This window comes from Heteronotia binoei, chromosome 5 (genome assembly GCF_032191835.1).
Source record: "Heteronotia binoei isolate CCM8104 ecotype False Entrance Well chromosome 5, APGP_CSIRO_Hbin_v1, whole genome shotgun sequence".
NCBI lineage: Eukaryota > Metazoa > Chordata > Lepidosauria > Squamata > Gekkonidae > Heteronotia > Heteronotia binoei.
Window position 1 is genome coordinate 94,197,054 of NC_083227.1, and position 288,358 is coordinate 94,485,411.

At 42.1% G+C, this 288,358-nt stretch overlaps 1 protein-coding gene across 1 annotated transcript; it reads left to right on the plus strand.

Annotated features, from left to right (window-relative positions):
• Window positions 1-31,368: 31,368 nt before the first annotated feature.
• On the plus strand, window positions 31,369-186,866 carry NUP210 (nucleoporin 210). The gene is made up of 40 exons (XM_060239833.1): window positions 31,369-31,717; window positions 39,293-39,429; window positions 41,589-41,720; window positions 44,761-44,857; window positions 51,795-51,945; window positions 68,692-68,824; window positions 73,457-73,625; window positions 75,371-75,432; window positions 75,951-76,057; window positions 77,135-77,275; window positions 79,248-79,385; window positions 90,240-90,395; window positions 95,347-95,545; window positions 99,451-99,596; window positions 104,133-104,354; window positions 109,762-109,935; window positions 111,020-111,212; window positions 111,479-111,585; window positions 117,838-117,942; window positions 118,036-118,137; window positions 120,532-120,660; window positions 121,411-121,538; window positions 123,391-123,526; window positions 124,367-124,429; window positions 125,152-125,331; window positions 132,052-132,132; window positions 136,631-136,762; window positions 138,365-138,523; window positions 141,719-141,804; window positions 150,393-150,567; window positions 158,869-159,044; window positions 163,385-163,602; window positions 166,928-167,064; window positions 170,116-170,239; window positions 173,415-173,561; window positions 175,934-176,184; window positions 180,239-180,455; window positions 181,205-181,300; window positions 181,408-181,491; window positions 184,648-186,866. Exons 1-40 carry the CDS (start codon window positions 31,548-31,550, stop codon window positions 184,752-184,754), a joined length of 5,667 nt encoding a protein of 1,888 aa, XP_060095816.1. The 5' UTR covers window positions 31,369-31,547; the 3' UTR covers window positions 184,755-186,866.
• Window positions 186,867-288,358: the final 101,492 nt, after the last annotated feature.

Genomic DNA, 288,358 nt, shown 5'->3' on the forward strand with positions numbered 1-288,358 from the left:
GAGGTGGGATGTGTGGCAGATTAGTAGGGGCTGCGCACTGTCCACACACTGGCTAAAGCCCTGTTGGGACATAATACAGGAGTTTGTTCCTATATGACTAAGGTCGTTTTCGCACTTAGCGTTTGCTCCCCTTATTCCGTGGCGCAATTATGTCCGGATCATTTTTCTCGTTTTCCCACTAGTGACTCTTTGCGGAGTCGCCTTCCCTGAAGCCCCGGCTCAAATTGTTTTCCCACTGGCATCGACTTGAGTTCGATGCCCTGTCAATCATTTTTTTTTAAGCGCAAGTCTGGTTGCGTAAGGACGTACTAACGTACTAACGTAACATCGAGCTGTTCCCTCCCCTTCTTTTCGTGGACAAACCGCATCACGTGTGCTGCTGCTGCTTATGGATTGGCTGCAGCTGTAGAATCCTCCACAGCCCTTTATGTATTAACAGAAGCATTCACAGTGGAGAATCCTAGCACTATATTCCCCCCCAAATTCTGAAGTTGCGAAATATCGCAATAACAAAGAGAGAGAAATCGAGGGGTGTGTGTGTGTGTGTGTGTGGCAGCTTCTTCCCTTCGCTCCCTCCCAGGTGGCGAAGCTGGGATTTCCTCCGCTCTCTTTCCCCTCCCCGGCTGGCGCTTGCAACGGGGACCTGACTGATTCCTGCTGCCAGAGCTCCCCCCCCCCGCCCCATTCTCTCCTTCCCCTTCTGTGGCGCGTGTGAAGAGCGAGCTCGCGTCTATTTTCTAACCGAGCGGAATGTAGCCAGGGAGAAGAATGCAGGACTCCAACTTCCCATTTTATACATGGCGATTTTGTGCAGGTCCAGAAATCCTGGTGGCACAGCTGAGGGAGGCATTCCCTTTTTAAAACACACACACATGAACGCTTTGGCCCGCACTGGCACTAGATTCCCCCACCCCCCCAACAATGGTCGTTTTTGCATTATCGAGATAACGCAACAGCGAAATAACGCAACTAAAGTCAATAATAATAATAATAAAATTCTAACGAAACCAATTGAAGTGGCAATTGAGGCTATTCCAGGAGGGTTTTTTTTTTCTTTGTTAATTTCGAAATATCGCTATTACGCAAAACTGTGAAGTTTAAAAAAAAAATGGCCGTGCCGGCACTTCGGGGAAGCGCCGCGAAAGGCTGATGATTGGCCAATGGGGTGGGAGGACGGAAAGGGAGAGGGTGCCGCCCACACAGCAGTCGATCCGGCGTGGATGGATTTCCCACAGAAAACTCCGCGGAGTGGATCTGGAGTGGATCCGGAGGTTTTCAAAAACTCCGGAAGGAGGTGGATCTAGATACTCCGGCGTGAAACCCCTGCAGCGCCGGAGCAAACCGCAGCGCCGGAGCAACAGGTGGGAAAACCAGGAAAAGATCCGGAGGTAAATGGGGTGCTACGCCGGAGTAAACGCTAGTGCGAAAACGGCCTAACTCTTCCTTTTAGGCCCTGATGCTTTAAACTAAAAAAAAAAAAAGATTCAGATGGGTAGCTGTGTTGGTTTGAAGCAACAGAACAAAGTTTGAATCTAGTGGCACCTTTAAACCCAACAAATTTTTATTCTGGGTATAAGCTTTTGTATTCATACACACTTCTTAACATGCATATGAAAGCTTATACCAGAATAAAACTTTGCTGTTCTTAAAGATGCCACTGGATTCAAGCTTTGTTCTAAAAAACCCCCAGCAAAACAGATTGAGAGAAAATATGAAATATTACAGTCTAAGGGTACATCCTGCATTTCTGTTCCGCTAACAGCAGCACTTTCCGATATATTTGTGCCTTTCCCTCATGCAAGAGGCTGTTCCATCAGTGGAAGAGAATCCTGTGTCAGGAAATAAGCTTGTGCTGGAAGAAAATGTTGCCATTAGTAGAATAGATTCCAGAGATCCAGCCCCTGATCTTATAAGAAAGCAATTGTAGATTTTTAAAGATGAGTTATTCTTCTGGATCCCCTTTTAAGTTTTATTTTTTGGTAAAAGATCAAAATCATATCTGTGGCAGTAGTTACGATTCAGAGACTGTAAAGAGGTTTTATATAATGTGTACTCATACCACTATTTGAATTAGAAATAATACTGACAACTTAACAAAAGGTGTTTTTTTAACTGAATCACTGTTTCCCCATGGGTTTAGGAGGTAATATATAGTCGTTTTGGTGAAATAATATATAGAGGTTTTTATCTTGCAATATTAAAAGGTTCTAGGCCATATCTATATTATATTTTACCTAAGTTGCCGAGGCAGCATTCTTTTCTTCTGTTCTAAAATTGCTGTGCAGAGCTATTGAAACCTTTATACAGCTACCACATCCCATTTTGCTGAAAGGTTAAAAATTTCTGAACAGAGGAGATAGTTTGTGAAGTACTTCAAAATGATAGATGCTCTGTATCTTCATGCAGAGGCTAGAGCTAATGTTGCAGTTATCAAACTCTTAACTGCCATTGTTCACATACTTCCAAAAGGAGGCAAAGCTGACTGCAACCGTGAGAAGAATAATGGGTACAAGAAGTATAAGAAGCAATCTAGACCTACTTTTTAAATTATATTTTAATGGCCAGTTTCTATGAAGTGTGTGTTGATATTTCATGATGAACAATGCACTTCTTAGCCCTAATTTCATACCTGTATAAAATGTTCCATTGACTTAAGTGGAATTTACTTTCAGTTCAGGTTGCTTAATACTTCAATCTATAACTCAGTTGAACTGAACTAAAAGCACAATATTTTCTAATGTAATACTTTTAACCTTGTAATTGTTTTTGTAGAAATTATCTGTGCTTTAACCTACTCATCATCTAGGAAGACAAAACTGTTAATTCCTTGCAAGAAATGAAACACTGAAGATCTGTGAGCAGCAGAGGGCAGTAAAGCCTATAGACACTGGAGAGTATTTGCATAAGGTGGATGCTGTTTCACATAGCAGAGGCCTTGAGGCGTATGGTACTACAGTTGTTTGGCTGGTTTTAAAAACCACTTATGATCATTAGTGTAAGGTGAAAACACTCATGGGCCACCAAAGCAAAATCCTACAGGACAGTGATTCTCAGTCTTTTGAATCTTACAACCCACTGGTCAGTCTACCAAAGAACCTGGGTCCCAGCATAACAGAAACAAAAACGCCCACCTTTTCTGAGAAGGACATTTATATCATTCCAGGCATCTGTTATTACTTCTGGCATGCCAAAAGGTCCCAGATGGACAATTCATGGCAAGCAGGGTTGGCAGGAGATGGCATGTCGCATTTGTAGGTGGATGTGGGGATTGAGGGAGAGCAAATTCTTAGTAACTGATACGAAGATTCTGCATCTGATGTAGACTACTCCTGTATCCCACTAGCAGGACTTGTAACACTGGTTGAGAACCACTGCGGTAGGAGGATAAAGATCTAAGTCTCTCTAGTCCTTATTGCACCAAATGGAACTCAATTAAATACAAACATTAGGAGGGTGAAGCTGCTGGTGTACCTCCCAAGAACTAGTTGGTTTAGTCAGTGTATGGAGCTTAGCAGCAAAGGATGAAGTTGGTTGCTGGGAAGCTTGATAAAATTTTCTGGACTCTTATCTTGTATAAGGTAATTGGAAAACTTGGTATGGGAAATTTATTAGTAAAGAGGGGTTAAATTAAGTTTAGCTGGTATATTTTACTAATCATATCGTTATTGCAAGGCTTTATCTTTCAAGCTGTACATTGCTGCATGGTACAGCATTATTCAGATTGTTGGGACAGAGAAGACATAATGCTGCAGGACAGATCACCCTACCTCAAAGAAAAAGATGCTGTTAGTTACCTCCATGCTTGATGGGAGACAGATGGAGTGTAACAACAAAGTATCAGTTAATTACTATTAGTACTTTACAATTAAGGAGGATACATTTACATATCTATCTCCAATTTTGGCATATTTGCTTTGCTGCTTTTCTCTGGAATTAAATTCAGACAATGGTGACCTTATAAACTTACCTTGTTATTCCTGTTTGCATCTGTTAAAACAACTTCATTATGTTGAATGTTAATTTGCTGTTCAACCTCTACATTATAGAACAAAGTAGGAGTCCAGAGTTCCCTCATTTATATGTATGGATTGGTAAATTCCATTTCATTGTATCACATGTGCACATGAAAGCTCATACCTTGAATAAAACTTTGTTGATAGGGTTCCCAGGTCCAAGTGTGAAAATACCTGAGGACTTTGGGGTGGAGCCATAAGACTTTCCTATTCCCTGAAATAAATAAATACAAATACAGCAGTGCTGTTCCCCTGAGTACAGTCTTCATTTTCTCGTTCCTCAGCAGCTGGCTGCATTTCCTCTAAATGAAAGTGAACACACTCCCACGCACTCACAAACATCCAAAATAAACACAGTTTGCAAGCACACACTTTTGTGATCTCGCTAGGGCAATTTACTCACAGAAGTTGCTGAATGTAACCATCTTTTGTATTTTCACCAACACAGGAAATGAAAGATTCTAGTTTACTTATTACTATGCAAACAACTTCTGAAAGGAATGTAAAACAAACCAGAGGAACTGGGATCTCTTCCTTTCCCACAGACTCACTGGGAACAGCGAAAGGCTCTTCCGGCTTGCCTCACCCCATTCAACTGTGCTCCTACTGAGATTTAAAGGCATACACACCTTCTAAGTTTCCAAGCTTCTTCTAAGCTTCCAAACTTCTTCTAAGCTTTCGGAGGTGGAAAGGTACATCGTGGCTGTTGGGGCAGAGCTTCCCCATGCCAGCCAGCTGACTGGCAGAAGAGAGGAGCCTGCAAAACCAGATGATCCCTGACTGGCACTTGGGGACTTGCAAGCCTATTTGTTGGTCTTAAAGGTGCCACTGGATTCAGACTTTGTTATGCCGTATACTCCTGGTGAAGTAGTCTCAGGGTCATGAAAGCTTATTTAAAAAAAAAAGGTTGTCAGGCTTTAGGATGCCCCAAGACTCTTTCCTGTTGTATCTGACAACAGACAAACACAACTAGTCCTTCTGAGTCTGACTTGTGTAGTTCTATAGTATGTAGACTCTTTTTAGGTATTTTGATTAAAAGGATCTAAGGGAGAAGCACAAGAGTGAGATTCTGCTCTCCTATTTCTCCTAATAAAAGCAAATGTTAAAGTATAGCCAAGATTGGACGGCATTTTATAGAAAGTGAATGTGTGTGTGTGTTTCAAAGCCCTATTAGTCCATTCCTAACTTTTAAAAACATTAGAATACTAGGTTTAAAATTGAATTACTTCAGCAGTACAATGTTGTGAAATCAATGGGTTTAGACTGGAGTAACTGCATAGCATTGCACTGTTAATATTTTTGTTCGCCCTGGCACATGTTCACCAAAGAAGAAACTTCTGTGAGCACAACTAATCAATAAAAGTACATCATAAACAACAGTCAGTGGCAGTATCTATCAAAGTCAGAGATTGAAAAGCTTTATCATTTTCTTTGGATAAAAAAATAATGTCCTACCATGACACACTCAGATAAATGGTTTCCAATTTAAAGCCTCTTTCTTTTGTGTTAATGTTTAGTTTTGATGGATGCCTGGACTTCACCTTGGTATTTATCTAGCCATAGGGGACAATTATCCCCTGAATATAGTCTGTTCCTCTGACATTATCTTTTAATTAACATTTCTTTTTATGGTGGCCTTTTATGCCTATGCTTCAGAATGCCGTTCATTTATAGTGACATTTTTTTACTGCTGATTACTTAATGCTGTTTGCTAATTAAAGGTAAATATTATTTATATTAATGGTATGCTATATGTAGCTGCTACAATGTTTTTAACCTTCAATATGAAATCCCCTTTCCTTAAACTGCTACTAAAGGTTGCCAGATATTTTTTTTGCTCTTGTGCCTATGCAGATAAATCACTTCTTAGCTAAAGTGACAGCAAAAGCTTAATCTGAAAAAAAATTGTAGCACTCTGTTCTTAAAGGTATAAGAGCAGGAATGATTATAATGGTGTCATTCTTACTAAAGGCTTTTTAAAAGACCCTATTAATTACAAAGGCATCAACACAAGCATTTGCAGGACATTACCATGGAATTAATTTTTTTAAATCAGGCATTCAGAGTATAACTTGCCAAGATTTATGCATGAGACATTCCATTTACTTATGTAGGATTCAAACCTGAAAAGTTATAGGCTGCAATCCTAAAAAATTCTTTTTTGAAAATAATCCCCATTGAAAAGCATGGAATTTGCTGCTGAGTAGACCTATTGAGGCTCTGGTTCATATAGTGACTTCAAAATCCAAGATTTCAAGCAAGGACACCAAATTAAATTTCTGCTACCATCTACTAAGAACAATTCTTGGCCATCAATATGCTTCATTTAGGGTTGCCACCCTCCATGTGGGGCCTGGAGATTTCCTGCTTTTACAACTGATCTCCAGCTTGCAGAAATCAGCTCATCTGTAGAAAGTACAGAAACAGACTATGGACTGAAAAAATACAGTGATATACAAATTTGCTATCTTGAAGCACTGAGAATGTATAATCTATATTTGTCAAGTCCTTATACAATGCATAAACACATATAACTGTATAACAATTACAATAGCCACACTCCAAAGTTCATACAGGCAACATCTACTTAAGACCTCGTGCTCTAACACTCCTTTGTAAATTTCCATGCCCCAAATAACGTCTTAATCAATGTTGTTCTGGAGATGTGCACCTTGAGGAATTTCAACAAAAGTCCATAAGGAGAGAAAGAGAACTTGCCTGTTCCAGAATTTAAGGCAGTTTCGGTGCTCTTCTTCTGCTCAGTCTCTCATAGAAATAATTTCTAATGGAGCCACTGATAACACCTTCTTATGCATGGATCAACGTTGTCTCTTGAAAGTTCTGCACCCAGATGCTGATACGTTCCAGTATCCAACATAAATTTGCAACATGATCTCTAGTACCTCTTCCTATCCTGAATCCAGCTTGAACATCTGGCATTTTTCATTCCATATACAGGTAGTTTTTTATATAAGATTTTGAGCATCACTTTACTCACATGAGAAATTAATGTGGTGGTCTGATAGTTGCTGCAGTCTTTGACATCTCCTTTTTATCAGAATTAGAATGTAAATTAAGCATTTCCAGCCTGTGGGCCATTGCTTTGTTTTCTGTATTCGTTGGCATATTCTTGGTAAGATTTCGATGGACTCCATTTCAGTGGCTTGGAGTACATCTGTTGATGTCTCTTCTACTCCTGATAATGTGTTTCTCCCAAATTGCTCTCAGTGCAGCTTTCACTTCACTTTCGGGCAGCCCAATCCTGAGAACCACCATGTAGCTGAGCTCGAGTGTAGAATTAGCATGGGCGGCCGCAGTCAACTTCCAAATGGGAGTCGTTACACCAGGCGTGGAGGGGAAGCGCGGGCGGACGAGTGAGAGAGAAACCGTCGCCATGGTGATTCCACCCATACCCACGCCATTGGCCCATTGCTGAGCCGGGGGGGGGAGGGACAGGGTTGCACAGGACCATGGGATTGGCCAGCCCATTGCATGTGACCGGGAGAGGGGGTGGAAAGCCTGTATCTGAGAGGCTGTCAATCCCCTCAAACCTCCCACTGTCAGAGACTCTGCCAATGGCAGGCATATGGGCAGAGGCATGCGCAGACAAACAGGAAGCACAAAGTGCAGGAGTTCGCTGCCATAGACAGCAGCTGGAATGCATGTATGGGAATGAGCAGACCACCAACCCAGAGATCCCCTGTGCTGCCCTGACGCTCCCTGCTGTGTGCATGGAACACCTCCCCCGGGGGCTGTAGAACTCAGAGTGCAAACCGCTGGGCATGCATCCACTTCATCAGCCACCCCCCTTTGTGTCCTGCGCACAACAGCCCTGTGGGGTTGGGTAGGCTGTCAGCCTGGCCAAGCTGAGGGGCAGCAACACCCCCTCCCCTGTCCAGCCATGTGGGGGCAGCCTGATGGCTCATAGCCCTCTCCCCACCCACCCCCAAGAACCAAGTGTGCCCACCTTCCCAGGCATTCCCTCAGAGAGGTCACTGGCAGAGTGGCGGTGAGGCCAATGGAACGTACAGGAGAGACAAAGGACAGCACAGCTCAGACTTTATTTTTCTGGAAGCGAGTGCAACGGTTTCCCTGGTGAATGCTGGACAGTCTCACTGGGGGCGGGGCTCCATTCAGAGCAGTAGGAAGGAACAGCTGAGGGAGAAGGGGGGGTGGAGCACCACACACGGAAACCTCTGTGTTGGATTCTCACCCGCAAAATAGAGACAGAAATCAAGAGCACCTGCAGGGCTGGAGGAGCAGGCTGCATTTCAGCCAGGGGCTGTTTTAAAGGGACAGTCTCTTACCCACCTCCCCGCATTGGGGCAGCTGCCAGACACCACCCTTCCCCCCCCCCGGTGCCCTGCCAGGGGTGGGAATGCACCAGAGGACAGACCAAGTTAAGGAAGCTGGCAGCAGCATAGGGGAGCAGGGCCAGCAAATGCCCCCTGCCTGAGCACACTGCTTGGTTCAAGTGCCAGAGATGCTTGCACACCACCCGGTCTTGGGCAAGGGGAGGGGGAGGACAGTGGGGGTGCACAGTTCCACTTACCAGCCGTGGGTGACTGCCTTTGCACGCTGAGTCTTCGGGAGCCGGGAACCTGTGGAGACCTGGAAACAAGAGCAGTTAGCCCCAGGGGAGAGAGCTCTCTCTCCCCCTTGCAAGTCAAAGATACTGTCTAAGCAGTCACGCAGTGCTGTGCCAATGTGCCTGTCCCTCGCTCTTAAGTCGATGTGGCAGGGAGCTCCCCGGCAGAGCCCCTCGCCGCACGTGGCTGTTCCTAACAAATGAGTTGTGCGAGACCAGAGTGAAAGTATTTCTAGGTGGGGAAGAACGGCAATTGGGTGTTGGGGAAGGGACTCACCCAGCCAGGGGCATGAGGGGATTGTTGAGGCAATTACACCGCTCCCTAAGGGGTTTGCGAGCTCCCACAGCAGTGGGGCCAGCTTTTCTTTTCGGACTCAACGAATGCCTATGGGATACACCACCATTTCCATGGACATAACTTTATGCCTCTCGGGGGGGGGCATGTTATGGCCCAATGTCCTTAGGGAGCTGCCTAAGCCGGCCTTGCCACCAACTCCACCCCCTCCTGCTCGCTCCGCCACACTTCCGCCAATGCTTGGGTGCAGCCTTCAGGCGCCGCTGCTCTCGGGCGGGGCAGTACTCTGGTGGCTTCACACCCACATAAATTCCCTCCACTGTGGTGCAACTGGACTTACACGGGCGCAAATGCTACTGTCGTCAATGCAGGGGATCATCTGCTCCCAAAGCACTTTTGCCCCCCCCCCCCATAGGATTGTGCTCTAAAAAACTGTAAGTTATTCTTCAAAAGTTTCTTTTTTGAAAGACTCTGTCATCCTTTCATCTCTTTTGTATAGTTCCTCAGTGTATTGTTCCACTTTTATTTTGTATAGTTCCTCAGTGTATTGTTCCACTTTTAGTTTGGTCAGTGTATTTCTGCTTCAATCTTTCAGCATGCCTAACTGCTTTAAATTTCCCTCTGATTCCTTGGATCCTATGAAAGAAATCTCTTATTCATCTTTTTTGTTATCTTCTATTTTTTACACTAGTTATTATAATTGTTCTCTTTATCTCTACGTGCAACTTGCTGGAACATTTCATTGAAACTTCTGATTATATTTTTGTCAGCTTTTACTTTAGCTTCTCATCTGTCTTCAGCAATTTAAGAGTTTCATCAGTCATCCATGGAGGCTTTTCATTACTTTTGACTATAGGAAGTAGTTTTTGTGCATTCTTCCTTGATAATATCTCTGGTTTCCACCCATAATTATTCTGGTTAACAGTCACTTGAACTTAGTAGTGCAAATCTGTTCTTTATGTGGTTTTTAAAATCTTTAGGAATGTTGTTTACATTGTATTTTGGCATAATGAATGTTTGGGTGTTTTTCTTCAGCTTTATTCTGACCTTCTATATTAACAATTCATGGTCTGTATGACAATCAGCTCCTAGTCTTGTTTTAACAGAGACAATAATGCTTCTCCATCTTCTGCTTCCAGTTATGTAATTTGTATTTTTATATTGGCCAACCAGTGATGTCCACAAATGCAATTGTCTGTTTGGTTGATATTATTTGTTCAGACTTTGCATTATAACCCCTGATTGCTTGTGCTACATTTTGTGTTACTGTTAGAGGAACTCTGTTTCTTCTGCGTTTGTCATTTTCAGAGTAAAATTCTTTGTAATTTTCTGACTGAAAATGCCTAATCCAGTACATTTTAGTTCAGTCAATCCCAAGCCTTCAATGTTTAAACATTCTGTAATGGTTCCAAATCATATAGTCTGAGGAAAGAGTTAACCTCTGTGATTGACAGAGCAGAAGGGGAAGTGTGGAATGGAGGAAAGGGATTGTAAACGGCCAAATCTAGTCTACTGGGCTCAGAGTTACAAACTCTTTATGGTCTTGCCAACAGAACCTGTCCTCCCCTAAATTTAGGGATTATTCCAAATGCAAATATTCCAGCTGTGTGCCTCTATCAACTTCTAGCTCCAAGTTTGCACAGAGTCTTTTCCTTGGCCAGATTCAATACCCTTCCATCAGCCATTTTATTTGGCAGATTCCAAAGGACTCCCTATTCAAGCAGGTGCTGCTCCTGTAAAATATATTGTGTTGAGACTGTCGCCCATGTTCTTCTCCAGTGTCCTCTATTTGGTGTCCTGTCGGGATATTTTATACTCAGGCTCATAGTCATGGGGGAGGGGGGCATGGGCCCCCCGCCCAACCCCCCTTGGACCTTTATGACCCCTCTTTTCCCTGGCCCCCATTATCTCCGCCGCCACTTTTCTGGCAGCCCCAATCTCCACGCCGTTCTGGCAGCCCCCATTCTGCAGGTGCCTCACCCTCCCAACTCACTCACCAACCCAGCAAAACAGTGAAGAGCAGGATCCTGGGGCTCTTTCAAGGCGCCCCTCCGCCAATCACGTGATTGGCGGGGGTGGGGGGTGCCTTGAAAGAGCCCCAGGAGCCCACTTTTCACTGTTTTCCAAGTTGGTGAGTGAGTTGGGAGGGAAGGAGGGGGGCAGGGCTGCCAGAGCGGTGTGGAGATCAGGGCCACCAGAAAAGTTGTGGCGGAGAGAGTGGGGGCTCTCCACCCAAATTTTTTTCTATGGCTCCCCCCCCCCAAACTGGAATTTTCTGGCTACGGGCCTGTTTATACTCCATATTGGCCCAAATTTTAGAGGCCTCATTATTTTAAGGTGCTTTTTTTGCTTGATAATTCTGATCTGAAAATAAGTCAATTAGTAGCGAAGTTTTTTTATAAAGCTATGGTTACTTGTCCTGATAAGTAGTACTATGTATCAGGTTTTACTATGTTGCTATTTTGTTTTATTTTGTAATCCTAATTTCATTCTGTATGGATTTTGTACTCTTTTAATATGTAACCTGACCAACCCTCTATTTTATATTTTTATATATGCCAATAAAGGCTGTCTTGTGTGAGTGGATGGTTAAAATGAAAAGAGAAAAGGGGGGGAGAGAGGAAAACTCCCAGCAGAGCAGGAATAACATGATTACATCTGCCTAATATTCTCTGTTATAAAGTCACAGAATCATAAAGTTGGAAGGGACTTCCAGGATCATCTAGTCCAGCCCCCTGCACAATGCAGGAAATTCACAAGTACCACCCTGCACACACACACACCCCAAAGACTTCTGCTCCATGCCCAGAATATGACAGAAAAACCTCCAGGATCCCTAGCCAAACTGCCCTGGAGAAAAATTGCTGACTGACCCCAAAATGGCAAGCAGCATTTCCCTGAGCGTGTAAGAAAGGATCACGAGAACTAAGCATTGATACAACCCTTCCTGCCCTCCTCTTAATCTGCCTAAATTCACAGAATCAGCATTGCTATCAGATGGCCATCTAGCCTCTGTTTAAAACTTCAAAAGAAGGAGAGCCCATCACCTCCTGAGGAAGCCTGTTCCACTGAAGAACCACTCTGTCAGGAAGTTCTTTCTAATGTTTAGCCAAAAACTCATTTGATTTAATTTCAGCCCAAGGGTTCTGGTCTGACCTTCTGGGACAACAGAAAAAACTCCACACAATCCTCTATATGATAGCCCTTCAAGTACTTGAAGATAATTATCATATCACCTATCCTCTCCAGGCTAAGCATACCAAGTTCCTTCATCTTTTCCTATGAGGACTTGGTCTCCAGACTCATCAACATCTGGGCACATTCCATTTTTTTTTTATATCCTTCTTAAATTCTGGTGCCCGAAACTGAACACAATACTCCAGGTGAGGTCTAACCAGAGCAGAGTAAAGCAATACCATCACTTTGCATTATCTGGACACTATTTCTGTTGATACAGCCCAAAATTGCTTTTGCCTTTTTAGCTACTCATGTTCAGTGTATGGTCCACTAGATCCCTTTGGCACATACTGCTGCCAAGACAAGTCTCCCCCATCCTGTAATTATGCATTTGACCTAAATGCAGTCTATCATTTATATTCAACCATAGTACCAATAACCATACCAAACCTTTAATGGCATAACAACCGCAAATGTAAGTTTAAACATTGGAGATAAAATCAAAAAAGAAACAGAAATCACATATGCATTAATACATGGTCAGATTTTAAATTAAGAATGTCAGCCAAAAAGATTGACACAACCTCAGTAACCCCCCACTTAGTATCATTCCGTAAATAATGACAGTGTGGCAGAGTAGACAAATGTGGGGACAAAGAAAGCTTGCAAAATAGTTCTTTATGGAGATTATGATATATGGAACAATCAAGCAATATATGCTGAATTGAGTCAGGAATATTCACTCCACATAAACAGTCTTACCATAAAGGTACTCAATGATATCTCCCCAGTAAAACTGTGGAGAGGAATGCATTTAATCTAGCCAACATGAACGCCCTGCGATGACTTGGAATAGTTAAGTCTGATAAATAATGGAGCATTTTACCACAATAAACATTGAGACCTAAGGATGCTGGGGAGCAAATGTAAGGGTCTGTTGGGCACAGTCTCATTTTCTCCAACAGTCTCAGTTTAATACATCTGGAGATATGTGCAAAGTACCAATAAAAATTATATTGTTTCATCTTGTTCTCTATAAAGTTGTGTTGTATGTTTGAATTTCCCTTTATTGAATATTTCTGTCCAGAACTACTCCAAAGAAATGCTACCCAAACCATCTTATACTACCCTAGTTAGTAAAAGGTAAAGGTAGTCCCCTGTGCAAGCAACAGTCGTTTCCGACTCTGGGGTAACATTGCTTTCACAACGTTTTCATGGCAGACTTTTTTTAATGGGGTGGTTTGCCATTGCCTTCCCCAGTCATCTACACTTTGAGCAAGCTGGGTACTCATTTTACCGACCTTGGAAGGATGGAAGGCTGAGTCAACTTCGAGCTGGCTACCTAAATCCAGCTTCCGCCAGGATCAAACTCAGGTCGTGAGCAGAGCTTAGGACTGCAGTACTGCAGCTTTACCACTCTGCTCCACAGGGATAGTTAACCAGTGCCTAAAATAAAAAGGACCAAGGACCACAAAAAATATCAGAAAACTTTACATGTTCGCTTTCTCATTTTATGATTTTGAGCTTACTTTTACTAATATTTTTCATGACCCATCTTCCTATTGTATGCATCAAACAACTTTGGGCTTTCCTTTTGCATCCTATTACTTATCGTTATGAACAAATCATCTGGGAGGAAGCTCCAGGGTCCTTGGGGGAAATGGCCATTGGTGGAATCCCTCTTAGAGTGAGTTTATGCATGTGACTGATAGCCCTGCATCCCTTTCCTCCTTTGACATGGAACACCATCTTTTGATATAATTTATGTTCCTCCTATCATTTTTTGGACCTGTACTTAGGTGTACATGTCAACAGAAGGGGATCAAACTATAGAGAACAAAGAGGGTTCCCTGAGGTGAGAACCTCATTGGTTGTACTATTAGCTATTTTATGCTGGTCAACTTGCAAGGAAACATCCCTCTGGTGACCCTCCAGAACCTTTTTGCGGCCTTCAATACCATCAACCATAATATCCTGCTGGTTTCCCCTAAACACGATGGGTCTAGAAGAATCAGTATTATAATATACTGGGTTTTATGCATTGAAGAGGCGAAGTGGTAGTCATAATCAGCTCTTTATTAGATACAGCATGGTAGGTGGCTGCACTACAAAGACTGGGGAACTGGGCCAATGGGGCCAACTATATACAACTCTGGGTTCCCACACAAGCATGCTATTGGATCATTCAAACCAGCAGGGGCTCTCTGATTGGTGCAGGGCAGCAGGGATTTGGATCCTGCTGCCTATTGTTCCCGAGTCCCTAAGCTCCGTTCGTATGGCTCCAATGAGCCAGGCAGGAACACCTAATTCAGTCTTTACTTGAGTCTAGTACACAAGTACCATGTTGGCTTAATACTTTCCTTGAAGGTTCAGAGGCAGTGCTGGAAGAATTTTGTTTGATCCCTTTATAATTGGCCTATGGGGTGCTACAAGGGTCCCTCTTGTCCCCAGCGCTTTTTAACAGCTACATGAAACTTTGTGAAACTAGGCACTGTATCATCAATATGCTAATAATGAACAATTCTGTGTCTCCATCTAAACCTCCTAGGTTGACAGTAGAAGTGTGTAACGAAGGACTGGAGATAGTGAAGGACTACATTAGAATTTTCATAAATTTAAACCTCATTCAGGCACACTGCATATACAGAACAATTCTGATCAAAGAATAAGTGTTCTGGACAGGGTTATATTCCTTTTGCATGGTCAGGTTTGCAGTCTGGGGTGCTTCTGGACTCAATATTATCAATATTGAAAATGTCAGAAATCATCCAGAGCACCAGTTGATTAGTTTGCCAGATGTAACCATTCCTGGAGGAAGCTGATCCAGTCACAGCCACACATGCTTGGTAAAATCAAAATTCAATTACCCCTCTATATAGGGCTACCCTTGGAGATGGTTCAGAAACTTCAGTTGATATAGTTGAGTGTCAGAGTCTTTACAGAAATGCATGGAACAGAGTTATTTTAAGCAAGAAATAAATCTTTGGGAACTCCTTGTGGCATGATTACACATTTTTTCCTTTTAAAACAGATTCCCCCCCCACACACACACACAAGGTAACATTGTGCAATCCTTGCAGGCACAGATAAAATTTTTGCTTTCACTGTTTAAGCACTGTATGTTTTTATCTTAGTATAGTAAGAGAAACACAGTAATTTCAGAGGCTTTGATATCTACATAAATAGTTCATTATCTAGAAAGCAAAGTTATTAGATGGATAATGGAGTTCTGTACACCTTTGATTGGGTTGGGACCAAAAATAGGCAACCTGGTCTTACACAGAAGCCAGATCTTATTACGGTATTTGTTTTATACAATGCCAAGCCTTGCTGTTGAGAAATATGAAATAACTTTTCACTACATTATCAATTAAAGATGTTCCAAAGCACGTCTTCAAATATGCAGGTCAACATTATCGACAATAAAGGGGTAAAGCATTATTTTACCAATATGCAAAAAAAGCTATAATTGAATTAAAATTAAAAAAAAATTCTCCTAACTACCCCATAGATCTTCATTATATTGATTTTGGCAATATCTTTAATTAATGCTGTTAGTGGAAAACATTTTGGTAATGTGTTCTTGAATCTTTTTTGATCCGAAGTGCCTTTATCTTTAACAAGGGTGGCATGACTGAGACGACAAATCTGTTTTCACAGTGTGGAGAAAAATGCACAACTATTGATTTCTATAGTCCAGCCATGCAAGAAAAACCACTGTTCCTTTTATAGCATGGAAGCTGCTTTAGTTTTTCTATCTCACTGATGATCCCAGCTCCTGGTAATATTAGGCTTAGATGCCTCTGAAAGATACCATATTATTTTTCTCATAGTCTCATTTTTTCCCACATGCTGCTCAGGTTCATGGCCCCTTTTTCCTATTCATGTAGTTATTGTTATCATTAGAATCATTTCTAGGCCACTTCATCAGGAAGCCAGTCTAAAACATGGTAAAAACATAAAACACCATGAAAGTTATTAAAATCTAGCAATTTTTTTTAAAAGGCCAGACCACATAACACCACATGGAACAGCTTTAAAAGGGTCTCGGGCTAAGACAAATTATAAAGCAATGTTTTAAAAAGAATAAGGAAAAAAGGAAAGGTCCCCTGTGCAAGCACCAGTTGTTTCCGACTCTGGGGTGACGTTGCTTTCACAACGTTTTTACAGCAGACTTTTTACAGGGTGGTTTGCCATTGCCTTCCCCAGCCATCTACACTTTCCACCCAGCAAGCTAAATACTCATTTTACCAACCTCGGAAGGATGGACGGCTGAGTCAGCCTCAAGCCGGCTACCTGAAATCCCAGCTACCACCAGGAATTGAACTCAGGTTGTGAGCAGAGCTTAGGACTGCAGTACTGCAGCTTTAACACTCTGTGCCACGGGGCTCTTTAAAAAAAGAATAAATAAACCCCTTAACTGAAAGCCCGTGTAAACAGAAATGATTGGGTTTGATGATTAAAAGAAAGAAGTGTAGGAGCAGCCAGGAAGTCTCAATAGGAAGAGCATTCCAAGGCCGCATGCCACTGCTGAAAAAGCCATGTCTCTCGTTGCCACCTGTCTCATCTCTGAGGGCAAGGACACACAGAGCGGAGCCTGTGAGGAGGATCTCAGCTGGCAGACAGGATAGGGTTGCCAGGTCTGTGTTGGAAAATACCTGGAGACTTGGAGGGTGGATCCAAGAGATGGCAGGGTTTAGGGAGGGGAGGGGACTTAGCATGGTACAATGTCATACAGTCCACCCAATGCCATACAGTCCACCCAAAAGCAGCCATTTTCTCCAGGGCAGCTAATCTCTGCCAACTGGAGATCAGTTGTAAAAGTGGGAAAACTCCAGGCCCCATCTGGAGGCTGGCAACCCTAGAACAGGACAGTATGGGCACTGTCAAGTACCCTGGTTCCAAGGCATTTAGGGCTTTGAAGTAATAACCAGCACTTTGAACTGTACTGATTATTGAATTTTAAGGATATCAGTCCTATTTTCTAATTGTCTGACAGTTAAGAATTTGGGGGGGAGGGAGAGTAAAGAGATTATATATTCAGTCCGTTTCAACAAAACTATATTACTCTTCATACTTTACTTGATTGACAATGTTATAGCCATGATATAAAGCTGTTCATGGATGAAGAAGAACCATTGGATTAAGAAAATGATAAGATTATGTGTAATTCCTTAAAGTATGTAATAAGAATGCTTGTCTCAAACTCAAATGCCCAAGCAGTAGAAACACAGGGCAATATGTAAATAGCAGTGAAACAACTAAAAAGTCATTAAGATTAGATGAAGATCTGCAAATGTTTTTAGTGCATGTGGCAAATGAATAACAGAAGGAAAATGGAAAATGCTTAAAGAAGCAAAATATAAATGGAACTGCTGGTATTGCTTGCTTTCACTCCTATCCCCAGAATTACATCTGGGCTGTGTAAAAATATATAAAGAGAAACTTACAATAAAATAGAATAGATGGATTGCTCTTTCCGATTGAAGAAACTAGCAGCGTTACACATTTCTAAGCCTATTGACTGCAACAACACATATACAATGTTATTATCATGCTCCTATAAATTTCTCCCCAGATGTGGGAATGCACCAGATCAAATGCTACTTTCTCTACAAGCACTGTAAGTCTAAACCAGCTGTTAGTGTTCAGAGTTTTCTTAATCACTTTGGTGCTAGTATTGTCCTTTAGATTGCCCCCATCATCCCCTCACATAAATACTCAAAAGTATTGCTGCCTGCCTGCCTGCCTATCTCTCTCTCTCTCTCTCTCTCTCTCTCTCTCTCTCTCTCTCTCTCTCTCTCTCTCTCTCTCTCTCTCTCTCTCTCTCTCTCTCTCTCTCTCCTTTCTCCTGCCTGCCTGCCTGAAAAATATCTCCAAGGAATCTGCCCAGTCTATGGCTGCAGTCCCAAGAACATGTTCCTAAGAATAAGTCCCATTGAATAAAGTGAGACTTCTGAGCAGACCATACTTAGGACTACTTCCTATGTTTAGGTAGACTACAGGATTGGCAGTGAGGGTAACAAGCCCTCTAGAGGTGGCCTATTAGTCATAGAGAGGCTAGGCATCAAACAGTCAGCATGAGTTCAGTCTGCCATTGATTTAGCTGCTCCTATTATAACACTCTCTGACTGCCATGACTGTGTTCTCTGATCCTAGAAAGGTTAAGGAAAGGTAGAGGGATGTCAGAAAAGACAGATAGATAGGGAAGTGGTAAAAGTAGTGGTGCAAAGCAATGAAAGAAATCAAAGGCCTTGGGGAAAGGAAAGTTTAGTGCAGAATGACCAGAGAAATGAAGAGATCATGTCCAGGATCTGCAGAGGTGAAAACTGCTGCAGTTATTGTGTTGACTAGAAACACAGCCAAATGACATAAATGAACACATTGACTGGACATGCTGAGCAGGTGTTCTACCAGAGCCACCCAATACTCCCAAACCTCTGGCTGAAGGTCTCTGATACTGCCTAGTTGACAAAAATGTTATGTTCTGTGTGACTACCATTGCATTTTCTTTCTTCAGCATGTACAGCTTCAATCCTAAAGCAAGACCACAAGATGATATGCTTCTTTTAGTAGTTTAAGTATTTAAGATAAAGTATTTTCACCAATGCTTCCAAGTTTCCTACTTTTCTGATGTTTTGGTGATGTTTTGCCTCAAACAATAAATGCAAGGTTTCTTAAGAAATCCTGCTTTTTGAACATAGTTGTAACCATCTGGAAGGCTGCAATCTATGCTGACTAGAGATATGTACACTGCACACTAATCAGATTATGAAATGAAAAATAGAATGTTCAATAATGTTAGTATTACAACACAAACAATTAATAAAAGTATCTATCTATAAGTTACAGAAATCTCCATAGATGTCTGCTTTTTGACTGGTTAGGTAGCAGAGGGCCCTGTTTGCTATTCTATTTCCTGCTCTACTAGATAGGCACATGGACAAACATTCTGCTTGTGCCTTCTGGAAGGAAAGCAGTACAATAGACTAGAGAAGAAGAATAAAAACAGTGGCTGCAGTCATATGAGCAGTTTGATCCAATATTGTCCCTTTAAAAAGGACTCTGATAAAATAACGTTTAAGACATTTTTAAATAGTGATCCACATCTCATTTCTATTTGTGTACATTTTATTAATGTGCTGTTGCTCGAGGCAATATATAAATAAATCAAAAGCCATACTACTCTCAATGTGTATACATATTGTTTTGATCAGGCAGAGAACAAAGTTGGATTGCAAATGCTGTCCCTGCTCTTGACTGTTTATACGGACATTTCCCCTCTGTCCCTGTTCTTGATGTTTATGAGATAACATTTGCAAAAAGCTATACACATACAATCACACAGAGCTGTACAAATACAATTGCAGGCTGTCCTTGAGTGATACAACTGGAAATACAACTGTGTGAGATTTTATCAGTCTACACTTGCATGTGCGCGTGCCATATGTAGACCATGTCAGGAGCAAGGACAGTGCATTTGATCCTGCTGGCCCCTCCCATGCATTCAAGGTAACATCTGTGCACGGCTCATGCAAATCTCAAAACATCATTCAAACGGGCCACTAATATAAAGACAAAAGGCAGTATCAAACAATTTTATATCAATTCCCAGGCTTCAGAAAACAACAAGGCCTATGCTTAAACACTGATAGCCAGGTGGTCTTGTAAGATTCCATGTTCATGCTCTGTAGTGCTGATAGCAACCACTGAGAAAGCTCTGGCCTGAACAAGTTTTACTTGAAGCAAGAGATTTTGTGGGAAGCAGACACATGGGTAGATCAGTTCTTTGCTTCTAGTAAGTTATATATCTATTTCTATTAACTGAGACTGCTAAAATACATTACCTCTAATCAAAGAAAAAGTCCTTCTCACTAGGGTAGGAAAATATTCAAGATCTTTTACATATTATGGAAAACTTGTGGGACTTCACAGATTCACCTTTCCAGTGTAATTTTCCATACTTAATTTTTTAGCAACTATGACTATAAGGTATAAAAGGAATCAGACAAAACTGTTTAAATATATTTTCCCACTAGAATATGGCTATTTAATCTTTGTTTATGGTTGGAAGGTTTTATACATTTTAAGTACTAATAAAGTACATTTGACTTCAGTTTGAAAACAAAGCATTTCTAATAAATACGCATTATTTGAATATAATTAAACCAGATGTGACTGACTGGTTCGCTTAGTCTTTTATATTAATTAGTTTGAGCCCACTGGCAGCAGTATTCAAACAAATAGCATTTTTTCTAAAGTGTTTTTTAATAATCAAAGTCTGTAAGCTATGGGAACAGTGAATTAGGAACAAAGTGACTATGTTTGTCAATGAAAAGTACTAACTGAAAAATATTTTTATAAACCTAAAATATTCCACAGAATCAGACATACATGGAACACATTTTCCACTGGGAGTCTGCACATGAATTATTTTTTATAACTGCAGAGGCTAAAACTACCATCTTATAATTATTTTTGTGAAATGGATGCATAAAGGACACAAAGTAAAAAATTCACAAAGAGAAACCACATGTGACCAACTTTGAAATCTTATTACCACCCTCTCCATAAATTAGCATTTTAGATACTAATTTATATAGAGCAACTGTGCAAATTATCTTTTAATCGGAATACTTTAAATCATGTCTCTCATTTTTGCATGTAATTAAAATTGTGATAAACTGTATAAAGAAAAACTAGATTTTCTTGTGTGGTGTTACATTTAGTATCAAGTGAAAATAAAAACCTTACTTCCACCTTGTTTGATTTTTTTTTTTTAATAAACAGGTACAAACTGGGGTGGGGCGAGTGGGAGCTTAGGCGTGAACTGATCATGTCCTGAGCAAGATAGAAACTAAGAACTCACTTTCTTCCATTAAAAAACTGACACTGGTTCTTGTTTCCACAACAGAAAGGAAGGAAAGCTTTTCCTTTTCTGTAGGGAAGAACAAAGGATAAAAGTTATGTTCTGAACTTTAGATCTGTTTCTTTCAAGCAAAACTGAGCATTTCCCCACCTCTTTCATCCCACCCTACAGAACAGGGTCAAGTTTTAAAACACTAAAAAAATCCTTCATAAAGAGTGTCCATGTGATGGCAGCTATGTGAGGTAACATCTGACTTACAATGCTATCCTAACTAAGTTGATGTCGGTAGGCTTAGAATGGCCTGACTCTGCTTAGGATGGCATTGCTAGTACATGATTCCCTTGTCAGAGGTGAGAATAGTTTTTCCAAACAAAGCAGTACACATAAAATTTAAGCATCACCAAGCATGAGCATACATGCTTAATGCTAATAAACATATTATAGACCAGACTATTAAACAGCTCTGTAACTAAAGTAATTTCCATCAAAGTACAAAGAATTTACGTCCTTCGTTGATAGGTTCAGGATGCTAAGGTCTTCACACATTTGTTCACCACAGAGATGCTCCAACCCAATTTTATTATATGCACAAGTCTGATCCTGACAAACTTGTGGTCCTAACATCAGGGCTTGATTCCTTTATTTGCTAGTTCATAGCTACTAGGTGCAGAACAGGAATGATTCCCCCCCCATAAATATGTTGCAACCCCTATAGATAAGTTCTGGATATTTCTCCTCAGTCCAAAGATTGTCTGAAGAATTAAATAAGTGGCTTTAAGCCTGAAACATTTAAAGATGATTAACTGGTTTATATTTCTGTTCAAAGAGAAATGCTTGGAGATAATGTGTATGAGAAATTCCAAGCAAGATTTGACTTCCACTTCAATGAGCATTCTATTCCCTATCAACTATTCTCATAAAAGCCTTTCAATTTAATATTTTAAAGAAATACTTTCATTAAGAATCCAGCTAGTTGCAATGGACAAAAGTGAAAATAAAATTAGAAGACCCACAGTGATGGTCCCTTGATAGCAACAATAAAAGAATATTTATGAAGTGATGATATCTTTCAGAGAGCTGAATGTTTTTGATAGCTCAGCAGAAATGCCTTTGGGAGCATATCAATAAATGGAATAAAGTATAAATAATAAAATGCAAGTTATAAGCTTCAGTTTAAACAAAACACACAAAATAGAAAGGTTACAGACCATGGCAATTTTCTCCTGAAGTATCATTACAACAGATAACAACAGATTGAAGCCATTTAACATAAGAGATATTATGTAAATAAAGGATTAGAAGTAATAAAAGCTGCTAGAATGTGAAAGTCCAGGAAGATAACATTACAGACTATGATCCAATCATGAATTGCTCCTTTTGAGAGACAGACAAGAGTCAGATATATATATAAATAAACTGAAATGAAATGTGCACTTGTAGGAAATGAAAAACAATTGAATGAATGTCAGTAATAAATACTGATTTAAAAGCTGTTTATTTAGAGAAAAGTACAAATATTTCAACAATAAACAGAGTTAAAAAGTGTATTCAAGAAAAAGAAGCCAGATATATTGATAACCAGTTTCACTGCTTCTTAACAATGGTCTTAAGTGGATTTCACTTTGTAGAGTTGCCAGCCTCCAGGTGGGGCCTGGAGATCTCCCACTTTTACAACTGATCTCCAGCTGGCAGAGATCAGCTCCCCTGGATAAAATGGCAAAATTCAAAACTGCATTGGTTGAATTATTGCTCTCACACATAAAGTGTGTAAATAAGCATTTAGTGCAATATGAAACAATACATGCAGCAAAACATTAGAACGCAGACCCTCTCATCGCTCCCCCAGTCCGTTTTCCCTATCACGGTCTTAGAGGCTTCACCTTCTGCTGCTTTTTGCAGTCCAGACCTCAGGTAGAGTTGGGGGCGTCGTTCTGTGCAACTTCTCTTAGGAATTGATTCTGGTGCTATTTGTGACTGAATAAACATTTTTTCGTATGTATGCTTAACCAAGGATGATCAGAACTGCGTGTAGTGATTACAAATGTGTTGAAGTTAACCAACCCTTATTCATATGTCTATTTTACCAATTCTAAAGGACTTTAATGTAATAAAAATGGGATCCTCAACATAGTATACAGCATCCCATCCCATCAAGCTGAGGCATTGCCACATTTGCACTTAGTAGAACAAAGAATCCAACTTTCATCACATACAACTCATCAAATGTTTGGGTGGGGAGGGTATCATACTGAAACTCTGAACTTGGAACAAGGGCTGTAGTTATGCAGTGTTTATTGTAATGTGAAAAATTACATGTCTTATCTGCTGGGTGGGATATTTGGCCCTCTAACTCATTTGTGATAGACATCCCTGATGTACACAGTCCCATTTCTGAAAAATATTAGGTGGGTTATGTCTATTTCCATTAGGTTTCTTACCTATACAGCAAAAGTTTTCTCTGTGTTGTTTGCTTAATGTTTTTCAGCGAAGTACTAGGAGTCCCTTGCCTGCAATCAAGTTCTCTAAAAGTCAATAGCTTGTTCTTCATTTTGCTGACACTTTTCAATGCTGATATAATGAAGCCTCCAGTTTCTGTAAACACCAGCGGCACACATTTTTCTGAATTCTCAAGATGCAAATTAAAATCCCTCTGTAATTGCAAATTGTTCCATTTCCCCCTCCTTTTCCTTTCTAGCACTGCAAATTTGCTCCTGCTGCTGACCTGAAAGTTAACATTCTTCAACAGCAGCATCATAGGCAGCCTACAGCAAGAAATTACTGAATTAGAATTTATCTGTAGGTGTAATTGTATTAACAGATCTTACATAGAGATAACACCTTTGTTGACTACCACAGGTGTTAAATTATTTAGCATAACAAAGAAGATTGTATTAACTTCAATTGCAAGTATAAATAAAATAGGAGTCGATTGCACCTTTAAGACCAACTTAGTTTTATTCAGAACGTAAGCTTCCATGTGCATGCACACTTCTTCAGATGAGGAATGAGGTACAGTAAGCAGAGCTACATATAGCTGGTGGGGTTTGGACTGCCAAGTGGTATTGCCTTAGCGTGGCAACCCAGATCAAAGGTTGTCTGAATTTTACTATTCTGCTATTGGTTTTTAACTTTGTACCACTTGGCATTCCAAACCCCACCAGTAAACTCTGCTTACTGTACCTCATTCCTCATCTGAAGAAATGTGCATGCACACGAAAGCTTACATTCTGAATAAAACTAAGTTGGTCTTAAAGGTGAAATTGACTCCTATTTTGTTCTACTACTTCAGACCAACACAACTGTCTATTTGGATCTATCTGCAAGTATAAATGTTACTGTGTTTATCTTGTATATAGTTTTGAGTGTTGCACAGAAACCTCTCAAACTAACCCTCCTGTCTTTCCTGTCATTTTAACCCATTGTTCACAATTTCCCCCTCTGTGCGTGTGTATGTATGTGTGTGTCTATCTATCTTTGTCTCTCTCTATGTAGATTTTTAGAGTTTTAAAAAATGTATTTATGTTTAGAGAAAGAAAACTGATTCCTCATTTAGCACTCGCCTCCCTTCTGTGTGGGGCTCCTCGTGGCAGCTTTTTTCATGGGTTCCGCATTGGTATCTCTGAAGGGGGGCTGTGTGTTCCCTGCTTGCTCCCTGCCCTGCACAAACTCAAGAGCAGAGAACAAGACCAAAACAAAAACTAATGCAGAACTGGTCCGTAATTACTAAGAGGCTATACTTTTTAGGGAATTGTTTACTAACAATGCCTAATACAATTCTTTCAGAATACAAGTTAACACTGTTTTATTTAAACAGGGATCTGTATTGCTTTGATCTCATTTGAATAAATTTGAGCAAACTATTATGTTGTTTTATTACTTTTTATTATGATTTTTCTCTGGTGATGGCAGCCACTTTGAGTTTCCACTGCAAAAGAAGAGTATAAATGAATAAAATAAATTATAGGCATAGGTAGTGGTTTAATGATATCACTGAGATGGTGTTCACAGGGATGGTATGCACAACTTTCTTTGCAAAGTATGTCACTAAAGGGAAATTGGTACATACTAGTCTGAGCTGTGACACTATAATGCATTCAGGAGATGTGTGCCAGGCTTCACTAAATCCACAATGACTTTAATATGTAGTAGCTTTCTTTCTTAAAAGTACATAAAACAAAATAGTTTTTTCCATTAGCACTTTGTCATTTCCACAGCTGATGTAACTATCATTTTCTATCCATTATATTAGACTTCATCACCATAATTTGGCTACTGAATAGCTTATGCGTACAACCCCTCAAATTTATAAGTATTTCTCAGCAACGTTAAATGAGAGATTGATAGCAGCAATAAAACTGAATTGCACAAATTCTGCTTTGCTTTCTTATGCTGTACTTTAACATAATTTTAATTATGTCATCAAGAATTTATTTTCTCAAATAAAACATAAAGTTTTCTATTTAAATAGATGTTTATATAAATGTTAGAGCAAGTTGACTAGTTCTTGTGTTCAGGTTTATAATACTTGGGTTACCTTTTATTCAGATCCATTATCATTTATTAGGTTAGATCCAAGTGGGCAGCCGTGTTGGTCTGAAGCAGTTGAACAAAGCAGGAGTCAAGTCGCACCTTTAAGACCAAACAAGTTTTATTCAGAATGTAAGCTTTTGTGTGCTGTCTAAGCACACTTCATCAGACATTAGGTTAGTTTCACCCTGACCTGGATAGCCCAGGTTAGCCTGATCTCATCAGATCTCTGAAGCTAAGCAGAGTCATCCCTGGCTAATATTTGGAAGGGAGATTACCAACACAGAGACAGGCCTCTATATGTCTTTTGCCTTGAAAACTGTAGGGGTCAGCTGTGTGACTTGACAACTTCCTCCCCGGCCCCCAATAAAGTTACTTCCAGCCTGCAATATGGCTTTACCCAGGGGTCATTTTGTAGAAAAATAGGTGGTGGAGCTCATTAGTGCCAGATCACAAATGTGTGTGCAGTTAGGCCTCTGGTCCTTCAGTGGTACTCTTCTTAACCCCAATATTCAATGGCCTCTACTCTTGCATCAGACATCTGTTTGGCATCTTACTTCTGACTCCACATGATGAGTTAATTAATTTCATTTATACCCCACTTTTCTTGCTGAGATTCATGGCAGATTACAAAATGTGTATAAAGAGACAATTCAGTCAGATGGCATAAGACATCCAATGCAATAGGACCAGGACTACAAAAGTTAGAAGATGTTGATCTTATCCATTTACAAGGTGGCACCCTCAGAAGGTTTTGCTCACATGAGTGCAGCTTATGTAATGGAGCATAATAGGAGAGGCAGTCCTGCAGCTACGTGGGACCAAGACTTTGTAGGTGATGACTTGAATCTGGTAACTGGTTGGTAACTAATGGAGTGACTGAAGATTGAGTGTGATATTTACCAATTTTACGTGATTTTGGAAAGTATCAGAGGTAATGGGAAGGGTTGTGGCTTAGTAGTAGAGCATCTGCCTTGCATGCTAGAAGGTCCCAGGTTAAATCCCCAGCAACTCCATCTGAAAGGACCAGGTGGCAGTGATATGGAAACAACATGTCAGGAAACAGGTTCCCAGCCTGATTTATGGTTATACCTTCTAGCAGGGAACCTCTCCCCCCCACACACACACTATTTTTGGTGGCAAAAATGCCAGAAAAAGAAAATCTGACACTCCTCCTTCTGCTACATCCTATTTGCAGTTCAATGGAGAAATTTATAGTTTTTGAAAAGTGAATCCCAGCTAAAATGTGTAACTTTGGGTCAGATTGAGAACTGATATCCTGATATGTGAAATTAATATTGTGTATTGTAGCCATTAGCTGAAAGTAGTCACAGGATCAAACTTTTTTTTACTAAGGTCACAGGATCCAACCTTTTGAGTCTCCTTTGCAAAACTCTAGGGCTGTATTCAGACATGCAAATGTTTTTGAGCCCTTCTTCTGTTGTTGGTGTGCATTTTTTAAAAAAGAAAGAAAGGCAGCTTTAAGTGTGCTTGCATGGCGTTTCTGAATCAATTCATTTTTATGCAGGAAACTTGACTTATATCTTAATGTCATCCTTCCTACACTTCACCTTCCATACATGTGATACGTTCATGTGATGACATTCCAAAAGCTAAACAAGCATGTATATGGTTAGATTTTAGGAATACATGGAAAAGAAAGAAAGCAGGTTGCAATCCCAATCCCAATATGTTTAGTTAGTTTAGTTTAATTTATTTCTATCCCACTCCATTTCCTGCAAGCAGGACTCAGGGCAGCATACAACATATACATAAAACAACAACAACATACAGTACAGTAAAATTGGATGGTGTCATATGTCTATCCCACAATAGCTGAGGTGACTAGCATACAATCTATATTCCACTATTGGAAGATCTTAAACAGGAGAGAAAGAGAAGAAAATAGAAGGGGAGGGGGAAGAAGCCTGGGAGGCCACTCTCTAACTGTCGCTGTCCTCAACTATATGTCTGGTGGAACATCTCAGTCTTACAGGCCGTGCAGAACTGAGCCAAGTCCTGCAGGGCCTGGATCTCACTAGGAAGAGAGTTCTACCAGGCTGGGACTAGGACTGAAAAGGCCCTGGCCTTGGTCAAGGACAACCAGACCATTTTGGGACCAGGAGCACCCAACAAGTTGGTACTAGCTGAGTGCAATACTCTCTGAGGAGGATATAGGAAGAGGCAGTCTTGCAGATACGATGGTTCCAGACTGTTTAGGGCTTTAAAGGTAAGTATTAGAACCATGAACTTGATTTGGTATTCAATCTGGAGCCAGTGCAACTGGTAGAACACAGGACATAGTGTATATGCACTCTCAAGGGGATTCCCATAAGGACCTGCACAGCTGCATTCTAGACCAGTTAAAGTTTCCAGAGCAAGTTCAAGGGCAGCCCTGTGTAGAGCAACTTATACTCCAGTCTAGAGGTGATTGTTGCATGGATGACTGTAGCTATGTCAGCACAGGATAGATAGGAGACCAGTTGCCAAGCCTGGCAAAGGTGAAAAAATGCCACCCTGACTGTATTTGTGACCTGTGCCTCCAGAGTAAGAGAGGCATCAAGGGTCACACCCAAACTTCTGACAGAGGATGCTGACACCAGCTGTAGCCTGCCTGGAGTGAGAAGCTGAAATCCTGCCCCTCCCCCAATCCAGCCGCAGGACCTCCATCTTCGATGGGTTCAGCTTCAGGCAGCTCTGTTTTAGCCATCCCACAACAGCCCTCAAACAGTTGACCAGATCTTCTGGGGTGGTGCCGCCTGGCTGGCTAGCCATTGACTGATAATGCTGGATGTCAGCAGCATACCGATGACACCATAGCCCAAACCGCCTGACCAGCTGGGCGAGAGGGTGCATTTAGATGTTAAAAAGCATTGGGGAAAGGATCACCCTTTGCAGGATATCACACACCAAAAGGTGTCATGAAGAAACCATCTCCTCACGCACCACCCTCTGTCCCCACCCTTGAGGAATGAGAACAGCCATTGGAAAGCAGCCCCACATACTCCAGTGGTAGTCAGGTGATGGGTCAACAGGTTATGATCAACCATGTCAAATATTGCTGAAAGATCTAATAACACCAACAGTGCCAACTCACCCTGATTCAGCTGTTTATGGAGGTCATCTGTAAGGGCAACCAGACCCATCCCATGACCAGGTTGGAAGCTAGACTGGAACGGAACTAGAGCCAATGGATCCAAGAAAGCCTGCAGCTGTTCTGCCACTGCCCATTCAACCACCTTGCCCAGAAACAATACATTCAAGCCTGGGTAGTAGCTGCTAGATTAGAAGGATCCAGTGGTTTCTTCAGCAGCAGCCTCACCACTACCTCCTTCAGAGTCCCTGGGAAGACCCCTGAACTCAGGGACAGATTAATAATACCTTCCAGGGAAGTCCTCCCCACACTGTGTCTGAGTGATTACTAAAGGAGAGTGGGCTCCCTATCTGATGATGTCTCTATGGATGAGAGAGACCGGGTATATGAAATGGTCATGGCTCTGTATATATTTTAAAAGAAGCAAGGTGGGTGGTGAACTGTGATTGCCTTTTATCTGCTTTGAGACCTCTTAAACACTGAATCGCTAAGACCACATTGTACTATCAATCATTTTGTGGACATTAATGTTTTGTTTAATGATATTTGGATAATGGAATGTCATGATGGGCAGATCCATAACAGTTTTATTAAAAATAGATTAAGACGATATCCATTGGATGGCTAGCATTAGCCTATGCTTTAAACAGATCAGTTATGAATCACTGAGGCTTCTAAACTCCATTGCTTTTGCAAGGCTTCAGATATTCCAACACAGGTAATACATCTAAGATATCAAGTCAAGGAGCACCACAGGATTACTGAAGTTTGCACCATTGACCTGAAAAGAATCCTTTCTGCTAGAAATGTAAATGAGATGGCCAAACCGGGAACAGTGGGAACTTCACATACATCAAGGTCCCAATATCAACAGGACTATACTAGTACCTTGTGGCTTAGTGGAGACCAGAAAAGAACTTAGTGTTGGCAGTGGAGACCAGAAAAGAACTTAGTGGGCCAAAGGCAGCAGCTGCTTAAGGACAAGATAGGGCACTCCCTGGGATGGCAGAAACATGGCAGCCTCAGCAGCAGACCCTTTTCCTGCAAATCAGTTGCTGAGCACAGGAGCAGGGGCAGGAGTTTAGCCAGCCTGAGGCTTCACATGGTGGCAGGTATGACATTAAGGAACTCTATCTAGCTCTATGTAAACCCAGCTGGGGTACAGCAAGCCAAAAAGAGAATGATGAACGGTGCTTGAAGAAGAGAGAGTCAGAGCTGGACTTGGCCAGCGTAGGTGGACACCCATGGATAAAAAGTGTGATTTGATGGTGAGTTCATGTGGATCAAACATAAAAAGCCTAAGGATCCATGAAGATCTGTGGTTTGGAAACATGTTTTTACCCTGTGGCCATGCCACAAAGTGCCCAACATGTGATTTTTATGTTGCAAGCTTTGGCTACGGACATGATATGTGGATGAATGATGATTATGGGGTGAACAAGAAAACTGTGGGTACTTGATTTCTGTCATGCTAGCTCTGCCAATGGACATGATAAGTAATTTGATGGTGAGCTTGGGGTGACCCAAAGCAAAGCCCCCAAAGATCCATGGTTCAAAACCATGTTTTTGCTCCATGGTGTCACCACAAAACCGTGGATTCATGATTTCTGCGGTGCAAACTCTGCCCATGGACATATCTGATTGGATACTGGGTGACCCAAGGCAAAAATCCAGAGGATGCATGAGGATCTGTGCTTCAGAACCATGTTTTTGCTGCATGGTGCCACCACAAAGCCATGAATACTGTGATGCAAGCTGTGCCCATGGATGTTGATGTGACCCAAAGCAAAAACTTTGAGGATCCATGCATTCAAAGTGCGTTTTTGCACTGGTGTTGAAACAAACAAATCAGTGGATGTATGATTTTTGTGGTGCTGCCTATAGTCTAAGACATGGTCTACAGTGTGACGGTAGCTTTATTTTGTTTCAATGTAAAATCACATGAATTCATGAGGATCTCTGTAGATCCAGCTTTTACTTTTCTCCCTTACAAATCAAATGTGAGAAATTTACAAGGACTTATTAAGTACCTCTGTCAATGTCCACATAACAGAAAATAGTTTGGAACTGTTATATAGGTGCCATTGTACCCCAGACAGCATTTGTGGGCTGTCTAAAAATGGAACTGATAAAAGTTGACACTGTTTACAAGTTAAGGTATCTTTCCCTCATATATGGTGGACTTATCCAGTTATGAAGCAAATTTAGCAGTACACATAAAAACTGTTTAGTACAGTTCTGGAGTGTAAAGTGCCATAGAGCCCAACGCTAATTCTGTTTTGACAGAAATTCAAGAAAACTGTGGGATTTTTTATTTCTGGCACAGGATGCATCAGGTACAATCTGCAATGTATGGCTGCCAGCGTCGTCTCTGCATTCCTTCCAGCACAACTGTACACAGCTCAGGGCTCATGATTTAGGGGTTTTTTGTAACATACCCATCCTGAAGGCGTGGCAACTACTCCCCCCGCCCCTAGCCAGAAACAGCTGCAAGAAGAAGAACAGAGAAACTCTTGCTGGATCTCCTCCTTCAAGCTTCCTCTCTTGTCCTCAGTTATAAACCCCTAAAGCGAAAGAAGCCTGAAGCCACTTCAATTAGCGGTGTTGAAACAAACAAACGCAAATGTATTTCCCCCGCGAGGCCGGGGAGGCAACCAGTGTCCCCAGGCGCCGCCACGTGACCCCAGCGGCGCACCTGCTGCTGCCTCGGCCGCCGGCAAAGGGCCTTCCTTCCGTCCCCCGAGGAGCGCTCCCTCCCTCCCCGCCGTCGCAGCCCAGCCCTCTGCGGGGTCTCTGCCTTCCTTTGGCCGCGCCGTGACGTCCCTCGAATAGCAGCTCGAGGCGGGTGATTCTTGTGAGGCAGTTGGTGGTGCTGCCCACAACTTCCCTTTCCTTTGGCTCTGGCAGCGCTTAAGAACCAGGGCACCCCAGTGCCAGCCGGACTCTTTCCCTTCGGACACAGCAAAGCTGCCTTCACTGCAGGGATGGCGGCGGCGTCTGCAGCCCCTGCACGCTGGGGGTTGTTTTGGCTGCTTCTTCTCCTGCCCGTTTCTGTGACGCCTTCCAAGCTGAACATCCCCAAAGTGCTTTTGCCGTTTACTCCGAGCACCAGAATCAACTTCACCCTGGAAGCAAGCGAGGGATGCTACCGCTGGTGAGTGACGGCAGGGAGGACCGTTTTGAAGCTGGCGCGACTGAGGCACGTGGCGCAGGTGTGGCGGCTCGCGTTTGGGTCTGCGACGCGTGGACGAGGAAGCCAGGATGGGGTCCTGTACAAGAAGCCTTCTGGTCTTGCGTGACGTGGGTAGTTCTGTAGCAGGGTGGTCACATGCATACCCTAAACAAGCTCCTCTTTGCCCGTTCGCCTTCCGTTGTCTTTTGCACAGGACCCTTACGCCACCGTCCTAGGCCATTTTGGAAACCAAAATGAATAGCCTACAGGACGCATGCTGCACAGCGGTATGTGCAGAGGTAACTGCTCTTGGTAGAATCAAGCATTTTTTTGTTTGTTTTTGCACAGATGACCAAATAATTTGTCCTCCCTGCCCAGGAATCCAGAATGAACTATTAGCCAAAAGGCAGTGGTACCATACTGAGCAGTCTGGTCTTGGCGGCAAACATTTCATTGGTATCAGAGCAATGGTGGAGATCTCTGTGTGTTCTTTAAGGAAAATCCCACTTTGGGCAAAGTTCCTAAAATATCAAGGAACAATAAGTATTTAATAATCTTTGGGCAAAAATGTAGATCTGCAAGGAAAGAGGGACTGCAGTTGTAAAAAAGTTGACACCTGTTATCTGGCGGTCTTTTTGAATAACTCTTCCAGTTGTATAGACGCAGAGCACACCATGATAAGAGAACTGTAATATGAATTAGGTTGCAACAGGGATGATTCTTCCTTGCGAATATTAACTGTATGTAAAGAAAAAGGAAAGCATTTTAGAAGTTTTAAAAGCATTTTACAAGTTTTAAAATCAATCAGTTCAAAGATATTATCTCTCTTGACACCACTTCTTCACAATTACCATCCTTGAATCCCCTGATAATAAAATATATGATATTTCTGAATATTTGAATTTTTGCTTTCATGCAGTTCCTATTAGCTTTGTTTAACCTAAATGCAATTATTCGATTGATTTCAGTGCACATTGCTTAGCAGAAGTGTGCTCAGGATAAAGCTGAATAGCACATTTCTAAGTGTATGTATTCAGAAGTTCCACTCAGTTCATGGGATCTTATTCCTTGTTTGTAAAGTTACTTTATACCAAGTCCAGACCATGCTTGGATCATGAATTCACCTAGCTCAATATGGTCTACTCTGATTAGCAGTAGTTTTCCAGGGTACCAGGCAGATAGAGATTTTTCCTAGCATCCACCACTTGAGCCCATTTGTCATGAGAGGTATATGAAACAGAGATTTGGCCAGTATGGTAATTGTGAGAAACTTTGATCATCTTTGAAAAGAAATGTCTTTAGTGACCAACCAGAAGCAAAAAAAAATGTGTTCCCCTTCTCTTTCAGGTTGCCCAGAGGCTACAATGGCTAACTTGTGCATTATCAGTGGGCAGTCTATTAAAACATTTTGCTGGCTAATAACTTTGTGGGCAAAGGGAAGTTTCATAATTTCTACAGAGTTCCCACTCAAGCTGCAGCTCCCCCTTTCGCAATTGAATCCTTCAAGAGTGGCTAAATGGTTGATGTGGGAGGCTTTAAAACACAGGTGAAATGGGGTTTCCAAAATTAGAACTCTTTAGTTCTTTGGACCCAACCCTTAGAGTATTTTCTAATATTTTGATCCCTGACTTTTTAAATGTTTTCATTTATAATCTGCCATCATGTCTCAGTTGAGCCACCCACATAGCATACATGCAAATAACATGTTGAATCATGCAATCCTAAACAGAATATACTCTTTCAAGTCCATTGAAGTCAGTGGACTTGAAAGAATATAACTCTGTTTAGAAATGCATTCTTGAATGGTTAAAAAGAAATTAAAGCATGGTATCCTGATAAAATGGTGAAAAGTATGAAAATAAGTATTCATAATAAGTATATGTAACGTATCAGTGAACTAAAGCTACCAATCATGCTTCTCTGTGTTAGTGTTGTTTTAATGTTTGTTGCTTCTTGGTTTTTTAAATGATTGTTTGGTAGGATTTTCTAAAAGGCTTTGAGGGAAAAAATACACAGAAAAAGAACAGGAAACAGTGTTGCATCAAATGTGTTTATTCTTGTTCCATATGAAGGGACAAAAACAGGAAGTAGCTTTTTCAGGTAAAACATTGAAATATGTTGGTTATGATTAGGGGTGGAATTCTAGCAGGAGCTCTTTTGTATACTAGGCCACACTCCCCTGATGTAGCCAATTCCCCAAGAGTTTAGAAGTCTCTTTTTTGTAAGCTCTTGGAGGATTGGCTATATCAGGGGTGTGTGGCCTAATATGCAAAGGAGCTCTTGCTAGAATTTTACCCCTGGTTATGATTTCATCAAGAATAATTAGCCAGCTACAGTTTACTTCATTAATTTTTTTTGTTATAATTTTAATGCAAGTTGAAGTCTGGCAACAGAATAAGAGAATTTCCGAATGTATTTCAAATGCTATTGCGTCCAGTATATATAAGAGAGATAAACTGATATGCTGTTCATACATACCTTAATATGTGTAGAGTATATGCTCAGTAGAAAGTGACATTGCACCTTCCTGCTTCCGCTTCCCAGTGCACATTTTCAACTTGAATTTGGCATGCAGCCTCTCCATTTCTGATGAGTGTGTGAGTTTTGCCTGTACTAGTGAACTTCAGTCACATAGATCCTAGTTAAATATTACATTCAGTGCACTGATCAAAGGTGATAACAGACGAATGAGAATGGGCAACGGTGTGGTCCTGCTTCCTTGCTGTGTACACATGCATTAATGACTACTATTAATGACTGGGTTGCAATGGAGATCTAATTCAGCCTCTTGAATAACAAACAATGTGCATTGTTCTGTTGGTTATGCACTAGAAAAGACACAGTGATTGGGTAACTTAATCAGTCATCACAATCAAAGAAATACTCTTGACTTGAACCATTGTTTCTGCTGTTGTTGCCAATAACCATTGCATTAAATTTATATTCAAAATGTAGCAGTTGGTTTATGCAGACTTCAAAATAGGTTAGGAAACATTTAATATTTTGTTGTTTGTATTTGTTTTTATATTTCAGTATAGTATGCAGTGAGCTTTCTTCAACTTGAAGATGTCCAAAGACTATCAGAATAAATACAGAGAGCACAAAGAGTGAATGTGTTCCTAAAGGATTTAGAAGAATTTTACAAAGACATTCACTGGAGAGGGCTATTTATGTAGTTGCTTTTCATTAATTTTGGCATTTACTTGAAGTAAGAGCTCATTTGTATCAATGGACATTGGTGACTCCCAAAATATCAACAGTTCATTTTATGCCCACTGGCCCTGCATCTTTCTCTTTTTAAATTAAGCATTTAAAATTACGCATTTTAAATTACGCTTTTCAGTTCAGGGTTTGAAGCACCCTTTCAAACAGCAGTTCTGTTTTTAGCCATAGGTTGCTTTCTGAAACACAGGCAGGATGTGTGAGTGGTACATCTTTTTTTGTGTGTGCAAGAGAATTTGGAGGAAGTTGCAGTAGTCTGTGTTTTGGCCTTCCTAATCTATGTTTTTATCTCTTTTTTTGCTCAGAAGAGCAAATTGAGCTGGCACATAAGTGAAGAAACTATAGAGAGTCTGGGTAATTAAGCAGTGCAAGATGCTGCATATTTCTACATAATAATCTTTAAGTCAGTTTTCTTTCCATTTAATTGGCATGCCTTCATTCACTGTAGTCTGTGAATTCAAGTTTGGCAAAGAGCTGAAAATTTTGTTTTGGGTATCCCTTATCCATCCCTCACAAAGCAACAGTGTCTGAGTTGATAGAATCTATGCTCACTTGTTTTAAAACATGTTGTAAATATGTCAAATATTTATTTCCTGCCGTTTTACTTCACAAGAGTACATAGGGTTCCCAAAAGGTCTCCTATTGAGGCATTAACCAGACGCATATCAGCTTAGCTTCTACAAGGTTGCTGTATCATGTTCCCTCCAACTATACTATGAAACAATAAGGAGAAGGTATAGCTGTTGGCAGGTGTAAGAGCATTCCATCGTCCCCAGTGGTTTTACAGGAGATTTATTGCTTTTGTATCTGACAGTTTCCTTTCAGTTGCTGAACTGTCTAGTACTGAATGCTGGGTAGAATCCACAGGCCATTAGTTACTGTGCAGTTCAGTTTTTCCCAGGAGGACAGGAGAATCCTCCAATGATGTGTGAATCTAGACCTGGAGGCAACTGCTTCTTGTACAACAGATTATGGTAGGAGGAGGAGTGTAGTTTGGAGAAGGTGTCTGAGATATGGGAATATTTGTAACCTTTCTAATTTCCAGCCCATCTTTAGGAATGATGGTGTTCAAGTTCCTGGTTTAGTCTTTTTTGGGTCCTTGATGTTGTGCAATCCCAGATCTATAAGGAACAAAACTGCAGGATGTAAAAGAACAGGGCAGTTTTGATCTGGCTTGTTTGTCCTAGGCCTGAGTGGAGCCTGATGAAGTTGTTCCATTTATTTGTTTGATATCTTGCCCTCCCCCGCTTCCTATGCTGTTTTCCCAAAGCAGACCACAACCCCAGGCTGTAACTTGCCCTGCAGTTACCTCTGTGCTGATGGGAGAGAATACGGGTGCTGTCCTTTCCCCCTCCAGTTTGGTGTCGTGGTTAAGTGTGAGGACTCTTATCTGGGAGAATCAGGTTTGATTCCCCACTCCTTCACTTGCACCTGCTGGAATGGCCTTGGGTTAGCCATAGCTCTGACAGAGGTTGTCCTTGAAAGGGCAGCTGCTGTGAGAGCCCTCTCAGCCCCACCCACCTCACAGGGTGTCTGTTGTGGGGGCAGAATACTTAGGAGTTTGTAAACCGCTCTGAGTCTCTGATTCAGGGAGAAGGGCAGGATATAAATCTTCAATTCTTCTTCTTCTTCTCCAGAGCAAAGATGCATTTGTGAGTGTGCTACCTTTACACAAAAGAAACAGAACAGAAGCTACTGTGATGACTTTAAAGGGAAGGTTGAGAAGTGCAGTGACTTTAAAGGGAAAGATGAGAAAGTGATTACTGGAGCACTGGAGAAGTAGCAGAAATTGCTTAGAAAAATATCATTCACTCTTGAGAAACCATTGCTTACCCTTGCCGTAGTTCACAAAAGGAAGATTGCTTCAGAAGATAGTCAGATAATGTACCTGATGCTCAGATGGTCACAATCTTACATTATTTGCAAATATCAGTTAGACAGCAAAGGTTAACTTGTTGCTGAGATAAATATTTATAACCTGATTTGTACTCACTGAGCGTGACATAAATCTTATATACATTTTATTTATTTATTTATCAAATTTGTAGCCTGTCTTTCCCACAGCAAATGCAGCTTGAGATGTTCTATCAACAATGTAGAAAAGGGAGGGGGGAGAGGGAAAGGCTGCTTTGCTGCTCTGTTTTATCTGGGAATAAACACAAAATGATGACCAAAAAAAGCAGGCAAGGGAAAATGAAGCAGACAGCCAGTTGCTGGAGGGTCTGATAGGAGCCCTCTGCAGGCCTGATCCGGCCTGCGTTTGATACCTCTGGTCTAAGAGATTACTTAATTTCCCCACTTTTATCTGCTAAAAGCTGTGACAAAACTTTCCCCAGAGAATGACCATGTTTTAAAAAGATTTAGCTGTAATATATGTATCATATAACTGGACATTTCAGAGAGATCTGAGAGAGAGCAGAGAAGCTCTGAGATAGAGCAGAGAATAACTGATATAAGGGTGAGCAGCTGGGGAAGTAGATGAGAATATCTGAATTTGTGTGACTGCTGAAAATTCTGAGTTTGTGGTTGCTGGGGTACTGCTGTTTGTTTGGTTGAATGGGCTGAAGGTGCAAGTGATTGAAGGTGATTGTTGCTGATTGATTAGGAGCGGCTGTGTTCCTCACCCTTTTTGCATTGTTAAGCTGCGCCTTGCCAGAGCTGCGAGCCTTTGTTGCGAGCCGAAGGGCGAGAGCTAAAGGGCTCTTAGCCTGGGGGCTCTGTAAAGACCAGCAACTCAGATCCCTAATTTCCTTGTGCTCCCAATAAGGTAAGTTGACCTCCAGAAGGGGAGCCACATAGACAAACAGGATTTAAAAGGGGACTGTATATATATTTTTAAAAAGCTATCATTAAGGTATAATGCCAGCAGGAGGGTGGGGGCTTTCCAGTGTTTTGCACTGAGTGCAAGGACAGAATGAGTAGGTACATTGATGACAGAATGAGTAGGCACATTGATGAACGCGGATTATTGAGGAAGACTCAACAAGGGTTCTGTAAGGGAAGATCTTGCCTCACTAACCTGTTACAGTTCTCTGAGGGGGTGAACAAACATGTGGACAAAGGAGACCCAATAGATGTTGTTTACCTTGACTTCCAGAAAGCTTTTGATAAAGTTCCTCATCAAAGGCTCCTTAGAAAGCTCGAGAGTCATGGAGTAAAAGGACAGGTCCTCTTGTGGATCAAAAACTGCCTAATTAATAGGAAGCAGAGAGTGAGTATAAATGGGCAGTCTTCGCAGTGGAGGAGGGTAAGCAGTGGGGTGCCGCAGGGCTCAATACAGGATCCCATGCTCTTTAACTTGTTCATAAATGATTTGGAGATGGGAGTGAGCAGTGAAGTGGTCAAGTTTGCAGATGACACTAAATCGTTCAGGGTGGTGAGGACCAGAGAGGATTGTGAGGCTGGGTGAGTGGGCGTCAACGTGGCAGATGATTTTCAGTGTGGCCAAGTGCAAAGTAATGCACATTGGGGCCAAGAATCCCAGCTACAAATACAAGTTGATGGGTTGTGAACTGGCAGAGACTGGCCAAGAGAGAGATCTTGGGGTCGTAGTAGATAACTCACTGAAAATGTCAAGACAGTGTGCGATTGCAATAAAAAAGTCCAACGCCATGCTGGGAATTATTAGGAAGGGAACTGAAAACAAATCAGCCAGTATCATAATGCCCCTGTATAAATTGATGGTGTGGTCTCATTTGGAATACTGTGTACAATTCTGGTCACCGCACCTCAAAAAGGATATTATAGCATTGGAAAAAGTGCAGAAAAGGGCAACTAGAATGATTAAAGGGTTGGAACACTTTTCCTATGAAGAAAGGTTAAAAAGCTTGGGGCTCTTTAGCTTGGAGAAACATCGACTGTGGGGGTGACATGATAGAGGTTTACAAGATTATGCATGGGATGGAGAAAGTAGAGAAAGAAGTACTTTTCTCCCTTTCTCACAATACAAGAACTCGTGGGCATTCAATGACATTTCTGAGCAGTCAGGTTAAAATGGATAAAAGGAAGTACTTCTTCACCCAAAGGGTGATTAACATGTGGAATTCACTGCCACAGGAGGTGGCGGTGGCTACAAGCATAGGCAGCTTTAAGAGGGGATTGGATAAAAATATGGAGCAGAGGTCTGTTCTTAATCTCCTTTGGGGAAAAACCATTAAGAACAAATCTTTACGTTGGTTAAATTGACAAAATCTTTGTATGTATGCAGTACCATCTGACAGAGTTGCTTCAGGTTAAGAGACTTCTACAAGAATTTTGGTATGGTATTACATATATACAAAATTGAATTACATTCCAGTGATTATATTCCAGTGATTTTAAAGAATTTTTTTAAAGGTCTTCTACCAGACCAGAAGTTGCCAGCATTGAAGCTGTAGAACAAGACAGTCGGCAGTGTTCACAAAAGGCTGTTGTCCAAGCACGATCATCACAACCAACACGTCTTACAAGTATTATTTTGGCTGAAGATGTTAGTAAGTATAATAATGTTAGGCTTTGTAGAGCCTCTTATTATGGGTATGTTTCTGTAGTGTTTACACACATAACCTTCTTCCCCATGAGACCCTTAATGAATATACTGAATGTAGCAATGTGCTTTCCCACTTGTCTCTTTCAAATTTTGGACCAGGGCTGTGGGGAGACCCAGAACAATGGATTAGAACTGAAATTATACAGAGTTCATTTATGCATCCTGCTTATTTCGACTAGAATGCAATACTTCCTTTCAAGACTGATTTGGGATGATTTAAGCAGACGTATCTGTACCCATTTCAGACAGAAATGTGGAGTGTTCGTTATTGCAAGCACCGATATCCCACAGCTCAGGAAAGATTGAGAAGACTTCATATATGTCTATAGATGAGAGAATGAGAGGGTACTGCAAGGGAGCAGGAATGTGCTCAAGCTGTTTTAAAGTAAAAAAAGAGAAAATGAAAAAAAAGAAATTGGGGAAATGTGTGATAGAGAACATGGTAAGACACGTTAGTTAACTGTAAGATGTTAAACCATTTTGAGCTGATGATAGAACCTGGGTGACATGCGTGTATTAATGAAGAGAGTGGAAATATGAATAACTGTTAAGTGGTAACCTGAGTTCTTTGCGAATATTCAGTTCTGGAAATAACATTTCGATCTTATGCTTATGCAGAAGAAGTCCAATTGTATTCAGAGGAACTTATTGCAGGGTTGTATATAAATCATGACTTTTTAAAGCAATGAATACATGAAAACAGTGATCTCTTTTGCAGGTTTTACAATCATAAATACAAGAGACCACAAAAGATGCACAAGAGTAACTCTCCACATGATGAAACTGAGATAGTATTTAGGGGTTACAGAGTGTTAGATTGAAAAAGTTTCATGGAGGACAGAATAGATCCATTCTACTCTACAAAAAATGTGAAACAGATTGTGTAATCCAGTTTAGGTTTCTCAATCCATTCCTGGTTTGTACAGAGGCTTGGACCAGGTTTATGACTCATTAATCTACTGTGACCCAGGGACATGCTTGAGCCATTCTAGAGTGAAACTTTGTATGCCCCAATCACATTTATTTTATTCATTTATTTTACATTAAGTCAATACAAGCATCAGGATGAGACATGCAGTAAACAATACAGTAGTGATTGGGTTGCAGAAATCTGAAAACGGGCCTGAAACAAGGCATAAGCATTAATATGACATATTAAATGATGCAGAAATTACACAGTAGGATCACACTTGCACCAACAGAAAGTGCATACTATACACAGCTGGATAGTGCACAGTCCCTATCCCTTTATGACAGCAGCTTTCTGAACCATTTCATTACAGTATAGCACAGTCTTGTTAGCTATTTTTAAAAGCTATCCTGAATAATTCAATTTTGCATAGTTTGCAGAGTGCCAGAAGAGTGGGAGCCTTACTGACCTCTTCAAGGCAGGACGTTCCGTAAGGTGGGGGCTGCAAGAGAGAATTCATGTGCATGGGCAGTTGTTGTTTTTGCCCATTTGTGGATTGGCACCTGCAAAGAGCCTTGATCAGACGAGGAAAGCTGTTATGGTGGAGCATGGTGGAGAGGTAGTCCTGCAGATATGAGAGATAACAGCTATGCAGGGTATTGCTTGAGAAACAAGTTTTGTTATTGTACAGTGTTTGAGATAAAAGACTGGAGAAAAATGAGGGTTGGTTGGAATGTCAGAGTATGATCTAGGAGTGTCAGGTTTAGATTTCCAGTCTGCTGTGGAAGCTTGCTGGGTGACCTTGGGCCAATTACACACTCTCAGGCTAACAGATCTCATAGGGTTGTGAGAATAAACTGAAGAAGGGGATAGATTGAGATGGGTAGTCAAGTTAGCCTGTCTGTGGCAGCAGAAAAGAGCACAAGTCCAGTAGAACCTTAAAGACTAAGAAAATATGTGGCAGGGTGTGAGCTTTCATGAGTCACTGGAGTTCTCTGAAGAAGTGACTCATACCCTGCCACATATTTTGTTAGTCTTTAAGGTTCTACAGGACTCTTGCTCTTTTCTACTGAAGAAGGGGAGAGTATTGTACAGAACTTTGACTCTCCATCAGGAAGAATATTGGAGTATAAATGATGTAAATAAATAAATCAGATTTGAGTAACATGTTGTTCTCTCATATCCTATCCAAGTGACTGGTCAGGTGCTTCGCTGTGATGCTATAGTTGACATAATACATGATATTCACATCGTGTCAACAACCAAAGAACTGTATCTTGAAGATTCACCACTGCAGCTCAAAATTCAAGCATTAGATTCTGAAGGTAAGAGTTTTTCTATTAGGTGGAATTTCATCTTAGCTCTTTTGCTCTTTTTGTGGCTGTGAAGACTGCACTTTTGTTTCCAAATTCATGGCTGCTGTCCCCCCTCCCCCTTTTTTTTTACTATGAAATTAGGAAAGCTGGTATGGACAGGGTTTTAAAATATCTAATTTCCAAATATAAATATATGTATTTAGAAGTGGTGTGTTAAAGTTCAAGGTAAAAATGAAATAAAGGAAGTCATGGTGCTGATCAATATCATCAATATTTGCCTACGTTAGATAGCAATGATGCTTTCTCATTAATTGGACTAATGAGCAAATGCTGGTATAGGAGTGTGTTGTTTCAATTTCTGGGGGCGGCAAACTGCATATTAGGTATATCAAACATAATTATATTCACATTGCGTTCACAACCAAAGAAGATGCATCACTGCAACTGAAAATTCAAGCATTGTACAGTTCTGGTCCCTGTATCTCAAAAAGGACATTGCATAGCTGGAAAAAGTACAGAGAAGGGCAACCAAGATAATTAGGGGGTTAGAGCACTTTCCCTTTGTGGAAAGGCTGAAGAATCTGGGACTTTCAGTTTAGAAAAGAGACACTTAAGGGGGCAAATGATAGAGGTTAATAAAATTATGCATGGGGTGGAGTGGATTGACAAAGAAAACTTTTCTCCTTCTTCCAAAGTACTGGAATTGAGGACATCCAATGTGCCCTGTTGCTACCCATCCAGAGGAAGTGGTTGGGCACTTTGTGAAAGAGAATGCTGGCCTAGATGGACTATTGGTCTGATCCAGCAGGACTCTTCTGATATTCTAATAATGTGTGTGCTATCACAGTTCTCTGGCCAGTGTTAGAGGAGGAATTTCAGTCTGCTGAATGTCTGCAGCAAGCATGCAGCTTCAGCACTGTTACATATTTTTGTATTTTTAAAAAATCATTTGTTTTGCTTTTGCATTATCTTTCAACATTTGTTTCAGCATTATACTGTTAAAGTATGTATCATGTATCTGTGTATCTTATATACATCAAGCCATTTGAGCTTGATTATGTTTTTAAACAATAGTTTAAGATGGGGAGGCAGCATATAATATTCCACATTCTATTGTAGTCAGTCAAGTTTCAAAGTAAAGTACATTATAAATACTTCAGTGCAGACCAAGTAGGACGAAAGGCAAATTAAAGCAGATAAGTGGTTTAAATAGTTACATGACAATTTTATTATATGAATTTAGCGATGAAATTACAATATTGAGTGTGCTTTCACAAGGAGGACACAGGCAGAAGAGATTTTTTAAAAACTGAAAATAAAGTGATAACTCAAAACCCAGATTTTTCAGGTTGAGGGGAAAGAAAGTGTTAAATGAAAAGAAATTGTACTTCTGAAAGATTAAATAATTTAAATTTAATCTACTAAGGTTAATTATACATTAGTGAAAACTAAGGCTTGATTCATATTGTGTTCAGTCATGAATTTGTGCTACAGATTAGTTGTGGTAACAGTCTGGTTTCTGCCTTGGGAGTTGGTAAGAAAACAAGTATTCGAGTTTAAATTTTTATATTCTGTGTATTTTCATCTGAATCTATTATGCCATTAAAGGTTTGGTATGGTAAGTATTCGAGTTATGTAGCAATAATTGTTGATGTAAAAAGACTAAGAGAAATTGCTTATGAATATCACTAACAGCACAATTCTAAGCAAAAGTTAAACTTTTCTATATCCATTGAATTTAACTTTACTGAGGATTGCATTGTAATGCATTATGCCACCTAGAATATTTTCTTAACTTTAGATTAATGTCTAGATGCCATTTCTACTCTTCACATTTCATTAGTTTTGGTCACATGATTAACATTTATAGAAGAAGAGCCACACAGCCATTTCTGACTGAAAGTTATAACACAATAAACTCCATTATAAGTGGCTTGATGGAGAGGGAGGCATAAACATCAATGGTTTCTAAAAACTTCTTTGAAGGTAATAAACGTCATTATAGTGTAGCCTGAAAATTAATATCACTGAGAGATGAGATGTCAGTGTCATGAAGCGATGAAGAGCTGGCCCTGAATGTTTGTAGATCACCTTTTCCCCAAAACTGGCAGCTATTGATGTAATAGCTTTTAATGAATTGTATACAGTAGTAGATCTTGAGATTTTAGAGACTTGCAAATTCCTAAGTTACTGTGGCAACACAATTACCTGTGCAGTGCAGTCTGTGAAAGAGTTCCAGTGTTACTTCCATTGGCTCATTTGGCCTAACAGCTGCTTGTGCAAGTGGTCTAATGCCATGAGTAATATAACAGTTGGCAAAGATATCCTTTTAACTTCCAGTTTTGATTTGTTTCACCAGTCATAATTCATATGTGCATAGGCTAGGGAAGTGGAACAGCTTGAAACAGTTACTTTCTGACACACTGCCCACTTATCACTACTTATCAGTACTAGGAATAGATTTAAATAAACGGATATATGGTGTTGAGAATGCCTGTATCAAACTTCTGTAGATTGTGCCTTGCAATCAGATTGTAGCTCTTAGCATGCAGTGTTAAATGAAAAGAAATCGTACTTCTGAAAGATTAAATAATTTAAATTTAATCTACTAAGATTAATTATACATTAGTGAAAACTAAGGCTTGATTCATATTGCGTTCGTACCATTTCTAATTTCCCACAGCTTTCCTTATCAGTTACTTTCATTTTTTTTAAAAAAAATTAGGTTAGGTTGTAAATGATCTCAGCCCTACATCACAAACATTTCTGTATGTTGCACTTGGCTTCTGCTAGTCAAGGGAAGGGTACTGTGATCAAAATTACTCTTTCTATAGTTCCTTAAACCTAGGCAATTGAATTGTAATTTAATTCTGCCATGGATGTAATTATTCCATCTTTAAAATAAAACTGTGGTACTGGTGCTTTAAGGTTCCATTTCATTTGCCATCTGTTTTTCCTGCTTATTGTGTTTGTACAGATCGTTTCCAGGGTTTGGGAACAGTGTTTTATTATTCTGGTTTTTGATGCTTAATTTTTTTGTTGTTTAAAGGAAACACTTTTAGCACTTCGGCAGGGCTTGCTTTTGAATGGACAATCATGAAAGATCCAGAAGCAACTGGAGTCTCAGATTCTCATAATGCACTACGGTAAGCATAATTTGTATTTGTTTTTGTAGACCTTAAGTTATTTTTGCATATCTGCTGCGATGTGTAAAGATGGGCAATAGCTGAACGGGTTGACAAAAGAAATCCCTTGTATACGCACTGCCCAGTCAAGGAATGGGCATGTGGGTAATGCAGAGACCTGTGAGTGCAGGTGGTGAGAGGGCTTATTGTTGAAGGATGCACAGGCATGTGGGTTAGAAGGGAGACAGCAGCAGTTGGCAGAGGTGGGGAGGGTGGGCTTTGGGCACTCAAAATCTGGAAGCCAAAATCAAACCATCCCTGGTAGTTGTTCTCTCTTAATGCTTACAACCTTTTCCTTTCCTAACCCTCTCCAGCCTTTCCTGTCACAATTCTGTCTTCTTGGTTTCTGCTTCCTGTTGAATAAGCTACCTTGAGTCCAAGGAGTAAGGTGGCATTAAGCATTTTTAATTGATAAAACACTGTAATGTACTGGGTTCGGAGACATTCAACAGCAAACATTCTTTATTGACGAGTACATCACAAAAACAACATGGTGGGTCTGGGTCCCCGATTATATACATTTCCCGGAACAACCCACTTATATACATTTCCTGGAACAACAGATCTTCATAGGTGGTTAGTGTTTGTCCCTTGCAGTCAGGTGACCCATGGCTCACCTCAGCACGCACAGCCGCGCTGTGTTGTAAATTCAGGGACTGAAATGCAAGACACAGCAAACTCTAAATATTATTTACCTCTTATTTTTTTGCAACCTATTTGCCTTTTGTTTGTTGCCTTGTTTGTCACCTTAACTCATGCTCCCACTTCTTTCCTTCTTTCTTTTGGTTCTGTTCAAAACATTTTCACACACCACCTCATCAGAATGTGCATGGACCCTGCCCAAAACTGTGGGGAAATTGTCCTGCTTTTTCAAAGTCCTGCACTTTAGGTTACACCTATATGCTATTATGATCTGTATACTGTCCCATTAAGCAGTATTCTTTGCCTGTCCAAGCCACAGTTCACCAGAAATGAGGGAACAAAATGTTGGTTGATAGGCTAGTTTTTAAAAATACCAGTACAGGAGAAACAGCATTGACTTTATGATGTTTTATCCCATTCTAGTTCTATCATGGCAGTATGCATAGTGTTTCTAGGAGATCTCCCATCTAAGCATTGATCACACTTAAGCAGGGTTTCTGTATCATGTGCTTCCCCATCAAATTTTGGACCATACCTATTTGCTGATTTACAGCTACTCAACTGTTGTACAGAAGCCTCAGTCGTGAGTCACCCTTACTATGGTGTTCTCCAATACAGTTTCTGGTTTCCCCTCCTTATCTGGGAAGGGAGGGTTGGTCAAATATTTGAAAACGGAGGCTTCAGTTCTTTTGGGACAGCAGCAAATGGTAGAAACCATACATCTCCTCTTAGATCTGACTTACAAGTTAATCTATTTCATTTGCCCTGAAGGTTCAGAAGTTTGACTGGCAACCAATGGCTGCAATCAGATATTGCAACAAAATATGATTTGTTGAACAGGATATAGTTGGGATAGAATGTGATCATAACAAATGAGTGTTTGATTGGACCTCCTGATCTAGCACCTGGTTTTCTCTCTTGTTGCTGCCAAGCAGAATTTCCAGATGCTGTCCTGAGCCCTTGCACTGCCTAGAGGCAAAGCATTATTCATCTCACTTCCATTGCAGATTCTAGAAGAAAGGGACACATGAGGGAGAGTCTCCTTCAAGAAAAATGTTACTTTCTCATGGTATTTCTCTTCATCTTCTCTTGTCAAAAAGGTGAAAAGAGAACAACAAACTGACAAAACTATATACCCTGCAGAGGTCTGACCCATCTATCTAAACATGGTCCACTGCCATGTCTTTAATCTTTCAGGTGTGTGAACCTCCCTGGGTTTTTATAATGCCAAGCAAGCAGCAAAAGCACAAGATTTGCTGAGCCTTTTATGGGCTTCCATATATGATGTGCGCATAAGTGTGTCAAAGGCTGTGTTAACCTTATTGCTCTCAGCTACCACTATTCATACCTTTGTAAAGAGCCTTTTATATTGGTGATTTGCAGTTAAAATTGAAATTCTCTTTAATGTGGCATATAAGTTAGTTAAGATTTGTAATAATTGCATGTTCAATTAATCAAACAAAGTCCATGGTTCAAATCCACAAAGTAGCCATAAACTGTTTTACTTTCTGTACATTGTTGACTAACTCAGATAGTTCATGGGGAAATTATGGGTTCTGGAAAGTGAGCAGATGGCTAAGCAAACTGGTTGTAGAATAGTAAAAACTGCCATGTAGTATGCAATAAGAATTATATAGAAGTATGCCTCTTTTAGAGGAATCTACGATTAGGATTTTATTCACTAATGCTAGGTAACTTTAGTAATAATATTTTAAGGATCATTCTTATTTTCTTTGTTTTATTTGTATCTTCCCTTTCTGCCCTCACAAGAGCCATCAAGGCAGCTAACAATTGAAAACACACATAATAAAAATTATATATCCCCCCAAAGCACATCATTAATTAAAACAGAGGTAAAATACATACATAATGAAATTAAATTTAAAACATTACAATTAAATTAAATGACAATTAAAACATTGGTTAGGAGGGTCAGATTACTGAGGGAATGCAAAATAGAACAAAAAGTCTTCACCCACTGGCAGAAGATAGCAGCAGAAGAGGACAGATGAATCTCACTTGGAAGAGAGTTCCAGAGTTTTTGGGCTGTGTTCGTGAAGGCCCTTGCTTTTGTTGCCACCTCCCTGATTTCTGAAGGCGGAGGCATCCAGAGCAGGGCCTCCAAAGATAACCATAGTGGTTAGGCAAGTTCATAAGGGAATATGTGGTTCTTCAGGTGGAGGTACCCAAAGCAAGCCCTCTGAGTGGGCAGGTTCATAAGGGAGCAGGTTATTCATCAGGTAATCCTGCAAAATAATGAGATATGAGTAAATGTGTTAAAGTATTGCCTAATTAGTTTGCCTATTTAATTTAGCCACAGAATAAATACTTACAGGAACAGGGTAGAATTCACTGGAGAGTTCATGGGAAATAGTCACAGAGTGGATTATTCTTCACTCTCTCTTCTCCCAGCAGCCTGACATATGTCCTGAAACTCCTCTCTGATGATCAGTGAAGGCTTGCAAGCAAAGATTGAGAGGTGGAATCATGTAAAATCTCCTTTTTATCCCTCTTCTGCTTTCAGCTTGCATCAGCAGAAAAAAGGCAGTTTTACTTGATTCCTCCAGCCTGCAACCTTCCACTTATTGATGCATGTTTGCATACAACACTTCTGATCACCTGAGAGGAGTTTGAATATAAATGCCAGGCTTCCTGGGTGAAGAGGAAGCTGAGAAATGGTGTTTTCTCAACACTTCCCTCTTTGACTGGATTAAACCTTATTTTATTCCATGGCTTCAGGGTTTATAGCAAACCATAGAATCATCCCCAACAGACCTCTGACTTCCACTCTGGGGTTCATGCCGCCCCCCTCTGAAGCACCGTGGGGGGTGCATTATCAGTTTCAGTGGAAAGTGAGAAAGTTGCACTTTGTAGATGGAAATCCTCAATTAATGGAACTGATCCAAGCCACTGTGTTTCAGCCCATTTGTGTTTCTGATGAGATGTTCAAAGTATTTGTTCTAAATTAATTTTCTTTAATGCTTATGGGAAGTTTGGGATTGTATCTGCTGTCAAACTCACTAACAGCTCACAAATCTGTTTGTGTTGAAATCTGTAAGCTACTGCTGACCTTGTGAGTTAACTTTCATGGCCTAACTGTGAACATTAACAGCAAAACTGTGGGGAAAAGAAGCTTGACTCACTTGTATTTCTATTTTGTTCTTGCATTGTACCTAAAGGACACACATTTCTTCATTTCAGACTAAATTTTTGTGCTTCAGTTTCCACCATTTTGATTAGAATCCATCAACCTTAAATGCGGTCCAAAAACAGTCTCTTTGGATATTTTTCAAGATCCTAATGTGTTTCTGTATTCCTGTCATTGATACTCTTTGAAAACAGATCTTCAGAAAAGCTGAATCAATTTGTATACATGTATTTATACATTTCAACACTAACAGATTTGTGAGCTGTTAGTGAGTTTGACAGCAGATACAATCCCAAATCTTCCATAAGAACTAAAGAAAATTAATTTAGAACAAGTACTTTGAACATCTCATCCAGAAGCACAAATGGGCTGAAACACAGTGGCTTGGATCTGTTCCATTGATTGAGGATTTCCATCTGCAAAGTGCAACTTTCTCACTTTCCACTGAAACTGAAAATGCACCCCCACGGTATTTAAGCATCAATCACCATAAATGAAACAACATGTGTTTCATTTGCTTAATTTCCATGGAGTCTCCAAAATACTTTTCTGTTCTATTTTGGAATTTCTGACCAAAGCACTAAATAAAATTTTCTCCTGTTTCCCCATATTAGAGCCAACAAGAATATTAAGTTGATGCTCTTAATTAGGAAGCAAACATACAGTAAATTTGTACTTCACTTCAGTATTGCCATTTATTAAAAATGAGTTTGATGCAGGTGAAGTTGAGCATGTTTGCTTTCAACAGGAAGGATAATCATATGCTTAATTTTCTTCTTTTAACTCCATAGGGATATAAATGTTTTTAAGCTTAGTAGAGCCATTTTTAAAAATGAAAAATACTATGCCTTTTCATCTAGACATCAGGATGAGTTATGAACAATTATTTAAAACAGTATAACAATGTAAATTAACTAAAATTAGCCACATAAATAAAAATAAAAAGCACAATTTGTAGTTAAAAAAGGAGATAATTTTGTAACCCATTGAACATACATTTACTTTTTATTTATATTCCAAAGTGGCTTTTCACATGATTTCCCCCTTCTTCACTTAATCCCCACAACAACCATGTGAAGTAGGTTAGAGTGAGAGACTGATGGGCCCAAGGGACCTGGCAGTCTTCCATGATTGAGTGAGGGATTCTAGTTATCCCAGGTCCTAGTTCAGTGCTCTAACCACGGCACTATTTTCTACACTCTATCATGCTAACATGTGCATTATATATTACCGAAGTCACAGTGTTTGTGGATAACTTGATATTAGGCTTCCCAATCCCCAGGTCCCAGAGGGGGATCCCCCGGTTTTACAGGCTTCCCCCCTCCCCCAGTCAGCTGGCCGGTGGGGGAAGCCCCGCTTCCAGAGCCATCATGCACCTCTATGAACGATTCCCATAGGGAATGATAGGGAATTGATCCGCGGGTATCGGGGGCTCTGGGGGGGCTGTTTTTTGAGATAGAGGCACCAAATTTTCAGTATAGCATCTAGTGCCTCTCCCCAAAATACCTCCCAAGTTTCAAAAAGATTGGACCAGGGGGTCCAATTCTATGAGCCCCAAAAGAAGGTGCCCCTATCCTTCATTATTTCCTATGGAAGGAAGGCATTTAAAAATTTGTGCAGTCCCTTTAAATGTGATGGCCAGAACTCCCTTGAAGTTCAATTATGCTTGTCACACCCTTGCTCTCGCCTCTGCCCCCAATGTCTCCTGGCTCCACCCCCAAAGTCTCCTGGCTCCACCCCCAAAGTCCCCAGATATTTCTTAAATTGGACTTGGCAACCCTACTTGATATGGGACCATGTGGTTCTTCACTGGAGCACCCTAGGCCACTTCGGACTAGATAGATAGATAGATAGATAGATAGATAGATAGATAGATAGATAGATAGATAGATAGATAGATAGATAGATAGCATTCAAAAGCAGACTTAATCCTTACAATAGCAACCCTATGACCTTAGGTTAGGCTGAGAGATTCTGACTTGCCCAAGGGTTCATGACATGCTTCCATGGTTGAGTGAAGGATTTGAACCTGGTTACCCAGATCCTGGTCTAGTGCTCTAACCAATACACTGCACCGCCCCAACATGCCCATTTCACATGGCAAACTTAACAGCGGTTTTAATTGCATTCAGAAGCAAAGTAGCAACCGGTGGCAATCTTCAAACACTGGCATTGTACATTCAACACAATAAGTACAAGTTAGTAACCTCAGTGTTTTGAGCCAGTTGCAGTTGCCAAATGTTTTTTCTAAGGCAGCCCCATGTTTACATTGCAATAGGCCAAGGCATGATTTTTGTAGCTGAGCACAACCAAAAAAGGAGAGAAAAACATAACTTTGTGTAAGAAAGGTAACAAAAAAAATTAAAACAAAGAAAACTGTAGCAAGTCCCGCAGAGCGCTGATTTCAATTGGGAGTGTGTTCCACCATGCCGAGGCCCGGGCAGAAATGGCCCTGACCCTTGTTGCGGCTAAGCAGATGTCTTTTGGGCCAGGGATTACCAGTAGATGATGGTCTACAGAGCGCAAGGCTCTTTGGGGCATACATAGGAAGAGATGGTTCTGAAGGTATGCTGGTCCCAGGTTGTGTACGGCTTTAAAGGCCAGCACCATAAACTTGAAGCAAATCTAGTACTCTCAATTTGTAGCCAGTGTAGTTGGGGCAGCACTGGCTGAATGTGTGCCTGCACAGATGACGCCATCAGCAAGCATGCCACATTCTGCACTAGCTGGAGTTTCCAGGTCAGGTTCAAGGGCATTCCTGCATAGAGTAAATTACAGTAGTCCAACCTGGAAGTGACCATTGTGTGAATCACTGTAGCTAAGTCCTGGGAGGAGAGAGAGGGAACCAGTAACTTGCCCTGCCTCAGATTATAGAAGGCAGACTTGGCAACAGCAGCAACCTGGGCCTTCAATGAAAGGGAGGCATCCAGGATCACCCCCCCTGTAGATACTTATCCTCTAGTAACTTCTGCATGCTGTTATAACAGGAGGAGATTTCAGGCTTACCAGGAGATGCTTCATATTTTACAGATTTTTCATGTATTTGGCATATACATTGTTGTATTTACTAGTAGTTAAAATATGAATATAATGTCTTAATATTTATAGTATCCTGAAGTTCTCAGAATCAACGTATATACCTCCTTCCTATATTATGAAGATGGAAAAGATTGCCAAGCAAGGAGACATTGTTTTAGTGTCTGGCATGAAAACAGGAAGCTCAAAATTAAAAGCAAGAATACAGGAATCTTTTTATAAGGTAAGGTCTTAATATGATCCATTTTGTACTGCATTATCTTAACAAGATACATTTTTTTGCTCCAACTAATAAGTGCCATTAACAAGCCTGATATAATGTTGGCATTGTATTCAAAGTAAAATTTAGGAGTCCTATAGTATCTTAAAAACTGGAAAATTTACTGTGCCCTGAACTTCAGTAGCCAAAATGGAGGAAATCGTGGAGGAAAGAGCGATTGGGAAATGAGACTTCTAAAACACTAAATCATAATGTTTTTAATATTAATCTAAATGTTTAATCATTTACTTGACCTTGTTTTACATAATCTATATTTGGGTGTTAAAAAAATTCTTCTGGGATTGTCATTAGTTGCATGTGAATATCAGGCTTCACCAAATTCTGACTGTAACAGATACTTTGTTGCTATTCTTGCCTTTCCTGTTCTTTGTCTTTCTTTTACCATATGCTTTGGTCCATTGTTTTTGAGATTTTTTTTAATATAAACCTTTGTGATACCCCTCTCTATTGATTTATTCTGTTATAGTTTTGGGGAGCTAAAGAAGCAAGAAATTGGTACATCCCCATCCATATCACTGTAGTTAAGGGTGGCACAGACCAGGAAATCCTGGTTTGGTTTGTGAACCAAATTGACCTGATTCCCAAACTGGTTTGAATGAAAAACACCCCCCCCCTTGGGGCTTGAGCAATGTTCCCTCTAAGCTGCAGAGTCTTGTGAGCAAAAATTCTACTTTGTGAGCTACTGGTATTGAAGTTGTGAGCTACTGCATAAATTATTGTGCTCTGGGGTCATCCTTCCTGGGCTAAGACAAAAATCCGTGAGTTGGAGACTAAAAATCTGTGAGCTAGCTCATGCTAACTCAGCTTAGAGGGAACACTGGCCTACAGGCTCCAAAATCACAAGGTATCACTGACTGACTCTCCTCTACATGCCCCTCAAGTTTGGTGAAGATCGGACTTTGAGGGTCTGAATTACAGACCCTCCCCCCGAAAAAAAGGTGCCCTAGGACTGTGCTTTTTTGAGAGATATCGAGCATGGGTTCAGGAGTGCATACACCAGACCACCCTCCATCCATCTGGAAATGTGATCACTGGGCAGGAGAATACTGCCCTCCCTGTCCAGAACCAGGAGCCATCCACACAGTTGTGGGTGGCTGTGTTCCCCCAGGCTCACCCTCCATTGGCCAGCAATGTGATAAATGGGAAGGGCTGATTCACCCACTCTCCCCATGCCCACCCTCCCACTGCCCCAACAACATGATTTCTGGGCAGGGCTGATCCTTCTGCTCAAAAAGGGAGCCTCCTGCAGCATTGTGAGTGGCTGCATCTCCCCTGGCACACCTTCTCAAAATAAATTTCAGTGCTAGTCATTGAATGGCCAATGGAGATATACCCCAAGGGTCAAAGAAGCAGGGACAGACATTCCCTCTCCAAGTGAGTTAACCCTGTACAGACACCTTCAGGAGCAGGAACAGGGGCATAGGGGCCCAGGCAGCTGTTTGGATGTGTCATCAACAGAAGTATAGCAGTCCACGGGCCACGTGATTGTGTGGAAAGTCTAGATGGCCCTCCCCAGCTGGGCTAGGGAGCTGCCCACACAGCTGCAGATGGTGGTGTCCCCCTTCTCAGAAGTGCTACCTGACAGTGTCCTATTACTTTAAGGTGAAATGGAACTGCCTAAGATTGAGTGATCCTTGAGTACAGGTGTTGTATTGTCATCAGGTGTGAGCCAATTAACCAATATGGAATGGGATTGGTTAAGGGCACTAGAAATGCAGTAGCCAGCTACCAGTTCAGTGTGGGATAGGAAAGGACAGTACTAGTGTGGAATACTGTTGGATGGATATTGGAATTGATGACTTTGGACTGTGTATTGACTAATCTATTGGACTTTGTATTTGTACCGCTGCCTGGCTCTGATTGAATGTAAGTGTATGACTGTTGGACTGCCTATTGACTCTGATACCTGCCTGAACCCAATACAGTTTGTTGAACCCGCTATCTGTGTATAGTGTCTTCCTTGGGACTGCAACTGAGACTGGTCTGACCAGTGGGAACTTCTGTTACAACTCTGTCACTACCTGTTCCACATGCAGGGCTGGAGAGACAGGCACAAATTAGAAGTCTCAATGTGTGGATGAGACAATGGTGTAAGGAGGAAGGTTTTAAGTTTGTTAGGCACTGGGATGCTTTCTGGAACAAGCGGGAGCTGTACAAAAGAGATGGTCTCCACTTGTTCTCAGATGGAACCAGGCTGCTGCCGCTTAAAATAAAAAAGGTGGCAGAGCAGTTTTTAAACTAAATCTTGGGGGAAAGCCGACAGAAGATGAAATGTCTCTGGTTCAGGAGGACTCATCTCAAAGAGATGAAGGGTTAGCTGTTACTTTTCTACCGAGTAATGGATCAGAGTTGTCCACTGAGATGGTAGCAAACAGTATGGAGTGTCTGCCAAAATCTCGAGCCAGCAGGAGGAAGGATGCAGGCCTAACTTGCCTGGGAAATTATAAATGTTTGTATACAAATGCTAGAAGTGTTCGAAGTAAAATTGGTGAGTTGGAATGTTTAGTGTTGGGGGAAAACATAGACATTGTGGGAATTTCAGAAACTTGGTGGAATGAGGAGAATCAGTGGGACACGGTGATTCCTGGATATAAGTTACTGTATATCAGAAGGATAGGGAGGGAAGGGTTGAAGGTGGGGTGGCTCTGTATGTCAGAAAGGGTATACAGTCCAGTAAGGCTGAGGTCAAAGAATTAGATTCCCTTCTAGAAATGGTTTGGGTCGAAATAGAGGGCCCAAAAGGGAGTTTGCTATCGGCAACCAAATCAAAATATAGAGGACAATTATAATATGATGGAAGGATTAAAGATAACGGCTAAATGTAAAAACTGTGTCGTAATAGGTGATTTTAACTACCCACAGATTGATTGGGTCAATATGTGTTCTGACCGAGAGAAAGAGATCGAGTTTCTTGATGCTCTCAATGACTGTGCTATGGAGCAGATGGTCACAGAACCTACCTGGGATGGGTTCGGTCCTGGATTTGGTCCTCAGACTTGGTGAGAGATGTAAAAGTGATTGCACCGCTTGGGAGCAGTGACCATAACGTTATTGATTTCACCATTTGTATAAATAGAGAGTTGCCCCAAAAGACCAGCACAACCACGTTTAACTTTAAAAGGGGTAAATTCTCTGAGATGAGGAGGCATGTGAAGAGGAAACTGAAAGGAAAGGTAAATACAGTCAAAACCCTTGGGGAAGCTTGGAGGCTATTTAAAACGACAATCCTAGAAGCTCAGATAAAATATATACCACAAGTTAGGAAAGGCACAAACAGGTATAAGAAAAGACCTGCATGGTTAACTAACAAAGTAATGGAAGCTGTAAAAGATAAGAAGGACTTCTTTAAGTGGTGGAAAGCTAGTCCAAGTGAGATTAATAAAAGGGAACACAAGCTGTGGCAAATCAAATGCAAGACTGTGATCAGGCAGGCAAAAAGGGACTATGAGGAGCATATTGCAAAAAACATAAAGACCAACAATAAAATTTTCTTCAAATATATTAGAAGCAGGAAACCAGCCAGGGAGGCAGTGGGGCCCTTGGATGACCTAGGGGTCAAAGGATTACTGAATAGCTGAGAAGCTGAATGCATTTTTTGCCTCTGTCTTCACTGTGGAAGATGAGAAGTGTTTGCCTGCTCCAGAACCACTTATTTTGGAAGGGGTGTTGAAAGACCTGAGTCAGATTGAGGTGACAAGAGAGGAGGTCCTACAACTGATAGACAAATTAAAAACTAATAAATCACCAGGTCCAGATGGCATACATCCAAGAGTTCTGAAAGAACTCAGAGTTGAACTTGTGGATCTTCTGACAAAAAATGTAATCTTTCATTGAAATCTGCCTCCGTTCCTGAGGACTGGAAGGTAGCAAATGTCACTGCCATCTTTAAAAAGGGTTCCAGAGGAGATCCGCGAAATTACAGGCCAGTCAGTCTGACTTCAATACTGGGAAAGTTGGTAGAAATCATTATCAAGGACAGAATGAGTAGGCACATTGATGAACACGGATTATTGAGGGAGACTAAACAAGGGTTCTGTAAGGGAAGATCTTGCCTCACTAACCTGTTACAGTTCTTTGAGGGGGTGAACGAACATGTGGACAAAGGACACCCAATAGATGTTGTTTACCTTGACTTCCAGAAAGCTTTTCATAAAGTTCCTCATCAGAGGATCCTTAGTAAGCTCAAGAGTCATGGAGTAAAAGGACAGGTCCTCTTGTGGATCAAAAACTGGCTAATTAATAGGAAGCAGAGACTGAGTATAAATGGGCAGTCTTCGCAGTGGAGGACCGTAAGCAGTGGGGTGCTGCAGGGCTCAGTACTGGGTCTCATGCTTTTTAACTTGTTCATAAATGTTTTGGAGTTGGGAATAAGCAGTTAAGTGGCCAAGTTTGCAGATGACACTAAATTATTCAGGGTGGTGAGAACCAGAGAAGATTGTGAGGCACTCGAAAGGGATCTGTTGAGGCTGGGTGAGTGGGCGTCAACGTGGCAGATGAGTTTCAATGTGGCCAAGTGCAAAGTAATGCACATTGGGGCCAAGAATCCCAACTACAAATACAATTTGTTGGGGTGTGAACTGGCTGAGACGGACCAAGAGAGAGATCTTGGGATCATGGTAGATAACTCACTAAAAATGTCAAGACAGTGTGCGATTGCAATAAGAAAGGCCAACACCATGCTGGGAATTATTAGGAAGGGAATTGAAAACAAATCAGCCAGTATCATAAAGCCCCTGTATAAATCGATGGTGCGGTCTCATTTGGAATACTGTGTACAATTCTGGTCACCGCACCTCAAAAAGGATATTATAGCATTGGAAAAAGTGCAGAAAAGGGCAACTAGAATGATTAAAGGGTTGGAACACTTTCCCTATGAAGAAATGTTGAAACGTTTGGGGCTCTTTAGCTTGGAGAAACATCGACTGCGGGGTGACATGATAGAGGTTTACAAGATTATGCATGGGATGGAGAAAGTAGAGAAAGAAGTACTTTTCTCCCTTTCTCACAATACAAGAACTTGTGGGCATTCGTTGAAATTGCTGAGCAGTCGGGTTAAAATGGATAAAAGGAAGTTAAGGGTGATTAACATGTGGAATTCACTGCCACAGGAGGTGGTGGCGGCTACAAACTTAGCCAGCTTCAAGAGGGGGTTAGATAATAATCTGGAGCAGAGGTCCATCAGTGGCTATTAGCCACAGTGTGTGTGTGTATATATATACATACATATATGCCTACATATATATACATACACACATATATAAATTTTTTTGGCCACTGTGTGACACAAAGTGTTGGACTGGATGGGCTCTTGGTCTGATCCAACATGGCTTCTCTTATGTTCTTATGTTCTTAAGCTTGGTTGGAAATATTCCCGATGATAGGGATAGGTTGACATTCTCAGCCAAGGGACCCCTAATACCATCTCCATCCTCTTTAACAAGTCAAGATGGACATCGGTCCAGAGAACAGGTGGTGGGCTTCACTGCAGCCAAGATGCTATCCACATCCTTCTGAGTGAGGCAACTGAAGTGGTCCAACCTGGGACCTGAAGACAGACAACAGGCTTCCAGTTTCTGTACCGTCTCAATTGTGGCTGGAAGATTTTGGCAGAGTTGAGACCTCATCTGCGAAATGAGTCGCAAAGGCCTCATAGCCAATGTCCAATTCCCTAACTTTTTGGCTACCTGCCGGCACCCTGGTCAATGATTGAATTATTCTAAATAATTAGGCTGGGCGCGATTTCGCAGATGCAATGGAGACTGCATAGAAACCTTTCTTTGTGGACTTCATTGCCTTCTCATAGACTTTCAGAAACGTTCTATAAGAGGTTCTAGACTCCTCGTCATAAGATCTCCGCCACACTCGCTGTAGCCGTCTAAGCTGTCGCTTCATCCTCTGCAGCTCCAGGGTATACCATGGAGCCGCTTTGGCATGGCAGTGAAGAGGGCGCCAGTGGGCGATACCGTTGATGGTTGTAGAGAGCTGGGAGTATCAGTCCTCCACTAACTCAGCCAACGAATCACCAGGGGGCATCGGATCCCGCAAAGCTTCTTGAAACCGCTCTGGGTCTAGTTGGCTTCGCGGGCGAGCATAAATCTGCTCGCCTCCTAAACAGGAGGGAGGTTGCAAGTCCAATTGGACTTTCAGGACGTAATGATCTGACCATGGAACTGTATCAATAGCAATCAGATCAGGTGTTATCCCGGCCCCAAAGACCAACTCTGCAACCTGTCATGCTGGAGCTATAACACATATTTTGTTCCCAGGGGCTGTCATTCCAGTCCCAGAGTAGTCTATCTGGGCCCAGAGATCTTAATGGAATTTTTTCTTAATTAGATATTTTTACTTTGTACTTAGTATTTCTGGTTATTTGGTTATGTTTTATATTACTGTATCGCAATGGAAAATCCATTCTGCATTTTCTTTTCAGGGTTTTTTTTTTTTTTTGCTGCAGTGTATTTCAGTGCATTCTTGGCTCCATTATCTCCAGTGGGGTTTCAGGCATCTCCCATTGTTTCCACTGGGCAATCCTGTTTTTAGTACATCCCTGGTTTGCCCACCCTTCACAGCAAAAAATCCCAACCAAACAGAAAAAAACAGAATCACAATAGGGGAACCCAGGGAGAGCAACTCCTCTGGCCACTGACTGACTAAATCACTAAACCTCCCCAATGCCTACCAGCAGAGCTGTTTCCAGTTGCAAGGACAACCTCTGCCCCAAAACACATGCTCCTCTTGTGCTTGTATACATCCTCCCTTCCATTGGTACAAGTAGAGATGGATGTCTGTTATTGGCGAGCAGTGTTATCAAGCTTGGGAGGGTCTCTGTGTTTTTAGGGCTGGAAAATACCACTCCCACCAGCATTTACACACAAAAGTTTTTTGAGGATGGATTTCTTCTCAGAATGCTTCCTGAGCCACAGCAAAAAGCTTGGAGAGGTCCATTCTGAACATTCCTAAGCCATGCCTCCTGAGCTTTGAACTGGGCAAAGTTCAGCCCAGACTTCCAAGTCTGAATCGGTTCATTCCAATCCCTAATTGAAGTTATGTCTGGCTAGATATGTTTTGTGAGTCTGTTATTGATGTTCTTTGATTTTTGCCCAGTAAAGTGTGTTATGAACATAATATTAAATAAGTAGATAATGGGCTTCATACTCTTGCGTTTACAGGGATTAAAACTGCAGAATGAAGCGTTGTTTTCTGCACATTACAGTTCCTCTGGGTATTCAGATGCCTGACGGGTAAAAATATGTATCCATATCAAATGTGGATTTTGCAGAGCCAGCACCACTGTGGCAAAGTCAGACAGATTCTGTTCCGGTAGAACATTATCAGCAGAATATGGACTATTCATAACATCAAATCTACAGCGAATTAACTAGGACTGTCATAGAAAATTTCAAGTAATGAAAATACACTCATTTTTCATTTAGTGAAAATCTGTAACACTAGTAGTGTTGCAGATTTTTCTGCGAGTGAACATGAGAGAGAAATAAATACTTGAGTGCTTATAATCCAATTTGAAATTAATTTGCCTTATTAAGTATTAACTGTATAGCTTTTAAGTAGCATCTTTAGAGTAATCAGCAACTGATTTTGAAAGGATATGTATACAAATCCCATGATGTATTGCTATGTTGCATTTGTGTTTTTATATACAATTTTGTACCACATGAAACAGGCAAAAAGCTTTTGTACAATAGCCTGGAACAGATATTTTATGCTGATCTTTCTAGCCAGCTTCTAACCACTACTCTTTCATTTTTGCCCCCCCCCCCTTTTGCTTGATGACAGATTTGTACCACTACACTTTGACTCTCACATACCGAAAACATAATGAGGCACCTATGTATGGATAATGTGCTGAGTTTTATCCGGCATATCTCTTGTCCCTCATTCCTGATCAACCTTCTTCACACAACCCATATAAAAACATTAGCTACCATCATCTGTTTTTTCAAGCAACAAGAAAAGTTTTTTTAAAAATTCCTGTATAAGGATAAAAGGAATCCCAATATTATGGGGTTTTATTTTGGTAGCATAAACTAAAGTGAAACTGAGCTTAAATTGAACTTTGGGGGAAGTACCTGTGAATTTCCTGCTTTGTGCATGTGGATGACCCGGGGGGGGGGGGGGTCCTTCCAACTCTATGATTCTGTGATTCTATTCTATGAAAGGTAGATAGGTAGAGTGTATTATTAAAAAAAATCCTAGGCACAAATTAAAACCAGAAAGTTAAAATCATGTGTTACAGAAGTAATCAGGATATATGACATTACATTAGAAGGTAAAAATCAGAATCTTTAAAAATAGCAAAAGGCAATCAAAAGGTTGTTCTACCTTCCTTGGGAGGTGGTGGTCTCTCCTTTCTTGGAGATTTTTAAACAGAGGCTAGATCAGGGGTGTCGAACTCATTTGTTATGAGGGCCGGATCTGACATAAATGAGACCTTCAGGGCCAAGCTTCTATATAGAGCTTCTACAAACACAACACCTGAAGAGGAGGTTACCTAGCCTTTGGGATTCTTGCAGTTTGTAATATTTATTTGTTTGTGCTTATAATATGATTTACATTGAATATATTTCTATGCATAATTTTAACTTTAGTGAGTGAAATAATATCATTAATTCACTTCTAAAATTTATTTTTTTTTATTTAGCATTTTATCTTACTCTGGAAGATTGCAAACTTAATTTGTTTCTCATTGAGTGGGTTAAATCTTCTTTAGATATTTACAGTAATCCCTTCTAACTATGCTCTTCATAACCTTTGTGCAAGCTCACCGGAAAATGAAAATTATACTTCATCAGCCATGTGGCAATACAAATTACTGTTGCTTAAGCTAACTTGCCTTCTTAAATTATCATTGACAAGTTGATGTCAATTTCATTTCCCAAAGGGACAAACCTCTTGTGCTAAAGAAAATATAAACCTATAGAATTTAATAATATACATTAATTCTAATAACTTCATACTAGAATAGTATTTTTTTTAACTGTTCAGGTAGACAGATTGCAACAGGTTATTTTTTAAAATGTGGACCAATGGATATACATGAAAACTGAAAAGCTACAATTATTGTATAATTTTAAAAACAAAACAACTTTTTAAAAAACTGATTCCATCAACAATTGCAGACTTATTACTTGGAGAGCAATAATGACTAAACTTTGACCTTCCACATGTGTCCAGACATAGTTATGTTTCAGAATGGTGTTACAGTGTACAGATGGATTTTGTGTTTTGTCCATAAATGTATTGTGTTCTGCCTTTTGGTTAGATCTTGAACTTTTATTCCATTATTGTAAGAAAATACTTGCCAACTTTTGCAGGAAAATAGACACAGAAATCTAGTTTTATTTACTCTTCTATGAAGCCATAAAAGTTCATTGATGCTGCAGATTCATGCAGAACTAAAGTATTGTATGTATGATGAATAGTCTCATGGTTTATTTTTTAAAAAACAACACATTTTTATCACTTATGTTTAATAGTGTCAGAGGGTAGCGAAGTTGTGGGCAATGTTCCCTCTAAACTGCAGTCTTGTGAGCAAAAATCCTACGAGCCCCTGGAATTAAAGTTGTGAGCTTTTAAAATAGTGTGCTCTGGAGTAATCCTTCCTGAGCTAAGACAAAAATATATGAGCTGAAGGCTAAAAATCTGTGAGCTAGCTCACACTAACCCAGCCTTGAGGGAACACTGGTTGTGAGTGAGAAGTTGTTTTTGGTAGGAGGCTGCCTTTGGGCAAAAAAAGTTTTGCCTCCCAATGCCTTTGAGAGAGGAGTAACATTTTCCTCTACAGGTTGTAGTTAATTAAAAATGTCTTGATCCAATTTGAACTGAAAGCTGTATGTGACCAACCAGTGATGTTCTGTTGATATTTCATTTGGGACTGTCTTAGAGCAGGGTATTCCTTTGTATCAGTCTTGATTTGTTGATCTGTTTCTTTACTACATAAGATGGGCATTTGTAATTCAAAAAATATCTGGTCTAGATTTGCAGGAGAGAATCACTGTCTGAAGCACTGGAACAAATGTGGCTGTAGTTTAGAGCTTGGTTGTGGACAATGGATTGTTTGGTGTGTTAAGGATGGTGACTGGAGACTTCCAGTTTTGAGTCATGGAGGACTGAGGTGCTTCTCAGCAGAGGAGCAGACCAGAGCCTCTGTTCTGGGCAGAGAAGGCGATCCTAACGCCTGCTGCCTTCTTCTCCCAGGCAGGGAGAAGCCCAAGACATGCATGTTAAATTCTTAGGGGATTTACTTTGGCTGATGAGGAATTCCAGTGGGGTTCCTTTTTGGCTTTGAAGGGTCCCCAGAGAAGGATTGCATTCCAACGTCTACAGAGGACTTCTGAGGTCATTAAATTGACTTAAATTCACCAGGATTCAAAGCTTCTTTGGAACTGAATAACGTCTACTTTTGAAGAGAACGGTGTTTAAAAGGATCGAACTTCTAAAGGTAAAAGATCTTTATCACTCCGGGACTAAAATAAGACTTATTTCAAATAAAGATAAAGGTCTGGATCCAACCATGTTATGTTAAAGTAAGGAAGATAAAGGAGGGGGTAATTTTGGGACTAATGAACTTGGAGAAATAAGGTTAAAAGAAGGAAAACAACTGTTGTTTTGAGTACCTGTGGTTGGGCTCAACAACCCCCTCCGAAAACAGATTTGCTGACTTGTGGGATGTCACAGGAAATGACATTATAGAACTAACATGAGATTTCTCAACCATCGTGGCAAGAAAGGAAGGAAGTGGCCATTAAGAGAAAGGAAAACTGCAAGCCTCCTAGCCCTCTCTGGCACTATAAATCATAGAGAAGTACTGGTGGCCATTAAAAGAAGGTCAAAAGTTTAAATTTTTTAAAAAAGTAAACGGGACTTTAAAAAATAGTGAAGCCGGCAGATATCATCATTAAAAGGTTAGATCTATTGGACTATATGTTTTGATTCAATTTTGGAGCACTCCAGGAGAAAAAGGAATTTTTTTAAAAAAGGGAACAGAAAAGCCATGGACACCATTTTGAAGAAAATGAAACTTTAAAAAATTAATATCTCGATTTAGGAGCCTCTGAGATTGGCAATTTTAGGCTCATCTAAAAGGGCATGCCTTAATCTATAAGACTGTGATATTGAAAATTAATTTGATGAGGTCAGCTTCTGAGCCTATTCCAGCAATGGGCAGACAGTGATGTCTGTGAATAAAGCAGGAGCAAAGCAGTTTCGTATGACAGCTAGGACACTTGAAGAAGCAAAAATGTCTAAATGGCAGGAGGCAATAGAGGCCATGGAGGCAAGATTGGTAAAAGTAATAAAGGATTCAATAACAGAAAGTAAGAAAGAATTAAAAAAAAGACATTGAATCCAGTGCAGAGGTGATTAAAAAATAATTAAAAAAAAGAAATTGAGGATCTCAGAAAAGACTCCCAAGCAGCATTAAAGAAAGTGCAGGAGGTTGAAGAAAAAGTGAAAGACCAAGACTCAAGGATTGACACAGTGGATTCCACTATTTAAAAAATGCAGGAGAAAGCAGTGCTACAAGACTTTATAATGGAAAACCAGATATGTTTGAGAGGGGTGCCTGAATCTATTAAGACTGATTTAAGGACATACATATTAAAAATCATTGTTGAGTTTTTGGGGGATGACCCTGATGAAACTAGTTATTTTTATGACTATATTTACAGGGTTAATTCAGAATATGCCAGAAAAAACAAACTACCAAGAGATGTGGTAGTAAGATTTGTGACAAGAGATATGGTGGGAAAGATTCCAAGTAAACAATCTGAAAATGCATTGGAGGTGGATGGCAGTAGTGTAAGAATCATGAAAGAATTGCCAAGGAAAGTTATAAATGACAGGAGATTATACAAAAAAACTGACTGAAAAGCTGAGAGAAAATGAGATGAGATACAGATGGATACTTCCAGAGGGTTTAAGTTTTGAACATAAAGGAAAGAGATTTACAATTATGTGTCGATGCACTTAGAGTCCAAGAGGGTGATTCTTAGTGACGCAAGAATGAAGGCTGTACACAGTAGCTGTAAAACCACTATATACATTTATTTACACCAATCACTCTTCTCACTGACAATATGCTCCGCTGCAACTCCAACTCCATTAACCCACACACACCATAGTTACTCTGTACATTTATACATTGGACAGCCAATCAGCAACTTGCTGTGTCATGCTGACTCTGCTGGCTGATGCAATACCTCTGGCACCCAGCCACCTGCTGTCATGTAGATCATCTAGTCTTCAGATCTACTTTCACTTCTGCAGCCCATGCTATAAGCTGTCACTTCACATATAACAGCGACATTATGAGCACTCAAGAAATGATGAAGTTTTTGGATGAACATAAGGAGTTTGGGGGTACAGATTAAAAATAGAAAATCATGATGGATTACAAATTAATATATTGGAATGCTAATGGACTTAATTCACCGCAAAAAAGAAAGGCAACATTTCATTGGATTGAGAAACAAAAATGTAATATAATTTGCCTACAAGAAGTACACATTAAAAATGGATTACAAATTTTTATGGAATAAACAACTGGGTGTGGAATTTTGTTCATTGACTAAGGAGAAAAAAAGGGGTGTTGTTTTCTATGTTAAACAAGAATTGGACCCAAAATTGATTTTTAAGGATGATGATGGCAGATATATTGCAGTGGAAATGACGTTGAACTATAAAAGAACTTTGTTATTGGAGTTGCATGCCCCAAATGGTGCAAAAGATTCTTTCTTTAAAGACTCTTTCTTTGGTGGGACGGTGGCTCAGTGGTAGAGCATCTGCTTGGTAAGCAGAAGGTCCCAGGTTCAATCCCCGGTATCTCTAACTCAAAAGGGTCCAGGCAAATAGGTGTGAAAAACCTCAGCTTGAGGCCCTGGAGAGCCGCTGCCAGTCTGAGTAGACAATACTGACTTTGATGGACCAAGGGTCTGATTCAGTAGAAGGCAGCTTCATATGTTCATATGCTTCATATGACATTATGCAACAATTAGACCAAGTGATGTATGAGCAAATTATGCTAATGGGGATTTCAATAGAAGAGTTAAAAATATTTTGGACAGATCTGGGAAAAAAAATAATGAAGGAAAATTACCAAAGTCATTTTTTGAGTTAGTAAAACAAGAAAGTCTGGAAGATATATAGAGGGAATTTAACCCTAAAGAATGTGATTATACTTTCTTTTCAGCAAGGCATAATTCGTTTTCAAGAACTGATATGCTATGGAGTAAAACAAATCTTGGACTTATAACAAAAAATAGATTCTTCCTAACGTAGGGGCAGACCACAATCCATTAATGTGATCTACAAAACCTGTGAAAAAGACTCTAAGATGGCGGATAAATGAAGATTTGCTACAAAAATGGAAGTAGTGATGTTTCTGGAAAAGGAGACCAAGTCTTTCTTTCAAATAAATGAAAAAGAGGACACTCAATTTCAAACTGTGTGGGATGCATATAAAGTGGTAATGAGGGGTATCTTAATTACATTGAACAATAAAGATAAAAGAGCCAAAGACCAGCTAATGGTGGATATTCAGAAAGAGATTGTAAAAAAGGAGAAAGAGCTTAAAAAGAGACCTAGGAAAAAGAAAATTATAAGGGAGATTACAATATTACAAAGTCAATTGGGACATTAAATAAAGAAGTGGAATGGAATTTAAAAAGACTTCAATAGAAATCTTTTGAAGGAGCAAATAAACCTGGAAAATATTTGGCCTGGCAAATGAAGGAAAAAGGGGAGAATAAAATTATTAACAAAATCATATTGGGAGGTAAGGATATTGTTGACCAGGAAGGAATTAAAAGAGAATTTTATAAATATTACGCCAAGTTGTTTAAAGGTCAAAAGGTGGACAAGGGAAAAATTGAAGTATATTTACAGAAAATTAAAGTAAACACCTTAACAGAAAATATGGAGAAGGTATTAAATTAACCAATTGAAAGAAGAGAAGTAGAGGTGGCAATTAATTCAATGAAAATAGGGAAAGCACCCGGTCCAGATGGTTTTACGGCAAAATTTTATAAAGTGCTTGTGGAGGCGTTATCACCAAAACTTCAGAAATTGATGAATATTATAAGAACAGATGGGAAAATACCAAACACGTGGAAAGAAGCAGGAATTTCATTGATACCGAAAGAGACAGAGATGCCACGAACGTAATAGACTATAGACCAATTTCACTACTTAACAATGACTATAAAATATATGCTAGAATCTTAGCAGAATGCCTTAAACAGCATTTGAACAATGTTATTAAAGAAGAGCAAGCAGGATTTCTTCCCAGGAGGCAAATTAGAGATAATTTCAGAACAGTGGTAGATATTATCAAATATTATGAGAAATATCCGGAAAAAGAAGTAGCATTATTTTTTGCAGATGCAGAGAAAGCATTTGATAATGTGCAATGGGATTTTATGTTTGCAGTGATGGAGAAAATGAGATTGGGAGAAGATTTTATAAGAATGGTGAAGGCGATATATACTGAACAACAAGCAAGACTCTGTATAAATGCAGACTTGATGGAAAAGATGACAATTAGTAAAGGAACAAGACAAGGTTGCCCTCTATCTCCATTGATATTTATAATGACTTTAGAGGTTTTGCTTATGCAAATTCAAGAAGATAAGGAGATAGAGGGTTTGAAACTCAGAGGTTTTTCTTATAAATACAGAGCATTTGCAGATGATGTAATGTTTATAAATGAAAATCCCACTCATGTAACCCCATTGTTGCTTCGTAAGATACAAGAGTATGGAGAACTGGCAGGTTTTTACATAAACAAAAAAAAAAATCAAAAATATTGTGCAAAAATATGTCAAAGAGTAAACAAAAAACTACAAAATTTAACAGAATGTGAAGTTACTTCTAATGTAAAATATTTAGGTGTGGAAATCACAACAAAAATATTGATTTGTACAAAAATAATTATGAGAAGCTTTGGCGTAAGATTGATGGAGATTTGATAAAATGGAACAAATCGAATTTGTCTTTACTGGGCAGAATTTCCGCAATTAAAATGAATGTCTTACCAAGAATTATGTTCCTGTTTCAAACAATTCCAATAGTAAAAGATAATAAACAATTTAGTAGATGGCAAAGGAAAATCTCAGAATTTGTATGGGCTGGGAAAAAACCAAGAATTAAAATGAAAATTTTGATTGATGCAAAAGAAAGGGGAGGTTTCCAACTACCTGATTTAAGGCTGTATCATGATGCAGTATGCCTGGTGTGGATTAAGGAATAGATGACGTTATTAAATAGAAAACTAATAGTACTAGAAGGTCATGGAAATGTTTTTGGTTGGCATGCATATATGTGTTATGCGAAAAGTAAGATGGATGGGTTTTTCACACATCACTATATAAGAAGCAATTTGTTAAATACATGCTTAAAATATAAAAGATATGGAGATAAAAGGAAACCGCTTTGGATTGTGCCAACTGAAGTAATAAAATTATATTCTGGTATCAATGAAGAGAAATGGCTATCATACAAACAATTGTTAAAAATACATGGAGGGAAATTGATTTCAAGAATTTATAAACTATTGTTGAAATAGTCTATGGAAGATGAAGTAGTCAAATCTCAAATGATAAAATGGGCGATAAATATAAATAAGGAAATACAGATGGAATCATGGGAGTACTTATGGAAGAACTCTGTGAAGATATCGACATGTCATAACATTAAAGAAAACTGTTCAAAATGTTATATAGGTGGTATATGACACCTAAGAATTTGGCAAAAATGAATAATCAGGTGTCGGACAGATGTTGGAAATGTAAAAAAAATGAAGGATCTTTCTACCATATGTGGTGGACTTGTGAAAAGGCAAAACAATTTTGGCAAATGATTCAGCAAGAGATCTCAAAAATTTTGGATTATAATATTAAAAAGGCACCAGAAATCTTTTTGTTGGGATTACAAATGGAAAAATTTCCTAAACAAGATAGAACAATAATTTGGTACATGCTTTCAGCTGCAAGGACACTATATGCGCAGATGTGGAAGCAGGATAAAATACCGAACAATGAGACTGGACTTCAAAAGTTATGTATTGGAGTGAAATGGACAAGCTTACAAGAATCTTAAAAGAAAATGATCTAGAGAAGTTTAAAAATGAATGGGGAAAATTTCAAATATATGTTGAAAAACAATGGAAGGTTAAAGGATACTTAGCGATTTTTGACAATAGTTGAACATTGGAGGAAGTATACATGGACTATAGTCAAAAAGCGGGAATATGGGAATATACTTTCTTTTTAATTTTCTTTTGATAAGGACTAAAGGATTATAATGAAGATGGATTATAATTATATGGTTTTTTCTTTCCTTTTTATCTTCTTGTTGTAAGATTTCTTTTATGAAGATTCTTTATTTGATAAAATTACCTTTTAGTCTTAGCAATTTACTTCAAATACACCATTGGAGGTCATGAAAAGAGGGGGAGGGAGGAGAAAAATGTAATGTTTTTGTATGAACGTTTAATAATAGATGATGAGTATTATTGCAATATATTACAGAGTAATAAAATTGTTTTAAACACAAGGATGGTGACTGGAGATGCATATATATGTTCATGAAGGTTCATGAAGCTATTTTTTAAAAATTGTACATGTTTGCTGAGAATTACTTTAATTTACATTTATTTTTTCTTTTTACCAATAGAATGTACCTGCTGCAGAAGTCAGATTGTTTATTTTGGAAAACATCCTTCTAAATCCAGCATATGATATCTACCTGCTGGTAGGAATGTCAGTACAATACAAAGTTCAGAAAATAAGGCAAGGGAAGATTACAGGTTTGTATTTTTCCAACTTTGATGTTTTATATTCAGTGTTAAAAATCTGCTACAGACTGAAACACAAATCCACCCTATGTATTCACAAACTTGTTATATTGGCATAGTTTGCTTTACATCAGCAACAGTACAGTTCTAAGCAGCCTTACACCCTTTTAAGTTCATTGAAGTCAATAGGGGTATGTAACTGTTAGGAGGATTGCACTGGAAGTCTGCAATAGTGTTTGTAATCTGCAAGATGCTGCCTGTCTAGCTGCCTGCTAGAAATTTTGAAGGTTTCATTAGGCTGATATTGACTTGAGTGCTATCTTACTACTAGTGCTCTGATACTATAGCAGGAATGTGGTTTGTCTACACAAAAAAGGAACACTACTCTTTCTTACCAGCAAGACTTACCTGTGTTGTATCTTGAAGTAGCAGGACTTGCCTTTTCCACTAGCAAGTTGAAGCAGTATATTTTGACATTGTGATTCTCCTTAGTTAAACCTGTTTGCATATTAAGCTTACACAACCCCAGTAGTTCAAGATTCAGTAAGACTTTTGATAAGGTTCCATATAATATTCTTGTTGACAAATTGGTAAAATGTGGTTTGGATCATGTTACTGTTAAGTGGATCTATAACTGGTTGACAGATTGCACCCCAAAAGTGCTTGTTAATGGCTCCTCATCCTCTTGGAGAGGAAGAAGAAGATATTGGATTTATATCCCGCCTTCCACTCCGAAGAGTCTCAGAGCAGCTCACAATCTCCTTTACCTTCCTCCCCCACAACAGACACCCTGTGAGGTGGGTGGGGCTGGAGAGAGCTCTCACAGCAGCTGCCCTTTCAAGGACAACCTCTGCCAGAGCTATGGCTGACCCAAGGCCATGCTAGCAGGTGCAAGTGGAGGAGTGGGAAATCAAACCCGGTTCTCCCAGATAAGAGTCCGCACACTTAACCACTACACCAAACTGGCTCTCCAGGAGTGACAAGTGGAGTGTTTCAATGAACTGTCTTGGGACCTGTTTTGTTCAACATCTTTTTAAATGACCTTGATGAAGGAACAGAGGGAATGTTTATTAAATTTGCCATTGATACTAAATTGGGAGGGGTTGGAAATACAATAGAAGACAGAAACAGGATACAGGATGACCTTGACAGGCTGGAAAACTGGGCTAAAACAAATAAAATTAATTTTACTGGGGATAAATGTAAAGTTCTGCATATAGATAGGAAAAATCAAATGTTTCATTATAGGATGGGGGAGACTTGTCTTGGCAGAAGTATGTGCGAAAAGTATCTAGGGGTCTTAGTGGACTGAACATGAGTCAGCAGTATGATGCAGTAGCTAAAAGGGCCAATGTGATTTTGGACTGTATCAACAAGGTATAGTGTCCAGATCGCATGAAGTATTGCTTTACTGTGCTGTGGTTAGACCTTTCCTAGAGGTGTGTTCAGTTGTGTTCAGTTTAAAAAGGACATAGACAAGCTAGAACATGTCCAGAGGAGGACAACAAAGATAGGGAGGAGTCTGGAGCCCAAGTCCTACAAGGAAAGGTTGAAGGAGCTGGGTATGTTTAAATGAAGAGGAGAGGACTGAGAGGTGATATGATCACCATCTTCAAGTATTTGAAGGGCTGTCATATAGAGGATGGTGTGGAGTTTTTTCTGTTGCCCCAGAAGGTTGGACCAGAACCAATAGGTTGAAATTGAATCAGAAGAGTTTTCAACTAAACTTTAAAAGAACTTCTTGACAGAGCGGTTCCTCAGTGGTTTTACTCAAGAGGCTCTCCTTTGGAAGTTTTTAAACAGAGGCTAGATGGCCATTTGATAGCAATACTGATTCTTTCAACTTAGGCAGATCATGAGAAGGAGGGCAGAGGGAAGTATTTGTGATTTTCCTGCACTGTGCAGTGGGTTAGACTAGATGACTCTGGAGGTCCCTTCCAACTCTGTGATTTTATGATTCTAAGATGATTGACAACATTTAAGACATTCAGAGGGTGTTTTTTTAACATATTCATGTCCCTTCCTTCCTACAAATAGCTCAGGGTGGCATATCTGGGGGCTGACTCATTTTATTCTCTTTAGAACCCCGTGTTGGATGTATGATGTGTTGTAATTTAAGCTGAAAAAATCAGTAATCCCAAAATTAGCCTATGGGCTTCAAAACCCTGGAACCTAATGGATGTGACTGGAAAAGCAGAACCTAATCTTTTGAGACCAGGATCCACAGATCTACTTTAGGAGTGGCCAAAGACTCTTGGCACTTAGTAGGGTTTATTTTTGTTTGTTTCATTGATTGGTGGACAACTGCCTATCCTTCATGTACAGGAAACAAAGTGGCTACACAGTAAATAGATCAAAGCAAAACCACTGTGCAAACACAAAATGAATCAACAATAATAAAATAAAGTGATAAGCTTGTGCCTTTTGGAAACTGAATGTTGTGAGTTTACAGGATGGCTCTTGGATGAAGCTTGTTTGCGAAACGTGGTATATCAAGTCGACAAACACGTAAGGAAGGAACTTTGTACCTTTGCAGCCCTTATTTAGGGAGACTGAATCAACCACATCTTGTGAATTTGGCTGTGATTGAATTTCCAGGGGAAGCCTTTTGAATGGACCTTTTGCATTCTCCATGGAATCTTCTTGAAAATTATTGTGGAATCCATCCCCTCATGAAATATACTTCCAGTGTGTTTGGGGTATCTTTATAAATGATTTGACATTTTATTTTATTATTGTTGATTCATTTTGTGTTTGCACAGTGGTTTTACTTTGATCATCCTTCATATACAACAGATCACAAATTGTAGTTAAATTCTGTGTTTTCTATTCTTAAAGTTTGCCTTTGTGAGCATTCAACTTTGGAAATAATGTGAAAATTTCTAACACATTGTTTCTGATTGTATAACATGGCTTTTTAATATCATTAAGTCATTACAATTTTTGTTTCATTCAGTTTCCTTGTTAAAGATATTGTTCCAGTTACTGTTTTAGGAGAAAGGAAAAATTTGTGAGGGTGATTCCATGACTGGGAAAGTAATTGTGGGAACTGGATTATATGCCTGAAAATGTGAAAAATGCTAAACAATTACCCATAGCCTAATTTATGGAACTGGCAGAGATATTGTGAATCACAAACAAAATTGAAGTAAATGCCTTTAGTAATTATGATAATTTTAAAGAAATTGAAATTAATCTAGACAGGAAATGAAGATAAACAGCGGCAGAGGTAGCTGGAGTTCCATTAACTTTGGTTCGTGAGCTTGCTGCAGCCCTCCCTGAATGAGAAAGATCTTGCCACTGTGGAGAGTGCCCTGGTAGCATCTAGATTAGATTACTGTAGTGTGCTTTGAACAGGGCTGCCCTTGAAGACTGTCCAGAAGTAGTTGGTACAGAATACTGTAGTCAGAATGTTGACTGGAGTGTTGGTTCCCATTTGTTTTCAGACTCAATTCAGGGTGCTGGCATTAACTTTTAGAGCCCTATATAGTTTGCAGCCAACATAACTGAAGCCCACCTGTTTACTCCATCATCTTTGGAGGCCCTGCTTGAAGTGCTTCCTATCTGAGGCTAGATGGGTGGCATTCCAGTAAAGGGTGTGGTACCAAACATTATGGCATCAAATATTTGGAATTCACTCTCCCAGGGAAGTTGGTCTGTCTCCCTCTATCATTGTCTTATGCTAGAAGGTGAAGACTTTTTTTGATTAGCATACCCCAGTAACTCTTGTTGGCCCTCCCTGGTTCTGTTGTGTTTATGCTATATGTTTAATTGAATTATATAGTATTAGCCACCCTTGGCTGCAATCTACGGATATCTAAGTTGGTGGCTCAGGGCCACATAAGGATTTCCCAGGTGGGAAAGCCCCCCTGAAAACTACAAAAAAATACACTGGGGGTTTAACGCACTTAACTTTGGCAGTGATGTGGTGCCCTAGAGCCATGCTGGGTCCAGAGGCAATGGCTGTGGCTCTGTGCTGGGTCCAGCAGTGAATCTGGTACCTACGTATCCTGAGGCTCTGTGCTGGGCCTAGCAGCAGTGGTGGAACTTGCACAGCCCATCAGTGTCTGTGCATCCTCGGAGATACACAAGGCATGCTGTCACTGCAGCCCTGGAGATGCACCAGCCATGCTGTCTCAGCCCAGGAGCTGTGCTGGTGCAGCCTGGGAGTCATGCTGAGTCTGCAGGCATCCGAGACATAGGTCTGTAATTTGTGCTGGGTGCAAGCTTGGCAGGAAAGTTGGGAAAAGGGAATTCCCCCCTCCCACAAATATCACGGGCCTACATTTGTTTTATATATATCTTATTTGAAATGCTGATTTAGTGCTTTGATGTTCGCTGTCATGGGGACCCTGTTTGGGTGTAAAGGTGACATAGACCTACTTTAAATAAATTAATTAAATAACAGGTCTTGTGTTCAGCATCTTATAAGCATTTTTGTCATTTTACCGGAGTACTTTTGCTTAAGAAAACATCCAAGCTAAGTGAAGCATTTAACAAAATTCAGGGGGAGGGGTTATTAAAATATTCTTAAGTATGTACTGGGCACACTAATTTAATAGTGGTTGTGGTGTTATTGTTATCTGTATCAGCAGGATCCTTATAGTTGTTTTTGGTTGTCATGCTTTCTTACTTTATATACAGAATTAATGATGCCTTCTGATCAGTACGAACTGCGGCTTTGGAACAACACATTCAGCCCTGAGGGAGATACAGCCAGGCCCATTGCCAAGCTGGATCAGGCAACATCCACAGTTACTGCATTGCAGCGGGGACAGACTAACATCATACTCGACCACAAAAATATCCTTCTGTGTGGTGGTATTCAGAACAACAGATTTCTGACTTTAGCCTAATAGCTGAATAAATTTAATATTCTGATTCATGCAATAATCTGAACTATTCACCTTGTGTTCAGATGCCTCTAGGTGATTGTTGCAGCAACTGCCAAAAGTAGTGTCTGTCCAGTAGCATGCTGCCTAATAACAGCTCCTTCGGACAACAGAGAGCAACATGCAGGTCTCTGTGATTTTCTTATTCCTCTCTGCCATTAGAAGAAGCTGGACAAGTCAATGTAAGTGGCCTGTATCCAACCTAAACAATCTTCCTCCAGCTTCAGTGTCTCTTATGCCAGAAGCATAACAACATAAATTGGAGAAAGGCTCCTTAGGCTGGAAGAAGACTTCAGAAATTGTTGAGCTTAGTTGTAGGATACAGGCCAGTGGCATTGAGAGCAACTACAAGGGAACCCAGGAACTCATGAAACTACAAGCATAACAGCTTCTGCTATGGTCACCTGGAGGCCTCTTTTCCGTTAATCAAACTACAGTGACTATGAGCAAAATGACACAGCATATGAAGCCTCACAAGTGAATGTTGCTTTAAGTCCAGTATTGCTGCCTGTTTATTTTAATTCCTTCACCTTGACTAATATGAAACAATGCCATGATATGATGGACTCCTGTATCCCCCCAACTCCCAGACAGATTTTTCCCACCCAAACTTCAGTTCCCCTCAGTGACAATCCCCTCCAGTAATGTGTATTTCCTCTTTGTCTTATAAGTTTAAATTGTGCCACCGTCACAGATATTTGTTTAGGCTTTAGACACAGTACAGGAACTTGTGGGAAATACAGGAGCTGTCCTGTTTTATAAACCCTTGTGAAATGGTACTTAAGGCAGATTAACTTTCAAAAATATAATAAAGGCTTTATTAAACAGGCAGGGAATGAATACACACACACACAAGAGGAATAAAGATTTAGAATTTCTATGAGTACATGTTCTAATTTTTACAGATTTGAATTTGTAATACTGTTTTCTGGAGAACAACTTTTGCTTAGAGTTTCTAGATTTCTCCTATCAGAGTTTTAGGTTTTCCCTTTAGATATTACAGCTTTCCACTAACTCCTGAAGTCTTAAACTTCTCCCCTTTATCACAGACCAGGGTTCTCTTCCCAACCCCTTTCACTGACAAAAAGTTATTCTCCTTATCCCTAAGAAGCAATCTCCTCTATTTGGCTTGACTGGGAGTTCTCTAACTACCCAGGCCTTCTGCCAAATCCTTTTCCAGTATCTGTTGTCTGTATAAAGTTGTTCTGTAATTTTCTTGACTGAGAATCTAAATTCTCCTTCAGAATAGTTCTAATATATTTAAGACAATGGGGTCTTTCTTCTTCTCTCCGTAGAAGTACTTTTCTGACTACTGCTTGTCAGAAAACACTGACTCCCAAATATCTCTTCCCTCTAAAGTCAAACTACAGGGCAAAAGACTACTGACTCTTTTCCCTCCAGTTCATCTGTTTTGATTTCTCTAACAGCTGATGCTGGTCAATCAGAGCATGTAGAGCAGCCAATCATATAAGCTCTGCACTCCAAGGAAGATTAATTCATGAACTTCCTGACTTGCTGACATAAACAGCGTTTTAAAAATCTGCTTTTCTGTGCAATCTGTCACATACGAATTTTATTTAAACTTACAAAAGACTATTAAATTAATCTTTTGGGGCTTCTGATCTTTATGGGAATATATGTTCCTTGACTGATTTCCAAGTATTAGTATGCAGGGTGCTTCTAAATTACCGAATGGTAGTATTTATGTTGTGGACCCAGGATACTTAGGTTGGTATTGCATATTCAGTGTTAACTTGTCAATTTTTATTGTTTACTTTGGGGAAAAAAATTACATTTCACATGTAATTCTAACAATAACAGTTAAAGAAAATCATATATAAATTTATACAGTAGTAAAATGATATGCAAGTCATATAATGCAAAGTAGTATATGTGGAGTAAACTTGAAATGTGCATGACCAAAATTACATTCTCATAAGACTTTTGCATGCCTAGTGCCCTAAAAATTTCATTTTAAAATATGTTTCTTTACTTCCTCATGCTCTGAAGTCCCTTTTCCCCTTTGGCAACTAGTTTGAAATGTGAAATAAATACATATGGTTTGAATAACTAATTTTCATCAAATGATTTGATAATCTGCAGAATTTTCTTACGGAGCCAAAATCTAAGCACTATATGAATGTTAGAAGCCTCTTTTTAGCAGTACTGTAGGGTTGTTGTTGGGTTTTTTTGTAGTATTCTAATACCTGTTAATATGTGCTTCTTAATGCATTTCTGCTATATAGGATTTTCAGTTCACCCTGGAGACAGATGGATCCTGGAAACAGAAAGGCTGTATGAAATAACAGTTGAAGTATATGATAAATCTGATAATAGGGTGTATTTGTCAGATGTAAGTAAAATACTGGTATATGGTTTCTTATACATGCTTTAAATAGAGCATGTGTGCTTAATAAAAATGTCATACATTGAAGGATTTAAATTGGTTTACATTAAAGTGGTCACATTCTTTTTTCACTTACCTTGTCTTGTATATTATGTAGACAGGTATTCCTTTGTTTGTATAGATAGGTGTTCTTGTTTAAAGGAACAAGAACAGAACAAGTAAAAAGATGCTACCCTGATTGAAATGCAGTCAAGTCAAAATTGTGATTTATTACTGACTTTTAAGTGCTAAAACTGATTTAATTCCTTGAAATGTGAGCAGAATTAACTTTTAGAAGTATTTTATCTATGTTTTAATTACTAAGCAATAACCTAAGTTGAAACTGGAATTTATATATTGATGAGTGAATGTATATGGGTCCCAATCGTGCACTTTAAAAGGTAGCAGCGGACTATCCAGACAATATGATCCACTCTTAAACAAGGGAACTACACTAGTTACCCTTGACAAGAATCTGGGAAGAATTTTTGATTCCAGTTTTCATATTTGCTGGTAGGTTTCCTTTATTTAACATTTCTTACAGTGCTTCTTCAAGCTTGGAGCTCTTAATTGGGAACACAGTATGAGTACGTCAAAGAGTTTAGGAAGGAAGAAATTAATTCAGTTTGGCTGCTTGGTTTATGTTTATTGTTTTGCCATTTAGGTACAAATATTTTTATTATATTAGAAGCAGAGTATATACTGTGTTATAAAAGTGTAGAGGTAAAAAAAAAAGTAAATTAGTTGCTGTAAGTGCCAAAAGGAAACCATTCCAGGCTAGTTCTTAGAAGTTAGCATTGTTTGAATGGGTTCTCTTCCATACTGTTTTCATTTGATGCTCAACTGCTGCTGGTCTTGTTTTTCAGCAACATTGTGACCAATTAAAATCTAATTTGCATTTTTGTACTAAAACAGGAAAAGTAATGCATGAAGTAAGAATGACAAGAACAGTATTTCAAATTATTCCATATTGCAACATCAGAAGTTCCAAATATATGTACTCAGTAAGATATTTAGTAACCACACTTGCCTATCTAATTTCAGAATCTCAGAATTGATACATACTTTGCAGAAGAATACTTCACAGTTCTGCAGTCCTCTCTGAATGGATCACATCACCATGTGAAAGCAATAAGAGAAGGCCAAACTACTATTACTGCTTCATTAACATCTATTGTGGATCAGGTATATCTGCTTATAGAGAAACTCATTTCAGATATGAAGCATTTAATCTGAAGCAGAAAATATGGTTGCTGGAGGGTCAAAATAGATAACAAATGTTTGTTGACTTCAGCAAAACTGGATAATATCCTACTGTTCAAAGTAGATAACAAATGTTCGCTGACTTCAGCAAAATTGGATAATATCCTACTGTTCAATCATAAACATGTTTATTTCAAGTAGATTTACTTCCAGGTAATTGTCTTTACAACTCTGTGACCCATTTGTAAATTACTTTGGGACTAATGGGACATTTTCAAGCCAATGAATTTTTGACTGATTTGTAAAAACTCCTGCTCAGATCACCATGACATATTTCTAAGTGGTGTATTCAGTAAAGCAGTAAAGCTTTTCTGGAACTGTACTGCTGTAGGCAGTACTAGAGATTGCATGTCTGAAAGTTCCATTAGTAATAAAATAAAAATTCCACTGTTCACACAGAAAAATAATATGTCTAGGAGATGAGTTGACTGATAAAGGTAAGGAGACATGAAGCAACAGTAGTAATCTTAAATTTTCTTGTAACGAGCTGATGAAACATTAGGATAGCCCAAAGTTCCAATGTGCTCCCCCACCCTGAGTCTGTAGGTTAGATCCAGATTTAAGTTTTCTGTCAGTACAATATAACTTAACTTGTCTCCTCTTCTTACTGCAGGCCATTGATCTATACAAATGCTGTGGGTTAGCAGACCCTAAGTAGCATGTTGAAGAGGGTCAGCAGTGGGAGGGGGAGTTAGTGGAAATTGTCTAGCTTGTTCTAGATCCCACTCATTAGTTCTTAAACATCATGCTAACAATTTACCCCATGAAATAAATCAATACTTTAGTGCTGCAGATCTTGCAAGGCAGGTCTAATCAATCCCAGATATTTGTCAGCTGATTTACTTGGATAATGATCTAGAGTACTGTTTCTTAGATAGGAATGGAGAAGCTTTTATAGCATAGGGAGGGATGTCTCAGTTTAGAAGAAAGTGGTTTTGCGTAACAATTTATTTTTAGTATGGAATTAATTAAAAATGCCATCTTTGGGCACAAATATGTAGCAGTCTTTTCTTGTAATATATGTGTTCCTTGTGGCTTGAAGTTCAGTGACCCTATCAAGTGTGGAAAATAAATCAATAAAAAGAACTCAGTAGATTTTTTTTTTTGAATAAAACTATTTATGATTATATTTTGTACTAACAACAGGTCTTTTTTTGAGCGGGAATGCACAGGAATGCCGTTCCAGCTGGCTTGGTGTCAGGGTGTGTGGCCTAATATACAAATGAGTTCCTGCTAGGCTTTGTCTACAAAAAAAGCCCAGTGAGAAACAATAGTGACATCAGGGGGTGTAGCCTAATAGGCAAATCAGTTCCTGCTGGACTTTTTTCACACACAAAAAAGTCCTGACTGACAATATTGTGTGGTAAAATGAGTTTTTATAGGCTTTCCAGTTTTACCCTGGTGAGGATGGTGCTGGGCTGATCAGTGTCCTAAGCTGCTGTGATATTTCTTTTGCAAATACTATGTGCATTTACATGAGAGTAAACTCCATTAAGCACAGTGGAATTTACTTCTGATTAAGCATGCACAGGATTGCATTATTCTTCCAGGCTATTTCTATCATCTGAAAGGGGGAGGGGATCTTTTCGAATTCTACCACTGAGAGTGGTAAAATTAAAGTTAAGTTTTTCAAGAAGTGACATTGTTTCCTTGACATTAAAGGTTTTTTTAAAACTGTGTAGTTATTCAGGCCACTCTTGCTTCCTATTATCTGTACTCTTAGTACAAAAAAAACTTCTTGGAATCAAGCCTGCCATGATAATTATATATACTTACTGTAGAAAAAGTTCCCTTTTTCTCCCTCTTAATTACTGTATTATTTTCTAGTATTCTAGACTGTGTCCTTTAAAATTTGGACAATTAATGTATAACAATTGTATATTATTTTTGATAGGATGGAGGTGTTTATACATTACTTGTTCCTGTACGAAACCAGCAAGAAATAGACATTTATGTCCCCATTGCCCTTTCACCAAGCATTTTGACATTTCCATGGCAGCCAAGAGCAGGAGCCTATCTGTACACAATAAAGGTAAGTGTTAAAAGCCATCTAAATACAGAAAACAGTCAAATTTAGCTATTGGGTACTTTGTGATCCTTTTTAAATCTTGAAACTGCCACCATATTGCCGTTAGAAACTGGAATTTTCTTACAATTCTGCCGCAGGTTGATGCCTGCAGTTTTAAAAGCTGCATTTTGTTTTATGGCACACATTTATGATTCAGGAGCCTTGCTTTAAATTAAGTAGGATTGCAGAACACATCCCGTACTAGGAGAAACTGATAAACAGTAAATGGATAAAAATGCTTGTGGTTTGCTGCATCCAGGTTCCATAAGTTAGCAGCTGCATTTACTGCCAAGAAGACATTTGGGAAAGAATGAGCATCCCCCCTAGAGCACCACATTGACATACTTCACTTCCTCTGTTTCATTCACTAGAGCAATAACATTGTTATTGGAAGGCAAAGGCCATAGCATTATTTATGGTAGATTTTTCAACCATGACTTTTCTTCTGCACTTTTCATGCTTCCTTCATTTCCAAGGAATAAGGTTAACCAGAACCATCTTTTGATGAAACTTTTTTCAGAAAAAAACAAACTGCTAGTCCAGGAAGATTTGTCTGTGCGTGTATAAACACATACTGTGTTTACAGAAGTGTTCAGCTTTTTATAAAAAATGCTTTTTCACAAAAATAAATATGTAGTAAACATACCCATAAAATCAGGGGAAAAATACTTAAGTCTGCGGTCCTTTCTTGTAAAACTGTGTAGGTAAAAGTCTAATAAAAATAAAGCTGATTCATTTCATAAGAATAATGCTGTTTAAATTTTGAAGGTAATGTTATAAATTCTTTCCCTCTTCCAACTCAAGTCAAAATTGAAGAAGAGTTTCTTCTAAGTAGTTTCCCCAGATTTGTAGCAAAATCCTACCCTACCCATACATAGTTACAAGGTGTAAATTTTAGGAATATATTCAAAAATAGATGTATTCATGTATAAGGAAAAGTCCAATGGGCTACGGATGTGACTCAGCAGTAGAGCACACTCTTTGTATGCAGAATGTTCCAGGTTCAGTGGCTGGTATTTCCAGTCAAAGGTATTAAGAGCTGTTACCCTGGTGAGTCCTGCCACTAGATAGCATTAAGGAACTGTATGGGCTAATAGTCTAATAAGGCAGATTTGTGTGTTCATAAAGGTTCTGTGTGGTTCTTGAATTTACACAGTTTACATTAAGGTTCAGTACCTAGTGGTTTGTGATATGTCCTTTTCCATTTACCTCATCTTTTAGTGCCATCACAACAACAGTATTTTTCGTGCGAAGTATTTTTTTTAATAGTCGGGAAAATAAGGCTACAATCCTGTATGCACATACCTGAGAGCAGACACCACTGAACACAGTAGAACTTAGTTCTAAGTAAACATGGAATTGTGCTGCATACTGGACTGATTCCCTTCACTAATGTACACTGTTTCTTACTCTGTGCACAAATGTTCTATGTGTAGTTTAAGGATTGTCTACTCCCATATAAATGTACCTGTCCATTCTGGTCATCTTCAGAAGCACTGCTTCAGGTGCTCCTACCAGCTGAGGTTAGATGGGTGGCAATCCAAGAAAGGGCCTATCTTCTTTGTGGTCTCTGTGCTTCACACTCATGGGATAGAGCGCCTGCACCAATCCCCGAATTGGTACCTAAAAAGCCCGGGATTTTTCGCGCTCGGCACCCAGTGAGCATGCGCAGGAGTCCCAGTATGCATGCCCACCAGAGCCAGCACGAGGATCCTGCCAGTTCCTTCTTGACCACCACGTTGAAAGGATCGTTCTTCAATTGCTCCAGTCGGTACTTATAGAATCTCTTTCTGGATTTTCCCTTTCTTGCCTGTTTTTTATTTTTCTTATTTCTGGTCGTTTGAAAAAAAAAAAAAAGAACTTTCGGTTGGACTTGGGTCAATATAGTTCTCTCTTCCCGCGTGGGTTTCTGTTGCCTATGGAAAGGCGTTGGGGATTCTTCAAGTGCTACCTGAAGTGTGGTAGTAAAATCGCACCCCTGGACGGTCACTCCCTCTGCTTGTTGTGCCTGGGCGAGGGACACCGTGTCAACTCATGCCTGCATTGCTCGAGATTTTCTAAACAAACGCGGAATAATTGGGCGGCAAGGCTACTGGCGGCTTTAGTCAAATTGGCTGCCGAAAGTGGCAACGGGCCCCTTGGCCCCGCTGGGTGACGCTACCCAGTCCATGGCCTTGGCATCGATGGATCCGTCATCTCCAGCATCGACGGTTATGCCGACTGAGTGGGGTCGATCCATGAAACGACCCTCTGAAGGGTTAGTGGAGCCCACACCGACTAAGAAATATCGGGATGATTCAGGGAGCCGGTCATCCCTCCCAAAGAAGCATAAGTCGAAGGACAAGCGTAAAAAGGACAGACTGTCCCACACTCCTTCCCCTTCCAGGGATGCTTCGACAGATTTGGTGTCGGCGCAAACTGTTCCACCTCAGAGAATTCTGGCATCACCCAACTGCCAGAGAAGTCCATCAGTATTGGGAAGACATGGGTCTCAACCGACCCATTTTTCGGGATCGGAGCAGGAAATCGACCTCACCCAGCGAACTCATTCTTCCAGGTCGGAATCACGTTGCCGGAGTGACAGCGGTTCGGTATCGGAGATTGAGGCTTCAGCACCGAACGAACCCATGGCACCACTTCCTCCTAGTACAAAACGAAGAGAGGACTTGAAAGTTTCCGCCACCTCCTATGTGGGACCAGCATCAGTGGCCTTGTTCATTTGGGCCTTATCCATATCCATCACCGTATCCATGGTACTGTCCCCACGAGCTGCCGGAATGGGACCAACGCTCAGAAGCTTCGTACTTCTTGAGGGTTTCACATCATTCTACCACTTGCTGCACACCTTCAGCATCGGTATCGATTCCTCCCAAGAGACGTAGGGAGAGGTCTGGGGACCCGCAGGCTCATCCGTCGGCATCACTCAGGTCACCCGAAAGCGCTTCAACCCTGCTGTTATCGGAACACTCTGAAAGAAGAGGAGATTCCTCGACATCGGACTCCGAGGTTGGTATCAATGATCCAGATAAGGCAGCGGAACCTTCTCCAGACTCTCATATAACAGAGGATCTTCCAATATCCCCCTCGGAGGATCTCAAGTCATATGGGGCTTGGTGAAGCGTATGGCACAGTCTCTCTCCCTTTCGATGGTCCAACCGCAGCCAGTTGTCGATGATACTGTTTTAGATATTATGCAGCGAGACGCATTGACAGCTGTGGCCCTTCCAGTGACCAAAGTCATCCTGCAGGCAGTGAAGGAACCTTGGGCAAAGCCAGCATCCACACCAATTTCCTCATGATGTTTAGACCATATGTATCATGTCCAGGAGGCTGGTGCTGAGTTTTTGTTTTCTCATCCCAAACCCAATTCGGTGGTGGTTTCTTCATCCTCAAAGGCTCGCAAGACCCATTCTTCCCCGCTTGATAAGGAAGGCAAGAAGATCGACAATGCTGGTAGACATTTCTACTCAGCGGGAGCCTTAGTAAAAATCTCCAACTATGCTGCATGTATGACACGCTACCAGTATTCGGTTTGGGAACAACTCACGCCTTTAATGTCATCTATGAGTGAGGAGAAGCGGTCTTTGTTGAAGAAACTGCAAAGAGAGGAATTTGCTGTGGCTAAACAGCAGTTGGCTGCGTCAAAGCACATGGTGGATGTCTCTGTCAAGACTCTCATCTCCGCCGTCTCTACACCGTCACTCTTGGTTACGCTCAGCAGTCCTTCAGCCTGACACCAGAGCCTATGTGGAAGACCTTCCCTTTGAAGGTGAAGGTCTTTTTAGCTCCACAACTGATCGTGTCCTACAGGAGATGGACAAAAGTATTATGACCTCGCGGAACCTTGGCGTCCCTACATTTTCTTGGGCTGGAAAGCCTAAGCAGTGGCACAAACCTTGGCCCAAAAGGCCATATCAGAAATTTTCCCCTGACCGATCTTGGAGACCTCACTCTTCACAGACTGAAGAAGAAGAAGATACTAGATTTATATCCCGCCCTCCACTCCGAAGAGTCTCAGAGCGGCTCACAATCTCCTTTACCTTCCTCCCCCACAACAGACAGCCTGTGAGGTGGGTGGGGCTGGAGAGGGCTCTCACAGCAGCTGCCCTTTCAAGGACAACCTCTGCCAGAGCTATGGCTGACCCAAGGCCATTCCAGCAGGTGCAAGTGGAGGAGTGGGGAATCAAACCCGGTTCTCCCAGATAAGAGTCCGCACACTTAACCACTACACCAGACTGAGAGCAGATCTCCTTATAAAGGAAATAACAAGTCCAGGTTTGCCTCGGCTTCTGCAGCCACCAACAAACCCAAGGGCTCCCGCCCTACAAAGCAGGGCCTTTGACTTTTCTGCCGCACACATCACCGCCCCTTCTTCCTACATCCACCTCCGTCACCATCTACCTGCATGGGAGTCCATCTCCACAGACAGATGGGTTCTCTCCATTATATCAGAGGGTTACAAGATAGACTTTGTTCAAGTTCCGACTCAGTGTTTGTCATCACACTTTCTTCCCCCCCTCTACTAAAGGAGGTGAGCAACCTCTTGCAGAAACAAGCCATAGAACCAGTCCCTACAGTGGCCAGAAATGGGGGGTTCTATTCTCGTTATTTTCTGGTCCCCAAGCGAGATGGGGGACTGAAACCAATTATGGACCTTCAAAATCTGAACAAGTGTACCAGAAATTCTGGATGTCTACCCTACAAACAATCCTTCCCCTCATCAGCCAAGGGGACTGGATGGCAGCCTTGGATCTGAAGGATGCCTACTTCCATGTCAGCATCCACCCATCTTACGGGCACTTCCTCAGGTTTGCAATAGGCTCCAACCATTTTCAGTTCAAAGCCCTTCCATTTGGCCTGTGTACTGCACCACAAGTGTTTACTAAGATGATGAGTGTTGTAGCTGCACATCTCCAGCTTCAAGGCATAGTCATTTTTCCGTATATCGACGACTGGCTCCTTGTGGCGGATTTGAAAGAGCATCTTTCCGGCCATATTGCAACCACTCTCCGTCTTCTTCATACCCTTGGTCTGCAGGTCAACATGAAAAAGTCCCACTTGATACCATCAAGGACAGTTCAGTTTATCGGGGCTCTGTTTGATACAAACCTTCATCGTGCTTTTCTGCCTCATCAGAAAGCATTGGACATCATCACTCTCATTCACCTTTTTCAAGTCCGGAAATGGGGCACAGCACAACAGCTGCAGCGGCTGCTGGGGCTGATGGCAGTGACTACCAGTGTGTTGCTGTTCATGAAACTTCGAATGAGAGGGCTTCAACTTTGGTTTCTCTGGAAGTTTTGACCTCTACGGGACTCACCTCAAAAGAAGTTCACAATTCCACAGTCGATCCTTCGGGCTCTGAAATGGTGGACATCCAGAGACAACATCTGTCAAGGAGCTCCCTTCCATCTGCCTATAACGATGGTTACGATCACCACAGAATCGTCCCTATGAGGATGGGATGCTCAATTGGATACTCTGTGGGGGGGGGCAGTCTGTGGCCACCACAGCTGACTCGTTGCCACATAAACTATTTCAAACTGTTGGCAATTCATTTTGCCCTTCAGTCTTTCCGTCCCTTGGTAGTGGGAAAGGCTGTGGCTGTGTTGACGGACAATACAACAGCCCTTTGTTATGTCAACAGGCAGGGTGGGACAGTCTCCTGAAGACTCTGTGTGCTAGTGATGGAGCTGTGGCTGGAGTGTCTGGATCAGGGCATCTATGTGAAGGCGTCACACCTTCCAGGGGTACTCAATCTCCAGGCGGATTCATTGAGCAGAGGAGCAGCATCGCTGCATGAATGGGAGATGCAGTGGCGTTTCCTTCAACCAGTTTTCCAGCTCTGAGGGTATCCTCAGATTGATGTTTTTGCCACAACCCTGAATCGGAAGTGTCCTTTGTTCTGCACCAGGGGAGGAGTGGATCCGGTGTCCTTGGGAAACAGTTTAATGTTCCAGTGGAAGGGTCGGTTTCTGTATCTGTTTCCGCCTCTTCTGCTGCTGACGAAAGTAGTCAACAAGATAAAGAGGGAGAAACCGAGGTGCATACTAATCACGCCGTGGTGGCCTCGGCAAAACTGGTTTCTGATTTTGCTCTGCTTGGCGTGGGGAGTTTTTCATCATTTCCCGGCGGAACCAGACCTTCTTTTGGCCCAGAGAGGGCAAGTGTTTCACTACAACGTACCTCACCTAAAGTTGACAGCGGGGTTCATCGACTCTGCAAATTTTCGAGTAGAGTTAAGTACGTTTTTCTGAACAGTAGAAAGTTGTCTACCCGTATTTCCTATTACAGGAAATGGGGGAAATTTGTTCGATTTTTGGCTGAACCTGCAATTTCACCCCAATGGGTGGGTTTGCCTGTGATTTTTTATTATTTCTTATCTTTGTTTGATGCTGGACTTTCCTTTTCTTCTGTGAAAGTTTATTTATCAGCTATATCAGTTCACCACGAGCCTGTTGAGGGGCATTCGGTGTTTGCTCATCCTCGTTCGAAGCAATTCCTGAAGGGACTGGTCAGGTTGCATCCTCCTTCTAGAGCACCCCCACAGTTGTGGGATTTGCCGGTAGTTTTGGACAGGTTGACCAGGCGTCCCTTTGAACCGATGGCAACCTGTTCCCTACAGCTTCTATCCTGGAAGACTGCATTTTTGGTGGTGATCACATTGGCACGCCATGCAGGGGAGCTCATGGCTATGCGTTGTGACCACCCGTACTTAGTGTTTCATGAGTCCGGAGTTTCATTGGCTCCTGATGTTTCGTTTCTCCCTAAGGTGGTTTCCCAATTTCATCTTAAGTTGGACATTTGGTTACCTATGTTTTACCCTACGCCTTCTTCGGACAATGAGCGTTGGTGGCACGCTTTGGCTGTCAAGCGTGCGTAACTTTTTTATCTGAGCCGCTCTAAGAGTCTTCGTCAGGACCAGCATCTTTTTGTTTCCTATGCTGCTCCTCAGTTGGGTTCTAAAATTTTCTCTCAGAGGCTTTCAAAGTGTCTCACTGAAACTATTAAGTTGTGCTACTTGCTGGCGAAGAAGCCGTTGCCTGGACCCATTCGTGGACACTCTACTAGAGCTATGGCGACGTCGGTGGCATTCCTGAAGGGTGTCTCATTGATGGATGTTTGCAAGGCCGCCACTTGGTCCTCTCTCCATGCTTTCATGAAGCATTACACTCTGGATGTGCATGCTCAGCAGAGGACTCATTTGGGAGCTGCGGTGCTGTAAGCTGTCTCTTCTGGTTGACCATCTGCTCCTGCCTCCAGGTATGTCTGGGTTGCTAATCTCCCATGAGTGTGAAGCACAGAGACCACGAAGAAGATAGACAGGTTGCTTACCTGTAACTGTAGATCTTCAAGGGTCATCTGTGCATTCACACTACCCGCCCTCCTTCCCCACTGCTGACAGTCTCCCTATTTTAGGGGCTTCCAGCGGTCAGGAAGGAACTGGCAGGATCCTCGTGCTGGCTCCGGTGGGCATGCATACTGGAACGCCTGTGCATGCTCACTGGGTGCCGAGTGCGAAAAATCCTGGGCTTTTTAGGCACTGATTTGGGGATTGGCATGGGCACTCTATCCCATGAGTGTGAATGCACAGATGACCACTCGAAGATCTACAGTTACAGGTAAGCAACCTGTCTATATCGGTCATGACACTGAAACTTTGGAACTCCTTCTCCAGGGAAATTCATGCATTCTGTTGTCATCTTCCACTAGTGGGTGAAGACTTTTTTGTTTGGCTTGGTGTTACCCCCTAACTGTTATTGACCTTCCTCCCTTATTGCATTATGATATATGTTTGTATATTTTAATCAATTGTTTGAATACTTTATGCATAATTATATTTTAAAAGCTGTTTTAGAGATTGATAAATATGTGTTTTAGTACATATTTATGTTTACTTGTTCCGAATCAATATTTTATCAATCTCCTAAATTAAACACTATGGCTTGAGGTAAAAGTCATATTCTAGGTTCTGATTTCTTGAGCAGTCCCTTCCTAATACTTTGTTATAACAAATGCTTTGAAGAACCAAACAAGATTTTCTCCCTTTCAAAAAGCCTCCCACTTGTGCAGTTACCAAGCGACCATTGCTGGATCAAGAATGATGCCATGGTAATAACAAATAGAAAGTCAATTGTCTTGATCCACAGAAATAATATACCTGCATTGACTGAAATATGTATGTGGGTAGATCTGCTAATTCATTGAACCATAAAACTGAAATGTCTTTAAAATGTCTCTAACATTTTATATGATAAATCTGAATCACTCTGAAAAATCGGGCCATTTAATGCTGCCTTATATTAAAGTTTGTGAGAGGAAATGAAGTATCTTGCTCTTCTGTTCCTGTACTATTTATAATTGTGTAAGCCATCTTTTGTGATTCTTGACCTTCAGCTGTATTTTCCTGTACAAATATTTTTTAGTATTGTTTTACTCCTCTGTAATATTTGACTCACAAGCTAGCTATATGATCTTTGTGTGTGTGAGTGCTTTCAAGTCACTTACAACTTAGAGCACACTGTGAATTAATAACCTCCAAAATGTCCTATGATTAATAGCCTTGCTCAGGTCTTGCAAACTGAAGGCTGTAGCTTTTTGTTTTTAGGATCTTTATGCTACAGAAATTAGCTGATGCTAAACTAAGCAAATATACCATAAATACATTTACAGCTTCCTCCACATATGGCATAGTATGGGAGGACCGTGGCTCAGTGATAGTGCATCTGCTTGACATGCAGAAGGTCCCAGGCTCAATCTGTGGCATCTGCAGTTAAACAGAAATCTGACAGTAGGTGATGCAAAAGATCCACTCCCAGTTTGAGTAGACAATACTGACCTTCATGGTCTGACTCAGTTTAAGTATTCAACTTCATGTGTTCAACTGTATTAATAATTTTAGGATTTATTTGAATTCTTAAATAGATCTAATCTGGGAAATAGAAATGTTTAATTTTAAATGTTAAACTAATGCTTTTCCCCCCTTCATGCCACTCCCCCCCCCAGCTTTCTTTAACATTCTAGTTTAAAAAATAATTTTGTAGCAGATTTATGCCTTCTCAGTGTATGCAGATCTCCACAAGATACCCAGGAGGAAATTTAGCACACAGGAACACTGCAAGGAGGGTGGGTGGGTATGATTCAGAATTGTGCCATTCCTGTTTTTCTCTTTCCCATAATTAATGACACAGACTAGATTTACATTGCCAATATTTCTTATGATGGTGGGGAAAATGTATGTCAAGATTTTATGTGGCTACAGAGCTAAAGCAGATGATGTGCATCTTTGATATCCATAGCATACCAAGTTATCTTGCTGTTCAGTGCATGAGGTCATTCATCAAAGTCACAGGCTATGAAAGTATAATTTTGGTTTTTGTGTTTAGTCCACAAAAACAAAGCTAAACTTCTGAAGTTCTTAAACATCTGTTGTAGGCTGCTGAGGGTTGATTTCAGGAAAGGACTTGGAACAGAAGATACAAAAATTGAATCTTTAAAGAGTCTGACAAACGCTATAATGTACAAAAGTGGTACAGACCTCTGTGAGTCTCATGGTAAATAGAAGTACTCTTTGTTGTTGTCAGTCACTGACTTTTGATGAGTTTCTGGAGCCATGAATATACACTGCTAACCTCCCCTTAAGGCTAAAAATAAAGACACAATGACAGCAAGAAATCAATTTTCACTCTTTTCTTTGCCCTCTTTTGCCATTTATACTTTGCAGCAATTCCCACTGGTAGAAAACACTTTCAGCAGTACACAGGTTAGCTGTACTGAGACTTAAAATCATTCAGTTGTCTGTCTTTTGCTTTCAGTAACAGGAAATTAATCAGTGTCCTAAAAATACAGCAATTCCATAAGCTGAGCCTCTTGTGTGCTGACTTGTGAAATGATATGCTGACTACAGGCACTATTAATCACTGAGATATGTCCAAGTATCAAAATTTTTGCAGAACGGACAAGCAGTAGGAGTGATGTGGGTGGCAGTTATAGTAACAGACAAAATGTCTACATGCAAAGGAGAGAATAAAATACAGTGAAGGGTGGACAGTTGATGTTTCTGGTCTAACAGAATTCTTTCCTCTATTTCTGACTTGCCATCACATATTTTGTAGCAAACCCACTGGTTTGCAGCTGAACATACCCTTTTCTGCATTCACAGTCAGACCATAAACCAATTGAGGATATGTTCAACTCTAATCAAGCAACTCAAACATCTGCTAAATGAGGTGGCAGCTGCCTATTGATCAGAAGCCAACTCCCAGCTGATCTGGGAGTCCTTATGCTGGAACACAGGAGGGGGGAATCAGATGGCAACTCACAGCTGATGGGGGATAAGCTGGAAATGGGCTTTTGTTCCCCCTCTCATCAGAATAAAATTGCTATACCATGATGTGTGAGATCAGAAGAGATTAGCTTGTGTTCTCTCACTGCAACTGAGAGAAGAAATGCAGATTGTTTTTCTATCTTCTCTCCAGGCTGAGAGTAAAGAAACCAAAGCAACATTTCTGAACTCTCCATTGTGGGAGAGTTGGCTTCTGATGGTTGTGATTAGCTTGTTCCTGCAAATGGATGTGAACAGGTTGTGAACAATTGAATTGCCCTATGGATAAGCTGGCTATCTTATTGCCACTGGTGAACTGGATGCTATCTGAACTGGCATGTGTTCAAGCAACCTTAGATTTGACAGTTCCAGGCTAAAGTGTTGTATTATATTTACTATAGAAATATATAATAGCTAATTGCAGGGTATCCATGTTTCAAGGTATTTGTAATAAAACCATATTTGGTTGTTTTCTTTGTCATTTATTGTTTTAGGTTCAAGGTGGAAGTGGCAACTTCACTTGGTCTACATCTAACCAAAATGTTGCTACAGTGACAGTTAAGGGACTAATGACAACTGGAAATGAGATTGGTGTCAGTGTGATACATGCCAATGATGTTCAGAATCCGTTACACTATGGGGAAATGAAGGTAAACAATATTTACTTTGCTCTTTCTTGTGAGAAGACATTATCAGAAGCTGTGGGGGAAAGGCCTCTGTAGTATCAGCAAAGAAGCAGAGAAATTCTTAAACTGTGAACCTTTCTGCATTTAGGAGATTTTGCTTGCGAGGTTCAGAGCAGGCAGGAAGTGTTGGACATTTTTATTTCTCTCTCATCTTCCATGAGAGGATCTTCTTAGATGAAATATTGATGTTTGTTAAAGAGCAGCTGCCTGTTGCTTTCAGTAATGAAATATTGTAGAAGCAGGTTTGTATGCATGGCATTTTAACAGTCTATTATTACTCTCACATCCAATTATAGACTCTGAATTAAACAATAGGATTTATCTATTAAAGATTGTTTATCAACCTTTAAATCCGATAATACAAAGAAGTACGGTGTAGTTCAGTTCTTTGAACTATAACTAGCAACTGGACTGAAAATGTTCAGAGACTTTTTTCTTTTATTAAAAAAAGTTATCTTTATTATGCAAGACAGTAAGAAATACAGGCATGTGAAAATTAACCATACAATTCTTATAAAAATAAGTGCTAAAATTACCAAAGTTCCTGACATTATTCAGTTGTGTTATAGTAACACAACTGGTTTTGGGTTTTTTTTTTTGTCTCACTGCTTTTAGGGATTATTAGCAAGCCCAAATAGCACACACCAAGAAATCTCACCTAATCTTCCAAAACCTTCATCCAGAGAAATCTGATTTGCTTATCACAGTAATGCATATCTATACAACAATGGCAGTCTTTTTATATATCTTTTCTATCATAATCATGTTGATACTATGATTGGTTCTTAACAAACATGAGATAATCAACCCAAGTGCAAATGAACCAATCAGCAGTTGCATATGAGTTACATCTGATAATGCAAGATAAGAAGGCCAGTCTTACTCTTAACCTCTATTTAAAAAGCAGTTAATCTAACTTTACTGGAACTGTTTCAATTAACTGTCAAAGATTAAAATAACTTTAAGAAAAAAGTTCATTGACAGTTGAAAAGTTCATGAACTTTTGGTTAACATGCAGGATTAGCAAGAAAAATGAAGTAATCAGCTAGAACTACTGTATAGCCAAAAAAGCAGAGTATAATTCAAAAGTTCCGAAATAATAAGGCAGCTATGTTAAGTCAGTGGCACTAGAATAAAACTGGAGTCCAGTACAGGGCCGGCCCTAGAGTGTGCAGCTCCCCAGACAGACTTGCCGCGCTGCACCCCTTCCGCAGCAGCGTCCTACCACCCCTCCCCTCTGCCCACATGCACCACGCCGCTTCTGCCCCTTCCCTTCTTTTATTTGCGGCACCGCAATGTGACGCTGTGCTCCAACCTCCACCCCCCCCCCCCCCCCGGTGTGCTCAGAGGAGTGACACCAGCCTCCCCCTTACCTGCTTCAACACAGGCATTTCAATAGTGTTCTCTTAAGAGAGTGCACAATGAGGCTTTGGTCCGCCCTCCCTTCCAGTTCCAGAAGGGGGGGGGGAGGGAAGCCTTGTTGTGCCCTTTCAGTTCCGGAAGAGAGGGGGATGCAAAGCCTTGTCATGCACTCTCTTAAGAGAATGCTTTACTGAGATGCCCGTGTTGAAGCGAGTAAGGGGGAGGCTGGCGTCGCTCCTCTGAGCATGTCGAGGGGTGGGATGGGCAGCAAGCCACCTTCCACCCCCCCCAACCCGGCATGCTCAGAGGAGTGACGCCAGCCTCCTCCTTACCTGCTTCAATGCAGGCATTTCAATAAAGCGTTCTCTTAAGAGAGCGCTTTACTGAGATGCCCGCATCAAAGTGGGTAAGGAGAAAGCTTTCTCATAATACAAGAACTCGTGGGCATTCGATGAAATTGCTGAGCAGAAAGGTTAAAACGGATAAAAGGAAGTACTTCTTCACCCAAAGGGTGATTAACATGTGGAATTCACTGCCACAGGAGGTGGTGGCGGCCACAAGCATAGCCACCTTCAAGAGGAGGTTAGATAAAAATATGGAGCAGAGGCATTTGTCTGGGGTGCGGGGAGTCATCTAAACTTTCCCCCCAGCAAGTCTGGGTACTCATTTTACCAACCTCAGAAGGATGGAAGGCTGAGTCAACCTGGAGCCGGCTACCTGAACCTGCTTCTGCTGGGATCGAACTCCAGTCATGAGCGGAGGGCTCCGACTGCAGCACTGCAGCTTTACCACTCTGCGCCACGGGGCTCTTCATTTTAGTTCTAGCCTACCAATTTGTAATTAAAAATTAACAGTTAACAATGAGGTAGGGAAGGGGAAGCAGTTTGCAAGACAGACAGTTGTTAATTCTATTAGCTATTAAAACTGTCAAAAACCATTGCCGTCCTCAACTGTGTGTTTGGTGGAACATCTCTGCCTTGCAGGTCCCGCAGAATTGTAATAGATCCTGCAGAGCCCTGATTTATTTTGATTTATATGTTTTTATAGCTGTGTTGTAAACCGCCCTGAGCCCACTAGTAAGGAGGGTGGTATAAAAGTCTACTAAATAAATAAATAAACATCATGTACTGTACTCCTTAAGCTAGTGTTAAAAGAAGGAAAAGGCTAGCTTATGGTCTCATACTGCTGTACAGACCTTACAATATCTGTGTTCTAAAAATGCCTCTTTTTAGCAGATGACAGTTGCCTGCAGGAGACTCAGAAATGATGTTTTTAATTAAAACTTTATTTTCAGATTCATGATTCAGAGCACATAGCAATAGAAGTACACTTCATCCTATTTGAACTTGTAACAGCAAGCATTAAATGAAATGAGCATCTTCATTTTAAAGATTTTAACTGTGTCTGCTCAAGCTTTGCATCCTGTGTTTGAAGCAAGCATCTGTCTGTTGACCTTGATTATCAGGTTATGCAAGTCATCTATAAGTTCCATGAGGATTACAATTTTAACACTGGACCATATGGTCTAACAATTTAACCTGAAGCAGTAAGCAGATGGCTTAAAAAGTTAAGACATGCCAGATGAAAAGCTTTGAAAAAGCAGTTGTTATGAAATGTTGCTACCACATCTGCAGTTGTTTAATGTTAGAAAGAATTAAAATATAAACATACAAATCAAGAATCTAATTATCTCCATGTCTGAGGTAGCATTGCTACACTTTCTTTGTCACTGAAAATGTGTTACAGAAGATCAGCCTGCTTCATAATCTGTGGTGAGCTATCAGACACAGAAGTCCTATGCATAGAGGCACAGCAGAAACCTTGCTTTATTCCCCTTCTAATGCTGTTGTAATGCAGTATCAAGCTTATGTGAATCATTACATGCAATAAACTGAATGATGCTGGGGTGGGGAAGATGGGAGCAACACATTTAAAAGTGGGCTACATATTCAGAACATTTCAGGAACCCTGACTTAATATAAACTAAAGTTTGTTGCAAGTTCACCATCCTTGGGGGTCTAAATGTATTTCATTTTATGCTAGGCAGGGCTTTTTTTGTAGCATGAACTCCTTTGCATATTAGGACACACACCCCTGATGTAGCCAATCCTCTAAGAGCTTACAGCGCTCTTAGTACAAGGCCTACTGTAAGCTCTAGGAGGATTGGCTACATCAGGGGGTGTGGCCTAATGTGCAAATGAATTTCTGCCACAAAAAAAAGCCCTAATATGATTGACTCCTAAGTCTCCCTTCCACTAAGTGAGGGCCCTTCCTCCAGCAGAGTAAGGCTCGTTGGCAGAAGGGAGTTGTATGACCCCTTCTGTTTCCAAAATGATAATCACCATTGGAGCACAATGGTATTCTGTCTTACTCCACTTCTAAGCAATGAACTAGCTATGTATAAAGGAACTGAAATGAACATGACTTTCCTCTTCAGATGATAGATTTTCACTGTAGGTGTTTTCATTGCAACTATTAGGAGAAAGAACAAACATTAAAATTCACTTGTCAGGAAAATAGACACCCACCACAGATTATATTCGAGGAGGAAAAGACTGGATTATACTCTGCTCTTCACTTGGAATCTCAAAGCAGTTTAATCACCTTCTCTTCCTCTCCCCACAGCAGACACCATGTGAGGTAGGTGGGGCTGAGAGAACTGCTCCTGAGAAAACATCTCTGATAGAGCAGTGACTGACCCAAGGTCACCCAGGTACTGGAGGAGTGGGGAATCAAACCCAATTCTCCCAGATTAGACTCTGTGGTCTTAATCACTACACCAAACTATTTATTTATGTAGGTTTACTACATGTTCAGCTGTATGCTTACAATAGGACATGCAAATCCTAATATAAGTATACATAATTAAAATTTTGACAGGTAGTTAAAAATAGAGATTCTTGAGCTTCATGATGGATCAGTCCCATGAGTACAAAAACAAATTAGCTACTCAGCTATATTAAAGACCAAAAAAGTCCATTTTTTTCCTGAGGTAAAGGGCTAGGAGCTCAGTCCTATGCAGTTATTCCATTCCATGCCCATTAGTTTCTGTAAGCTTACATGTAGGTTTTATGACTGGTGTTAAGGTACCCAAAAGAATGGCATTCTCCACTCTTCCCTTGATTCTCCAGTGCCATGAACATAACTGGGAACATGGACAACTGCTTGTGCTCTACTGATTGATGGATAATGGTCAGAGGAGGTAGATCCGTTATCTATTCACTGTTTAAATCAGACCATACAACTTTAATATGTGGATGAAGATAAAAAGTTTCCCCCAGCAACTACTTCCTTTTCTATAGTCTCCTTACTGGCCTAAAGTCAGTTACCTTCTCAAAACATACACCAACCCACACAGATGGGTCTTATCTTTGTATTACTTCCTAGGTTTCACTTCTTTGGCTGTGTTTGTTGGCAGCCTGATGTTCATTTTTATAATGCTTGAAAAGTCAGAGAAGTACAGATTTTTTTACATTTTCTTTTTTTAGGTTTTAATCATTTCTTAATCATCTCTTTTCTGGCTACAGTGTCTTACTTCATTATTTTTTCTTAGGTGTATGTGACAGAACCTAGTGACATGGAGTTCATACCCTGTCAAGTTGAGGCACGTGTGGGTCAGATTTTGGAGCTGCCTCTGAAGATTAATGGTCTAATGAATGTGGAAAATAATCAAATGGTCACCCTGAGTGACTGTTCACATTTTGATTTAGTTGTTGATGTGGAAAACCATGGTGTGTTCAATCCAATTCAAGGTAGCAAAAATTCTATCCATTATTCACATACTGTGGTTTTAAGGTTTTTAATGAACAGCAAATGTTTATAAATGATTACCAGGGGTCATAACAATATTAGTTGTTTCCACCATTTCTATTTTGGGCCAGTGCCTAATTGCCATGGTGAAGTTGTTGAGAAAGAGTAAGCTGAAACTGAATCATAACAAAATGGAGCTGATGCTGGCTGTCTCTTGTCTGGGGTCATGTTCCCACATTAGATGAGCCCCAGCTTTCTTAGAAAGAATATCTTCAAAGCTATGCACATGTTAAGCTACAGTTTAAAGTCTCAGATTACACATCTCCCATTGCTAAATTAACTTCTTTGGAAGTAGGACCTCTTTAACTTAACATGCTTTTAAACACTCAGAACAATGGAATCCCCAGGATTTAACAGAGACATCAGTTTCTTATCTCACTACATATGCTAACCTCATTCAGTCCTTACATCTATATTCTCACCAATTCCCCAGAAGGGCCATTTCATTTTATATCTTATTTGGAATAATGTATTAGAATAGTAGATTGTAATGTAATATAATGAATAGTAGAAATTAGAATGTGTTTATCTGGTTTGGTGGCAGGGGAGATAAATCTGCACAGCCAGTCATCCTACTTCAAAGAAGATGCTGTAAAGTCACCTCCATGCTTGAGAGGAAATGGATGGCAGGGTCTCAATTAATTACTCTCAGCATTTTATAATTAAGGATACATCAGTCTCCAGTTTTGTCTCATTTATTTCCTTAACTGTTTTTGCCCCAGAATTAGGGCTGCCAATCCCCAAGTGGGTTGGAATAGCTCCGTGTATAGAATACCTCTTGTGTAGTACAAAATGTTCTTAACGATGTCCAATAAAGATATTCTTTCCAATTATTATAGAAAATTGATTCCTTTATTCATATTCAAAATTTCTAGAAATTCATTAATCCAGAATTTCATAAAGGTTCATAAATATTCCGGATTTGCACAATGTATGCAGGAGATATTGAAAAAACTCAATCAAAAATCATAACCAGCTTACAGGCACAACCGGTCTAAAGAACTCTTGTTTCTTTTGCAGTAATTCGAAATAAGAGTATTTTAGAATGGTTGTGCCTGTAAGCTGGTTATGATTATTGATTGATTTTTTTTCAATATCTTCTGCATACATTGTGCAAATCTGGAATATTTATGAACCTTTATGAAAGCCTGAATTAATGAATTTCTAGAAATTTTGAATTTTTTGATATGAATAAAGGAATCAATTTTCTGTAATAATATTTTATTGGACATTGTTAAGAACATTTTGTACTACACAAGAGGTATTCTATACACGGAGCTATTGCTTCTCTTCCAACCTTTTGTCCGTGTGGCTTTTGTTTTGTTGCATAATCCCCAGATGGGGGCAGGAGATTCCCCGTTTTGGAGGCCCTCCCCCGCTTCAGGGTGATCAGAAAGCGGGGTGGGGGGAGGGAAATGTCTGCTGGTCACTCCATTATTCCCTGTGAAGACTGATTACTATAGGGAATAATGGAGAATTGATCACCAGGTATCTGGTGCTCGGGGGGGGGGGGCTATTGTTTGAGGTAGAGGCACCAAATTTGCAGCAGAGCATCCAATGTCTCTCCTCAAAACACCCTCCATGTTTCAAAAGGATTGGACTAGGGGGGCCAATTCTATGAGCCCCCAAAGAAGGTGTCCCTATCCTTCATTATTTCTAATGGAGGGAAGGCATTTAAAAGGTGTGCAGTCGCTTTAAATGTAATGGCCAGAACTCCCTTTGGAGTTCAGTTGTGCTTGCCACACCCTTGCTCCTGGCTCTGCCCCCAAAGTCCCCAGATATTTCTTAAATTTGACTTGGCAACCCTGCCCAGAATTAAACCCAAGCAGATAGTTACCATATAAACTAAACTGCTTATTCCTGTTTGATCCTTGAACATGTTAAACATCTTCATTATGCTATATGATAATGTGCTGCTTATCTTCTACCTATATGTATGGACCGGTACTTTCCAATTTTGTTTCAATTTCTGTCTTGATTCTACTTGGCTCTTCTAACTAACCCTCCCCCCTTCCTCCATTTCTATATATGAAGAAATTGTGTTTCACTGTATCTGAAGAAGTGTGTTTGCACATGAAAACTTATAAAAGTGCTACTGGACATGAACATTATTCTGCTATTGTAGCAGCAACCTTAGTTGCTGGTGGTCAGGCAGAAACGAGGCCACAGGCAAAATCAGGAAGAAACAGTCGTTTATTCAACGTGTACATGGACCCCAGATCAGACTCATGTCTAAGCACACCTGGGAGCCCCAATTTCAGGAAGGTCTACAGTTTTATAGCCACAGACAATAATTTCCAGTAAACAATCGCACAATTACAGGAAAGGACCACCCCATATCCCATATATCATTACAAGCATCATATTACTAAAAGAACGAGGAGACAGGGAGGGTCTTTCCATACATGGCATTGATGTTGCTAACACTCTTGCAGTAATATTCTTCATCAAAAACACATTTGCACCTTTGACCTGCTCCCAAGACATTTTCCAAGGTATATTTGCTCAATGCTTATTCCAGCCAATTTCTAGTTCCTCTTTTTGGCAGTTGCGGCAGAGCTGGTGGGTGAAGGATTAACTTCCTCTTTTGCTGCCTTATGCTTCTACAAGCCGAACACACTGCTAACGTCCCTTTCCTTACTTTCACAATCTATGAGGATTATTTCACAGAGACATCTAGCAAGCACTTTCAAAATCTCTTTGACCTTTTGTTTTCTTGCCCTTGTGCCTGATTGATGGCTTTCAGTTTACCTTATTTAATATCTTTTTATTTCAGCCCTGCTTCACTATTTCAGACCAACATGACTACCCATCTGACATGGTCTCAAGCTGTCCTAGTTTAGGGATTATTTTGGGATTGTTGATTTGCCATACTGACAATGCTACAGTAACCTTGAGGCTTGACATATAACACACGGCATACTGGGCTGCTCATGAACACTACTCAGAATTGCTATTGGTACAGAATGTGTTATCCTGCCTGTTAATTTGGGGCTAGCTGTAGGAAGCTTATTACTCTCACAGTTGCTGTTAGAACTAAATCAATATGCTGATGCTTACCTTTAAAGGGACATACTTAAATAATTATTTTTCTAATTATGAATTTATGTAGCAACACTATTCAGCAGTACAACACCTTTTACCCCACCCCCATCAATGTGAGATCAGCTGCTGCCTGTTTAGTGGCTGTCCCTGTTTAACAGAATGGCCTTCCAGAAGAATGGAGGAGAGATTCTGTCCTGATGACATTTCAAAGGGATGGAGAACTGAGCTTTTAATGAAGGCTGGGAGGAGGGGTTGGATCTCTTAATGTTGAATAAGATCTAAGCATTTGGATAAGTTCTCCTTGCAATCTTTCTGAGCATTGTTCAGTCAAAAGGGTAGCATGAGTGTTTCTTAATTTAGTTCATTTATTCTTCACTTTATCTGTAAAGTGACTCTACAACGTGCTCTCATCCTCCATTTTATTTTCACAGCACCCCTGTGAGGTATGTTAGGTTGAGAATGTATGCCTGGCCCAAGATCACCCAGAGAGCTTCCATGGCAAAGTGGAGATTTGAACCTGATTTCCCAGATTGTAGTACAGCACTCTAACCACTACATCACTGGCCATTATACTTTGCTGGCTATTTGACGGAGCTTATTTTAACGCTTGTTATTTTGCTTATTATTTGTGGGGTTTTGTTCTTGTTTTGCATTTTGGGTGCTAGTTGCTGTTAGAATGGTGGACTAACAAGTGTTTCAAATAAGTAAAGTTTACTTTCAAGAAAACCCATATTTAAAACCTAAACAGGAATATTGATCACTTTCTTTCTTTATGATGTTTGGTTTGTTTTTAAATATATAGGAAAGCTAAAGCCAACTCCAGACTACTGCAGCGGAGTCAAAGTAAAAGCTGAATCCCAAGGATACACAGCGCTTGTAGTTAGCTATACACATGGTCACATTCACCTCCATGCAAGTATCACCATAGCTGCCCATCTACCACTCAAAGTAAGTCTGTGGGGTTTTTTTCCTTTTAAGCTGACCTTTCTGATTTTTAAGTCTAATTTGATGCAAAGTTGAATTGACTAAAATATTTTATTCTTTGAAAAAGGTTTTTACTCCAAATAATCTTCCTTTATAAACAACATTTTCTATTTTCATTACCACCACTCATATAAAGAAAGTTTTGCTCAGGTTATTTCCAATTCCCCACAATGATCCAGATACCATCTTAAGAAAAAGAACAGAGTTATGTTGACAGCAGCTGAAAGTGAGCCTGACATATCAGTGCTGTTTTCCTAGTATAACTTTCATTGATATTAGTGAAATGCATTCCAAGTATGTTTGCTTAGGATCACAGCAATAATGTGAATTTAAACTATCAGGTTTCCAATATGGAACAAACAAATGTAAAACTGTGGTTTTACTCAACACATATTAGCCTTTTTCTCCCATGAATAAGTTACTTCAGAATAATCAGAAAACCTTTATTATTAATAGGAAAATTTATTAGACACATGAATTACAAGAATCAGATTTCAGGATTCTTGAAACAGACTGATGCGTACCAAAATGTGGGATCAGTTGTCTTATTGATTTATGCTGCACAGATTCTCACTAGGCAACATAAGAAGTTAATCAGTGTAGGCTTTGTTCCAATATTTCACTATACTAGAGCTTCCTGATCTCATTCTGTTTTCATTCAATACCACCAGGGCTGGTGTCAGGATTTTTGGCACCCTAGGCAAGGTACCTACTTCAGCCCCCCCCCCCCCCCAAACTAGGGGGAAGCGGCTCCTTCTCGGCTTGAATCCCCAATGCAGTTTTGCAACTTTATTAGATCTGCGTGTATTTAAACAGACAGATGTTTAATTGCACAAGTGTACATATGGCATTTTTAAAAACAAAGAAGCCTCCCACTCTTCCTAGTCCTTTTTAGTGTTCACAGCATGACAAACCAAAATCGGTAACCACTACTGCCTGAAGAAAGACATGGTTTGTTCTCAGCTAGAAAAAACAAAAGAAAAGACTTTATGGTGATGTATTAAATGCTATAGAGCAGGGATCTTGAACTCATTTGTTATGTGGGCTGGATCTGGCATAAATGAGACCTTGTCGTGCCAGGCCATGTGCGTCACACAATTTAATGACAGGTAGCAGAGATATAAACTTCGTACTCATTGGTCTTAAAGTTGCTTTCTTTGTATCTCTCCTGTGTGATCCAGGGAACTGAGCAAAGGAAGCTCTGGCTCTTTCCTTTCCTTCCTTTCCCCAGGGGACCAGGAGTGGGAGGAGCCTCAGTCAATAGAAAGGAGAGAGACTTGGCTCAGTAGCTCTGCTGTGCAATTGAGAGATACTATTTCTTCCCAGGGGAGGAGCCTCAGCCAATGGAGAAAAGAGAGGCTTTGCTCTGTAGCTCCTGTGCAATTGAGCAAGCCTGGCAAAGTAAGCTGTGATAGAGAAGGGAGGAAGAAGGAAGCAGATGACAGCCAGTTGCTCAGGGGACTAATAGGAGCCCTCCGGGGGCGTCATTCGGCCCTCGGGCTTCATGTTTGACACCTCTGCTATAGAGTCTCACCTCTGCTATAGAGTCTATAGAGTCAAGGGATACGTTTAATCCAGGGGAGCTGATCGCTGTAGTCTGGAGCTGATCTGTAGTTCCTGTAGATCTCCAGGTACACCAAGCCCCCACATATATTTTCCTTCCCCTCCCCTCCACCTGCAAGCCTTACATCTGCCTGTGTGTCCTCCCCCTGCTTGCTTATGAGTTCTTCCACTGCTTCAGCTCACCGCAAAAGTTACAGAACCTAATTATGAGCAGTTCCCGGAAGAGCCCACTTGAATACTTGCATCCCTGAGATCCAGCAGCAGTGCACAAGAGCCCCGATGGATCTCCAGGTGGTCGGGCAAAGACCGTGCTCCCCTCTGGGCTTGGATTCATTGAGGAAGGGCTGCTCCCACATCTGGACTTGCCAGCCAGGTGTGGAGTTGTTTTCCAACAGCAGCAGCCTGTAGCCAGGTGCCATAGGTGATGGCCACCCTGCAAAAGTTACAGAACCTAATTATGAGCAATTCCCGGAAGAGCCCCCTTGAATACTTGCATCCCTGAGATCCAGCAGCAGTGCACAAGAGCCCCGATGGATCTCCAGGTGGTCGGGCAAAGACCGTGCTCCCCTCTGGGCTTGGATTCATTGAGGAAGGGCTGCTCCCACATCTGGACTTGCCAGCCAGGTGCGGAGTTGTTTTCCAACAGCAGCAGCAGCCTGTAGCCAGGTGCCATAGGTGGTGGCCACCCTGCAAAAGTTACAGAACCTAATTATGAGCAATTCCCAGAAGAGCCCCCTTGAATACTTGCATCCCTGAGATCCAGCAGCAGTGCACAAGAGCCCCGATGGATCTCCAGGTGTTCTGGCAAAGACCGTGCTCCCCTCTGGGCTCAGATTCATTGAGGGGGGGCTGCTCCCAGTCTCCTCCCACATTTGGACTTGCCAGCCAGGTGAGGAGTTGTTTTCCAACAGCAGCAGCAGCCTGTAGCCAGGTGCCATAGGTGATGGCCACCCTGCAAAAGTTACAGAACCTAATTATGAGCAATTCCTGGAAGAGCCCCCTTGAATACTTGCATCCCTGAGATCCAGCAGCAGTGCACAAGAGCCCCGATGGATCTCCAGGTGATCTGGCAAAGACCGTGCTCCCCTCTGGGCTTGGATTCATTGAGGGGGGGCTGCTCCCAGTCCCCTCCCACATCTGGACTTGCCAGCCAAATGGGGAGTTGTTTTCCAACAGCAGCAGCAGCCTGTAGCCAGGTGCCATAGGTGGTGGCCGCCCTGCCCTCCGCACCTTGTCCCACTGGATGACAAGGGGCAAAAATAGAGATGGCCAGAGGCACAAGCCTGGCAGGTGTCCTTGCCCAGAAGCGCTGAATGCGAAGCGTCCTCCCCCCTGAGGACAAGCAGCAGCAGAGGTGAAACCAGGACAGGTGCATGCCCAGGTGGAAGTGGTCGGCCAGACTGACCAGTCCTGGGCCATTGGTGCTGGGGGGGGGGGGGGGGAAGAAAGCTTCTGGCTGGTGGGGATGCACCCAGGGCCAGCTCTGGTTCCAGGGCAAGCTGAGCTGGTGGCCAGGGTCACCTTCCCAGTCAGAAGGAGCCCATAGGGGCTGGCAGCTTTCAGTTGGAGTGGCAGAAGCTGCAGGCCAGGGCTCGGACACCCAGGAGGACATCAGCCAGCACTGTGGCAGGCTGGGGCTTGTAGTGCCCACGATGAAAAGCTCTTTTCTGTGCTGGCGCCACCGCTTAGAAATGGAGACCATATGGAATCTAAGGTAGGCCTACAGTAGCTGCCCCTAGCCACTAGGTGGTGTCCTAGGCAGCTGCCTACCTCACCAACTGGGTAGTGCCAGCTCTGAATACCACATGTGGGAAAAGAGCTAAACTTGAGCCATAAATGGTAGAAATCTTTATGCTGGGAAAGGTACAACTGTAGGGATGACTGCTAATTAATGATGATGTTTTGAGCACTAGAATTTTACTTTTATATGTATTTCAAATTGTATTAAAATGTATTTGGCTTATAATTCTTAAAATTAGATGGTTACGCTAAGCATAAGATCTAAGACGATATTATTTTTTGTCTTATAATATCTTATGAGATCAATTTCAGTATCATGTCATGGATTAGATGCCATGATCTGTCAGCAGGAAGTCGTCAGAAAAGTTTATTTCCAGTGTAGAATCTGCATGGAGTGACAGCCACTCAGAGAAACTGCACTGAAAAGCAGGGCAAAATCACTCCCTCCTACCTTTTGTGTGAATGGAGCTTCATTAGCGAAACAGAACGAAGGGAACAATTTCTGCCCCCTCTCACTGTGAATCAATAATCCTTGCATGGTTCTGACTAGGAATGGGTTCAGTTCATGGCATGCCTGGTTTTCAAACCACAAACTGTAACTAAGTTTTAGTTGCCAAACAAACTGGTTTGGTTTGTGAGGTTCGGGATGTGATAGATCAGCCTCCTGGTGTGCTAGAAACACCGTACTTGCAAATGGGAATCTCTATCTGACTCTTCTCTACCTGCCCTCCAAGTTTGGTGAACATTGGATTTATGGAGTCTGTTCAGCTCCCTCTCCCCAATAAGGTGCCCCAGGAAAATGATTTCTGGGGAAATGACAAGCTTGGATTCAGGAGTATACAGAACGGATCCTGCACAAGCTGGAGACATCAAAGTTGCAGGGTGCCTCCCTCAGATGCTCCTCTACATGCTCTCCAATTTATGTTGCTTTGAAGTTTGGTAAAAATTCTGATTAACAGAGACAGTCTGACTGAAAATGACATGATACTGAAACTGCCACAGTATCATGGAAGTATCAGCTTGGAAGTTTGTGGAAAGTTTGTGCTGGTTGACCTGCCATGAACTCCAGTTCACAAACCACAAACCAGCCAAAATTTGTTACAAACTTTAGTTCATACCCATCCTTTGTTGTGACAAGGTGCTTGCACTGGATTTATTCTATAATTCTCAGCATTTAATCTATATCTTTTTTTCTAGACTATTGATCCTGCTTCTGTTGCACTGGTAACTTTGGGTTCCTCCAAAGATATAATATTTGAAGGAGGATCAAGACCATGGGTTCAAGAACCATCCAAATTCTTCAGGAATGTCAGTGCTGCAGATCCAGATGACATTGGTTTATTCTTACTAGGGCCACCTACAAATAGGAATCCCTTCCAGCATTGGGTTAGGGCATCTTGCAAAGCTTTGGGAGAACAAGTGAGTACAATTGACAAATGTGATAAATCACCTTGGACTTAGACTCTCAAGTATTACGTTGCATACAATATGAAATTTAAATAAGTAAATTAGTTGCTGCTCTTTCCATATTCATTTGAATCTAATACTGCTCCTGAGATACAAGCATCTTAAATTGTGAACACTACTTCAGGTCCTTCTTCATGTGTCAGGAATGGTGTTAAAAGCTTTTAACAGTTTGGCTCTACAAGGACCAGGGCCTCCTCGGTGGCAGCGCCATAACTGTGGAACACCCTCCCAGAGGGTATAAGGGCCCTGTGGGATCTTTCACAATTCCACAAGGCCTGTAAAACAGAATTATTTTGGCTGGCCTATAACATTTGAGTAGGAAGAGAGCTGCCACTTCTAACAGTGACTGAGTAATGCCAACTATTAGAAACTGTAACATCTTAAGGACCACCAACAGATATAACTATAACTTTTAAAGAACTAATGTGAACTTGAATTGCCTGCTGAAAAATGTTTTGAACCCGGCCGTTTTATTCTTGAGTAGCACCAAAATGTTTGTATCTTAATAATTTTAGTTACTTTAGTATTGTAGTGGTTTTGATGTTGATTGTTAGCCTCCGAGTCCGCTTGTGGAGAGGGCAGGATAGAAATCTAAGATAAATAAATAAATTCCCTAAGTACAAGAACATTGTTTTCCCCCCAGAATTTATTGAAGTCAGGTTTGACTATATTTGCTTGCATATTTTTATTTTAAAAATGTACATAACTTTTTTGTACTGGGGACTCAAACTGACTTACAAAATAAAATGTACAACAAAAATCCACAATTAACCAGTTTTATGCAACCTAAAAGATATTTAATACACTCTTGAAAATAATTTAAAGCTGTTTGGGGCTAGTTCCACCAGCATGGCTCAAGAACCATCAGCTAAGAGCTTAAAATCTTTTGGCTCTGCTTTTTAGTCAATACCTTTGGCAAGCTGAGGCTTCTGATACCTGGAAAATGAGAGGGGATATATGCAACCTAGGTCTTATTCAGCTGCCTCAGGCACTTCTGGTTTCCTCTTTATTTTAGTTTTTTGTTTAAATATGCAGACTTGTAAGAGACATCTAAGATTTTTGTGTTCCTTTAAAAACAATAGTCACTTGCAGATCTGTCTATATGAAGGTAATCTTGTGCCCAAGATCAGAGATAGCTGGGTATATTCATAAACAGTTTTTGTTTGTGAATTATGTCACCCCACTTTTAGTCTGAAATACCCAAAGCATGTACATCTTCATTTTTAAAAGTCTAACAAGCAGCAATAAAGCAATTTTACAACAACAATTTAAAAGCAACTCTATCCCATCATTGGCTCCAGATAACTGTTCAGAATGTTCACAGTCAGGTGTGGACTTTCTATTATGAAAAAATAGAGCTGGGTATGATCAGAATAATAATGACACTTACTCCATAACTCTATATGTACTTGTTTCATATCGTTGTTAAACAGTATAATAGATAATTTTCTTACTGTGCAGTTCCAAAAGATGGTATTGGGTATGGTTGGTCTGCGCTGTGGGATGTATAGTCCAAGATAGAATCCCAGAGCAGAGCAGCCATACCCTAGAACCATATTTTGGAACTGCTCTTTCAGAAACCAGATTGCCAGAGGGGGAGCTGCAGGCTCCATACATGCGCATGCGTACGCACACTGTGCACCCACCCACACATTTCTGCTCCAGACTTAAAGATACCAGAGCTGATGGTATGAAAAAACATTGAACAGGAGAATCATAGGACTGCAGTCTCCTAACTATCTTCTGCTTTCTTCCGACTTCTGCTCTTAGTAACTGATTGGTGCTCAGCGTTCACTATAAAAGAATTCTCTGACTAGCAAAAATTATAAGATTTGGAAACTATCATTTACAGCCATGTAGGGGTTTGTTTTGTTTTGTTTTGTTTGGTAAATTCTTACCTTCTTTTAGGGGTTGTTTTAACCTTCATTGGGGCATTGCTTAATTGACATTTTGCAACTGATAGACACAGCTTTCACCTCCTTTTGTCCCCAGTCGAGAAGAAAAACTGGAACACACAATTCTGTTTTTTCTTAGCGTTATATAAAAGGTATGTTAAACAATAACAAACATCATGTCAGGCATAGTCCATGATGTAATCACTCTAGTGAGTCATTCTTTGATCTCTTGTGCAGTCACCCCTGAATTTAGTAGAGGCTACACAGTAGTATATATATTTTTTAAAAGTATGATTTAAGATAGCTACTTTCATAATATACATGGAACCTACAATAATTTGTAATATGCAGTGGCTGTTATTTTATCAGAATATCATCTACTTTGCTTCTGGTAGAAAATGAAAAGGGTTTGAGCATTAAACATAAATTAATGACTTCCAAAGAAGTCACAAGTGTTGCAATGGCATCCCAAAAGAATGGCAAATGGCCAGATGGCCCACCTACTGAGTTCTATAAAACCTATGAGGAGCCTTTACTGTTGCCATTTAAACGTCTTGTTGAAAGGATTCAAGAGGAAGCCCAGATTCCAGTTTCATGGCAAGAAGCTACAATATCCTTAATTCCAAAGGAGGGTGCAGATTAGAAAGATATAAAAAACTACCAGCCAATTTCTCTTTTAAATGTGGATTACAAAATTTTTGCAGCAATATTGTCACAACGCTTGAAGAAGGTCTTACAGTCCATAATACACCAAGACCAGGCAGGATTCTTCCTAGAAGATATCTGAAAAATAATGTCAGAACAGTATGTAACATAATGGAATACTATGAGAACCATCCAGAGAAACAATTGGCATTAATCTGTCTGGATGCAGAGAAGGCCTTTGACATCGTTCGTTAGCAATTTATGTTGCAACAATTGAAAGGAATGGAATGTGGTGAGAATTTTTTGAGAACAATACAATCAATATATTCCTTGCAAAGGGCAAAGATGATGGTGAATGGTGAACTAACAGAAGCAGTTGCTATTCAAAAGGGTACAAGACAAGGTTGCCCACAGTCACCACTGCTTTTTATTTTGTGCTTAGAAATACTGAATAAGCAAATAAGAGAAGATACAAGTATCAAGGGAGCGGTGATTAAAGGTGAACAATACAAACTGAGAGCCTTTGCAAACGATCTGGTTTTTATATTAGAGCAACCAATAGATTCAATTGACTGTTTGATAAATAAGATTAACCAATTTGGCCACTGGGCAGGATTGAAGATTAATTATCATAAAACAAAATTCCTGACGAAGAATATGACGACAGAACAAATTCAACTTCTTCAACAAAAATCAGGGTTTTTTGTATGAGAAAAGAATTAAATACTTAGGTGTACACATTTCAAGTAAGTGTAGCAGCTTAAAGATGGACAACTATGATAAACTACTTAAAGAAATTTAAAAAGACCTGAAAAAATGGCAAGATTTGAACTTATCCCTAATGGGAAAAATAGTCTCAGTAAAGATGAATGTTTCGCCAAGATTGTTATTTTTATTTCAAATTATTGCAGTACTTTTAACTAGTGTGTTTTTTCAAGAATTGAATAAGATAGTCTCTAATTATATCTGGCAAGGCAAAAAACCAAGAATCAAATTAAAGATATTGCAAGACTCTAAACTGAGAGAAGGCTTGGGCCTTCCAGATTGGCAATTGTATTACAGAGCTTCAGTGCTCTCTTGGGTAAGAGACAGGGTACTACTGAACAATAGGAGACAGTTGTTGCTAGAGGAACACGACCTCAATTTGGATTGGCATGCATATTTATGGTATCAAAGATTAGAAGGACATTCTTACTTTAAAAATCACTGGTTCCGGAAATCTCTGTATCATACATGGTCGTGGCTAAAACTGAGAATTTACCAGAACATTTCAAGATGGGTATCTCCAGTGGAAGCATTAACTCCTCCAAATCTTTTGAAACCTAACCAGAATTATAGATATGAAGAATTGCTGAAAAATGATAACCAACTGAAAACCAGGGAAGAGCTAGAAAACATGGACATTAAAATGAGTTGGTGGTTGAGAACACAAGTTGAATCTAGATATGCCAAAGATAAGACAATAGACTTTAATACAGAACAATATTCATTTGACAAAATCTTCGCAGGTCCTCAAGGAAAACTAATTTACAAGCTATATTCATATTTATTACAGATGAAGATACAAGATGAGATAGTAAAAGATTTTATGGTCCAATGGCCGAAAAACGTGGAGCATAACATCATGTTAGAAGAATGAGAGAGGCTGTGGAAATTCAATATTAAACTAAGCCAGTAACTTTTAAAGAAAGTTTGTACAAGATGTTTTATAGATGGTATATAACCCCACAGAAATTGTGTAAGATGTATACTAACATGTCTAACAAATGTTGGAAATGTACTAAACATGTGGGGTCTTTTTATCATATGTGGTGGACTTGTAAGGTGGTGAAAGGCTATTGGAAGATGGTTCATGAACTATTACAGAAAATTCTGAAGACACAGATCCAATTTAAACCAGAACTGTTTTTATTGAACATATATTGACATTTGTTGGCGTGCATTAACACAGTGGCTAGGATTCTTTTGGCACAGAGATGGAAGCTTCAAGAGATGCCCATGAGAATGGACTTGGTGGGGAAAATTCTGGAAATGGCTGAACTGGACTATTTATCCCAGTTGTTGGCTGGGAAATCTAAGGAAGAAGCAAGAAAATATTGGGTGAAATTATATACCTGGCTAGACACTCAAGACTCTTTGGTGTGAACTTATATCTCCTTTCTCCTGTATTCTTTATTATAATATCATTTTTATTGGAAATGTCAGCTTAGATACTTTAACAAGAATACTTACAATATAAACATATTAAAACATATTATTTAGATGCTGATGATTTAATGTAAAGAGATAATAACATGTGACAATATCTGTATTTTAAGAAAGTGCATTACATGCAGATTAGATAATAATATTGTTATCTGTAACTATAATTTTGTATTCCCTTTTACCCGTTTCCCTCAACTTTTCAGAAAACCAATAAAACTTTCAATTCCAAAAAGAAGTCACAAGTGCGTTTGCATTGTCTTTCTAGTTCGTTTTTCTTGAAAAAGGAAAGATAACTGTCATCTGTTTTCAGAACCTTGAAAGCTTAATTTTTGTTTTGCAATGTAAAGTTGGCTAAAATAGCAATAAAGTATGAGAGTTTGTGCTTTGATAATGGACTGGAACTACTTCTGAAAATAAATGTCAGAATGATACATCTGTATCCATCATCAGTGCAGGTTATTACTGGAGCATAAAGTCATGTTGACTTAATGTTTCTTCTTTATAAACTATGCAGAAAAAAAAGATTGCATTAAACTATGTATAACTGTGCAATAAGCATTCCATAAACATAGTACTTGTTTTCTCTTTTACTTATTGTCTTATATTTAATGTAGGTAATTTCATTAACAATTGGAAACAAGCCCACTATTACTAATCCATTTCCAGTTGTTGAATCTGCAATTATGAAGTTGATTTGTGCCACTCCCTCCCGACTCAGTTTGGTACCTGTATATGCAAATCCTCAGCTAGGTCTCTCCTGTCCTTTGCTCCATCAAAACAAACAAGGGGTAAGTGTCAGGAGCAATCTCCTCTGACTGTGGCAGAAGATGCTCTCTATGTTACAGCAGCTGTGAGGGGTTAATATGAATAATTTGTGTTTAAAATTGCTGTTTTGCTATGACTTTAAACTAATGCAATAAAATAAACTTGTATGAATTTGTTAATTTGAAAAATGGAGGCTTAACTGGGCCATTCTGGGACCCAAAACTGGGTCAATTAGCATAAGGAAGTAGCTTTATTTATTATTTATTGATTTCATATATAGTCCACATTTTTCACTGTCTCAAGGCAGATTATACATATTTTCTTTTAAAAGTAACAAACCCAGTATAATACATACAATAAACAGTGCAATTTTATACATTCTGTGGAACACTAAAAGTAAGGAAGCTTTATCTGATGGGCAACAACAAGATAATGTTCAGGTGCAGGCTGATCTTACCCATTTGCAAGGCGGCACCTTCAGTAGACTTTGTATAGGTGAATGAGGCTGTCATGGCAGAGCATATCAGGAGAAGCAGTCTTGCGTATATTTATTTTTTTCATATGTAATTCCTAGTGTATGGCTTCATTCTGTGATACTGTACTGATTCAAAACCCAATGCCAGGTGGGGATAATTCTGACCAATTTTGCAGTAGGCTTGTTTCAGGTGGAGAGCCTTTTTGCTCCTGTGCTTTTCTCCATTTTCACACAAGCTGCTACGGAGCTGCAAGTTGGCACACTGCTTTCCTGTGGCAAGCAAGATCCTCTTACAAGTGGTTTCTGCTTGCCGTGGGAAAACAGCACCCCAAATCGCAGTTCCACGGCAGTTGTGCGAAAATGAGAGAAGTGCCTCTGCAGAAGGGCTCTCCACCTGGAACAAGCCCTAGTGCAAAATCAGTCACAGTTTTTTTAATCTTTCCTGTGCAGTAGTTTGGTCACGAACAATTTATGTCAACTTTTGAGGGATTATTCACAAACACAATCTGTTGGAAAATAAAGGCAGGTGGATTAAAATGCACAAAAATGGCTTACATTTGATGACTTCATGAAGAAATATTCCTCCAAGAATCTATTTCTTTTGTTTATAAACCAAATTATTTATCTTTCAGGTTCCTGTCTCAAATTATCGCAATCCAGTACTGGATTTGGAGGTTTATGACCAACAGGGACGTAAATTTGACAATTTTAGTTCCCTTAGTATCATATGGGAATCAAGAAAACATTCATTAGCTATCATAGACTCCAATATGCCAATGGAGCTGTCTTTGAAAGATCATGGAAATGGTCAGAAGAAAATGCATGGTACAGTTTCCATTAAATTACACATTCAGTTTGTTTAGGATTGGTTTATTTTATCATACTTGATTATTTTGTGTTATATCTAAAACCTACCTTTAAGCATTAAAAAAGGTCTGTTTAAAGATGAGAGAGAAATATGTGCACACAATTTAACTTTGAAGTCTAGTTGTGTTCCACAGTCTTATGTGCTGTTCATGAAGATGATAATCAAACAGTAAATGCTACTTTCTCAGGTTTTCTGGGGGGTTTTGTTTGTTTCTTTGCTTTAGGTTTGCAAACTGTTTTAGTTCATGGTGAATCTGGAACAACAACTCTATCAGCTACTGCAAGTGGATACCAGCATTCTCATCTCAATGCCGCTAAAGTAAATAATCTGGTAATGCAATTTTGCTCCATTTTCCCCTTGACTGTATTAATTAGGTATATTTACTGTAGACAATTTCTTGGAATATCTTTGTATATTTCAGTAGCTTTCTTGTAAAAGAAAAAAAAAATCATACTACAGACTTTATGGGCCTTTCATGAAGACAGAACCACTCAGATACATTTTTAGCACCCAAAGTGCCCTTGTTCTTTCTAAATTAATAATATGGATTCTCTTAAAGTCTCTGAATACAGGATTGGCACAGAAGAAGTTCTGTGGTTTAAATTATTAGAGAAATGGTTTTATGTCTTTCATATTAAATTTCACCACTACTGCAGCTGGCCGTGGACAGGATTGTATTTATTATATATTTATTATATATTATGGAGGAATGTAAGTAATTCAACTTGTGCAGTTCCAATGCGATATTGGCTTCAATCCAGTGAGCTATGATATTCCAATGGGACTTTTGCCTCTTTTTTTATAACAGCGACCCTTATTCCCAACAAAATCCATGCCAAGTTACAAATTCTCCTGAATTTCTTTAGCTGATTCTCATTGGCTAAATTCAGCCGGGTAGCTGTGTTGGTCTGAAGAAGCAGAACAAAGTTTGAGGCTAGTAGCACCTTTAAGACCATCAAAGCTTTTTTCAAAATAGTAAATACAACTGTTGGTCTTAAAGGTACCAATGGCCTTTGTTTTCATTTGTTAAGTAGCTATTACAGTTATTTAAAAAGATAAATTGTTGTAATAAAGGAGGAAAAGGGTTAAGAACATGCAGAATCCACGGATCAAGGCAAGGATAAACGCTCCACGATTTAGTTTATATGTTCAATTTTTTTGTATAGGGAGCACATACATTTGTCCTTGAATGTCAAGGATTTAGGTTTCTGTACAACTAAGCTGCAGTATAGAATTTGCTTCCTGGCATAGTGTAGTATTGCAGCTCTGAGCAATAGAATGTGTCCTTTATTGAATTAACAAATGTGCTTCATCTTTAGAGAAAATTTGTTCATTTAGCATTATACTGTTACAAGGACCTGCACCCTTAGACCCAGGTCCTTGGCTACTTAACCAGAGATAGGTCCCCTTGGGTTCCTCCTTGGCCTTGGTATGTAAATTCCCCACCCTGGTGGCTATTCTCTCCCTCCGGGGAGCTCTGTTTAACTTGGATTTGCTAGAGAAAGGCCTGCTGCCCAATTGGAGGCCTGCTGGACTTTGGGATATCTTCAAGATTAAGCTCTCTGGACCTCCCTCCACAGTCTCTCACTTCACTGGCTTGCTACCAGATCTCCCACCATCCATAGTTCTCTTTGGTCTCTTCCCTGGTCATTCTTGGGCCTGGCTGGAGGAGGGCCACTGCCTCACTTCCTTCCTGGGCCTCTAAGTGCCGTGCTGCTTTAGTTCCTGGATCTGATGCCCCAGAATCAGCTTGCCTCTTTATGTCATGCTGTCTGTGCCTCTCCCTCAGCACCTTTTTCACCTCCAACCACCCCTCTGCCAACCCATGGCTGTTTATTTATAATCTGTCTGACTGGAGCAGACCCCAGCCTACAACTAGCATTCTAGTATCCCTTCTGGCTCAGCTGTAGGTCCGAATTATTCCCCGGTAACTGGAGCAAATAATTGGGGATAGTGTAACAGGTGATATGATGATATTGCTTTACTCTGCTCTGGTTAGACCTCCCCTAGAGTACTGTGTTCAGTTTTTGGCACCACAATTTAAGAAGAATATAGACAAACTGGAATGTTTCCAGAGGAGAGCAACAAATATGATGAGAGGTCTGGAAACAAAGTCCTATGAGGAAAGGTTGAAGGAGCTGGGTATGTTTAGCTTGGAGAGGAGATGACTGAGAGGTGATATGATGATCACCATCTTCAAGTACTTGAAGGGCTGTCATATAGAGGATGGTGTGGAGTTTTTTTTCTGTTGCTCCAGAAGGTCAGACCAGAACCAATGGGTTGAAACTAAATCAAAAGAGTTTTCAGCTAAACATGAGGAAGAATTTCCTGACAGTGGTTTCTCAGTGGAACAGGCTTTCTTGAGAGGTGGTGGGCTGTCCTTCCTTTGAGGTTTTTAAACAGAGGCTAAATGGCCATTTGACAACAATGCTGATTCTTTGAACTTGGGCAGATTGTGAGAGGGAAGGCATAAATTCAGCCCCTGGGAAGTCAGGTTCATTGATTGTTCATCCAGTCCCATTATATAGAGTACTAAAAGAAGCTGCATATTTGAACATACTTGTCTAATTGTTCATGTAGTAAAAGTAAACCAGTATTCATAATATAACTGTTTTGTAACTCAGTAACTGATCCTTGCTTCATGCAGAGCATGAATGCAAGTTGGCTGCATTCCATTATGGCTCATGCATCTGTCTCACTGAAAGTCAATGAGATTTACTCCTACATAACTGACTGCAGGCAGGATTATATCCATGGATCTTTGTGTAGAACAAGGCAATGATATAATTTTGTAATGCTATTAATGTTCATAGTGATTTAGAAGAGAAAAAGGACAGACCCCTGCTCAGTGTTTTACCAGTAGGCAGAAGGGAAGGGAGAGAAATGAAGGCGAATGAGAAAAGTAAGCAAATGAATTGATAATATGTAACTAACATAAGGAATTAATGAAGTATAAATTTTCATTTGAGCTCAGATAGGAGATATGATCAGATGTTAGATAAATACATGTCTGTAAGTAATATCAATGTAACTAATATCATTCCAACGCCAACTGAAAAATGGGTGCATTTTGCTGAGATATAATGAAATATACTCCATGGCCATTAGGGACATCCACAGATGACAAGCTAGAGTGCCAAAGCAGTTGTCCCTTTGCTGATGTTTTAAAGGTAAGTGGGGGAAGGAAGAAGCAACAGGGCTGTGGTTCTATGGCATTCTGGAATGAGCAGAGGGGAAAGGATGAAAGCTGAGGTTAAAAAATGTTTTACTTTCCAACAGTTAGAAGAAGGCTGTTTGTAGCAGGAATTTTCACATTACCTTAGCTGGAGTGTCATTGTGGATTATTTTATTATTTTTAGTATGGTTTCAAGGTTTTGTACTTTGACCTATTCTACAAGCAACCTTGGAGTTTATAGAAGGCAAAGCAGTGTTCCCTACAATTAAAATCTGTGTTGGCAATCTCATTCAAATTATATATGGGACAGAACTATGAGGTTTTGGTGGTGTAAACCCTTAACTGATAAGACAGGGCTTTGGTTTCCCAAAACTATGCTAGGTCTCCCCACATGCTACTTCAGGTGCATTTTTATGTGCAAAAGCTAGCTTCCACTGAGGAAAGAGCACATAAAGCATTCCTACTGCACAGGTCAGGGATGCAAAAAATCAGCACCCTAAGAAATGTCTGTAGAAACAGGTTGCTTAGAAGAGTTGGGCTTAGCAGGGTTAAAGGCATATGCAAGATTACCATTCATATGCAACTGTATTAACAACAGCAGAACAGGGACAGTAAAAGAATTATACAAGATTGAAGGAAGCATTCAGCATATCCAGTTCTCTTACTGATACTTCCTTCTTTTTTATTTTGTGTGCACCTGCATGTGTGTGTGCCGCCTGTGTCATGGCTGATTTATGATGACTCCTAATGGGGCTGGGAGGGGAGGGCATTCATAGAGCTGACTTGCTGCCTGCCTCTGCATCCCAGCCCCTAGTATTCCTTGGAGGTCTCCCATTCAAGTACTTGTCAGGGTCAGCCCTGCTTAGCTTCTGAGACCTGATGAGATTGGACTTGCCTGGACTACCCAGGTCAAGGCTGAAACTTTCTTCTTAAACTGGATCATGTGCAACAGAGTTATTTTAAAGAACTCAACACACTGCTGACTCAGGAACGCCTTCCTCGAGTTATGTTTTCAGACAGTGCAGTTGGTTTGCATATTATATTTTCAGACACTGTAGTTGGTTTGCATAAATGGCAGAGCCGATAAAATCTCAGCTGTATAGATTGAGGACTGAGGGGCAGTTGAGAATTTAGATCAATGCTGGGCTAATGGATTTAGAAAGCTCTGTTATCTGAAATGATTGTACTTTTTGCTGTAGTAGCTGGGAAAATCAGAACTAAAGCATGTGCTCTTTTGTTGTCTCTCTTAGAGAAAATAGCCATCATAACAACCTTTCTGTATGGGTTGGATACAATATAACATATCTACATGCAAATTTTGCAAGCAGAAGTGCTTTTAGAAAAAACAACCTTGCAGACTGCTTGCACTAAGTGTGAATCATTGAATCAAAATTGCTGTTTTTGTGTGTGCACAAGATATTGCACAAAGTGTCCCTCATATGAGATGCTTAGGCTATGGAATGTTTCAAGCTGCATTAGCTCTTGGACAGTCTCCTACACGAGTGAAACACTTCTAAACTTTTTTTTAAAAAAAATCACATATCATTGGATCCAACTCTGTTTTGGCTTTGTCATAATGTGTATGGTCACCCCTATAAAATCTTTTAGGTAATTCTGTTGAAGAATATTGTTCTGCTATCACCCATGTTTAAAGTAAATAAATTGAGATGAACTAAGTGATATTAGTATTGAATTAGAGTTCATTTTTGAGTGGAGCCTAGCCTTAAATTAGAACTGATAATCCAGTCTACAGATATCAGTTCTCCTGGAAGAAATGGCAGCCTCAGAAAGCAGACTGTAGGGCATCACATTCCCACTGAGCTCCCTGTCCTTCCCATGTTACCCAAATAGGCAGCCTCCTAATTAGTTGGGGGCAGGGCTTTTTTTGAACAGGAATGCACAGGAACACAGTTCTGGCTGGCTCGGCATCAGGGAGTGTGGCCTAAAATGTAAATGAGTTCCTACTGGGCTTTTGCTACAAAAAAGCCCTGTGTGAAACAATGGTGACATCAGGGGTGTGACCTGATATGCAAATGAGTTCCTGATGGGTTTGCCTACAAAAATTAGGGGGAAATTATCTTAAATGAAACTAAGTGAGAAAGGGTAACTGGGATTGTCCACCTACGTATATGGCAGGGGTGGCCAACGATAGCTCTCCAGATTTTTTTTGCCTACAACTCCCATCAGCCCTAGCCAGCATGGCCAATGGCTGGGGCTGATGGGAGTTGTAGGCAAAAAACATCTGGAGAGCTTCCGTTGGCCACCCCTGGTAAATGGAAATTTTTCCCTCAGAGAACTGTGGTCTGATGTTACACTGGAAAGGATTTTATTGAAATAAGAATAAAAGAGCAAAACATACATACAAACACAGAAAACACACAAGCTAGCTAAGAGGATATCGGGGAGGGAAGGGAGGGAAGCATTTTCAGGGAGGAAAGAGTTACCAGTCTTGAAGAGCAACGTCCACAGAAGGCAGCAAGCAAAACAATCAGCATTTCAGGGAATGAAGAAGAGAGGGCCCACATGCAAGTGGGGATGTGAGGTATGGTGAACACACAAACCGCTATGGAGCAACATGTTTGCAATTACAGGGAAAATGTTCTCTGGGGGAGTCTGACATGTTTGTTCCCCAAACACTGACTTGATCGCTTTTTCAGAGATAAACAATGATCTTAGAAAACCTTGGTGAGTTTAGGTGAGGTGAACTATAAGTGTTAATGTTTCTTGATAACCCTCTAAATACTGAATGGAAGAAGCTACCAGGTTTTGTCAATAGCATTAAGGGTGCATAATTAGGATAAGAGGGCTGGGTGTTGACAAGATTAGTCCAAGGTGAGGCAACCTATCTTGGAAGATCCATTCTCATGAAATATGCATCTCTTTAGTGTTGAAGGGAGGTCATCATTGGGTCAGCCGCTCTGTTTCCACACACCTAAACTATATCTTGACTTGTCCTGGCTGACATCCATCTTGTGTCATTTTTAAGCCAGGCAGTGCATTGCAGCCTATGATACTGGAACTAAAATATGTATAAGGAAGGATGGTTATGTGTTTTCTGTATATAAATTGACCCTCAGCAAGAGAGGAGGGGTCTCTTACAAAAAAAGCAAGATTATACAAATGATTAAGAAGCAGATAGAATTATTTACAGGGATAAAGGTGTGCTGCTTTCTGGTTCTTCTGAAAATAGGCCTTTTCATTCTAAAAAAACCCTTTGTTAATTGCAAATTATCTTGGTCTCAAAGCTTGGCCTTTTTCAGTCAATTGACTATTGAGCTGCTATTTGTGTAGTGGTCAAAGAAAAGGTGAAGTATAAAAGTTGCAATAAAAATATAATTTGTGTCTAATGTCTTACTGGCCATTTAATTCAACTGCTGTTTGTTGATGGACTTCCTTTTTTCTTTCAGTATGAATCTCTTACAGCTGTATCTGCCACTATTGAGCTGATACTTGTGGAAGATGTAAAAGTCAGTCCTAAAGAACTGGCACTCTATAATCACCCAGCTGTCAAGGTAGGGAATGAAATCTACACATTCTATTTTAATTAATAAAATAAGTAGTCTGTGTGAAAATGTAAATTACACAATATGTACCTTTGTTGGCAGGCTGAACTGCTCATTAAGGAGGGCTCTGGATACTTTTTCATTAATGCAAGTGTTATCAATATTGCTAAAGTGACCTATGAAGAAACTGAAGGTGTTGCTGCGGTGAGTACTATAATGATAGCAGCTTCTCTGTAGTGAGAGAGAGAGAAATATTTTAAATAATTATTTTTCTAAAGCAAATTGCTTATGCCCATAAATCACACTCATTAAATTGAAATAAGGAATCTCAACATTTCGAAAGAGATAACTAGTTACCTTAATTGCCTGTAGTTTTACAAGAACATTTCCTGTACAAATGCAACTGGAATTAATAGAGGGTATATAAAGTTTCTGTACTTCATCTCTCAGAGGCTTCTGTACAAATGTTTGGAGTGAAGAGACAAACTTCAGACTGTCTGCCACTACGTTATGTTTGGGAAACAGCATTTCCCGTCTTCCTCTGATTTTTTTTCCCATCTCAATCATGTATAAAATCCATCCTTGGTCAATATATGTCCTATTCTAGAAAATAAAATCAAGAAAAATGACATTTAGAAATATATCTGTGGCAAACAGGTGGGGTTCCACCTCTTCCTAAGAGCAGCCAGTGGGAGCTGACAGAATGTTGGTGAAGGAGACTGTTGAAAAGAGCCATTTGTGCTGTTGAGAGTGAACCTGGCTGAGTGAAGCTGTGGAGAAGAGCCACTGAATAGTAACTGGGAAAGGGTCAAATTGTAGCAAAGGAACCCAAACTCCTGAGTAAGGGAAGTAGTTCAAAAGTTCAACTGAAAAGCAGCTCTATTTGATGTACTCCAATATCATATTCAACCCAGAAATAAAATATATATATATATTAGGTTATCAATAAATGGCGGCAACGTGTGAACAAAACAATGTTTGAGTCTAGGGGTGTTGTATTCGGCATAAACCAAACCAAGATCTGTATTTGGCTACCCTGCCCAAATAAGCAGCCCTGCCCGAATAAGAGCTGATATTATTTGGGTGCCCTGAGCAAAGGGAAGGGGTTTAAACTTTAAACCCCTTCCAGAGTTAGGCTGCAGCATGACTCCATGAGGGAAGATAAGGGATATAAACTTTAAATCCCTTTCATCCCCTTCCAGAGTTGGGTGAAAAGCTGTGGTGAACTCCAGAGAAATAATAAGGGATTTAAACTTTAAATCCTTTCCATCCCCTCCCAGAGTTGGGTGAAAGCTGTGGTGCAACTCCAGAGAGAAGGGAAGGAGTTTACACTTTAAATTCCTTCCATCCCTTTCTGGAGTTGGGCCATAGCTGCGGCATGACTCAGAGGTGATGGAAGAGGTTTAAAATTTAAATCGCTTCATTCAGCAAGTCAGGTCCACACAACTCAGCAAATGAAATTCTCCATTATACCTGGGGAATAGTCCCCATAGGGTATAATGGAGCCAAATATATTTGGGTTTCTTGAATAGTAACCTGAATACCAGTACAATACTGGTATTTGGGGGTCTTTGGAAATACCAAATATTTTCAGGTCCCAAATAGTGAAATATGACTAGACCCGATTTTTTTTCTTGTACACTCTTATTTGAGTCTCTAACCCCAGTAACTCTTGCAGTGTTGGAGAGAGGGGTGATTATTAAAGGGAAAGAGGCTACCCTGTCTGGCTATGTCTCTGTAGTTAAGAGAGAGGACCTGCTAGGTGAAATTGTCATGGCTCTCTATATATTTTAAAAGAAGCAATATGTGAACTATGAGAGATATTACAGTGTTATGTGTAAGTGTTATATTATAGCATAATACATCTGATTTTGCCATTTGTAAAGAGATGGCAGTGCTTGAAGTATTGTGATAGCTGAAGCTGTTGGAAATGTGATGACATTATAGAAAATTACTTTGTGTAACAAAAATAACATTCTGATTAATGGCTTTCGTTAAAATTTTACATTTTTATGGTCTATCAACTTATGTGTAGTCATTAAGAATAAAATGATCACATTCTTTCTTCATAGGCAGTTAATTCTGCTGCAAGTTAAAATTCTGAACCCTAAACTCACACACACATGTTTTGGCTTTTTATAAGTTTTCCTTTAAAAAATTATTATTTTCTCTGCATAATATGATTTTTTTGCCTTATTAATATCAAGAGAGAATACAAGTCTAGAAGAGAACCCATTGCATTTGGCTTTGGTGATGCAATTTCTTCCTCTAGACCTTTTGCAATGTCCATAATATAAGACCGTTAAATGTAGCTTGAAGCTCTATTTTGAAGAGACAGTTCTCATTCAGTGGGAAAATCTTAGTGTAGTTCTGTTTCAGGTTTAATGGTCTCCCAGTAAGAATACTAACTTATTATAGGAAGCTATTAAATGGGGGAGGGGGGTTAATTTTATTGGTTTTATAATGTCATTTTATCATGTATATCTTAAACTGTTGTCTGCCTTGGTGGCCCTTGTAGGGGCAGAAAGGTGGGTTATACATTTCATAAATAAATAAATAAATATTTACATTTTAAAATATTCTTTTCTCATATTTAAGGTATACCCATTACTTCCTGGATCATTGTCTGTAATGATTCGGGATTTGTGTCTTTCCTCTTCTACACCTGCTAAAGCTGAAGTGCATGTGTCTGATATACACAAAATATATGTTGGTGGTGTTGATAAGGTTAGTATTTATTTCCAAGTAATTGTATTGTTGGTTATATCTGATGAGCTGGAATGCCACACATACATTTCTAAGATTCCTAAAAAGAGAATTATTGAGAACTAATTTAACATAGTGCCAGAGACTGAGCTAGGTATTCCTTAGCTGGGACTTTACCCAAACTGGTATTTTTGAGTCTTTCATCAGAAGAAAGAAGGATAGCAGCACCGATTAATCTTATATGTTTTTGGTAAACCTTTAAGAGCTAGGTTCTGTAGTGGGTAATATTGGATTGCTACCAGCGAGGCTGCATTCAAATCTTTATTCTCCCATGGAGTAGCTGATTGAGGCTGCAAGCCTAAGAACACTTTCTGGGGAGCAATACCCACTGAATAAAATGAAGCTTATGTCCAATTAGACCTGTTTGATTGCTCCCTGGGTGACTATGGACCAGTCACTCCCAGGTTATCCTGTTCACAGGATAGTTGTATGGAAAAAATGGGGGAAGGAGACTCTTTGCTCTGCAATGAAGCATGTTGGTGTAACTATCAAATAAAGGTACTAAGGTAATGCATGTGAAGCTCTCTGTAAAATGTGTTTTTAAAATAAATCAGCATAGCATCAAAACTGTAGCTGTAGTGACTGTATCAATGATGACAGCTAGCAGAAATGATTATTTTAAGCTAGTAAGAAAAATTAAATTATGGATTGAAACATATCCAAGCATTATTTTCAGAGAGAATGTGAATGTTCATAAATAATGTTTTGCAGGTTGAGATTGGCAAAACAGTTAAAGCATATGTCAGAGTACTGGATGCTTCCAATAAATACTTTCTGGCTAAATACTTCACTTTCATGGATTTAAAGCTAAAGGCAGCATCTCAGATTATTTCCTTGAAGTAAGTACTTTTTTTTAATGCTTTCACTCAGACAGACAAAAATATAAGCAATATGTGTGCAATCTGCATAGATATTGCAATGATATACATTCAGAAATAAAGAGTAGTGGAAATTATAGTGTATGTGAAATTGCATTATTAAAAGTTGATGCTTATGTGTTTTACTCTACTGTCATTCGTATTTCTAAGTCAAGATAGTCCTCAGCAAATGCAGTTATTTATATTTTCCTTTCTATTAGAAGTAACTAGGGCAACTTGCAGATTCCTAAAACCAGGTTTTTTTCTGGGGAAATGCGGTGAAATGGAGTTCTGGAACTCCTTAGTGGAAACAAAATTAAAAAAAAAATGTTTAAAAGTTCATGAGGGGCTCCCATATGTTTCTCCTTCATTTCCCTCTTGAGAGTTCTGGCATCTCTTTTTCCAGAAAAAGTGTGCTGCAGCAAACTATCAACAAATCAAAGCATTAACCAGCAAAACATACCACAACTCTAATAATATAGGTGGTATAATCCTCAATAAAAAACATTGTTGCCTATCATTTACATAAGGGAAGAATTTATAAAATATTTTTCCTTATGTAATAGCAAAAACTATTTAGAGGAAGAATGGGGGGGGGCGGCTGCTCAATAGGAAGCCTCAGTGAAACTACTGAAAAAGTCTCCATCCATGTTCACATATATCTAATTTCTGGCTCGCCCAGGCTACCTTGATCTTGGAAACTAAGCAGGGTCTAATGGCTAATATTTGGAAGAGGAATGTCCAATGGCTATGATGCAGAGGCAGACAATGGCAAACCAACTCTGAAATGTTAATGCCTTAAAAACAAGTCTAGCTTGCCACCTAGTGGTGAATAATACTAAAAGAACTAGAACTTTTGGATGCCAGACAATCTTAGTATCTCCTGGCTATTCTACATACAATGCTGTACAATAATTAATTATTCTATACTAAAAGGTGCATGGAAGCCAGGAATAGGTGTCCCATTTCTGCTTGAGTAGATTTGCCAACTGCCCAGAAAACAAATAGGCCTGTCCATTTGGGGAGAAGAGGTTGACAGAAAGTCAGAGCTAAAGGTGTTTCTGTACCACTATCATTGCTATTTTCTCCCCTCCCACCACACACTTTAAAAAAAATCTGTAAATATCTTTTGTACTAGGATCTGCCCTGGCTATATCAGTCTGTATCCAGACACTCCTAAAATTGCTGGGCTTTTCATTCTAGTTACTTCCCTGAGTCTTCTTTGCAGATGATCTAGGTAAAGTATATTTGATTGAAGAGTTATCAAACCTTGGGGCCAATCTCTAGTTCAGTAAAACAATTTTACCAGAGCCTTATGTATTTTTGAATTCACTCAATTAATGCTTCAGTCCTGAACTATTACATTCTGGGGAGCAAAAAATAATTGAAGAAACTTATCCTGACTCTATCTGATGGAATCAAAATAACTTTATTGCTTCCATCGGAATAAAATGATAAATTAAAATGAAAAGCCCTTCCATAATTTTTCTCCTCATCTGATATTACTAAAACTTTAAAGCATATGATAATTTTACATACTTGTGTTGTCCTCAAAAGGGACACCTTAAAACCTGTTTATTGAGTACATTATTACTGATGGTGTCACTCACTGTGACACCAGTGCCTCATCCTTAATAAAACTGCTTAACATTCAGCCAATATCTGAGCCATATTGCTTTTAAACTGAGGCTATGGTATATTGTGCTACTTAATAAACATTAACAAAGTTCAGAAATATGAAAGACTATACCCCAGTAAAGAAAGACCATCTTTATCTCTCTGTGTCTTTTTTTTTTTTTTACCTAAACCAACTTGTCTAATTTTCTTACTGCAGTCTACTCAGCGAAGCTCCTGATGAATACACTGCTACTTTTCTAGTTTATGGTGTGGCTGTAGGTCAAACCAGTATTACAGCTGTTGTCATTGACAAAGATGGAGAGAGAATCAATTCAGCTCCACAGCAAATTGAAGTAAACATTTTCATTGTTAACGGATGATGTTTTCTCAGTTGCGTTATTCTGTTTGTATTCTGAAAGAACTAAGGTCTCAGAATAGCTAAGACATTTGAAAATGTATTATTAATCATTTAGTACTGACACTGTGCTGGGCAGAAGAGGTGATCATTTTGAAAAAGTCTAATTGTGGCAAAAGATGATGGGAGAGGCAGGGTATAATAGAAGGAAGGAGCACAAAAATACACAAAGTTGCTAGGGGAAAAAAGAGAGGCAGTTAAGATTCTGAGGAACTTTCACTGAAAAAATGTATCCTTCAAAATTGTAACAGTGTGAAATCAAGAAAACCCAGAGAAATTAAAGAAGATGACAACAGATGGTAGAATGGCAGAATACAACAAGAAAGAACTGATAACACTATGAAATTCCACTTCAGAGGAGAAGATTAGGAAAGGATTGGCATGTAGAGAGCATGAAAGGAGGAGACTGTCTGCCCAAGCAACAGTGAAAGAAGCAAAATTAGAAAGCGAAGTGGCAGAAGCTGAAGTCTGTAGAAGTAGCAGAGTTCAGTGCACAGTACGCACTACATGTATAGCAGAAGGTGGAGAGAGAACCTGACAACAAAGGGGGGAAATGGAAAGGGAGAACAAGGACTGAAAACAGAGATGAAAATGTTCCCTTTTCAACAGAAGTGTTCTTAAATTAGTTTATGGTTTAAACCAATGAAAGCTGGAAGAAAGTATGAGTTCAGGCATGATTAAGAGCTAAGCCATGTTCTGCCTTCTCTCTAATGATTTGCTCAACCCAAAAGGTTGGATTGTATTTTTAAAAAATTAACCTGTTTTCGTTAATTTCCAGGTGTTCCCTCCTTTTAGACTAATACCAAGAAAAGTCACATTACTTAAAGGTGCAGTGATTCAAGTGAGTTATTTTTAAGATTATTATTCCAAACTAGTTATTTTTTAATAAAATATTGCTTTAAATTTATAGATAGGAATTGTGTTACTGGTGGTTCTCTGAATGGCATTCCCACACAGTCTGTCTCTTGTTCCAAACTGCACACTCCCTGGAGAGCAGCTTCCATGTGCTGTCCTTTATTTAAAATGGAGCGAACATAGGAAGGTTCTCCATACGCTTACCTGATTTTTTTTTGTCTCAGATCTAAGCTTGAGAAACAAACAAAACCTTTGAAATTTTTATTAAAGCAGGTCCTTCATTTCTAATAAATTCTTCATCATTAATTCTAAGAGAACTACCCCAAAAACCTATTTGTTATATTGTGGATTAATTTTATGAACTTCCTTGAGCCTTCAAAGGTAGTGGGTTAAAAATCAAAACCAGTAAAAGCAAAATAAATTCACATACACCACAACAAAGAGTTAGTTGCACAGGTTTAGTAAATATTGTTTATGCTTCTTTGAACAATATTTATGCTTCTTAGAACAATGGCACTTAACAGAAGACCTTGGATAAGCAAATATCTTTAGAGTTAAGATTTTAGTAGCCTTTTGCCCTTCCTGCTTATAAGAACCTGCTTCTTTCAGGCTCCTATAGCCCCAATAGCTCAAGGGAAGCCAGGGTGTATCTTGTGTCATTGATGGCTGAAATAAATTAATTTGTTTTTTTTAAATAACTGGATACAGATTATTTCTGAAGGAGGTCCCCAGCCTCAGTCTAACATAATTTTCTTGATGAGTGACACCAGAATTGCCTGTGTGAATAGCAGTGGCCATGTAACAGGAATGGTGATTGGGAACACTGCTGTAACAGGAATGGTTCAAGCTGTTGATGCAGAGACTGGTAAAGTGGTCGTGATATCCCAGGTATGGATCATTAAAAAGACAATTTATCACATTGCAAAAGAGTTGCTCTTACATGTATTATGTTTACAAAAATAGTAGGCTATGTCATATTTCTAAACTGTCAGGTCAGCTCCATACTGAATCATTGTACTTCATGGGAAAATCCCACTTGACATAGTTTTGGTTCCAAATAGTTGTTGAGATCTTCAGATTTTCAGGCCCCTGAGAAAAAGATCAGCAGTTGTCGTCGTCTTTTTGTTTTCAAGTATGGTTGCTGAAAAACACTTCCACTTAAATCTATGAGATCCAGTTTTTTGAAGAGCACTACAAATAGATTTCCAAATGGAAATCTAAGAAACATGTTACTCTTTGTAAAATGGAGAACAGTTTCTATTAAGAAACATGTAAGTTACATTATGCTTGAAACAAATGAATGTGCTAAACTGCGTGAGGACTAGGGATGGGCACAAATCGAAACAAATCGTGATTTGTGCCTAAAATAGCTGATTTGTGGTTTGTTCCAAATTGGTTCAGGTACTCTCGCTTATAGATTTCCTTTCTTATTATTTGAGTCCTATAAGGATTCAAACCCTATATTTGTGAACTTGGTGTTAGGAATGTTTTTCATGTGAGGAAACATAATGTTGTATTGTATAAGAACGTGTCTCCATGTGCTTTCAGTGAATGAGTCTTTGTTGTGGACTCTCTGGATATGTTAATGAGTCTTTGTCATGGACTCTTTTTGAATGTTGTTGAAACCTCTAATACTTTTTAGACATTTACAATAAATGTTATAATTCTTTGGATATAACAGATGGCATTTCCCACTTGACGGACAGGGGAAAGGCATTTAAAGCAACAAGTTCCGTACCTTTTCAACCCTTTAACGCAAAAGGCTTCCAGGTGAACTCACCAGTTTGGACTCACAGTACAGCTTGGAGAAGGCATTTAAAGGGATTGTGTTCCTTTATATCCCTCCCCGCCCCCATGCCTTGCATGCCTTTTTCCCTCCATTACTTGCAAAGTTGAAACCAGGCTGCAAAAAGGAGCCCACCCAGGAGGAACCTCTGTTTCTTTTTTTTGCATTTCACTTCATTCATGCTGTCATTCCTTTTCTCCTGTTCCTCCCCCCACCATCCATCTGTCTGCCTCCATTATATTCCAGAGTTCATGGGATCAGTGGCTCCTTGTTTTCTTGCCTCCCCAGCCCCTTCTCCACCAGTACTTGCAATTCTCTGGAGGGCTGCTGTCTTCCTGGGCTTTTCTGCTGCCCTCTGGCCACTTCAGCTCTCATGGCAGATGGCAGATGTTTCCTGCCTTTCCAACCTATCGCACTGGTACCACCTTCCCTGGGATTCCCCCAGCCCCTGCCTGTCTTCACTGCAGCTGGTGGGGGCTCCTCTGTCCTGTTGCTGCCACTTCAAGGCTTCATGGTTTCATTGGGCCTCTTCTGCCTCCATCCCCTGAAGACTGCTGCGCTATGGCTTCCTCATCTTTACTAACTCCCCTTTTTTAGCCTGAACTTCCTCTCACCATTTCCACCAGTCCCAGTCACCTCTCAGCTGGTTCCTGGCTGCCTTTTGAGAATCCTGGTGGTTAGAGTAAGTTCCACTCCTCTACTGGCACCAGAGGTTCCTTCCAGCCCAGCCATCCTTTCCCTCTGGTCACTGTTAGAAGAGAGAACAATTGATCATCCCTCTCCTGCCCATGCAGCCATCCTCCTTAAGTTGTCTGAGGTATATTTCTGCACAAGTCCAAACAGAAGTACTTATTTTAAGGTTTTGTAGTACTCCCCACCTACTTTGCTTACTTTTAGATTTTTCTGCAACCCTGGGGCATTCCCCAGTGTAAGTGGCCTGATTCACAGATTTAGCTATTCACAGATTTGGCTATTAGTATATAGAAACTTTGGGCTCTCGATACTCATGAGGGGGAATCCTCCCCCCACTTTCTTGCCATGGCCAGCCCAACTCAGGGGTTGCTCTGCTGGTGGAGGCAGGCCCAACATGCCTCAGGTTGTGTTGCAGCTGTCAAGCTCAGTGTGTCTCTTAGGCTGCATAGCCTCCAACAAGCCCAGTGGGGCTCCCAGGCTGTATGGCCACCAGTATGGGGCCCAGCAGGGCTCCCAGGCTGTATGGCCACCAGTATGGGCCCAGCAGGGCTCCCAGGCTACACAGCCACTGACCCAGGTCCCAGTGCATCTCCCAGGCTGCACAGCTGCTGGGCCCAGAGGAGGTCGTGGGCCATAAAGCTTCTGAGGCATCCCCTGGGCTGCTTCTTTGCCAATGCCATGCCCAGTGTGGCCCCCAACCTCTCTTCCAATTACCCCTGAGAGGCCCCCAAGCTGTTATGCTGGGATATATAGAGGCTTTCTGGTGAAAAGTGGATGGGTATAAGCTTTAGTGCGCATCTGATGAAACTGCCTTATATGGAATCAGACCCTTGGTCAGTACTGCCTGCTACTCAGACCGACAGCAGACTTTCCTGGGTCTTAGGGAGAGGTCTTTCATGTCACCTACCACCTGATCATTTTAACAGGAGATGAAAGAAATCGAGCCTGGAACCTTTTGCATGCCAAGCAGCTGCCCACGTAGCCATAGCCCATACCCAACAGGGTGCTGAAAACAGGGTACTAATTGGATTCTGCTCTCTGGAGCAATGAGATTTGATTGAGTGATTTGCAGTGATACTTGATTCAGATTAAACTGAACTAGTTATTTTTTAAAAAGTATTCTTGAAAATAGTTAATTTAACTGAGCAGGGTCCTATTTGAAGTTGCTTCCTAGACCTATTTCTGCTTCATCCTATGATGCTGCATGAGAGTAATGCTCAAGTATTCAGACACAATTGGAGATTTGGTAAGGTTTAATAGTTAAACTGGAACATTTAAAATGACCCCTGGCAAGAAGTGCCCGATATTGTGTGGTTAACATGGCTCCTCTGAGGGACTTTAATTCCTACATAGTCCTGGAGCATGCAGAAAAGGAGTGCTCTTATCCTTATCCTATGCCTCCAAATTCAAATGATAACTCACCACTTAATATTTAGTTTGAGCCCTGTGGCACATTGAAGACCAACAAAGTTTAATTCTGGATATAAGATTTTGTGTGCATGCACACAAAAGCTTATACCCAGAATTAAACTTTGTTCATCTACTGGACTCAGACTTTGTTCTGTTGCATCAGACCAGCACAGTTACCTTCCTAAAGTGATTAAGTTGTAAGGGAAAAGCAAACACCCTGCTTCTCCAGATGATAGTCAAACTGAGGCAGCAAACATACTGTGTCTACAACAGCTTCATGAGGAACTGTTGCTTTTCAACAAGCAGGGAAGAGCTCTGTCTCCCTGTCTCCTGCAGGGTGAAGTACTAAAATATCATAGAACAGGGTTTCCCAAACTTTTCTTTCCCGTGGCCCGGTTATTTTTACACTTCTCCTTTGTGACCCACTAAAATTTGGGGGTTGGATGGAGCCGGGAGATAGGAATTATGATTTCCTATGGTGTCACTTCCAGGTCAAGTGCCAAGTGATGTCACTTCCAGGGCATACTGAACCAAAACTCCACCAAAACCAAAACCACCTTTTCCTGTGATGTCACTTTCAGAGCACTCCCCCAAACCTGCCTCTTCTTCTGAAGTAACTTCATTTACAGAAAAATCTCTCTGAAACTCATAATGAGCCAAAATGGGGGTGGAAAGTGGGTGGTCTTCTCTTTTCTCCCCCACACCTGCATGCACCTATCTGTTTGTGCGTTCTTCTCCAGCTTGCAAGCACTCCTAATGCCCATGTTCAATTGCCTGCACCACCTACACATCCCTTCCTCAACAGCACTGGCCAGTGTATGCAATTGGGAGTGCTGTTGCCATTGCCATTAGGAATGCCAGCACTGTGTACCACCCACACTGGGCCCTGGCAGCTGCTGTACCTCAAAATATGCTGACACATTTAGTACGCCCTTCCTTCAGCTGCTGCTACTGGAACCCTGCCTCAAGCTACAACCAAGCTTGCTTGGTTTCAAGAAATTCTTTTGACAGCTATTTTTCATACTTTTGCTTGACTGAAACACTGGGAAATTGTTGTGAAAGATAGCAGAGAATTGTACTGCAATTAATGAATTAATTTCAACTTATATAAAGTTCATACAAGCTTTTCTGCAGTTATCCCAAAAAGGATATTTATGAGGGGCTTGCAGCTTTTTACTGACTGTGTTTCCCATGCCTTTAAAAGCAACCTGTTTTGCAGATATTTAGCCAGTGAACTTCTTTCATCCTTTTAAATATCTACAGGAGGAGTTTAATTTTGGTGTCAGGACCAGTAAAATGGTACCAAGTTCATAGTACCATCTCTTCCAGTGCTGTTGAAATATACAGCAGTAATCTCCAAAAATCTCTTTCTGCCCCACACCTCTAACTCTCACTCACTCACACAGAAATCTCATAGAAAGGCCAGCTGGCTACAACTGGGAGTGCCAATTTTTCATTGACAGAGCTCCTATATCTGCAACAACAGTATGATGGACAGAAAAGTTCCATCCAGTAAAAATGGAAGGAAAGAAAGAAAGGGAAAGAATGAAATGGAAGGAAAGGAAAAGAAAAGAAAAACATGGAAAGAAAGAATATAAGAGAAGGCATGTTGGATCAGACCAGTGGACCATCCAGTCCAAAATTCTCTCATACAATGCCCAAAAAGCACCAGAATGTCCACCAGTGGGGCCAGGGCACTAGAAGCCGTCCCCAATGTTATTTCCCTCCACCCCCAGCACCAGGAATACAAACAGAGCATCCCTTGCAGAGGGAAAAAGAAAGAAGGGGAGACAAAGGGGGGAAAAACCTTACTCACCATCAGATTACCTCAGCTAGCAACAATTCTGCCCAGGGGTTGTTTGGTAAAAAAAATAGCTACTGGAATGCCCACTTCCCACCCCTCTTGGCTGAAAAAAACACACCCCTTCTTTGCTGCCCAGGCCTCCCAGAGAAATCTCCCCAAAAGAACATACTTCAAGGCACACAAAAGCTCATACCTTGAAGAACACTTCATGGATCTAAAGTGCCAGTGGACGTCAGCTTTTCTTTCAAACACTGGGAGAGGGGGAGAAGGAAGGAGAGGCAGCCCAGCTTCTCTCTGCACAACACAGAGATGGGGGAAGGAAGGAAGCCAAACAGAGCTCAGGCTTTGCAGCCTGTGTCAGTCTTCAAGGCTAGCTTTTCTCTGCACAACACAGAGATGGTGGAAGGAACGAAGCAGAGCAGAGGTCATGCTTTGCTGGGGGGCGGGGCTAGCTTTGGCTTTTCTTATGACCCGGTAGTGAGGCTTCCGTGGCCCGGAACCAGGTCCTGACTCTGCAAATGGGAAACAGTGTCATAGAACAAAACTTAAAGAAGAGGAACAAAGGAAGAACTTAATGATAGTGATATTATTTATCACTACCATAAAGTGCCTTTATCTTCTGTCTTGTGACCTCTTTTCTCCTTTATTTATCCAAAGGAGCACACTTTTTTCTGATCTCTTTTCATTGGTGCCATTCACTTACACTAGAATCTTGAGCAGAGGCTGTCAAGATTTAGCACCCTTGCTGTACAATATATCCTATTGAACAAGCATGAAAAACCCTCTCTCTTTGTGCACTTGTCATTTATTTTATAAGTCAATGATGAAATGTTATCATTTAGTTTGGTTTGTGTTATTAACTATACACATATTGTGATGTGCACATTTAACTTTTTAAAAAAATACTAGCTACTGTTGTCATTTTATAAAATGATATTTATAAGGATTTACAATCCTTATTTCATTCTGTTCTGGAACAACCTTGTACAATATGTTGTATTTATTCTTGTCTCAGATGAGGAACAGAACTTGAGTGATAAGCATTTTGATCAAGGTCATCCAGTGAGTCTATAGCTATGTTGAAATTTGATCCAAGTTCAGCACTTGATTTATAAATTCTACATCAGTTCAAGTTTAAGAATCCATCTGCATTCTCTTCGTCGCCATCTGTCTTTTTTCTGTCTCATAAATACTTTTTTAATGGAAAACACTAATTAAAATGCTCACACAAACCTAAATTCTTGAAGCTGACATCCTGCCTTCCTAATACTATGGAAATAAAATGCTATTCTGCTGTTATATGGTTTTCCTTGGATAGATTCAGATATGCCATTTATGGACACTTCACCTAACTTTGATCTGTCATTGAAGTTTTTTAGTGTCACATCTGTCTCTCTCATACCTGTTATTTCATCCACTGGGTTGACATATATCTTTTAAACTTCAATTTGTCTGCAAACCTGTTTTAATTCAATGAATAAGAAGAACTTAACATAATAACATGATGCACAATAAGCCTATCTGATTTCTACATTCTCTGTTATTAAAAATCTGGATTTTACATTATACAGATTTAAGTTCCTTCCTTAACTCGTACAATTAGTTGTACTTAAATGCTGAAACTTTTATGTGTTCTTGGAATTAGTAGTACAGTTGACTTGACATGAAGTTTTAGTGTAACATTTTGCTTTCTTCTCATTTTCACGGATTGCATGTTTAATTTGTAATCCACTTAGAAGCCTAGATCTCAAGCAGACCAGACATTTGATTAAGTGAGTAAATAGCATTACATGTATCCTTAAGTTAGCTAATATTTTTTGACATTTCTACATTTATCTCTGTATGTAAAGCAAATGACTCATTTAGATGCTACTAAAATTAAAACGCAAGCTCTTGGTTTGTGTCTTTCTCTTAGGCCAAAGTTGATGTTGAGGTAATTCAACTTCAGGCTGTTAGAATCCATGCACCTGTTACACGAATGAAAACTGGCACTCAGGTTAGTTGAATTACAGTTCCTCTCCTTTGGTTACCACATACTGATCAAATAAATATTCAAATATTCAGCCCCATTATACCCTATGGCCATTGAAATCAATGGCAACATAGGGTATAATGGAAACCGCCTGGAGGGGAGATTCAGGGGACCCTCCCCCAAGGAACCCCTAAGTCCAAAAAAGATTGGACCAGGGGGTCCCAGGGGCACCCAAAGAGAGTGCCCCTATTCCACCATTATACCCTATGGGCCGTTGAAGTCAATGGCAAAACATAGGGTATAATGAAAGGCAACTGGCAGACAGGGGTTTGAGGGAGAACCCCCCAAAACTACTGGGCAGCTGCAGAGGATTGTCCCCCAAGGAATCCCCAAGGCCCAAAAAGGCTGGACCTATCTGTGGACACCCCAAAAGGCTTTACAAAGGCACACACACACACACAACGCAACCAGGAAAACCAGTAAAACACCACCAGCAGTTCAACAGGTCAGGTCACCACCAGGCCTGGCCAAACTTGCCTCAGTCTCCAAAGAGGAGCAGCCAAGCAAAAGCCAACCACGCAGAAACCAAAAGCAGTCCAAACCAGACACATACACCCCAACACAACCAGGAAAAACAGGAAAAGACCACTAGCAGTTCAACAGGTCAGTAAACCACCACAGCCTGGCCAAGGGAAAACAGAGGAAAAAATTAGACCCCAAACAACCAGGTCAACCAAAGCCTGGGAGAAATTTAGCAGGCAATTAAAAAAAATTAAACCCAGAAAAGATTATAAAAATAACACAGATTAAATTAAACACTTTAAGCCAGGCCAGAGCCAGCCCACCCCCCCCCCCCACCCCCACTGCAGCAACCCAGCCCTCAACAGAAAACCAACCACCCAAAGCAGGAGAAAAACTCATTTTTCAAAAAGTTAAAAAATAAAAACCTGCTTCTAATCTGAACAGAACCCCCCCCCCCCAAAAAAAAAAACCCACAAAAGCTCTCTCTTCATGGGGCTGCCCTTGACTCTCCTCCGGAAACTCCTGCTGGTGCAGAACACTGTTGCACGGATGTTGACATCGTTGCCTGTACAGGCACGGATCCATCCTGTGCTGCGTGAACTGCATTGGCTACCTATTAAGTACTGGATCCGGTTTGAGGTGTTGGTACTTACCTTTAAAGCCCTATACAGCCAGGGGCCAGTATACCTTTGAGACTGCCTCTCTCTGTATGAGCCCCATAGGTTTTTGCGATCAGCAACCCAGCAGCTTTTGGTAATACCCAGCCCCAGAGACGTCCATCTGGCCTCGACGAGGGCCAGGGCCTTTTCAACCCTAGCCCCTGTCTGGTGGAATGAGCTCCCCCTGGAGATCTGGGCCCTGCCTGTAAAACAGAGCTCTTTCGCCAAGCTTTCAGCTGAGGCAGTGGACTTCACATGTTACCGGCCTCCCCCCTTCATTCCATCCCAGTGCTATAAGACCTGCTGGACCTGGACAATAGGCCATGTCTGTGAGGCAGAACCTGCCATTTTAGTTTCTATTGTCATGCTGTAGTTTTAGATTTTATATATTTTAAATTGGTCTTTTATTGTTTTTATTATTTTTATGATGTAACCCGCCCTGAGCCTGTTCTACGGGAAGGGCGGGCTAAAAATTGAATAAATTAAATTAAATAAATAAATAAGGAATCATCTCACCAGATGAAGTCCTCTAGTCCAGTAGTACAGCCAGGAATACCAGCAGCCAAGGCCAAGCCACAGAGAGCAGAGCAGAGCACGGCCAAAGGGCACAGGAGCTCACTCAGTCTCTCTATGGCAAGTTGGCAACACACAGCAGCAGCAATGGAGATTAGGTTCTTCCTTCCCCCTTCCTTGCTGGGGCACAGAACAGCAATCTGCAAAATGCATGGCTGTGATTGGATCAGAGGCGTCCTCCCCCTCCCCCCAGCCAGAGGCAGGAAAACCCAGGGAAAGGAAATTGCCTGAGTGCTTTTCCTTTCCCCCATTGAAAATAACAGAGAACAAAGGTTTACCGAATATTTACGAATTCCATTCAGTGATATCTGGAAATCAGATATGTGGAATTCCAGATAGACTGTAAAAACCTATCCGGAATTCCCTATTTCCAGATATCATCGAAATGGCAGGTATCCAGTAAATATCCGGTAAACCCTTTACTAAATACACAGCCCTAGTTCCTAGCTACGGTTGATACAGTGAGGGAACTGGAAACCCCTTGTCTGTCTTCAGGTCCATTTTTGGACCATTTCCGCTCACTCTTGAGGATGTTGGCAGGATCCTGACAGCTGTGAAGCCAACCACTTGCCTCCTTGACCCATGTCCATCCTGGCTGGTTAAAGCCTGAAGGGATGGTATTTGGGGCCCCCAGAAGAAATGATCAACTTGTCCCTTTTGTGGGGGGGGCCTTCCCGGTGGAGTTGAAGGAGGTAGTGGTTTATCCACTCTTAAAGGAACCAACCCTGGACCCCACGCCTGGCCAACTACTGTCCTGTATCAAATCTTCCATTTCTGGGCAAGGTAGTTGAGAGAGAGCCGTAGCTAAACAGTTTCAGGATTTTCTGGAGGACACATCATAAGAACATAAGAGAAGCCATGTTGGATCAGGCCAACGGCCCATCCAGTCCAACACTCTGTGTCACACAGTGGCAAAAAAATTTATATACACACATACACTGTGGCTAATAGCCACTGATGGACCTGTGCTCCATATTTTTATCTAAACCCCTCTTGAAGGTGGCTATACTTGTGGCCGCCACCACCTCCTGTGGCAGTGAATTCCACATGTTAATCACCCTTTGGGTGAAGAAGTACTTCCTTTTATCCGTTTTAACCTGTCTGCTCAGCAATTTCATCGAATGCCCACGAGTTCTTGTATTGTGAGAAAGGGAGAAAAGTACTTCTTTCTCTACTTTCTCCATCCCATGCATTATCTTGTAAGCCTCTATCATGTCACCCCGCAGTCGACGTTTCTCCAAGCTAAAGAGTCCATCCATCCTTGATCCATTCCAGTCTGATTTCCATCTTGGCCACAGGATGGAAACAGCATTGGTCATCCTAACTGATGATCTCTGGAGACATCTAGATTGGGGCAGGTCAGCACTGCTGTTGCTTTTAGGTCTTACAGCAGTGTTCAACATGGTCAGTTATGATCTTATGACCCACCAGCTCACCAACATAGGAGTTCGGGGGATTGTCTTACAGTGGTTTTCCTCCTTCCTCCATGGTAGAGAACAGACAGTGGTGCTTGGTGAACAGATCTCCCTGTTACACCCACTTGAATGTGGAGTGCCACAGGGGTGATTCTTTCACCAATGTTGTTTAACATTTACAAGTGCCCCCTTGCAAAGTTGGTCCCAGGGGGTTGGGTTGGGTTGTCACCAATATGCAGATGACATCCAGCTCTGTCTGTTATTGGAGAGCTGCCCAGACTCCGCCCCAAAGAATGTGGCCAGGGCATGTGGCTGGGTGGCTGCAGCAGAGCCAGCTGAAGCTTCTTCCAGCAAAGACCTGAGCCAGGGTGGGGTGGAGTAAGGTATCAGGCTCCCAACCTTGGATGGTTCATTACTTGTGCCAGCCCAGAAGGTGAAGAACCTGGGAGTGATCCTAGATGCCTCACTTTCCGTGGAGGCCCCAGTCAGCAGATCAGGCAACTGATACTCTGCCTTTCCCCCCAGTACTTGGCTACGGTGACCTATGCAATAGTCACTTCCAGGCTGGATTACTATAATGTGCTCTATGTGGGCTTGCCCTTGGGGCTGATCTGGAATCTCCAGCTAGTGCAAAATGTGGCACGCACCTAAAGATAGCATTGCCTGTGCAGGCTTGCATTTGGTCGGCACTACACCAGTTGTACTGGCTACCAATTGAGTACTGAATCAATTTCAAGATGTTGATACTGACCTTTAAACCCCTGCATGGCCTGGGGCCAGTGTATCTTAGGGACCACCTCTCTCCCCATATGTGCTGTGAAGTGCTTTGTGCTCAGCAAATCAATAACTGCTAACTGTCCCCAGCCCAAGGGCTTCCACTTAGCCTAGACTAGAGCTAGGGCCTTTTTTGCTCTAACCCCAGCCTGGTGGAATATGTTCCCACTTGAGATCAAGGCCCTGCCAGACCTTCTGCCATTCGACAGAGCCTGCAAAACGGAGCTGTTTCACCAGACCTTTGGATAAGGCATAGGCATCCAAATTAAGTTGGCCTCCCTTGCTGAAGCTTTCCATCTTTAGGCAGCTGAGACTGAGTTGATCTTATAGGCCCAGTGGCCCTGGCTTTGAGATTGCATACTTTAACCAAATGTGCTACCTGTTTTTAATTTATGTTGGTTTTTTTACTGTTTTAAGTATTAAATTATTTAATTGCCATTCTACTGTTGTATACACTTGTTGTGATCCACCCTGTGCCCGCTTGAGGGGAGGGCGGAAGAAAAATTAAAATAAATAAAGAAAAATTGTTTTCCAAAGGAAGGAAGAAAAAAGCCAGCTCTCTTCTTTTTCTCCTTTCAGATGCCAGTATATGTGATGGGTATAACTAGTAATCAAACTCCATTTTCATTTGGAAATGCAGTGCCTGGATTAACATTTCATTGGTCTGTCACTAAAAGGGATATTCTGGATGTAAAAGCGAGACACAGTGAGGTGAATTCATAATTTACATATTGTGATCAATTTTACAAAATTTTTCAAGAAGCATTTTGGAGAAGTGCAATTGGGACAAAGTTTCTTTTTGTCCTTTATTAAGGGCTGTATTTACTTTGATCTAATGTTCCAGATGTAATGTTGCTTGTTTTCTTTGCTTATCACCCCATCATGCTTGTTCCTTCCCACTCTACCTTGTACTACTGATGGCCATATTTGCCCAGAATAAAGTTGGTTCAAACTCTTTCATTTCCCTTTATCAATTAGTTTAATGGTCCATATTCTACCTTTTCTTGTAGGCAAAGCAATTCATAGCATAATAAAAGTACAGTCCAATAAAAAAATTCAATTCAGGATTAAGCAGCAGTTACATTTAGAAATTTACAGTTCTCTTCTCAGATGAAAAAGAAAGATCATACAACCTTTCAAGAACTGATCAGCAAAGTTGTCTGCTTAACCTCTGTGGAGAATTGATTCTAAAAAGTGGGTGTAACCATTTGTTATAGTTGAGGTTTTGGCTTGGTAGTAGAAGAAAACCACCAAGAGACTGTTGAGGTAATCTTGAGATACACCTGGACTCATATGTAAAAAAATGATCCTTCAGATATGTGGTGTGCAGCAGACCACAAAAAGACTTTATTTCAAGCAGATTGTTAGGCATTGAAGCTGCTGTAACATGGATTGGCTATAATCCTGCTCCTCATTCCATATGAAATGGGCATCTGCTTTCTGCACCACTTGAAGCACCCCACATAGAGCATTATACAGTGGTCAGGTCTGGAGGTTACTAGTCATTTTATTTATTTATTTTATTCTATATCCCGCCCTCCCCGCCAAAGCAGGCTCAGGGTGGCTCACGGTATAAAACCACAACAAACAACTACAATCCATACATATTATAAAATTACACATTCAATAATTAAAACAGTCAGAATAATTTGGTGCTAGTCTCTTTGATGTTATATAATTTCCCTATGATACAAGGCTCAGCGTCATGGAACAGTTGGAGTCTCCATGCAAGATGAAGATGGAAAAATATTTATGTTTGAATACCAGAGTAGAGGTCAAACAACAATAAATTTACTGTACGCTCAAAGACCAGCATAGATAAAATACTGCAAAAAACACAAGGTTATAGTTGCTAATTAAAAGTAACACAGAAGTAAAAATAATTAAATAGACAATAATATAAATAGACAGTAATATACTTGTATTTACATAAACCCTGATAACGAAAGCAGCTGATGGAGCAGAGGTCTTCATGTGCCAGCATGGGTTAATGACATGAATCTTCACAGGAATCTTAGGACTCTCTGGCGACACACAGACCTCACTAGCTCAAATAATGGCAGGATTTTGCTACACTTTCCAGAGACTCCTTGAAATCCATTTTAAAGGCATAAAATATTTCTGAATTACAGTGGAGGAGGGGAATTGAAAACAATCCTAGTTGGCTCTCTAGGAATTTACAGTGTTTTGTGGTGATAATAAATTCTGTTGGTGAGCCTGAAGTCTGAAACAAAAAAGACTGGGAATGGGATGTCAGCTCCAACATATGCAGTAGAAGTCCTTTATTTTCTTGGGTAATATTTTCTCTTTCAGACTTATCTTCAGCTTTCGGTTCAATATAACTTTGCCATGGATATTTACAGTATGGGCAAGGGAAGAACAGGCTTAAAAGTTAGTGTGAAGGCCCTAGATCCTTCAGCAGAACAATTTTGCCACATGGCAAGAGAATTGTCTGATGAAATCCAGATACAGGTATTAATTGACTTATCTATGCTAGCCAGTTCTGTCTAAATGCTTCAGACTTCCATCAATTTTGTTTAAAGTGTTCTGAATAATTTTGTAGTTTCTTCTCTTACACCTACGTACGAGTCTTGGATTTAGCATTTATTTTGAAGCTGTCATCTAGTCCCAGTGATACTCAAAAAGCTACAGTATTCAATTTCTTTTGCACCTTCATTTTAATATATTAATTACAGTGCAAATGCCATTGGTTTCACTGGATTTGACTTTGAAAGAAGTGTGCTTAGTATGAAACTAATTACACTGAAAATGAAAAATGTATATAAATTGAATAATCAGAGTTGGTTGTAAGTGTAAATATGCTCTAGATAATGTATCAGGTTTACTTAGAAGAAGAAGATATTGGATTTATATCCTACTCTCCACTCTGAATTTCATAGTCTCAGAGTGGCTCACAATCTCCTTTACCTTCCTTCCCCACAACAGACACCTTGTGAGGTAGGTGGGACTGAGAGCTCTCTCACACAGGCTGCCCTTTCAAGGCCAGCTCTGTAAGAGCTATAGCTGACCCACGACCATTCCAACAGCTTCAAGTGGAGGAGTGGGAAATCAACCTAGTTCTCCCAGATAAGCTTTACAACTACACCAAACTGGCTCTCTGAAAATGAAAATTTTATATAAATTGAATAATCTGGGTTGATTATAAGTGTAAATATGGTCTAGATATCAGGGTTACTTCTGAATATTGTAAAACTGTTACTTTCAGCAGACTTATGCTTAGAGTTTTCTTCATGTGTGCATATATTAAACTTTCAGATATATGCAAGTATGTTTGCCCTTAAGTAAAAAATAGGTCCCTTTAAAATATTTGCATGGAAATGCCATAAGCATAAGCATTCTGAGGGTTGTTGTTTCACTATAACGAACGCAAATTCTCATCAAGTTATTCTTTCAGTTGCATAAAAATAAAAACAGGATTGTAGCAGAGATTATCAAGGCAGCTAGGTTCTGATTTCATTTATCTCTGACTATCAGTTGCATCTGCTTTTATCAGGTACTTTAATGCTAACCAATAAATCAGGAAGCAAAGAAAAAGTAGGAGTCAAAAGTATATATAGGATGAAGGATCATAATAGTAAGCCTAGATTGCACCTTACATCCTCTGAACCATAAAACTCTATGAGTCATGATTCCTTGAGATTTTACATATATATCATTATACACTCTTATTTAAAATCACAGATGACTTATCACAGGTGACTTGCATGAAATCATTGAGATTCCATAATGGCCTCTTAAAAATGGCATTGTTAGGCCATGCTGATATTAACACATATCTAGATGTCTTTTTACAATAAGTTATAGAGCTAGGGGATGAAAGTTTCACCAGCTTTAATTCTAGCAATATCATATGCTGTTTATATTCCATGTTAGCAACAATGGAAGTTTTTAAATTATAAATACTATAATGAGCAGCAAAGACCAGTTGTCTTCACAGACACTACGTGAGTGATAGTATTCCCAAACACTGCAAAGTGGAAGTGATCAGTAACATAAATTACTATTCAGTATGACTTGTTTCTCTTTTCAAATTCCTTTTAGCATGATGTGGTGCACACTTAAGCAGTTGCAGTAATTTAAGAATAAGTTGTGCCTACTTTGAGACACAAGTCTGGAAAATGCTTTTATTATTTGGGGCTTTCAGTTCTAGTACAATGGAGATGGGTTACTTTGTATATCATGTGATTCTTAGAATGCAATCAGTACTATACTATATACTTCGTTAAATCTGCTTAAAAAAAAACAAGTTCACAAATTATGCTAGAAGAAATGTTTTTGACTTTGAACTGCATGCTGGAAATGCCCAGTAGGTATCAACTTGTAGATTGTGGTCCATTAATATGCAGAGGATTTACTTTTAGTAAAAAAAAAAAAACATGCTTGCTGTGATTCTATTTCTTGTTGCTTTTGCTCCAAAATTTAAATATAAATTTTCTTCATTATATCCACATTCTGTATCATAGCTAATATGCTACGAGAGCCAATTTGGTGTAGAGGTTAAGTGAATGGACTCTTATCTGGGAGAACCGGATTTGATTCCCCTCTCCTTCACATGCACCTTTTGATGTGACCTTGAGTCATTCACAAGTTCTTGCAAAGCTGTTCCTCAAGAGCAGTTTCTGTCAGAGCTCTCTCAGCTCCACCTACCTCACAGGGTGTCTGTTGTGGGGAGGGAAAGGGAAAGGAGATTGTAAGCCATTCTGAGACTTTTGGTTTTTGAAGGGTGGAGTATAAATCCAATCTCTTCTTCTCTTCTATACTGGCTCAGATTTCAGTAATCCTAGTTTTAGTACATTGCTCATTCACTGTCTCACATATTAATTGTATCAGCCTGCAGTGTGCTTGTTAGATGTATCTTTGTTTGGACTGTTGTCAGTTTACACTGTGTAATCCTCTTTGAATTTCAGTGAATAAGGTGACTACAGTTAATTAAATATTGGCTAAAAAGCACAAATCTACTCAGAGCTCAAAGTGTACTTTCTACAGAACAGCCATGTAGTCATAATAGCGAAGCTGTGCTTTTAAAAGCAAATATACAAAGGGTCAGTGTCGTTATAAGAATACATAGGAGGAAATAATTCTGCTGAGATTCCAAGTATTTATGATATTTACAAATGAACATTGTTCAGGTCAGAAAGTTGATCAGTAAATTTTCAATTGCACATCCCTAGTGTTTTCCTTTAAACTCTTGTGATATTCTAGTTAGTTTTGTTTTGGATGGATGTTGAACATGTTCATAGCAAGTGGGAGGGCCAGTCAGCAGCAGGGGATTGCCAACTGCTCTGACAGAAGAAAGAATGCTGAGACCAGTGGTGATTGGCTACCATTGGAGGAAGGGTGGAACCAAGCTCACTTGCTTAAAACGTTAAAAGCCAGTCAGGCTTAGGATAGGATAAGGAGGACCACAAGAGATGCTTGGAGCAGCAAGGGCCACTACAGAAACAGCAGGCTGGCAAGAATGAGAGCGGAGTCAGCGGAAACAACACTTACCTATGAGGAGTTGGGAGACTGGAAGAGTTGAAGGCCAGCTAGGATCTAAGAAGAGTCTCCCATGTGATTTATTAAGAAAACTCTGGTCTGAGGCCTGGGGAACTGCTACAGTGTTGCTATCTCTTCATAAGAGATAAAATTATTTGTTCTCTCCAGGTATTTGAGAAACTGGTGATTCTTAATATAGAAGCAGAACAGATCTTAATGTCACCAAACTCTTTTTTCAAAGTTCAAACAAACAGGTGAGTATCTTCTTTTTAAACTATCATTTCTCAATTAGAGCTTGTAAAAGATTTCTACTGCTCCGGCCATCAAGGGGAATAGACATCTATCAGCCACACCCTTCTTCCTAGACCATCCATTTCTTCAGCTTTCCACCATTTTAATTGTGTCTTCCTATTTTAATTATATTATCCTGTTTTTCAATATAAACTGCTTTCACAACAAATTAATTATAGAAGTATTTTAAGTTATTAATTAAACATAGAATGCAGTAGAGTCTATCGCAAAATTGAAGATACACAGAGATGTTCTTCCCTTTATTGAGATACAATAATTAATGACATGTAGTTGGTTTTTATTAGTATCCACCCATTTTGTTTCTGCTCTTCCTGCATGGAACTCAGGGCAGAACATAAAGATCTCTTCCTACCCATTGTATTCTCACAACAGCCCCTGTAAAATAGATTAGAAAGAGTGGGATTTTCTGGCCCAGGGTCACCCCATAAACTATATGGGTGAGTGGGGATCTGAACCCAGGTCTCTCTGATCCTCATCTAATATTCTAATCACTATGCCACACTGGCTTTCTGTGGTGGCAGCTACTCTATCAATGGAGATCTGTCAGAGACCTCTTTGTCATTCATCTGTTAGCAGGTAAAAACCAAGTTTTCTTACTAGCAAGAATTCACAAATATGTGTTTGCAACATAAACATATATAAAATTTCCTTTTTAATATTTTGTGCTGCTTTTATCAGTTTGATATTAATATTTTAATCTTTAAAATATATTTCACTGTAACGTTTCTGTTTTACTTAAATTTAAAATCATTTGGGTTATGGATCTTCTATTAAAGATCTATTGTGGTTTCCTCACAAGTAATAATGGATCTGATCACGTGTCTTTTACACATGATTTATCAGGTATTTTAACAATTCATTAAGAGTGCACTGAGTGATCCTCATACTGGCTTATGAAACAGTAAGCAGCAGTTTGTTCATTAAGGACTACTTACTGTTCAAGAACACAGGTTTTAAGGTAATGTCATTTTTAAAATACTAAAAGCAGATATGGCTTTGGAGCATTAGCAAGAAAGAAAAGCTAATACAAACTGCATATAGAAAACTATGGTATAAAGACTTCAAATTACATTCCAACAGAGATTCACAGCAGGGATGGGAGGTGAAACAGTCTTTGTTAAATAGTTCTAGAGTCCCTTTTTACCCCATGTACCCCAGGAAATCATTACTGCTGAGTATATACATGCATTTCGGATTTAGATACATTAGCAAATCAAGGTCTAAAACCAGCCAAAATAAATATAAATTCCAGATGTAAAGAGGAAAGTGTCAGAGATTCTCTTAGGTACATGGACAGCCCAATCCTGACTTATGTGGAGGCTGCCCATTGCAATGTAGGCATAACTGGGGTGACACTGGTTGACTCCCTAAGGGCTAAGTCACGCCTGGGTGTGGGGACGGGAGCATAGCTCTCTGCAATCAAGACCATCCCCATGGCAACTCTGGCAGAGTGCGGATGCACGGCCGAGGTGGAAGCAGCAGGAAGGGAGGGGCATCCCAGGGCCGCCAAATTGGCCAGTGCTGCTACAGGCACCATAGCACATGACAGTTGGGGTGAGGAGAGGCAGCCCTGGAGAGCCTGATCACCTGTGCCTCTCCACCCCCTGACAGAGAACTGTGCCAATCACAGGCATATGGCCCAAGTCAAAGGAGAGAAGTCCCGCCGATGTGGGGAGAGGAAAGGAGTGAGGCTGGGCATGTGCGCATGCAAGAGAGAAGCCTGGCTGACTGCTGAGGTGGAGGGAGGGAAGGGGAAGCGCAGAGCTGCAGGATTGGCCAGTCCCGCGGCTGCACCCACCCACTGTCAGAGACTTGTGCCAATGGCAGGCAGGCAGATGTGCCCTCCCAGCTTGCCATAAACAAACAGGAAACACATAGTGCAGGAGTCTGCACTCAGAGAAGCCAAGCAAAATGTGTCCTGGCATGCCACCAAGTCCCACAGGGAAGCCCTTCCCGGCACAGACTCAGAGTCCCTCCTTGACACCTCCTGCTACTTGCAGGGAACCCCTTTCCCGGTGGCAGCAGAACACAGAGTGCGAGGCACTAGCCAGGCACCCATTGCATTCCCCCACCCCCGCACTCCCCTCTTCTCTCTGCCATGAGCACGACAGCCCCATGGGGCTGGGCAAGCTGTAGGCGTGGGCAGACTGTGGCGATGCATCTGGCCCCAGACCACTCTCCCACCTATGGTATGAGTGGGGAAAAGACCCTCGGGCTCCCCTGTCCAGCCTCGTGGTGAGATGGTTTATTGCCCCCCACTCACTACCCCCTCCCAGAGCAAGCAAGTTCACCCTCTTGGACATTCCCTGGGGAGCCCACAGACAGAGTGGCAGAAGGGGGGGAGGGGCAGATAGGAGCATGAAGCAGCAGCCAGCCAAGAGAGACGAAGTGGAGACATATCTAAGGTTTTATTGTGTAGGAATCAGGTTTCAACTTGTCCCTTTCAACAGGGACCTTCCCAGAGAAATTGAAGGAGGCAGTGGTTCGTCTGCATTTGAAAAAACCATCATTGGACCCTTGGGGTCTTGGCCAACTACCGCCCAGTTTCAAATTTACAATTTCTGAGTAAGGTAGTTGAGAAAGCGGTGGCTTAGCAGTTACAGGTTTTCCTGGATGAGACATCCGCCTTGGACCCATTCCAGTCTGGCTTTTGCCTGGGCCATGGGACAGAAACTGTCCTCGTCACTCTCACAGACAACCTAAGACACACCTGGATCAAGGTGGGTCAGTGCTGCTGATGCTTCTCGATCTGTCAGCAGCATTTGAGATGGTCAATTATGACCTTATGACCCACCACCTCGCTGTCACTGGAGTTCGGGGGATGGCCTTACAATGGTTTTCCTCCTTTCTCTGGGGACAGGGACAAAGGGTGGTGCTTGGTGAGCAGTCTTCCTTGCGGCACCCACTTGTCATGTTCTCAGGGCACAGGCAGGTGGGAGTCCAAAGCCAGTCCAAGTTCAAAGTCCAGGAAGTCAAGCAGAAGCCAAGTCACCAAAGCAAAATCACAAACTGGAATCAGAAGTCAGTGTCCAAAAGCCAAAAGGTCAGGGTGCCAAGGAATTCAAGCAGGTCAGGATCAGGAAGGAGCGTGGATGCAAGCCAGAGAATAGACCTGTGGGAATTATATGGGAGCCTCAATCAGCCTGCTCCCTGGGTGGCAGCGACTCTGCTAGAACTCAGGGCTGAGAGATCTGAAGCATCGACGTGCCTCATATCTTTACTCTGAAAGTTCTTTCCGGAAAGTGCTTCGAACTCTTGAGATGGGAGGGGGAGAGCTTGGAGGAGATTGATGTCAACAGCTGACACTGGTGCCTGGAATGTGGGGAGAGTGATTGATGGGCCAGCTGCTGGTTGTTTGGCTGAGGAACTGGCTGGCAACTCTTCTAGGTCTGTTAACCTTTCCATCTCCCACTTGTCAGGGCTCATGACACCACTTATATGTGGAGTACCACAGGGAGCCATTCTCTCGTCAGTATTATTTAACATCTATATACGTCCCCTTGCCCAGATTGCCCGAGGTTTGGGGCTGGGTTGCCACCAGTACGCTGATGACAACCAGCTCTATCTGTTGATGAGTGGCCAGCCAGTCGCCACCCCTGACCAGTTGTCCAAGGCATTGGGAGCCATGGCTGGGTGGTTACAACAGAGCCGGCTGAAGCTGAATCTAGCTAAATTGGAGGTCCTGTACCTGAGTTGGGGTGGGGTGGGTGTGGGCATCCAGCTCCTAGCTTTGGACGGTGCCACATTGGTGCCAGCCCAACAGGTGAAAAGCTTGGGAGTGACCTTGGATGCCTCCCTTTCCATGGAGGCCCCGATCACAATGGTTGCCAGGTCTGCCTTTTGTTATCTTCGGCAGATCAGGCAGCTAGCACCATATTGATTCCCCCCAGGACCTGACTACAGTGATCCATGCAATGGTCACTTCCAGACTAGACTACTGTAACTCGTTCTACACTGGCTTATCCTTGAGACTGATCCGGAAACTGCAACAGGTGCAGAATGTGGAGGCTTGCCTGCTGACTGCACCACCTTTATGGATGGGCATTTGGCCGGCGCTCCACAGTCTGCACTGGCTGCCCATTGAGTACCGAATCCACTTCAATGTTTTAGTTTTAACGTTTAAAGCCTTACGCGGCCTGGGATGAACATACCTGTGGGACTGTCTGCTTCCATATAGAGCTAGTTTGGTGTAGTGGTTAAGTGCGCGGACTCTTATCTAGGAGAACTGGGTTTGATTCTCCACTCCTCCACTCGCACCTGCTAGCATGGCCTTGGGTCAGCCATAGCTCTGGCAGAGGTTGTCCTTGAAAGGGCAGCTGCTGGGAGAAGCCTCTCCAGCCCCACCCACCACACAGGGTGTCTGTTGTGGGGGAGGAAGGTAAAGGAGATTGTGAGCCGCTCTGAGACTCTTCAGAGTGGAGGGTGGGATATAAATCCAATATCATCTTCTTCATATATGCCCAGGAGGATTGCTGCCTTGACGTGGCAAGAGGGCTTGCACGGTTCTGTGAGGCTGTGGGCTATGCCATGCAGGGCCACAGCTGAGAACCCAGACAAAATGTGATCCACTGGAGAAAGAAATGGCAAACCACTCCAGTATCCTTGCCAAGAAAACCCCATGGACAGTACCAAATGGCTAAAAGATATGGCGCTGGAAGATGAGCCCCTCAGGTCAGAAGGTGCCCAATATGCTACTGGGGAAGAGTGGAGGGCAAGTCCAAGTAACCACAGAAAGAGTGAAGCGGCTGGGCCAAAGCCGAAAGGACACTCAGCTGTGGATGTGTCTTATGGTGAAAGAACAGTCTGATGCGGCAAAGAACAATACTGCATTGGAATGTGGAATGTAAGATCTATGATAAGGTAAGCTGGATGTAGTCAAATAAGAGATGGCAAGACTGAACATCGACATCTTGGGAATCAGTGAACTAAAATGGACGGGAATGGGTGAATTTAACTCAGAGGATCACTACATCTATTATTGTGGGCAAGAGTCCCGTAGAAGAAATGGTGTGGCTTTTATAGTTAACAAGAGAGTGAGGAAGGCAATAATGGGATACAATCTCAAAAATGACAGAATGATCTCAGTTCGTATCCAAGGCAAACCATTCAATATCAAGTCTATGCCCCAACCACTGATGCAGAAGAGGCTGAAGTGGACCAGTTCTATGAAGATCTACAACACCTTCTAGAATTAACACCAAAAAAAGATGTCCTCCTCATCATAGGGGACTGGAATGCCAAAGTAGGAAGTCAAAAGGTAACCGGAACAACTGACAGATTTGGCCTTGGAGAACAAAATGAAGCTGGGCAAAGGCTAATAGAGTTTTGTCAAGAGAACAAGCTGGTCATAGCAAACACCCTCTTCCAACAATCTAAAAGGCGACTCTACACATGGACGTCACCTGATGGGCAACACAGAAATCAGATTGATTATATACTCTGCAGTCAAAGATGGAGAAGCTCCTTACAGTCAGCAAAAACAAGACCTGGAGCTAACTGTGGCTCAGATCATGAGCTACTCATTGCAAAATTCAGGCTAAAACTGGGGAAGCTATTAGGCCATTCAGATTTGACCTTGATCACATCCCTTATGAATATACAGTGGAGTGAAGAATAGACTATGCTAAATCCTTTGATTGTGTGGATCACAACAAACTGTGACAAGTCCTTAAAGAGATGGGAGTAGCAGACCACCTTACATGTCTCCTGAGAAACCTGTGTAAGGGTCAAGAAGCAACTGTCAGTATGGGATACGGAACAACTGATTGGTTTAGAATAGGAAAAGGAGTTCTACAAGGATGTATATTGTCACCCTGCTTATTCAATTTATATGCAGAGTACATCATGTGGAATGCTGGCCTGGATGAAGCACAAACCGGAATTAAGATTGCCGGGAAAAACATTAACAACCTGAGATATGCAGATGACACCATTCTAATGGCAGAAAGTGAGGAGGACCTAAGAACCTCTTGTTGAGGGTGAAAGAGGAGAGCACAAAAGTAGGCTTGAAACTCAACATCAAAAAAACTAAGATCATGGCATCTGGCCCCATCACACCATGGCAAATAGAAGGGGAAGTGGTGACAGACTTTACATTTCTGGGCTCCAAGATCACTGCAGATGGTGACTGTAGCCATGAAATTAAAAGATGTTTGCTCCTTGGGAGGACAGCTATGGCGAACCTATGGCGAAAGTAGAAACATCACCCTGCCAACAAAAGTCCATATAGTCAAAGCGATGGTATTCCCAGTAGTAATGTATGGCTGTGAGAGCTGGACCATAAGGAAGGCCGAGCGCAGAAGAATAGATGCTTTTGAGATGTGGTGCTGGAGAAGACTCTTGAGAGTCCCTTGGACTGCAAGAAGATCCAATCAGTCAGTCCTAATGGAAATCAACCTAGACTTTTCCCTGGAAGGTCAGATGCTGAAGCTCAAATACTTTGGCCACCAAATGAGAAGGGAGCACTCACTGGAGAAGATCCTGGTGCTGGGGAAGACAGAAGGCAAAAGAAGAAGGAGACGGCAAAAGATGAGAGGGCTGGACAGTGCTACTGATGTAACAAACACGAATTTGAGCAGACTTTGGAGGATGGTGGAAGACAGGAGGGCCTGGCATGACTTTGTCCACGGGGTCGCAAAGAGTTGGACTTGACTGTGCGACTGAACAACAACAAAGGGCCTGTAAAATGGAGCTGGTCTGCCAGGCTTTTAGTTGAAGCTGCGAGTGTCTATTCTTGATCTGGTTGGCCTCCCCTATTGGCACTGTCACCTGTGCTATAAAATGGAATATCTGCCATCTCTATGAGATATCATGATGTGACATGACCAGGCTGGGCAATATGTGATGATATGGGAGCAGTGATCGGGTGTCTGGGAGGGGGCTCGCCGAGCCTAGGGTGCAAAGGGATTGGTGAAGCAAATACATGGCTCCCTAAGGAGTTTGCAGGCTCATGCAGTGGCAGGGAGATGTGTTTTTGGGAACAACGGGTGCCTGTGGAACGTGCCAGCTTTTTGCAAGGCGTAACTTTGCGCCTCTCAGGGGGGCGTGTTAGAGCCCAAAGTTCTTAGGGAGGCAACTAAGCCTGGGCATGCCTCTGACTCCACCCCCTCATGCTGGCGCTGGCCTCTCTGCTGGACTTCTGCCAGCACTCACCCACATAAGTTGCCTCCACGCCTACATAAGTGGACTTAGAGTGGCGTAACTCTGACTTACGTGGGCATGGGCCTTAGTTTGTTTCCAAAGGACTTTCGCGGGGGCCCCCCCTTAGGATTGTGCTGTAAATTTCTGTCTTTATCATTTATTGAATCCCATTCCAAGGGACTTCCAGTGAATAATTATAGATTGAAGTGTATTATTCAACATATGTGGAAATGCCTAGTGCCATATTAGGTCTAGTGAGGTTTGATCTTGGAACCTGTGCCTTCATTCCTCTTGCATTGCGCACTACTCTTTGTGAGGGCAGTCCCCTATTGTGGAGCATATTCCTCTGGAGCTAGGTTTTTGGTTCACTGAAACTGTTCCATGAGCAACAGCATCAAGCAGCAGAGGAGTATACTCTGTTTAGAGGATGGCCACAAAAAGAAAGTAAGGATCCAACCTTTGGTTCAGATCTGGTTATTTAAAAATTAGGTTGGTATTTTGCTGCACAAAGACTGTTCTCTGCCCCTTACTTTGCCTGTGGACATGGGTAGCATTACAGCCCTATCAGCCAGATCTTTTGCTTCACTCATTTCTTTCACTCTGATACAATGAAGCTTGGCTTAGTGGTGCAGACCTCCTAAATAATGTATCTTTCTTTGGCTATATAAACTGTGATTTCTAGTACAATAGAAGTGCAAAAACAAAAGTTCTGTTCTGTTGTTTGATTCAGACCCAGTGATTTTCCTTTGGGCACAGCCCTAAAACTCATTCTCACCCAGTATAAGTAATGTTTGTATTTCTGGCTGAATGAAAAGGCAAGTACTATTATATGCAATATAAAATATATGTAAGTCATTCTACTTTCCTGTCCACTAGTTATTACTATGTTACTAATATAGCAATGGCATGGAGAAACAGTATTTTAAAAAGCAATCCTGTAAATAAGCAATTTTCCAGGAAGCTACTGTGTCCTGCTTAGTCATGTCCCTGTCTGCATCTTTAATACCAGCATTGACCCTGGCAGCCTAATCTTACTCAGAAGACTATAGAAGAAGCCTCCAAAGGCAAGCATCCTGTAGTTTTGTCCATTAGTATTCTGAATCAAGTTTACATCAGTGAATGATGGCACTGCAGGGCAGCAGAAGGCAAGTAGATTGTAATATATGCAGACGCACTGATAAGATGTTCAACAAACAGGCTTGAATGAAAATATGAACACTTGAATCTTAGATAAAATTGTTTCAGGGAATATGTTGTGGAGAGGCAGCAATGTGCCCTCAAATGGTAAAATATTCTGTATAAAAATAATGTCGTAAACATTTATGTTTCTGCATTAGAGCGCTTGTGGTAGTTTTATGTATGTTAATTGGTTTCTTTTTGCTTTATCAAGGGACAGGGTGGCATCTCTGAGTTACCGTGTACTGGATGGTCAAGACAGCTTTCCTGTGGTACAGATTGATGAGAGAGGCCTTCTTCATTCTGGATCCCTAATAGGATTAGCAACAATAGAAGTAATTTCACAAGAGCCATTTGGAATCAACCAGACTCTTATTGTTGCTGTCAAGGTAGTATTTTTCATGCTCTTTTCCGCAAGATTAGAATGCCATCAAGGTTGAATGCCATTTGCTGTGTTTTAAAACTGTAATTTAACGTTATTCCAGCTGAGGAATGTAATTGAAACTTCCACTGTTGAAAGCATAAAGTAAGCAGAGTTCCCATTGATTCTTTTTAACAGAATAGCAAAGCATTGCAAAGCCAGTTTGGTGTAGTGTTTAAGAGCAGCAGACTCTAATCTGGAGAACTGGGTTCAGTTTCCCACTCCTCCACATGAAGCCAGTTGGATGACCTTTAGTCAGCCTCAGCCCAAAAAATAAACCTAGCTCACCACAGAAAGAGTTTTAGGCTGCCAGACAATCTTCATATCTCCTGGCTATACTACACCTACTGTCAAATGATAATGATTAAATTATTAACAAAGTGTTTTGGAATTTTAACAGTGTACTCATTTTTTCCAAACCTCATACTGATGACCAGTATGGATATACACATGATGTAATGCTTACTGGTATTTGAATATTTTTTACTACTCAGAAAACAGTACTGGAATTAAAATATGGTCCTTAAACATTACTTTGTGCATAATATAGGTTAACCTTCCAGACCAAATGCAGTGGCTTTTTTGGTCTGCTAAAGCCTTTGTGCTTGAAAACTGTAGATTTTTGGTAACTGTTGCCTCAGGCTCATGATCTTGTTACCTTGAGAAAATGCATCGCAAAATATGTAATTCTTAATCTGAAGCCATGGTTGCATCCTGAAATGTTATTAGAACTGCATGCTGACCAGCATAAAGTCCCTTCTTGAAAACAAATGCTAATAAGGGGGAAACCCTGGTTTGTCTTTTTATGAACATGCTTTCTTTTTTTCTCTGGATCAGCAAACCAAAGAAGAAAGTTCTAGCATAGTGCATGAAATGTTAAAATGGTGCATGGAATGTTACAACGTCATATAGAGACCTGCTTGTGTACACTGGCAATCCAGAAATATATAGATGCATTGTTTGGGAATAATTTTGCATGCTTGAGAGCCAGATGAGATAAGATTGAAGCTTCAGGAAAAGCAGTTATTTGGGAAGAGTTTTTTTGTGCCTGTGACCTGGTTAAGGGAAGCTTGCCTGATTTCTAAATACAGGCCTACCCAAGGTTTTTGTTTTCAGACCAGCCTTTGTGCAGTGATGCATCCTGGTGGAACTCTCTGCCAGATGACATCAAGGCTCTGTGGGATCTTATGCAGTTCCTTAGGGCCTATAAGGCAGAGATTTTCCGCCAGGCCTTTGTTTGAAGACAGTAATGATTTGTCATTGGCTGGCATCTCCTCCTCACTCCCACCCAGACATTTTGTGAGTTTTTCTCTCCCTCTCCTCCCCCTCCCCCTCATATGGTGCTCTGGTAGTCTAGAATGTAAACAAAAGCTCATAATACGCCATCTGGAATTCTTGAAAATTTTAATTGATTTATTGTGTTGGTTTTAACTTGCATATGCTTTTATGATATATGTTGTACATCACCCAGAGCCCAGCATGAGCTGGGCTGGGGCAATTAAGAAATCCAATAAATAATAATAATTCTCTGGCTCAACATTGGCATTGATTCTTGGGCTGTACATTGGCTTAGATTCTCTGATATTTGTGCCACAGGACTCCTTGTTAAATGAGTTTGGCTTGGAGGATTCTTTGGTTTGACATTGGATTCTATTTCTGGATTGGATTCTATGACTTGACATTTGTTGTGTTAGATTTACCAAATTGTTGCACACAAACCGTGAGCCAAGCATGCTCCGTCACCTAATCAACAAAGGAACATGAGTTCTGTTGAAGCAGGAATTGTTTATATAAGGCTTGTTGATAGGCCTGGAGAAACACTCTGCACCCTCTCTATACCTATATTTCTGTGTTTCTCAAAAAAATTAGGTCCGTTACAGCAGTTTATATTTATTTTGATAACATATCCAACATGGGACAGATTAATTATGATTGGTTTATCAAAACATGACCCAATAGCTTATTTCTGTTCTCATTGGCCAGTTTCCCCTCAGTACTTGAGCCCTTGCCAAAAGCTAAGCTGGTGCTGGTCCAAAAATGTGTATACCTTAGCATATATATAAAAATGCTAGCCAAGACCAGTTGTGGGTTGCTTGAAGTTCCATTACTAGAGCAACGCTGGATTATTCTGGGATGCCCTGGGCTCTTCCTGAAGTGCCTAGGTCAGCTTACTATTGCTTTGACTCATATGCAGCTGTATGGAATGTGGAAGTTTTCCTCAGCAACATTTCCCTTTGTTTATTACTTTCCCTGAGATAAAGACCTTTGTTTAGGATCACAGTCTCCTCTTGCTAATACTTTAAGAACATAAGAGAAGCCATGTTGGATCAGGCCGATAGCCCATCCAGTCCAACACTCTGTGTCACACAGTGGCCAATATATGTGTGTGTGTATGTACACACACATATACATACATACAGACAGACACACACATACATACACACACACACACACACACATATATATACACACTGTGGCTAATAGCCACTACTTTCTGGCTTAAAGTCTTCTCTATTAGAAAAATAAGGCTTCAATATAAAATGCTTTAGGCTTAATCAATATATCCCATATTCAAGTATGATTCTCAGGGAAAGGTGTAGTTTCTAAATAATCCCTGAAGTGTTAGTACAAATTTAATGTGCAAACAGGTTGATTTGTCCATCAAAATTGTCCTGTGCTTCTGCTGGGCTTCCCTGGTTCTGCATTGGTTCTTTGGAGTTGCTGGTTCTATCTGATTGGGGAGACTTTTGGTCAATGGTTGCTTTGCTTGCTGTTAAGTCTTTGAGTATTCTTTGTGCCAAAGAAAGCATGGAGTTTTCTCCCCATGGGAAACAATGGAAGATGACTGGGGGTCCCTTGTTCAGGGGTCCATAGAATTGGGCTTCTTGGTCCAGTTCATTTGAAATTTGGAGTAATTTAGTGGACAGACACCAGCAGCTCCACTGCAATTTTGGTGCCATTTGCTCAAAAACAAAAAAAACCCCAAGCAATCAGCTCTCCAGAAAGATTCCCCATAGGAAATAATGGAGCCAAATAATAGAATCCAGAAAAAAAAAGAATGTGAATACCAAACCAGTATTTGGAACCCACACAAGTGGGAATACCAGTATTTTAAAGCATCTTGAGATCTAGATCTGAAAAATACTGATTTTCTTTTTTTGTCCATTGTGTGCATCCCTATAACAAGCCCTTTTTCTTGCTTCTCCAAAATAATGGCTTGGGGGTCGTTGGAAACATTATAATAGCATAGCCCTAGAACAGTAATTTCCAAACAGTATGCAAAATACACTCCTATGCAATGCGAAAACTGCTAGACTTCCACAATAATTAAATTAAGTAAGTAATAAATCCAAAGTACACCCTTCTTTTCAGCCCCCTGCAGAGGAAGCAGAATTCTGCTGTATCTTTGCACGCAATCTGAATAACACCTATTGCAGGGAACACAGAATGAAACTTAAAAATTTGCATGAGTAATTTTTCTGTCTTGTTTATTTTATTTTATTTACATTATTTATAGTCTGCCTTTCTCACTTGGACTCACAGAGTAAGTCCATGCAATTGGCAGATGGGGTATTCAGTAAACAATATAATATAGAGGGGTATAGAACCAATCAGAAGTCTGAAAACAGAACTGAAGCAAAACATATGTATTAACATGACACATTAAAGGATACAAAATTCTATAGTAGGATCCTGCTTTCAGTAAGCTATACACAGTAGCATAGACTTCAGTCCCTAATAATTTTTCTAAATAACTGAATTATTTAGTGCAGTGCTGGTCTGTTGCCAGCCCAGAAAATCCCTCTTGAATAGTTCAGTTTTGAATGATTTGCAGAAAGCCAGGAGAGTGAGAGTCTTCCTGACCTCCTCATGTAGGCTGTTCCATAAGGTAGGGGGCACATTGGAGATGCCACAAGTATGGGCAGTTATTGATTTTGCCCATTTTCAGGTTGGCATCTGAAGAAGACCCTCCTCAGATGAGCCAAGCCATCATGATGGATCATAAAGGGAGAGGCGGGTCTCACAAATATGAAAGGCTAAGGCTGTTAAGGGCTTTGTGTAATAGCTGATAACTTAAATTGAGCCCAGTTACTGATGGGCAGCCAGTGATGTGCTTGTAGGAAGGGAGTAATATGCATGCTCCATCTAGCTCCCAGTAATAATCAAGCCACAGAATTCTACACCAATTGGAGTTTTCAGATTGATTTTGAAAGGAAACCAATGTACAGTGCATTGTAGTAGTCTGGTCTCAGTTTCACTGTGGCATATGTCCAGGTGGCCTGATTAGCTGTATCAAGATAAGGGGCTGTCTTTTGGGCTAGACTCAATTGGAAGAAAGCCTTTTTTGCAACTGCATTGACCTCCTTCACCAGTTATAAAGTTGGGTCCAGTATAACCTCATGGCTCACTTAAAAGTCAGCAAGGGTCAGCTGAACTCCATTAAAAAAATGCCCTATTTCTGTCTCTAAGCACCTTAACAAAATAAGTTTCACAAGAGCAACAAGGAGGCATGGCTTTTGTCTACAGTCAAAAGGAAGCTGTCAGCTAAAGCTAGCAGAGCCATTCCTGTCCCATAACCTGGTCTGAAGTTAGACTGAAAAGGGCCTAGAGCAGATGAGTTGTCCAAGAAGACCTGAAGTTGGTCTGCTACTCTTCTCCCAATCATTTTGTCCAGAAAGGGCAGGTGAGAGAGTTGGCTATAATTGGCCACATAGTTTCTTCTGTAGGGATTGCTTTTTAAGTACCAGATGGGTTACTTTTGCAGAAACAGAGGAAATTAACTCCTGAGAATTTCTTACTCTTGAATGCTAAATAAATCTGGATCGAGGCGGCTCAGCAGTGTTGCTGGTATTAGACCTGTCAGCTGCTTTTGATACGGTTGACCATCAGCTACTGACTAGCTGCCTTGCTGACGCAGGGATTCAGGGGTCCACCCTGAAATGGCTGGCCTCCTTCCTCCAAGGTCGGGGACAAAGGGTGGTGATAGGGGAGGAATCGTCCCAGAGACACCGACTTATATGTGGTGTGCCGCAAGGGGCGGTTCTATCCCTGATGTTATTTAACATCTATATGCGCCCCCTTGCCCAGATTGTCAGGAGATACGGGCTTGGGTGCCATCAATATGTGGATGACACCCAGCTCTATCTGTTGATGGGTGGCCGGTCTAGCTCCACCTCAGATAACTTAGACCTGGCATACAAGCTGTGACATCCTGGCTCAGGCTGAGTCGATTGAAGCTGAATCCAAGGAATATGGACGTTCTGTATCTGAGTTGCAGTGGTCCAGGAAAGGAGATTCTCTTGCTGGCCTTTGACGGTGCACCATTGATACCAGCCCCCAAGGTAAGGAGCTTGGGAGTGCTTCTGGAGCCCTCTCTTACTATGGAGGCCCAGGTGGCAGCCACTGCCAAATCTGCCTTTTTTCATCTGCGGCAAGTATGACAGTTGACCCCTTTTCCTGAAACAGTGTGACTTAGCAATGATGATCCATGCTACGGTCACCTCGAGGATAGACTACTGTAATGCCCTCTATATGGGGCTACCTTTGACTCTGACTTGGAAACTGCAGCTAGTGCAGAACGCTGCAGCGTGGTTGTTAATGGGGCTCCCTCGATGGGAGCACATTCAAACGGTGCTGAAAGAGCTGCACTGGCTGCCTATTGTGTACCGAATCCGCTTCAAAGTATTGGTATTGACCTTTAAAGCCCTATATGGCCAAGGACCTGTCTATCTAAGGAACTGCCTTTCCTCACATATACCCCAGAGAGCACTGAGTTCAGAAAGTCAACATCTGTTATCCATCCCAGGGCCAAGGGAGGCCAGATTATGCTCTACACAGGCGAGGGCCTTCTCTGTGGCAGCACCTAATTTATGGAATGCACTTCCAGAGGCCACGAGAGCCCTGCGGGATCTCTCCCAATTCCGCAGGGCCTATAAAACTGATCTTTTCAGGCAGGCCTACAGTAACTAATGCATGAGGAGCTGCCACTAGTAAGTCGCTGAATGTTACCATCCATCGATCAGACCCCTAATAGAGCAATGCAAAGAATTAAGAACTATAATAAAGCTAGACCGCCTTTGTAAGAAATTTTATAGCACCATTTTTAAGTTTTGAATTTATAAATCGTTTATGTGTGTTTCTGCTTTTAAAATCATAAGGTATTGTTATTGTTGTGTTATGATTGTGAGCTGCCCAGAGTCTGTGTGTGGAGTGGGCGGCATACAAATTTAAGGTAAATAAATAAATAAAAATAAATAAATTTTTAAAAAGCATTGTGGACAGAAGTATATGTATAACTGTAACTCAGAAAATGTGTGCCTGAACTGTTAGAAGTTTGGAAACTCATTATCGGGAGCCTACACCCATCCCCAACTCAACCCCCCCCCCCCCCCACACACACACAGATGCTCAAGCTGAGGGAAGCCAGGGGGCTGACTCACCCATATAAATAAGGCTGGGAGAGGGAGGTGTCTGGAACCTAGGCAGATTACTCCAGTACAGTTGAGGACAAGACCAGGAGTGGGGGGAGGAGAGGGGTGGCATAGTCAGAAAGCAAGGTCAACCCCAGACTTGGGGGAGGCCAGGCAACCTAGAACAGCAAGAGGAAGGAGCAGGGCCTGGGGAACAGGCAAGAGGGAAGGGAAGGCTCTTGATATAATATTTAGAACAAAATACTGTCTGTATCTTGGTAAGAGGCATATGCAACCTCTGCCCCCAGAAGTTGAGAGGCTGAGAGGATTTCCAAAACGTGCTTGCTTTAAAAAAAAAGCTAACTGTGCAGCAACATAAGACTTGTCACTTGCTTTCTTTGGTTTTCAAAGTTATATTAACACAAATTTCAGAATGCTCTAGAAATGGAACTATGCATCTTGGGAGAAAGGAGGCAGATACTAATAGTTCAGCTAAAATATGTACGAGTAGTGCAAAAAGCTATATATCCCAATATTTAGCTACATTTTAAAGCCTCTAAAGATGTTGAGTGCTTTAGGCAAATCTATCCTTTCTTTTTAGAGTTTTGACATGTAACATAAAACTCTATCAGACCCTCTTAGAGCAGAAAAAGAAAAGGACTTTGTTACAAGGTAGATTATAGAGAGGGAGAGAATTTACCATGCTGCTGTTGTACCAATAAAAATATTTTTCCTTTTTGTGTTATCTCCGTTTTTTCCCCCTAAGCAATATGAAATGGTTCAATTTCTCTCTCCCTTTTTGATAGTCTAAGACTCTAAAGTAATTTTTGTTAATAGTGCTGCAGGCCCATGTTGACTTTTTGAAAGGTAATACTTGACTAAAAGGATGAAACACAGAAGCGTGAAGCAGGTATATCAGGCCTATGCTGCCTGACCCTTAGCACCAAGTGCAGCCAACAGCAATGTACTGTCACTTCCCAGGTGCTTGGCAATCCATTTGTTTTCGCAGTCACAAGCAGACAGCACAATGAAAGATTTACTGAGCCCTGGCAGAGTCCTTCAGCTCAGGCAATCAAAAGTTCAACAGGCCTAAGACAGATGTTGATTTAAAATCAGTTCCCTGTAGGATTAATCTAACCCTGTGTCTGGAATCTAAGGATTAAGGGAACCTGTCCTTCTAAAGTAGTCTTTTCTTTTTATTCCTGTTTTCAGATATCTTTATGTGAAATATAACACTGTCATATAACAGTGTTATTTAGCTAACATATTCAGCATCAGCTTCAAATAAATCACGTGACAGCTGAATTTTTTACTTTCCGCAGTTTATAAGCCATGCTTTTGAGTAAACTTCAGTTTAGTGTGATACATGGATGCATGCTGCCCAGCTGGGCTTTTCTATGTTTTTTTTTTTTTAGGGGCAAGGTTTCTGGCCCCATGCTACTTCAGTTTGACTCCCTGATTTCTGCACTTATTTTTGTGCCTTTTATTTTCATTTTGGGGTTTTCTGTTGTTACCCTCCAGTTTTCATCCACTACTGAGTTGAAAAGCAAAAGAAGATGACTGAGAGGATTTTAAAAGATTGTTGTGTAACTTTCAGAAGTTCCGCATTCAGTGAAGCAGCTGGACAGAAGAAAATGACTGATCCTTATTTAGGAGTGTGGCGGGCTTGACATAGGCTTGTTTTTGTTTTGTTTTTTTCCTGTTTATGGCTGCTGACAGATAGAAGTGGGCTGTACATGTAGCTTAAGGAAGCTTGAGATGGTGCCCGGGGATTCTGTTTGGAGGCAAGCAATAGGATTCATGTTAGGCAACTAGAAAAATCATTTCAAATTCTGTTTTCTCTTGGTCATACCATACAGGTGGCTCCTGTTTCCTACCTTAGAATATCCATGAGTCCAGTTCTCCACACAAAAACCAATGAGGTATTAGAGGCCTTACCATTGGGAACAACCATGACTTTGACCATCCACTTCCATGATAATTCTGGAGATATCTTCCACTCACAAAATTCTGTTGTCAGCTTTGCAACAAACAGGTAATTCTTAGTAGCTAGAATTAAGTATTGTAGGAGCTATAAGTATGTGCAGTATGTGCTTTTATATGAGGTACAGTGCTTCAGCAACTGGTGTCCCCTTTGGGGCAGTTGAGTATTAACAGAACTGAAAAACTGAAGGATGTGGCATAAAGCTAGTGGGGGTGATGTGGCCCTATGGAAGAAGCTTCATGCTGTTCTCTCCATATTTGTCTAAGTATCAGTATTTAGTCACATTTCCCTCATCCTTTCCCCAGGGAACTCTGAGGGTTGTGCATCACTTCCTCTTATATTCTCATAACCCTGTGAAAGAGATTAGGTTAAGAGATTATGAGTAGTCCAAGGCAGGCTTCATGGCAGGTTGGGAATTTGAATCCATATTAACACCCCCCCCCCCCATTCTAGTCTAACTTCTATTACTCCAGTCACTATAGATGATGGAAAAGGAAAAGGAGTTTGACTGATTTCTGTACCAAGTTGAGAGGCAGTGTGATGTAGTGGTTAAAGTGTCAGACTGGGCTCTGGAAGACCCAGATTTGAATCCCCACTCTGTCATGGAAGCTTGCTGGTTTGACCTCAGGCCAATCATACACTGTCAGCCTAACAGGGCTTTTGTGAGGATAAAATGGAGGACAGAAGAATGATATAAGCTGCCTTGGGGAGAAATTTGGGGTGTAAGGAAAGTGAATTTTAAAAGAGAACAATTTCCTTAAAGCTATTAAATAAGTAAGTCTAAGTTATAATTCAGTTGCTGGAAAAGACAATGGTAGGGGAATTCAGCTGCAGGAAAAGAGGAAGATCCACGTTGGCATGAGGTGGATTGACTCAATCAAAGAAACCACAGCCCTCATTTTGTAAGATCTGTGCAAGTTTGTTAATGACAGAACATTTTGGAGAACATTAATGCATAGTGTTGCCCAATGCTTTTTTTGTAGCAGGAACTCCTTTGCATATTAGGCCACACACCCCTGATGTAGCCAATCCTCCAAGAGCTTACAGGGCTCTTCTTACAGGGCCTACTGTGAGCTCTTGGAGGATTGCCTACTTCAGGGGTGAGTGGCCTAATATGCAAAGAAGTTCCTGCTACAAAAAAAAGCCCTGGTGTTGCCATAAGTCGAAAGCAACTTGAAATCACTTCACACACACATAATTCGTTTGAAACATTGTGCTGGACCATATCTATTCAAGTTATTTTGTCTGCTTAAGAAACAGTGTGGCACAAACTTTCTCCTAAGCACAGTAAGTGCCACTCCAGGCAGCAGAGAAAACAGTACAATAGCACATTTAATGAACAAACTCCTTGAATACATATGAGTAATAGGGATTCAATAGAATCTTGCCCTTTCTTCCCACTCTGTGGGCAATGTTGGTGAATCAATATGTTTTGAAGTTCTTAATCATATGAAGATTTTGGTGCATGTGTCTCAACTATAAGTTGAGTTTGAGGGTTTGCCCACTGCTGGAAACCAGAAACCAGAGCAGAGTAGAAACAAAACTCGTGGACACTCAATGAAATTGCTGAGCAGTCATGTTAGAATGGATAAAAGGAAGTACTTCATCACCCAAAAGGTGATTAACACATGGAATTCACTGCCACAGAAGGTGGAGGCAACTACAAGCTTAGCCAGTTTCAAGAGGGGATTGGATAAACATGGAGCAGAGGTCCATCAGTGGCTATTAGCCATAGCATATTGTTGTAACTGTCTGGGGCAGTGGTGCTCTGTATTCTTGGTGCTTGGAGGGGGGGCAACTGGGAGGGCTTCTGGTGTCGTGGCACCACTGGTGGACCTCCTGATAGCACCTGGGTTTTTTGACCACTGTGTGACACAGAGTGTTGGACTGAATGGGCCAGTGGCCTGATCCAGCGTGACTTCTCTTATGTTCAAATATGTTTGAGTTCTTGTTACAACATTTTAAAATGAATATTTGATTCAGAATTAGAGCTATATAAATGGGGAACCCGCAAGGACTTGTGGAGTGGCATCTCATTTTCTTTTTTGTCTCCTTACCATCCACCACCCCCACCTTCAGTTTTTTCCTCCTTCTGTCCCCCGTGCCTCTACTTGGGAGAAACTATGGCCAAGTTGTACAGAGCTGGTTGGTGGGACAGGCCCAAGTGCATGGCAAGGAACACACAAAGACTTGTGGGGAGGGGCACTTTCCTATCCCCCCACTATTTCCTTTTTTTACAACTCCTGTATCCTCCCATTCCAGACTCCTTTCTCTGTTTCTTACCCACCAACCAAACTACCTGTTATCTGCCCCCAACATCAGCTTTATTATTTATTTACTTCATTTATATCCCACCTTATTCCACAACAGGGACCCAAAGAAGCTTACCATCATTCCCTTCTCCTCCATTATATCCTCAGAACAGGCTCATGAGATAGATTAGGCTAAGAATGTGTTAGTGGCAGAAAGTCATCCAGAGTCTCCCAGATCCCAGTCTGACACTTCATACCATTCTGGCTTTTATGAGGAGACTGCTGAACAGAAGTAAGCAGCTAGTCCTGATTGAATCATGCAAGACACAGTATATCAAGTCACCTGATGGTTGCTGCCATGGCTGGCCATTATGAGTCTCTCTCAAAAGGCCAAAATAGCATTGGAAAGGACACTGTCCCTGCCGTCTGTTGGCAGAAAGCAAGGCCTGAAGGCTAGCAATACTATTGTGGTTGCCTAGCAACCCCCAGAATGACTGCATTAATTTTTTTAAAACTACAGGTTCTGCTTCTATTATTTTGATGTTATTGAAACATCTTTTTCTTTATTATGCATAAGTGACATGGCCAATATATTGCCCTACCAACTTTGACTTTCCTGGGCTTGTGACACTCAGGGACAATATAAAATGGCCTATTTCGTTGGCTGCAACAAATTTTTGATCTTGACATCAAGAATCACAAGGCCAATAAACCTATAGAACACTTCAACCTTCTAAGACATTCAATGGGTGACCTCAAAGTAGCTGCTTTATTACAAAAGAAATTCAGGAACAGACTAAAAAAGGGAAACTGCTGAATTGCAACACCACTACCACCAAGATTTAGCAGGAATATTGGTTTCTTATCTCACTACATTATGCTAAATTAATTTAGTCCTTACAGCTGAAGAAGAGTTATACCAGGAGTGTCAAACTTATTTGTTATGAGGGCCAGATCAGACATAAATAAGACCTTGTTGTATTGGACATGAGGGGTTGGGGCGATCCATATTGGGCTGGGCCATGTGTGTACCTATTTAAGATTAGGTAGCAGAGTTATAATGAACACAAACGTATTTTTTTTAAAAAAAACTTAAAACATGCCTAAAACGTTGGCACTCATTGGTCTCAAAGGTGCTTTTTTTGTATTTCTCCCATGGGAACTAGGGAACTGGGCAAAGGAAGCTCTGGCTCTTTCCTTCTTTACTGAGGCAGCAGGGGGTGGGGAGGCTAAGCCAATAGAAGGAAGAGGGGCTTGGCTCAGTAGCTCTGCTGTGCAACTGAGAGATCCTGGCAAAGAAAGCTATACCTCTCCTACCTTCCTCCCCAAGGGAGGAGCCTCAGCCAATGGAGAAAATAGATGTTTTGATCTGTAGCTCCTGCGCAATTGTGCAAGCCTTGCAAAGCAAACTGTTATGCAGAAGGAAGCAAAATATAGGGAGAAGGAAGCAGATAACAGCCAGTTGCTTGGGGGCCTGATAAGAGCCCTCCGGGGGCCTGAATTGGCCCCTAAACTGCATGTTTGACACCCCCGAGCTATGCGTTACCAAGAAGATGATTTTGGATTTTAGAAGGGCTATATATCCTCTTTATGTTAGCGTATTTCTTATTTGGAATAGTAGTTTAGAACAGTGATTGTAATGTATTGCAATGAATATTGGAATGGTATATTAAAATGCATTTCTCTCATCTGGTAACAGAGGAAACATAACACTGTACTACAGATCATCCCACCTCAAAGAAAAAGCTGCTGTTAGTTACCTCCATGGTTGATGGGAGACAGATGGACTGTAACAAGGTCTCAGTCAATAACTCTTAGCATTCCACAATTAAGAATGTACACATCTGTCTCCAATTTTGACATTTATTTACTCCACCATTTTCCCCCCAGAATTAAATCCAAACAATGGTGACTTTATAAACTTAGCTTGCTATTCATGTTTGAATCTGTTAAAACATTAGCGAACTGTTGTATGCTAATTTACTGTTCAACCTCTACCTTATATGTACAGAGTGGTAAATTCCATATCTGAGGAAGTGAGCGTGCACAGAAAAGCTCATACCTTTAATAAAACTGTGTTGATCTGAAAGATGCCACTTGACTCAGACTTTATCTCTTCTTCACTATTGTTTTCTACAGAGATGACTTTGTACAGGTTGGGAAAGGAGTGTCCAACAGCACACTGATAATCCGAACAATGAATGTAGGATTAACATTGCTTATGGTTTGGGATACAGAGCACAGCAGTATTGCAGATTATGTGCCCCTTCTTGTTCAACACGTAATCTACCCTGAACTCAGAGACATTGTTGTAGGTGATGTCATCTGCTTCAGTTCTTCACTGGTAAACCAAGAAGGTAAGAAAGCAGTGAATCAGAGCTGGCATTAAGAAGAAGACAAGAGACTCTCAACACTAAATTGCTATGGAAACGTTATTCTGTTGTACATGTGACACATCTTCAAAACAACGGAATACATTATTCATTATGTTACTCACTATCATATGTCAGTCCCTATTCTACTTAATGAGATAAACAGATTTAATCAGTTGCTCTGTCTTTATATCAATCCACATTTCCATTTGTTCTGAATGGTGTAGTTTCTATTAATCCTAAAAATAATGTATGAAATACATTACATATAATTGTGCTTTATAATTTATATGTGGAAAAACAGAGTTACAAAGTTTTATACAAAGCAGGTTGTGAGATTAATTATTTTTCCAAGGATATTTTATCAAAGAGCCACATTGAAGTTGCTCTTTATTTTATATAAATGGTTTATTGGTGCCATGCTGGTGGTGGAGGTGATGGCATGGACCTAACACATTGCACTTACTCCTGAGCCTGGCAGGCAATAGTGGAGACCATGTATACACAAACTAAGATGTAGTATTATTCAGGCCACTAGCAACACACTAAATAGCTTCATGGGGCAAGAAATAGGATTCATGCAAGCACAGTAAATAAAACTCCCAGAAAATTTTATACCCATATCCTGCTTTTATATTTCCTCGGCACAAAAAAGTCAGCAAGCCTGTTGAAAAATGATGTGGCAAATACATGATAAACAAAAGAGAAGGAAGAGGTCATCAGAAAAGGAAAAAACCAAAACAAACCTGAAATGTATAAATACCTGATAGGAGGATATGACAGGATCCTAGGTACAAACTCAGGTTTTGATATCATTTTGATATCTTCTTCAGGTTGTACGAAGAGTAAAGACCACACTCATACAAGTATGCAATAGATGAGAAAGATAGTCTCTTGGCAATGCATGCACATGTGACAAAAACAACAGAAATCATAATAATACTAGACTTAAGCGTATTAATCTTACAGATGTGAAGGTGGAGAACAATAAAGTTTTAAATTGCAGATACAGGTAATTTCCTCTGATTAAAAGTGAAATCTGAGCATTAAGTCCACCTCAAAATGTTACTATCAAAATGAAGTTCCTCAAGATGAAGTTCCTGACTTCATGACTAAATATGAACTGCAGAGGCAGTCATCAGCTTTCAACCATCATATGGGAATCATTACTCTGCATTAAGGAATTATTGTCATGACAATTCTGTTTGTACTCCGTGGCTCACCACAGAATGTCTCTGTGAGTTCAAGCCTCTTCTCTCAGATGTTTGTGCTAGTTTGGAGAAACCACTCAGGGAGGTTAACCTGCACATAATCTCATTACTGTGTCATAGCAGCCAGAGTGTGGAGCAATTTACAGTTCAGTCCTATGCAGAGTTACACCATTTTAACTCCATCAACTTCAGTGGACCTAGAAATGTGTAACTCTGCTTAGGCTTGCACTGTTATATCTGCACCTCTGTGAAAGCCTTAAAATAAGCCTAAGTAAACCGGTCTTGAACTAAACCTGTCTACTTTTTCCTGTGCCCAGGCAATATGAAATATGGTTAGGACTTTGCTATCAGTTTTCTGGGGGTGTGTTACTTATTGCAAATGCATGAACTTTCCCGTGTAAATTTTAAAGTATGAAACTCTTCTTCATTCTCTTTGTTGCCCAGAAATCAATCTGTCCCCAGCTGAGTAGCAGCAGCAATAGTTTTAAAGCTGATGACAACTGGAGTAATCTTGTTACAGCTTTTGCCAAGTATATGTTGTGATTGGATATTGAAATTCCAGTCAAAAAGGGAGAGGGGATAAGTATTTTGCAGATTGAGATCCTTCCTTTCATTACTATTTTTCTGCGAAGCACTTGATAAATAGATATGGGACTTGAGTGTTATCCAAATGGCCTACACACATTTGACATACAACCCCCTCTGTGTTTGAAGCATCCCCCTTGCATGTCAAGAGCACACACATGTGTATCCAAGTAAAATTAAATTAGGGACCATGGTCTGTGTATTCCAAGGACAAGAATTTGGCTAGTGGCACCTCAGTATGGGAATATGGCGATTACCAGAAAAAAAGTAGGCAGAAAATAGAATCAAAGTCTAAATCTTTATTTTAAAAAATAGATCAAGAAAACCAGGAACCACTTAGTGAACTGTAGGCACTCTCACACACAAACATGTAGCAAACCTTAACAGACAACTTAACACCAAGCAATAAAAATATACAATAGGGGGGGGGGCAAATAAAACATATAAGCTTGCCTGATGCAGTGTGGGGGTTCTGAGGATCCAGGATGAAAGGAGAGCAAAGAAGGAAGAAGTATGGTAAAATGAGGGTAAATGACTGGAATGAACTGCTCTGGCTAGTCTACAGCAAGAATCCTCAACCTTTTTGAACCTGTGTGCACATTCAGGCATGGAGGGCACAACATCAGAATGGCTATTGCTGAGGTGGAGCCAGCCACAAATTGATTGCCACAGCTTTAACTTCAGTAACTTCAGCGATGCAGATCCTTGTGTAGTGGTGGCAGCAGCTGCCAAAGCAGCATTAAAACTGCACAGCCAATCCAGACTCCAAATGTCAATTAGAAACCTTGCTGGACAAAAGCCCTACCTGGCTCCACCTGCTGCCTAAAAATACCTGGTGGGCACTTGAAAAGGGGTCAGTGGGTGCTAAGGTGCCCACAGATTTTTGTATGGTTTCCTGACAATCCATTGTACCTCATTGGAGGAAAATCTGCCCTTGTTTTCAATATTAAACTGGTATATGTGAGGAAAATGTGTCTCCCTGCCAATAACTCTGCCCTTGTTCAGTTTGTATCAGGCTTGGCTCATAATACTAATTTTAAAAGAAAATATTTAATAGTAATGTTCTGCCAGGTTTTTGGCTAACCAGCAGGCGACCATTCATTCTGGCCTTTCCTGCCCAACTGCCCTCATACTTATTTGATGGTGTAGAGGGCAATGATTTCCATCAGTAGTAACTTGACTATTATCATGTCGCTGCCCACCTGCCTTTCAGTGCAAGTAGCACAATGTATTATTACTGGCTTGCCATCTGTTTTAAAATTGGATTCAGCTGCTTATGGTTTTATGATGTGGTTTTATTCGTATTTCCGTTGCAATCCGCCCTGAGCCTGCTTGCAGGGGAGAGCAGGATAGAAATCAAATAAATAAATAATGTACTGAAGAACTTAGCTATTTTTCGTATAGTTAGCAACCGTTATGTATAGGCAATCATTGTACTCATTATTTCAAGGTGATTGAAGCATTATGAGATGGGTTAGTCCAGCCTACTTAAATGGTTAGCCTTTTCTCCACAGGTTTGTTAGGAATGTGGAATTCTTCTTTAAATGGTGTTCTTCAAATTGACCCGAAGACTGGAGTAGCTGTAGCAAGAAATTCTGGAACAGTTACGATATATTATGAGATCCTTGGACAGCTTAAGACATACAGAGAGGTGAGACACTTCTGAATTCTTTGTGTTGTTGAAATCCAAAGTGGACACTTGCTGTGATCAAGAGATGAATTCACAGATTACCCATGCACTCCTTTCTGATCACAGCTTCAGTGATGCCACAGAACCCTTTTCTTTTATTATATCCTCTGGGTTTGCAAAGAAATCTGAAACTTGCTATGAGAGTAGTTTAAATGAAAATTATATTAATCATAAACACTGTTGTTTCTAAAATAGTTCTACTTAGAAATCCCATACTGTATTTTACATTATGCTACTGAAAGGGAAAAATCTCAAAAATGAGGCTGGTGCAGACTCAGCATTCTGTATTCTAGTTAAAAGCAGAATAAACATATTTGTTATTTGCTTCTTTGTTCTTACATGGGCACTTCATTGGTTTGCATGGGTAAAACACACTAGCTTTAGTAAACTAACTGGCCATTGCTTGAATAATGAATGCAGCAAAACCAGATTACCCTCAGAAAAGTGATCTGGTTTTGCTGTATTCATTATTCAAGCAATGGCCAGCTAGTTTACTAAAGCCCCTCAGGAACTGCTCAGACACATGGAAATTATGACTGTAAGGAAAGCCTCTCAAAATCCTGCATGAAGAGAATGAAATATGATCCATAATAGAAGGAACATGGGAGAATTTGCCTGCTTGAAACCCCTGAGAAAGGAGGCAGATTTGGGCAGGAAAGAATCAAGGTAGGATTTCCAAATTGTTACTTCTTTGTATTATTTCTTCACAATCCCCAGTTGTTGCCAAATTTTAAATATATATGAACTATAGCTGAGAGCCAAACTAAAACATTCTGATGCCATTTAGAAGCAGTTGTAATTTTTTTAAAAATTGCCATGGCGCCCCAATCCAGATTAGGCGGGTTCATATAGTATGGGGGCTGTTTCTGCACACACCATAACATTTTAAGAATTTAAAAACACTGTAAAACAAAAATATGCTACATCTATAATGCAATGTTGGCAGAGGCTGCTCAAAACTAATCTTAATCTTACAGTATCAGGAAAAGATGAATATTTCAGAGGGTTTTTAAGGAATCTTTCCCTTGCTGTTTCATGTTTTGAACAGTAGAAGAAAATAAGAGATGTAAGTCGAGTTCTGTCAAAGGGCAGTCACAATAAAACTGGTTTGAGGGTGTCTTGAGAAAATGGCCCTTCATCTGGACAGTTGGAAGCACATTACAACATGCAGTTGTGTATGACCACCTCAGTTTTGGAATTGTCAGATTTTGGTGGAATATTTTACTCCTAGATGAAGAGGGGAGCATTTTCATGTAGTATCCTTTAGAAAAGCATTTCCAATCATATCTGAGCATTTTCTCTGTGAGTATTGTTCATCTGTTTTTTGGTTAGGCTCTCTGTCTCCCATAAACCCAGCTGGCTTGTTTTCGCATCTACAGCATCATTCCATTTAGACCAGCATCATTCATGTGTGGTCAATGTGGCAAAGGTTGGGAAACTTTCAGTTTTTGACAGTCAGTATTTGTAACTGACTATGGCCTTCCAAATCAGAGCTGAAATTTTTGGGAGGTCTAGCTTAAGCTATATGCTGCAGAGGTGATGTATGATGGTAAAGTTAATATTTTACAGAAGAAGTCTTGTTTGAGTTTTTCAAGTTGATCAATTGGACCTAAGAAACAGATCTGGGAGCCATGCAGTATGCATGGTAGTATTAATGTCTTGTGTGCTTTCAAGAGTTCTGGCACATATTGAGCTCCTTGGTTGTAGAAGAACTTCTTCAAGGCCAGTAGAGCTAGGTCGGTCTTCCATTTAAGATATTGAATGTGCTTGAACCATAATAGGTTTGGCTGGAATACAATTCCTAGGTGTATTAATTCATTGACCTGCTTTAATTTGCATGTTCCATCTTTTATTAGACCTTCTTGTTGGTTTTGTAAAAAGACATAATTTTGGATTTATCCTCATTTATATATTTAGTTCATCATTGCAGTAGGCAATGAATGCTTTAATGGAATGTTTTAGGCCAATCTGAGTTCTTAATATCAGGACAAGGTTATCAACATACAATAGGGCAGGCACCAGTTAGATTTCCACATCAGGTGCATGAATAGATATAATCTGTAGACCTGGGATAAAGTCATGTAAGTATAGATTTAATAGATGTAGTGCAAGAACACATCCTTGATGAACACCTCTTTGGATAGGATTAGGATTTGCTGTGGGCCCTAGTCCAGATCAGGGGGGCTCGTATAGTAGGGGGGAGGGGGGCTGTTTTTGCTTCTGAAAAGTCACATAAAGATGGGAAAGAAGCTACCACATGGCCGATCCAGATCTGGCCTCATGGCAATTTTTTTTTAAATTACACTTTTAAAAAAAATGGCATTGATAACCATGGGAGGTACCCATGGCCACTGTCACATTTAGCTTGGCTCTCATTTTATTCTTCTTCATGAAACAATATCTAGCTTGTCACGATCTAGCTATACTACAATTTTTCAGTATACTTCAAAATTTCAGTGATGTTATAGGGAGTTTAATTTCAACAGTATTTTGTTTACGGCATTATTTCAATTTGTTTTTCATTTTCTTCTTTATAATCCTTATAGTGCTTGTGTATAAACTATTGCCTTAAAAATTAAAATAGCTGATCTACTTAAATGCACCACTGTTATATATTTAGAATTCATATGGATTATAGCACAGCCAAGAGTAAATGTGCATGTAACTCTACACATCTCACAAGACTTTCTTCTTGTATTTCTCAAATAGCAGTCCCCACTTTTAAAACTCAGGAGGTTTCAAAAGCATTTTGTGACAGAGTGTTGGGGGGAAATTCTTAAATGACGTTAATGCAGTACATGTTATGAGAGAGCCATTTTTTTTATCATGATGGAAATATTCATCTTGTAGTTACTATGCAAACTGATCCTCTCCATGGAAGCAAATTTCAGTCAGTGGGTCTTGTATCCAAACAAATGTGCTTAAGATTACAAGCAAAATCATTCTGTGTAAATGAACTTTTGTTTTGCAGTCTTCAGTAAGTGATGCTCTGATCTCTTCTTATTAATTAAGGTGTTGGTTAATGTACCACAGAGGATTGTTGCAGTACATGTAAGTGGAATGAAAACAAGCTTGGAGGGTATCTCATCTTCAAAAGTTATTGTTAAAATTGGACACAACAGCAAAAATATGAAAGGTATGATTGTTCATTTTGGTTTCATGTTTTGTCCAAGCTGTTTCACCCAAACTTTTTAACAGCCCCATTGAATTTTTGTATAACATTAACTTATATGTCCATCAATACACCTTTTGTATAACTTATTGAATTCTGAGTTTTATTATAGAAAGAGTTTGAAGAATTCTTTTAGAGTTTCAGTTAACTGAACTGATAAACTGCATAGCTTTAGTGGGACACACATATTTTGTACAGGAAAGTAAAGTAGCATAAGCAAGGGTCATAAGCAAGCCGCCCTGAGCCTGCCTAGGCGGGGAGGGCGGGATATAAATAAAATTTAATAATAATAATAATAATAATAATAATAATAATAATAATAATAATAATAATAAATTTATAGAAAAATAGGTGGTGGAGCTTAGAAGCATAACTCATTAGCATACGCTGCTCCCCCACCAGCCAAAAGCAATCCAATGCATGAAAGGAGAACCCCATGTGAGCAAGGCCTGCTTGGGCTGGCTAGAGATCCAGCCAGCTCAAGCAGGCCTCACTTACTTGAGGGTCTCCTTGACTGCCCCCCCCCCACAGTCAAAAGGCCAGCAAGCCACCCACCACCCAAATGCACATAAAAAGTGAAGAAAGGGTGTGGGCTTATCCAGGGGTTAATGAGGGCTGCTGGGGGTGTGGCAAAGCTCCTAGCGGCTGGCTGGCTGCTCACTCTCCTAATCCAGGGATTCTTATTGTAAACCAAATTGCCCTCAAATGAAGTAGGGGAATTTATTTAGGTGGGCAAGGATGGCTAACTTATCGGGGTCAACAACCTTTGTATTCCAGAGTGGTTCTTCCCAAACCAAATAATGAGATAATATAGTAAAATGAATATTTATTGGAAAAATAGTTCACTCATACAAAAATAAAAAATGGACACAGCAAACACAGTTCCTAAGAAATATTGTGGTGAATAATTGGATAGGGAAACACAAAGGTGAAACACAGACATTCTATCTCTCATACTCTTCAGAAGTGATGATTCCAGTAGCAAGTGGGGGAAGAGAGAAGCAAACAATGACCAGCTCAATTTGTCAATTAAAGTGATCAGGTTTCTGGGGATGGCCCAAACAACAAGCTAGGGGTACTATAAGACACACATCAGGCTGGCTCAAAGCCAGTATAGATATAGCCGAATTTTTGACCCCAGGTGACTTATGACACTATCTGTGACATAGGGACATGTGACTCCTGACATCATTAGGGGACAGGCTCCCAAATGTTGGGGAAAAGGATTAATGGGGCTTGATGGGCTTACATTGTTTTCCTTGGCTGAAACAAAAATCTAGGTGAAATTCAAATTGATTCCTATTTGTAACACCATAGCACACACAATGGGGAAGGTCTGCATGACACGATGTTGGCAATGTTGTCTCTCTGGAGCTTCTTCATTGTGTTTAGTGTTCTCCTTAACGGTTGGCAGGACAGTCTTTTTGTTATGTGCAGGCGGGGTAGCAAGCTCTTTTGTTCAGCTGTGGGCTACTCTATTTGCTCTTGACACACCCAGAGTATGTGCTGCTCTTGCTCTGTCCTCATGGCTGCTGAGCAGGAACAAGATGGATACAGGATCTCTTCCATCATGGCTTCTGGTGAAGGCTGCTCTTAGAGGCTATCTTCAGTGGACAGGAGTGCAGTTGTGTTCTGCATGGCAGGACAGCTTCTTGGGGAAGCCTGATCTGGGGTCCTTCTATGCAGGGGGATGCAACCAGTCACAGTGATGGCAGGAACAGGCAAGGAAACCTCCTTAGCTTGACTGCAGTAGTTGCCGCTTGGCTTCACACAGAGTAAAACATCCATATTGAGCCATAGATTAGACTCAAGTAAGGCTGAGAGTCCAATATAGCCAGATGCATGTGTTTATTGAGATACATAGTCCATAATAACTCAGTCCAGGGAACCTGGCACCAGGTCCAGAGTAAACATAGTCCATTAAAAGATGGAGAAGGGGGATTAGGTTTACATTATGCAGCTGCACCTACTATTCAGTGGACAAGGTAGGTAGGTGGCGGGGGGGGTGGAAGGGGGCCATCAGAAAGGTTCAGGAGTTGCTTTCCTGTGAGTTCCTGCTGAATTCAAGGCCTGAACATAAGTACCAGGCTATTTATTCTAGAATCAACATAGGCCTGTACCTGAACTATAATCCCACCTCAAGATTATTAAAGCCAGTCTTTTTTAAACTTTTCTAAATGTTTTAATAGGAAACAGAATATAAGCTTAATAAAGAAGTCAGTGGACTTTACTATATATGGCTGGTTCAGATGCTCATCTCATTGAGGATCATCTTTCTTCTCCAAGCTGAGCATTTCAAATGTAGGCCACATGTGTGGAAGCTAAACTGATTAAAGGGAGAGAGGGAGATCACAGTAATCAAACCTGTGAACATCTTATGTGTGCAGTTCCTGGCTCAGCAGTCCCTTATGTTCAGTGGGAATGAACATATTCACCTGTTCTTTCCAGCACAGATAGCCCTTGGCTGTCTGAGAGAGTTGGTTCACTGCCTGCCAGCCTTCATTTTTATCAACCATATTTCTTTTCATCCTCTTCCAAAGAAGTATTAATTCATTATTATGTCTGGTTTGAGAACTTGTTTGTTTTAAAATTATCATTGGGAGTGGTTCTAATACAGCAGCATGAATATCTACCACTGTTTAACAAATATTTAATGACTAATAAGTAAGTGTATTTTTAACAATGCATTGAATAGTGCTCAGCAGTTTCTGATATACTGAGTACATTTCCACAGAAACTAATGCCCTGTTTCAATCCAGTAAAAAATGGCATAATTTATCTTCTTGACATCCTCTGGAATACACATTAGCAAGGCTTCCACAATATACTAGACTTACCAGGTTACAAGGCCTTGAACCAAGATTTAAATGAAGAGAAATTTCTGGTTGTTCAATGTGGCACATCCCCAATAGCGCTTTATACCTCATTCACTCTTAATTAATGTTGTACACTCTTTCATGTTACATGATTTCAAATCGTATGTGGGAACGGTCACCTGTTAAGTCTTCCTGGTCATCAGTTTTTGTTCAAATACTTGGAAAACATATGAAAAATTACATTTTAACATGCAGTTGGCTTACCACAGCTAATTCTTAGATAAGTTTATTTTTCTGTTTTATTCCTACACAATATTCTTTAGGGGAATGTTCACCTGCCCAAATTGAAGTGATTGAAGAAATGAAGCCTCAGTCTAGTATCAGTTGCCATCTTCATTTCAACAGTGATCTATTTGATTTCCAAGCCTCTGAAATTTTTATAGCAGAACCCGGGTTTGATGCCCTGTCTGGTAAGATTAAATTATTTTAAATGTACAATCTTGATTTCCAATGATGGTACTGAGAATTTTATTTTTTGGGGGGGGGGGGGAGGTGTCAAACTGGGGTAGACTATGATAGTGATTTTTTTAGTTTTCCCTCATAATTTATAGCTCAGAATTACTTATGTTTGCCAGATTACTGATAGCAGTGTATAATATATTTATACATAAGGTATACTGTGGGGGTTGGATGTGCAATATAACTTGAATGGAAGTTATTTATTGAGTTAGTTTTATATATTAAAGGCTTAGGGAAGATTACCATTTGTGATGGATTAACACATTTATTATATTTTAGATATGTATAAAATTGAACTGGTTTTCTCAGTGCCAAGGATTTCTACAGAAAGATACCCCACTCTGCATTCATAGACAATAATGGCCAGGAGCAGTTTTCAGCTGAATACTGGATGTTTAGATTTTGTATGATACCAGGCTTTTCCTATTTCTGTAAGGAGCTTTGAAAAAAAAAATTCCAGGCTCCATTCCATCATGTTTAGCCAGGCCCTGACTAGAAGTTATTAACTGATAATGAAGTTTATTGCTCTACCTGGCACAAAGTTCTTTACAATAAATGACTGAGATTTATTGGTACTTGGGTAAGGGCCTGTTGAGTTGTCTCTGAAACTTGACTTTGTAGGCCATGTGCAAACAGTAGAAATGTTTTACTTAAGGTTATGTAGCCAACGCAGTTTGCACTGCATTGTTTTGAGGGCGATAGAGGAGAGAAGCTATAGAGCATGTGTAGCTTGCCATGTCCTTTGATGCCAGTGAGGAAGAATAGGAAGGCTTGGGTCAAAATGGGAGAACTACTGCTTTGAAAGAAGCTATGTCTGTCTTACACTGATTTATGCTTCAATGGAACAAAGTTCTAGTCCAGTGGCACCTTTAAAACAGATACTGAAGTAGTGTGCATACACATGAAAGCTCACACCTTGAATAAAACTTTGTTGGTCTTTAAAGTGCCAGCTGGACTCAAACTTTGTTCTGCTGCATCAGACCAACATGGCTACCCACCTGAATCTATCATACTTCATTGTTTACCTTTCTGCTTCATACCAACCTAAGAATAGCTGCACTGTTTCTTAAGCAGAGTCCATGTAATCCAGCATTTTGACAGAAGTTGGCCAAGCAGGGCTGTGAAAGTCTTTCTTCTGTGCATCCTCAGCAACTGATATTCAGAGGTAGACTGCCAATTAACACAGAGTTCCATTAAACTGTCACAGCTAATAGCTGGTGGCCGTCATTATGTCTTGTATTGCAAATACCCTAAATTAATTACATGTTGTATAAACAGTATTTTTGTCTTTGCTGAGCCTACTGACACTCATTTTCATTGGGTGACTTCAGAATTAGGAAAGGGAGATCTCAAATCATCCTTTCCCCACCATTAACGCAGGACACAGTGGAGATATGTAAGTTTATTTGAAATAGGCATGCTTTCAGTATTTCTAAAAAGCTGTGAAGGGGTAGTTTTTAAAAGATGTTTTTCCTTTTGGTTCACTATTTCTCTTTTCTCTGTTTAGAATGTGCTCTGCTTTTCATCTGTACATAAACCGCAGTCATCAGATCTGGGGGTCTCCCATCCACTTGGTCATCAGATCTGAAATATGTCTTTCCCATACATAGATAATGCACCTACCTAACATATGTTTCAATTTTATGTTCACCTTTGTAACCCTCTGCAACTTTCATGTAATTCTCTTACTTATAGCCATATGAGTCTCTGTGTGTGTGGGGGGGGGGGCGTGTTTCACATATATTTGGAAATAAAAATAGTTATAGTTTATAGGTGTTTGAGAATCTCATTTAACAACTCTCCAGTTCATGTTCTAGTTTAACATACTATTTATGGTACTAACATAATATTGGGTACTGAAGAGGAGAGAGTGAAAGTAATAATCCCAATTGCCAAGTAATATAAAGTAGTAATGAGCAACATGGGGGTATAAAAACACAAATGTACCAGACAAGTTTTAATAATGATGATGATCATTGACTAGAATTACAGTGCTAAATGAAGAAAGGATAGAGGGTGATGGGTTTGATTTTCAGTGTCAGCAAACACATTCATGCCAGTGTTGGAAATGGGGAAAAAGTTGAACCTGACAACATTCTTCCCTGTAGGCAATTTAAATTAAAAGCACAGAACACTGTCTCATACATCAGCTGCCAACTATAAATATGGTCCCATTTTGCTGTAATGGCTTTGTACTAAGGCTGTATTGATAAGACATTTTTCTGAATAAATAGTGTGACACACTCAACAACAAAGTAATATGGAAAGTCAGAAGGAAAAATAATTTTAAAATTATTAATAATCAAATTCTTATTGATTTCAGGACACTATACTTGTGCCATCACAATGCACAGACTTCCTGACAAACAGCTAAAGCAACTGACTATGAGCAAAACTGTTCTGGTTGTAACAGCTTCAGTACAGAACGGCCATTTCTCAACTGAGCAGATAAGTGCTGAAGTGCCATTCAATCCAGGATTTTATGCTAATGAGACTGAAATTATCTTGAGTAATCATTACCCAAGTTCTGATGTGAAAATTTTTGGAGCCACTGAAATTCTTCAGAACCTTGAGGTAAGTCATTGCAAATACTTACTAGTAACTTATGTAGAACTTTTGTAAAATAAAGTATCCTAGCACGCAGGGTTTCGGACACTAACGAATTTGAATATTGTATCTGTATCATTTTGCTAGTCTGTTAGAAATGTACAAAACAATAGGAGTTTTTTTGGATTTGGGTCTATTGGACCAAAAAAATAATGGTACTCCTGAATATACCAGATTACCAGTATCCATATTTTACTGTTATTTGGGTCAATATCCGGGAAACCCAAATATATTCAGCTCCATTATACCCTATGGGTACTGTTCCCATAGGGCATAATGAAGAATTTCACTTGCCACAGCATGATATTATTCAGCTTTTATTTGGGCTCAGCTACTTCACCACTCCCCAGAGAAGGGAAGGTATTTAGACTTTAAATACCTTCCATTCCATCTCAGGCTTGTGCTGCCTCTGTGACAAGACTCCCCTGTGAAGGGAAGGTATTTGAACTTTAAATAACTTTGTTTGTTTATTTGTTTATTATTTCACATTTCTATTCTGTCCTTCCTAAAAATGAGCTCAAGGCAGGTCAGATCAGACTAGCTAAAACAACCAAATAGACAAATTCTATATTAACAAATTTAGAATTCTGATTATAGCCAGTTCAGAAACCTAAACCCTGGCTTATACAAAACAAATGGAGTAGGCAGAACAAGTCCTGCTCAACTGGTATTCACAGGTGGACCTGAGTGTGGCAGGGAGGCCATGTTGATGTTTAATGATGTCCGCTTCCCATCCCTCTAGGGCTTGTGCTGCCTCTGCCGAACATTTCCTGATAAAGGGAAGGTATTTAAAGTTTAAATATCTTCCTTTCACTGGGGGCTGGGGCAGCAGGGACCACACAACTTTGTGAGTAGTCAAGCCCAATTAAAAGCCAAATAATATCAGCTTTTGTTCGTGGGTAGGTACTTCGGTAGCCAAATATAAATAGTCTAATAAAGATAATACTTTCAGTAATACAACAACCTGGATGGAAGTGAGGGGGAAGTGGCCACCAATCACTTCACAGCTAAAATCAAAGATTGATAAATTAGTAACATTAATATGAATATTCTCATCAGCATGAAGCAGAATTTATGCTGCTCTTAAAACAATTTATGTTCAGGTACTTAAATATAACAAAATCTTAATCCTTTATCTCAGGGGTGGCCAATGGTAGCTCTCCAGATGTTTTTTGCCTGTAACTCCCATCAGCCCCAGCCATTGGCCATGCTGGCTGTGGCTGATGGGAGTTGTAGGCAAAAAACAACTGGAGAACTACCATTGGCCACCCCTGCTTTATCTTACTTCATAGTCATGCCTTGTTTAAATTGTATTAATTTATTTGTTTAGTGAAGTTCAAGTTTAAGTCAGTCTTTATTGGCATAAAGTTTAATGAAATTTATTCCTCACCTTTTTGCCCTCTTGAGACTTACCAAAGCAGCTAAATATGTATGATAAAATCACTTAAATAACCATTAAAAACATTATTAAAACTAGAGTTTAAATACAAACACTAAAAACAATTAAAACACTGGTCAGGAAGAAGGAATCACTGAGAGAATGCCAAACAAAACAAAAAATGGAAACAGAAGGAACAGATAAGTGTCCTAAGGAGGGAGTTCCAGAGCTCTGGTGCCACTGGGAAGGCCCTCCCTCATTTTGCAGCCCTCTTAATCTCAGAATGCAAGGGCACCCAAAGAAGGACTTCTGATGATAACCATCATGGTCAAGTGATTCATAAGGCAGCAGGCAGTCCTTCAGATCTATTGATCCCAAACAATTTAGGGGTTTTAAAAGTCAGCACCTTGAATTGGGCCTGGAAACAGGTTGGGAGCCAGTGCAGATAGGCTAAGACTACAGTGACATGGTCCCTGTGACACATTCCAGTCAATATCTTGGAGGCAGCATTCTGAACCTATCACCACCACCATCATCATCAGTGAATCGCTTCAACCCAGCCAGTGCTGGGCTCTAGGTGATGTACAACAAGAAATACACATAAAATCAATAAAACCAATAATTTAAAACAGTTGCAACCCAATTGAAGCTTCTGAACACTTCTCAAGGATAGCCCCATATAGATTGCATCGCAGTAATCTAATCTAGATGTAACTAGAGCATTCTCCATGGTGCCAGATCTTTTCTACCCATGAAAGGTCATAGCTGACTAACCAGTCAAAGCTGGTAAAAGGAACTCCTGGTCACAGCTGCCACCTGCTTATTCAGCACTAGGCCTGGGTCCAAGAGTACAACCCAGCTATGAACCTGTTCATTCAAGGAAAGTGGAACCCTCTCCAAAATAGATGACATCTTAAATCCAGGCTCAAACTCTTTCATCTAGTCAGGATTAAGCTTCAGTTTATTAGTCTTCATCCACTCAAACTGTGTTTCTTCACAGTGGGGATCCAAAGCACCTTACATAATTCTATACTCCATTTTGCCTCACAACCACCCTATGAAGTAGGTTAGGCTGAGAGTGTGTTACTGGGTCAAGGTCACCTGGCAAGCTTCCACAACAGGGAGGGGTTTTAAACCAGGATCTCACAGATCCTAGTCTAAAACTGTAACCATTACAAAACACTGGCTTTTCTGGGGTGGCTGCTGCTGAACTGTAGCAAGGAGCCAGGCCTGCATGAGTCATCCAAGTAGCAAGTTGCCTGGTAGTTGCTGCTAGTCCTAGTCCTGATTAATCTTCCCTAAAAGCCAGAAAGGCTCTACAAAAAGCCCTGCTCCCTCCCCCTGCCTTTTACCGACAGAAACCAAGGCTTGAAGACTGCCGATTCTGTTGTCCTGGCCTAACAACAGCCACTGAGGGCATTTGTTTTTTAAAGTTACAGGCACTGCTTGTATTATTTGAAGGGGTTAACCCCCAGCATGCATGTTTTTAGATTTCAGATGTTTCTGCAATCTTGGGGGGTTGGGAGTTTGTAGAAAGATCTATGCAGTGTGTTCATGGCTGTGATCTTTGATTTACTTATCCACAGATTTGACCATGTTATAAAAAAGCACCCTATTCACTATTCTAATTTTCATATAAATGTAAGAAATAAGAGCACCATATTGAAAGGTGCAAGGAATCTATAGCAAGGCTAAAGTTTTTTTTCCAGTTAGCAGGAGTATACATAAAATATATAAATCCTACTGTCAGTGAACATCTGCAGCATCCAATCCTGTTATTGAGGGAAAGATTGTTTTTGGTGAATTGTTCCATCAAAACATGAGGAAAGGTAAAATTACACTGGAATGTATAATTGCTTGACTATCTACTCAGGTTCAGATAAGAGGCTGAAAGCCTGAGTGATACATAACCAAAGTCTGAAGTTTTTTAAAAAGGCAAAAACACCTGCAGGTAGCTCTGTTCTAGATTGGAGTCATGGGGAAGAGTGGGCTAAACCTTTTATCCTATGCCATTTTTGCATATATGAAAAGTTAAAACCCCTTCATCCCAATTGTACAGACACAGTCCAAACCAAGGTCTTCACTGCTGCTCATGCCTTTGAGAAAAAAAATACAGGTGATATTTGATTCCTGATCACAGACCTGCTGTTTCATGCTCAAAGACAAATCACAAAAGGATTCCTCAGGAAAGTTAGTTACACGACATATACAGTAATAGCACATGACCATATGAATGTGACATGGTCTGTCTGGAAGAAACTAGTGGAAGCAAGAGCTCTATCAGAGAAATACGGGGTACCATGAACCATAACAGGGCTTTTGCAAGGTATGTTTTAAAGTACTTGCACAAAATCAAAGAAGAATACACTTGTGGGTTCTGCAGGAATTCTCACAGGTATGCCATCAAAAAAGGGGAATGGTCATTTTTTTTGGATACAAGTTACAGTTATTTTCAATAATTTTTGTTTGTTTAACATTTTAAGGGGATTATTCTATGTTCAGGGTCATCTTCCTTTCAAGTAAATATGGGAGTCCCTTGCTTCATTTAAATTGAATGGTATTTTTTCTTAATGTTTGCTGAGAACCTATTCAGGAGGGGGAAATACCTGAGTGTTACTATAAGAAATACATTTTACCTTGCAGGTGAAATCAGGCTCGCCTATGGTAGCAATCTCTGAGAAGGACAGATCTTATGGCTTGCCTAGTTATATAACCTACACTGTCCGATTATCTGATCCAAGACTGTCAAGCAAAGGTTCTTTATCTACCATGCTTACTATAGCAAGCAGAGTGACTGATCAATCCTTCACTATCCCAGTGACAATGATTTATGTATCTGACAGAACTATGTCAGTGAAACGTAAGTTTCTCTTTTCTGTATATACAATTTATATAGGAATAAGTCTGTTTTTTTAACATTAAGTATTGCTGTAGACATATTTAGAGCTAGAATGCCACAAGTTTCTTCTGCAAGGCTGTTTATGGTATTTAGGAATGCTGGCTCAGCATTGTCACAACAGGTTTGCACAAAGATTTCCCTTTTCTTCTGGTGTGAAAAAGTTCAAACAATCAGTGCCAGCCTTGATTTAATGAGGGATGGAAAGGCCTTGTTCTTGCTCATCATAAGTCCTCCACTCCTACTACAGCTCAGTTTGGGTCCCAAGTTGAAGAACCTTTGAAGTAACATCAGATATAGCACACAGTCCTACAGCTGAAAAAAGACAGGAATGAAAGCCTGAAATCATGCATACACGTGTTTGGGTGCATATTTGGGGATTTTAGACACCTCTCAATAGCAGTACAGTTCTCATAAGAAATTTAGTGCTGCTATCTTTAGAGCTACATTTAAAGAATATGGTTAAATGTTTTCAAGAGCAGTTAGTTGATTTAGTATATTTTTGACTTACATAATTGTTTTGAAAATTACATTGTATTGAAAATTCTTACTGTGCTCAAATTCAGCCATGCTATTTAGATATGTAGCACAAATAAATATTTATAACTAAATGTTGGAAAGAACCCAATTCCAGTTGCCACAGATTAGGAAGATAAATTAATATTTAAAACATTGATATCAGAACCTTTCTATTTTAAAAATTGGTTCTACAGATGGAGCCAGTTTATTCCATCACTTCATTGATTCCTACCAGATCATGTTCTTTACACTTTTTGCACTGCTGGCTGGTACAGCTGTTATGATCATAGGTAAGATGCATTTTGTTAAAATATTTTTAATTAACCTTTCAGTATTTTTCACTGTGGTTTTAAATTATTTATTTCAGTGCTGTCATTTATTTTACAATGTCTTTCAGTTCATTGTGCCATTTTTTCACCAAAAGAACAGACAACACATCCAGCTTTTACCTCAAGGAGAAGCCCCCAGCACAGACCAAATGGTAAATAGATATTAATCCATTAAAAATAAAATCTTAAACAGTGCAGCTCAATAGACATTGTACCTAGGAAAAGGGTTTCACACACACTATAAAATGGTGGTTTGCAAAATATTAAAACTTCATCCAGTGCACTTAAATATTAACAATAGTTTTCTGGACTTGACTAGTTGAAAACTTAGGGGAACTTGGAAGGATGTAACTCTTTTCCACTAAGCATGTAAGCATGTGCCTCTTGTACTTGAACTAGTTACTCTTGTGCTTTGGGAATTCCAGCACCTTTTTTTTTTAAGGAGTTTCCTGCTGAACAAGGTCTTGCTATCTTATGGAAACTGTATTTTCTTATTAAAAGAAAACAGAACCCAGAAATTGGAGAAGTTCAAATATTCATTTTCATCTCAGGACCAAACTATATATGATACACAGTCAATTGTGTGTTACTTTCATAAAAAAAATGACAATTAGCTTTTAAGGCTGCAGTTGTGAGTAGATGAATGATGGAAAGGGCAGAGGGAAGGGCTCGCCCCATTGTATTTTGCTCCTCACTCATACTTTTAGCCTACAGAGCAGCTTTTCATTAAAAGCAAACCAACCATTGACAAAAAGCACATGTCTGCATGTCGCATTTTGTTTGGCCCTATGTTACACACCATAGTCCTCATTCTCCCTGAAGAAGTGAACCTGTGGGTGGGATCACATGGCAGTATCCCGGCTCTGAAAAAGCCAGTTCTCTTTGATCCATTCCGCAGCATTTACATAGCCCCCACCCTGCTGCCAGGAGAGGCACAGGCCACACATGCACAAGAGGAGCATTGAGACTGCTCATGTGTGAGGTGGATGCATTGTGTGCCCAGCCATTCAGACAGCCGGGAAATGCACCCTATATACATTTTAGAGGTTTGCTACTGAAAAGTTCGCAGTAGCTATTTAATCCAGTGGGACTCGAAGTGGGTCAGATGTGTGTGTGATTGCGCATATTAAATCCAGATGGGTGGCATGGCTAGGCCAGGCCACATCTTATGTGATCGCACCCTGTGTCTAGGCTGAGCTCCAGGGTTGTTGGGCCGTCCCCTGGCACCCTCAGGTGGGTCAAGGGCAGAAATGATGTTGAATGGCACATCAGTGTCACTTCCAGGTGAAACTGTAGATGTAAAGCAGCTCATTAGATAACACTCTAGAATCCCCCCAGAAGTCTGGAAATACCATAGAGTTTCAGGGAAATTCCAGAACATTGCCTGATGCATTGATGTCACCTCTGAATTTCCAACTGGATGAGATATCACTGTGCCACACAACATCATTTCTGCCCCCACATTTCTCCCCATCAGATGCAAGGAATGGTGGAAGGACAAAATTGGTGAGAGATTGTCTGCCCAAAGTGAGCAGATGGTATGCCTGTGGACTGACTATTCTGCCATATTAAAAAAATCCCTTCAACTTAGAATTCTAGAAAAAGTAGGTTTTTATACTCTGTTTTTCTCTACCTTAGGAGTCTCAAAATGTCTTGCAATTATATTCCCTTCCTCTCACCACAACAGAAACCTTGAAAGATAAGTGGGGTGCTGGGTATACTTTAGCAGTGTGCAAAGAGTGCAGTGGAAATAAATCAGCCTCAGACACATCTGTGTTTAGCTTTTAATAAAAAGTTTTCCAAAGAGAAATTAGGGAAGGGCTACATGGGAGAGAAACAATAACAGACTAACATCTTTCTGATACTAACTCCATCTTGGCTCCTTCAACTCTCTTTGCTCTTCTGACTCAGTATGAGAATAAAGGAGAGGAAGTCCCCCCCACAAAGCTCCACCCTGTGATATACATGCCAAACAGCACGCACCATCTCCAATATATTGATTAGCCAATAATCAATCTTAAGCACAATACTTCCATTAAGGTGGGGACATCCTACTTCACAGCTAATTGGTTCTAAGCTAATTAGTTAATATTAGCATACAGAAACAACAGGTTAACTCTTTCAGTTTGGTGTAGAGAGCCAGTTTGGTGTAGTGGTTAAGTGTGCGGACTCTTATCTGGGAGAACCGGGTTTGATTCCCCACTCCTCCACTTGCACCTGCTGGAATGGCCTTGGGTCAGCCATAGCTCTGGCAGAGGTTGTCCTTGAAAGGGCAGCTGCTGTGAGAGCCCTCTCCAGCCCCACCCACCTCACAGGGTGTCTGTTGTGGGGGAGGAAGATAAAGGAGATTGTGAGCCGCTCTGAGACTCTTCGGAGTGTAGGGTGGGATATAAATCCAATATCATCTTCTTCTTCTTCTTCTTTCATGACTGAAGGATGATGACAGTTGCAAAACCCAACATGGGGCTGAGAGGGTTCTGAGAGAACTGTGGCTGGCCAAGATCACCCGGCAGGTTTCATGTGGAGGAATGGAGAATCAAACCCAGTTCTCCAGATCAGAGTCCCAGGCCCGGTGCATGGGAGTGGGCCATGTAGGTGGCTGCCTAGGGTGCCACATGGCCTACAGGGTGCCACTTGGTGCCCCCTCCCTACACGCCAAGATTGGGTTCCAGTGATAAATAAGCCTCCAAACTGAAGAAAGATGGATGAAATGTCTTGCTATCTAGAACAGACATCTTTGGATGGGCTTCCTTTAGCTCTATGAACTAATACTGGAATATGGATATTCCTTTGTGATTGGAAAGTTTTGTTGAACTGCTTTTGAACTGTCTTGTGGGAATATCCTTTTGAAGCATGTTCTTGTTCATTTGAAGTTCTATGTGCAAGCCTGGTCAGAACACCACTGACCTGCTGTTTCTGCCTGGGGGAGAAGCGGCAGAAGCAATTCCACCTCCCCCCCCTCTTTTAAAGGGCAGGGATGGGGGTGTGGGTGGGTCAGCTGCCTGGGGCAGCAAAAACCCCAGCACTGCCCCTGCAGAATCCTCTGTGCTTAACCACTACACCACACTGGCTCTAGATTTCAGGGGAAGGAGTTCTACCTTAGCCTTCTTCCTGACATATTAGTTCAGTGTGAATGAATAATTGATTATATGTGATTAAATCACTTGAGTTCCCTACCTGCAATCTGAAGTTGTGAGGTCTGGACACAGCTTTATCACCTGAATGAGAACTAAGCATTACTTGAAATCTGTTTTTGAAAATAGCTGGTAGAAGAAGAGGAAATGATCATTTCTGTTATTTATTGATAGGTGTTGAATTTCCTGTTCCATCTGCAGTTGCTTTCAGCCCTATACCATCAAGCAGAGAAAACAACTCTCCTCCCAGGCTATGGAGCCCCCAGTACGCTTCACAATAGAGAAAGCTATTTTCTACTCAAGGATTTTTGTTTTGGTTTTAAATTGGTGCCTTTGATACCACATGAAACTGTGTCAAAGCTTTGTTTACCTTAGTGTAAATTTTTTTAGTTAAGGGAACAACATAATCACTGTATGTTTTTAGTGCACCATGCTAATAAAATGTGTCTGCGTTGCTTTCAGTTTTGCAGACTCTGTTCCTATACAGTCTGTCACTTTGGAGGAAGGGGAGGCGACCAGTAGCTGGCTTGTTTCCCACCTCCCTTTCTGCATGCTGCAGTTAATTTCAGTTCTGCTTATTAATTGTACAGATGCACAGTGCTTCTTCACTTATTTTCCATGGATTATTTTTTATTGTTTACAATGAGACTGCATGCTTTTAGAATAGTGATATAACTAAAACATGAGCCAAGTGCATGAAGGATTATATGCTTCTACAGAACTAAAGTTTTAGTTTGGTTTTTCATTTTATTTTATTTTTGACACTCAGGAATAAATGTACTGCACTGATACATTTTCTCTCTGTTTAGCCTTACAAATCTTTGTAATTGGCCAGTCCAGAAGCAGTTATGCTGTAATAACTGTGAAGAGTTTCTTCTTTGTAAGAACTGTAGCAAAATCTCCCTTTCCCTACAAATGGTCAGCTCCTCCAGTTGCTGCTGCAAATGTAATAAGCATTCAGGATTTTTTTGTGAACTTTGTACTAAAGTTGTTTTATAACTTTGCAGACTTTTTTAAAAAAAATTGAAGACAATTTATTTTAACCATTTTTTTAAAAAAACAACCCTTGAATGGTGTAAGAGTGGAGGAGAAGACATCTTCATTAGCATTGTTTGTACTTCAACAGAAATGGAGCTCCCATGCACATCTGCTGAACTGTAAATTGAATTAGGAGCCTGATCTTTGAAGCGATGCAGAAGTACAAATGCCATTGAAATTCAGGAAGAGTAGTTCAGCCATCACAGTCTGGATTATGCAACAATAAATTGTTTTGTGCTGCTTTCTTCAAAATTTACTATAGTATGACTCTATTAGTACCTTACCAGAGTCTGGTCATAAGTTAAAATGCTTGCCAATGCTTCAGCTTTCCCTGATGTGAAACCATGGCAATATTCAGGGCAATGCGAAGTTACTGATTACTTCAGGTGGAATAGAACATCTCCCATGCACTTTCATGATATAAATTGTAAATACGGCTATTAATTATATATTACCAGGAATAATTACAGGAGAATTCTAATAGAGTTGTGCCTTTCTAAAACCATTGTATTTAATGGACATAGAAAAGTGTAACTCTGCTTACCATTGCACTGTTACTCATATATACAGACCAGACCATATTGTGCTTTCCAGCACATTATTTTATATATTGTTTTGGGCTGAATTTACTTTTAGGAACAATACAGTTTCGTTTGAACTTTCCATATATTGTTTTGTGGATTCCCTCCTCCCCCCAATTACTCCTGTGGGGAATTGCATGCTTCCATTCATAGCGGCTGCAGCAATCATAAACATTTTCAGATGTTGTGGTAGTAAGAAACTCAAATTCAGTAAATGTAATTGTTTCTAAGTTCTGATTCACTGGCTCATATCTTCTTGAATGCACAGCTGTCAGGTATCTCCGAAGAGATTTTATTGGGCCCAGCAACAGGTCACTGTGCAAATGCAATCTTGCTAACCCATCACGAAACAAGGCTGTCAATAAAATATATATACGAGAGTTTTTTGCAGAAGCTGAAAGAAAAATGTTTACCAAGGGAATGTTCTTAAGTCTTGTCTTGGCATAAACATTCTGCCTTACTTATACTATAAGAAGCCCTTTATCATGGGACTTCTAGTCAATTTTCTTGAGGCTTTAGGCTAAATATCATAGGTTTTGAATAGGAAGTCTTCTGTTCCAGTACAGTGAGAATTGTGTCTGTGAATCTGTTAAATTGTGAATTCTAAAAAAAGTGTTAAAAAGAATAATAGTTAAAAGAAGACTAAATGATGCACAAAAGATACTGTGACATAAAGCTTTATTTGTAAAGTATTATTGGAAAAATGCAGTTTTTGCTTGGATTTGTATAATCCATTCATGCAGTTTTGAAAAATAAAGATGTTCCTTATCTTGACGGGGTTGCATGGAACTGACTGGATGGGTATAGATGTGAATATTTAATTTTTAAAAAACATTTGTTTTAAAGCATTGCTATAATAAAACTACGACTTTAAAAAACAGGTAGCGTGCTTAAATTGAAGGAGACTGAAAAAAATACAAAAGGGAAAATAATAGCTTGGCTTACGGCATGACCGTGCTTTTACATCTCCTTGAACACTTTCCAAGTTTCTTTGTCTTTTTGTCTTTTTCTTTGGTGATAGAAGTGCATTTTAGATGGAAGGCACGATTACCTACTGACTCCATGGCGGAAGAAGCCCTACTGTCCTAGGGTTGTCATTTGAATAGGTCTAAAGGGAATTCAGGGTGTTCTTTCCCCTCCCCTCCTTTATTTAAAATGCTATTGCTTTCTGCTTTCTCCTCCAGTCCTAAAAGTGAGTGATTTGGGAAGGTGGAGGACAAAGAGAAGGCCAGGCTTTTCTCCTAGTGAAAATTGCACCAATTATTCCTCCTGCCCACTGACCTGTAGTTATCTTTCTAAAGACTGGAGTGGTCAACTTTACATTACTAGCTTGCTTCCATTGCAGAGAAGGTAAAAATCTGTTTTGGCAAGGAGCAATGGAGCTGCCAGAGCTTTGTTTAATCCACCTTCTGTCACCTAGACAACAACTGGAAAGATGATAGCTACAGATTCCCTAGGAAAGTGTCATGTGAAAGTTTTCACCTTCCTAGAATTTCTGGTTGAGATATACTAACAACCCTAGGTGGAAATTAAGTGACTTGAGTCTGATACATGGCATAATTCATACCTTCTCCAGCTCTAATTCTCTTTTAACAAAGGCCTGCCTCTTAAAATCTTTTAAGTGCCTTACTTTGATTGATCTACATGTATAGCTGGCACTCTTTGCTATTCCGAAAATAAGTTTTTAATTAAAGAGAGGGGAGTGAAGCTGTAGCTCTCTGTGTCTCCTTTTAAAGCTTATTCTACTGGATATTTGCATGAAGCACACACAGTATAGCAGGCAGTGCCCAAGAATAAACTCTCAAATGATGTCAGTGCCATTCTAGATGCTTTGAAGTTACCTGAAAAAGTTAGAAGTAAGGTAACCAAGTTTGTAAGTACCTTGCCACACATGGGTGTGCAACCAGTATCAAATGCCTGTTGTAAGGCCCCCTATACGCCCGTGCAAAGGGTGCACTGTATATAAGACATACTTTATCGTCTTTCACCCCCAAGTCTTTCACAGTACAAGTGCCAGTCATGTCTGGTTCAGAAGTAAGCCAGAATGTGGCCTGGAAGTGAACACCAAATCAAGATTGAGTAAAGCCAAACAAAATGGTTCCTGAAGCTAAGTACAACTCTGTGTTTGCTATTTTGGGAGGTGGTTCTAGTGTGTCAGGCTAATGGTTCCCCCCCTCCATGGAAAAAACAAAGTATCTCTTTGCATTATGGAGCCCACAGGAAAGAAGAGAATTCCTCCCTTTGCAGATCCTAACACCTGGTTCCTCCCTTACTGATCCAGTTAGACTTCAAGCAAGTGTGCATAAATTTGTAGCTCCAGATTGACATGGGAATGAATGAATGGAGAGTACTAGGTATGGGCAGCGTGTGAGACTACATTAAGACAACTGTAAAAATCTAGTTTTTGAGAGCCAATAAGATAGTTATGGCAGGGTTGCCACTTCCTGGAAAGTCAGGGAATGGAAACTGGTCAGGGAAATTGTGATTAAAATATATTCTAGCAGTGGATTTTTGGCCTGCTGCTGCAAGAGCGTGATCTGTTCTTGTGGCAACTGGCATAGAGAAGTAGCAGAATAGAAGTTAAACTTAATGATGCCCTTTCCCAGCTCCACCCCCAGCAACTAGCATAATATGTTTGTTGAGTTCTGTCCCTGCATGATTTCCAAGGTCTGCCTGTAGCATTTGCAAAGCAAGGCTAGTTTAAATGATTAGCAAAATATACAAACTTTAAACATCTAACTGTTTTCATCCCTACCTGCTAGTACCGCATTTAACTTACATACAAAGATAAGCATGTTTTGGGTCGTGCTTGTGTATGGAATGGATGTTTTGTCTCCTGCTAAACCCAGCACAGAGTTGGAAATGAATTTTGCTGCTGTTGGATTTCACAGACAACTAGCACTTTCTACTCTTCACCATGAAAAGTAAATTTTGTTCCTGCTGGAGTTTTCAGAGTACCATCTCTCTCACCTTCGTTCCTGACTTCTCCCATGCATAAAGGTTGCTAATGAGGGTTATCTGCTTCTCTAGATTGCAGAGATTCCACATCCTTTCTTGCTGCTGATCTGCTCATTACACTTTCTGGAACCAGAAAGTGAATGTGAAACTTTCCCAGCTTTGGAAAGTTCCTACTTGCTAGCATTCAGAGTTCACTTGAATTGAAGTTTGTATCTTGGTGTAATTTTTGGTGCAATTGCAAAATAGATGTTGCTTAAGTTAATGTTGAAAAAAGCTGTTATTAAATCTCTTACTTTGACAAATATTTTTGCAGTTGAGACTTGGGTAGTTGTAGGGTGGAACATTTCATTAAGCCTTGCATTAATGCAACAGACCTATTCATTTTTTAACTTGTGGTTATATTTGAATGGTGGTCAGGGAAATTGACAAATGTTGGTCAGGGAAATGAACAATACAATTTTAGTGGCAACCCTGTATGGCTGCATCTTGCCTTGAATGTTCAGGCATCCTCCTGTTATTATTCTATATATCTTGCAGAAGTGAGATGTCAGAGGGAAAGAAAAAAATAGAAGCTTTATGGGCAGTTTTCGTCCTATAAAAGAAAACTTCCAAACAAATGAATTTTTGGCAGCAATGAGCAGGTTTTATTGGTAGACACGTTTGCAAACATGGAGAGAGCACCACCTGAAAAAGGTGTGGTCTCTGAAGTTTGTGTACAATACAGCTCAATTTAAGGCTCCCGACGCATACCCCCCCCCCCCCCCGTCTCTCTCTGTCCCTCTAGCCAATCAGGCTTTAGACGGAGGGCTCCCAGTGTAATCTTATGACCGATGCGCTGATCTCATCCTACTCTTATATGGACATTCCGCGCCCCCCCCCCTTGTCCGGCATGATTATTACTTGCTGAGCGAGAAGAAAAAACACAGATTTGCAGAGATAGCATTATAAGATTTGGGACTTTTTAGCATGAGTAATGGCGAGAGGAATAAATAGCTAATTGCAGCGATATCAATTTTAACGAAGTTTGGGGCTTTCCATGACTAATTGCCCGCAAGGCATTTTTACCGTCTGGTTTTATCATGAGCAACTTCCGACATGGTCTGCTGTATTTCACGTGTCCAGGCCACTTACTGACAGAGCCTATATTTTAGTCTAGTAACCAGTTTAGGGTGTGGTGCCCCCAAGAGACCTGTTTTTTAATCTTATCAAAGCCATGTGAAGTTGACAGAGACAGTGAAAGAAAACAAGATGAACTGACTGAAGGAAAGGGATGTAGAAGTGAGTAAAAGTGGCAAAGGAAGTAGAGATTGAAAGAAGGTGAGATTGAGTACAACAAAGGCAATAGGAAGAGACAGAAGGTGACAGAAAAGGGGTAAATAAAGGGACAGAGAAGATGAACAAAGGCATAGCAGAGTACAAGTGAAAGAAGGTGACAGGAAAGAGGTTGCAGATGTGTTCAGGAGATTTCAGTAAGCATTGAATATTAGGAATGCTTTCCTTAAATAATAAAGGAATGCATTATGGCAGTGATGGCATCCCATCTTACATAACAAGCCATTACAAAAGAGAAAAACTCCAGAAAACAAAAAATATCAGCTGGTGTTCACAACCTTTATATTTAAAATATAACAAGAGCCAGTTTGGTGTAGTGGTTAAGTGTGCGGACTCTTATCTGGGAGAACCAGATTTGATTCCCCACTCCTCCACTTGCACCTGCTAGCATGGCCTTGGGTCAGCCATAGCTCTGACAGAGGTTGTCCTTGAAAGGGCAGCTGCTGTGAGAGCCCTCTCCAGCCTCACCCAACTCACAGGGTGTCTGTTGTGGGGGAGGAAGGGAAAGGAGATTGTGGGCCACTCTGAGACTCTTCAGAGTGGAGGGCAGGATATAAATCCAATATCATCTTCTTCTTGTGGGAGGGTGCATCCCAACCCCATTTGGTTTTTTCCCTCTCCCCCTTTCTCACTCTTCCCCTTCTGTCAATTTTCTCCCCTCCCATTCTCTAATTGTCTCCCCCTCTTTTCCCCTGTCCTCTTTTCTGTCAACTTACCCTCTTTCTCTTCCCCCCACCCCTTCTCTGAAAATCTCCCCCCCTATTTCTCGCCCCTCCCCTTCTCTAACTCTCCCCCTCCCCTTGTCAATATTCCTCCCATCTCTCTCCTTCCTTACCTTGATCTCCTCTTGCTGGTGGTGGCCCACTAGATTCACAGGGGAAATTCCATCTCCCCCACCCCGCCCCATCACCAAATCAGACACAGCTTTAGATCTCTGGGCCTAGCCATTATGGCAGCAGTGCATGGGAGCTGCTTCAGGGCAAAGTGGCTCCCAGACACTGCTGCTTACCACAACTTGGCCTGGAGTAGCTTCCAGACACTGACGCCATGACCAGCCCAGAACAGCTCCTGGACACCACTGCTGCCGTAGCCAGGCCCAGAGCAGCTCCTGAACACCTTTGCTATCAGCTCCGCAGAACAATCTTTAATTTACACAGATAATCTTTTATTATGAGGAAAACTGACACACACACACCCAGGGTGTGGTGTGTTGTTGTTGTTTTTTTTTAAGATTTCAGGTTTTTCTGCAAACATGGGGGGTTCCTTAAGTTTGCAGGAAAACCTGTTTAATATTAGCATGGCCCCAATCTACTGATTTAGATATCCACAGATGGGGGCCACACGTTGCTATTGCATATTAATGGTGTGATTTACTCCATTGGAAAAAAATAGCCTGTCAGTAGTGTAGCCAAGAGGCTCTGCCTGACTAATGGAAATGCCCCAACAAGCAATGGGGTAACCATGTTTTTACTTGAACCAGAGATTCTACAAAAACAAGCTGAGTGAGAACACTCTGTGAGCCAAAAGCCTGACAAGGCTCTCCAAAAAGGATTTCTGTCTAAGGTTGAAAAACAGGTATCCTCAAGGCTAGTTCCAATCTCCATCCTCCCTACCCTGTGATGAAATGTCAGTAATGAGTTGCGCCAGGTATAGTATCTCCACTTCTCAAGCTGGCTGGCAGCATCTGTCTAATCCTCTCCTGTCTCCAAGCACCTTTTGTTTTACCATATGGCTGATTCTGCACTCACCTTGGTCCGGGGCAGGCTTCCGTTTCCATGCAGAGCAAGCTGGCGGTTTCACACCAGCTGCTCCACGCCACCATTTTGTGCGGGGAAAACCCACGATTTGCCACGTCACAATGTAAACCTGAAAAAACAGTAAATGGTGTAAAATCGCCAGCTTGCTCTGCACAAAAACAGAAGCCTGCCCCGGACCAAGGTGAATGTGGAATCAGCCTATGTTAATGTGAAAATCCCATCACACAGCCTCTCTGTCCTTCCTGCCTCCTTCCCAAAGTACCAAGATAAAAATTAATCTTTAACATTGAACCAGATTGTTTTTCCTGACACCCATCAGGAATCCATTTCCACCTTTTATTTTAAAAGTGGGTATCCATTCAAGCACCCAGGAAAGCTCATCATTAACTCAATCATATTCCAAGAAGGGACCTCACCCCTCCAAGCACTATAAAACGTGAGAGCAAACCTCACCCTATTGTGCAATCTGTGGGCATACAGAAAATGGCACACTATTGGTCTTTTAAGGTGCCCCAGGGATGGAAGGCAGGCAGATAAAAAAAGCACATCCACACATGCACATCTGTCTGCCATCCCCGCCCCGCCCCCCAGTTACCCTGGTTTGCTGGGAGCCGGCTCGAAAAGTCACCAATTTCAAAGTAGTGGCTTCTCACTGAGGTGCCTCTGAGATTCCTCCCTGGATATCTGGAAGGCCAGAAAGCACCCAGAGAGAGCCTGGGGAGCTGCGGATGGGGCGCATGAGTGTCCAGATGCTTCATGGGACACCTATGGCCTGTCTCTCTTCCGAGCGCTGTCTGGAAGCTCCTGGGCACTCTATTTCTGGCCGGTTCTCTTCCGGGGCAGCTTGATGCTACCCTGAGCTGGCCGCCTGTTGTCAGCCTATGATAACAGGCAAAATTTACAATAGATTTCATTCAACAGAACCCCAAAGAGTGGATGCCTCATGCTTTCATCTTCCCATTCATTCCGATGGAGGTCCAATGTATCCCTATTGGGTGTGGGTATTTTCCATTAAAAAAGAGAAGAAAAACTGGGGAGGACCTGAAACAGTGGGCCACAACTGATGCCATTATTCTTGAGGAATAATGCACAGAGGAAGTGTACAGTTTGCTATGAGGTTGGGGACCATGCCTCCATTTCTGCTTGGCATGCAAAAGACCTGATGTTCTATCCAAGACCAGTTAAATGATCACGAGGGAGGTGATGTGAAAGATAGTCTAAGATCTTGGACAGCTGCTGCCTGTCTGAGTAGATAATACTGGCTTGATAAACAGATGGGTCATTCAGTATAAAGTCGTTTCCTGTGTTCACATGTTTTAAAAAGTACATGTTTGAGGGTGTAACTTCTAGAGCACCATACAACCCTGATACTGTATTTTGTCCAGTGCTCAAAAAGTTTATAAAGCATCATGAAGAGGTCAGTAGGCAGACTTTGGGGAGCTGGATTTGGCACAGGAGCATCCAGTTCCTGCCTTCTGCATAAAGAATTACAAAGTCCGTGTTGTAAAATGAAACTGGAGGTCCTCAGGTAAAATTGACATTCAGGTCAGTTGGAACAAAGAAAAGCTACATAAATATCTCCAAGTTTGGCTCATATTATCTCTAGTTACTGAATTACAATGGCATTCTGTGAAGTGAGATGTCTCAATGCCGGTGGACTGGTTTCACCATCTCAGTTTCCTGGGAGACTAGAAAGAATAAACAAAAACCTGGCCACAGGCACACATTCTCCCAGGTTACAAGCAAAGGCCCTGTTGCCCATACATAATCCTTTTGAATTAAAGAAATGTTTGAAAGGAAGAGTTCATCACAACATTGCTGTTATTTCTAAAACCTAATTGGCAATGCTTAGCAATCGTCATCACTGATGAATCTATAAATATCACAAAGCTGCAAGAATTAAAAAAGGAAACATAACCCGAAATGATGACAGTGTCAGTAAAGTAAGGGAGGGTAACAGATTTGGCTGTATCCCTCACAGACAGTTCCAAAACACATTTACATGGACATACTTTGCACATAAATAACAGGGAATTACAATATGTTAGGGCATGATGTAGTCAAAATTTTCCTCCATCTGTCCTATCTTGATTCACTTGCCTTAGTTTTCTCATTAATATCTACTTTCCACTGGCAGCCCTCCCATAAGCTATGGGTGGTAAATGGCACATGTAAGAGGATAAATTGGATTGTCCTCAGGGCCAATCCAAGATGTTTGGTGCCCTAGGTGAATTATGACTCTCCATGGAATTACAACATGTTAGGACAGAAGAGTGGGAAATCTAGAACGAATGTTTTACTTACTGAGCATTCAAAATGAGCAATGAGAAGGAGGAGGAGGAGAAGAATTGCAGACTTATACCCCACCCTTCTCTCTGAATCAGAGACTCAGAGCGGCTTACAATCTCCCATATCTTCTTCCCCCACAACAGACACCCTGTGAGGTGGGTGGGGCTGAAAGGGCTCTCAAAGCAGCTGCCCTTTCAAGGACAACTCCTGCAATAGCTATGGCTAACTCAAGGCCATTCCAGCAGGTGCAAGTGAAGGAGTGGAGAATCAAACCCGATTCTCCCAGATAAGAGTCATGCACTTAACCACTACACCAAACTGGCTCTCTATGAGAAAATAAAAGACCTCCATGTTCTATCATGGCAGCTACAGATGACTAGAGCCAACAAATATGGAGATTCTGGAAGCCCATTAATGCCAAGCTTCCATTGAAGTTACCACTGCAATATGGTTATCTGGGACACCAGAACCAGCCATTCTGTTGGGGTGACAGGACTTGTGCCCACCCCTCAGCAGTACTAGTGAATATGACAACAGGGAAATATGAATGATGGATCTGGAGCAGCTTGGGAGCAGGATGCCTGCCTGCCGGATCACATAATATCTTTATAACTTTATTTTATATTCTGACTTTCTTCTATTGTGACATTCCAGGCAACATGCAGACCAACCCAGATTCTCTAGAAGGCAGGTGGTCCCATTCTCTCCAAGCCAAAATGGGGAGCTAGAGTGCTCAGTGCTAAATGACAGATTAAATATAGTGGGCACCTCAGAAATATGGTGGAATGGGGAATGTTCTGCCTTACTGGATCACCTATCTATTGACAGCCAGGACTTGCAGACTTCCACATGGGAAGGTCTGGCACATTATGTGTGTATAATGTTATGGTATCTAGATGTGACTTTTTAGGTTTGGAACTGATAATGCAGAACTCCACGATGGACCATAGGCCCCAAAAGTTTAGTGCAAGCTTGCCAAAAACATAGGATTATACGTTATTTTTCAGGGTTAATTGTCTTCTAGTTTGTGTACTATAATTGCTTTAAGTATATCCTGCTTAGGTAGATATTGAGGTTACCCCAAAGCATCATTGGTTAGGGTATAGCAGCAGTTTTATCCTCTATTCCTGTTCTAATTATGGCCATTATGGAATTTTCCATTTTCATAGCAGCCACAAACTGGGTCAACATTTTCATTGAGCTGTCCACTACCAGTTGAAGGTCCCTGTCTTGATCAGTTGCTGCCAGCTCAGGTCCTATCATTGTATATGTAAAACTGGGATTATTTGCCCCAATATGCATAACTTTACACTTGCTAACATTACTATTTTAATGCCCATCCCCAGCTAAGGACACAATGTAAACTATAGTGAAATAGACAAATGTCCATCTAGTCTACATCCAGTTTCCTACAGTGACCAGCTCCATGCTTCCATGAAGACTGAGATGATAGTACATGGTTTGATGTATGTCACATATTATGATGCCTCTACACTTGGAAGCCATTGGGTGATGCTAGGTCTTCTATGTATACATGTAGAGAACATTCTCCATTTTAAAAAGTATATTCTAGTTGTTTAGCACTGTGAATAGATCAATCCATAGGTTTGCAAAACTTTTCAAAGCAAACTGAGAAGTTCTATACATTCATAGCTCGTTGTGGAGTTGTGGAGTGTGGCAGGCAGCTTACTGCAGAGGGGGGAATAATCAGGGGATTTGATGGTTCTATCACTGTGACAATCCGTAACACCATTCAGTTTTTGAGGTACCAACAACTATTTATTCTATTCTAGAATCCTTCCCTGTTCAGTTTTTTAGTTCTAGATGAGAACAAGAAAATAAACTAAATATTAAAAATAAAGGCAGTAGCACGAGCCAGTTTCTATGCTTAGTGCACATTTTAGCTAATGCTGGTTGCCTTGAGTACATTACCATCTAGTTCAGGCTATAAATTCTCTGCAACAGATCCAAACCTTTTTGCCAAAGGGGTAGAATGAAATCCAATACTTTGATCTTGCTGTGGTGTGTACATGAAAAGCACAGAAAACCTGAAGATAGTTTTAATTAGGTGGGGGAAAAAAATTTCAGAAGCTGACCTGATCCTGCGTGAATTTGAACTGGGAGGAAGAGAAGAAAGATCTCTATTACATTCATTTATCTAAGGAAATTCTTATGTTCTCACTACTGTTCTTTCTTTGAGACAATTAATTCGTGTCTATTCTCAGTCTTGCCTGTGAGCCAGCTCTAACTCAGTAAACAATCTTCACTTTTATTAGCATGACATTCCCACTCCTTTGAGGAAGGAGTTCATCTGGTGGCAGATGCCACAATTTGACTAGGATTTTAAGATGATCCATGCCCATGTCTTTTGTAATCCTTACTAATGCTAAGTACTGAGCAAACATACTGAACACAGAGGAGTTCTTACACATGCTGTGACTTTCATACTTGAATGTGTTTTTTTTTAAATCAGCACACAGGAATGGCATTGAAATATGTTAGCATTGTAGGGGAAAAGGATTTATTAAATTAAAATTTACTGCAATCTGTCTGGAGTAAAAGCACATTACAGTTGGAGTTCTATAGAATAGGCATCAAGAAGCCTCCTGCAGTAGTCTGAAAGCACTTCATGCAATATAGTTGAAGAGGATACACACTGAAAATATATTGTGTACCATAGACACTTCAAGAAGAAAGACTAAGATCAGCATGACTTTCCCAACACACAGTCATTAGCAGCACAATCCTTAGATTCAATGGTTTAGAATGGTTTAACTGTATTTAGGATTGCTTTGTAAGTACAAGAGGAAAACCTGCAACAACAGACATAAAGACCTTAGTCAAATACAGAAAGTGGATAGCACTGTTGTTAGTAGAGGGCCTTGGATTCCTTATTTCCCTGAACCTAACCAGGAAAATTATTTTGGGACTAAACAGTCAAGTTTAAATCTGAGCCTTGATCTGATATAGCACACCAGTTAAGAAGGGAAAACAAGATGGAGCATGAAGCAGTCTTTATTTCCCTAACAACATACGAAGCTGTGAAACACAAGGGAAAGCAAACACACAAAACAACATTCTAATACAGTAGCACAACCCTAGTAATGCTGCCCTTGGTTGTTGCATAACTCGGGGTGACTGCAGAGTCTAAGGAAAAAACAAAAACTTGGCTTACTCTGAAGAGTTTGAAGTGCTAAATCTGGGCAGAAGGCAAAAAGGCTGGTCCAGGGGCAAGGAATTCCCAGGGCAAAGGGGGTGGGTGGGTGGGAAATAAAAAAACAGAGTAAAGCATAAAGTTGGGGATCCAAGTGGGAGGCTCAGTAATTCAGAAAAGAGGCCAAAATTCTGGGATATAATCCAACTGCAGGTGCAGGAGGGTGCACATCTAGATGGATAGCAGGATTATTTATGTGGAGTGACTGAGTCACCAGCATGGTGGACCGGCTGGTCTGACAAAGACTGAACAGGGCTTGATGACATCCCCTTGAGTTTGGGATTTAATTACAGTAGACTGAAAACTAAGGAGGCCTTTAGTGGTTGAAAGTGGTGTCAAGTTGTAGCCAATTTATGGCAAACCCGTAGGTTTTTCAAGGCAAGAGATGTTTAGGTGTGGTTTAGATGTAGAGAGTCTTTTAGATGTAGTTTGTCTACTTCTGCAAAGTGACTTTGGGCTTTCTTGGTGGTCTGCAATCCAAATACTGACCAAGGCTGAGCTTGCTTAGCTTCTGAGATCTGATGAGATCAAGCTAGTCTGGGCCATCCAGGACAGGATGGTTTTAGCCTCATGTTATTTCCCAGGAAATGTCAGAATAACTCTTATTTATTAATTTGTAATTTGAGTCATCTTCTGGAGGCTGAAGATGTGCTCAATATGTTCTTTGGAGCATTCCAGCAGGTGGACTATTCCCACATAAGAGCATCCAAGGGAAATTCATGTGAGTTCAGCCCCGTTCCCTCATCATAATGATCTGGATTATTTTATCCAAGTCTTCAGGGGTGTGCAAATGTAGGGTTCCCTGGGTGAGGGAGCAGCCTCATTCCCAACAAGGAGTGCTAGGATGGGCATTCTGCACTACACATGGAGTGTTAGAGAATTTTAAAAATAATGTTCTGTTCCTGTGCTGAGTCACCGCTTGAGAGACAGTGAGAGTCTTGTGCACAATTGCATGAGAGCAAGCTTAGGAAGCATGTTCCAAGGACAAACATTTGCTGTTATCAGTTTGAAATTCAGATTAATATCTTACCATAGGCACATATTATTGTAAATGCTTCCTAAAATATCCTACATATTTAAGAGAGGGTGAATGAATCGGGATTGCCAAGTCAATTTTTAATGTCATGTATTTCCAAATTATGCTCACAGTGGTAATATATCTACATAGGAAATTATCTGCTAAAAGAGATTTAACTTATCACTATAAATTCCCATCACAGTGACAACAGTTGCAAATGTGGAGTTAAAAGGACAAAGTTTTGGATTTAAAGCTAGCAAAGCAAGAAAGTGTCACTCTACAATAGAAATCTGATCACCAAGAAGAAATCATTGTCTTTTGTTGGAGGCATAATATTGAAAAAGCCTTTCACTTACAATTTAATTCTAGAACAAATCGTAAGTCCAGTGGCACCTGTAAGACCAACAAAAGTTTATTCAAGATATGAGCTTCCATGTGCAGGCACACTTCCTCAGATACACAGAAATGGAAGTTAATATTTCATAATAATGTTTCATAAATAAGCATCTGCCTATATAAATGAAACTAACTTCATAATAATGTTTCTGTTGGTATGTACAGAAAAAGTTCACTCAGATTGCATTGAGGCCCACTAAACTTGAGATGGAAAACTTCAGGCACAACCCACAAGTTTACCTTATCTTTTTTATTTGGGCTGGGTGACACCCAGCAATGTTGATGGACAGCCATTCAGACATCACTCTGTTCCAGTATTTGGACATAATTTATAAAGGCTATACGGTCTTTAGTGGACCAGCCTGGTTACAATATGACCAGGAATTTAGGATGAGGGCTGCCCTGTATCCGTCCCTTCAGTGGGATCGGATTCATCAGCAGCTTTGGCTGCAGGTTATGTCCCCGGCTAGGCCTAATCTGGGTGATCGCTCTGATAGTGGTCACTTGGTGAGTAGGTCATCCACATCCGCTGCTGGTTCATCAGGCTTTCCCTGCAGTGCAGCGGGGCAGGTGGTTCAACCCTGCATGCTCTGCTGGGAATTTGGATCCCTTGGGGTATGTAATAGGAAGGCGTGCCAGTTCAAGCACGAGTGCCCCATGTGTGGTGGTTCCCACTCATTTGACAACTGCCCTAGAGCCCATGGGCGTAAAAATACGAAGAAGCCTGGCGGGAGCGGAGGTGCCTTTCCAGCTAAGAAAAGGGCCCAGCCCGATAAGGGTGGGACCTCTTGAGCAGTGGCTGTCGAGGTACCCTCGAAGGTTTGATAGTTTGTATTTGTTAGAAGGTTTTAAAGTTGGGTTTAGGATCCCTTTTCAGGGTCCTCGAGTTCCATTTATGTCAGGAAACCTTAAGTCAGTTCAGGGCTTGGAGCAGGTCATTAGGGACAAGATTGCAAAAGAGCTGGCTGAGGGAAGGATACTGGGTCCTTTTTCACATCCTCCAGTGAGTACTCTTAGAGTCTCACCTTTGGGTGTGGTGCCTAAAAAGGCGCCTGGTGAATTTCGTTTGATTCACCATTTGTCTTTTCCTAAGGGAAAGTCCATGAATGATGGGATCCCGGAGCACTTATGCTAAAATAGGTACACCAGCTTTGAGCAGGCTATTGCCATGGTGAGGCGTTGCAGGGTGGGGCAGAATTGGCAAAACATTAAGTCTGCGTTTCGCCTTTTACCTGTCCATCCCGATGATTTTGAACTTCTAGGGTTTTCTTTTTAGGATCAATTTTACATGGATAGAGCATTGCCAATGGGCTGCTCTGTGTCATGTTCGGCTTTCGACCGTTTCAGCACATTTTTGGAATGGGCTGTGCGGGAGAAAGTGGGTTTGCAGGATGTCTTCATTAGTTGGATGACTATCTTTTTGTGGGTCCCGAGGGGACTGGGCGTTGTGGACAGTTGCTGTCTGGCTTTGTTGAGCTGGCGGCGGAGCTTGGGGTTCCTTTAGCGCCTGAGAAAACTGAAGGCCCGACCCAGGGGGCCGGCGCAGGGGGCCATCGTTGTGGGACCCAGGGGGCCGGCGCAGCGGCACGCCGAAGCAGCCTGTCACTAATAACACAGGTCGAGATGCAGGACAGGAACCTGGAAGTGACCGACAGGCTGCTTCAGCGTGCCGCTGCACCGGCCCCCTGGGCCCCGCAATGATGGGACCGATGCCACAGGGATGGGCTCGAAACACTCTATAACCCCTCAAAAGAACAGCAGTCTAGCTCGCTTCCCCCGAGCCCTGCCGCCATAAGCCTCAAGGGGGCTCATTTTGCGGCATCTCCCGGCGGGAGGGTGGCACCCGCACGGGACACATATCAAATGAAAGAGGGGGCGCAGGGCTATCAGAAACAGCCGGTGGAGGGAGTCGGGAGACCACCCCACTGGGGGATCCAAACCCCGAAACTGATGAAGGTGGCGCAGATAGAGCCAACAGAGCAAATAGGACAAAATAAATAGGCTGCATTATGCAGCACAGTTGAGAAAGTGCCTTATCCCATATACTGATGAAGTAAATACAGGATTTGAGAACAAAATTGCACCAGAGAAGACACAAACACAAAGCTCCCTTACACTGAATCAGTGCTTGAGTCCACCAAAGTCAGTATTGTTTACTCCAGGGGTGGCCAGAGTTGCTTAACAAAAGAGCAACACAGAATAAAGGTCAGATGTTTGAGAGCCGCAAGACATGAACATCGTATATTTGAGAGCCAAGGAAGGAAGGAAGGGAAACAGGGGAGATATTCTCTGCTGGTCTCCTGTCCTGTCTGGCTAGGTCAGCAACCAGAAAACACCAGATACCTCCCTTAGTCAATGAAAACAATGTACATAATAATAATAATAATAATAATAATAATAATAATAATAATAATAATAATAATAATAATAATAATAATAATAATAATATTTTATTTTTATATCCCGCCCTCCCCGCCAGGCGGGCTCAGGGCGGCTAACAGACATGGGGTCCCATGATTCACATTAAACAATATAACAGGCATGGGAGTCCCATGATTCACATAAAACATAGCAATTTAAACATTAATTACAAATAAGTTATTTAAAATACATAAAACATATAAAATAGGTGCTAAAATAATATAGTCCTGATGTATATGAGATGGCTAAATATCTGTTCGTTCGTTATCAGGTTCTGTCTGTGCTGACCCCTGACCCGCAGGCCCCAGAAGTGACGCAGGCCTCGGTGGGCCCGGATCTTCTTCAGACGCTCCAAGTCCTCACGCAGCTTGTTATCCAGCCCGTTGGCTAAGACCTGGCTATACTTCCCGTCCTTGACGTCCTTCTGCCGGTTGAGGAACCAGTCGGGGATTTTGTACTGGCGGGGGTTCTGCATGATGGTGATGACACGCTCCACCTCGTCTTCAGTGAGCTCCCCAGCTCTCTTGGTCAAGTCAATGTCTGCCTTCCTCAGCACCACATGGGCGTAACGCCTGCCCACACCCTTGATGGCCGTGATGGCGAAGGCGATCTTCCGCCGCCCATCGATATTGGTGTTGAGGACTCGGAGGATGTGCTGGAACTTCTCTGGGATCACGAGAGACTTGAAAAATACGCAAAGCACAAGTAGTATAGGAAAATGATCACCCTATCTATATGGCAAAAAAAAAAGTCAAAATGCTGTATTACACAAGCTATTGCCAATAAATGCAAATGCCAATAAATGCAAAAGTAACCATATACCAAACCACCAAAACAGGGAGGGAGGAAGGAGGGAGGGAGGGAGGAAGGAGGGAGGGAGGGAGGGAAGGAAGGGAGGAGGGAGGGAAGGAAGGAAGGAAGGAAGGAAGAAAGGAAGGAGGGAGGGAGGAAGGAAGGAAGGAAGGAAGGAAGGAAGGAAGGAAGGAAGGAAGGAAGGAAGGAAGGAAGGAAGGAAGGAAGGAAGAAAGGAAGGAAGAAAGGAGGGAGGGAAGGAAGGGAGGAGGGAGGGAGGGAAGGAAGGAAGAAAGGAAGGAAGGAAGGAGGGAAGGAAGGGAGGAGGGAGGGAAGGAGGGAAGGAAGAAAGGAAGGAGGGAGGGAGGGAGGGAAGGAGGGAGGGAGGAAGGAAGGAAGAAAGGAAGGAGGGAGGGAGGAAGGAAGGAGGGAGGGAGGGAAGGAAGGAAGGAAGGAAGGAAGGAAGGAAGGAAGGAGGAAGGAAGGAGGGAGGAAGGAAGGAGGGAGAGAGGGAAGGAAGGGAGGAGGGAAGGAGGGAAGGAAGGGAGGAGGGAGGGAGGGAAGGAGGGAAGGAAGGAGGGAGGGAGGGAGGAAGGAGGGAGGGAAGGAAGGGAGGAGGGAGGGACGGAAGGGAAGGGACGGAAGGGAAGAGAGGGAGGGAAGGAAGGAAGGAAGGAAGGAAGGAAGGAAGGAAGGAAGGAAGGAAGGAAGGAAGGAAGGAAGGAAGGAAGGAAGGAAGGAAGGCCGCCCCCTCCCGCCAGCCGCCTCCCTCCGCTTTCGGCCCCCTCCCTCCCTGCTTACCTTCATCCAGGGCGGGGTGGCGGCCTCTCCTCCCGGCGGCTGGTGCTGCTGGCGGGGCTGGCGGCGGCTGCGGAGGCTGGAGAGGGCCTCCGCTGGTCTCTGGAGGGCCTCCAGGGACCAGCACCGGCCTCTCCGCGGCCTCCGCTGGTCGGCGCTGGTCGCTGGAGGCCCTCCAGAGTCTCTGGAGGGCCTCCAGCGACCAGCGCCGGCCTCTCCGCTGCCTCCCCGGCCTCCTCCTGAAGTGTAGGGCCCGCGCACGGGGCCCTGCGGCGGTGGCGGAGGCCGGGGAGGCGGCGGAGAGGCCGGCGCTGGTCGCTGGAGGCCCTCCAGCGACCAGCGCCGGCCTCTCCGCTGCCTCCCCGGCCTCCGCCACCGCCGCCGGGCCCCGCGCGCGGGCGGGAAAGGCGGAGAGGGAGGGAGGGAGCGTCCCTGCGCGTGCGCAGGGACGCTCCCTCCCTCCCTCGCCGCCTTCCCCACCGGTGTGCGCGGCCCACCGCCTCCGGGGCTGGCTAAACCGGGACCTCTAATGGTCCCGGTATAGCCAGCCCGGGAGGCGGGAATAGGGGGCCAGAACCGGGACATTCCCGGGTGCCCGGGATGGTCTGGCCACCCTACTTGAACCCCAGCTTTCACTGGGATTTAACTCAGGCCGTGAGCAGAGCTTGAACTGCAGTACTGTAGCTTTACCACTCTGCGCCATGGGGCTCACAGGTAATAGCAGTACTTTAAGCCTTATGAGGATGTTATGATTAAAATGGGCGATTGGCTTAGGGTTGACAGGTCTGTGTTGGAAAATACCTGAAGACATTGGGGGTGGATTCAGGATAGGGTGGGGTTTGGGGAGGAGAGGGGCCTCAGCATGGTCCACCCTCCAGAGCAGCCATTTTCTCCAGGGGAGATTGATTCAGTAGCACAAAAACTCTGGGACTACTTCAATTTGGTAACCCACCAGCAACAATGCACTATTGTAATCATATGCGAGACTATTTATTCGTCCTGCCCACTTTCAGTGTAAATTATTATATATATGCCAATTTATTTTATAACAGCAATAATCCATTTGGATTTGTGACAGGCAGATAAATATTTAGTTTTACTTTACTGTATACTGAATGAGAACAAAGATTGCTCTCTAGAACAACCGCTTACCATCATTATCTAGCACTGGAGTTTATGACTATGCTTTACAGGACCTATATTAATCTTCACTGGGCCTCCAGCACATAGGAAACCCACCTTATGCACTACATTTTCCTCCCTTGATGCTTTGATAAACCACTGCTTCACAGAATAAAGGCTGGGGGTGGTTTCAATGTGTGGGTTTTTGTGAGCTTTTTAAACAGAATATTTTTTGTTAGCTGCTGAGAATGCAGAAATAACTCTTCGTCAGCTTAATAGCAGAACCACTTAGGAGAATTTATGCTTCAGAATCCTAGGTTTCACCTCCTGTCCCATGTGGTCTGTTTGTCAGGCTGGTTATGGCTCTTCCCTCTTTCTCACATAACAGATCATTTAGTCCTGTCCCCTTTCCCCCTCTCTTCTCCTACCTATGGGTGGGTGACAGAGGTGGCAATGCTGAAGTCCCATTGCCTAGTAAGATCTTAGCATACTGCTTTTTGATAGTTTAGAAGATGGACCATATAACCTGCATAGCATGCAAGCACATGGCCTAATAATGGTATGCACATATCCATAGTATAATAATATATACATGTATAGTATTTATAGCACAGTATATTATATTATCCGTTATTCTTCTCCTAATGGATCAAATAAGATATGATAGATGGGCGTGATAATTATTGCTGTTATTGTTAAAAGAACTTATTGCATTATAGGTTATCCTATAGACATAAAACCAGTTACATGTCGGCAAATCCAAGCATCCTGATTGGTTGGGACTGGGTGGAACTGCACTTCATCAACCTTTGGCCTGTCAAACTATCAGCCAAGAGTACTTGCTTGCCACTGGTTGAGTCCGCTCCTCTCTCCCACCCAAGTGGCTGTTGCTACCCAGCAAAGCTGGTTCTGTCAGTGAAAGGCAAACAACCTTAGTTCTGGCAGTTACTGGCTCTTCCTACTCTCCCATTGGCTGAGCCACCTGTCACACTGATTCTCAGAGGAGAGAAGGAACACCTTCCTTCTATTGGCTGAGGGAGGGAGGAGAAGGGAGACAGCCAGAGAAAGGCTTCCCTTGATTGGCTGACTTCTTCCTATGTTCCTCTGGAAAGGGGGCGGGGAGGAATGGCATCCTTTGCCAGCAAACCAAATACAGAGAGAAAGATTGAAGTCCTGTGCTTAAGATGAACAATGTTGTCCGAGAGAGATTTCCAGCCTAACCCACCTCACAGGGTTGTGAGCAGAGATGATGTAGGCTGCTTTAGTCTCCCTCCCTCTGTGGAGAAAGACTGTCCTTTATCTATGTAGAGGCTGCAGGGAAGGGGGAGGCAATGGAAAGCTGAAGTCAGAGGGATAAAGGGAAGGAGATAGAGTTGTCAATTCCAGGTTAGGAAATTCCTGGAGATTTAAGGGGTGCAGCCTGGAGACAGTGGGGTTTGAGGAGGGGTAGAACCCCAGACAGATACAATGGCACTTCCTCCTAGGAACCACTGTTTCCAATCTCCAGGACTGTTGCCAATCTGAGGGCTGGAGATCACTCAGAATTACAACTGCTCTCCAGATGACAGAAATCAGCTCCCCTTTAGGTGTGTGTGAGTGGGGGGAGTGAATGCCTTCACTTGGGCAGGTGGAAAGACAGCAAGGGTGTGGGTGAGTGAATGTCATGGGTGGAGGGGAAGTGGCATGCCAAGGGTGCAGGTGTAGTTAAGAGGAAGAAGTGGTTGGGGTGGATGGTATTAGGATGGGGGGGTGGAAAGTTGGGAGGTGGGAAGTCACCAAGGGTGGGGGGAAGTGAATGCCTTCACTTGGGTGGGTGGATGGAAAGAATGCAACAGTGAAGAGGGCAATCTCCCAGAGCCTCTTTCTAGAGGGGGTCATTTTTTGCAAACCCAGCAGAAACAGTGCAATTTGCCCAGTAGATCCAGGGCCATTGTGGCTGCGCAAATCCAACACTTCTGCTACTCCCAGAAACTGTCATTTCACTCCCTGAACACTTCTGCTATTCCCAGGGGGTGCTGTTCCACTTGAGAGAGCTGTCATTCCAGTCCCAAAGCACTAATTCTATTTCTGGGGGTCATCTTTCCACTCAGGGACCTGTTTTTCCAGCCCCAGAGCAGTTTGTCTGGGCCTTCTTTCCTTCTTCATCACAGCTTGCTTTGCCAAGCTTACTCAATCACACAGGAGCTTCAGAGCAAAGCCTCTATTTTCTCCATTGATTGACCAGCACATGAAACAACTTATGTACAGAAGCTTGTAATGCCCAGCCATTTCATGTTTTCCCCGAGGTCTTAGGCTCAAAGCATTGACCATGAGATTTCTGTAATGAATGTCAATACATCAAAAGTAGGTTTGCAACTTATAGACACACACCTGAACAACATACTAAGATTACTACAGTACAGGCATTGTCTCCAGATTTTGATGCAATAATTCAGAGCAAGAGGTGTCAGTTAATCAGAGACTGTTAAATAAAGTATTGCAAGAGTACTAATTTAAGCATATTTTAAGTTTTTTAAAAAAAATCTTTAATTGTGTTTGTGTCTTTCATAAAGTTTATATCTCTGCTACCTGACATTACATTTATGACACACATGGCCTGGCCCAACAAGGCCTCATTTATGTTGGATCCAGCCCACATAATAAATGAGTTCGACACCCCTGGGTGGGTTTCTAAGTGAATCCAGCATGGGTCTTTCATGTTTCTAAAAGATTCTGTTAAGCCTTGCTGAAGCTGAGAACTGAAGGCTCAGAAGACTTTTAGATATAAAGTCTGAAACCAGCAAATATTTTCCAAAATGAAACCAGATGATTTTGCCCATCTTTATCAAAAGGTTTGTAACTTCTTAATGAGAGAAACATAGAAGATTTTTCAAAATAACAAATGTGACAGAAAATTTAAACTCAGGAATAGAGATCAAGACAAGGAGAGCTGGACAATGTGGATCGTACTTTATTTCTACAAATACCTGGAGTACCACACTCCAAAAGTGAATCCAAGTAAGCTTATCTTTATTAGTACTGACAAACAGCTATTCCTGACTTGGTACAGCACTCATTTTATGTACTTACTATGTTTATATTGTTCTTTTAATATGGTTGTTGACAACAATGCTTCCCTCCCCCTTTCAGATAGCTGACAATGTCAATTAGTTTAATTATTCAGAACATCTGACTTTCAACCTTGAAAACTCAGAAGCATCACTTCTTTTTGGCAAAAATCCAATCTAGGTAATAATCTTTAAATCCAAGCTTTGTTTCTCCACACTCTGCTGCTGTTCTGTTTGACATCACTTTATCATTCAGTAAACACCTTGAGGTTGATCTATCAGGAACTTCCCGCACAAGTCCAATGGAGAGCAATTTCTATGGATTATGTGACACATGGTATTATACTGTTTGAGCAAACAAAATCTCACATGGAATCTTCCACTGGTTCAAACATCTTGCCTATTTCTATGTAACAAAGTAATGTAGCTTGTAAAGCACTATGAGGATATTCAAAAGTATTTTATGACAGCAGCAAGGATTGCAGTATGATGTAACTTCTGTAAGTGCCTTTATTTATCTATTTAGTTTATTTCTCACTGAGAGATCCAACTTTCTCATTGAGACTCAAAGTCAATTACAGAGTACAGAGAGGGGGGGGAATTGTAATCATAGAGCATAGGTGATTGAATGTCTTAGTTTGTTTCAGTTTTGGCCACAGATTATTTTATAAGTAAAGTCACCATATTTGGCTTTTTCAAATACTTGGTTTTGTTCCCAGCCTGAAGTTCCCAAGACTCAGAAACTGTTGGTGTCAACAAGGGTTGCCAAGTCCCCCGCAGCCTCTGACGAGGGACTGTTTTTGTGCATGCGGTGCAAAGATGTCACTTGGAAGTGATGTCATCATGCCAGCGATGTCAGGCGCCGGCCACTCTAGGAACATCTGAGAAAACTCTATGGTTTTTCTGGATGCTCTAGCAATTTGGAAGGGGAAACTTTATGATGTCATATGGTACCATAGAGTTTTCCTCCCAAATTGCTAGAGCATTCAGGAAAACCATAGATTTTTCCTGGATGCTCCTAGAGCAGCCAGCATGCAACATCGCTAGCATGGTGATGTCACTTCTGAGTGATGTCATCACGCTGGCGACATCAGGGGAGGATCCCCCCACTGGCCCAATGTGGGCCAGCAGGTTGGGAACCTCCAGGATAGGAGAACCCCTGCCCAGCCCGGGAACTTGGCAGCCCTAGTGTCAACATTGGTCAATCAACAAGGATTGTTTAAGTGCAAGATAGCAGCTTTAACTGCTAGACCCGTTTTCCAGCATGCTTATGGTAACCCCTGTGGAAATTATAGGTACAAGAACTCATCTGTGGAAAGGAGTATGGGCCTTTGTAAATGTCTGACCTGACCTGGCTGAGAGAGAGAAACAGTGGAAGGATGAGAGTCTAAATATGATGGACAGGTTTGCAAGATGTAACATGGAAAAGTCTTAGCAGGACTTAGTACCTGAGCCTTGCAGGCATTCATTGATCATTCACTGATACTGCAAGTTATAATTTTGTCAAACATAAGGGAAAGTGGTTGAAGTGCCGGAGGCCTAACAAATTAAGAATATTAGCACAATAATCAGAAGCCTACATGGTAGTGATGTGAATAGACTGGGGAAGCAGGAATAGCTCTCAGCTAGCTCTTCCTGAGTGTCAGACCCTAGGAAAAACGCCCAAATACTCCAGAAGCTTGGGAACTGATACTGCCTTCTCTCCAGCAGTACAGAACCATATGCTGTTCATCAGAGGGCCCCCCCTTGACCTGTTTACCAACATAAACATTCCTTACAGGTTACCTTTCTTTGCCCCCCCCCCCCAAAAAAAGCTGGAAAATCTGCACTGAATGCACTGCTGGTTGCTGAACAAGCATGAAGAATCACAAACAGACCTGAAACTCTGAGAAGAACAGGATCATGACCAATAAGAACTATAAGAGGCACCTTGTTTTATTATACTGGAAAGATTTTATGGTAAAGGGACATTGGGTCCTTTGTGTGCCAAAGTAAACAATAAATGAGGGGAAATTACATGTCCATACCTCTTTCTGCATCTTATGGGTACGGAAATCGTCTTGGTCAAACCACTGATCAAGCAAAAAGTATAAAGAACTTAGATGAGGGTGGGCTTTTAGTATCTTGAAATCCACTCCCCTGTGAATTCACCCCTGCTACCTCTAGCCCTTAAGATGCCTGTTCTGGGATTCGGACTCTCTAGGGTCCATTCGTTTGTTAGCTTGATCAGTTTTGCCTCTTCTTTGTCTTTATCTCTACCTTTTGTTCTTCCCATGTAGAAGAACTATACTTAAAAAAAAGGTTTTCTTTCTATGGGCCAAGGTCAGAAATACCAACATAAGATCAACATTTGGGGGGGGGGGGGGCAAAGAAAGGTAACCTGTAAGACATGTTTATGTTGGAAATCCCATGGTCAGAAATACTTAAGAGGAAGGTGGTTCAGGAGGGGTGGGAGTTTCTTAAAAGCGAAATACTGAAAGCGCAATCACAGACGATTCCTATGAGAAGAAAAAATGGAAAAAGCCTAAAGAAGCCGAAGTGGCTCCATAAACAACTCTCTAAAGACTTGAGAAATAAAAAGACTCCTTTAGGAATTGGAAGGAGGGCCATATAACCAAGGGTGAATATAAACAAAACACCAGTGCTTGTAGAGAAAAAGTTAGGAAAGCTAAAGCTCAGTATGAGCTTAGGCTGGCCAACAAAAAACGGTTCTTTTCTTATGTTCAGAGTAAGAAAAAGAGCAAGGACAGGGTAGGCCCATTGCGAGGGCAAGAAAGTGAAATTGTAACAGGTAATTAAGAGAGGGCAGAACTGCTCAATTCCTACTTTTCCTCAGTCTTCTCTTCTGAGGGAAACGGTGCTTAACATGGCAAAAACAGAACATATAAGGAGGGTATGAAGTTCCAACCTAGGATCAGGATAGGGGTAGTACATAAACACCTAGTTTCTTTAAATGAAACTAAGTCCTCAGGGGCAGATTAATTGCATCCAAGGGTTCTAAAAGAGCTTGCACATGTAATTTCTGAGCCTCTGGCTATTATTTTTGAGAATTCTTGGAGAACAGGAGAGGTGCTGGAAGATTGGAGGCAGGCGAATGTTGTCCCCATCTTCAAGAAGGGAAAAAAGACAATCTGGGTAACTACTGACTCGTCAGCTTGATATCTATACCTGGAAAAGTTTTAGAACAAATCATTAAACAGCCAGTCCTGGAACATTTAGAAAGAATGGATGTGATTACTAAGAGCCAGCATGGTTTTCTCAAGAACAAGTCATGTCAGATTAACCTGATCTCTTTTTTTGAAAAAGTGACTACCTTGCTGGATCAGGGGAATGTGTAGACATCATTTATCTTGATTTCAGTAAGGCTTTTGATAAAGTTCCACATACTATCTTGTTGACAAGTTGGTATAATGTGGTTTGGATCTTGTTACCATTAGGTGGATCTGTAACTGGTTGACAGATCGCACCCAAAGAGTGCTTGTGAATGGTTCCTCATCCTCACCTTCATCTAAGCCCACCCTCATCTAAGTTCTTTATACTTTTTGCTGGTTTGACCAGGATGATTCCCATACCCATAGGATGCAGAAAGAGGAGTGCCTCAAGGATCCGTCCTGGGACCTGTTTTGTTAAACATCTTTATCAATGATTTGGATGAAGGAATAGAGGGAATGCTTATTAAATTTGCAGATGATACTAAATTGGAAGGGGTTGCAAACACAGAAGACAGAAACAGGATACAGGATGACCTTGACAGGCTGGAAAACTGGGCTAAAATCAATAAAATTAATTTTAACAGGGATAAATGTAAAGTTCTGCATTTAGGTAGGAAAAATCCAAGGCATGGTTATAGGATGGGGGAGACTTGTTTTAGCAGTAGTATGTGCAAAAAGGATCTTGGGGTCTTAGTGGATCACACTCTGAACATGAGTCAACAGTGTGATGCGGTGGCTAAAAAGGCAAATGCAGTTTTGGGCTGTATCAACAGAAGTATAATGTCCTGATCACGTGATGTGATGGTATCACTTTACTCTGCTCTGGTAAGACCTCACATGGAGTATTGTGTTCAGTTTGGGGCACCATATTTTAAGAAGGATATAGACAAGCTGGAACAAGTCCAGAGGAGGGCGATGAAGATGGCGAGGGGTCTGGAGACCAAGTCCTATGAGGAAAGGTTGAAGGAGCTGGGGATGTTTAGTCTGGAGAGGAGGCGGCTGAGAGGTGATATGATCGCCATCTTCAAGTACTTGAAGGGCTGTCATATGGAGGATGGTATGGAATTGTTTTCTGTGGCCCCGGAAGGTAGGACCAGAACCAATGGGTTGAAATTAAATCAAAAGTGTTTCCGGCTCACCATTAGGAAGAACTTCCTGACCGTTAGAGCAATTCTTCAGTGGAACAGGCTTCCTCAGGAGGTGGTGGGCTCTCCTTCCTTGGAGGTTTTTAAACAGAGGCTAGATGGCCATCTGACAGCAATGAAGATCCTGTGAATTTAGGGGGAAGTGTTTGTGAGTTTCCTGCATTGTGCAGGGGGTTGGATTAGATGACCCTAGAGGTCCCTAACAACTCTGTGATTCTGTGATTCTAAGGCACTTTGGGTCTGGACAGACCTGTCTTGTAGTTCAAGGCCCGAAGCTGCTGTGCTCTGCCTCCCTTTCTCCTACTCCTCTGGAGTATGAAAGCTGAGAGGCTCACAAGCCTGTGAGAGTCCAGTCTCTCAAATCCTTGGATAGGTAACTATGAAACGGCATCAGCTTGCTTGCTAAGAAACTGAGCTAAAACTAGAAGGATTGAAGGGTAATAGGGTGGCAATTGATTGTTTAGCATTTAGGTTTACATTGGCTAATATGCATTAAGTTTGCTCTCATGTTCGCAACTCTTTGTTTCAAGAATATATACACGTTTTAGTGGTTTGTTGAACATCATCTCTCCACTCCCTAGTGTGTGTGCTGATCTAGCATTTTACTCATCTTTCAGCACTACTTGTTTATCTCTGTATATTATTTTCTGTATCAATCTGCACCTTTCTGATGGTTTCCATGCCTTTTTCATATGTATTGCTAAATCATGCTTCTGATTCAGTTTGCAGTTTGCTTTTGTAAATATATTGTGCAGTAATGCCTTCCAATAAACCATTTAATTTTTATCGTGACCCTGCATCTTCGTACTCACATACTCACCAGGATGACAAGAACTCATAACAAACAAAGGCTTCTTGCTTAAGGGGATGGAATTAACAGAAAGAACAATGCAATAGACTTAGGAGGGCAAAACTGAATGACAACACCAGCAGCAATGAGGACATACAATATAAGATATACAATGCAATGCAAATGAACAATAAAATAGAACTAGAAAACTGAATGCCAATACTAGTGTATTAGGAACAGAAATGCACAATTAAATGACAATGTGAACTGTTGGCTTAGTGTGAGTAGTACGGAATAGTGTGGGATCATTGCAGAAGTACAAGGCAATACAGTATCCACTCCCCACTGCCATAAGAAGGTGCCTTTGTGGACTATTCTGTAACACTAATGATCAATTCCATTAAAATAATGCTATACTGAACATTTCTGATTTGCACATTTTGCAGAATTATAGTACTAAAGGAGCCTTCCTGGGCTCTTCAGACTGACCATTCCATAAGGTGGGAGCTACCACAGAGAATGTACATGAGCAGGCAGTGACCAATCTATTTGCATGGAGGTCCCTTCAAAATATTCTGTTCAGATGACTGAAGCTGCCATGGTGAAGCATGGTAGGAGAGGTCATCCCACAGATATGTGGGAGCTACACTACAAAGGACCTTGAAGGTAATTTCGAGAACCTTGAATTGAACCTGGTAACTGATTGGTAGCCAGTGGAACAATTGCATGGTGGCTGTGAAATGCCTGTGCTGCCTGGGACCCACAAGTACAATTATGTACTAAATGGAATTTTTAAGTTGACTTCAAGGGAAGACCATGTACAGTGCATTACAGTAGTCCAACTTCAAGAAACCATAGCATGGATTCGTATGGTTGGAATTTATTAATTTATTTACTACTTCATACCCCAACTTTCTCCCATTGGTAAGAAATAAAAAATATCAGGAATACATTTTGGTTATAAACAGCTGCTTTACTTTTGGATAATCCCTTGTTTCTTAATACTAGCATTTGCTGTAGTCAATTTAAAAGTCATTCAGCTTGTATCAGTAAAAGAAGAAAATGAGATGTTTATAAAAGAAGTAGGCGTTAATCAATATGCATATATTTTTCCAGCTGTCTACAAGAAAGGATTGTCATGTAGTTATAAAAAACAGTATTATTACATGATAAATCAATATTTTAAATTACAGCTTAACCAAAATACTTTATTTGGTTTTGGTTTCAGTTATGCATCTCAGATTTCCTTTTGGCTTTCACAAATTCTCTTGTCTTTTTGTGCAAGCCCGATGTACTGTATGATGCATTAAAAAAGGAGAAAACTGAATGTCAGGGCTGCCTCTTTAATATGGTTAGATTTGATAGTATTTGAAATTGAGAGCCATGTGATGTGGGCAGATCTGTACATTGGTTTCTATGGTTGCATTTCTCTGGGTTCAAAAGTCATCATGGTTTGGCCCTATGTGATCACCCTGTTACAAATACTAACAATACGGTATGAGACCCAACTATATAGAAGTGACAGCCTTGTCTACTTCCCCCCTCAGAGGCAAGATTTTATTTCTGTTTTTATTCTCCTTTACTGACTGAGCCACCCTAGTAATGTGTTTTCTTCTTTGCTGAAGAAGTCTGGCCATCCCACCCTGTAACAATATGATAATTTGGCTGTGAATATTTTGCCCAGGAACCTGAGGCAAGGATCAACAGCCCCCTTTAACTTGAACAATTTAAATGGCACTAGAAAGGTCAGATGAAATCAGGGGTAAAATTTCTGACGTAACTCCAATAATTAACTCTGACATAAAACAATATATGCAGAGACTTTAGTTCTTATATTTCAAGCTAATGAGAGTTTCTTAAGCTATTCACAGCTTTTTGTTGAGAGGCTTTGGTTCCATTGTTTCCCAAACACTTCAGTACCTTTCTTTGAGTTTTCACTGACTCTTTTACTTTCCATAAGGCTGGTATACTCTTTCCAGTACCCAAACCCCTTCTCTTGAAACACCAGTACTTGTCTTGAGTTTTTAACTGATTCTTAAGGTTTCTACAGGCAGTTTATAACCACACATCTGAACATATGAAGCTACCTTATACTGAATCAGACCCTCGGTCCATCAAAGTCAGTACTGTCAGCAGTCTGACAGCAGCTCTCCAGGATCTCAAGCTGAGGTTTTTCATGCCTACTTGCTTGGACCCTTTTTAGTTAGAGATGCCAGGGATTGAACCTGGGACCTTCTGCTTACCAAGCAGATGCTCTACCACTGAGCCACCATCTGTCCCCAAGACCAGACTAGGGATCTCTATACTCTTCAGAGTTAACTCCCTGTTTGACTGGGTAGGGAAATTCTCCACTCACTAGACGATCTATCCCCTTTCTTTGGCCCAAATGGGAGTTTTCGCCTGTTTCTCAAATTTTCTTGACAACATTTCTCCAGTACTCCATCTGAGTAAAGCTGCTCTCAGCTATGCTGAAATCATACTGTCAGTACTCAACTCAGTCAAGGCAGAAATCTGGCTGACTCTCTTCTCAGCATGCAGCTTTCAAGTCTTTGTCTGCTCAGCTGATGCTGACCAATCAGATTGCTTGGAGCAGCCTGTCACTCCAAGCTCTCTGTTTGTGTGAAAAATTAACCCTTCACAATCATTCAGCTGTTTGTACAGCACTTCCAAGCTTCTCAAAAATACAGTCCATCATACAACAGCACTATATGGGTATTGTAAGAATAATGATCTTATAGAAACTTAAAATGTTTACAACACTAGTCTGTTTTGGGTTTGTCTGATCTCAGTTGTGGATTCATTCAACCTAACAGAACAAAGGTAGAATTTGATCCCGGAGTAAATGTCTGCATGCCAAGTTTAGCGCACAAGAATCCCACATTTTTAATAGGCTAGCATTTCCCAAGAATGGCAAGAACATTAACTTATGTTCCCACTTTATTATTTCTCTTACTAAACCAAAGATAGCAAGGTGATCAGGACTTTGAAAAAATTGATATCTGACTCATTAACTTTCTCTGTTGTTCTCCTTAGGTCAATAAATGTTATAATGAATGCTGCAGTAATGTACTTTGCATCCAGCACATTATTTTATCATGACACAAACCATTTCTTGTTCTATGCACCATGGGGCTATTTTTGAATCTTCTATTGATGAGGTTCAGCCTGGACAAACTTATTCCAAATAATAATTATGTTCTGGAGTGATACTGTTAGTGATGTTATTCATATATAGCTTATCTGCAACATACTTTTTAAAGTGTTACAGATCTATTGATTCTATGACATTTTGCTTTTATGTAGTAGTCATTAAAATGCTAAATCATATGTGAATTAGCTATATAAAACAAAGAATTAACCATTCGTTTTGTCAAACCACTTGCAAAATGGCTTTATCTTGCTCTGAAAAGCATATCAAGTTTTCATCCAGTGCTGTTTATGGCTTGATATATGGAAAAGAATGCTCCATACAACTATGGAACACACACACACACCCCACTCCCCTCAGTAATATACAGCTAAGGAGGTCTGTGGGCTTCCACAGGCATCTTCACTGTTATCCCTTACTAGATTGGGAATCATTGGCATAATTTGAATGTTGATATAAATGTGCTTCAGAAGGTGCAGCTAAGTGCTATCTTTGCTCTTCAGAAAAATGCACATTTATGAATGAATGTACATATGACACATATAGTCTTGTATAAATAGTGACCTTCAAGGTACAACTGGAGCTGTATTGGGGTGATTACAATTTAATCTGCTTTTAAAAAAAATGTTTTATTTCAAAGAATGAATTAGCCAAATATTTAATCAAGTTTGCAGTTCCAGTAGCATAGAGAATCTAGTTCAAGAAGACTGGCAGATTTATAGGAATATTGCAATAGAGACGTGGATAGATTCAGACTGTTTTTCTCCTTGAAAGCAGTCCATTATAGTTGAGTTGAGGATTTCACATCCATTTTGTTTTGTGGATGAGATTGCTAAATTTATCTACTATTAGGTTTCACTGGGTACGGTTGTTTGGTGCTTTTTAAAAGACATACAGGGTACAGATTATTATTCATATATTAGAGGTCTTGGGTGTTTTCACCCAAATTTGCAAATGGATTTTCGTTTTCATACACAATAAAAATCCAGTTCCAAAGCACGTTATTTAGTGTGTGTGAATGCACCCAAAGAGTCTTATAGACCATATTCCTGCTCAAGACAGAAGTTCTAAAGCTAGAAAATTCTCAGTGGTCAGATGTCCTACCTCTGCTTGAAAACTGCCAAGAAGGAGGAGCTCTCTGTTCCCCTTATTAGGAAGTTTTTCCTGTTCAAATGAAATCTACCCTTCTGTCACATAAGCCCAGTAAGACTAGCCTTACCCTCTGAAGTGACCAAAAAAACAAAAAAAAAATCTTCACCTTTTCCGCTGCAACAGTCTTCAAGTACTCAAAAAATGTGATGCCTCAGATCTCTCTTTTCCAAACTAAATGTCTCTATTTCTTTTAATCTTTCCTCATAGGACTTGTTTTTCAGGTGCTGGCCATCTGTGTTGCTCTCCTCCTCTAAACATGTTCCAGTATGTCTATATTTCTGGAAGCAGGGCTGATCTCTGAGAACCATATGAAAATGCCAGATAGCAGGAAAGACAAGCAAGAAAAAGCCTGCCTTCTAATGGAGTACCACATCACGTTCAAGGTAATGGTATTGGCCTTTAAGGACCTTTATATCTTTGGGACCACCTCTCCTAATATACACCCTCCTGAAAAGCATTATGCTTGATTGATAAGAACTTGCTGGTGATCCCCACCCTGAGAGACATCTGACTGTTCTCAACCAGGGTCAGAGCATTTTCAGTTCCGGCCCCAACCTGGTGGAATTCTGTGCTGAACAACATCCATGCCTTACAAGACTTAGTGCAGTTCCACAAGGCATTTGGTTGAGGACTGTGATGGCTTTTTATCTGGCTGGCACTCCTTTCTCCTGCCTCCCCCACACAAGGCAGCACCATCTTATTGGTTTTAGATACTATTGCCTTATATTATGGTTTTTAAATATAATTTTATTATGTAAATATTTTATACTGATGTACACCGCCCTGAGCCCTGTTCCATAGAAGAGAGCAGTTTAAAAATCTAACATAAATAAACAAATACAATACACCAAGGAGAGAGAGCTAGTGTAGTGCCAGAAGCAGCAAAAGCTGCTGTTCCTGCCCACTACCAGCCTCTTGGGAGCATGGTCAACATGCCATCCCCAAAGGGAACACATTCCTGGACACCTTGCACCATGTCCCCAGATAGGCTTGCCAGTCCCCAGGTCCCAGCAGGGGTTCTTTCGATTTCCCAGGCTCCTTCCCGCTTCCAGTCAGCTGGCCGGCAGCGGGAAGTCCCACCCCCACAGCCACCATGTGACTTTCCACCTCCGGAGGCTTCAGTATCCAATTGGAAAGGCTTCCTCTTGGGATGGTGTGTCTGTATTACTTTGAAGAAGTTGGCAGCAACTTGTGAGTAGAGATGCCAATCCCTTGCTTCAGAGTCACCAGAAACAGCGGGGGGGGGGAGGGAGGGAAATGTCTGCTTAGCACTTCATTATTCCCTATGTGGAGATCAATTCTCATAGGGTATAATGGGTAATTGATCTGGAGGCTCTGGGGGAGGGGTAAGGTAGAGGCAATAAATTTTCAGTATAGCATCTAGTGCCTCTCCCCAAAATATCCCCAAGTTTTAAAACGATTGGACCAGGGGGTCCAATTCTATGAGCCCTAAAAGAAGGTGCCCCTATCCTTCATTATTTCCTATGGAGGGAAGGCATTTTAAAAGATGTGCTGTCCCTTTAAATGTGATGGCCAGAGCTCTCTTGGAGTTCAATTATGCTTGTCACACCCTTGCTCCTGGCTCTGCCCCCAGTGTCTCCTGGCTCCACCCCCAAAGTCCCCAGATATTTCTTGAATTGGACTTGGCAACCCTATCCCCAGATAACACTTAAAACCACAGCAGTCAGACAGCTTTGCCTGCTTGGCTCCACTGTTGAACCAAAGGAAGCTGTAATTTGGTCACCTCTAGTTGTCAGATCACTGAGGCCCTCATTCTTGTCCTCTCCTTCAAAGAGATGTAGTCCATTCAGCCTGCAGATGCCACTCTGCTATGGACAACACCCAGGTTTCCTATTACTCCTGCACCATAGGGTAAAACAAAGGTCTAGGCTGCCCTCTAGGGTTACCAACCCTGGGTTGGGAGATTCCTGGAGATTTGGAGGTGAAGCCTGGGGAAAATGGGATTTGGGGAAGAACCTCAGTGGGTTATAATGCTATACAGTTTATCCTCCAAAGCAGCTATTTTCTCCAGGAGAACTGATCTCTGTTGTCCAGATATCAATTGTAATTCCAATAGACCTCCAGATCAGGCCCCACCTAGAGTTTGGGAACCCTACATCTACTTTTGTAGGCTAAAACAAAGGCCTGGAATGTCTGGTGGAATGTACTGTACTATAAATTTGCTGGGATCCAGTGCACCTAACTCTCCTGCCTCTGTATCAGCTCTGACCAAATGATCCACACATCTGGAAAGCACAGCTGGGGTCACTGCAGGTCAGTATCAGAGTGCTGCCTGTCCTTTTACCCAAGTCATTTCTAGCCAGCAAAAGGCTGCAAAAGTTCAACCATGTAGTTGGAAAGAGCTGGAATGAGACACCATTATGCATGTTGTGATGAGTGGCTGCTTTAGCACCTCTCCCCAGACAAAGCAACTCTCTTGCTGCTGTGGAGTAAGACGATTTTCTCTCAAACTTCATCCTCAGTCAGTTACTAGTTCATGCAATAGAATTCTTCCCCCACATACACACACCTCGGTTTCAACCCCCTGGGATACTTAGCTTGTCAGGTGCATCATACACAAGGCTTTATCTCCTCACTGGAGTCATGGGAGATGCTACCTGTCAAGAGGAGCAACAGATGGAAGGGGGCTGGGAAATTGCATCAATCGTCCTGCCTGCCTCCAGCCTCCTTCTTTTAATTGTGCAGTGTAGGGCAAGCTGGTTCCTGATCATCAGGTCTGCCAGCCCCCCATGATGTATAGCTGGCCAACATATAGCCGGCTAAATGGGAACAGGCCTAAGAAAGCATCCCCTTGGCTGAGCTACTGCTGGCCAAAGCAAGAGGAAGAAACTGATACAGTCATATCTTAAGAGTCAGTGCTTGCAAGTGTAATGAGGCAAGTTACTGATCAAAGACAAGTACCTTGTAGATGTCAAATTTCTTTCTAATTTTCCTAGTTAAAAAGAAAAAAGTTAATTAAAAGCACAATTTTAAATACATAGTACTTCTGGGAGCATCTACAAAAAAAATTAGGATTGCCAGCATCTAGGTGGGGCCTGGAGATCTCCTGGAATTACAACTGAGCTCCAGACCACAGAAATCAATTCCCTTGGAGAAAATGGCTGGACTAGCTGGACCATTTGTCTGATTCAGCAGGGCCATTCTGATGTTCTCTGCCTCCAATTCTGCAGGAATTAATCCCAGTTGCAACTGGGATTTTGTATTTGAGCATGCAGTTAACGTTTCATTGCATCTATAACCTGATATTTTCTACTTTTAAATATAACTGGCTTCATGAGAGTCAGGTGTGCTGAGAACCTGCAAAATTCTCACCATTAAAAAAAAGTTAGGAAAAGGAAAAAAGAAAAGGAAAAGTACTGTTTTCTAAAACAGAAAGAAAATAAAATCTACAGTGTACCTCATGAACCAAAATAGCAGAGGAAAAGATATCATTATGGCCCTGTGTGTTGTTGTATTATATTTCACTTGTGACAAGCAAACATGAGAAATCTCACCAGCCCTTTGATCAGTCCTTGCTAATCACAGATTATCAACCAAAGGTCCCACTCCAGAGGTCAGCCTTCACAGCATCATCTCAACATTCCTCCTTTTCCTATGCTCATATTGCTTGATTCTCTAGATCAACAGTCCCCAACTTTTTTGGAACCAGGAACCGGTTTTGTGGAAGACAATTTTTCCATGGACCGGGGGGGGGGGGCGCACAATGGTTTTGGGATGATACAATTGTGAACTTTATTTCTATTAGTTTGGGGTAGTGGTTAAGTGTGCAGACTCTTATGGCGCAGGACCTAGTGTCCTCTATGGAGACACTGGGACTCAGCCAGATTATATCGACCTCCACTCATCAGGTTGGTCACACGCTGGACTTGATCTTTGGGGCTGGGATAACACCTGACATGATAGCCATTGACACAGTTCCATGGTCAGATCATTATGCCTTGAAAATCTGACTGGACTTGAAACCCTTCTCCTGTCTGGGCAGCGAGCAGATTTATGCTTGCCCGCAGAGCCAATTGGACCCAGAGCGGCTTCGAGAGGCTCTGCAGGATCCGATGCCCCCTGGTGGGTCGTTGGATGAGCTAGTAGAGGACTGGTATTCCCGGTTCTCTGTGGCCATTGACGACATTGCCCCCGGTGCCCTCTTCGTCGCTGTACTAAATCAGCTCCATGATATACCCTGGAGCTAAATAGGATGAAGCAGCAACTTAAAAAGTTAGAGCGAGTGCGGCGGAGGTCTCATGACAAAGAGTTTAGAACTTCTTAGAGTGTTTATGAAGACCTATGAGAAGGCAGTGAAGTCTGCTAAGAAGGAATTCTTTGCGGCCTCCATTGCATCAGCGAATTTGCGCCCAGCCCAATTATCTAGGATAATTTGTTCATTAACTACAGTGCCGACAGGCAATCTAAAAGCTAAGGAACTGGATATAGGCTGTGAGGCTTTTGCGACCTATTTTGCTGACAAGATCTTGACTCTCCACCAGGCTCTTCCAGCCACAGTTGATACAGTACGGGAACTCGAAGCCCGTTGTCCATCCTCTGGACCCATGTTGGACCACTTCAGCCTTCTTTCTCGGGAAGATGTGGACAGGATCTTGGCTGCAGTGAAGCCGGCCACTTGCCCATTGGACCCCTGTCCATCCTGGCTTCTTAAAGCAGGTGGCGAGGGTATCCTTTAGCTGATATTGTTGTCTCTGGAAACAGGGACTTTTCCAGTTAAACTTAAAGAGGTAGTGGTTCGTCCGCTATTAAAAAAGCCATCTTTGTACCCGATGGTCCAGGCCAATTACCGCCCAGTGTCAAATCTACCATTCCTGGGTAAGGTAATTGAGAAAGCAGTAGCAGACCAGTTCCAAGCTTTCCTGGAGGATACCTCTACACTTGATCCCTTCCAGTCTGGCTTTCATCCTGGCCATGGGATGGAGACTGCTTTGGTTGCCCTCACTGATGACCTTAGAAGGCATCTGGATCAAGGTGGGTCAGCGCTGCTATTACTGTTAGACCTTTCGACAGCATTTGACATGGTCAATTACAATCTAATGACTCACCGCATTGCCGATATAGGAGTTCAGGGGGAAGCCTTACAGTGGTTCTCCTCTTTTCTCCATGATGGGGGACAAAGGTTGGCAATTGGCGAGCAGATCTCTCTGCGGCACTCACTCGAATGTGGTGTGCCACAGGGAGCTATTCTCTCACCAATGATGTTTAACATCTATATGTGCCCCCTTGCCCAGATTGCCCGAGGTTTTGGGCTGGGTTGTCATCAGTATGCAGAGACACCCAACTCTATCTGCTGATGGATGGCCATGCAGACGCCACCTCAGAACATCTGACCAGAGTGCTAGAAGCTGTGGCTGGATGGTTGCAGTTTAGCCGGCTGAAATGTAATCCAGCTAAGACGGAGTTCCTGTACCTGAGCCAAGGGGGGCTAAGATCGGACATTCGTCTCCCCACCCTGGATGGTGCTCCTCTTGTGTCATCCCAGAAAGTAAGGAGTCTGGGCGTGACACTGGATGTCTCCCTTTCCATGGAGGCCCAGGTCACAGCAGTTGCACGATCTGCATTTCATCATCTGTGGCAGGTCAAACAGCTAGCATCCTGTCTAACCCCCCCATGTCTTAGCTACAGCGATCCATGCAACGGTCACTTCCAGATTGGACTACTGTAACTTGCTTTACACAGGCTTGCCCTTGAGGCTGATTCGGAAACTCCAACTGGTACAAAATGCGGCTGCACAGCTAGCAACTGGACTGCCTTTACAGGCAGGCAGTTGGCCGAAGCTATGCACATTGCACTGGTTACCAACTGAGTACCAAATCCGCTTCAAGATTTTAGTATTGACCTTTAAAGCCTTACGTGGCCTGGGACCGACATACTTGCGGGACCGCCTCTCCCCATATGAGCCTCAAAGACTGTTGCAATCGGCCAACCAATACCTTCTGACCATCCTTAGCCCAAGGGACATACTGCTTGCCTCGACCAGGGCCAGGGCTTTTTCGGCCTTGGCCCCGGCCTGGTGGAATAAGCTCCCTGTGGAGATCTGGGCCCTATTGGATTTACTTCCATTTTGTAGGGCCTGCAAGATGGAGCTGTTTCACCAGGCCTTCGGTTGAGGCAGGCGGACATCCCTTCATTCTACTGCTTATACCATCTATTACCCACCCCTATACAATTACGAGCCGGAATATTTGTTTACTTGAAATATGTGCCTGCCCGCCTATGTATATTTTTGTAGCTGTATTTTATTGGTATATTATTGAGTTATTACTGTGTTTTAATTGTTTTATTACGACTGTGATCCGCCCTGAGCCCGTATGGGAAAGGGCGGAATATAAATCAACCAAATAAATAAATATGTGGGAGAACTGGGTTTGATTCTCCACTCCTCCACTTGCAGCTGCTGGAATGGCCTTAGGTCAGCCATAGCTCTCACAGAGTTGTCCTTGAAAAGGACAGCTTCTGTGAGAGCTCTCTCAACCCCACTCACCTCACAGGGTGTCTGTTGTGGGGGAAGAAGGCAAAGGAGATTGTGAGTTGCTCTGAGACTCTGAAATTCAGAGTGGAGGGCAGGATATAAATCCAATATCATCTTCTTCTTACTATTATTATTATTACTACACTAATGAAATAATTATACAACTCTCAGCCCGGTTGCTAACAGGCCATGGACCGGGACCAGTCCACAGACCGGGGGTTGGGGACCCCTGATCTAGATTCTTTCAGCGGGACTGCATGGCATACAGGAACAATACTTTTGCCTTTCTATACACAAGTTTGGCTGTGGAAAATTGTATAATGTCATGGCAGAAAATTATGGGGGCAGTAAAATACTGCAGTGTTTCTAGTTAAGTAGGATCCTGTCGCTCTTGAGAGAAGCATTATGAGCTATGCTCCATTGCTGCCATCATTTGACCTCATAGCCAAACCTGAGATACATAGATCACTAGATTGTATTTATCCAAGCTTGTAAAATGTTCTGAAGTCTTCAGTACCTGTGCCAAAAGTTAACCCTCAGAAATAATGAATGACAAATACTTCAGATTATATATGTTTGTAGTCAAGCAATTTCTGTTGCAGCTGTTTGATACTAAGAGAAAATTATCTGAAAATAATTATGCCTGAGCTACTTTTCATTTGTGAAATGTTCTGTTATTGTATACTATTATGATACTTTCAAAGTATGAAGACAAGTTGCAGCACTCTAATCATAGACCTCCTGAAGAATTTTTAGATATTGTTGACCAGTGTTACAGGAGCCACTTTTGTAAGGCAAGTTGTCCAATGAATACTGAGTCTTAGTAACTGTTCTCACTGGGGGATACACCACAGACATCAGGGACTTTCTTTTCATTCAGATTAAAACTTGATGGAGTTTACGAAAACTCAGTTTACAAAAATTATGCGTCTGTCCAGCTCAAAGCCCTTTAGCTACATAGTTGCCATCAGTGTTCCCTCTAAGCTGCAGAATTTTGTGAGCAAAAATTCTACGTTGTAAGCTAGTGGTATTAAAGTTGTGAGCTACTGCATAAATTATTGTGCTCTGGGACCATTTTTCCTGAGCTAAGACAAAAATGTGTGAGCTGGAAGCTAAAAATCTGTGAGCTAGCCCATGCTAACTCAGCTTAGAGGGAACACTGGTTGCCATTCTGAGTCCCTTTACAATGGTTTCAGCCATCCCCACTTAAGGAATGGGCATTTCAGGCTAGCCCAATCTCAATCATGGAAGCTATGCAGGGTTGGCCCTGGTTAGTACTTGGATGGGAGATCATAAAGAAATACCAGGGTTGCCACCCAGGAGCAGGCAATGGCCAACCACCTCTGAATGCCTCGTGCCTTGAAACTCCTGTGATAGGTCACCATAAGTTGGCTGTGACAGCAAAACAACAAAAACAAAAAACTCATTTAACATGGGCTGCTGCTACTCATGCACTGCAAACATGTATGCTTAGTTGTCATTCCAGTGGTCCATAACCCAGGCAGGCATTGCTCTAGGTTGCAAATTGTTTGTATTTGTTTTGCACTGGTAGCAGCCTGGTTTAAACAAGATGCTAAGCAAGCAAGTCCTCACTTTTATCTTGCTAGTATCACATTTTAAACAGACCTTTAAGTAGTTTCTGCGATAAAAAGTTTTATTAAATTTAACAGGGAAAATTAGGGAATTGGGAGAAGGATCAGGGATAGGATACAGAAAATAAAACAATAGATTACAGTTATTACTATATTAAGAAAAACAAAAGAAAACATATAATTAATTATACCTGCAAGTACTCAAAATTAATACATTCTTATGCTTGCAGACTGCAGCATAGCTGCTAGGCTGCATGAGCAGAGTTTGCTTCCCTGGATGGGAAGAATCAGGGGGCGCCCCTTTCGGCGCGCAGAGAAAAAGGATCTGCGCTCCTCATCGGCTCCTTCGTCTTCGCAGACAATCGGCCCTCCCGCCCGCCCAGCATGTTATGTGGGCAATTTGCTGGTTGCCTTCTTGGAGGAGCCGGGTAGGAATTTTTACACCTTGGCTGATTGTCAGTGGCTGGGGTGTGTTTTTTGCCTACCCTACATAGCAATGCAGTGGATTGAGGATTTGGCTATCGAGAGGCGCTGTTAAATAGGCGGTCACTTTAGTGGCAGGTTTTGGGGGTTTAGGGCACTATGCTGCTAGGGGAGGACTGTGAAGCATCCCCCTTTTGGGGAATTTGGGGTCTGGCATGATCTGCCTTCAGGTTTGAAGACCCGGGTTTGGAGAATGTAGACTGTCTGGGAGGCTTGGCTAGAGGATGCCTTTCTGGCGAGACGTGCGTCTGGGTTTGGGCCCTCTGGTGCATGCCTCCCTGCTGGGCCTGCCTGGAGGGAGCTGAGTAACACTCAGCTCCAGCTGGGGGGCTGGGTCTCTCGCCCATTAATGGCAGGGGAGAAGTCGCGGTGACCCCTAGCCCTGGCCAGGCCACTGGTGGGGTACCCTTGCTGTTTATTAGAATATTGAATAAAGTGGCCCGATTTTATACCAATACTCTGTGTCTGACTATTCCGTCCTTGGGGAGCAAAGATATTACCTTTAAAGTCTACAAATATTTTATGATCTTTTGATATTACTGTAAAATCCTCCTGTTTTACCAAATATTTAGTGGCAGATTCCAGATTCTTATCTACCATAGCTGAGATCATACAAAACCAAATCTATCTATCTTTAATCTACATAAAGCAACAGAAGAAAGAAAAAAAAGAAGAGAAAGAAAGGTTCAAATTTTGATCTTCAGTACTAGCTTATTAACTAAAAGGTTTCAATATGTAGCAACAGCAGCTGCATCTCTATCTAATTTACAAAGGAATCTCAAGGCTAAGTGAAAATAAAACAAGCTTCTCATTAACCATGAAAGGCTTTTGAGTTAGATGGGTACAGTTATGATACTCATGTCTTATTAGCAAATGTTGATAACTTTAGGCATCTGCTTGAACTGTTAGCTCTCTTTAATAAACAAAAAAGATGGGTTTTCAAAAAGAAAAGAGAAAAAGTAAGCAAGGGAGGAGAAGAAGAAAAAAACCCACAAATCCATGGAATGCTGTTTTTACAGCAGCCCTCATCTCAGAAGGCGCTAGCTATTCCCAGTTGCTCCCACAACTTCACACTAAACAGAAAGGGGAACCTTGATCTATAGAGAAGATTCATCTCACTCCCATCAAATTGTATTCTTTTACTTCCCTGAAAAGCAAACAAAAAAGCTCTTAGTGGATTAATTCATTGGCAGACATCTCCATGCATGGGAATGAACAAAGGGCACCTCCTCACTAACCATTCAAGAAAAAGCAAAAATATTAAAGGTATGTATACACTTTCCTTATATATATGTATGTGTGTATGTAATTCTAGCTACAATAGTCCAAATTCTAATAAAACAGTATAATTTTTAGCCTTACATTAGCATATATTTAAATTTTAAAAAGTTTTGCAAGTTGTTAGAGTCATTAAAACTCCTCTTTTTTATCAACAGATTGTTAAACTTCATTATGATTTTGAGCTTTGCGGAAAATCACACCAAACCAAAACGAGGTGCCCATTCAATTTGAAAAATAAAAAACCAAATAATCCTGCTTTAGGTTTGAATAATCCCTCAAAAAGGGGGGGGGGATTCAAAATTAAGTCTCATAATATTGTGCCTGTTAGAGAATAGTCTTATAATCTCTTCTTATAGTTTGAATAAAAATGAAGATCCCCTAGTTCGAAAATCACAATATCCATTCCAAGGTGTTATGTCAGATCCATAATATTATGCTCATATCAAGCCAATATATGGTAAGAGTTTATATATTTCTTCTTCCTAAAAGCCTTCCAAGTCATAATCCTTGTTATTGGACTTGCTCTGAGGCTGCAGATTTTAATTGAGTCGACTGATTTTTCCCTTTCATTGCTGAGCATTTTTACAAAGAGCTTTGGAGCCTAATCGATGTTATTCCCCCCTTTCTTTGTCTCAGTGAACTGTAGGTTTCGTTTCTCCTGCATAAGTGCATAAACTGCATTCATTTTAAAATCAGGCAAGGCAATCTTAGGCAGTTGTTGTTTCACTTTTGCCCGCTTCTCAGGCAGATTTTGTGCTCCTTGATACCTCTGTTCTTGTATATTTTCCATTTCTTTACAATTCTCCAGGAATTTTCCCATCTGTTCCTTTACCAATTCTGCTAAAAGACAAAGTCCCTGCCTTATAGAGAGTATAGTAGCCATAACATCTTTTGAATTATTCATCTCTTCCCTGCTGTTATAATCAGTATGATAGTAGAAATAAAAGAATAAATTCAGAGTGCCAGGTTGAAAATCCAGAAATCCAGCTTTTCTCATATAAAGTCACATTTCATCTTTGATCAAGCTTTGTATAGTATGGGATTCCCGACGCAGGGATTCAGGGGCTAGCCCTGCAATAGCTTTCCTGTTTCCTGGAGGGTCGGGGACAAAGGGTGGCAATTGGGGGGGAGCTTGTCACTATTATGTGTAAAGAGACAGCTTATAGCATGTGCTGCAGAGCAGAAAGTAGATCTGAGAGGCTTAGATGATCTACATGACAACAGGTGGCTGGCTGCCAGAAGGATTGCATCAGCCAGCAGAGTCAGCATGACACAGCAAGTTGCTGATTGGCTGTCCCATGTATAAATGTACAGAGCAACTGTGGTGATTGTGGGTTTATGGAGTTGGAGTGCAGCGGAGCATATTGTCAGTCAGGAGAGTGAGTGGTATTGTAAATAAATGTATATAGTGGTTTTACAGCTACTGTGTACAGCCTTCATTCTTGCGTCGCTAAGAATCACCCTCTTGGTCTCTAAGCGCATCGACAGAGCTGTCCCAGAGGCACCTACTTAATTGTGGGGTGCCTCACGGAGCAGTTCTCTCCCCAATGTTATTTAACATCTACATGCGCCCCCTTGCCCAGATTGCCCGGAGATATGGGCTGGGTTGTCACCAGTACGCAAATGACACCCAGCTCTATCTATTGATGGATGACCGGGCTGCCGATGTTCCTATAAATCTGGACCGGGCGCTGCAAGCCATGGCAGATTGGATCAGGTCGAGTGGGCTGAAACTGAACCCAGCGAAGACAGAGGTCCTTTGTCTAGGGTGCGGTGGTCCGGAGGGAGGGATCTCCCTTCTAGCTTTTGACGGTGCGTCACTGATACCAGTGCGCAGGGCCAGGAGCTTGGGAGTGCTACTGAAGTCTTCCTTGACAATGGAGGCCCAGATAGCAGCCACTGCCAAATCCGCCTTTTTCCACCTTAGGCAGGCGAGGCAGTTGGCTCCCTTCCTGGAGCGCAATGACCTGGCAACAGTGATCCATGCAACGGTCACCTCGAGGCTAGATTACTGTAATGCCCTCTACATGGGGCTGCCCCTGTGCCGAACCCGGAAACTGCAGCTAGTGCAGAATGCAGCAGCCAGACTGCTATTGCGCCTACCTCGGTGGGAACATGTGCGGGCTGGGCTGCGGGAGCTGCATTGGCTGCCAGTTGTTTACCAAGTTCGTTACAAGGTGCTGGTTATTACCTTTAAAGCCCTATATGGCCGAGGACCTGTTTACCTTAGGGACCGCCTCTCTCCATATGTTCCCAGAGAGCACTGCGATCCAGCTCACAAAACCTTCTGGAAGTACCTGGGCCAAAGGAGGCCAAACTAAAAATAACTAGAGAACAGGCCTTCTCTATAAAAGCACCCCAATGGTGGAACCAGCTGCCGGAAGAGGTGCGGGCCCTACGGGACATTAGCCAATTTCGTAAGGCATGCAAAACCGCCCTCTTCCGGCTAGCCTTCCAAGATGGAACCTGAAATAAACACCACGCCATCACTAACATCAATATAACTGAGATAGCAATGAGATGAGATTATTTTAGATTGATTTTAGATTTTTATATTATGCAAAAACTTAATGGTAAATTTTAAATGGTATAGAAATGTATAATTGTTTTATTGTTCAACATGGCTTTTGCCACACCCTGTAAGCCGCCCTGAGCCTGCCCCGGCGGGGAGGGCGGGGTATAAATAAAATTTTATTATTATTATATTATATTATTATTATGTTGGTAGTCTAATTGTCACTTATTTAATTTTAAACCAGATCTATCCACAACTAAATACTCAGTCCAATTCCTTTTCCTTGAAATAAAGACAATTGTTATAAGCTTGTTCTTTTACTTTTAGAAGCTTCTCTTGGGGGGGGGGGTCTTTTAGCCTCCTCCCCCTCCTTTTGAACAGTCAAATTTGGTTTTATAATAGGATTTTAGTTGATAGGTTACATTCCAAAGTGAACTTACTTGCAAGGTATAGTTCGTTAGTTGAAGTAGAAAGATGATTAGAAGAAAGTATTTTGTTAGCTAGTGCCATACAAAATGATGATGGTTGCAGTGAGGCTTCAGGATAGACAAAGAACCAGGCTTCGCCTGCTGATGAAATCCCTGGAAATGTTGTTTCCCATGCTGTCAGGGCTCCCCCTCCAGGGATCCCCTCAAGTATCTGGGCTTTCCAGACCCCCTCAATCTGCTCAATTCGGGGAGTTCGCAAGAGCTGTGATTCCCCTCCCCTCGCCTTGCTGAGCTGAAGCCGTAACAGGAATCATCTTTAAGTAGTTTCTGATATTATATGGAAACACAAGTGCCTTGAATGCATGGCATATAGATGGCAATTGTGTATGGACTTATTTTTAGATATTTAGAGACCATTTATACGTAATTATGTGTAGATCTGCCACCACTGTTGTTATATTTTGTCTTTACTTTATGTTTTTCTTTTTCTTTTCTTTCCCTCACATCTTATTTCGTTGCTGGATTATGAGTTTTTCTCCCCTTGTTCTTTTGTTCTGTTTTGTTATAAAAAGAAATTTAAAAAAATGGAAAAGCTATGGGCTTCTTGTTTTGCCTCATCTTTTTTTCATATTAGAAATAGAATTCTTGTATCTCTTCACCAGCCACCACCTTCTGTCAAAAGATGCACAGTTTTTCTCACTGAAAGCTTCAAAATGTCTGGAAGGGTATGCTGGAGGCACGTGAGGTGATTCACAGGCCTTCAAGGTCCTACTTTGGGATTCTTGGTGATGCCATCTGTGGCACAGCTTTAAATAATGGAATTGGTGCCTATTGTAAAGTTTGGTCCATATATGTAGCTGTGAAATGTCCACTCTTCAGAGATAATCACTAATTTCCCCCAGTTCAGTTGTGATTTAATGTTACAGAGCTAGGGTCTTCTCTGTGGCAGCTGATACATGGTGGAATGTACTTCCAGATAATAGCAGGGCCCTGTAGGACCTTTCTGAGTTCCACAGGACCTGCAAGACTGAATTATTCCATCTTGTATTTAGTGAAGAACTTGGGAGCCTGCTGCCAAGTCGCTACAGAAATGATTGTCTTTGTCATCATCACTGCTCCAATATTATCAATGCTGTACCATTATGAGATCACTGGATTGTACTGGCAATGATGTTTCACTGATTGCTGTATTTTAAAATGATTTTATATTGTATGATATTATATAGTACTTGTAATTTGATTGTTTTATGATTCTATGTTTTATGGCCATAATGGTTGTTAGCCACCCTGAGCCTGCTTGCGGGAAGGGCGGGATATAAATCCAATAAAATAAAGTTCTACGGTAGAATTTCAGCTCACATAGGAGCTTTCTGAATGCTTTTATTTTGTCATTCATAAAGCATATCCTGCTAACATCTACTTCATGTAACAACTATGTAATTTCTGGTGTCAAAGAACAGCCCTCTTGATTATTTAATTGTAGTCCATTTTTGTTTACTTATGAACAAAACCTCAGCTAAATTTTGTATGTATAGCTTTTGGTCCTTGTGATTAATATGTCCTCAAAAACCAATCCTTGTATGGTTCTATTTTTAAAAGGCCTTTAAAAAAAAAAGGCAGCAGACACTAAATAACTTTAAAAGTAAACAATCATATTTAAATGCTCCATTGGTGCAACATACAACTTGGAATCCTCATACAATCTGAATTTATACAATCTGAACTTCTGTCAGTGTGACTCATGTTTAAAATTCGCTGATGCTGAAAAAAGATTCTGCATTTTTGATAGGCTGTTGCTCCAGCTGTGATACGCTGGGAATGTGATAATGTGAAACTATAACAACCATATGTATATAAAGAGCCATCTGGTTTTAATACAGGTACAACTGGGGCTGCCTATTCTGCAGGCTTTACAAATACAACAATTCCTGTTTCTTTCCTTCTTTTCAAGTCTACCTCAACGTTTTGTTTGAAATAGCAAGGCGTATTGTTGGATTTAACAAAGAACTTTTCAATAGTACTCTTCATAAAACCTCCTTTAAAATTTCCTGATGTAACTAATGTGCTTCTTTCATCCAGGATTCAGCTAACCAGTCCTTTACGGCCAAAATTAGCACCGGCAGTTGCCTCACTGTACCTTTCTATCAGTTACTGTGTGATTCCAATCTTAAGAACTTCTCACATATATGTGCACAATTCACTTTTCCTTTTTGCAGTAAATGGTGCCAGGCTTGTGTGGTTTCCCTGTTACTGGTCTGGCTACCCATACAGTCGAGCTGCAGAGGGATTTTCATAGAGGTCAGGTTTCATCTCAATTTCTTTGCCCCTTGACAGGAGCCATTCCTTTTCCCTGATCCACCAGGGCTTTTTCAATTTTTTAAAAAAGCAGTCAAATATCATTATAGCAACATATTGTTATAACAATACGTGTAACAAGTTTTTTGAATTCTCTGCTATCACTATTTTTTTAAAAAAAATACTCCCTCTGACCTCTTCTGTTGCAGAGATATGTCTTTCCACTAATATCTGCACAACTGAAAAGGTTAGAGACTTATTATTTTAAAATGAAACTTGGGAGCTCAAAGAACCTGTTTCACATATTGCCAATTAAAACAAAAAAAAAAAGCCCCATGGCAGCAGGGGAGAGGAAATGGACACCATGTAGGGTTGCCAAGTCCAATTCAAGAAATATCTGGGCACTTTGGGGGTGGAGCCAGGAGACTTTGGGGGTGGAGCCAGGAGACATTGGAGGTGGTGCCAGGAACAAGGGTGTGACAAGCATAATTGAACTCCAAGAGAGTTCTGGTCATCACATTTAAAGGGACAGCACACCTTTTTAAATGCCTTCCTTCCATAGGAAATAATGAAGGATAGAGGAACCTTCTTTTGGGGCTCATAGAATTGGACCCCCTGATCCAATCGTTTTGAAACTTGGAGGGTATTTTGAGGAGAGGCACTCGATAATATACTGAAAATTTGGTACCTCTACCTCAGAAAACAGCCCCCCCAGAACCTCCAATTCCTCCAGATCAATTCCTCATTATACACTATGAGAATCGATCTCCATATAGGGAATAATGAAGTGCCCAGCAGACATTTCCCTCCCTTCTCCTTTCTGGCGACTCTGAAGCAAGGGATTGGCATCTCTACTCATGAGTTGCTGCCAACTTCTTCAAAGTAACACAGACTCACCATCTCATGAGGAAGCCTTTCAATTGGAGACTGAAGCCTCCGGAGGTGGAAAGTCACATGGTGGCTGTGGGGGTGGGGCTTTCCCCCCACCGGCCAGCTGACTGGGGGCAGAAAGGAGCCTGGAAAATTGGGAGAACCCCCGCTGGGACCTGGGGATTAGCAAGCCTAATGCCATGAGGACTGTGTCAAGGAAAACAGCAGTCATGTGAACAGAAAAAAACCTCACTGTAACCTTTCAAAAACCTCACAGCAAACAAGTTGAAATTATTGGGGAAAAGATCAGAGGCACACAATGCACCCAAATGCTGTGGGGGAGGGGGGGAAAAGTCACTTCCCAACCACACCAGACACAGGCAGAAAACATGTGGAAATGGCCAAAGTTGCGATAATGACTTATGTTCACCTTATCAGTTAAATTGCAGCCTTTGTTAGGTTCATGCTATTATATTTAGACACTTCAGGGCAGAAGTAGGTATCTGGGGATGTGCACTTAACTGGTTCAAATAATTGCTCACAAATCAGACTCAAAGAGTTGTGTCCTGCCCGGCCTGGGCTGGGACTGCGCAAGGCCCCCCCCCCCCCGCGCTCACCAGCCATCCCCCCCGCCAACACCCAGGGAGCTCCCCGCACCGCCGCAAGCCCCTGCAGCCACCCCTTTTCTTACCTGGGGCGCCAAAGCCCCAGCAATGCCCCCAGCAGCACCCCGCAGCCAGCGCGCTCGCCCCCAGGCTTGGGAAGCATGGACGGAGCAGAGCGTCAGAGGCAGCCGAGGCAAGGAAGCCGGGACGGAGCCCAGAAACAGATGAGGGAGGGGGTGGCAGACCGAGCCATGGCCAGACACGCTGCCGGAGCTCGGGAAGACCCAGATGCTCCCAAGAAGCCAAGCCTCGCAACGCCTCTCCTGGGCATCCGGGGTTTTGAATGAGGGTGGAACCAGAAGGGGGTGGGACCCAGGGAGGAGGGAGAGATTAGGTAGCAGCATAAAAGGGAGGGAGGCACGAGGTCAGGAAGGAAGCTGGCAAGTGCACAGTGGGGCTGCCTCCTGAGAGAGAGAAAGGAGTCATGCACAGCCAGAGGGGAACAGGGGCCTGAGGTGAAGTAACCGGGCTCCCACCCCTGATTCTGAGACCTCTGGGGGGTGCTCGCATGAGGCCAAGAGGGGCAGACCTGTCAAGGGGGGGTGACAGCCGCACATGGAGACTGCAAGAGGCGCCCGGGGTGCGACAAGTTGCTATTGACAACCAGTTGTCATTAGCATGGGACCTACCTTGTTGGATTCTTCATTGCATGGTTCTATCTCCCATGCTCTTTGAATTTTCTTGTGATAAGGTGGAGGTCCTAAAGAGCTGCTGGCTACTATGGTTAACTGGCTAAAAGTGAACAAATTGAAACCAAACTCTGAAAAGACAAAGGTTGGGAAGGAAGGAATCTTGAAGTACATTGTTCTCTTCTCTCCACTTTCACTGGAGTTCAGCTGATAGATGCTGACTGTTAAAAGCCTTGGGGTTATACTGGATCCAACTGAACTACTGAGGAAGAAAGTTAATGCAGCCACAAAAAATGCTTTTACCAACTCAGTCTAGATCATAAGATGGCCTTGACACAGCTAATCTGGTCACCTGGATCCATGCCACAGTAACATTGAGACTAAACTACTGCAATGCACTGTATTTTCCCCTCAGAATCAATTCAGAAACTCCACCAGGTGCAGAATGCTGCAGCCCAGTTACTATTGTGAACGTAATGGAACATGCATATTACTCCCATTCTGCAAACATTCTGCTGACTGCCCATTTGTTACCAGCCTCAATTTAAGATATTGGCTATCATATATAAATCCCTTAATGGCCTTTGTCCCTCCTACCTATGGGACCACCTCTCCCCCTATGCTCCACCATGGCAGCTTTGCTCATGTCAGCAGGGCCTCCTTCAGGTGCTAACCTGCAAATGAACAAAATCAAAAATTTGCCTGTAAATGTGCTTTCTCCATTGTGGCTCCCACCTTATGGAATATCTTGTCTGGAGAGGACAGGAAGGCTACCACTCTCTTGGCTTTCTGTAAAATGTACAAAACTGAATTACTTAACAAGTGGTTTTGCACGGGTAATAGGGTTGGCACTCTACAAAATGGTTCATAAGCTTACTTGGATAAATGATTAGGAACTGTGGTCTATACTGTTGTGTATCTCATAACTGTAAGTAGGATGCTATTATGTAATTTTTCACTGTTTAATGTATCACGTTAATACTTATACTATTCTTCATTTGGTTCCAGACCTCTAGTCCTAATACTTTGTTTATTGGATGTCTCATTTTGTTTTTGTTTTTTTTTCCAAATTAAAAGTTTTATTGAATTTCAGGTACAGAAAAGGGGAAAGGAAAGGTTCTACAGGAAATTATGGGAAAATCAAGGTTGGAGGAAGAGAACAAATGTCTCTCTTACTTACATTTTCTTTCTTGTTACATATACATCTGGTTCAATCACAACTCAATCTATATATCATTTACAATTGGTATCTTCTATTTTGTCTCTTATAACATTCTGTCTCTTTATAATTCTTACTTTGGCTTACAAATACACATTTCTTATAATTGCATCATCTTATTCAGTATATTTATACAGTACTCACTCCTTATCTTATATTCTTATATACAAATATTTTGCCGCTTAGTGAATGTCTCATTTTGTTGATTGCATTAACTTACTGCATGTACTTGATTCCCTGTGAGAAAATAATGTAAATAAATAAGAAATTTATTAATTGTGTAAAGCACAAAATAAATAGAAGTTTTAGAGAGTAATCATATGCAGGTCTACTGAGAATCCTGTTCTGGTCTATTTCTTGGGGCTCACTCCAAGAAACGTTAGTCCATTCTTCTTCCACAAGGGATTCAAAGCAGATTACAATAAGTTATCCATACCATACCCATACTGTTTGTATAATGCAATGAACAATCACTAAAATAATTCCATGTCTTAAAACCAGGGCATCCTATCACCATCTTTAGCTGTGAGTTAAGAAGGACCTCCTAAAATGATTAACCATAGAAAGTTCACAATAACTGCACAAAACCTTCCTGACATGTTCCATAATGTTGTGTACCAAAAATGCTCCCCAAAAAGCACCAGTCGTTTTCAACTCTGGGGTGATGTCGCATCATGACGTTTTCATGGCAGACTTTTTACCATTGCCTTCCCAAGTCATCTACACTTTCCCCCCAGCAAACTGGGTACTCATTTTACCGACCTCGGAAGGATGGAAGGCTAAGTCAACCTGGAGCCGGCTACCTGAACCCAGCTTCCGCCGGGATCGAACTCAGGTCGTGAGCAGAGCTTAGGACTGCAGTACTGCAGCTTTACCACTCTGCACCACAAATTACCTCCCCCTTAACCTCTGTGTAAGTCTTTTACCATAACTTCAATTCTGAAGAAAGAAAGAAAGAAAAAAAGCATTCTCAGTGCTCGACCACCAAGATCAGTCACTTAACCAGCATTAGGTTAAGCTAGTTCTTTAACATATTTGCCAACTCCTCAAAAGTCTCCTGCCATTTCAGATATTCAGTTAAATTGTGAGCCCACCCACCACTGAGCAAAATTGCTTTCTTTTTCTCATCTTCTGTATTCTCATTAGCAATAAGAAAATATTTCAGCATGGCTCCCACCTTTGGTTCTGCTGATTAAGCAATACGAAAGTGTTCCTCATATGGCACCACTGTCTGTTAGCATCAAAAACTACACATGAAATGAAATTGCATTCCCTCTTTCGTACTGTCTTTGAAAAACCATGTCGCTCCAGCTTCACTTGGTTGCCATCAGAGACTGGGGCCCATACTTCGAAAGCAGGCGGTTCCAGGTTTAATCCTCAGCATCTCTGCCAAAAGGATCTCAGGCAGGATGTGCCAGGAAAGACCTCTTTCTGCCTGATACTCTCATGACAGCTAGATGGACCAATGGTCTGACTTGACATAAGGCAACTTTATGTGTTCGCAAGAATACTCTGGTCTTCAGTAGCAAAGTTTTTTGTAGTCATCATGGCCACAACTAACTCACAACTAGGGATGTGCATTCGGTTCGGCCGAACCGTATTTACAGCCGAATCAGCACTGATTCGGCTCCATACGGAATAGGCTGAAGCCGATTCTCATAGGCGCCCATTATACGGGAGCCGAATAAGGCTTCCCGCATACTTACGAATAGCTATTCGTAAGTATGCGGCTGTCAATTCTAAAGGTGGCAAATTAGCTTCTGCAGCTTCAAAGGAGCTGCTTGCCTAATTTCGCGCCTTTAGTGGCCTCTTCCCGCCTCTCCCTGGGATCAGGGAGGGGGGGGAGGGGGAAGAGGAGCCCCAGCAGCCAATCCAAAGCATGCATTTGCAAAATGCATTGCAAATGCATGCTTTGAAGGGCTTTTTAAGGAGTCTTCCTTCCTGGCTTCTGCTGCCTGCAGCTCTCTCACTCAGCCTTACCCCTGGACTAGAGAAGACAAGGTAAGACACTCTTGGGGTTCTTGTTTTTATTTATTGTTGGTAAAAGGACTTTTTTTAAGACTTAGAGTCCCTTTACTTATCCAGATTTGGGTGGTGGTGGGGTAGCTTATTTGGGGGTTTCTGCTTGGGGAGGGGGCCTGGGGTGGGGTGGGGTGCCAATTTGCCCATATCTTAATTTAGTGAGAGGACTTTTAAAAGTGCAGTGTCCTTTTACATCTCCTGATTTGGGTGGCTTGGATCTCTTGGGGTTAGGGTGAAGTGTTTCTTTGGGGAGGGGTTTGCAAAGTTCCTGTATTGTTAAAAGTTAATTTTTTACTGTTTTAAAAGTATTCAGTGTTTGATTTGTTGCTGCTGTTACTCTTTTCTTTGGGTTTTTTTTTTGGGGGGGGTGCTGTTTGGCCTAATTTCCATTGTTTAAAAGGCCACTTTTGTCCCCCTTTTCCTGGTCTGGTTTTAAGGGGGGGGGTGTTGTTGACTTATTTGGCCTGAGCTTTCTTGTTGGTGAAAAGGCCACTTTTTTAACACTTGGCCTTTTGTGATTCTACTGGTTTTGTTTTGGTTTTTTTAAATTGCCTCTGGTTGGTGTGGGGGTTGGTGAGGGTGTGTGTGGGCTGGGTCACTTTCTTGTTTTTATAGAGTAGATTGTGTGTTCTGTGGCAGGGAAGCTGGCACCTGGGTGAGAGACCCAGAACCAGCAGGTTTGTTGTGGTTGATCAGGTCTCCCCGTGTTGTTTGGGGCAGGGCTGGAGAGCTGGCATCTGTAGATTGTGTGTTCTGTGGCAGGGAAGCTGGCACCTGGGTGAGAGACCCAGAACCAGCAGGTTTGTTGTGGTTGGCCGCCAGGTCTCCCCGTGTTGTTTGGGGCAGGGCTGGAGAGCTGGCATCTGTAGATTGTGTGTTCTGTGGCAGGGAAGCTGGCACCTGGGTGAGAGACCCAGAACCAGCAGGTTTGTTGTGGTTGGCCAGCTCTCCCCGTGTTGTTTGGGGCAGGGCTGGAGAGCTGGCATCTGGGTTTGCTGCAGCCAGGTCTGCAGAGCAGACCTTGAGCAGATTGTGTTTTGTGTGGCAGTGACGTTGCAGCTGGGTTTTATATTGCTTCCAGGCCTGCCCTGCAGGGTTCATAGAGTAGATAGAGGGATGTAGTGCATTTGGATCCTATAGAGATTCTCTGATGTGGTTAGGTTTGGCTTTGGGTGCCCCAGGAATTGGACCCCCTGGTCCAATTTTTTTTGGCCTTGTGGGTTTTGTGTGGGACAGTGCCCTGAAGCTGCACAGCAGTTTGGGGGGCTCTCCTCAAAACCCCCTGCTCCCCCAGAGCCACTTTTCCCACGACAATTACAGTGAGGAAGTGGCTAATTGGGCTTTCCCCATCATTGTTAGCAATGGGCCTTTTGGGGAGCCCAAAGACAGGGACCCCCTGGCCCAATCATTTTGGGACTTGGGGGGGTTGGAGGGGAGAGTCCCCTGCAGGTCCCCTGCAAATTTGGCGGCTCTCCCTCAAACCCCCTGCCCCCCAGTAGCCTCTAATTATGCCCTATGTTGCCATTGATTTCAATGGCCCATAGGGTATAATGATGGGATAGGGGCACCCTCTTTGGGTGCCCCTGGAATGGGATCCCCTGGCCCAATCTTTTTGGGACTTGGGGGGCTTGGAGGGGAGAGTCCCCTGCAGGTCCCCTGCAAATTTGGGGGCTCTATCTCAAACCCCCTCCCCTCCATGTGGCTTCAAATATACCCTATTTGCCATTGATTTCAATGGCCCATAGGGTATAATAGGGCCGTATATTCGGTAATAGCCGTGCATCTACCGTATATGCGGCTATTCCGAATGCGGTATTCAGGAGTACACAGGGATTCCGAATTTTTCTCCCCCGTATACTTCCGAATCCGTGTTAATCCGAATTTTTTTTTTTTTGCACATCCCTACTCACAACCCTAGTCTACGTTTAACCAAAGGACCCACTCTCAAAATAGTGACTGTTCACAGTGACTGCTTATGCACATGACAATGTACAACCTCCTTCTCCACCGTTAACTGAATCAATACAACAGATTCATCATGCATCCTACTGTCCTAGGGAAATAGGTAGCTAAAAACTAGCTAGATTTTTAAAGTTAGATTAAAATAGAGCCAAAGTTTTAGAATTAATACGTTTTCTTTGCTAGGGCCACTTGAAAAATGTGATATGTCACATTACATACAGGGACTTTTAAGGAGAATGTGACTGGAGAGTCAGGAGAGCAATAGCACATAGCAGAAATACAGCTATGCTACTATGTAAGATTGTACATTATTAGAATTTTATTCTGGCACTTGGACTGCAGCACAACTCAGCTGGATGAGATTCTGCATGGCTGTGAGATGCAATAAGACTGGGGGCTTCAGGCTGCGCAGATAATTTCAGTGACCAGAGGCTATAAATAAATCCAGCTGTCAAGAATAGCCTCTTTTATTTTTGCTTTATACCAACATGCTGTTTCTGTTGCTGTAGTAGTATTTATATTGCTTTCTTTATTACATTGGAACTTTAAAGAATGGAGAGAGACTTCGTCTTTGAAGGGTTAGAGGTAATGTCTTAGCTACATGTAAGGAGAAAATTGGTGGAATTAGTATCAGCAGAGACCTTTCTCTCTTCCTTACTGTAAGACTGCCAGAGGATTAGGGGAGTTGTTATAATCCTCACAGGGATATAAAATGATATCATCATGGTGAGTTTGCCATACATATCATTACAAATAGATACACTCGCTGCAGTCTCCATTTTATTTATTTATTTTGTTACATTTATGCAGCCCATATCCATACAGAAGAGGAAGAGGAGGAGCAGGAAATTGGATTTATACCCTGCCCTTCACTCGGAGTCTCAGAGCGGTTTGCAATCTCCTTCCCCTCCCCTGTGAGGTAGGTGGAGCTGAGAAAGCTCTTTTGAGAAATGCTCTTGAGAAAACAGCTCTTTCAAGAACTGTGACTGACCCAAAGTCATTCCAGCAGATGCATGTGGAGGAGTGGGGAATCAAACCCAGTTCTTCCAGATGAGAGTCCACACACTTAACTACAGCACCCAACTGGCTCTCATATTTAATGGCTACGGATTGTTCCCCATACCTTTGGAATCAGCTCACAGAGGAGGTGCGGGCCCTGCGGAACCTAGATCAGTTCCGCAGGGCCTGCAAAACCACCCTCTTTAAACTGGCGTTCATCAACGACTGAATTATAGGTGTATAATAAAGGAAACGCCACAATGGTCCGGTTTAGGGGATCTACTATCATTATACCATCTGACAGACATAGCGTCAAATAATAATGTCTACTGCCAGATTTAGTATTGTTAGATTTAGGAATGTTTTAATTACTTATTTTAATTATGTTATAATGCTAATTTGATGTCTTATTATTGTATTGTTTACTTTTGGATGCTGTTAGCCGCCCTGAGCCTGCTTCGGCGGGGGAGGGCGGGATACAAATAAAATTTTACCTTACCTTACCTTCCCCATGCAAGTTAAAAGACTGCAAAAAAAAAAAAAAAAGACTGCGCAATGGGACTAGTTACAGTTTGCAGCCCTGCAAACTCAGGGGAAACCATCCGCTTGCAGAAATGCACAATGTCTAAAAAACTGGGAGGACATCAAAACCAGAAATGGTACACACAACATGTGTGCATGCACAGACAATGTAAAAAAAAAACAACAACTCCACACAGCATTTGGGGGTTGCTGTAGCAAGCCAAAATGCTATGGGGAAATGTGGTAATGGCTATCTGGAGCAGGCAAGGAGAGGAAGCTCAAGCCAGTTCTGGCTTGCCTCTTCTGCCTGCCTGCCTTTCTTCCCTTCACTATGCCAGTTGAAGTGTAGAGGTAAGCTGGAGGAGAGAGGGAAGACCAAAGTGGTGAGTGAGCATGGATACAGTGTGAACAATGAAAGAGAATAACTGAGCAAGCAGGTGTGAGGAAGAAGTGGAGCAAAAATAAAGAGGGAGAAAATCAAGTTGTGAGGCAGGTTCAATAGGATTTCCTCTTCCCTCCAAATCCTCACAGCCTCCCTCTTATTTCTGTTAACTGGATAAATGTAATGTAGTGACAGTGCTCCTGATAATGTAGTGACAGTACTCCTTGTGCCCATATAGATGTAGTTCTAAAAAGTGAAACAATATTACATCCCGTCCACCAGCAATACTGCTGTCACCACCAGCAAAAACCAACCTACAGCACTAAACAGCAAAAGTTTTTTAAAAGGGGTGGGGGGAGAGACAGCAATATAGGGGATATCAGCCCTGACTGGGACTGCTCAGGTTACCCCAGTCTTATCAGATCTCAGAAGCTAGGCAGGATCAGCTCTGGGTAGTACTTGGAATTGGAGACCACCAAGGGAGTCCAGGGTCTTTAGGCAGAGGCAGGCAATGGCAAACCACTTCTGAAGGTCTCTTGCCTTGAAAAGTCTATGAGTAATAGGAAGGAAGGAAGGAAGGAAGGAAGGAAGGAAGGAAGGAAGGAAGGAAGGAAGGAAGGAAGGAAGGAAGGAAGGAAGGAAGGAAGGAAGGAAGGAAGGAACTATATTGCTCAGAAACTGTAGTTGGTACAGAAACAGTTCAGTTTCTGTCAGGAGCTAGGCAGAGCATATAGATCACACCCATTCTGTAGTCACTTCATTGGTTGACTACCTACGAGTTACCAGGTTCAATTCAAGGTACTGGTTATCATATACAAACCCTTCATAGCCTTGGACCCATATATCTGCAGGACTACCTGTCCTGCTATGCTCCATGGCAATGGCTTGCTTCGTTTGAGCAAAGCCTTCTAAAAGTGCCACTCTGCAAATGGGTAAGATTGTTAATTGTCCATAGCTGTGCATTCTCAGTTATTTTTATTTTTTATTAAAAACATTTATTAGCTGCCTTTCTAGGCTGCTTCCAATACAAACACAATGAAATACAGAAAACCTACAAATTAAACCACCAGTAGGCACAAGAACTAATCAAACTCTGTCCTGAATAAAACCATCTACAGGTCAAGAGTGAAGGAGTCAGACACACCTCCCTGATGCTGTTCCATGATAGTGGGGCTGCCACTGAAAAGGTCCTCTCTTGTGTGCCCACCAGATGAGCTTCCTTGGTCAATAGAAAGGTTAAGAGGGCCTCTCCCTGTGATCTTAGTTCCTGGAGAGGAATGTATAGAAGAAGAAAATCCTACAGATACCCAAGTCCCAAGCCTTTTCCCCAGTCCCAAAACCAGCATCTTGAATTGGGCTCAGAAGTCGATTGGAAGCCAGTGTAATTGCTATACTACTGAGGTCATATGATCCTGGTAACTATCCCCAGCCTGCTATCTAGCTGCAGAATTCTGTACTAGCTGCAGCCTTTGAACATTCTTCAAGGGTAGCTTCACACAGAGAGCGTTGCAGTCGTCCAGTTTAGATGTAGCTAAAGCATACTCACTATGGCTAGATCTGGCAGAGCCAGAAATGGATGCAGCTGGTGCACTCTCCCAAACTGCGCAAAAGCCCTGCAAACTACAGTAGTCATCTGATTTTCTAAGGTGACTGCTGTGTCAAGCAGCAATCCCAGGCTGTGAACCTGCCTTTTCAAGGGAAGTAATATTGCAGGGCTTCCTTCCCCTGGCATTCACTGAGTTTTTCACAGAGTAGGCAGAGCCACTGCACAGGAGGGCTTGTTGGTGGCTGCTCTTATTCAAATGAACAGGTTGCAACAGTGGCCTCTGTAGGATCGAGAGAACTTGTAAGTAGTTAGGCATGTAAGTCCTCAGGGTTTCCTTATTCATTGTGTTTCCATTTCCCCTTCACTCCTCCCTCCTTCAGGCTTTTCTTCTTTTCATTCCTTCTCTTCTTTCTCCCTCCCTCTTTCCCCCCTCAGGCTTTCCTTCATTTATTTTTATTCCCCTTCCTTCCTCCCCCCCCCCCCCACCTTTCTCTCTCCCTTTGCCTCACCTCAGGCATTCCATCATTTCTTTTAATTTCCTTTCTGTTCTTTAAGAAACAAGCTTTTATAACTTTTGCTTGGGAAATTTAAAAAACAAAAACAGGAGCCCACCATAAGAAGGCTTATTACTATGGGGAAGCCTGAGAGAAATTTAAATATGCATTGAGTGGAGGAAGCAGGCAGAGGGAGCTTTTTCTCCCTCACCCATAATACTAGAACTTAGGGGCACCTAATGAAATTGCTGAGAAATAGGTTCAGAACAAACAAGGGGAAATACTTTACACAACAAGTACTTGAACTGTGTAATTCCTTGTCAGGAAAGGGAGTGATGGCCATAAGGTTTTAGGCAGATTCATGAATGAGTGGTCTGTGGAGAAATGAGTTCTCTAACAAGGAGAACCAATACTGTTTGGAATAATTTCAAAATATAGGTTATTGTTATATCTTTGTTTTACTTACATAGAGTATGTAAAGAGATAGGATTCAAAATGGTATGTCAAGAATGTATTTTCTATTGGTGAAGCACGAGGCTGTTGCTAAGGGAAGTTACTAAAGAAGAGATTTCAAGCTCAGAATGGGTTTTCAGTTAAGAGAGATGCTTAGAAAAGGTTCCTAAAGTCCAGACTTCCAGAACCAATCAGAACAAGGCTTAGGCTTGCCAGCCCCCAGGTTCCAGCAGGGGATCCACCAGTTTTGCAGGCTTCTCCCCACCAGCAGCCAGCTGGCCGGCAGGGAAAAGGAAAACTCTACCCCTTAGACCAGCAGTGTCAAAAGTGTGGACTGTGAGCCAGAACCAAGCCCACCCAGGACTTTAATTGAACAAATGAGTTTGACACACCGGCCCTAGACTGTTCTGCTCAGTATTTTCATTTTCCTGTGTTAGTCTGAAGAAGCTGGTTGAAATACAGCAGATTACTATATCCAGCAAGTCCTGTGAGTAATTTGTCCCTGGAAGATTACGAAAGTGTGGGTTTGCAAACTGTTTATTTTGACTGCTTTGTGAGTGTGGTGTGTTCACTTTCATTTAGCGGAAGTGCAATTGCTGGGGAACTCTTTGAAGGCAAAAAAGAGGAAGTGAAAGTGAAGACTGTATTCAGGGAAACTGTGCTGCTGTATTTTTATTATTTATTTGGAATAGGAAAGTCTCCCATCTCTACTCCCAAATTCTCCCAGTTCCACCCCCAAAGTCCCCAGATATTTCCTGAGTTGGACCTGGCAAACCTAACAAGGTATGACCAGTGTAGCACTTGATTGATCAGAGCCTTCCTGACAGAATATGCAAGCAGCAGCTGAGAGAGAAAGGGGAACAGCACTGAAGGTGATTGAAAGGTAGAAGATTTTCAGGAGGAAGAGGAAGTGATGAAAGCTATCAGCTTGCAAGAGATAAATGAAAAGCTGAAGGCAAAGAGAATTTACCATCAAGGAGAAGGCAGGGAGGAAAGTACAGATAGCTTAGGAAAAGGCTTGAAGATCTGTGGATGAGTCTTTGATGTTTGGCTCTTCCATAAAGTGTACTCACTGTGGAGGTGGGTAAATGGTCTGCCTTAAGGCCAGAAAGATGCAGCAGGCAGGATATCTTCAAAACTGTATTTAACTTGCAGAACAGCAAGGCAGGGAACAACATAGACTTTCAGAAGAAATTCATGTCTCTCTTGTGGGGAGAAGCACTTTCTGCTTCTGCGTAACAAAAATCACCATATTTACATGCAGTGCTAATGGCCTCCCCACTCTTGGTCTGGGTGAATGTTTGTTGCAGATTGTTGACAGTTCTGGAAGCTTTGTGGAACAAACACTGTCCCTGGGCATGGACTCAATGTTGTATGCTGGAGTAACCCCTGGTGGCTCACAGGAATCAGGATGATTCTTGATCATCAAGGTGCTGTGTTTTCCAGGGAATGTCCCATGGGAGCAGGCTTCAAGGGCAAACCTTGTGGGCAGCTGGCAACCCATTGTTCTACATGAGCATTTATGTTGAGTCAGTGCATGAGGTCTAGCTTTAGTGCACTGGATTCCTTGATGTGATAAGTTCAATAACTTCAACATGCCTTGTTTTATGCCTTGGGGTATGACAATCATTAACAAGTTATTTTCAACACAAATCTGATCCTTCAGAGGCCAGCATGTTCTAAGTTCTGGTTTGCATTGTTACTGCATGGGGGGGGGCACCCATTTAGGTGCTGAGCCTTGAGGCTCTATAAGACAGGGTCAGTGCTGGTGGACTTGCAACTGGTGCAGCAAATGATCCCTGATTGGATCAGTTTGTGTAATTGCATGGATTACTTTTTCATCCAGGAGAACATCTGTCTTCTTGACATGGTGGCTTTGGACAATGTGTCAGCAATAAACATTTCCTTCTTATACTGTAGTAGTTGTAAGAGCATCCTTTGTGGCCTGGCAGGAGCCTTACCAGTGGGATTACTGAAGACTGCTTCCAGTGGCTTGTGATCTGACTTAGACCATCAGGGGTACAGGTAGTCTCTTGTGCAAGCACCAGTAATTTCCGACTTGGGTGATTTGACATCACGATGTTTTAATGGCAGACTTTTTTACGGGGTGGTTTGCCATTGCCTTCCCCAGTCATCTACACTTTTTCCCCAGCAAGCTGGGTACTGATTTTACCAGCCTTGGAAGGATGGAAGGCTGAGTCAACCTTGAGCCAGCTACCTGAACCCAGCTTCCACCAGGATTGAACTCAGGTTGTGAGCAGAGAGCTTGGACTGCAGTACTGCAGCTTTACCACTCTGTGTCACGGGGCTGTTATCAAGGGTACACCATATTGATGACACATATTGATGACACTTCCCCATAATTAACATTATGACTGGAAGCTCTTTTTCAATCTTCACATGATTTTGTTCAGCATGTAAGCACTCAAGAGGCATAGGCTGCCTCTTTTGGAACAGGAAGGCACCCAAGCTGGCTTTGGAGGGAGGCATCCACTCAGACTACCAGCTGCTCTGTCAAATCAAAGAATCTGAGCACAGGAGCTGTGGTGACTGCTGTCTTAAGAGTAACCAGTGCATCTTGCTGGGCCCCACTACCAGGCTGCCTCCTTTCACAGGCTGCCTCCTTCCACATGTGCTGTCAGGGCTGATTGATTAGGGATGTACCTGGAGAGATACTGTATGCTGCCCAAGAGACATTGTACACACTTTCTAACTGTTGACAGGGTCATCTGAGTTCTGGCCTCTAGTTCCAAAATCAGGGCAGGCCTTTGGCTTGTGACTGCAGCCACACCTCTGCAGCAAGAGGATCACTGTGTAGAGGAGTTATCTCTTGAGGCTGGAGTGTTGCTTGGAAACTTAGCTTCTTTTTGTCTTGCCTGCTTTTGCTTTTGTTTCTGTGCTATTGCATACAAAGTCATCGGAGCCTCTGCAGCCACTGCTAAGGCTTATGCATGAGCTATGATTTGAGTTCTGCAGAAATCAGTTGCATTTCCATGGGTGAGATTAGTATGTTCTAGCAGCTTTTACTTTAGTTTATTATCAGTACTGCTAAAGACAATGTTGTCCCTAATCATGATGTCCTCTGCTGCTCCAAATTCACTGTCTTGAGCTTTGCACCTCAGTGTGTGACAAAACAATCGATGCCCTCTGCTTCAGTGAACCTGAGCTGCCAAAACTGGTAATGTTCAAAAACAGCCCCCCCCCTTTCCCCCCGGGCTCACAAAAATATTTAAAGGCTGTTAGGACTTCTTCCAGGGTTTTCCTGGCTGGATCTGCAAACGTTCTTCATATTATTGTACATTCCCAAGGCTTTATCACCAATGCAGTGCAATAGAACTGCAATCTTATACTCTTCTGGTTTATTTATTGTGTTAGATACTGTGAGGTAAAGATCAAGCTTTTGCTCTCATCTCCTCCAGTTTGCCCCCAAATCACCAGTCAAAAGACACCAAGATGGAGGCTTGAAAGACTGCATCTTACGGTTTGAACAGAAACCACAGGCCCTAGAAAAACAGTGTCAGGCTTGGTGAAGTAGCAGACCCACTTCTGACACCACATGATATTTGTAAAGTGCGCTTACTGTGGAGGGCAGGTAAATGGTCTGCCCTAAGGTCTGAGGGATGCAGCAGGCAGGATGTCTTCAAAACCTTCTTTAATGTGCAGAACAGCAAGGGAGGGAACAACTTAGACTTAAGTTCTCATTAGTATATTCCAGAAAAATGCCCACTCATGTGAAGAGAGGGAAACTTATATATACTACAGAGTTTGTCTGACAAGATGGGAAGAGTGCTTCTGCTGGACCAGAAAGGAAACTATGAATAGCCTGAGGCAGTCTTCCACCACCATTACCAGAAAGCCGTCAGGACGATCAGGACAATTTGCTATATAAGACTTAAGTCTGTGTTTCCAAAGAATGACCAGCAGCCTGGTGAAGCTTGCAAATCTTTGGAGTCTTATCAGATAATCGCAAGGTCCATCAGTGGCTACTAGCTATAGTGATCGAAGGAACCCTCCACATCCGGAGGCAGCAATCCTCTGAATACCAGTGCTAGGAAGCAGCAGTTGGTGAGGGCCTGTGTTTGCCCTCGATGGCAAGTGGTTGGCCACTGTGTGAAACAGGATGCTGGTCTAGATGGACCTCTGGCTCATCTTATGTTCATTAACATGAATATTGTTAAATACTTAATCTGACTAATTAAATGTCAAGGAAGGGGTGGCTGACAACTGCTTCCAAGAGAAAGTTAATGCAGTCTTGAGAGAGGGGATTCTCACCCCTGTCTTAAAACAGGCTGTGGTGTGTCCACTAGTAAAGAAGCCTACCCAGGACTCAGGAGATTTCAGTAACTTATCCTGTCTCAAATGTGGCATTCTTGAGGAAGGTGATTGAATGGATGCTGTTGCACAATTTCAAACATTCCTGGATTATGCTTTTTGTTCATATCATTTCCAATCCGGTTTCCAGGCTCCATCTTATGCCCTGCGCTTTTAAATATATACATAAAATAGCTAGGTGAGGTCATTCAGAGATTTAGGCTTGGTGGTAACCAATATGCAGATAATACTCAGCTCTCTCTTGCACTTCCAGGTGATCCCAGGGAAACTGTAGAAAGCTTGAGCCACTGCCTGGAGGTAGTTTTGGAGAGGATGTGGGTTAATAAATTGAAGCTTAATCCTGACAAGATGGAAGTGCTACTGGTGGGTGGAAGGTCTGATCTGGGACTTAAGGTGTTACCAGTTTTGGATGGGATTGTACTCTCCTTGAAGGAACAGGTTCATAGTTTAGGGGTATTTTTGGACCCAAGTCTACTGCTGGTGGAAGCTGTAGCCAGGAGTGCCTTTTACCATTTTTGACTGATGGTCTTTTCTGGGCTGAAAAGAGCTGGTCACTGTGGTGGAGGAGGAGGGGACTGGATTATATACTGCCCTTCACTCAGAGTTTCAGAGCAATTTACAATCTCCTTTCCACCCCCCCTTCCCACAACAGGCACCCTATGGGATAGGTGGGGCTGAGAGAGCCCTCTAAGAACTGCTCTTGAGCAGAACAGCTCTGAGATTGTTATGACTGACCCAAGGTCACTCCAGCAGCTGCATGTGGAGAAGTGGAGAATCAAACCCAGTTCTTCCAGATAAGAGTCTGTGCACTTAACCACTACACCAAACTAGCTCTCTGGGTACTTTTCCTGGTTACATCTAGATTGATTGCTGCAGTGAGTTCTGCATGGGACTGCCCTTGGAAAGTGTTCAGAAAATTCAATTTGTGTGGAATGCAGCAGCCAGAATGTTGACTGAAGTAGGTCAAAGGGACTCCACTCCAATCTTGGCCCATTTACATTGGTTTCCATTTGCTTCCAGGCCCAATTAAAGGTACTGATATTGGCCTTTAAAACCATCTATCTCGGGCAGGGGGTTCAAACTATGAGGGCCAGATCCGACATAAATGAGACCTTGTGGGCTGTGCCATATCAGGCCAGGCCATGTGTGTATTTATTTAAGATTAGGTAGCAAAGATATAAACTTTACAAATGACACAGACAAACACAATTAAAGAGTTTTTTTAAAAAACCTTTGAAATAAAACATGCTTAAAACATTATCACTCATTGGTCTTAAAGGTGCTTTCTTAGGCCGTTTTCGCATTAGCGTTTACTCCGGGGTGGCATCCCGTTTACCTCCGGATCTTTTCCTGGATTTTGCACATGTTGCTCCGCGGTCGTGGTTTGCTCCGGGGCTTCAGGGGTTTCACCCCAGAGTATCTTGATCCACATGCTTCCGGAGTTTCCGAAAACCTGCGGATCCACACCGGATCCACTCCGTGGAGTTTGCTGTGGGAAATTCATCCACCCCGCATCGACTACTTTGTGGGTGGCACCCTCTGCCTTTCCGTCCTCCCACTCCATCCACCCCCTTGGCCAATCATCAGCCGTTCGGGGCGCTTCCTAAAAGTGTCCGCACGGCCATTTTTTTTAAAAAAACTTCATATTTCTTGCATAATAGCGATATTTCGAAATAAATAATAATAATAATTTTTAAAACCCTGGATTAGCCTCAATTGCCACTTCACTGTTCCTGTAGTTTTACGCTGAGTAATCCAAAACCATTTTTTAGGCGGCTTCGGTATTTCTTATGTTAGAATTTTTTTTATTATTATTAATCATTTAGTTGTGTTATTTCGCTGAGGCCAGGCGGTATTTGTCATTTTCTATGTAAGGGGCACTTTTTTTAAAATTAGTTTTACTTAGTTGCGTTATTTCGCAACAACGAAATTGCATTATACATTATGGTACATTATGGTTGATGGGGGGTTGGGTCTCGCGAGATTGACATGAAGCGTCACGTGATGGTTTGCCCGCAAAAAAGGGGATTCTCTATTACGTTGTTACGCAATTACGCAACTGGAATTGCGCTTAAAAAAAAAATGATTGACATGGCATCGAAGTCAATTCGATGCCAGTGCGAAAACGATTTGAGCCGGGGCTTCATGGAAAGCGACTCCGCAAAAGAGTCACTAGTGCGAAAACGAGGGAAATGGTCCAGACATAATTGCTCCGCGGAATATCGGTAGCAAACGCTAAGTGCGAAAACGACCTTAGTATTTCTCCCATGGGATCCAGGGATGTGGGCAAAGGAAGCCCTTGCTCTTTCCTTCCTTCCCCAGGCAACCAGTAGAGGGAGAAGCCTCTGCCAATAGAAGGAAGAGAGGCTTGGCTCATTAGCTCTGCTGCGCAACTGAGAGATCCTGGCAAAGAAAGCTATACCTCTCCTCCCTTCCTCCCCAAGGGAGGAGCCTCAGCCAATGGAGAAAATAGAGGTTTTGCTCTGTAGCTCCTCTGCAATTGAGCAAGGCTTGCAAAGCAAGCTGTAATGCAGAAGGAAGCAAGAGAAATGGAGAAGGAAGCAGATAACAGCCAGTTGCTCGGGGGCCTGATAGGAGCCCTCTGGGGGGCCTGATTCAGCCCCCAGGCCGCATGTTTGACACCCCTGATCTAGGGTGTTGAACTCATTTGTTACAAAGCATAAATGGGACTTTGGGGGGCTGGGTCATGTGTGTCATAAAATGTAATGCCAAGTAGTGGAGATACAAACTGTATAAAGGACACAGACAAACACAATTAAAGCTATTAATTTTTTGTGCATAATAGAAACATGCTTAAAACTCTTGCAATATTTTAAAATGGAAAGGTGGTGGAATAGTGGGATTTGGCAAGCCAATTTTTTAAATAAAACATCAAGAAAAGGAACAGGGATCACAGCAAAAACTAAAAATATAAAATGCTGTGAGACTTAGAAAACATGAAATGGCTGGAAATTGCAAGCTTCTCCCCACCTCCAGGTCTGCTTAGATTGGTAATGGCTCTACAGTATAATATTTCCTTTTGGCTGTGGGTTCCCAGGTTAGAGTACTCTATAGGCACCAGTTGTTCAGTACATTTAGCAGAGACAAGGTGGCTCAAAGCATCAACCCTTTATTTGCAAGGACACAACTTCAGGAAGCAACAGCCTCAGCTGGCCATTGGAACACTGGAAAATGAAACTAAGCTCCGCTCAACTGAAACACTGCAGCACAGACAAAGTAGCAAGGAAAATGTGGAATAGATTTTCCATTGACATCTCTGGGCCCAGTTATCTGGGTGCAGAGATCTTAATGGAAAATCCATTCTGCATTTTCTTTGCAGCTTTGCAAGCCCAGAAGAGGTTCCTGCTGCAGCCAGCAAAGGCAGGGCAGAAGGAGCTGGGAACTTTGGCAGCCTTGGTGCTTCAGAGGGTGAGGACAGGAGGAAGAGGGGGAAGAAAAAAGCCATGGGCCTGATTAAAGCTCTGGTGTTTGACACCCCTGATCTATGGCTTTGGACCAGCATACGTGAAGGGCCTCCTGCTCCCTTACAAATTTCCCAACCTCTATGGTCATCTTCCAAGGTGCCCTCACTTTCTGAGATTAAATGGCAACCTAGAAGAGGGCCTTCTTGGTCAAGGCTCCAAGCCTCTGGAATTCTCTCCCCAGAAAAACTCACCTGCTGCTTTCTGTTACCATCTTCTTTTATCAGTATGTAAAGACTCTTTGTAATGTACTGAGTTGTGAGACGGTTTGAAGGCAACATGCTTTATTCAGTGGTACATTACAAGAGAGGGAACATGTGGGCCAGGTCCCACTTATATACATTACCCGGAACTGACCCCCAGTCTGACCAGTCCAATCCTGGTCAGTGAAACTTCTCGCCACAGATCTTGATGGGCGGGGCGTCTGGTGAGCTACATCCGGGGACCCGTGGGGTCGCCTCTGTAGCTATCGCCATGCGGTACATCAGCTTATGTTTCAAAACATAACACTCCTCCCCCCCCCTAGTTCAGGACACATAGTCTTGCAAGTAAGCAGGGGCCTTGCATTCCCTGGTCGACCTCCTTGGGGTTACTTGTGGAGTAGAAGCGGTCACCGGGGCTGCCGAGGCCATGGCTGCTGCGGCGGACGGGGCAGCGGTTTCCCCACTTGGAAGTAACGCCGGCCTATGGTTGTCTGCGCCCTGCTGCTCTTCTGGTGTTCCTACTCTTGGGGTTTTGCCCCCGCTCCGGTGTGGCCCTTCTGCACGATCGGTCGGAGCGGTCGGCAGTGGCAGGGTAGCTCTCAGCGGTGGTGTGGCTGCTGGTTCCTCCTCATTCCGTACTGCAGCCGGCTCTTCCGGCAAAGTGCGGCGGCGCATCTGATCTATATGCCTCCGCAAAATTTGGCCCTCCTCTGTTGAGACGTCATAGTGGCGGGACCCCGTCATGCACAGCACCCAACCAGCTACCCACTCGGGGCCACTAGCGTAGTTTCTTGCGTATACCGGATCCCCCGGAAAGAACCCCCTAGCTGCTTCCCTGATCTCGGGAGAGCTGCGGAGATTGGTGGCCTGGTCAGGATGCAACCGGTCCAACCTTGTGATCAGCTTCCTTCCCATTAACAACTCTGCTGGGCTCACCCCTGTGACTGGGTTGGGAGTGATTCTATTGTCAAATAGGAAGGCAGCCAGGCGGTGGTCCCAGTCCCCCTGTACTATGCGTCCCAGGGCCTCTTTAGTGGTGTGTACCATCCGCTCTGCTTGGCCGTTGGTGGCCAGATGGAAGAGGGCGGACCATATGTGTTTTATTAGGTATCTCTGCAAGAACTCCCAGAATTCCCGGGAGGTGAACGCGGTCCCATTATCTGAGACGATGGTGTCAGGAATCCCATGTGTGCAAAGGACCCTGCACAACGCTCGGACCGCCGCTGCCGTTGCAGTGGAGGCTACCGCGATAACCTCCAACTACTTGGTGTAAGCATCCACCAGAATGAAGAATGTTTGGCCCTGAAATAGCCTTGCGAAGTCAATATGTAACCTAGACCATGGCCTCCTATTGGCTTCCCAGCGGTGGACCGGGGCACTGGGCGGTTCGGGTCGGGACTCCTGGCAGGCTTGGCACCTTCGAACCCACCCCTTGATCTCTTTGTCCATTCCCGGCCACCATACATAACTGCGCGCTAGGGCCTTTCATCCGCACAATCCCGGGATGAGTCTCGTGTAGGGTCTCCAGCACTTGTTTCTGCAATGGGGGGGGGACTATCACCCTGCTTCCCCAGAGAAGACACCCCTTGTGCGAGGAGAGTTCTTCCCTGCGAGATGTGAATGCACTGAATTCTTCAGCCTGTTTTCCCTCGGGCCATCCCCTCCTCACCCAGTCGAGAACCCGCGCGAGTATTTTGTCCCGCCCCGTGGCCTTCGCTACCTCAGCGGCGTGTAGGGGTCTCTCCGGTAGTGTTTCAATGAGCATCACATGGTGGGCTGGGGCCAGGTCCGGATCCGGATCCAAGGAGGGCAGCGGAAGGCGACTGAAGGCGTCCGCGTGACCCATCGCCTTGCCCGGGTGGTGGACCAGGGCATATGAGTAAGAGTTCAGGAACTGATTCCACTGCAGGACGCGCTGCGACAGAATCTGTGGCATCTGACGGTCTTGGGCGAGGAGTCCCAGGAGCAGCTTGTGATCTGTGGCGATCGTAAAACATCTACCATACAGCTAGTCATTAAATTTATGCACCCCCACCACAATTGCCAAGTCCTCCTTATCGATCTGGGCATAGTTGCGCTCTGCGGGGGTCAGGGTTCTGGAATAATATGCTATCGGAACCTTCCTCTCGTCCAGGAGTTGGTGCCCCAGGACGGCGCCCACCCCGTATGGTGACGCATCACACACTAAAACCACCGGCAGGGCTTCATCAAAATGGTGGAGCACGTTATTTGATACGAGGAGCTCCTTGACTGCCTGAAAAGTGGCTGCCTGCTTCTTTCCCCAGACCCACGGGGTGTTTTTATCTAAGAGCCTATGTAGGGGTTCTGCTAAGGCTGCTTTGTGGGGCAAGAACGAATGATGAAAATTTAATAACCCCAAAAAACTTTGTAGCTCCGCCATGCACATGGGGGCTGGGCCTCCACAATGGCCTTGGTTTTGTCCACCGTCGGGTGGATCCCTGCTGCATCCACCGCAAACCCCAAGAACTCCACCCTCGACACCCCGAGGGAACATTTTTCCCGCTTAACTTTCAGTCCGGCCGCCTGGAACCTGCGGAGGACCTCTCACAGCTGGTTGCTGAACTCCTCTACATCTGGTGCAGCTATCAGAACATTGTCGAAAAATGGTTGCACCCTTGGGATCCCTTTGAGGAGAGAATCCATCAGGCTCTGAAAAAACCCCGGAGCCACACTCACCCCAAATTGCAACCGTCGCACCCTGAACGCCTCCCTGTGGGTCACTATGGTCTGGGCTTCCGCCTTCTCGGCATCCACTGGGAGCTGCTGGTATGTCTGGGCCAAGTCCAGCTTCCCAAAAATCTTTGACCCCACCAGGGCTGCCAAAACGTGACTGACTACTGGGACGGGGTAGGGGTTATCTTGTAGTGCCTTGTTTATGGTGCACTTGTAGTCGGCGCATATGCGCACATCCCCATTAGGCTTCACCGGAGTTACTATCGGGGTTTCCTATGTGGTGTATGAAACCAGTTCTAGCACTCCCTGGGCTGTGAGGCGGTCCAGCTCTGCTTCGATTTTGGGCTTCAGAGCGAACGGAACCCGCCTGGCCTTAATCCGTATCGGCCTCACGTGGGGGTCGAGGGGTAAGGATATGGGAGGACCCTTGTAGCACCCTAGGCCCCCATCAAACACCTCCGGAAATTCCCTGCACACATGCTCAAACCCTTGCGTCCCCAGCTGCTGCACCCCCACAATCTGAATCCCCAACGGACGAAACCAGGCCAGGCCCAGCAGTGTGGTGAGCTGGCGTTTGACCACCTGTATATCCAGTTTCCCCCTAAAGCTTTTAAACTCCACGCTCACCGTGGCCCATCCCAGGATCTGTACAGGGTTCTTTTGGAAGTCCCGTAGTATGAAACCAGCCGGTCGCAGCCTGGGCTGGCCACGTGGGCACAGTTTTCTTAGGGACTCCTCCGAAATTATGGAGATAGAGGAGCCCGAGTCCAGTTCCATCAGGCAGGGGTTTCCCTTGATCCTGATCGATACCTTGACCTTGTCGGGGGTATTGCTGGGCAAGTTCATTACCTGCAGGCTGGTCGAGGCGGTCGAGTAGTCCTCGGTCGAGTCTTGGTTGGTGGACTGGCGTCTGCGGCCGGCCTTGGCCCTGCAAGCCCGCACAATGTGGCCCATTTTTCCCCAGTTCCTACAGTCCATGTTGCAATAGGGGCAGTCCTGACGCTCGTGCAGGTCCCCGCAGCTTGTGTACTTGGTGCTGGTTGGTTTCTCTGACGCTCATGATCGCTGGGTTGCTCTCAGTCCCGTCCCTGGTGGGCGGCGTAGCTCCTCCTCTGGGTGGCTCAGTGCCATCTCCTCCTGGTGGACGCTTTCTGCCCTCGGGTTGTGAAAGCTTTGGTGGCTCTCTCGAATGCTGTGGCCTCGTTGAAGGCGCCCTGGAGGGTGAGCTCTTCCTTTGCAAAGAGCTTCTGCTGTAGTCTTTCGTCCCTCAGGCCCCAGGCGAAACGGTCCCTCAGGGCCTTCTCTAGCTTGTCGAAGCTACAGTTTCCCGCTATTTGGCGGAGAGCAGCCAGGTATTCGGCTGCCATCTCTCCCGTCTCTTGGTCCCTCTTGTGGAAGAGGAATCGGCGGGTGATGATTGAGGGCTGGGGCAGGAAGTGCCCGGTGAGGAGTCGGACTATCTCCTCATATGTCTTCTCCATGAGTCTCGCGGGGGCCGAGAGACCCTTGGCGATCTCGAATGTGGCCTCTCCGCAGACGCTCAGGAGCACGTCTCTCTTCCAGCTGCCATCCGTTATCATGTTTGCTCAAAGGTAGCAATTGACCCGCTCCGTGTAGGTCTCCCACCTCTCCGTTTTAGCGGGGTTGAACTTTTCGAGGCGACCCATCGCTCCGCTCAAGTTAGCCATGGTGGCTGTGGCGGCTGGTGCTTCCATTTCCCTGGACGGCGTGCCTTCTCCGTCTCCGGCCAGCTCCATGAAGGTCCTCTTCGGGAGTTACCTGGCTAGGATCCCACCCTCGTCGCCACTGTAATGTACTGAGTTGCGAGACGGTTTGAAGGCAACATGCTTTATTCAGTGGTACATTACAAGAAAGGGAACACGCGGGCCGGGTCTCGCTTATATACATTACCCAGAACTGCCCCCAGTCTGACCAGTCCAATCCTGGTCAGTCAAACTTCCCGCCACAGATCTTGATGGGCGGGGCGTCTGGTGAGCTACATCCAGGGACCCATGGGGTCACCTCTGTAGCGATCGCCATGCGGTACATCAGCTTATGTTTCAAGACATAACACTCTGTCTGTTTGGTTGTTTTGTGCAGCATTCACTCAGTGATCTCTGCTTCCTGACCCATTTTAATCATTTTTATTTGTGAATTTTAGCTTGGTTTGTTTTATTGGTATGTTTTTGTTTGGTTTTAATGATTTTTAAGATGTGTTTTAATATGCATGTTTTAAATCTGTTTGCCACCTTGGTAGCCCTAATGAGAGAGAAAGGGTAGGTATACATTTTGTAAATAAATAAACAAAATCTTACCAATGTTAGCCAGTCAGAGAAGAGAAAATTATGACCTTGATAGACTAATCATAGGGCTTTTTCAGTGCAAGGCACCTTCATGCATTGATTGTGGAATTAAATGAAGCAGGGAGGAGTAGAGTGACGGAGCAGAGTTTGTGACCTGACTGACTTGCCATGAGCTTCTTTTGAAAAGCTGAGAGGAAATGCTGTTCTAGTCTTACAGTCCAGGGAGCCAGATAATTGCCTGATGGAAGATGAGCCTTCAGGAGTAGAAGCCCATTCCTTCCTTCTCCAAGGTTGCTGCCTCCTGGTAGCTAGGTTCACCAGTTCTAGGTTGGGAAATACATGGAGATTTTGGGGGTGGAGCCTGTGGCGGATGAGGTTTGAGGAGAGGAGGGACTTCAGCAGGGTATAACGCCACAGATCCACCCTCCAAAACAGTCATTTTTTTCCAGGGTAAATTATCTCTGTCACTTGGAGATTAGTTGTATTAGCAGGAGATCTTCAGGTGCCACCTGGCTGTTGGCAGCCCTACCAGTAGTTGACCATACTTCCAAAGTACAGATGATACTAAGCCCTCCTCTAAACAAGGCAGCTTCATTTGTTCAACATGCTTGCAATACAGTTCTTTTGCAAAGTGAGGCTCTGCCTCATTTTTCAGAGATGCTCACAACCCCCTGTCAAAATACAAAAGCTACAAACAGGATCAAAAAGTTTGGGGACCCCTCTTCTGTTACAACGTTCATTGGAGGTCTCATGCTACCTAATTGCATTGTTTTATATTGTGCAATTGCTTGAGTCTCAGCAAGAAATCCAGGCTATAAACAAAGTTAATAAATACATGTTCAATTGTTTTCTGTTCTGCTTACATTTTAGTTGTAAGGGCTTCTGACTTCATTTGGAAGTAAAGTGCTCTGAATTCTGGGGCTTAATCCCAAATAAATTATCAAGGATTGCATCTTTAGACACAATTAACATTCTATGGATTGAGTTTAGGAACTAAAATTCAAGAAACTTAGTGGGGGTGGGTGGATAAATTATGCACAACCCTATTGCTGTCACTACCCCACAGCAATGTCCGCTGCTGAAAAAACAAAACTCCAGATGCTCTCGTGATTCTCTTTCACATGATTATGTCCTTGTATTGGGGCCCAAGAAAAGAATCAACATTTTCAAGGATCAGTTTAGAAGGAAGAAAGAACAAATGGAATTATATGTACATTGAAAGATTTCTAGAACACTATGTCCAAAGGTCATCACAATACAGCAATGAAAAACATATTTAAAAGACTAGCATTAACATTAATTTAAAAGATTAACATAGTATAAAAGAACAACCTTTGATCCGACAAAATTATAGAATCCTGCAATCACTTAATCATAAACTTCTGTATTTTTTCTTGATCTGTATCATGAATTAGCCTGACATAATATGCATTTTTAATTTCAGACATCTAAGACATCACTGACATTTTGTTACTCAAAGCTTTACCTGGCATTTGATGAAAATCTGGCATGCAATGTTTTTTTCAGGTACAGTAAACTGTGTCCTTGGATCCAGAAATGTCAGATAAATTATTCAAATGTGTTAGTTCTGTCTTTTTTTAGAGTGTCACTTAAAGGTAGGATGTATATGCACAATACATTTTGCTAATGACAAAATATGAAGGACATCAAAATACAAAAAAAACCCCACCACCTTGTGTCCTCATTTTGAAAAACTTTGCTAAAACAGACAATTAAGTCTATAATACAGAGTGGGGAAAAGACAAAGAAAAACCTATTAGAGGAAGCCATTATTTAATCATATATCAAAAATGTCACACCTCCTTTTCTTCATATTCATATAAACTGAAGAAGCATTTTCTACATAGGAATGAAATAAATACATCATGATAAATTACAGGAAATGTATTACTCCCCCCCCCCTTTAAAACTCTTTTGGAAACACTATTTTGTTTAGCATGAGAAACAGTCTGGTGAAGCCAGTAATGTTAAATGCTGACAGAAGGTTGCATAAATGAGAAAAAATTATATATGCAGGAATGTTTTGACCAAGAGAGGGAGCAGGAGCAAATGGTTCTCTTCAACTCTGAAATGACTCTAATATTTACAAATTTCCATCGTTTCTCATGGGAACTGGGCATATTTTAGAATCTACTGAACAGATGCAGCAGCAGGAACAGAGTTATCTTCTTACATCTCAATCCTAAACATGTTTAATGAGAAACCAGTTTTATTGATTTATGTGTTCGAGTCTTAGTACTAGAACCTTTAAATTCTCACATTTCTCTAATTCAGAGCATGAGTCTCGGAGTTTACAATCAAAATCTTGATTTAAATGAGATTCTCATGGGACACTAAAGAGGTTACCATTGTGATTTTGCCCATGGCCAGCATCTCATTTAATTGGGCCACATATCATCCTGATGATGATATGCCACTGTAATACCCTTTTTTAAAAGTGTCAGGCTCTGATAGGGTCTGGCCAGAGTCCAGAGCTGTGGCACCATCCAGCATTCCCCTGCATCAAAGTTTGCCCCAGAATAGGTGTTTGTGTGTGCGCGGGGGGGTCTCCACCCTGTTTCTTTTCCTGATTTTGCTTCTTCCTGGGGTTTATTGCAGATTTAGAAGAATCACAGATTTATACCCTGCCCTTCTCTCTGAATCAGAGACTCAGAGTGGTTTACAATCTACCTTCTCCCCCCACAACAGACACCCTGTGAGGTGGGTGGGGCTGAGAGTGCTGTCATTGCAGCTGCCCTTTCAAGGACAACCTCGGCAATAGCTATGGGTAACCCAAGGCCATTCTAGAAGGTGCAAGTGGAGGAGTGGGGAATCAAACCCAGTTCTCCCAGGTAAGAGTCCATGCACTTAACCACTACACCAAACTGGCTCTCTGTAGGTTAACCTTGGCTCTTCTAGGACCTTTTAAAGAAGTCCCTGGGAGGGGGACACCTCTGGACTCACCTACTAGCCCAGGGGCTAGATCTAGCAGAGTGGCAGGTTCCCTAACCAAAGAGCTGACTGATAGAGTGTCCCCCCTCCTGACTCTCCATCCTGGTTCTTCCTAAAGAGTCACATCCACAGCCCAGGTGGGCCTGAGGAGCCATACTCTGCTTCCTTCTCCCCTGAATGAAGCTGTCTAATGCTTGCATATCTGGAAGACATAGGCTGATTATTGCACTCAGATGAGTTGCACCCTCCTGCCGTTCCTGCCTTGTTTGGCTGCTGCCAGGTCTCTGAAGCCTGCTGCCAGTTGGGTGCCCACCTCCCAGTTCAGCCAGCCAAGAGGGGCCCTGTTCACCACTGTGCCATTTTTGCTATGGCCTCTTTGGTTGGTTACTTTGTCAACACCTCCTGCAGCTCTCACCAGTTTCTTGTGGCCTGCCATGGCTTGCGTGGCTGCCACAGGTGACACAGTGAGCCAGGGTGTGGTTCTCCCATCACCATCATCATGCTGGGCTCCCAAGGCTTCTCCACACTAATTCCCCAGCATGGTCTGAGGGTGATTGTGCTGGAGGAGGGGGGCTGCCCCCAGAAAAAAAGAAAGGTATGGTGATTAGTAGTAGAATCATGCCTCTTGACCTAGTCAAGGCATAGACAAGACCTGAATAGGAGAGAACACCTACAGTAAGATATGAGTCTGTCATTTCCCTTGAAAATTTAGATATGTGGCTAACCCATGTTCAGATCCTGAAGCATCTAGCAAATCCCTACCTAGTCTCTTTACCAAACCATTCCAGGGAGAACCATGGTGGTTAGTTTCGCTTTCTTCTCTCAGCAGTGTCTCAGGTGTCTTGCTGATTCCAAGTCCACCATTCTCAAATGAGTCTTTCATATTAAGTACAGAATGTTAGTTTACCCAAATAAAAGCTCAATGAAGGCCAAAAGATTATAATATCTTCCAGCACAAGTTAATAAAAAGTTGCTTTATGTACTTTGTGGCTCACAATTCAGCAAGGCACTCGAGCATATGCTTAATTTTACAAAGTTGCCCTGAAACAGCAGAGAACAGCATCATTTGGCAGTTTGCAGTGTCAACATTTTAAAAAATGAACAAGAATTAATCACAACCATTCTTTGATTCCATCCCTTTGTTATTTCACAATATGCAGGTTAAGTTAAAATTACTCCACACCTGTACTTTGCAGGAAACCAGAAGATCCTGGATTTCTTACAGTAGAATCTCTCCCATCTGCAAAACATACACGGGTGGACTCCTCAGGGAATTGCCAGGCTCTTATGGTTTCAGCATTATTTTGAGGAAGCTGTTTTTTTAAAACTGCCTTTCATATAATGTTTCTTCCTAGACGGAGGGAACAACTGTGTAGTGGGGAAAACATATACATCATTGTGTATGATAATTACACCAATGTCTGCTCTAATATAATTACCACATATTTGGAAGCTGGCACTGCAGAATACAACAAAACCTGACTGATTTTGTTCCTTATCATCTGGGACGCTATTGTCTTACTTCCTTTTGTTGCTCTGATTATCTGTCATTTCCACATATTATCTTCTGCATTCCACAATATATTTTATTTGAACACTAAAAAATATAAACACTAAGGGAAATAACAGGATTTGCAAAAACTGATATTTCCTACATCTCCAGCTGCCAATGCATTACTACTAAAGTTATGCAATTGACTCTTGTTGCACAATAATGAATGAGAAGGAACAGAAAGAAAGGATGGAGATACAAAGAACAGGATTATTAGAGAAGCTCCATCACACATTTTGGACTTTATCTGTGGTACACTTCCCAAAAAAGGTGTTTGCTGCCACCAGGCATGAGATTTCCCATCTTGCATTCCTTCGTTGTAGAATTACTTGTTGCAGTTTTTTATTCTTTCTATATTCCAGACTTGGAAATTTACAAATAAAAAATTTACTTTATTTAATCACAGCTTTCTACTTTACTAATACACAAGTGTACATTGATTTTTAAAAAACGAAAACATTTGGTTGTGGTTGAATGTTCGCATCACAATTCTTTTTATGAGCTGTTCTACAGAGGTGCATATATACTTTCCTCATAATTTGAAACACTCCTCCAAAAAAAAAATCTTGATAAAACTGTATATTTGGTAACACCAAGATTGCCCTACTGCAGTATTTTAATAGTGTATGTGTACACCTCAGTTACACAAAGCAGGGGAGCAATAGCATATAACATGAAGAAAATGAAAGCTTCAATGAACTGCATATGCATTGCAATTTCTAGAGAATTCAGAAACAAAACAAAAGAAAATTCTTAATATATAGGTTTAGAAACAATTCACCACCACAAATTTCAGAACTCCAAAATAAGTAAAGAAATTTAGATGAGAAAAATTTGGAAGATCTCCCTAATTTCATTACAGCTGTAGCATATGGGACCTATCTCTTTAAGAGGCAGGTTTAGGTCCTGAGTGGAACTCCCTCTCTATACATGACTGTGTGCATCTTCTGGAATATACTAGTTAGAATTGAGTTGCTGGTAGAACTCCAGCCCTTGTTAAAGCTAAGTTGTTCCCTGCCTTGCTGTTCTTCGGGTTAAAGAAGGTTTTGAAGACAACCTGCCTGCTGCTTAACTCTGGCCTTGAATGTTTTGTGCTCCATGGTTTTATACATTTTTATAAATCTTAGAAGATTTTGGTTATACTTTGTATAATATTGAAAATGCTTTATCTAGAGCACATACATCTGAGATGCTTCAATCTAATGGCAGACCTTAAGAAAATGGGAAGCCTTACTGAAGTTGCATGTCCAGAAGAGTTGAATACATTTGAACTCCTGAAAAACGACAGTGGTTTCTGAAATGGACTGAGTAATTGTCGACTACCCATAGGGTCATTTATTGAAATATAATAGATATTTGGGTAATCGTACAGCTTCCTATCTGTATATATATTGTTTGAAGTATCGTCTATGTGCCAGCGATACCTGGTGGATTTTTGGGAAGATGTGGATTTTTGATAAAATATTTTTTAAAAAAAACATACAAATATATAGAATGTTTTTATGAGTCTGCTTCGGCGGGGAGGGCGGGATATAAATAAAATAAAATAAAATAAAAAATTATAACTTCTTTGAAGTATTTATTATAATTTTTGTAAACAAAATTAGAGCATATAGTTGTTCACAGCACATTTCACAATGAGGTTGCATGTTAAGTGTTGTTCTGTGTCCACTGTGGTCCCTTTAATTATTCCAGTTAACCCTGGCCTTAGGACAGACCATTTACCCACCTCCACAATTAATACACTTTATAGAGGAGACAAATACCACAACTCCTTGTTATATTTATATTACAAGTCACAGACAATAAGGACTGCCTGTCCCTTCAGAATGCCTAATAAAGTTGACATTTGTGCTTGCAATTTGTGCTTGCAATTGCTGAAATCCATATGACTCACCTAGTGCAAATACAACAGCCAGATACCAAAATAAGGAAAAGCTAGTGTTTCTGTATGTAGAAGAATGGCAGAGATGTGGCAGAAAATGTAGCTTTGCCACTCCTGATATAGTATTGAAAGTGTGATTTTTTAAAATTTGTATCTTAATTTTTCCTGAATATATGAATGTAAGTTGCAGATTACAGCATTATGGCTCTTCTCCCTTGTGATATATAGTAACCTTGAGGTAGATGAAGGTCACTACACCTTCAGATACTTAGAAAAGTCAACTGGAAACAACACCTGTGAAAGGAAGCAGTGACTGGGCTGGTGCTTTGAAGACCCCATCAATGCCCCCCCCAAGAACATCACAGTGGTCAAAATATAATTGTATGCATACACAGTGCTATTTCAGAGGAATCACTAGGAGAAGCTGGTGAAGAGACACCAGTACATTTTGCTTCCCACTCTGGGAATATCAATAGAAATGGGAATGGGTTTTATGCATGCTAAATACATTACAGTTATTTTACCCAAACACAGCTTTCCTCTTCCTGTGAGATGGAGTTGAAATTATGCCTTTCTCTAGATTTTTTTTATTTAGATGCCAACCTGTTGGTTTAACCTGCAGTGCTGCTGATTTCTGGATTCCAGGGTCCCAAGTTTCTATTTTCATGAGTTCTCTGCAAGACACTGGCTGTAGAGAAAAGTTCTGCAGAAGTAATCATATATCCTCATCAGCTCATTTGTTATTTGGTACCTCACCCAAAGGTTATTTACCAGCCTTTCCAGATCCTGTTCTGTATTGTGGCAGTATGCTTTGCCCTACTGTGCTTAAACAAACAAGGAAGCAAGAATAAATAGCCAAAGAACACAAAAATCACTCCCTTATTTATGCAAACAGTAGTGTAATGAAAAGGAGTAAAGTGATGAAAAATAGGATAAATCACAAAGTACAATACAAGCAAGAAAGAATTCATACAAAAAAGGATTATATAGTATGTGATATTCAAAGGCAAACGTCCACTGGAAACAGAACCAACACTGAAGACTTCAACCAGTAAACAAGCGGTTCCACTTGCTTCATAGGAACCTTCCAAGAAATCATTCATATATATATGAAAGGCAAGTCATCTAACTGACACCTACTCTCCCATTGGCTGAGCCACATGTTGCTCAATCTTCGTGGAGAGCAAACTCACCCTCCAACCCCAGGACAGACAAGGATTGAGCCACTGCGAAAGCTGCCTTCATGTCCTATTGGCCCATCCAGCTGGGTCCTCCATTTCCCTCAGTGGCTCTTGCTAGGCAACTATAGTATTCCAAACTTGGTTCTGTCAGTAAAAGGCAGGGGGAGGAGGCTCTTTCCAGGCCTATTTTGGCCTTTGAGAGAAAACTCAGTGAGGCCAGTCCTAACTAATGTTGCCAGCTCCAGGTCAGTGGGAAATTCCTAGAGATTTTGTGGTGGAGTCTAGGAAGCCAGAGTTTGAGGAGTGGAGAAGCCTCAGCTGAATGTAATGTCATAGAGTCCACCCTCCAAAGCAGTTATTTTCTCCAGGGAAGAGAGATCTGTTGTCTGGAGTTCAGTTGTGATACCAGGAGATCTTCAGGCTCCACTTGGAGGTTGACTAGCTTAGGCCTGGCAGCACCCTCTGGGTGACTTGATGCCACCTGACATGACTTAACTAGCCCTGACTGCTTGCTACTTTTCAGCAGCAGCCCCCCTATGACAACCAGTGTGGTGAAGCAGTTAGCACTTCAGAACAGGGTCTGCCAGACCCAGCTTCTTACTATGGAAGCTGAGTGGGTGATTTTGGACCAGTCACAGACTTTCAGTCTAACCTATCTCACAGGGTTATTGTCAGGGGTCATTTTGTAGGAAAAAAGTGCAGCATATCTCAGCTCAGTAGCATATCTCATTTGCATATGACCCGGATCTGTATGCAGTGGGGAGAGAACTCCTCACTGCATGCAGACCCTGGCTGGAGGTTCAGGAGCTGTGCTCCTGTGAGCTGCTGCTGAATTCAAGCCCTAGTTATTGTGCAGATCAAAAGAGGGAGAGGAGAATGATGTAAGCTGCTTTGATTCCCCCCTGTGGAGAAAGACGGTCCTTTTCCTAAATAGAGGCTGCAGGGAGGGGGAAAAGATGGAAAGCTGAAGTCAGAGGTGCAGAGAAAGGTAGGTTGATGGTTAGCTGGGAGGGAGATAGGATTGCAAACCCCAGGTTGGGGGACTCCTGGTGACTTGAGGGGTGCAGCCTGGAGAGGGTGGGTTTGAGGAGGGGTGGGACCTCAAACAGGTACACTCCACCCTCCAAACCAGCCATTTCCTCCTGAGAAACCATTGTTGCCAATCAATCTCTTAGAATTACAACTGCTCTCCAAATGGCAGAGATCAGGTCCCCTGGAGAAAATGGCTGCTTTGCAGGACGGCCTCTGTGTCATTATACCCTGTTGAGGTTGCTTCCCTCCTGCTTTAATCCCCACTGTGCAGAAAGACCATACTATTCCTAGGTAGGGGCCACAGGGAGGGGAGAGGAGATGGAAAGCTGAAGTCAGATCAATTCCCCTACAGAAAATGGCCACCTTGAGGCACATACTCAAGGGGAGGGACGGTGGCTCAGTGGTAGAGCATCTGCTTGGGAAGCAGAAGGTCCCAGGTTCAATCCCTGGCATCTCCAAAAAAGGGTCCAGACAAATAGGTGTGAAAAACCTCAGCTTGAGACCCTGGAGAGCTGCTGCCAGTCTGAGAAGACAATACTGACTTTGATGGACCAAAGGTCTGATTCAGTATAAGGCAGTTTCATATGTTCATATGTACTCTGTGGTATATCATAACACAACTATGCCAGGCCAAGAAAACCAGATCATGCCACAAGCCAATGCTGATGCTAAATATGACAAGGCCAAATATGACAGCAAAATGTAGCAACAACGCACTGCACACAAAAGGAATGCTGAGCTTCAGCATCTGCATGATCGTTGTCATGCTATGACACCACAGCAAATTGACCCTGAGTGCCCAAGGCTGGGGCGCTCAGAGTCTCTTTCTAGAGCCTATTGTATTTATTTTCACAACGGACCTTATTAATAGTTGTCTATAAATGTCAAAGTCAAGCGATTCCACAATAAACTGATTCTCAACAATATTGCGTCTCCTGTATTACGTTCTCTATGAAGTTTGATATGCATGGTTTTGGATACTTCCTTTGTCAAAAAATGATAAATATGTCCAAGAGAGGAGCCCAACTGCCCCTAAAATATTTCATAACTGACTGATAAGTAGTACAGCAGCTCATGAGAGCTTCAGCTAACTGTTGTGCTTGACATAAAATGACAAGGAGCAAAACTCTTTGCTAGACTTTAATTGGAATGCTTAGCAAATTGGCTCTGGATGGTGTTGTGCCACAGCTGGGTCAACCTTTGACTTGTGACATAAACCATCTCCACCACCCGTTCTTCGCTGGCACTTTGTATTACTTCCTTCCACAAAACTAACTAACTAAATACAGTGAAACTGATTTTTGTGACTTGTTTTGCTATTTTTCTGTCAGAGTTAGGCTTACATCAAGCATCAGTAGAAACATTTCTGTGTGTCAGGGGGCAAGGGGAGTAGTCACATTGAGTAATGCTGATTTGCTTCCAATGATGTTTCTGAATTTAGTCTTCTCAGTAGCAAGATTTAAATTTATATAGTATTAAACCATTACAACAGGATTGCAAGATTCTATTGTTATATACTGACAGAGGCTAATTATTTAGTTGTAGAAGTAGGATATGATGACTGGACATACTTGTTATAAGCAGCATAAAATCAATAGAGGAAGAAGGGGTTTTCTTCTAACCATCACTTTAAAAAAACTGTACAATCTGATGGCTTCTGCAATATGGTAATGTTACAGTAAGGATAGGGAATGTCACACTGACAAGGAACCATTTCAACACAGGGAAAAAAATCTTACATCTGGTCCTGTTATCCTCCTGCTCTAATGATCTGGGACTATTGTTTAATAGAATTGAAATCAGACAATTTAAAAAAAATCTCTAGTGCTTTCTTCCTAGAAAGTAATATGATAATTGCATTTTGAATCTATTTTTTTCAACCTATCCCTTCATACATACACTGTCGCTTTTTAAAAAAAAAAACAGTAATATGCCTTGGGTTTCTTTGTAATAATTAGCCTGTTTTCAGCTCTTTGTTTTCAGATTCTCTTACTCTGGCGTTCCGGAGCATTTCTCATGCAATCTTTCAAGAATAGAGGACAAAATACCTGGAATTGTCATCTGATCATAACTGAAAGCAGAACCATGTGAGACTGTGAAGAGGACTGCAATCAAAATAATGTCTTCGAAGAAAAGTTTACACACACCAGAAAAGTAACCACCACACAATAATAATATATTTTAAATAGAAATTTTATTAAGAGTTTTGAACAAAGATATTAAAAAGAAAAGAACACAAAAAGAAAAAAAAATGTAGCAATTAGAGAGAAATAAAGGAATAACTTCTGTTTTTTTTCTGTGACAGATAGATATAAATTAACATGTTGTACCCTTACTCTAAAGTTACAACAATGAAAGTGCATCTCCTTTCCCTGTAATCTTTTTATCTTGAGCAGAGCAATTGGGGGCAAGGGTGCTGAAAGCACTCTGGGAATCAACATCCCAACACCACTGTAAGTCTCAGTTACATTGTCCTAAATGGCACTTAAAATGGTGCAGGCATGTTGTGGCATAATAATAATAATAATAAATTTTACTTGTATCCCGCCCTACCCACCTAGGCAGGCGCAGGGCGGCTAACAGCATTTCATAAAACATACAATAATAAATAAAACCTTTAAATTTAACAATATAAAACTTTAAGTTTAACAACATTAAAAACCAGTCAATACAATTAAAATAACTTGGTCTGACAGTGCTGATGGCGTTTGACGCTAGTTCTGTCAGTTTATACAATCTATACAGTTTACACAGCCGTATAAGTCTTTAATTAGAACCGCATTAGCGGATCCTTAATTAACAGCCTTCTTCAGCAGTCCGAATATGCAAGTTTAAAGAGGGTAGTCTTGCAGGCCCTGCGGAACTGATCAAGGTTCCGCAGGGCCCGCACCTCCTCAGGGAGCTGGTTCCATAGGGCAGGGGCCGCGATTGAAAAGGCCCGTGCTCTGGTGTTCTGAAGTTTGATCTCTTTCGGCCCAGGGATAGTCATTAGGTTTTTCCCGGCTGACCTCAGTGCTCTCTGGGGTTCATATGGGGAAAGACGGTCCCTCAGGTAGGCAGGTCCTCGGCCATATAAGGCTTTAAAGGTAATGACCAACACTTTGTACTGGACCCGGTATATAATCGGCAGCCAGTACAGTTCACGTAGCCCTGGCCGTATATGTTCCCACTTCGGGAGTCCCAACAACAGCCTGGCCACCGCGTTCTGCACTAGCTGCAGCCTCCGGGTCCTGCACAAAAGTAGCCCCAAGTAGAGGGCATTACAGTAGTCTAATCTTGAGGTGACCGTTGCATGGATCACTGTTGCGAGGTCCCGTCGCTCAAGGAAAGGGGCCAACTGCCTTGCCCGCCTCAGATGGAAGAATGCTGACTTGGCAGTGGCTGCTATCTGGGCCTCCATTGATAATGAAGGCTCCAGTAAAACACCCAGGCTCTTTACCTGGCGCGCTGCTTTCAATGGCGCACCGTCGAAGGCCGGGAGAGCTATTTCCCCTCCCAGAGCGCCGCGACCCACACAGAGGACCTCTGTCTTCGCTGGATTCAACTTCAGCCCGCTCAGCCTAAGCCACGTCGCAACAGCCTATAAAGCCCGGTCGAGATTCCCTGAGGCGGAGCCGGGCCGGCCGTCCATTAGTAGATAGAGCTGGGTGTCATCTGCATATTGATGGCAACCCAGCCCAAACCTCCGGGCAATCTGGGCAAGGGGGCGCATATAGATGTTGAACAACATTGGGGAGAGAACTGCTCCCTGAGGCACCCCACAATCCAGTGTGCACCTCCGGGATCGCTCACCCCCAATAGCCACCCTCTGTCCCCGACCCAGGAGGAAGGAGGAAAGCCATTGCAAGGCCGACCCCTCAACCCCAATGTCGGCGAGGTGGCGTGTCAGTAGCTGATGGTCGACTGTATCAAATGCCGCCAACAGGTCTAACAACATCAGCACCGCAACGCCGCCTCGATCCAGGTGCCGCTGGAGGTCATCCACCAAGGCGACCAACACCGTCTCCGTCCCATGGCCCGGCTGGAAGCCAGACTGGCACGGGTTTAGGACGGAAGCATCATCCAGAAACCTCTGTAGCTGCAACGCCACAGCCCTCTCAATAATTTTACCTAAAAACGGTAAATTAGACACCGGACGATAGTTCGCCAATTCGGCCGGGTCTGCTGTAGGTTTTTTCAAGAGAGGGCGAACCAAGGCCTCTTTCAGAAGTGTTGGAAAATGCCCCTCTAAGAGGGATCTATTTATGATGTCCCGTAAAGGACATCTAAGCTCCCTCTGGCAAGATTTAATCAGCCAAGAGGGGCAGGGGTCCAGATCGCATGTTGTCGGGCAAGCAGCGGAGAGGATTCTGTCGACTTCCTCCAGGCTGAGTGGGTCGAAGTGGTCCAGCACTAAGCCCAAAGACAGGCACGGAGCCTCAATTTCACTCACTGTATCCAATGTGGTAGGCAGGTCTTGGTGGAGCAACGAGATTTTATCTGCAAAATGTCTCGCAAATGCCTCACAGCCAATCTCTAATTCTGTAACATTTGGTTTGCCTTGTGGCAGTGTTATAAGATCCCCAATTATTCCAAATAATTGTGCTGGGCGCAAGTTTGCAGATGCAATCTTGGTTGCAAAGTAATCTTTGTTTGCAGCCTTGACTGCCATCTCATAAGACTTCATAAACGTTCTATAGGATGTTCTCGTCGCTTCGTCCCGAGTATGCCTCCACTGCCTCTCTAGTCGTCTGAGCCCTTGTTTCAGCTGGCGCAACTCCAAGGTGTACCATGGAGCCAGCTTCATACGAGGGCGCAGAGGGCGCCGGGGTGCAATTTCGTCGATAGCCCTGGATAGCTGGCCTTGCCAGATTTCCACCAGGTCATCGAGGAAATTGCCAGTGGGTCAGGGATCCCTCAGGGCCGTTGCTCAAGGGTAACAGCACTGGGGTGGGGTGGGGCAGCCAGCCACAGGCACAACCGAGGTATAGGCCCCTGCACCAGCATGGTTGTGGCTAGTGTTCGGGGCCCAGCCCAAATCAGTCAGCTCCTTGAGCCCTTTCAGCAGGATCGGATCTACATATTTTTTTGGAGGGAGGGGGGCAAAATGGTGCCCCCTTATGGGCCCATTCTACCTTATGGGCCAATTCTACCTTATGAGCCCATAGAATAGAATGGACTCTATACCCAATTTGGTGCCTGCCCTCCAGTGGTGTCTGGGGCAAGCACCCCCCCTCTGCCCCCCCCTAGATCCAGCCCTGCCTTTCAGCCCAGGAATGCCCCCTGCCAGAGGTGGAAAGTTACACCAAAAAAAGTGTAGTGTAGCCCATAGGCACCCATTGAACTTGAAAATCAGGTTGTCCCCTGCTGCTGCAGTCATGCTGATTAGGCTCAGAGGAGCTCAGGATGCTGACTACAGACTCGGCCAATCTTTTCCCTCCCCAGGGAGGCCAAGCCCCTTCTCCAAAACCCAATCATGGATCTCTCCCAATCCTACAAAAACTTCCACCAGGACTTTTCACAACTCAGTAGTTAAGAGTGCACAACAAAGGACTCTGATTCAGAGCTCTCTGCGTGTGGACTTAGAGCAGGTGGCGGTGCACTTTGGTGGTGGCAGAAGCACTTTGGCGGTGGCAGAGGGCACTTAACACCACATGATGAGGACTTTGCACTGACACCCAAGGAGGGATGCAAAGTTCATACTCTGTGATAGACCTCTTCCATTTCAGAACCTAACAATCCTCCACCCACAGAGGCAACTATGCACTGACAAGTAAGCAAGGCAAGGATCCTTAACCTGCTCCTCCATTTCCCTTGCTTGAGGCAGAGTGCCATGACAGCAGCTCCTGACCTCAAACCGTGCACAGAATACAGGTATGATGCACAGTGCCATGGCTCCTGATATGCCATGGCAAAAGCTCCCTGGGAAGTTTCCTTGGAGATCTTGTAAGGAAAAGCCCCCTACTTTTCATACACATGGACATCGTGATCACCAGTATGGTTAGGGTGGCCATAATGTCTGAAGGCCAGCCAGGGACACCTTGGGGGGGGGGAGGCAGGAGTGCGCGCGCGCGAAGCGCGCGCGCCGCCGGAAACAGGAAGTGACGTCACTTCCGGCGACGTCACTTCCGCCGACGTCATACCACCGCCGGAAACAGGAAGTGACATCACTTCCTGTGACATCATTTCCCCCGCGCCACCTGCCGGAAACGGGAAGTGACATCACTTCCTGTGACATCATTTCCCCCGCGCCACCTGCCGGAAGCAGGAAGTGACATCACTTCCTGTGACATCATTTCCCCCAAATGGCATCATTTCCCCCAAATGCCACTGCCGGAAACAGGAAGTGACTTCACAGCACTTCCTGTGACGTCCCCAAAAATCCCCCAAATATCACCGCCGGAAACAATTTTGTTCTCAAATCCTGTATATACTTCATCAGTATATGGGATAAGGCACTTTCTCAACTGTGCTGCATAATGCAGCCTATTTATTTTGTCCTGTTGGCTCTGTTGGCTCTATCTGCGCCACCTTCATCACTTTCAGGGTGTGGATCCCCCAGTGGGGTGGGCTCCCGACTCCCTCCGCCGGCTGTTTCTGATAGCCCTGCGCCCCCTCTTTCATTTGATATGTGTCCCGTGCGGGTGCCACCCTCCTGCCGGGAGATGCCGCAAAATGAGCCCCCTTGAGGCTTATGGCGGCAGGGCTCGGGGGAAGCAAGCTAGACTGCTGTTCTTTTGAGGGGTTATAGAGTGTTTCGAGCCCCTCCCTGTGGCATTGGTCCCATCGTCGTGGGACCCAGGGGGCCGGCGCAGCAGCCTGCCGAAGCAGCCTGTCACTAATAACACAGGTCGAGATGCGGAAGTGACTGACAGGCTGCTTCAGCGGGCCGCTGCGCCGGCCCCCTGGGTCCCACAACGATGGGACCGATGCCACAGGGAGGGGCTCGAAACACTCTATAACCCCTCAAAAGAACAGCAGTCTAGCTTGCTTCCCCCGAGCCCTGCCGCCATAAGCCTCAAGGGGGCTCATTTTGCGGCATCTCCCGGCAGGAGGGTGGCACCCGCACGGGACACATATCAAATGAAAGAGGGGGCGCAGGGCTATCAGAAACAGCCGGCAGAAGGAGTCGGGAGCCCACCCCACTGGGGGATCCACACCCCGAAAGTGATGAAGGTGGCGCAGATAGAGCCAACAGAGCCAACAGGACAAAATAAATAGGCTGCATTATGCAGCACAGTTGAGAAAGTGCCTTATCCCATATACTGATGAAGTAAATACAGGATCTGAGAACAAAATTGCACCAGAAGACACAAACACAAAGCTCCCTTACACTGAATCAGTGCTTGGGTCCACCAAAGTCAGTATTGTCCACTCCAGTCACAAACACAAAGCTCCCTTACACTGAATCAGTGCTTGGGTCCACCAAAGTCAGTATTGTCACATAAGAACATAACAGAAGCCCTGTTGGATCAGGCCAGTGGCCCATCCAGTCCAACACTCTGCGTCACATAAGAACATAAGAGAAGCCCTGTTGGATCAGGCCAGTGGCCCATCCAGTCCAACACTCTGCATCACATAAGAACATAACAGAAGCCCTGTTGGATCAGGCCAGTGGCCCATCCAGTCCAACACTCTGCGTCACATAAGAACATAACAGAAGCCCTGTTGGATCAGGCCAGTGGCCCATCCAGTCCAACACTCTGCGTCACATAAGAACATAACAGAAGCCCTGTTGGATCAGGCCAGTGGCCCATCCAGTCCAACACTCTGTGTCACATAAGAGAAGCCCTGTTGCATCAGGCCAGTGGCCCCTCCAGTCCAACACTCTGCGCCACATAAGAACATAAGGAGGGAAGGAAGGGAGGAGGGAAGGGAGGAGGGAATGGAAGGGAAGGGAAGGGAAGGGAAGGGAAGGGAAGGGAAGGAAGAAAGGAAGGAAGGAAGGAAGGAAGGAAGGAAGGAAGGAAGGAAGGAAGGAAGGAAGGAAGGAAGGAAGGAAGGAAGGAAGGAAGGAAGGAAGGAAGGAAGGAAGGAAGGAAGGAAGGAAGGAAGGAAGGGAAGGGAGGGAATGAAGAAAGAAAGGAAGGGAGGGAGGAGGGAGGGGAGGAGGGAGGGAAGGAAGGGAGGAGGGAAGGGAGGAGGGAAGGGAAGGGGAAGGGAGGAGGGAAGGGAGGAGGGAAGGGAAGGGAAGGGAGGAAGGAAGGAAGGAAGGAAGGAAGGAAGGAAGGGAGGGAGGGAAGGAAGAAAGAAAGGAAGGGAGGAGGGAGGGAGGGAAGGAAGGAAGGGAAGGGAGGGAGGGAAGGAAGGGAGGGAAGGAAGGGAGGAAGAAAGGAAAGAAGGGAAGAGGGAGGGAAGAAAGGAAGGCCGCCCCCCCCCCCCGCTTTCGGCCCCCTTACCTGCGGTGGCGGTCGGCGGCGAGTCGGGCGGCGGCGGCGGGTCGGGCGGCGGCGGCGAGTCCAGCGGCGCGGCGAGTCCAGCGGCGGGGGCGGCGGCGAGGCCAGGGAGGCGTCGGAGAGGCCTTCCTTGGCCGGCGCTGGCCCGGGAAGGCCTTCCAGAGGCTCTGGAAGGCCTTCCCGGACCAGCGCCGGGTGCTCCGCGGCCTCCCCGCGGCCTCCGCTGGTCGCTGGGGGCCTTCCAGACACTCTGGAAGGCCCCCAGCGACCAGCGGAGGCCGCGGGGAGGCCTTCGCTGGCCGGCGCTGGTCCGGGAAGGCCTTCCAGAGGCTCTGGAAGGCCTTCCCGGACCAGCGCCGGGTGCTCCGCGGCCTCCCCGCGGCCTCCGCTGGTCGCTGGGGGCCTTCCAGACACTCTGGAAGGCCCCCAGCGACCAGCGGAGGCCGCGGGGAGGCCTTCGCTGGCCGGCGCTGGCCCGGGAAGGCCTTCCAGAGGCTCTGGAAGGCCTTCCCGGACCAGCGCCGGGTGCTCCGCGGCCTCCCCGCGGCCTCCGCTGGTCGCTGGGGGCCTTCCAGACACTCTGGAAGGCCCCCAGCGACCAGCGGAGGCCGCGGGGAGGCCTTCGCTGGCCGGCGCTGGCCCGGGAAGGCCTTCCAGAGGCTCTGGAAGGCCTTCCCGGACCAGCGCCGGGTGCTCCGCGGCCTCCCCGCGGCCTCCGCTGGTCGCTGGGGGCCTTCCAGACACTCTGGAAGGCCCCCAGCGACCAGCGGAGGCCGCGGGGAGGCCTTCGCTGGCCGGCGCTGGTCCGGGAAGGCCTTCCAGAGGCTCTGGAAGGCCTTCCCGGACCAGCGCCGGGTGCTCCGCGGCCTCCCCGCGGCCTCCGCTGGTCGCTGGGGGCCTTCCAGACACTCTGGAAGGCCCCCAGCGACCAGCGGAGGCCGCGGGGAGGCCTTCGCTGGCCGGCGCTGGCCCGGGAAGGCCTTCCAGAGGCTCTGGAAGGCCTTCCCGGACCAGCGCCGGGTGCTCCGCGGCCTCCCCGCGGCCTCCGCTGGTCGCTGGGGGCCTTCCAGACACTCTGGAAGGCCCCCAGCGACCAGCGGAGGCCGCGGGGAGGCCTTCGCTGGCCGGCGCTGGCCCGGGAAGGCCTTCCAGAGGCTCTGGAAGGCCTTCCCGGACCAGCGCCGGGTGCTCCGCGGCCTCCCCGCGGCCTCCGCTGGTCGCTGGGGGCCTTCCAGACACTCTGGAAGGCCCCCAGCGACCAGCGGAGGCCGCGGGGAGGCCTTCGCTGGCCGGCGCTGGCCCGGGAAGGCCTTCCAGAGGCTCTGGAAGGCCTTCCCGGACCAGCGCCGGGTGCTCCGCGGCCTCCCCGCGGCCTCCGCTGGTCGCTGGGGGCCTTCCAGACACTCTGGAAGGCCCCCAGCGACCAGCGGAGGCCGCGGGGAGGCCTTCGCTGGCCGGCGCTGGCCCGGGAAGGCCTTCCAGAGGCTCTGGAAGGCCTTCCCGGACCAGCGCCGGGTGCTCCGCGGCCTCCCCGCGGCCTCCGCTGGTCGCTGGGGGCCTTCCAGACACTCTGGAAGGCCCCCAGCGACCAGCGGAGGCCGCGGAGAGGCCTCCCCCACCGCTGCCGGCCCCGCGCGCGGGCGGGGAAGGCGGGGAGTGAGGGAGGGAGCGTCCCTGCGCGTGCGCAGGGGCCCTGCGCAGGCGCAGGGACGCTCCCTCCCTCACTCCCCGCCTTCCCCGCCCGCGCCCGCGGCCCACCGGCTCCTGGGCTGCCTAAACCGGGACCTTTAATGGTCCCGGTATAGGGAGCCCGGGATCCGGGATTGGGTGGCCAGATCCGGGAATGTCCCGGGAGACCGGGACGGTCTGGCCACCCTAAGTATGGTTGCCAGGGTGCCTGGAGATTTGACTCGCACACATCTGCTCTAAGAAGTGGACTTTGCCCACGGTTGCTAAGGCTTATGTGGATACTATAAGCCTCAGCTTTGCAGCAGCTTTCTACATCTCTGGATGGGTGTTAGCCAGAACTACAGACGAGCTTCCAGCTGTTCCTTGGGTGCCCAGTCTTGGCCACTGCAGTGGAAGAAGCCACACCACCATGAACTGTACAGGCAAACAGTTTCCAGCCTGTGTCCATGAACCAAAGGCTAACACCACCAGAATCCATCTTGTTTTCCTGACTCCATATCCAACAGCTGCTTCAACCTCTGCATAAGACAATCAAGCATATCTTAGGCGTGGATCCTGCCAGACCACTCAAGCCTTTGTCCAACAGAACTCAGGACAAAGACTGGTGCCAGGAAGAAGACTAAAGAAGAGGAAGACCATCTTCAGCCAGAGCCAAGTTCCTTTGTACAAACTGGGTGTTACCTAGGCCACAATTTGACTCTCTATTGTCACCCTTTCAGATAAGTTCCCTAATCTTGAGTGTTCCCCACCCAGTAGTCACTTCTGTTCTTCTTTCCAACTGTCACTTTGGAGCCTCCCCCTCGTCCATTTCAATCTGAAAGTTTTCTCAGGTATCCAAGATCCAGGCAAGTCCATTGGTCAAGAGCAAGCACCCAATTAGGTGTCACCAATGTACTTTCTATTGGCTACTGCAGTAGTCCAGCCCTTATGGTCACTGCAGAGCCTCCTCTTTCTCCTCCCTCATACCTCCCATTCCCTAAGGGCTCAAGGTAGTCTATATAACCTGTAGCACAGCTCCCCACATGTGTGCATCTAGCAGTACCCTAGTTCCGCTGTCTAGATCCATCCCCAATTCTGGCCACAGTTTTGGGTCCATTTCCCCCGTCCTCTTACGTCGCCATTGGAGCCTTCTTGCAGACTACGATAGGTAAATATCACCCTGTTTGTCTACCCATGTGTTCCCCTATCTCTCTATCTATATTTCCCATGACTGAATGTGTGTTTTGATGAGTATTTTATCTTGTATGGAAGCCTATATTTTTCTTAATAAATTTTAATTGTCTTTACTTAATTAGAGTCCCTAATATTTTAAGCATTACTCTCTGGACATGTATCTTGTATACATGGGTAAAAGATCCCTAGTGAGGTGCCCACCTGACTAATTCCCCAACCTCGTTTTGAGGGCATTTCGGCTTACAATCTGGAGGGGAATGCTCTGTCATTTGCCTGGTTCCCACCCTTGGCAGAGCACAGGGCATGTCTGGGGGCAGTGGGGGTGGTTGACAGCCACTCAGCAGCACTACTAACAATATCATGTTGGAAACAGTGTGGAGGCACATTTTATCATTGCTGATGGGTATGAAGCAAGGTCAACTGTTTTTGAAGCAAGATCCTCTCACAAAACTATTTGATAACAAATTATCATATTCCTAAAGACCCAATCTTAATCCTCTTGGATTTATGGCCAAGCATCAAAATTCTTTGTGATCTTAAAGATTTCATTTCCATCTTATTGGTAGCAGCAAAACATGTTCTCACATCAACTTGGAAATCACATAGCATTCTTGTGTTGCTTCGGGGTACCAAAAGGTATGGGATTATTTTTTGTTGGATAAAACCACAGACTGGATAGCACAGTATAATCCACAGTTGACCTCTAAAAGTAATATATCTAAATGGCTGGTCTGGCTTGATGTTTTTGATGTATCAGTAGATAACCTACAAGTAGAAACTTGTAGAAGCTGCCCTGAGTCCGCTTACGGAGAGGGCGGGATATAAATTGAAAGTAATAAATAAAATAAATAAATAATAAACTTTAATTAGATCTCAGTCCATATATCTTTATCACTAAGTAGTTGTAAGGTTTGGATATGACTCAGACTCCATGGTTTTTTTGGTAGTACTCAGGCAAGCTCCTAAGGATTTTTGAAGCTAGTAACTGTAATTTGTTGTACTTTATTTTATTATTCAATAAACAGTTTGTAAACAAAAAAAGCAAAACAAAAAAGACAATAGTGTCCTTTTCGTAACAAACTCCACCACCAACCTGGGGAAAAAGAAAAGCTAGCTACTACTAATAAACCAAACCAGTCTGTAGTCCAGGCAAAGATCCAGAGTAGGAGTGCAAGTTCCAGGAATGGAAAGGTCCCCTGTGCAAGCACTGGTTGTTTCCAACTCTGGGGTGATGTTGCTTTAACAATGTTTTCATGACAAACTTTTTACGGGATGGTTTGCCATTGCCTTCCCCAGTCATCTACACTTTCCCCCCAGCAAGCTGGGTACTCATTTTACCGACCTCAGAAGGATGGAAGGCTGAGTCAACCTCAGGCCAGCTACCTGAAAACCTAGCTTCCACTGGGGATCGAACTCAGGTCGTGAGCAGAGCTTAGGACTGCAGTACTGCAAGTTCCAGACCATGGTCTATATAATCCAAGCTAGGTCCAGGGCAGTGTGATCAGTGCTGGCTGTAGACTTTCTGGCACCCTAGGCAAGGCTAACTTCTGGAGCCCCTCCCCCCCATACTGATAATGTCACTGAGTCACATGGGGGCACCCAATTCAATGCCCCCAGAAGGCGGGTGCCCTAGGCAATCACCTAGTTTGCCTAGTGGCAAAGCCGGCCCTCTGTGTCATTAGTTAGGGTCAACTGCTGATTGTTCCCTGTGATTAGACTGACCTGGAGATGAGCCTCTGTATTCTTTTTCCCTTCTTTTTCAGGAAACAAGAAATAATTTGACAGAGAACTTAGAAGATGCCTTCTGAACCAATTCTGGATTTTTGAAAAAAATGATCACATGAAAATTGTCATGGTTTAGAACTATCAGGAAGCAAGTCTCTTAATGCTAATCATGATAGGGTTTGTTTTTTTTACTAGTCTTTCATAATTGCACCATCTTCTTTGAACCTCCTGTTGCACTGAGGCTTCTTCAGCTAGGAAATAAAGACTTTTCTCTGACAATGAAAAAGAACATAACTTTTTCAATGAAACTTGACTTACCTAATGGCCGATGGATGTCCTGAGAGCAATGACAGGTCATCATCCTTGAGGGACTGAGTCTGTCAAAGACATTTACATTGTCCTCTTTGTCATGGCTCCAGTTGTCAAGATGTGTAACTAACCTATTATACATCCATCCATTTTCACTGGGATATTCCAGAAGTGTAAGACAGCATATTAATGTCAAGATGCTCTCCAAACAGGTCAATATCATGGTTATTCAATCAGTATGAAACTCAATAATATTAATCCTAGGTGGAAAATGTTGTATAAGCCAAAAGTAAAGGGCAATCAACAGTACATGCAGAGGAATGAGTAACCAGCAGATTGCCCACAAGAAAGTTGGAACCCCAAACAATGCAGACAATTGTAAAGGGGAAAAATGATATAAAATGTTCCCAAAAGAGATTACCCAAGGTATGTCATGGAAGCAACCATCACAAATATTGAGCAATAACCAGTTTGTTTTAATAATAGGTATCTGACCCATTAATACTTATAATAAATACTCTAACTTGGACACAATCACTAACCCTTATTAGCTCCTCTTCCCTGTTTGTGTGTTTACAAGTGAGGGTTGTGTAAAGATTTGTAGGGAGCATTTCCCACTCCCTCACTGTTTTTTCTTTCCTTTTGAAAGCCCCCATTGCCTCTCCCCTTTTTCTGCTTACTTCTATTCTACCCACCCACCAGCCAACCTCCCTTTATCTGACCACATCTTCAGCTTTTTCTCCTTCGCTCTTCCTGGCCACCTCTGCCTTGGAAACTGCGGCCCAGTTGTGCAGTGTCTGCCAGGATAGTTGCATGGTAAGGCAGCTGCAAGGACTTGTGGGGGCAGGGCCGGTGTATGGGAGTAGGCAAAGTAGGCAGTCGCCTAGGGTGCCACCTGGCCTCCCAGACACATTACTCTGGGTCCTGACCACTGTCACCTTGTCCTCTCCCATCACCAAGCTGCCCTCAACAAAGCCAAGCCACCCCCCTCTCCCCGATGTGTGACTTGGTCTCCCACCTCATCCTATCCTGCCACCCTCCTTTCTGGCTTGGCCGGCAAGCACTTATTCTCACAATTTTTAAATAATGTATCACATTTTTAAAAAATTAAAATTAAAAATCAGTAAATGAAAAATGTGAAAAGTTTCAAGTTTTGTGCTCTTCATTTTCCCTATATTTTTAATAATGGGAGGATGCTAGTGGGTGATTTGCCTAGGGTGCCAGAAAGCCTAGCACCGGCCCTGTGTGGGGGGAGGGACCCCATTTGCTTTTACTTTCCATTACTATTTCCTCTTTTCCTCCTTCAGGTAACTCCCATACCTTTTCTTGTTTTCTTCTCCCCCCTGCCTTTTTTCTGCTCATATTCTTCTATATTTATTATACTTATATCCCAATGGGAACCCAAAGTAGTTTGCATCATTCTCATCTTTATTTTATTCTCACAAAGACCCTCTAAGGAAGGTTGGGCTGGGAACATGTGGCTGACTCAAGGTCACACAATGAGTCCATGTAAGAACAGGGATTCAAACCTGTGTCTCATAGATCCTTGTTTGAAATTCTAACCACTGGACTACTGGCTTTTGTGTGGTGGCTGCTGTTGAACAGTAGGAAACAGCCAGTCCTGGGTAAGTCTTGGAACTCATGTACAGGATTGCCAAGTCCCCTTGGCCACTGGCAAGGAATGGGGTTGCCAGAGAATTGGCATTGAGAATGGGGAAACTCCTGCAGATTGGGGGATAGAGCCTAGAGAGGATAGTGACTTTGTTGGGGTACATCACAGAGTCCACCCCCCAAAGCATGCATTTTCTCCAGGGGGGGGGGGCTGATCTCTGCAGTCTGGAGATGAACTATAATTTCAGAGAATCCCAGGACCCACTGGGAGTCTGGCATCCCTACTGTGGTATCAAATATTTCATGGTTGCTGCTGATGAGTAGTCCCTCAAAAGCCAAAAACTGCTCCTTCCCCCTGACTTTTGTTGACCAAAACTAAGGCTTCAGTTGGCAATACTGTTGTGGTTGCATAGCAATGGCCATTGAGAGAATTAATTTCTTAATGCTACAGGCATTGCTTCTATTGTTGGGGGCATTAATCTCCCAGTGGTTTTATGTTTGCTTGCGTTTTGTTGTTTAGATTTCACATTTTCTGCAAACCTGGAGGGGGTGGGGTTGTGGGTTTGTAAAAGATCTGTCTTGTCACATCACAAATTTCTGGATTTAAATATTTGACACATTGAGAATTAGATATATTGGTATTTTTATGCTTTATGTTATATATATATATATATATATATATATACACTTTTTGATGTCTTAAATATTTTAATGTTTTATTTTAATGCTCTCTGCCTTGGGGAGACTGAATTGGGTAGAAAGGTAGCATAGAAATGTTTCAAACAAACAAACACAATTCAGGAATGGATGGAAATCTTCCATCGTGACATTTAATCTGGCATCTCACTATCTGGTTTTGCTGTGCATCAGGAGGCAGGAAGGACAGTGAAGGAATAGAGTGACTCAGCAGATATATGTGAGGCAGGGACAAACAGAATCATCCCAGTTGGCATTTCATTGAGCAAATGTTTCCAGTTTCTTTCAGTCATTGTGATATCTCAACAGTACACATGCACCAAACCAGGAGAGATGTGACAGATCAGTAATGACAAAGGATCAGATCATCTGGGCATGTGAGGAAGAACTACTAATTCAGGATCTCAGTGTCTGTGATTTCACCTAAAAGTATTACTAAGAAGTCCTGAATTTTCCTGATATAAATTGTCCCATTTTAGCTGTTGCACTCATGAGTGGGGCTGTTTTCTGACTCAGTTGCTGTGGGAACTTCTGCCAACATCAGCCATACAAGTATTCTTGATTTCAGCATTTAAAGGGTAGCTCGTGACAGAGGGGTTCTCACTAACAGACACAAAGGGGAGGCTACATCTGGGAGTACAGATGGGCACAAGCTGGTTCACAATCCAAAATTCAGCACAAACCTGATCCAGTTCATAGCCCCCAAACCAATGTTTGGGGAAGGTGCATTCCCTGATCATTTACTGGACTTTTGTTGGTTTAGTTTGGCTGTTTGGACCATCACTGTCGGCCCTCGGGTGCATGGCACCCCATTCCTATCTGGGAGTTTTTGTCTTCTTTGATCCGGCAATGGGATGCTGTTACTTCACACACTTCCCTTTTTCTCACAGGTAGGCCTGGCACCAGCATTTAAAGGGTAGCTCATGTCAGAAGCATGAGCCAAAGCAGTCCCGTAGCTGGCAACTTTTTGCTCAGAGGGTCCAAGTGGGGCCTGCTATTATATGACTGTGTGGAGCTGTCACACTATGCTTATATTTATAAATAACCAATAAATAAATAATAAATACAAGTGGTTTATTGCATAAAAATGTTTCAGGGTTGTTATTGTTACAAATAAAAGTGGTTTATTACACAATAATATTTCAGATTTGTTATAATTTATTACAGCAGTAGTCAACTCCAAAGTAAGGTCTGGATCACCATCTATCACAGGGGTGGCCAAAGTGTGGCTCAGGAGCCACATATGGCTCTTTCACACATATTATGTGGCTCTCAAAGCTCACAATGCTCCATTTGGCCAACTTGCAGAAGGCATTTCTCTTTTTAAAACACTTCCCCAAGTCAACAAAGCTGGCAGCTTGGAGAATGCATTTAAAGTTGCTTTATTTCCACCCCTCTCTCCCTCAATCTATTTGCCTTCCTTACTCCCTTCTCTCCCTCACTCCCTGCAGCTCTCAAATATCTGACATTCATGTCTTGTGGCTCTCAAACATATGACATTTATTGCATGTGGCTCTTATGTTGGCCATCCCTGATATATCATATGCCCCCACATTCAAGGGATTCTCTCCTTCTAGGGAAAGTGTGCTGGGTCCTTGTTCAAAGAGAAGTTCTCATGCCTTTTGCTCAAAAACCAAGTGCCCCCAGGACAATCACACCGGCAGAAACAGAACATCACTATGTTCTGGCACCTTTAAGACCAACAAAGTATTATTTAAAGTAGAAACTTTTGTATGCAAACACACTTCCTCCGATACAAACAATCAAATAAAATATCCTTAAAAAAAGAAAAGAAAAAAGAGAGGCTTGAGGCAGCTGTTACAGAATTGCCATAGAGAACCAAGATGCATTTAGCTGAAATAGGCCTGTAAGATCAACGAATGGCAGCAAATTAGCACATAAAAGCAACAGGTAACAGGGATGTGAAAATGAATCCAGAGCCATTCCTGCAGAACCCCCAAGTCAAACGAAAGTCATCCCAGGGTACGTGTGATAACAGACTCTCAGCATGTACACTCTTCTTCACATACTTTGAAACAGATTTCCTCAAATATTACATTTCATTGCAAAATGAGGATTAACACAGTTCAGAAATGCTTTAGTTCCTTATACCAAACTGAGTTTCCTGAATTTAAATTCATTCACAAGCACACTGAAAGTACATTGCGATTTTTTATCCTGACTTTTTTGTTTTAAATAGTCCTTTTAAACCTTTTGTATGGATATAACAAATATTTCCATTCAAATTCTGTCTGAACAGACAAGCATTGACAGTTGAAACTCCAGATTCCCAAAACCAAAACAAATCAATCACTGTACATACCAAGATAGGCTTGCTTACCTGTTATTTTTCAACATTGCATATGCTGTTAAATTCCAACAATTCTTGTCTGATTCAGTAGTAGAAGAAGATATTGCATATCCTGCCCTATACTCTGCATCTCAGAGCTGCTCACAATCTTCTTTATCTTACTCCCCCACAACAGAGAACAAAAGAAGCAATTGATCTGGCAAATGGTTACTTTTATAGCTCTGAAAGTGTGAACAAATGTTACTTTCAGGGAGACATGAACTGCTGCTGGAACTGGGAATCACCAGAGTTCAAACAACACCTGACATTAGTTTGCATTGAAAGCACACACTGAAAGGAAAATTACTGAAGAAGGCTGTGTGAGGGGGCCTGTAAAAAATGCAAGGAGGCACTGTCCCCCCCAGCTCCTTGAGAGCTACGGCACTGAGCCAAAGATTGAGAGCACAAGGGCTTTTGACCTGTTGCTCTTCACCTGTGGCACTGATCTGGGGCCTGAGCAGTATATACAATGAGTGGAAGAAGGTTCCCCACCACTGGAGAAAAACAGCTATGCCAGTAACTTGCCTAAAAATTTGTTTGTCGAATGGGAGCTAGTTGATAGGAGATTTATCCTTGTCTTTACATTGGTTTTCATCAAACTATTTATTGTGCATCCTTTGTTGTAAGCTGCCTTGAGCCCTCCCTGCAGGGAAGGGTAGCCTAAAATCCAATTGTCAATTCAATTTATTGCATTAGCACATATTGCCATAGCATCAAACAACCAGATTCAGCAATAAAAAAAAAAAAACAAGAAGTGAGAAAAAAAACAGAATACCTTGTGCCTTAATACAATAAGATACAATAAAACTCAATTTTAAAAACCAGCTATAAAATTTAAAACATCAGAAAAAATTTAACCGGTACCACACTAGTAAGCTACCCAGAATAATAATAATGAACAATTAGTGTGGTACAGTCTTCATTTTCTTTTCCATAATGCCAGTCATGAATCTTGCAACTTGGAGGGTAATATGTCTATCTCTGTCAGACAGCAAGAAGACTAGTTTCTCCTGATTTGACTTACCAAAAAGAGAAGATAAAATACGATCCAGAAACCTATTCCGTTCAATCTTAAAATCAGGACAATAAAATAGGGAGTGATAGAGGTCTTCAATGGATGTTAGGTCACAAGTACAAACTCTTTCCTGAAAAGGAATCTGCCTAAACCGGCCTTCATTGGCCAGTATTGGCAGTAAATCAAAGCAAGACCTCGTGAAGGCTTTCCGGTGCTACGTGTAAAGAAGCCTACGTGTAAATTTATTTTGGGAGACTTCTAGAGAGTGGAGATTTCCAGAGGCCCATACTGGTGCTCCATAGAGCAGCTGCGGTAATAATTTTCTTTGGTAAATTTCGACAGTTGGACGTATAAGGCAGCCACCTTTTCTTCTATAAAATCGCAATAGTCCCACTGCAGCTTTTTCAATATTATGCTTAGCATGGTCTATATGAGCGACCCAGGAGCATGACTGATGAAACATGACACCTAAGTATTTAAACAAGGGAACCTGTTCGATTGGTTTCTCATCCAACCTCCAGTTATAGTATTTAGGTCTACGAGCAAATACCATAATCTTAGTTTTGTCATAATTTACATGCAAAAGATTATACTTGCAGTATTGACTAAAGCGCCTCAATAGTCTTCTCAGGCCAATTTGGTTATGAGAAATTAACAGAGTTTCATCTGCATATAACAGGATAGAAATAAATTTCTCACCAACTTTGACAGGGAAAAAGTGGGGACCTGCAAGAAAATCAACTCTATCATTCAGGTATAGGTTAAAAAGAAGTGGAGCCAAAATATACCCCTGACGAACCCCTTTTGTTGTTTTAACTGGGCTAGACAATTGGCCATATGGGCCAAAAATCCAATTAATAAAATAACATCCCAAGACTAATGATACAAGGGCATGCAGAAGGTCCCAAGTAGGAGTGTGCACTCTGTATATACCAAACTGAATAAATAACTGAAAAGTACCTTAGTGGTATTTTTCAGGTATTTATTCAACTCAATACAGCCAAATACAGATCTCTGATAGCCATGCCCGAATAAAATTATTATTCGGCTCTTCTACGGTGTGGCTAAATGCATTCAGTTCACTGGCAGAGTAGTGCCAGCACCATGGCAACATGACTATGCAAGAGAATTTCTCCAATATACCCTATGGAGATGATCCCCATAGGGTATAATAGAGCTGAATAAATTTGGGTTTCTTGAATATTTACCCAAATACCAATACAATACCGGTACAGGTATTTGGGAATACCAATATTTTTGGGTCCAATAGACCTGAATCAGTTTTTAAAATATATATATATATTGCACACTCCTAGTCCCAAGAGTAATCCTTAACTTCTCCAGTTATAAGGACCAGGCAGTAGGTGAAGTGAAAGACTCTTCCTGAGACCCCAGAGAGCTGCTGCCAGTCTGAGTAGATGGACCCATGATCTGCTTCAGTATAAGGCAGCTTCATGTATCTTTCTTATCAGTGGGGCTGCCTCTTCCCCTCTGCTCTGCCACAACAGCTCTGCTGACATCAGCAGAGGCTTCGGCATGAGCTAACCTGTAAATGGAGTAGAAAATCAGCAACTGTCTATATATGTGCTCTGTCCATTATGGCACCCACCTTATGAAATGGTCTATCTACGAAAGTCAGGAAACCTCACACTCTCCTTACTTTCTGCAAACAATGCAAAACTAAATTATTCAAGAGGGCTTTTTGCTTGAATAATAGTCAATTATAGGTGATAGTACTGTACAAAATGGTTCACAAACTTACTTGGAAAAATTATTCCATTAGGGACTGTGTATCACTTACTGTAAGTAGGATCATATTCTGTAATTTTTGCACAAAATCCGTCATGTGAATACTTATGCTATGTTTCAGTTCTGTCTGGTTGGTTCCATACTTCTACTATACTAATACATTGTTTATTGAACGTCTCACTTTGTTGAAGAAGTGTGCTTGCCCAGGAAAGTTCATACTTTGAATGAAATTTTGTCCGTCTTATAGGTGCCACTGGAATCAAAACTTTATTCTGTTGCTTCAGACCAACACAGCTACCCACCTGGATCTTACTCACTATGTGTAATCTGCCTTGAATCCCTGTGAGAAGCATAGATTACAAACAATAAAACATATCCAGACCATGCATATCATGGAAACTAAATCATTTTATGTCTTCATCTAGTGTTTTCCCCCACAGGTCAGTGTCAGAGTTGGACTAGAGGAAAATGCTGGAAGCATCAGGAATTTGTGGGGTAAGGTGGAGGGGGTAAAGATTAGTTCTACTCACCCATCTACTACATTTTGTTAATAAAAACCCAGATCCTGTCCCTTTGGTGATCCCAAGAAAGGAAGAAAAATATAGCTTGCACATCAAACACTTCCTGTGTAAAGCTGTGCAGTTATTCCAGTTTATGCCCCTAAAATGAATAGATGTAGACTGGAGTAGCTCTGCATAGTATTGCTCAGGGATACTTTGCATATATGTCTAAAATTTGGCAGCTGGGATCCTTTGCGTGAGGAGTAGAGGAGGAGTAGAAGCCCTGAGAATTTCATGGAAACACAAAAAAATGAGTTTCCATTGGAAGCTACTATCAGATTAAGTTCCTAATTTACTTTTGATATTAAATAATCAGACTTCAGTTTTCAAGAACTGAATTGGGTTCTTGAAATTCCAATCTAGCTTGTTGTTACTCTCTCTCTCTCTTTGCACATCCTAAGAAGAAGAAAACTGCAGATTTATACCCTGCCCTTCTCTCTGAATCAGAGACGGAGAGCGGCTTACAATCTCCTATATCTTCCTCCCCCACAACAGACACCCTGTGAGGTGGGTGGGGCTGGAGAGGGCTCTCACAGCAGCTGCCCTTTCAAAGACAGCCTCTGCCAGAACTATGGCTGACCCAAGGCCATTCCAGCAGCTGCAAGTGGAGGAGTGGGGGAATCAAATCCGGTTCTTCCAGATAAGAGTCTGTGCACTTAACCACTACACCAAACTGGCTCTAAGGTGCCTTAGCATAAACTAAACTGCTTCCCCTGCTCAGTGAGTGCATGCATTGACTTGCATTTTCCCCCCTGTGTGAGCACATTCTTACTCTGCACCGAGAGGGGACTTGTAGTCCAAGTGCAGGGAAAGGCAGTGTAAAATACAACTGTCTGACATTCCCTCTCTTTCCATGCACGTTACAACAGTGAACTCATGATAATTGTCTGCTAGCATTATTCCATATTTACTGACATGAATATTGCTTTGTCTTGTAAATTATAGAACAAAGCAGTAGACAAGTGACACCTTTAAGACCAATTAAGTTTTATTCAGAATGTAAGTCTGCTTAGAGCATACGAAAGCTTACATTCTGAATAAAACTTAATTGGTCTTAAAGGTGTCACTTGTCTACTGCTTTGTTCTATTGCTTCAGACCAACATGACTGCCCACTTGGATCTATCTTGTAAATTTTGTTATTTACCAAAACAAGAGCAAAAAAACCTGGTGTTCATTTCAGCAACCAGAACAGTTTCTGAAAGGCCAATAGGACTTTAAAGTAATCAACTTATGAGCATGTGCCAAGAGCAGCAACTAGCCTCACATGCCTAGTATGATTCATGGCCACAGTGTGGGCACAAAACCCACTCAGAATACGTTATTTTGAACTAAAGATGGAGCAATAATTGCAGGACAAGAGGGACTGACTCACAACACAGATGACTGTTATTAGCAAGAAGGAAATTTATAATACAAGTCCATTAATTTTAAACTTTGCAGCTTCCCTGGATAAAGGACAGAAACATTTTGACTCCACAACTAAAAGAAGGCTAGAATGGAAAGAACCTATTAGGAAAACTATCTTGTTATCAGAAATGTTAAATAAAAAGAACTTGTAGTCTAAAATGACTAAACCTGATGCTTTGTTTTCTAACAAAGTCTTGGTGTCTTGCTTTTAAAAATGTATTTGTTTTATGCTTAACCTATGTCTAATGCTGAATCTGACCCCAGTGTGGATTAAAAGACCCAAAGAACAGGGCCAGAGGTATTCTTCTGAAGTCCTGGAGAATGCCCAGGTTTCAGAAAAAGACAACCCTCCCAAAACAGGTAAAATGCCCCCCCCCCAAAAGAGAGGAACAATGTCTATGCTTCCTTGCTTCCCCTTCAGTATTGCTGCAGAGTGGCTAGAGGAGGAGGAGGAGCTGCCATTGTCCCCTAAGCCAGGTGTCTGAGAAAAAACCAGAGCTGCCACCACATGTGCCAGGGAGGAAGGCAGGGAGGGAGGAGGAGCTGAAG

What these genes read in the sequence shown, in the direction of transcription:
- NUP210 (XM_060239833.1), top strand. Translation starts at nt 31,548, where the DNA reads ATGGCGGCGGCGTCTGCAGCCCCTGCACGCTGGGGGTTGTTTTGGCTG. An exon ending in TTCAAAGTTCAAACAAACAG is followed by an intron (nt 141,805 to 150,392) that starts GTGAGTATCTTC and finishes TGCTTTATCAAG; the next exon opens with GGACAGGGTGGCATCTCTGA. An exon ending in GTCAGCTTTGCAACAAACAG is followed by an intron (nt 159,045 to 163,384) that starts GTAATTCTTAGT and finishes TGTTTTCTACAG; the next exon opens with AGATGACTTTGTACAGGTTG.